Source organism: Anolis sagrei, chromosome 9 (genome assembly GCF_037176765.1).
Source record: "Anolis sagrei isolate rAnoSag1 chromosome 9, rAnoSag1.mat, whole genome shotgun sequence".
In the NCBI taxonomy this organism is placed as follows: Eukaryota; Metazoa; Chordata; class Lepidosauria; order Squamata; family Dactyloidae; genus Anolis; species Anolis sagrei.
In genome coordinates, this window is record NC_090029.1 from 22,352,507 (window position 1) to 22,631,738 (window position 279,232).

The window sequence follows — 279,232 nt, forward strand, 5'->3', positions numbered from 1 at the left end:
TTTCTGTGTTTTAACTATTTGATTAATCATTTAAGTTTTAAGCTCATATTGAGGCTAGCTATTTGTTCTTTTTATTTGATTTGTTCTTCAGTATGGTACTGAATGTTTGCCACTTATATTCCAGAAACCGCCCTGAGTCCCCTGGGGAGGTAGGGCCGGTTACAAATAAAGTTGTCGTTATTGGACTCCAATTCCCATCAGTCTTAGCCTGTGTAACATATGGTGAAGGAAAGGAGCCAGTTCCTCACTACAGATTTTATACTAGTTTCCATTTATGTAAAGACTAAACATTATGTTTTTGCTGGTGTGGTTTTTGGGGGACTGGAATGGATTAATAACATTTAAATTGATTTTAATGGGGAAATTTGATTTGACACAGAACAAATTAAACTTAAGTCAATGTATTTCCAATAAAAGCAGAAATGTATCAGACGCTAAGCTATTCTCATGTTTACGTTTAATGTTTTGCCCAGTCCATTAGTGAGGAATGATGGGAGCTGAGATCCGGTCTCCATCCTCATCCCTGATCTAATGCTTACCTTAGTTCTTCACTGGACAGAATGAATTTATATACAGATGCATATATTAAGCTGAAGCTATGTAAAATGCTTTGTACCAAATGGAAGCTGCAATATGTTTTAACTTAAGTGTTCAAGGAAGACTTTGTTTCTACTGTGCTTTGGTGAATGATGGATGAATGAGGTATTTACCAGTTCTTTAAGATACTGATTTTTCAAATATCTTAAAATATCAATATAAAATCTTTCATACCTCTTAAAATATCAATATGTTACTGTCCCTTAGGGCTTTCAGATGAGACAGAAGAAGAGATGTGTGTGCTATTTATATATTATAACCCTATTTTCGTCTCTGATTCCGCTGTCCAGATACAGTCATTGCCTTCTCACCCAGTGTTTTAAACTTTTAATCCTTGCTACTGGCCCTGCCCACTGTGATTTATTTTCTGTGTTTAAATTATTGTGATTTTACATTGTTTGATGTGCTTATTTATATTGTTTCTTTTATTTAATTTTTATTTCTTTTATATTACTAGCCATCCCTTGCCATGCGTTGCTGTGGCCCAGTCTGTGTATATGTGCGTACATAGGCATATATGTGTGTATATATTTGTGTATATGTGTGTTTGTGTATATATGTGGTTTTGCGCATGCATTGTAATGCATTTTTTGTTTTTTGGCTTTTAAGTGTCTTCTGCTGTGTTTTTCGGTGTTTTTATGAGTGATGGTCACTCATTGGCTTGATAGGTGTATTGTGTCCAAATTGGGTGTCAATTCATCCAGTGGTTTTTGAGTTCTGTTAATCCCACAAACGAACATTACATTTTTATTTATATAGATTGTTGTTGTGTGTTGTTTCTTTGCATTGCTGTATTGTTGGGCTTGGCCTCGTGGAAGCCACCCCGAGTCCCCTTGGGGAGATGACGCTGGGGTATAAATAAAGTTATTATTATTATTATTATTATTATTATTATTATTATTATTTGAAACACAACAAGATGAGTCCACAGCAGACACTGCTGGCTGTTGAATTGGATCACACGTCCGACATTTCCCAAGTGTCTAGGATTGTGTGATGTATCGGCAAATAATGTGTGCAGATCCCAGTAAGGTGGCCTTTTGCAGCTGGCAGATGGTAATTTTGTCAGCGCCAATTGTGTTTAAGTGCAGGCCAAGGTCTTTAGGCATGGCACCCAGTGTGCCAATCACCACTGGGACCACCTTTACTGGTTTGTGCCAGAGTCTTTGCAGTTCGATGTTTAAATCCTCATGTCATGTCAGCTTTTCAGGTTGTTTCTCTGCAATCCTGCTGTCACCTGAGATTGCGATATTGACGATCCATACTTTGTTTTATAACTCGATTGTGTAGTCACGAGTATTATGCTCCAAAACTCTGTCTGAATGTGGAAGTCCCAGAGGAGTTTGGAGTATTCGTTCTCTGTAACTTTTTCAGGCTTGTGATCCCACCAGTTATTTGTCACAGGCAGATGGTATTTGTGGCACAAGTTCCAATGAATCATCTGAGCAACGGTGTTTGTAGTCTGTCTGCGCGATCATCTTGCAGCAGCTGAGGATGTGATCTATTGTTTCACCTGCTTCCTTGCAGAGTCTGCACATTATTATTATTATTATTATTATTGTATTGTCGAAGGCTTTCATGGCTGGAATCACTAGGTTCTTGTGGTTTTTTTCGGGCTATCCGGCCATGTTCTAGAGGCATTTCTCCTGACGTTTCGCCTTGCATCTATGGCAAGCATCCTCAGAGGTAGTGAGGTCTGTTGGAATTAGGGTTTATATATCTGTGGAATGGCTGTGGTGGGGCTAAGAGCTCTTCTCTGCTGGAGCTAGGTGTGAATGTTTCAACTGACCACCTTCATTAGCATTTGAAGGCTTGGCTGAGCCTGGGAAAATCTTTTGTTGAGAGGTGTTAAGATGTGCCTGGTTGTTTCCTCTCTGCTGTTTTGCTGTTGTAATTTTAGAGTTTAATTAATACTGGTAGCCAGATTTTGTTCATTTTCATGGTCTCTTCCTTTCTGTTGTAATTGTCCACGTGTCCATTATTATTATTATTATTATTATTAATGCCTAAATTATTATTATTATATTTCCCTTTTCTTCTCCCTATGGATCCAGATAGGGAACAAGCTTATTAATATATATTTAAAAATAATATATATTATTTTCATGGTCTCTTCCTTTCTATTGAAATTGTCCACATGTCCATTATTATTATTATTATTAATGCCTAAATTATTATTATTATATTTCCCTTTTCTTCTCCCTATGGATCCAGATAGGGAACAAGCTTATTAATATATATTTAAAAATAATATATATTATTTTCATGGTCTCTTCCTTTCTATTGAAATTGTCCACATGTCCATTATTATTATTATTATTAATGCCTAAATTATTATTATTATATTTCCCTTTTCTTCTCCCTATGGATCCAGATAGGGAACAAGCTTATTAATATATATTTAAAAATAAAAATCACTACTATGGTATTCTCATTATGGTATTGACGCCTACTCATACAATCTCCCTTGTTAAATACTCAGCCTTGTCATCTAAATACCTCCCTTTCTTCTGATTGGTCCTGCTTCCTCACTTCCCGCCTTCTTTTCCCTTCCTCGCCACATGATTGGTTCAAGGATACCTACCCCTCTCATTGGACGAGGAAACGAATTCTGACGTCCCGCTTTCTCATTCGCTGGTGAAGAAGCCGTGACTCGGCAGCGGGAGGACCCGGATGTAAGTCCGGCAAGATGGCGGCGGATATGAGGCCTGAAGGCGGGGCGCAGCCGCCGTTGGAGCAGGAAGGCGCCCAAGTCCTTCAGCAAACCGGTGAGGCGCCCAGCCCGAGGCGGCCTTCTTCTCTGAAGAATTTGAGGTAGTGCCTAAGAGCTGGGTTGTTGTAGGTTTTTTGGGGCTATAGGGCCATGTTCTAGAGGCATTCTCTCCTGACGTTTCGCCTGCATCTATGGCAAGCATCCGCAGGATGCTTGCCATAGATGCAGGCGAAACGTCAGGAGAGAATGCCTCTAGAACATGGCCCTATAGCCCCAAAAAACCTACAACAACCCAGTGATTCCGGCCATGAAAGCCTTCGACAATACACCACCTAAGAGCCTTTTGCCTTCTGAAGGTGAAGCTTGTGTGGTGTTTCCTTGGGAAAGATTCGTTCTGAGGCAAACTTGGGCCCTCCAGGTGTTTTGGACTGCAACTCCTACAATTCTTAACAGCCTCAGACCCCTTTCTTTTCCCTTTCAGTTAAAACGCATTATCATACATATATGAAAGCTGATAATCTCTGCATTAAGATACAGTACTAAGAGAATGGACGTTTGAAATCCATCGTTTAAAATGGGCTGGGAAAGATAGGTCTTTGCTTGTGTTTACAATTCTGACAGGAGTTAAAAAGCATCAAGCGTCACTACAGTGTAGATCAGGCATGGACAAACTTGGGTCCTCCAGGTGTTTAGGACTTCAACTCCCACAATTCCTAACACAGGCATGTAGCCAGGGGGGGGGGCTCGGGGGGCTTCAGCCCCCCCCCCCCCCGAAATTTTCATGGTGGTTCGCAAAAAGGCCTTAATGGTGGATTATTTAAACTGTTATGTTTATTCATATCATGATCTGATCACCATACTCAATATATCCCATATGCATGGGGGTATTGGGGTAATGATACAAAAGGTTTGCTAGGCTAGACCCTCTTTCACTCAGACTCAGCCCCCTCCCCCCGAAATTCAGCCCCCCCGAAACCCCCCCTGAAAAAAAATTCAGCCCCCCCCCCCCCCCCCCGAAACGAAATCCTGGCTACGGGCCTGTCCTAACAGCCAGGAATTGAAGTCCAAAATACCCGAAGGGCTGAGGTTTGCCCATGCCTGATCTACATTGAAGGATCAGCGCTGTTCTATGACCTATTAAATTCTATGTAGGTCAGTGTTTCTCAACCTGGGGCTCGGGACCTCTGGGGGGGTCATGAGGGGGTGTCAGAGGGGTTGCCAATGACCATCAGAAAACATAGTATTTTCTGTTGGTCATGTGGGTTCTGAGTGGGAAGTATGTCCCAATTCTATCATTGGTGGAGTTCAGAACGCTCTTTGATTGTAGGTGAACTATAAATCCTAGGAACCACAACGTCCAAATGTGATGGTCTATTTCCCTCAAAATCCACCAGTGTTTACATTTGGGCATATTTAGTATACGTGCCAAGTTTGGTCCAGATCCATAATTGTTTGACTCCACAGTGCTCTCTGGATGTAGGTGAACTACAACTCCAAAATTCAAGGTCAATACCCACCAAACCCTTCCAGTATTTTCTGTTGGACATGGGTGTTCTGTTTCCCAAGTTTGGTTCAATTCCATCATTGGTGGAGTTCAGAATGCTCTGATTGTAGGTGAACTATACATCCCATCAACCACAACTCCCAAATGACAAAATCAATCCCTCCCCAAACCCATCAGTATTCAAATTTGGGCGTATCTGGTATGCCAAATTTGGTCCAGTGAATGAAAATACATCCTACACATCAGATATTACATTATGAGAATGCTCTTTGATTGTAGGTGAACTATACATCCCATCAACTACAACTCCCAAATGACAAAATCAATTCCCCCCCAAACCCATCAGTATTCAAATTTGGGCGTATCGGGTATTTGTGCCAAATTTGGTCCAGTGAATGAAAATACATCCTACACATCAGATATTTACATTATGATTCATAACAGTAGCAAAATTACAAATATGAAGTAGCAACAAAAATAATTGTATGTTTGGGGGTCACCACAACATAAGGAACTGTATTAAGGGGTCACAGCATTAGGGAGGTTGAGAAACACTGATGTAGGTCCTTGTCCAATAAACATGAGCTGTGTTTCTTTCTCAGGAGAGCAGGAATAGGATTGCTATCAAGAATCCATGAAACTCCCTTTCATAACCAGTTGGTGGAAAATAAGAAATAGGTGTGGCTAGCAGGTCAGGCCGCCCCCAAGTTGTAAACATGGGACTTACAAATGACTCCTAGTTAAGAACAGGGCTTAGACAACAGGGGGAGAAATATACCCCTCAGAAGGGAAACCCACTCCTGAAAGAGGAGTTATCATGGAGAAAAGGGGTCTCCATTGAAACTGTATCACCAATCCTTGTTTTTACAACAAGCCAAATTCTTCAAAATCCAATTATCACAGGGACAGAAAGTGAGCTGAAATCTCCTGAACAGGAGCACAGACAGCAAAGGAATCTCCGCATGGGTATCACTCATTCCCAGTGTTATCCTAAGCTTAACACATACACACACATACACACACTAGCTTGGGAACCCGGAGGTGCCTGGGTTATTAAAAGAAGGCATTGTTTGTTTCGGGATGTTAGGTAATGCCTCTAAAGTTTGGTACAGATCTGTTGTTGGCTGGGTTCTGTGCTCTCTGGATAAGGCTGAACTACGATTCCCAGGGCAATCACCACCCCAGCACCCCGAAACCCTTGACAGCATTCACGGTTGGCCATGTTGGGTCTGTGTGCCAAGCTTGATCCAGATGCGTCATTGGCTGGATTCAGGGCTCTCTGGATAAGGATGAACTATAACTCCCAGATCCAAAGTCAATCACTCCCAAACCAGGCCTGTATGCACAGTTGGCCATGTTGGGTCTGTATGTGAAGTTTGGTCCAGATCTGATATCTGTTGAGTTCAGTGCTTTCTGGATGCAGGTGAACTACAACTCCCAAAATCAGCGTTCATTCCCCTAAACCCCTGCAGTATGTTCGGTTGGTCATGGGGATTCTCTGTGCCAAGTTTGGTCCCAGTCCATTGTCATTGGGGTGAACTGTAGCTTCCAAAATCAAGGTCCATTCCCACAAACCCCTGATGTATGTTCAGTTGATCATGGGGCTTCTCTGTGCCCAGTTTGGTCCTGGTCCATTGTCTGTGGGGGTCACAATGCTCTCTGGATATAGGTCAAGTACAATTCCTGTAAATCATGGTGAATTCTCCCCAAACCTCTTCTTCAGTTGTTGATCAATTCCTCTGTTTGTTGTGTGTCATAGGAAAGTATAGAAATGGGTTAAGGAAGAGGCAGTGGGTGGGGTCATGCAAATTCCACAGCAACGGAGAGAGAAAGGAGCCCTGGGATGTGAAGGCAAAACAGAACATCTTGGATGAAATTGTCCTTGCATGAAAGTTTCACTTCAGTGGATGGCAGTATGGTGTTTGTGGAGGACATTGGCAGGGTTTGGGCTACATGTCCATGGGTGAGAAGGGCGGGGTAAAATGTCAATAATAATAATAATAATAATAATAATAATAATAATAATAATCTTGAAGTTACATAATTCCAGCAATATTATTTGATCTGAATAATCTGCCTGTCAAGACCCACAATCAAGACTTTGTTACTTAATAGTTTTCTTTATGTCACACCTTTCCACTGTACTTGAGCTTCACAAATAGTTTCCCACCCAAACTTTGACCACACCTGGACCAGTGTGACTTAAGCACCTAATGCTTCTGTCTCTTTGTGTTTTATTCCAGTGATTTCACTGCTCTCGGACTATGGCTGGTTCATCCTCTTCAGTCTTATTGCTGTTTATTTACTTGTACAAAAACTTTCCAAAACATTTCGAGGCACCAGCAAGCCCGCTTTGGACACAACAGCTATTGGTCAGTATGGGACTGGGGGAGGCGGTGTTCATCCTTAATAAAGGGTCACTCTTTATTTTCTTTTAATCTTGGGGTGATTTCAATATCTCCTACAAGACTTCACGCAACTAGATTTGTGCATAAAATGCTCACACAGGCAATAGACATTTAAAAAAAACATTGCTTATAAAATGTGGGCAATTTTAAGCTGTATTGTATATAGACAGATGTGAACATTGCATTTTGCTAACTGAAAGAAAGTTGGATATACATGTAACCAATGAAATCAATCATTCATGGGAACTTCATTGAGGTTGCCTGACTATTGGCCCAAAGAAATTGTACGAAAGAGCATCAGAAGTGTCTCATCTTCCTATGTTTTTCTTGTTATCCTATATTTTCCCCCCAAATAAATCTGTTGTGTTCTTTAAGACTTTACATGGACACATGGGACTTCTGTGGTAATCCAGAACACAGTAAAAATACTGATATTTTGTTTTTGGCATCATATAAAATTTATTTATTTATTTACAGTATTTATATTCTACCCTTCTCAAACCGAAGGGAACTCAGGGCAGATCACAATGTACAGCAAACATTCAATGACGTTTTTAGGCATACAAGACATATAGACAGATAGAGGTCATTCAGCATGTTTTTCCAACTTCGGCTCCTGGAGGTTGCTTGATTCTGGCCACAGGGATAGCTATTGCTTCATCCACTGTGACGCCGAGCCTTTGATTGTAGTATTTCCTCCTTGCTCTTTATCTCTGGCATTTATTTTTAATGGTATCATAAATTAACCACCCGCTTGAAGTGGTCCCTAGTTTCTCTACTCACAGCTCAACTGTTTTCAAACTGCTTAGGTGAACAGTAAGCTGTGCTATTAATATTCAGGAGCTCAAACCCAACCAGGGCTTCAAACTTGCCACTTTCCGGTCAGCAGTGATTTATTCCTGCTAGTGATTAACAGCTATGGAACAGTTCGGCCCTTTCTGGATTTGTGTACAAGCATACGTTCTCATCTCACTTTTGCAGTTTTGAAGTGTATTTGTTTTGTGATACCAGAAGTCTCCGTATTTTCACTGTGTTTTCACTGGATTACAATAGAATATCAATTTCTGTCCCACTTTTTGGGGCAAGGAGAGTCTTTTGTATTAATTAACAATCACTTCCTGTGCTAGAATAATTTGGATTATTGGAAGCAGTTTTCAATATTTTTAATATGAAACAGTGTTGATAAAATTAAGCTGCTGTGGGGCTGGCTTATGTCAGGATCAGGCAAATGCTTATAAAGGGCAAGAAATATAGCAAAGGTTCTCTAACTGTGCCTACTGTCTGGCGGAAAAAAGAGAACTGGTGGTGGGCTCCGCCCAGGAGCATTATATACCCGAGAGGGGGGAGGGAGGGGGTAGGAGGGGTCAGATTGTTTCTTTTAATTTCTAGAAGGTTCCGAAACTGGGCCTGCGCGGGCGCAGGAATACCATATGTGCGATTCACAGTAGACTACGACAAGAAAATGCTGTCTCTCTTCTGTGTTTGATTAGAACCTGATGCTGTGGTTAGACAACAAGAGGCTTTGCTTGCGGCTCGTCTGAGAATGCAAGAAGAACTGAACGCACAAGCAGAAAAATTCAAAGAAAAACAGAAAAAGGTAACATTCCAAACTTGCATCTGACCTGCAGATATCTGTAGATTTTCCCCCTTGCAACTGACAGTTGTATCTGTCAAGTAAGAAATTGAGGTACTACTTATGCGGGGAGGCTAATTTAACTAATTTATGAGACTATAAAAATCTCCAGCAAGCATGCAAAGAATGAGAAAGTACTTCATCAGTGTCACAAATGGACCGTGAAGCAACAGCTCCCCTGGTGGCCAGAATTCCCTCATGAAAAGCTGGAATGTTAAATAGCCTCTGAGTGCCTGTCTATATATGTTGTGTGTGTATGGCATTGAATGTTTGCCATATACATTGTAATCCACCCGGAGTCCCCTGCAGGGTGAGAAGGGTGGAATATCAATACTTTAAATAAATAAAATAAATAAAAATGAACTCCTAGAGCAGCGGGTCTCAAAGTGTGCTCCATGGAGCCCTTGGGGTTAGAATAATCACTTCCAAACATAAGCTTCTGCACTCTGGCAGATTTCTATACTCAAGCTCATTCAAGGCACAACAACACTTCTCTAACAGTCATTCCTCAACCAACATTCCCTAACTGTCATCCTGTTTAAACCTGAACATTCTAAACTGTCACTGATGCAGTCATGTGATCTGCAACCCCTCCCACTGCTTTAGGTATATAGAGATAAGGAAATTGCAAATCAAATAAGACATATACTTCAGGTTATAAAACAACACATTATAAAACAGACAAAAATCATATAGAGGAGGCTCGAGAAGGTTGCTTCCTTCAACAATTTCCCTCTCAGCACTCAGGGGGTGCTTTGATTGTGCTTTTCCTGCATGGCAGAAAGGAGTTGAACTGGATGGCCCCTGGGGTTGCTCCTATTACTATTACTACTACTATTATTACAAAGACTGGATGCCCATCTATTGGGGGTGCTTTGATTGTGGTTTTCCTCTGTGGCAGACAGGGATTGGACTGGATGACCCCTGTGGTCTTCCACTGAAATACTATTAAGTTTATGTTGGTCAAGAAGTTTGCTCATGCCTGATATGTGTGTATGTATATATATGTGTATATGTGTGTGTATATTAATATATAATATATAGTTTGCCCATGACTGATAGATATATGTTATATATAATATTATATAGAATTTGACAGGAATGTGTATTTTGGAAAATGGTAGATTTGCGTGAAGCCCAAAGGAGTGGCTCAACGACAAATTGGATAGGATAGGATAATATATAATATATATAAAAGCATTTCTTGGGACTCCACCAGAAACTTTTACTTCAAAAAGGGCTCTGCGGCAGAAAAAGTTTGAGAACTCCTGTCCTAGAGAGCTGCATTCAAATCACCCAGCTTTTGCAGGTCTGGCTTAACTATCACGTCAAACTATTTAACTTCTACCTCTGTTTTCCTCTTAGCTTGAAGAGGAGAAACGAAAACAGAAGATAGCCATGTGGGAAAGTATGCAGGAAGGCAAAAGTTACAAGGAGAATCTCAGACAGAACCAGGTTAGTATTTTGAGTCAGAAACAGAAAAGGAATGTTTTATTGTAGGTGTGTGAGCAGAAAACAGAATTGACTAACACTTTCTCAATGTTAGGAACCTCAGTCTGAGGCCTCAACATCAACCGGTGTGCCAAAGCCAAAACCGAAAAGCAGACCTTTACGAGAGGGGGGTAAGTTCCAGATTTGGGGGGCTGTTAGTGTTGTGTGACAAGGGAGGGTTTTTTTTTTTTTGGAGGGGCACTCAGGTTTCTTTATGACATTCTGCATGATGTTATCTTTGGCTGGTGCTAGCCAAGTCACATCCCTTCAAGTTATATTCCCCGAAGAAGCTCCCAGTGGTGGGACAGGAAGAAGTCTTTAACTATTTATGCAGTTTGTACCGTCTTTCAGATTTAAAAGCCTAACATCTTATTTTACAACAGTTAGAAAGCAGTTAGACACCATCCTGATTTTCCTGAATGGTTATTTTGCTGACGTTTTCCTCTCAATTCCCAGGTTACAACCCTCTGTCTGGAGACGGTGGCGGGACCTGCTCATGGAGGCCCGGACGCAGAGGTCCTTCATCGGGTGGATGAGGCTAACTTCTGCCGGTGTCTTCTTTGGACACTGGCAGACATTAATCTGGCCCCATAGCTGTGGCTGTCTGTGGGTTGCTTGACACAGGGACTTAGTGGAGGGTAGATTAGTACTTTAGTGACTCAGAGATATATGAAAGGAAAAAATGTAAATACAGCTGGAAGTGCCATGAAAGCAGCAAGAAAAAAATGATAGAAGCAGAAAGGAAACCACATCATGGAGGATGACTTCATTTTTCTTTTTAAGAGCAAAGCATTGTCATCCATGCGTTCCCTCAGGTTCTTTTTTATGTGCAATGGGAACGTCTATCGCATAAGAGTTTAGGACCAAACTCCCTGCCAAAGTGCCTTGGGCTCTGCAGGGGAGAAAACCTGCTTGAAATGGCATGTTTCCCTGCTCCAATTTTTGGGTTTTTTTCCCTCACAATAGATTAATATCCAGCAAAGGCAGAGCAAGACAATTGGTAGTCGATCCATTGTTCTTGTATCATATCGTTTTTGTTTTTAACTCTTTGTTTGCCGCTTTGAGTCCCACCCATGGGAGAAAAGCGGGATAAAAATTAATAAATAATATTAATATTGGTGAAGGCTTTCATGGCCAGAATCATTGGGTTGCTGTTAGTTTTCCGGGTTGTATGGCCATGTTCCAGAAGCATTCTCTCCTGACATTTCACCTGCATCTATTTAGGCATCCTCAGAGGTTGTGAGGTCTGTTGGAAACTATTGGAGTTTATATATCTCTGGAACGTTCAGGACTCTTGTCTGCTGGAGGCAAGTGTGAATGTTGCAATTGGCCACTGTGATTAGCATTGAAGGCACTGCAACTTTAAATCCTGGGTGCTTCCTGCATGGGGGAATCCTTTGTTGGGAGGTGTTAGCTGGCCCTGATTGATTCATGTCTGGAATTCCCCTATTTTTTGAGTGTTGCTCTTTATTTATTGTCCTGATTTTAGAGGTTTTTTTTTTTAATACTGGTAGCCTGATTTTGTACATTTTCATGCTTTCCTCCTTTCTGTTGAAACTGTCCACATTCCAGAGGTTGTGGACATTCGACAGATATATAAACCCCACTTGCCTAGTTTCCAACAGACCTCACAAACTCTGAGGATGCCTGCCGTAGGTGCAGGTGAAACGTCAGGAGAGAATGCTTCTGGAACATGGCCATACAGCCCAGAAAACTCACAACAACCCAATTATTATTATTATTATTAATAATAATAATAATAATAATAATAATGGATCTGAGAATAAGCATTTAAAATGGCGCTGCTTTGGATTTTGAGACCCCAGGTGTCTCCTGCCAATAGCTTTCAAACTGGCTGAGCCACACACTCATCTGGTTTGGAAATGTATCCAGTCATCCTTTGAGGTCATATCAAAAGACTATTTGAGTTTGGTTTTGGGGTTCAGCTCCTCATAAAGGTGGAGCGATAGATGCAACACACTGAGAAACTCCCTGTAACAAGCAGCAACAAATGACGCGGTCCTTATAAATGGTGGACACATCACTGAGGACCTCCGAAGATAAGACAGCTGATTGGGGACAGTTCTTGCCCCGCCCTCGTTGTTTCATCTGCTTTGTAAGACAACATACTGTAAATAACATTTGCAGCCTTCTCCCTTTCGGTGGCTCTTTTCTATACAGGAAAGTATGTATTCTTGCTTACTGACCACGTCTCAAGACTGCCGTCCTGTACACACGTACCGCGGAGTAAGCCATATTGGACTGTGTGTGCTTACTTCTAGGTAAACATGTTTATGACTGTGGGTAAAACAGGTTGCATTGTTGGTGTGTGGCTTGTTCCAGACCGAAGGTCTCCTCACCTTCCATTTCAAACTGTTGCTTAATAAAATCTATTTCTTTAGCATCCGACATATTCCTACCTTTTTGAAATATAGCCCAAGCACATGCAAGCTTCTTTACTCTGGGAAGCTTGCAGTCTTCAGATTTCTCAGGGAGAGGACCACTTTAATCCTACTTTGCCTTCAAAGGCTGTGACTTGACAACCAGGATACGAGTGCTCTCAAAGGACGGGAAAGAGAAAAGGGGCTTTTTGTGTTTGTGGTTTATACATCCCCGTTTTAGCATCACAAAATTGGAAATTTCAGGTCCACCAGAAAGGATACCGTTCCACTCAGAGATGCTTATTGATCATCAGGGACTTTAATAACAGAGCAAATTAATGGATGATTCCTCTTATGTTGAGAAAGACCACAGTGTTGGAAAAAGCCAAGCCCAGTAACCCCTGAGAAGAGACTTGAGCGCTTCCTCTCAGACTGCAATTTCAAACACAATGCCTTGGAAGTCATCAATCAATTGGATTTTGTCCCCCTTCCTTGTAAAAAAGCATTTTTAGACCATTACTAGCTGTACCCGCCACACGTTACTGTGGCCAACCTTCTCTCCCCTTCTCTCATTTTTTCTTTCCTTTTTTCCTTCCTTCTCTACCTCTTTCCTTCCTTCCCCTCCCTTTATCTTTCCCCTTTTCTTTCTCTCCCTATTCTTGGACTGCAACTCCCAGCAGTTCTCCTGATCGATTATCTACCTACCTACATATCTCTATGTAATCTATCTTCTCTATCTGAAGGATTGCTGAGAGTTGCAGTCCAGGAATAGGAAACTGGAAATATGCACTGTATTGTCATTTAGCTTTTTTTGGATTTTAAGTCCTTTCCGCTGTTTTTTTATTATTATTTTTTGAGAGGGAGGGTATGAGTGATGGTCATTCATTGGTCTGTTAAGGGTGTAGTGCCCAAATTTTGTGTCAATTCATCCACTGGTTTTTCAATTATGTGAATCCCACAAGCTAACATTACATTTTTATTTATATAGTTGGATCTCAGGGAGGTGGGAAGGTTCACTTGGTATTAAAAATATAGGGCTAGTAGACTGGATAGGATCAGAATCCTGCAGAATTGAAGACACTGACAGTCAGCCCTTGGTTGGACCATGCCTTGCTCAAGGTCTGACTTGCTTTGGGGAGGTCTGTCCCAGAGGAAAACCCCTGTGGAAGTTCCAGCCAAACACGATTGGCAATACAGCTTATAAGGACATCACGTCCCACGAGGAACTGAATGGAGGCAGGATGTCCTCTAGCCAATGGGGGAAGTTCTGGCCTTGTCTGGCTGAGACTATGCCTGGGATCACCTGAGGGGTTGTAGTAAGTATATATGTGTGTGTGTGTAACATTATACAACATATTGCAAAAAAAAATATTAACAGTTTGATATATATTAACTGAGATATATATGTGAATTTGTAACAGTATTTGTAACCAAGACCAAAGAAAGAAAAACTAAATAAAACAAACTGACCTGTAGCTGAGTGGGAGGGAGCCAGCCTACCAACCAGGCACTCCAGCCGCCGCTGAGAGGCCCTCCCACCATCTTTAACTGCTCCAGGGTGGTATTTTCCATTGACTGTCCAGCTGACTAGTGTTCTACTAAGGGCCTAATTCCATTGAGGCGCCTATGTTCTCACAGAGCTGACCACTGGCGAAAGCGAGTGTTGCAATTCGATTGGCGGCTCCACTCCGCCTTCCCTCCCACTGCCCAGCATTGACCTCACTGCTAGCTAACCTGAAGGTACTTCAAGGTGCTGATACCTTATAGGATGACAGCACTGGGAAATTTTACCAACCAGCCTCCCTTTGACCATCAACGTAGTCCTGCAACTGATCTTGGCTTAGATTGGGGCCACTGGCTTCTGTGCTGACACTACTTTTGACTCTGTTCCTTCTGGGTTTTAGTGGGGACTTTTGTTGTTTTTCAGAGGATTTTTTTTCTCACTGGCTCATTTTTATCACTGATGACATCGCTGACTGCCTTCACTAGAATGACAGCAAGGTTGATTTGCACTGAGCGAAATATTTAATTGATAAGTCTGCACAATAATTGGGTCCTGTTAGGGAGAAAAGCAGGATATAAATAAAGATTTATTATTTTATTATAACTAATGATAAAAATGGTAAACATTGCAAGCATTGGAGATGATGGGGCTCATTGAGGAAAACCAGGTCCCTCTAGGCCAACTTTGCCCTTTCCCTCTGGAGCTGAGAGCGTGTGACCTGCTCAATGCCATGCAGTGGGTTTCAAAGGTCTGGCAGTTAAGGAAAGCCCCACAGGCAGCAAAGGCAAGTAGGAACCCTGCCTGCCTGCCTTGAAGAGCAAAGCAGCCCAAAGACACACACTTGATGAGAGAGAGAGAGAAATGAATAATAACTGTTTAATCTGGAGTGAGTGCCATGGGCGGAGTACATCAGAAACGATACAGACAGGCCTTGCCGTGAAAGGCCTGATCTGCAGCATCAGCATCAGGAGGAGAGGATTTGGCTTTGGCTTCTCAGGGAAGGAGGAGGCGGAAGGGAAAGAGGCTCTCCTGGAGGAAGAAGCAGCAGCAGCAGCGAAAGGCAGCGGCAGAGGAGCTCACTTCCCGTAGAACTTTTTGTTGAGCAGGAAGATAAGGAGGTTGACGTTCACTTTAGCCCGGTCAAAGAGCTTCATGACAGCCACTCCCTCGTACTGGAGCTGCAGCAGGTCCTACAGAGAGAGTAAGAGAGAGGGGCTCTATCTCAGTGAGGGGCCAGTCCTCCAAGAGCAGAGGCCAGTGCAGCCCATGCAGGTAGCCATGGCCCTCACCTCAGGCTTGTGGAAGAAGGCACCACAATCTGTGGCTTGAAAAAGGAAGTGGGGGTTTGAAACAAAGAACAAAACATTCTCCTACAAAATACCTCATCCACTCAAATCTAATGCTCACCTTTTCTGGCTAAATTACCTTGCAAAAATTAGGGTGTGCATTAGATTCCTGTCATACTGAAGTAATCTTAATGCTGAGCCAAAAGGGAAGCTGCTTCAGGAGCAGAATGGAGATTCTATAATTTAATGGCCAGGACTCAATGCTATGGTTTCCTGGGATTTGCAGTTTGGTGAGGCATTCACATCCTTTGGCATAGAATTTATTTATTTATTTATTTACAGCATTTATATACCTCTTTTCTTGCTCCTAGGGGGACTCAAAGCGGTTTACACATAGAAAATGACAAAAATTCAATGCCTTACAACTACAATAGTAAAACCACACTTTAAACATGTATCATATTAAAAGCAGTACATCATCAAATACCAAACCAGTTATTAAAACCATAAAACAATCTCATCAGTCGAGTCGCTGTTCCAGTCCTTGTCCCACTAAAAGCTGCATACATCTATTGTCCGAAGGCCTAGTCCCAGAACCATGATTTTAATTTTTTTCTAAAGGTCAGGAGCGAGGGAGCAAATCTTGCCTCCTTTGGGAGTGTGTTCTATGGGCAGGGGGCCACAGCCGAGAAGGCCCTGCTGCTCGTCCCCGCCAGCCGCATTTGTGCTGTTGATGGGAGCAAGAGCAGGGCCTCCCCTTCTATTATACAGCATTATACTCAAGGTTTTCCTTTCCATTGCTGGAAGCTTTGGTATTCTAACACTTTTGTTTATCAAGAAGGAATTCTAATAGAGTAAAGAGAGGGGCCAAGGAGACAGTGCCATCCACAGTCAGGAGCCCCTCCCCCCAACACCAACTGCTGCTCTGGGATCAGAGTAAAGATAGGGGTCCAGGAAGATATACTGTATTTATTTTAATTGTATATTACTTGTAAGCCACTCTGAGTCCCCTTTGGGGTGAGAAGGGCAGCATATAAATGTCATAACTGGATAAATAAATAAATAAGCAGACAGCCACTTTAATGGCCAAATTACAAAGGGTGCCCTTCTGGCAGCTTTTTGCACATTACATTATTTATTTATTTATGGCATTTATATGCCGCCCTTCTAACCCCGAAGGGGACTCAAAGCGGCTTACAAGATATATTTTCATTCAATATATTATTAGCATAGTACAATATCAGTATTATGTATTACTATATTGCACTATACCATTATATTGTAATATTATTAGTAATACATGTAATGTAAATATATAATTATAATTATAATATTATATTAGTATTATTACTAGTATTATATTGTATTACACTATAATATTATAAATATATGTATATACAATATACTATATTATATTATTGGTAAAGACATTCAGCAGGAAATACTTGTTTTGGTTTCAGGGTTTTTAAAATTGAAGTGCACATTAGATTCGATGGAGGATTAGACTCAAAGAAATCTGGTATGTTCTAATACAAAAGGCCTGCCAAGTTAAAGTCAGCAAGGTTATCTTTTCACAAATTAATTGGAACTTGGAACTGGGGTGATATTCAAGACCAAGCCAGCTTCTCTTGGGGAAAAGGGGTGTGGCATGTAAATAAATAAATAAATGTGGACCAAATGAACACTGACACATTTAGTAAGATGAAGAAAGAGCACCAAAAACTATCACTGAAATGCAGTGCCATGACATCCAACTCTACCACACATTACAGAATTAACCTATTTATGAAAACGTATTTGAAACACATTTTAACTAAATGTAGTGAGATGCAGTGAAAAGGGCATCCATAAAATAAAAGCAAATCTCAACACGTAAAGATGCAAGCAGAGCTCATCTAGAGCTCATACCAAATCCACCTCATTCTAGCTTCTCTAAAACAAATTCAGTAACATCTGGAGCCCAGAATCAAAGCAGGTTCTCTGTCTGACAGCTTTTCATGAAGCCATCTTTGCTGCTCCAAAAGGGAGGCAACTACTTCCACAAACATCCTCAAAGAGAAGGGAGCTCTTGCTGCAACACCTTTCAATGAATTTGTTAACTGAATTTCCAAAGGTTTGACTTCAGTCCTGATACGTACTTCTTTTGGCCAAATCTGGCCTTGAAGTGTCATTCAGGCAACTCTGCAACAAAGGGATCAAAGCAACACACACCACCCAAGCTTTTTAGAGGAAAACGGATGGGGTAAAATGGGGGGGAAGAGTTCTTCCTACCTGATAATGCAGCATGAATGTTTCCATCTGAACTCCCATAAACTTTGCTTTGACCTCAAAGTCCCCCACTTCTTCTGTTGGAGCAATTTCAAATATAACGTTTTTAAACCTGCAGAGTTGAGAAAGAGAACAAACTGATATTATCTAACGTGAAGAAGGTTGAAAGCAAAGTGTGAGCACAACATTGCACAATGGAACACAGCTCCTCCTCCACTTAGGATAGAAACAGGGGCCCCCAAGGCAAAAGATGTTGCTCCTCTCTTCAGTGAGCCAAAGCCTTGTGCCCTCCCGCCCCCGGACTCCACCTCCAGCCCCCTCCCTATGCATCTCTAAGCCTGCCCCCTGCTTTGAGGCACTCACTGGCTGCTCTGCAGGTCCTCGATCTCCAGGAGCACCCCCTTTTCGTGCAGCCGTGCTGCTGTGTACTTCAGGGAGATCTTCTTGCTCTTTTTCCCTTTCATTTCGCGTGGTTTTTTTGAGACTCTGGGAAGAAAGAGGTAAGTATGTATGCTCAGTGGCTATGTGACATTTCCCTTTGTCTGCGTAGCAGATATAGCTATTATAAAACACAATACTGGAGTCTGTGTGTCTGCTTCTTGATCTGAAAGTGCCTTATGTACTCTGCCCCATTGAAAATGATTAAAGAACATTTTAAAGGTTCAGAAAGGATTCATGATACAGGCACTCACTTTCCCTTGCTGGCCAAGTTGTCCAAACAGGTCTTGATGTAGCTCTTGTAGTAGTCCACCTGTTCCTCATAAAACGTCGCTTTGGAATTCAGCGCATTGTGGGTCTGCTGCAGCTTCACCAGCTCTGCTTTCCTCCTCTGGCGATATCGGCGCTGGTTCCGGATATCCTAGAGCAGGAAGGAGCCCACATAAAACAAGCCAGCAGGGAGCTCAATCTGAATCATGCAAAAGGCACAAGCCAAGGCCAGGCATGATTTCCGGTATATGTTTTGCAAAGCATATGCCTCGGTATTAATGCTGAGCAAAAAAATCACATTTATGCAAATAGCACCTCCAGCTCCCTATCACCGCCCCCCGCCCCCGCGCCCAGCCCCTCCTCCAAATTACTGTTTCTTTTTTGTAGGAGGGACTGAGAAAAAGAGGAGAAAAAGAGAAACCCAAGGAAACAGTGGAGCTTCCACGCAACTCAGATAGAGCGAAGGCAAGGCAAAGGACTGAGTGAAGGAGTAAGGAAAGGCCTCCATTAAGATGCCGTCCCTACTTGCCCCATGCGTGTGAGAGAGAGACAAGCCTGAGCAAACTTCAGCTCTCCCTCCAGGTGTTTTGCACTTCTGTGGGCTCTTATTAAGGGAGTTGAAGTTCAAAAGACCTGGAAAGAGAGCCAAAGTTGGCCCATGCCTGGCCTAGAAGATGATCTGTACAATATTTAAGAGGGCTGGAGTAAGTAGAGTGAGAGCTGTTGCAAAATCCACCTCTTTGGGCTGCACCCTAGTCACAAGTTAGGGTCCCAAGTCCCCATGAGAGGGGGACTCTGAGGGCCCCCTCCTTTTTTCTCCTCTGTGTTCTTCTTTTCTTCTCTCTCTTTCTACTCCTCTTCCACTTCTTCCTCCTTATTCCCCTCTCTCTGTTCCTCCCCATAACCCCAGAGCTCCTTCCCAGTCGTTCTTACATTGTGAGGGTTTACTTCTACAGACAGTGATACCTTTACTTAAGATCTCAAACTGATTTTTCCTATGTTATTAATCCATTCTACCCACCCCCATTTTTGTTACGTGTTTTAAAATAAGAAAATGTACTTTATAAATAACAAACAATGTATAACTGCACATTCACATGAAATAATAACAAAAGCAAGGTCAACTTCAAGACGGTTTTAAACGGTGTATTTTAATATTGAGACAAACGTTTTTAATGTTTATGTATGCATATAATGCATTCTTGTCCCGGCATTGAATGTTTGCCGTATATATGCTGTGCTCTGCCCTGAGTAACCTTCGGGGTGAGAAGGGCGGAATATAAATGTTTTAAATTAAATAAATAATAATTAATATGATAGATCCACAAAGTAGTGGCAAGGAAGCCCAAAACCCAAAGTGAAGAGGCAGAAGCATCCTTTTTTTCTTCATACTGTCCTCCTTCCAGCCTCCCTCCCTCTCTCTTTACATGAAGCCAAACAGACCAGGAATAAAAAGCACACATAATCAACTAACCCAGAGTTCCTCAAAGCAGACAAGAGCCAAGTAGACAGCAATCTTCCAAAGCGGATAAGAGCATGAGGCTCGGAGGCAGCTCCCTTGAAGCCCTAAAGCCCTACACTCATGTACTCGCTCTTAATTCAAAATACTGCTTGTATGTCAAAGCTAAACCTGGGCCAAGCAGTGGATCTGCACTAAAAAGTCTCTTAAATTGGGATGCTCTTAAGTAGAGGTTCCACTTATACAGTGGAACCTCTACTTAAGAGCATCCCAATTTAAGAGATCAAGAAATGCAAGGGCAAGGGAGAATCTCAGAACATTAGCTGAAATACAGAAATACAGGAGAGTTGGCCACTCTTGAGGTGATACAGATCTTTCAGATCTTTTGACAGTGGTCAAAATACACCTGCACGCATGCATGCCCCCCCCCCCCCAAGTTTCCAACCTTAGCGACGTCGTTTATCAGGTCCTGGTATCCGTTCTGGGGCTTGGCCAGGCCCAGCTCCACCAGCTTTTTCAGCCCCGACCGAATTTTCTCCTTTTTCTCTTGGAGGCTCAGGTTGCTGTCTTCCTTCGCCGCCTGAGGGGTCTTCATCTTGTCCGGGGTCCTGGCGTCCCGGATGGCACGTCTTTGCATGGCTCTTTGGTGCTCAGCTTCCTAGAAAAAACAGAGGTAATTCCTTGAATGGCCGGCCAACCAACCCACGCTCAGAGTGGGGACTGCCTGCCTGAGGCTGTGCTAAAGAGGTGGGGGATCTCTTGGGTGGTGGGCTTATTAACAAAAGACCCTCCTCATAAATGCACAGCAGAGCAACTAACTTATTAGCAGCAACGTGACCCGTACTAGTAGCCAAAAATGATAAAAAGAACAAAAACACACAGGCCAATGTTATCTCTTCCATAGGAGGCTTTTCTTAATAGCAAAATAATATGGTTGCACTATTTACAAGGTTTCCATGACACAAATGAAGTTCAACCTTCACACCGGGGCATAACACATGAGCCTTTACACATGAGGCCTTCAACCTGGGGCTTCTTTTACTGAAGCTTCTCACACCAGGCCTTCTTCATATTGGCCTACCTTACATAGACTGAGACCTTCCTCCCATTGGGGTTTACCTCAGACTCCTTAGGATAACACTAGCTTTGGCCCACTGACTCTAACAGGCTTTGGCCTACTCACTCTCTTCAGGACGGTAATAGCTTTGGCCCACTGACTCTGACAGACTTCAGCCTATTCACTCTCCTCAGTGCTACACTAGCTTTGTCCCACTGACTCTGACAGGCCTCTGCCTACTCACTCTCCTCAGTGCTACACTAGCTTTGTCCCACTGACTCTGACAGGCCTCGGCCTACTCACTCTCCTCAGTGGTACACTAGCTTTGTCCCACTGACTCTGACAGGCCTCGGTCTACTCACTCTCCTCAGTGCTACACTAGCTTTGTCCCACTGTCTCTGACAGGCTTCGGCCTACTCACTCTCCTCAGGACAACACCAGCTTTGGCTCACTGACTCTAACAGGCTTCGGCCTACTCACTCTCCTCAGGACAACACTAGCTTTGGCTCACTGACTCTAACAGGCTTCGGCCTACTCACTCTCCTCAGGACAACACTAGCTTTGGCTCACTGACTCTAACAGGCTTCGGCCTACTCACTCTCCTCAGGACAACACTAGCTTTGGCTCACTGACTAATAGGCTTCAGCCCACTCATTCTTCTCAGGACAACACTAACTTTGGCCCACTAACTCTAACAGGCTTCGGCCTACTCACTCTCCTTAGGACAACACTAGCTTTGGCCCACTGACTCTAACACGCTTCGGCCTACTCATTCTTCTCAGGACAACACTAGCTTTGGCCCACTGACTCATTATTATTATTATTATTATTATTATTATTAATAATAATAATAATAATAATTTTATTGAAAATATAAGATTACATGGAAAGTGTGGAAACAATATATTTGAAGTAAAAAAAAGAGTGAGAAAGGGAGGGAGGAAAGAGAGAAGTAAGAAATTTAGAGAAAAAGAAAATGGAATAAAAAAGAAAAGAAAATAAGATGAAAAATATTAATAAACACAATAGTAGTAATAATAAAATAAAAAATAAAAAACACTCTTTTTTGTGCTTGATTCACACCTTTGTAATCCAAAATACCCAGTTAATGCTTAATATTTCTGACAGGGCCCTCCCGAGGCTCACCTGCTCACGGCTGGCTGGAACCTCCAGGATTTCCGCCAGTGTCTCTCCCGGTTGGAAGCGGATCACATCCACTATTAAGCGCTTGGTGCTGGAAAACAAAACAGAGAGAGCAAAGACATCATATTATCAAAGGCTTTCATGGCTAGACTCACTGGGGTGTTGTAGTGTGGTTTCCGGGCTGTATGGCCATGCAAATGCAGGCAAAACATCAGGAGAGACACAAAGGACCAGCCCCCTCTCACCCTCAACAGCCGGTTGGGAGAAGCACAAAGTCTGCTTTGAGAAATCCCCTCTCGCATGCCAGCCCCAAAGCCAATTGCCCTTCATGGTCCCAGACAACAGAAGGGAAGGAAAGGAAGATGTACTCCCAACTACACTCAAGCCCATAGTGTGATGCAGCAGCTCAAAAGGCCATTCTCCCAGGGAGGAGGAAATACCGCCATGAAGGGCTCCAGTGGCTTGCGTTACTTACTTCAGCAGAATGGTCTTGGCATCCATCTCTGCGTTCTCGTCCTCGGGAACATCGAATTTGTTAGTCAGCGTGAGAGAGACTTCCGTTTTGGCCAACATGTCCTTCCCCGGGTCGTTCACGCCTCCAGATCCCTCTCCTGAGAGGGAGAGACAGACAGACAGGACCATGAGCTTCCCTGCCCTTCCTCTCTCGACACTACCTGCAGAGAGTGGGGCTGAACTCCATGGCCCTCAAGGGCCCCTCCAACCCTGTGGTCCTGCCTCCTCTTCAATACCTCTTCAGCAAAGAAGAAAGATAAGGCCACCAAGGCTGAGGCAGTGTCTGATTGGGCCTTTCAGCACCCGTTTCACCCTCCTCGAGGCCCACTCTTCAGGGAAAGTGGGATAGAAGTGACCACCCGACTAAGAACAACTATTCCCATCTCCCATTTCCTACATACAGACACAACCCAGAGGCTCACCTATCAGGGATTCAATAGTGGGAACTTCCCCCAAGTCATCCAGGAGTTCGTGAATGGGGTCGTTGTGTTCAGGCGCAATGGCATCTTGATGGTCCAAAAGCAGCTGATGAGAGAGAAACAGGGAGGGATTCCTAGTTAGCCGATGCATTTAAAGGATTTCAGGGTTTTAACTTTTTATTTTGAAGACTGTTAATATTTAATTTTATTTTAATGTTTGTATATTTTTAGGTTTTACATTGTATTATTGTATTGGCTTTACTGTATTGGCTTTACTTTACTGAAAAGCATAGGTTTTTAAATGCTGTGTGTTATTGTTATTATTGTTATTGTTTATTGCTTATTGTGTATTTTTTTGTTTTTGAGTTTTGTTTAGTTTAGTTTATTTTGTTTGTATTGAATTTTTGTTATTACCTTTGTTTATTGATGTGCTGTGGGCTTGGCCTCATGTAAGCCGTACCAAGTCCCTTGGGGAGATGGTAGCAGGGTACAAATAAAGTTTTTTATTATTATTATTATTATTACTTTTTCTCTTTTTTAGAGAGAAAAGTGGAGTACACATTATACTAGGAAAGGTAGTAGTAGTATATACATATAATGTTATAATATTACATAATACAATATAATACTAATAATAATATATTATAATTATATATTTTATATTACATGTAATATTACTAATAATATGACAATACAATGGTATAGCACAATATAATAATATATAATACTGATATTGTACTATACTAATGATATAATATATTGTATGTATATATATCTTGTAAGCCGCTCTGGGTCCCCTTCAGGGTGAGAAGGGCAGCATATAAATGTTGTAAACAAACAAATAAATAAATAAATAGTATCCTATAGCCTCCTTCCTTATTTTCTGCTGCCTTTTAAACTAGGACTCAAAGCAATGGGTTCAAATTCCAGGAAAGGAGATTCCACCTGAACATTACGAAGACCTTCCTGACCGTACAAGCTGTTCAACAGTGGAACTCTCTGCCTCAAAGTGTAGTGGAAGCTTCTTCCTTGGAAATTTTTAAACATAGGCTGAATGACCATCTGTCATTTTTCCTGCATGGCAGGGGGTTAGACTAGATGGCCCATGTGGTCTCTTCCAACTTTATGATTCTATGAAGGACTTACTGTGTGCGTATTGATTATTTCTCCAATGGAAATGTAAATAACGGGCTTCGTCAGGGTCACCAAGTCCGAGTACTCATCCACATTGAACTTGTCTTGCAGTTCGGGGACCTCGCAGGCCGCCTGGAAGAAGCGCCTGTGGAAAGGAAAGGCAAGGGAGAATCGGCAACCATCTTTCTCTCACGAATGCTTGGGTTTCCCCATTTCTATTCTTCTGACACAAAGAATGATAGCAAAGAGACTCCTATGCCCATCTACATAGAGAAGTCTTGTGGCTCAGTCTAGAGAGAAGCCTTGGTTGACAGGAGTCAACAAACTCCTCTCCAACAGCCATCTTTCTGATCACACCAAAGTACGAGGCAAACATACAATTCTAGATAGGAAATGCCCATCAATGTGGCAACATTTCATGTTTGGTTTTGCGCACTGATCCTTCTTGACTTTTTTTTTTAAGTAAGTGCTCCAAATACTTTCCTTGCAACAAGATGGGCTGAGCCGGACGGCAGGCCTCCATACCTATTTTAACTGCATTTTCTAACTCAAATGATATTTAATTCTATTTTAATGTTTTTTATATCAGTAGATTTTAAATTGTATTTAAATGCTTTTAGTATAAGCTGCTTTGAGTCTCCTTGTGGAGAGAAAAAGTGGGGTATAAATACATATCATAATAATAACAACAATACATTCCAATACTAACAATAGATACATAGTCTCTTTGAGTGTCCTTGTGGAGAGAAAAGTTGGGTAATAATAATAATAATAATAATAACAATAATAATAATAACTTTATTTATACCCCGCCACCATCTCCCTAAGGGGACTCAGGGCGGCTTACATGAGGCCAAGCCCAGTAATACAATAAAACAATATACAACAAGAACACAGCAAAAAATAGAAGAAAATAAAAATAAAATACAAGAACCAATATGATATACACATCAAACAATATAAATGGAAATATAAATAAACATAATAACAACAATACATTCCAGTACTAATAATAGACACATTGCCACTTTGAGTCTCCTTGTGGAGAGAAAAGAGGGATATAAATAAATAAAATAATAATAACAACCACAACAACAACAACAACAACATATTCCAGTACTAATAATAGATACATATGCGCTTTGAGTCTACTTGTGGAGAGAAAAAGTGGGGTACCAATAAACATAAACATAATAACGCACACATTGCTGTTCCAAAGCCAGTGGGATTTCATGGGAGAAGGCCTGTCTCCCACATCTCCTCTTCCTGGAATGTTTTCGCATTGCTCTCCCAGAGCCACCCCTGCCACCTCGACCTGCATTTCCAAATATACCCCATTTTCACCTGGAATTCCTTACCTGAATTTTTGGTAGGACTGAGACAGGTACTCGTTAATGATACTGAGGTGGGCATTGTCCCCCAGGAACATCTTGTTGGACGCCGCGTGTTGCAGCATCTTGGCAATGGAACCCAGATTCCTCCGCTGATCGGTGGTCAGCTGCCCTCCAGCTGACATGTCAATGATGTCAAAGGCGTCTGGAGCCACGATGGCCGGGTTCATGTACCGATAGTAGAGGAGGTTGCCTACAATCTGCAGAGAGAGTAGAAGGAAGGCGTAAAGAGGGAGAGAGAGAGGACTTAGGTGGATTCTCTGGGATCCCCAAGCAGACAAGAAAGATCCCCTTGTCCTAGAATCAAACAGTTGCAAGAGACCACATGGGTCATCTAGCACCACCCCCTTTTTCCATGCAGGAAAAGCACAATCAAAGCACCCCTGACAGATGGCCCCATTCCAAGTTGCTCAGGTGCAAAGAGAGGCAGAAGGGAGGCAAAAGATACTCAGAAGGAAAAGAGAATGCCAAACACACCCAGAAAAATACACATTGAGGATCCATTTCTCTTACTTTAAGATAGGCCTCTTTAACCTGTGGCCTTCCCTCCTTCCAGGTGTTTTGGACTTCAGCTCCCAGAATTCCTGGCCATTGAACGAGAAGGAAGTAGGGGCTTCTGGGAGTTGGATGCCCCAAACCCTTGGAAGTTGAAGAGGCCTGCTCTAGAAGATATCTTGCTAAACTTTGGGAAACCTTCTTCTTTTACAGGAGAAGCCAAGAAAAGTGGGAAGCGAATATACTGGAGCTGCATTCCAGGGAGGAATGTCTCCGAGCTCTGGCAAAGGTTGCCAGGCTGGGTAAATGGAACAACACTTAACAGCAATGAAAAAAACCAACCCTATTTTATGTGAGTCTGTAACCTAAAACGGGTGTGTGCCAACCTTGGAAAACAACTATCGTATATACTTGAGTATAGTCCGAGTTTTTCAGCCCTTTTTTAGACTGAAAAAGCCCTCCTCAGGTTATACTTGAGTCATTTATTTATTATTTTATGCTGTTATTATTAATACAATTACATGTATTATTATACTCTTATTAAATTTACATTATTTTACTCTATCATTACATTTTTCGTCTAGAGAGGCCCTGCTCTTGGTCCCACCGGCCTCGCAAGCGTGTCTGGTGGGGACGAGGGACAGGGCCTTCTCGGTGGTGGCCCCTCAAATCTGGAACTCTCTCCCACTGGAGATCAGAATCACCCCGTCTATCCTGACATTTAGGAAACAGGTGAAGATCTGGTTATGGAGACAGGCATTCGACGAGTGAGCCAACACCCTGAGATATGGATGGATGATGCTGAGCAACGATTTTAGTGTGACAACTGACAATTATAGTTATTGATTGTAATTGCTGTTTTAATGTTTTACTGTAATATGTATTATGATGTTTTATTGATTGTATGTGATATTATGGTTGGAAACCGGTCTGAGTCCCTCAAGAGAGGTGAGAAGGCCGGTATACAAAACTTTTAAATAAATAAATAATATTATTTTACTATATTTTTATTATTACATTATTTTACTCTATTATTATGATTACATTTACATTATTTTACTCTAATATTGTTGCTATTATTACATTTATATTATTTTATTCTATTATTATTTTTATTACATGTTATATTTTACTCTATTATTACTGGAAGGATACGTAAGCACGTTTACAATGAAGAAGATTAGAATAATGATTTAAGCAGAGTTGGACAGTCTTATCTTAAATTACAGTTTTATGTAAATATTCAAAAACATTTAACCTACTAATTTAATGTAATTTTATTGGTATCTATTTCTATTTGGAAATTAACCTGTAGCTGCTGCATTGCCCACCCTCAGCTTATACTTGAGTCAACATGTTTTCCCAGGTTTTGTGGTAAAATTAGGTGCCTCGGTTTATATTCGGGTCGGCTTATACATGAGTATATATGGTAGTAAAGATATTTTCAGGGAAAGCAAGGGCAGATTATTTTCTAGCAATACAAAATTATCAATAATTTTCTTGAACATACATTACAAATTATTTCAGAGAAACTGGAATCTAAATTATATCACAGTGATCTCAAGGAAAATTCTGGAAAGAAAGACTGTGGGGGGGGGGGGGGAAGCATTTGCCTGAAAGGAATTGTGGGAGTTGAAGTCCAAAACACCTGGAGTGGAGGAGAGTTGAAGTTTACCCCTGCCTGCATTAGGCAGCCGAGGGCCATGGAAACACCTCTGGGGGTGCCTGGGGTATGGAGAAGAGCTTTTGGTCCCACTGGGACCACGAGGGGGAGGGCCACAAGGTGCCTGCAAAAGTGGGGGGAAACCCTGAAACCAGGGTCAAGCTCCATCCATCCAGAAGGGCTTTAGCCCAGAGTGGTCTTTCTTCCTGGTAAGCCCCGATCCCATACTACCCCCATACTACCAGCCCCGGCCCCATACTATGCCAAAGGAGGCTCCCCAGCTAGGCATACATAGGCTTGAAAAAGAAGTGATTCACCTGCAGAGAAAGCCTAGACTCGATGCCTCAGAGCAGGAAAGCACAGAACTAGAAGAAAGAGAGAAGAAAACAGCATTCAGGTCCTTCTTGAGGAAGAGGTGCATCCCCCCCCCCTTTTTTTTTCTAGGAACTGACTACTCGGAACAAATCTCACTGAAAAGAAGGCCAGCTGGTGTGCCCTCTCCGCGAAAGGACAGGAAAGCGGGCCCCAGCCCGGCAGTGGCCCGTCAAAGAAGCAGCGTCAGCCCAGCAGAGAGAGAAGCAGATGTGGCAGAAGCAAAGAGCGTGGCCCCTAATGACCCTTGGGGAGAAGGAAGGAAGGAATTAAGGAAGGTGCAAGGTGCTCACCTTCAGCAGCTCGTCCTCGCTGGCATCAGGGAACTTTTCATGCAGAGAATCCTTCAGGACTTTGGCAATGAAGCGCATCCCGTACCTGCCGAAGGGATAAGGCAGAAAGGGGTGGGAAATGAAGAGACGGAATGGGCCCCGCTCCCCCCTTGGCCCGCTTCCCCACTCTGAGACTCACGGGATTTTCTCCAGGGAGCTGATGATGGCCAGCAGGAACTTGTCGGTCACGGACCGCATGTTCCTGAGGGAGATGTCCAGGCGGGTCTGGACCTCCTCATGGGACAGGGCCTGCTCCGGCGTCACGTCATACGGCAGCTTACTGGGAGGAAGCAAAGGCCCTGAAGGTGAGTCCCAAAGGGTCCAAGGAGCCCAGCTCACCTGCTCTAAAGTCTGATACAAAAGAGGCGGCCCCTCAACTCCTCTCCCCAAGAGCTGGCAAAGCAGGAATTAGGGAAAGGCTGGCTTCTATCTACATCTGCTCTATCATTAAGGGCCCGGTGTCTCTATTTAAAGAGGGAAATTATTATTTTATTATTATTATTTACTTCTGGTGACTCGAGGCGGTTTACAAGGCAAAATTCAATGCCATAGAAACACAAATACAATATAAAAACGTTAACATCAATAAAAATCATAACAATAACAATAAAACATAACTTATTTATTAGGAAATAACAACTGTCTGTTCACCAAGTGTAATGGGTGCAATTAGCAAGCTAGGTATGTATATATGGAGTATTTATTTATCGTGTCATCAGCAACCATACCAGTGTATTACATTTCTAACAGAACAAAACAAACAAACAGATTAAAAAAACAAACTGCAAACTTGGTAGGATCCACCATTAAAATGTGAGTAACCATGAAGGTAGGGCCTTCTGGTTGTGCAGCGGGTTAAATTGCTGAACTGCTGAACTTCTAGTGTTTTTCAATGTTGGCTCTTTCTCCCACCCTGGACATTATTTGGTGGATGATTTTTGGATCATGTAGTTTTAATATTTATACTAGGTTGTTTTTAATGCTTTGTTTTAGCATTTGCATGTTTAATGATTGTAATGATTTTAATTTATAGTTATATGTCAGAGTTTAGTTATTGTGATTTTATTATATTATATGTATGTTGGCATTGAATTCTTGCTATTAATATGTCGTAAACTGCCTTGAGTCCCCTCAGGGGTGAGAAAGGCAGTATGTAAATATACCAAATAAATAAATAATAAATATTCCACAGGTATATTATATGCTCCACTTGCTTGACTACCATCAGATGCTCTGAAGATGCCAGCCACAGAAGCAGGCGAAATGTCAGGAGAAAATGCTGCTAGCACACAGCCAGAAAGCCCCAAAACCATGCAACAACCCTGTGCTTCCAGCCATGAAAGCCTTCAACAATACAGAAAGTTGGTTGTTTCAGAATTTACTTCCATGAAGAAGGAAAGATCACTCTTTCAAGATTATCAGCAGCTGCAACTCAATAAACAAGGATATCGCTCTCCAAGCCAAACATGAGCCTGGTGTTGATGGGTGTGACGTGTGTTTGTGTGTAGCCTCACCTATGTGCCTCAAACATCTGAAACAACAAGCATCTTCAATTGTCCTCACCTGGCTTCTCCCGTCTGCGACTCCATCTGGTTGACCCACGCTTTGTAGATGTCCACCGGGTCGGTCTTGATGTTGAGGGACTTGTCCTCCATGATCTCCTTCACCGCTGGCGCCAACATCTGCCGCAGGGCATTCTGCCCTCGGGCCCCGCGGTTGAAGCTCACCACCATCTTGATCACGGTGGGGTTCCCGGTCACGATCTCATGCAGTTGGTCCACTTTGGACCTGCAAGGAAGGCAAGAGGAATGAACAGCATTCCATTTGGGTGCAGAACATCATCATTCCCTCCCCAGGACCCTGCTCTGTGGCTCTATATCCCAGGCATGGGCCAACTTCGATTGAGTATAGAAATATAAAGGATAGGAACACAGGAATCATCAGAATGTTATGAGAATGTACAGGGAAAAAAGTGAAACTGTGTCTGTGACAATGCTACTTATATAACCATATATATTTTATATACTAGCCATCCCCTGCCACGCATTGCTGTGGCCCAGTCTGTGTACATGTGTTTTGTGTGTATATATGTGTGTGTATATATTTGTGTATATGTGTGTTTGTGTATATATGTGTGGTAATAAAAAATATTTTTTGGTTTTTTAAAGTTTCTTCTGTTATGTTTTCCAGTGTTTTTATGAATGATGGTCACTTGTTGGCCTAATAGGTGTATTCTGTCCAAATTTGGTGTCAATTTGTCCAGTGGTTTTTGAGTTATGTTATGTTAATCCCACAAATGAACATTACATTTTTAAATAGATAATTGAGCCCAGGGCTGGGGCTGTGTGAAAAAGCTGTTTACACACTTGATCTCTTCCTGCAGCGCAGTCTGGAAGAGGCGCAGGAGCAGGTACTCCTCCCTCTGGTTGGAGGCATAGTTGTACAGCGTGAAGATCACAGAGTCCATGAACTTGGTGGATTTGTTCTGCGGCATTTGGAAAATCAGCTTCGCCAGGTACGTTGGGTTGGTCTGCAACAAAGAGAGAGGAAGGGAGAAAGGAGAAGGTCTTGCAGTCAGCAAAGCGTGGCCACAGCCTCCTCTTGTGGAGACCCCTCCCGTCCAAATACAACACACACACCCCTCTCACCTGCAGCAGGTAGAAGAGGTGCTGGTAGGCCTCCAGCTTCTCCCTCTTCTCTTTGCTCAGGGCCTTCAGGCCACCCCTCTGCTTGTTCAGCATCATCATGTCCGACAGCTGCTCTTTGTTCTTCTTTGTGAGCTTCTTGCTGTGAGATACAACATCCTGTGGAGAAGAGTGAGGAGGATTTATTTGCATTCAAGGAAGGATTAGGGTTTGCTTCAAATGAAATCTAGCCCTGAGGACATCAGATCAGGCTTTGGAATTAATAAAGACAACCAGCTTCCTGGATTGTCAACAACAGGATCCTCTAGGCTTCGCATCCAAGATTTCCTTCCTAGCTGAAGAGCATCAACAGAAGTTTCCCTAAAATGGTGTTAAGCTAAGAGACCTAAGATGCTTCTCAACACTGCACATCTCTAGGACCAGGACCTATGGCTCTACCTCCAATCCAGAGGGAGAGGGATGGTGCTGGAGCCATAAGGCCAAGGCAGAGATCATGAGTGATCTGACCACAATCAGCAGGGATCCTAGGGTTCAAATCAACAAAGAAAAGAAGACCTGGCAGATGTCTGCCTGCCCATCCCATTCTTCGATTGCTACCTGGAGGGTGATTTTGTTTTGCACCAAGAGCCCGATCTTGATGTCCATCAGGTTGAGGTCGTTCTCCAGCTGCTGATTGGCACGGATCAGGGTCACCACTTCCTCCCGCAGCTTCATGAGGTCGAGCTCCTCTTGGAAGTCCTGGTCGCTCTGGTCCAGCAGATGCACAAACTTCCGCACCACGGCCATGGGAGGGTCTACGGCATTGACTGTGGAGGACGAGGAGGAAGAAGAGCAGAAGGGAATTAATTGGTGGCTGCAGAAAGAAGGTGGCCTTTATTCTGAAACTCAGATTCTGGTTTCCTGTGCTTATAGTAGCAGCCATTCATGAAAAATGAGGTGCTATGTGGTTTCTGGGCTATGTGGCCAATGTGTTCTAGCAGCATTTCCTCATTTCACCTGCAACTATGACTACTGGCATCTTCAGAGCATCTGTTCCCTTTGAATTGTTTACAAAGGCTAGGCTACTTCCAGCAAGAAATCAAGGGCCAGTGAACACCTTAACCCAGAGAAAGGGTGTCTCTAGGCAGTTAAGAATTCAATGGGAACAAAGGCCAGGCTACTTCTAAAATAATAATAACCATTATTACCATTATTAAATTATTATTACTATTATTAAACTATTATTATTATTAGATACACAACAAGATTAGTACACAACAAACAAGATCACTATGCTGGCTTTTTGTTTCCTGTGCACTAATCTTGTTATGTCTCAAATAATAATAATAATAATTTAATAATAGTAATAATTATTATTTAATAATTATTACATTGTTAAAATATTATTTAATAATTGTTGGTTAATAATTATTTAATAATTTATTATTATTGTTATTATTATTATTATCTGATACACAACAAGATTAGTTCACAGCTGGCTTTTGTATTGAATCAAACGTCAGGCATTTCCCAAGTGTCTAGGACTGTGTGATGTAACAGCGAATAATGTGTGCAGATCCGAGCAGGATGGCCTTTTGCAGCTGATAGGTGGTAATTTTTCCAGCACCAATTGTTTTTAAGTGATTGTTTCTAAAATTGTTTTTAATTATTTCAAGTATAATAATAATAATAATAATAATAATGTCTCCTGGCAGTAAGCAATAAAGGGCCAGGGAATGCCATGCAGACAAAGGATGTCTCCAAGACAGCAAACAATTAAAACGGAACTAAGGCCAGGCTACTTTTATGCAAATGCCTTCACTAACTGACTATGCGGTCTTCATGATTATGCACATGCTAATGGGTGGATTCCACTCAACTCTTGCAAATTAAGTTTGAAAATAAAGAGACTAGAGATATTAAGGCATTGTGCATCAACAATGGAAAGGGCCAAAGAGCCTGGGAGCGCCTCTCAACGCAACCTTGTAGTGGCCATTAGAGAAACACCCAATAATCATCATCATCATCATAATCATAAAAATAATAAGCTTTATTTATATCCCGCCACCATCTCTCCCCCCCCCCCCCATGGGGAATCGGGGCGGCTTACATGAGGCCAAGCCCAAACAACAGGTTACAGCAAAATAAAACCAAAAACACAAGCAACAAGCAACAACATCATAATTACATAAAACATATGAATACATTAGCAATATAAAATTACAATAAGCACAATCACAATGACAGTGGGCGGGCAGCATATGCAGGATAAAATGTTAAAAACTTGGGGTGAGATAAAAGGCGGAGCAGGTTATGTGCAAAGGAGAGCTCATAAAAACGGGGTTGCAGAACCAAACTTTCTACAGGGTGCAAATGAGCAGCCAGACGGTGCAAGGGATAATTCCCTTTAAAAGCACAAAGAGGAAAGAGAGGCAAAAGCTCCCCAGATGTTTGAAATACTCACTGAGGGTTTTGTAGTCATCACGGGCTTTATTGGCACGGATAAAGGCTTGGATTTTCACAATGTCATTGATCTAAATGAGGGGGGAGAAAAAAGCAGAACTTCTGATATTTGTTTCCTCCAGATACACAAAATCACAAGCGTTCTTTCTGCACAGGAATGTGTGTCCTTACATGGTCCCGGAAGTACTGCAGGCGGTCTCTGTAGCGCTTTCGGGCCTGATGCATCCTGGTCATCGCTTGGATCTGGAAAGGACAGGAAAATTAGAGGGTATTGCTTATCCAAAGATCCTGAATAAGGTGACTGCACTATCGTATCTAATGCTACACATACGCCTAGAACTGACAGCTAAGCAAGAGTTTGTTATTCTGCATTGCTGGGAGGAAACCTGGGGTTTACTTTCCAGCTTTCAGGGACCCCAGAAATAACTGGCCTGGCCATGGGGACCCAAAGGGGAAAGCACTGGGAAAATCCCATTCTCAAAGAGCTGCAGCTACAATTGCTCCACTTTGCGGCACTTCTGGTTCTCCCAAGCATTTTGAATAAGGGATGCCCCACCTGAACCTTAAAGAATTGCAAACGACAACAAATTACCTTCACTGCTTCGTCCTTGTGTGCTTTCAGGTACTGCAAGCGATCCTGATATTCCTTCCGCTGCTTGTAGCCGCGCCACTGAGACTGGAACAAAACCAAAGAGGTAACTGTTTACCATAATGCTGTTTGACATATTAATAATAATAAATAATAAAACTTCATTTGTACCCCGCCACCATCTCCCCAGGGAGACTTGAGGCGGCTCACATGAGGCCAAGCCCAACAATGTAATACATCAATATACAACAAAACACAGCATAAATAAAGAAATAAAAATACAATACAAAACCATTATGAATAATACATCAACAATATAAAATTGCACATTTAAGACAAGGAAATCAATTTCAGTGGGCAGGGCCAGTTCCAATAGATTAAAAATTAAAATACTGAGTGAGACAACAGTTTAATGCAGGGGTCCTCAAACTAAGGCCCGGGGGCTGGATGTGGCCCTCCAAGGTCATTTACCCGGCCCTCACTCAGGGTCAACCTAAGTATAAAACTACTTGAAAGCACACAATAACAACAACTATCCTATCTCATCAGCCAAAAGCAGGCCCACACTTTCCATTGAAATACTCATAAGTTTATATTTGTTAAAATTGTTCTTCATTTTAATTATTCTATTTTTTAAAGTGTTGCATTACAAATAAGATATGTGCCGTGTGCACAGGAATTCATTTGTGTGTTTTTCGAATTATAATCCGGCCCTCCAACAGTTTGAAAGACTGTGACCTGGCCCTCTGTTTAAAAAGTTTGTGGACCCCTGGTTTAATGTATCTGGATAGGGGATCCGGGAGATAAGTAGGATTTGATTGCACTAACAGGTAAAATATAGTGCTTGCGAGGGCATTTGCAAGACTTAGTCAGGTCAGGGAATTATTAATCATTCATTCATTGAAGGCACACTGGCACAGACAAGTTTTCAAGCTCTTCCTGAAGACTGTTAGGGTGGGTGCTATTATTAATAGTATCATTATTAATAATAGTATTATTATTAATACCATTAATTAATAATTAATTAATTAATTAACAATACTATTATTATTAATAGTATTCAAATACTATTTACTAGAGATATTAGTTATTAAAAATCGCATGATATAAAAAGCAGTATTTAGTATTTTTTGACCATTCCTTGTTAAAAGTAGATATTATCTAATATTCCACTTGATTATTAATGGCTGCTGACCTATCATTCAAAAAATGACGCCAGAGATGGAAAAAAGGGGAAGGCCTTTACCTGTGTCTGTCTGTATATTGTATGTCATTGTTCACTGTGTAAAAGGCATTAAATGTTTTCCTTATAAGTGTATACTTTAATCTCCTCCAGGGAGATAACGCGGAAGATCCCAAAGAGCCACTATGGAGAGCTGTCCTTTAACCTTCATGTGAAGGTGTCCTTTAACCTGCAGGACACTTGCAGGACAATAACAACATCATAATAATAAACTTTATTTAATATCCCGCCACCATCTACCCAATGGGGACTCGGGGTGGCTTACATGAAGCCAAGCCCAACAACATATTACAATAAAATAAAACCAAAACATAATAACAACACAGTAAAATACATACAACATATGAGTACAAAGACGATAAAGCAAAATCATACACAGTAAAATAAAGTAACATAACATAACAATGAGCGGGCCGCATGTGCAAGATAAAAACTAAGATACTAAAAATACTAAAATCAAGATGAGATAGGGATGGAGCAGATTGTTTGTGGGGGAGAAACTCATAAAGGAACAGGGTCATAAATATAGACCTTCATACAGGTGGGGAAATATACTCTGGGGACAAAACCCTTTGAGGGGGAGCAGGCAGACAGGGAAAAGGGGCTACTATGTCTCAGTCCAAGCTCCGCCCCCATCTCTCCAGCTCATAAATGAAGGGGAACAAGAGGGGAACCCTGAGTGTTCTTCCCGTGCAGGGATTCAAGGGAACGCTCCTCCACTTCAGCCATGTGACACCCCACCCCCCATGCGAACCTCCCTCTTGGCCCAGGTGGCTTCAAAGACTACTTCTCCTGTACCTGGATGCAGGTGATAGCAGGCGCCTGCTTCTTCAGGAAATGCATCCTGGCGTTGAACTCCTTGCGGACCAGGTATCCCCGGCAGCTGGCCTGGAGCCGAACGATGAAGTTCTCGTTGGCTAGCCACAGCTGCTCCCGGTTGTAGGCAGCCGTGACGGAAGAGATGGCACTCTGATGGAAGAAGAGGAGGAAGGGTCAGCTGTGCAGGATCTCCTCCTCCTACTCCAAAGGCTGGACAGCATCCAAGTGGGAGGCAAAGCAAACCCAGGCACTACTCTCTCTTTCCCCAGCTGGATTGCATGCCCCCTCCCCGATGAAATGCATTGGGCAGAGGAATGAGATGAAAAGGATCTCTTCTCAGCTGCAGCCAGCATCGTAGGAAGCTCTGGGCCTCCAGAGAGACAGACCGTCCCAGAACAACCTGCCTGTCTTCCTTTCTTTCCTCGCTCCCTCCCCCACATACCTGGATGTCCTCCCGGGAAAGCTGTGTGTTGTTCTGGACAAATCCCTGGGGTTCCTCCCAACCTCCCTCCTTGGTCTGCAGGTTGTGGTAGTAATGGTAGCCGCCCTTCACCCAGTGCTTCACCCAGGCACTGCCGTTGTCACCTGGGAAAAGAAAAAGAGAGTCAAGGAATGATGAGTGAGGCCCTGCGCAGCTCCCCTTTGTGCCTCTGGAGCAGAGACAAGCTCCCTAGCACCAGGGAAAGCCTTCTTCGCAGGAGAGTGAGAGCCACTCCCAGTCCAGAGGTGGGTAGCCTTGTGCTGAGGGCTGCGAGCCCTGCCTCCCTCCAAAAATCCCTTCTCTCCTCCCAGCCAAACTTGCCACCATTCATTCTCCAGGGAGGGAAGGCTTTGCTGGGAAGGAGAGGAGCAGAACCCTCAACAAAAGCCCCTTGACATTTACCTGCTGCCAGTTTGGCTCTCTTGGCCTCTGCCAACTCCTGATGGTAGGTGTCCGCACACTCTGGTGTCACGCCATACAGGCCCACATCTGCCGAGCGCAGGGCACTGAGGGTTTTCCCAACATTGGCCTCATCTACTGCCTCATTAATGGCCAAAATTCCTAAAGAAACTGGGATGAAGAACAAGGGAAAGGATGATCACTGGAACATCTTCACTCCTCACAGAATCACCCTTTTAAAGAGCACATCGCAGCAGCATCATCATCATTATTATTATTATTATTATTATTATTATTATTATTATTATTTCCCCCAGACAATCTCAGCGCCTTCCCCTTCATGAGTGCCACCTGCCCCTTGCTCTCTCCAGCCTGGAGGAAGGACCCCGAACACCCCAAACATGGCATCCACACAAGTACAAAGCGTGTGTACGTCTGGCACAGGGATTGCAGAGAGGCACTAAGAGCCAAACACACACCCAAAGCACCCCCCACCCCACCCCCATAGCCTGGCATGACTGAGCTGTTGCTTCAAGAGACCAACAGCCCTTCGCCACAAAGGAAGACTTACAGCGCTGGGCCTCCTCCGTATCCTTGTTTGACTGATGGACGCCTCCCTGGATTTCATCCAGCCAGAGGACGGCAGTTTCATCGCGGGTTTCCTGGAGGCAAAGCACAGGAACACAGCTGAAGAAAAGTCTCCCTCCAAATCAAGCAACAGGAATGAGCAACTTAAAACTCCAGGGGAAGTCCGACCCAGGCAACTGAAAGACACTTCCTAAGCCAGGAGCCGGTTTGCAGAGATGAATGCGGCAGAAGGTCAGGAGGAACAGGCCAGGTGGAGAAAGCTCACCTGCGCTTTCTCCCTCTTGGATCGGAGCAGCACATCCTGGTAATGTTGTGCTACTCTGGGTGTCACTCCTTCTAGTTTCGCTGCAGGCATCTGGAGGGCCTGGAGGGTCTTTTTGGCGTCTCCTTCGTCCAAAGCCTCATTGATGACCCCAATGGCTAAAATCCCTGCAACAAGCACAAAACGGAGGGAGAGCTTAACTTTCTCAGTCAGCCTGTCCGAGGCGGCCTTGCCACCAATGGCAACACTTCTGCTCTTGGCTTCCACACATCTGCTAGAGCAGGCATGGGCCAACTTGGGCCCTCCAGGTGTTTTGGGCTTCAACTCCGACAATTCCTCACAATCTCAGGCCCTTTTCTTTTCCCCCTTCAGCCACTTAAGCAAATAATAATCTGGAGTAAAATAATCTGATCTTTGCCAAACCTCCAAAAGGACATGAAAAACCGAAGGGAGCAGAAAAACTGGAACCAGGAGTGTGGTTGGGTGCAACCGTAGAGGAAGAACAACCTGCTTAAAAGGCGGGATTCTCATCCCATTCCTGGCCCAGTGACACTTACGCTCATGTTCCTCTTGAACCACAACGTTCACACGGTCGACGCATGACTGGATGTCGTTCCACGTGATGAAATCCGTCCCTTCAGCCTGAGCCTCAGCTTTCAGCCGCAGCAACTCTTCAATGTATCTGCCACAGCAAAGGGCGGAGTTGAGATCCCCAGTAGCAAAAACAGCAAATAGTAAACACTCTGGCAGGAAGGGCCAGAGAATGAGCGGAACAGGGGATGCAAAGGACAGAAAGGATGGGAGCCTGAGTGGACTGGGAAGGGGACAGGCTTTGGGGCAAAGGAGGCTGAGTCCAAACTGGAGCGATAACCAACCTCTGGAGGTTTTCATCCTCAACATTGGTGAGTCCCGTCACTGGGCTGCTCAGCTGCTTCCAGATCATGTCAACGTCCCCGGCGTCCAGGGCTCGGTTAATCAGGGCCACGGAGGAGAGCATCTCCACCGCCACGGACAGCTCCGGGTGGGTGAGGTTCCCCTGAAGACAGGAGAAGAGGGCGCTAAAGGACATTCATACATTCACACAAACACGAAGACATATTATACACACACACACAATCAGCCTAGACAATAGACTAATATAACAAGTATTTACATTTGTAATACTAACTTACTAACAAAAGAAACTAACTATGGGATATATAAATGGATGGATATTCCTAAAACTAGGGGGGAAATAGAGTATGCATAAGTAAACTGATAAAGTAATTAGAAGGGACACTTATTATATAGGCTTGGAGGAGGAGACGACAATAAAAAGTTGTTTTTTCGTATCAGGAGTGACTTGAGAAACCGCAAGTAGCTTCTGATGTGAGAGAATTGGCCGTCTGCAAGGACATTGCCCAGGGGACGCCCGGATGTTTTACCATCCTGTGGGAGGCTTCTTTCATGTCCCCACATGCTGATAAACAGGAGCTCACCCCACTCCCTGGATTCGAAACGCCATTCAGTCAGCAGTTCAGCTGGCACAAGGGTTTAACCCATTGTGGCAAAATATGGAACAATCTAAGACAGAAAGATCAGTGCGGATGCCAGATGACAAGAGCCTACTTGCTCTTGGTATAGAAGAGGTTATAAATGGAATTGCTTTATATGCTAGAGAATATGTATAACAAGGCCCTCCTCTTCCACATCCTCGGCAATACAAGACTCCTGTGTAGATTTAATTAACTAACAAAACTCCATAAACTATATATCATATTTTTCTCCATCTCCCATCCTTTCTGCCGGTTTCCTTTACGTTAAAAAACCTTTGAAAATGAAAAAAAAATTGTTTTTTAAAAAAGGCCATCTCTGCATCTCGAGGAAAGGATGGAGGGGAAATGGGGTGCAACTGTAGTTGAGTCCCCCCCAGGGGTGAGAAAGGCGGTATATAAATACTGCAAATAATGGTACCACTGTCACCACATGAAACACTGGGTCAGCCTAAGTAAGACATCCCATACTGCTCATACACTCATGGATTAGGACATGACCTGTTCCTCCCTCTCCTTCCACGAGATGACAAGGTAAGATCGCTGCCTGGATGTTCTCTGGCAAAATGCAACACACTTGGGGCATATGGACAGGGAGAATAGGAATCTCAAGATTTGGCATCAACAAATCAACAAAAGGAGATATCTCTCACTCTCTAATTTGTAATTAGATAATAATAATAATAATAATAATAATAATAATCACAATCACAATCCAGTGGTCATCGGCACACTGGGTGCCGTGCCAAAAGATCTCAGCCGGCATTTGGAAACAATAAACATTGACAAAAATCAGTCTGTCAACTGCAAAAGGCCACCTGACTTGGATCTGTACGAATCATTCGAAAATACATCACACAGTCCTAGACGCTTGGAAGTGTTCAACTTGTGATTTTGTGTTACGAAATCCAGCATATAGATCTCATTTGCTGTGGCATGCTGTGTTTTTGTGTCAGAATAATAATAATAATAAACAATTTTATTTATATTCCTCCCTATCTCCCTGAGAGGATTCAGGGTGGATTCCCATTGCAAAAAAGGCAAACATTCAATGCCTGAACATAACAACTAATAGATACATAATAACAAAAATTAAACTCCACTGCATATAAAAACAAAGTATAACTTAGCAAATTAGAATAAAATTTAAACAACCTATTATATCAGACATAAAATATAAAAACAGAAGCGTCAATTTCCCAGTCAACAGAGTTCCTTGGCGGCATATAAACTGATCACTGCTCAAGATGTCAACTGAGCTAGCAGGGCAGAAAGACCCAAGTATGGATTGCAGCTGTTACTCAGAGGTGTAATTGCAATGTCATTCTCTATTCCTTCTCCTCGTAGGCCATGGAGCAGAAGTATGTCTTCAGCTGCTTCTTAAATGCCCATTTTTCTTCCCCACTGTGTGCTTTTAAAAATATAAATAGCCCTGCCAAAGATTCACCGGCGTCAGCTTTTGAGGGGAAAAGGAGACCTCTTGTTTCAACTAAATGGTGTGATTCTGTGTATGTCAACTCAGAGGCGAATCCCATGGAGCTGAACAAGAGGAATGGCTATAAGATTGCAGCCTGACAACTGTTGTGTTGTCCACTTTTGTGGACTGGATCCACTTCATCAGTAGAGACTGAGATAAGCCTGCAAAGCTTATAGATATGCAGGGTTCAGAACAAATGGTATTGGAGAGAAGCCGAAGGAAGCCACTGAACGGCATCCAAAGAAGCAGCCATGGGATGGGTCTGGGGGCAGCGAAAGCCAGGCCAGCCGCTGCATGAAGCATTGTTGTTGTTGTTATTCTTATTATTATGGTTGGCGCTCCATGGAGTCATGCTGGCCACATGACCTTGGAGGTGTCTACGGACAACGCTGGTTCTTCAGCTTACCAGAGTCGGACACGACTGGCGTTAATGTCAGGGGAAAACCTTTACCTTTACCCTATACCCTTCTTTTATTTATTTATTTATTTGCAGCATTTCTATCCCACCTATGTCACCCCAAAGGAGACCCAAGGCGGCTTTACATACAAGCAATGATTTGATGCCTTAAAACACAAGGTATAGTTAAATAAACATTAAAATAGAATTAAATGTACTTTAAAACTATTAAAACATTTAAAAACAATACATTCAGAGTTAAACACATAATGCATGAGCGTAATTCAGGCCATTCCAATTGTCATTGCGCACTGTTCCAAGTCTATCTATTTTACAAGTTCTCTAAAGGCTTGGTCACAAAGCCATGTTTTCACTCTCTTGCAGAAGGTCAGAAGGGAAAGGGCTGATCTAACATCACTGGGGAGGGAGTTCCACAAGGAGACTCAAAGCATGCAGGAAACACAGCCAAACCCAGCTCTGTAGCATGCCTGCTTGTAAAGGACAACGGGGATGACAGCATACCTTCTCCTTTCTCTCTCTCACACACACAAACACACACACCTCTTTCACCAGCGCAGATCAGAAATGAACTTACATCTGGGCTCTGCTGTTGGAGAGTGGCCAATTCCCGCTGGTACAGATCAGCCGCAAAGGGGTAGACTGGGGGCAACTGAGCCTCCGGGTTCATCAGCTCCACCACCGTCTTCTCGGGAAGGCCGTTGCGGATGGCCACGTTGATCCGCCCCACGGCTGCCAGCCCTGGAAAGGAAGGAAGGAGGGCAAAGATGGCAGAAGGTCAGAGGGCCAGAAGACATGGAGAAGAGGCATCTCCAGTGACAGCTCCTTTGCCTAAGGACTCAGGGAAAAGCAGCAGGTGGCCTCAGGAAGGGATGGGTTTCATTGCCTCCCAAGACCAGCACCAAGTTAGAAACACGGAAGAAGTGGGGAGGGAGCCGTCTTTCAGGTAAAAAGAAGTCTCTGCCGTGACACCCCCCTGCTCCTCGATTGGCGCCGAGTGAGAAGCAGCCACAGCCAGGCAGTTTCCCTTTGTTTTTTGTTTTTATTAATATTTTTATTGATGTTTTCCAAATACACTGATTATGGAAGGGATAGGTGTGGGGTGAAGGGTGTTGCGGGGGGGGGGGGGGGAGTTGGAGGGATAAGGGACACAAAGGGGTGAATGAAAATAAGAGAAAAAAGGAATATATGTGTGTGTATGTATATATGCAAAAACAAAACAAAACAAAAAACAGCAACACCCAGAATCAAACATAACTACAACAAACACATAGTTTGAATTCCATTCTTCTTGTGATGCTCCATATTTTATATAAAAGTACTAAAATTTCTATAGCCCCCCCCCCCCCCCCATCAAAGTTATTATCTCTCTAGACTCTTGTTTTAAGTTCGTATATTTTGGCTACTTATTTTCAATGTATTCTTCAAACGTTTTCCAATCTGTTTGTCTCATTGGTCTCCCTGAGTTCTTCCTTAGGAAGAAGGTTAATTTGTCCGTATCTCTTATTTCAATTAATTTATCTATCCATTGTTCAATCTGACAGATGTGTTCTGTTTTCCAATGTTTTGCATAGATTATATGGGCTGCTGTGGAGATGTATGTGAACAGGACATCCTCATTTCTATCTAGCTTTAGATCATTATCTGTTATCTTAGTAAAAAAGTATTCGGGTTTCAACAGGAACTTTCTCTTTAGAATATTTTCGGCTTCCTTATGTATTGATCTCCACTATTTGATGGCTTCCTCACAGGTCCACCGCATGTGGAAGAAACTTCCTGTGTGTGATTTACATTTCCAGGCAGTTTCCCTTTGTGATTTTGTTGAGTAGGACAGAAAATGGGGAAACGGAGACAGGATATCTGCCCTTGCAAGCTGAAGCAAAGCGGAAGGTGGAGAAGGAGGACAAGAAGAAGACCGGGAAGGGAAGCCAAGGCCCAAGGGAGAAGTTAAGGCAGGAAAAGCTGACAGTGATTCTGACAGCAAGAAGGTGACTTTGCAGAAGTACTGCCTGCCCCATCAGCCCTTGGAACAGAGGTAGAGAAAGGGGCCAGGATCCAAGGAGAGAGAGACACTTACTTTGCTGGTACTGCTGGGCAGCGTTGTTGGCAGCCTCCACCCCGGCCTGCAGCTCCTCCTTCTGCAGGGGGCCCCCTCCTCGGCCATCCTGGGGACCAATGGAAAGAACACACTTCAGCACACTATGCTCTTCCCTGGCCCTCTAAGGTAGGAGTTGAAAAAAAGGTCAAAAGCCAGCAGCCAGCCGGGAACACAGTGGCTGCCGTAACGGGCCACAAACTGGAAAGAGGAGCCACAGGTGAGCCACTCCCACCCAAAGCGCCAGTGGCTGCACTGAATGCTCAGGGTTCCTTTGTCGCTCACTCACAGCCAAGTGAGCAACTGCACAACAGCTTTGGAGCAGAATCCCAACTGATCAGCCCCAGAGAAAGAGCACTGGGCCCGCCTGGATCGCTTGGACACACACAAACACACATGTTGTACCTCCTGCTTCTGCTCCCTCTCCCTCAGGAGCTGCTTGAGGTACCAATCACTGTGTTCGTGTTTCAGGCCTCGGAGGCCCAGAGATGCAGAGGATAGCGCTCGGAACAAAGCACCTGCATCTCCCTGGTCCAGAGCCAAGTCAATTTTGGACAAAGCTGAATGTGCTGCGGAGAAAGACAAGGAAAATTCAATGGGACGAAGAAAGGAAGGCTTCCCATTCTCTCTACTATCACAAGGCGAGGGAGGGCCTTCCAAAGGCACAGGTTCTGCTGCTCAATCCAAACCATGTCTCCCACTGAGCTTCAGCAGATGAATCAAAGAGGGAACCAGGAGGTGAAGGGGGCGAGGAAGGGAGAGAAGGGGCTCCCCAAACTTACTGTTGACCTTGTTGACGTTGCCCTGGATCTCAGCTTGCGTCAGCAGCTCCTCGTACACGTCCCTTTCTCTTGCGACATCCTCAGCAGCAATCTATGGATGAGAGGCCCACTGAGGACTGAGTGTCCCTCCAAACCATTGTACCAAACCTCAGGAAAGACGAGGGTGCACAGAAACCAATCCAAAGGAAGGCAACTTCTGGCCTGTACCAGCAGCGCCCAAAACAAGGCCCAAGTGACCAATGGCCACAACCTGGAGACCAAGCTGGCAGATGGACATCTCAGTTTCCCCCTTGAAATGGTGGACTGCCAACTCTGCCTCGTATTTCTTATTGGGTCTGTCATGTTTTGGCCACACTTTCCAGTTTTAGGGAAACACTCCTGGGTGCAAATTTTATGTTCTTAGGCTAGTTCAAAGATGGCTCTCTAATGGTAAAAGTACACACTGGCCCTGGAGTAGTGACTTCCTCCAACTGTGTTGAGGAGCCTCAGAAGCTGTCACTCCACAGCACAGTTTTCCTGCCATCCAGAAGAACAAACCAGCCAGACTTTTCCTTGTAAAGCAGCCACTAACAGCAGCAGCAATGGGGAAATGTGAAGGAGAGGCCCACCTTGTTCCGCGCATTCTCCATCTTGTCCTGCTTGGCTCGGTAAAGGGTCTCCTGGTACACCGGGGCCAGGGGCTCTTCCAGATTCACCAGCATGGCATTGGGGTTCCGCATGGCAGACAAAGTCTCTGCTGGGACCTGGCGATCGATGGCGTCGTTGATGGCGATGACAGCCGCATGCACTGCGGGGAAAGAAGAGGATGGGAAGCTCAACCTCAGAGAAAACCAGGGGTGCAAATCTGCTCCCTGCGAACACACACAGGTGCCCCTCCTCTCCTTCTGGAAAGAAACCAAAGGGGGCTGAAGATCCTGACCCATTGCCCAAGGGCAGAGGAGGAGTGCATCCATTGCCTCTTACATGCAGCTTCGTCCACCGAAAGCTCGTTGGCCAGAATCCCACCAATTTTGCCAAAGGCCGGCATCTGAATCCCATATTTGTCCAGCTCGCTCCTCATGTTGCTGATTTCTTCCTCTGAAACAACAACGGTGAAAGATCCATGGGTGAGAAGGTACGGTTTCCCCTGGAGCCTAAAAAGGACAGAAGCTGCTGGCCCTGAGGCCCTCTGCTTGATCCCAAACCCCTCTTAAAGGAACCTGGCCTGCTGCCTGCGCCTCCCTGCTTTGTCCTCAATGCAAACCAAGGAAGGGCGTTCTGCGCGTCTGTCCTCCTCACCTGTGAAGTCCACTTTGCCATACAGGTCCTGGATCTGAGGCGCCAGGCCCAACTTGAACAGGTACAGGCTGAAAAAAGACAGAAAGGGGCTCTCATGAGGTTACTCTTCTCCTTTGGCAGAATACAAATCAAGTAAGTGAAAATACATAAGATTCCAAGAAGCCTCACCTAGAAATGAGAAGGAGAAGAGGGTATAATACAGCATTGTACTCAAATACCTACTTTTCTTTTATAATTTATTTATTTCCTATATTTATATACAGCCTTTCTCACCTGGGGGGGGGGAGGAGGGGGGGACTCAAGGTGGTTTACAACATACTAATGGCAAAAATTCAATGCCAACATACATGCAAACAGAAAAAAAATCATAATAATTAAACACTAAGAAGAAGAACTTTGTTTTTCTACCCTGCCTCCATCTCCCCAAAGGGACTCAGGGCGGCTTACATGGGGCCAAGCGCAAGGCAACATACAATTAAAAACAGAAACAATAACATATTGAAGTAGCATAAAAACAGCATAAACAATAATAAACAAGCATCAAAAGCAACAACAGACTCATTTTTGGAAAATCATTAAACATGAGGAATAAATGACATTTAAGCATTAAAAAGCAATACAAACATCCTAGTATAAATATTAAAATCACACAATCCAAAAATCGTACACAGTGGTCATTCAGATTGCATTGCACAGGTTTTGACTGCAGTGAAGTAAGCTGACAGAAAATCTCATAACATGAAAGGCACTGCAAACTACACCAACCAGAGAAATCAGCCATGGCAGAGCACCTGATGAACCAACCTGGACACAGCATATTATTTGAGAACACAAAAGTGCTGGACCACTCTCACAACCACCATGTCAGACTACACAGAGAAGCCATTGAAATCCACAAGCATGTGGACAATTTCAACAGAAAAGAAGAAACAATGAAAATGAACAAAATCTGGCTACCAGTATTAAAAAACTCAAAAATTACAACAGCAAAACAACAGAGGGGAAACAAACAGGCACATAAAATCACTCTCAACAAAAGATTCCCCCCAGGCACTTCCAAGCCATTGAATGCTAATCAAGGTGATCAGCTGAAACATTCACACCTAGCCCCAGCAGACAAAAATCCTTTGTCTCACCCTGGTCATTCCACAAATATATAAACCCATTTTTCCTGCTTCCAACAGACCTCACTACCTCTGAGGATGCTTTCCATAGATGCAGGCGAAACATCAGGAGAAAAATTGCCTCCAGAACATGGCCATATAGCCCGGAAAAACCTACAACAACCCAGTGATTCTGGCCATGAAAGCCTTCGACAATACAACCTCATAATAGTTTGTAGAAAAGGAAAAAATATTTATCCAGTATATCTAGTTGCTCTGACACAATAAATAAATAAATATACCTAGTTGCTACCACTGACACAGAGGGAAAGAGACACCCACCAGCCTCTGGGTCAGGGGTGTGTTCTCACCTGAGCGCATGGATGCAGTAGATGCAGCGCGGCATGTTCTTCCGGTCGTAGATGTCCGTAGTTTCTGGGTAAAATATCTGGAACCAGACAAAATCCTACGGTGACTGGCTGCTGGGCTCAACCCCATACAAATGAATGAAGGTTGCTTTCCCATGGAGGAAGAGGGAAGGGTTCTTATAAGGATGGCCACCAGACGCCCGGGAGAAAGATGTCCCTCCCTCTGGCCTCCCATGCCCTACTGCAGCTGACCATCACCACCCGGATGCCATTGTGCGTGAACAGATCCTCAGATAAGAAACAGAAGTGGGCTCATCCGCTGGACTTTCCAAGAGAGAGAGATCCTTGGGCCCCCTTCTCACCCACACGGACACAAAGCCCCCCTCTCCACACTTGCCTTGGGAAGGCCAATCTCTGCCATCGCATTCAGCCACTGGATCACGTTGTCGGTATGCCGAAAGTGGAGGCCTGTGGCCTAAGAGAAGGAGATAAAGATATGGAGAAAATATGTAGTCTGATGGGTAATGGGAGGTGGAGATAGGTTTTAAACAACAAAAATTAAGAAAAAGATTGCATAAAAATACAGGGTTAGGCAAAAGAATTGTAAACATATACATTATATATGCTACACCAATATTCAAGGGCATGGACATGTGATGCTTACATGTATATGCACCAGATGAAATCAAGTATAATATGCTGAAAAGCTTAAATCTATACACATAATAAACGTGAAAATATATATGTGTGTGTCGGGTGGCGCAGTGGGTTAAAGCGCTCAGCTGTCGAGCTTGTTGACTGAAAGGTCGCAGGTTGAATTTCGGGGAGTGGCGTGAGCTTCCACTGTCAGCCCTGGCTTCTGCCAACCTAGCAGTTCAAAAACATGCAAATGTGAGCAGATCAATAGGTACCGCTCCAACGGGAAAGTACCGGCGCTCCATGCAGTCATGCCGGCCACATGACCTTGGAGGTGTCTATGGACAATGCCGGCTCTTCAGCTTAGAAATGGAGCTGAGCACCACACCGCAGAGTCAGACTGGATTTAATGTCAGGGGACAACCTTTTTTTATATATGTGTGGGTATGTGGCTGGGGTGCCAACTTCCACAGACAGGTTCTCACTTCCACAAACAGCTTTAACCTATAGTACTGAAGAGCCACCAAAATTTAACTGTCATAAATAAATAAACAAAAGCCCCCTCTCCAATGACACTTCAAGTTGTAGTGAGCACCTTGAACATGTATCCCAGCCCCTGCCAATGTCCTCCCCAAACACCTTACTGCCCACAACCCCCCAAGAATGCTTTCATTCAAGGACAATTTCATCCTAGATTCTACTGTTTCCTCTGCCACAGAAATCCCAGTGTTTCTGACTCTCTCCACTGGTGTGGAATTTGCATGATCCCACCCACTGCCTCTCCCCCTTAACTCTTTCCTACTCTTTTCTACTCTGTCTGCACAACATACAGAGCAGATCTGATCAGCAACTAAACATACTGGGGGAGTTTGGGGGATTGACTCCCTATGATAGAAGTTGTAGTTCACCCTGCTTCAAGTCAGAGCACTGTTACCCCCACTGACAATGGACCTGGACCACATTTGGCACACATAATGCCCATGACCAAAGAAAAATACAGGAGAGGTTTGAGGGGAATTCACCTTGATTTATAGCCATTGTAGGTACTGGGATTTATAGTTTACCTGCAATCAAAGAGCACTCTGGACTCCATCAATGATGGCCCTGGACCTAACTTGGCACACAAAACCCCCATGACCAACTGAAAAGACTGCAGGGGTTTGGGGGGAACTGACCTTCATTCCTGGAAGTTGTAGTTCACTTACATCCAGAGACACTGTGGCCACCACCAATTATGGATCTGGACCAAATTTAGCACACAGAACCTCTGTGACCAACTGAACCTATTGGATAGATTTGAGGGGACTGAACCACCATGGTGGGAGCTGTAGTTTATACTGCAGCCAGAGATCATACTGAACCCTACTGGTGATAAATCTAGAGCAAACTTGCCCAACTTTAAACTTGACAAATTTTAAATAGTGATGGAGTTTCAGGGGTTTAACCTGGCATGATGTGAGTTGTAGTTCACCCACAACCATATGCATTTTGTAAAATAAAAAAATTGCTTTTTCAAATTCACCCAGGCACTGCCAGGTCCCCAAGCTAGTAATAAATAAATGTGCATATACATATGGAGAGGAGACGAGAGGGAAGGGAGGGCAGGTGAGGGGCCAGCAGCCATCTTCACACAGAAACCACAGAATTGCCTTTAAGCACTGCGCCCCTTGCTCTCTCCTTAAAAGATATTACTCCACCTTCCTTTCTTTCCGTGAAGTCACAAAACTCTGCTAAATGATGCAACATGTATACTTCCTTATCGGCCGAGTCCGTAAGTGTTAACACCATGTTGGGCAACAGTTCTGCTGGAGGGAGGCCAGCTCCCAGTTGTAAGGAGCAACTGAGTCACTGGGGGTTTCTAATTTCAAATTATCATATAAACTATCAATTTATTTAAAAAAATAAGCCTCAGGGAAGCACCGCCTACCTTGTACCTGGTCTGCTCCCGGTCATAGATCTTCTTGAGGGACACCACCTTTGGGGAGAAGAAGTTACCCAGTTTGGCCAGGTAGACCCCATTCCGGAGCCCCTCTTCCAGCTCCGTGGTCGGGGGCAGATCTTCATTCAGGCAGGCCTCCATCCACCTGCAAACAGAGGGACAGCCCCATACTGAAAACATTCATTTGTTTAAGTACATAGGCATGCATGCATGACTGGGGAGCTCCACCTAATAACGCAGAACGGCATCCAATACCAATTTTAGCAAAAACAATTACCGTATATATTCGAGTATAAGCAGTTTTTCAGCCTTTTTTATGCTGAAAAAGCCCCTCTTGGCTTACACTTGAGTCAAGGTTATTTGTTATTTTACTCTATTATTGTTCTTTTTATTACATTTATTATTTTATTCTATTATTGTTGTTACATTTATTATTTTACTTTATTATTATTACTATTACATTTTACTCTATTATTATTACTTTTACAATATTTACCCTATTATTATTTTATTACATTTACTATTTTATTCTATTTATTATTATTACATTTATTTTTACTTTATTACTGTTATTATTGAATTTATTATTTTACTCTATTTATTATTATTATTGTTTACAATATTTTACTCTTATTATTCTTATTACATTTATTATTTTATTCTATTTATTATTGTTATTATTACATTATTTTACTCTATTATTATTACATCTATTATTTTACTCTATTATTACTGTTATTATTACATTTCCATTATTTACTCTATTGTTATTTTTGTTACATATATTATTTTACTCTATTATTATTGGAAAGATACTTAAGCACATTTACATTGGCGAAGGTTAGAATAATGGTTTCATCAGAGTTGGACAGTCTTATATTTAATTACAGTTTTATGTAAATATTCAAAAACATTCAACCTACTGATGCCTCAATTCATGTAATTTTATTGGTATCTATTTTTATTTTGAAATTTACTAGTAGCTGCTGCATTTTCAACCCTCGGTTTATACTCGAGTCAATATGTTTTCCCAGTTTTTTTGTGGTAAAATTAGGTGTCACAGCTTATATTAGGGTCGGCTTATACTTGAGTATATATGGTAAGTGCTAGATTTCATCATATGCAAAGAGTGCCAAAGAAACAGAGGAGGCTGCTGGGTCTGAAAAAGCAAAAAATGTTTGGGGCAGAGGGAGGAATGCTGGATCGGATGCCGATTGGGGGATTGTCTGAGAAGATTTACACGAGGCTGCTGAATGGCAGCTGGGAGTTCCCTGACTTTTGAGTGGAACCAGGGCTGGAGCAAAAGGAACGGGTTTGGGCTGGTACAGAGGTTGTATAGATACTCAGGTGTGCCCTGAGGGCATTGGGGCAGCCCGCACAGTTGGTGCATGCAGTTAGGAACAGAAGAAGTAGCCTTGCTGATGCTTCATTAGGAACTACAGAGGAGAATAAGAAAAAAATCTCCAAGAAAGGTGAAACAGGGACTGTGGCAGACCCAACTCCTTGGCACCCTTAGCAATGGGGTGGGGTGAGGGCAGGGGGATCCAGATTAGAGCAAAGACTTTATTTTGGAGAGGCCCTGCTCACGGTCCCACCGGCCTCGCAAGCGCATCTGGTGGGGACGAGGGACAGGGCCTTCTCGGTGGTGGCCCCTAGACTCTGGAACTCTCTCCCACTGGAGATCAGAACCGCCCCTTCTATCCTGACATTTAGGAAACAGGTGAAGACTTGGTTATGGAGACAGGCATTCGACGAGTGAGCCAACACCCTGAGATATGGATGGAGGATGATGAGCAACTATTTTAGTGTGACAACTGACCATTATAGTTATTGATTGTAATTGCTGTTTTAATGTTTTACTGTAATATGTATTATGTTTTATTGATTGTATGTGATATTATGGTTGGAAACCGGTCTGAGTCCCTCAAGAGAGGTGAGAAGGCCGGTATACAAAACTTTTAAATAAATAATAAATAATAAATTATTTTGGCACCCTAATTTATGCATTTGACAAAATGCAAACAGCAAGCAACGCTGAAATGAAGGCGGGAGAAAGAAGGTGCTACTCCATCCTGTCCTTTCCCGAGATCTTGGGGGGGGGGGGGGGGGGAGAAAAAATGGAGACACAATAGGGAAGGGTTTGACATGGAAGAGGACCACCGCTGGAACCTCCCACCCCCACTGTCAACAGGATGGGATCCCTCTCCAACACAGAGGAACTGTCAGCAACAGGAATCTCCGTCTCCAGCCATGTGCACACACAGGCCAACAGGCCCCAAAAAGGAATGTTTTTTCTCAGACGGAAAGCAAGGTTTCTCAGCCTTGGCTCCCAGTTGTGCTGCCAAACCTCTTTTTCCCGCGCCTCTGCAAGAAGCTAGCCAGACAGGATTACGCACAGCCAAATTTAAGGCATGACATCACTGCCAGCCGGCTGGCCGCACCCAGGGACCCACTACGGGGCCATTTTGCCAGCCTTCCTTCCTGCAGAGCCTTCCCTGCATACCTCCAGCCTCTCAGGGTCCCTGCGTGAGGAAGACTTAAGGCAGCATCCACAGATCCCAACACCCAGACCCACAGACCTCGACCCCCTTCATCTCAGCTGATTTGCAGGGCTTGAGAAGAATGGGGAAAAGGGGAAGACACAGAGAGGAAGGAGCCTCCGCACCAGAAATGAATGGGAGGGAGGGCAGGCAGAGGGCCCCTGTGATGTGGCATGAGGGGCTGAGCAATAGTAATGAGAATATGGAAGGAGGGTGTTTTATTTTTGTAATTCTACATATATCATGCATATTAGAGATGGTACTTAATTTTGTTGTATGATGTACAATGACAATAAAGTTATTTATTTATTTCATATATTTATATTCCGCCCTTCTCCCCACAAGGGGGACTCACCGCAGCCTCACATGAGCAGCATAAATACCATAAAAATTACAATTCACAATAAAATCATTTTAAAACATTGTACCTCATCAGTAAAATTTAACAATAAATTAATAGATTAACGGGGCAGTAAAAACCAGGCTGAGCCAGGAGAATCCATGTCGCAAAATCCAAATTTCCTTTTCCTATTGCCGCTGGCCTCTAATTGAACGCCTGGCCCCAGAGCCAGGTCTTCAGTTGTCTTCTAAAGGACAGGAGGAAGGTGGCCAACCTGATGTCCTTAGGGTGAGAGTTCCACAGACGGTGAGCCACTGCCGAGAAGGCCCTGTCTCTCACCCCCACCAACCGCGTTTGCGAGAGTGTGGGGTTAAAGTTAAAGTTATTCTATTTTCCCTTCATCTACGTTACCTACTTACTTACCTATACATTACTTTCTCTATCTTCTTCTATCATCTACTGATTGATCCACCTCTCCATCCATTCACCAATACATTTCTTTCTCTCTATCACTGTCTATTCACCTGTGTCTTTCCCTGCTATCTACCTATTTATCCACCAATCCATCTTTCTGATCCTTTAATCCAGTGGCTCTCAACCTTCCTAATACCACAACCCCTTAATACAGTTCTTCATGTTGTGATGACCCCCAAACACAAAATTATTTCAATTGCTACTTCATAACTGTGATTTTGCTACTGTTATGAATTGCAATGTAAATATCTGATATGCAGGATATATTCTCATTCAATGGATCAAATTGGCATAAACATGCGATACACCCAAATTTGAGTACTGGTGGAGTTGGAACTGGATTGTTGTTGTCATTTTGGAGTTATAGTTGCTAGGATTTATAGTTCACTTTCAATCAAAGAGCATTCTGAACTCCATCAACAATGGAATTAAATTACACTTGCCACACAGAACTCCCATGACCAACAGAAAATATTGCAAGGGTTTGGTGGGCATTGACTTTGAGTTTTGGAGTTGTAGTTCACCTACATTCAGAGAGCACTGTGGACTCAAACAATGATGGATCTGGATCAAACTTAGAATTAATACTCAATATGCCCAAATGTGAACACTGGTGGAGTTTGGAGAAAATAGGCCTTGATATATGGGAGTTGTAGTTGCTGAGATTTATAGTTCACCTACAATCAAAGAGCATTCTGAACCCCACCAATGATAGAATTGGACCAACTTCCCACACAGAACTCTCCTGACCAACAGAAAATACTGTGTTTTCTGATGGTCTTTGGCGACCCCTGTGACACCCCGCTCACAATCCCCCTGCCCCCTTGGTTAAGAAACGCCGATCCATCCATTCACCAAAACATTGGCATGAAGAAACTGTGGGAGTTGAAGTCCAAAGCACCTGGAGGGAGGGCCAAAGTTGACCATGCCTGGTGTAAACTCTAATCTGGGAATTTGCCATTGCAACACATCCAATGAAGTAGTTTAAAACCAGTATTTTAAGAAAATATGTTCAAGTCTACTTGGAATACAGTGACACCCCACAGAGATACTCTTTGGCAGGAAAAACCATCTGCCCACAAGAGCCCTGAGTTTGCAGTTCCCACTTCTGCAAATGGCTCAGCTGCATCCTGCAACCATCAGAAGGACAGACAGCTGCCCTACTGCCACTTTGCCGACATATGCAAGACCAGAGGTCTCACAAAAGAGAGAGAGGAACAAAAGCCGTTGTAAAAAGAAGCAGGAACCTGCAAGCTCTTAACTAACGGGCAAGGCCACTGAAGGGAGAAATAGCAACCCAAGGGCAAGCCCAGCCAGGTGAGTGCAGGTGCAGGCAGGTGTGGAGAAGACAGGGAGGGAGGGAGGAGAGCAAAACCTGCCTGACTTGTTTGGCTTCCCCCAAAATTAACTGGAGGCAAGAGCCGGCCCAGGTAGCAAGGAAGGAGGGGCAGCACACTGTGGAAAGAGGGAGGTGAGGCAGCCAGGCGGGGGAGGAAGTGGGTCCCACTCACAAACTTTACTAGCAACTTTTTGCTTGCTGTAAAAACAGAGGTAATAAATCTGTTTCCAGGACTTTCTCTTGTGAGTGAATACATTACAAGAGAGGTTCTGCAGTTATTGACGTAGCTGCCCGCACAACGGTCTAGCCCCTCCCTCCAATCCAGGAAAGAAAGGGCCTGCAGCCTGTCAAGGCATGACCACACCAGTACCCCCTCTACTCCTCCTCTTTATTAATATTATGTTCATTTCCACTTTGTTGATCCACAAGCAGACACAAGTCCCCCCTGCCCACCCCATTGTAGTCTCTCTCTCTCTGTTTGCCCAGGGGAGGTGATAATGAGGCCACAGGTGCTGTAACCAATAACATTTGCAAATTCTTGCAAAAAGCACAAAAAGGCAGAGGACAAAATGCAAAAACATTGCACCCCCAAAACACAAATAGCCATGGTAAAGAATGACTTTCTAATTAAATCCATATCCATCTATCTACTTATCTATATATATGGAAATATATGTCAAAATATTGTATTTGCATATTATTTTGATTATTATATATGAATTACAAAGGTAAAGGCTTCCCCTGACATTAAGTCTAGTCATGTCCGATTCTGGGGGGTGATGCTCATCTCCATTTCCAAGCTAAAGAGCCGGCGTTGTCTGGAGATGCCTCCAAGGCCATGTGGCCGGCATGACTGCATGGAGCATCATTACCTTCTCGCAGAAAGATCTACCTGCTAGATTGGCAGAAGCTGGGGCTAACAGGTGACAGCAGACATGAAATGTTACTTGCAAATTCATAGGGGAAATATATAAGGAACTAATAGCCTTATCCTATAATACAAGTCATACTTTAGTAGAGACCTGGAAACAGGATATAAACTTCAATGAAAACTTAGTAAATTCCTGTATTGATAAAACCCAAAAAATTAAACATCTAAGAATCAAAGAAATACAAAAGAAAATAATTTCAAAATGGTATAGGACCCCCTCTTAATTGGCTCACATTATGAAAAACACTTCTAACAAATGCTGGCATAAATGCGGGGCGATTGGTACTTTTTCACACATGTGGTGGGACTGCTCTGAAAACCAAAAATACTATAATACTGTTAGAAAAGTAATAGAGGAAATAATAGAGCAAAAACTACATTGGAATAAAGCTCGATTTCTGTCCCTCACTATAAAGGAGGGAAACAACGAATGATCAGATATATTAAAATTTATGATAGCCGCTATACATGCCACAATTGTCAGAGGTTGGAAAGATAAAACAAGGTGGGACCTGAAAACCTGGTGGTCTTATCTTTCTGAATATTTAATTAATGATTTCATCTATGAAAAGAAAAATAAATATTTGAATATTCAGTCAAGACAAGATTGGTTTAGGAAAAGGTCTTGTTTAATCAACAAAACAGAAGGAAAAGGTAGGTACAGAACTTTAAATCAGGCCTTCCAAATAATTAAATCAATGTACTGAATCAAGTAAACCCATATTGGGGGGGGGGGGTGGAGGGAGGTGGGAAGTGGGTGGTAAGGGTGGGTGGTAGGATGGAGGGGGGGGGTTTAAAGGGGTTATTAATCAAGATATACGGTAAAGGGAAGCACAATTGGAACCTGTATCCTATACATAAAAATTGTGAACAGTTTTTGATGTTATCTTTTAGATGGCTAAGATTTGTATTGTATTGTTTTGTTATCTGTATGGAGAAATTAATACAAATTTCAAAAAAAAAAACCCTTGGAAATTCATAAGAATAGACATGTATAAAATTTCATAGAAATAATATGAATTATAACTCTATATTATTTCTTGTACAAAATTTTATATCTGTCTATTCTTCTTATTATGAATTTGCAAGTAACATTTGATGTTCGTTGTCACCATTTCCGTACACACACACTACTGGAAATGATGGCAAAGTGGGAGGTGTGGCATGGCCATAAGGAGGGGGGGAATATTATTGGCTGCAGGGAGCCCACCGGAGATGCCCCCCTCCACTTCTGCTGACAGGTTTGAGGAAACGCCCCTCAAATGCCAGAAAGAACGGCCAGGAGGCTCTCTCTGCAGAGCTCTTTCCGCACGTAGCATCAATGCCTCTTTGTGAGTGAAAAGGGCTGCCAAAGCGCCTCTTGGAAGAGGAGAAGAGGGTGAGACAACGCCCTTCTAGAGCAGCAGAGCTGCCTTCTACCCAATGGCCTCTCTCTGAGGCAGGAACAGGGAAGAGGCCTGGCATGGAACAAGAAGCAGCTCCCGATAATAATAACAATACTATTTATTTATTTACTTCACTTGTATACTGCTTTTCCCACTCAAAGCGGTTTCCAACATAATTATGGCAAAAATTAATGGCTCACATACAGAACCCTAATAATAATAACATACAATTATCAATTAAATCATAACACACCTGAAGATGCCAGCCACAGATGCAGGTGAAACGTCAGGAGAAAATGATGCTAGAACACATTGGCCATACAGCCCGGAAACAACACAACACCCCAATAATAATAATAATAATAATAATGAAACAATGCCAGTTCCCAGCACAAAGCCCTTCTCAGCCGAGTCCAAGGCAGTTGCAGAAGCAGAGCAGGGACTCCGGCAAGAATGCTTTCTGTATCAAACTGTGGATGGAGGAGCCCAGCATTGTATCAAGCTGAGAACTGATGATAAGCCCAATGACAACTCTGAAATGTGTGTCCTGAAACGGAAGAGAAACACCACTGGCCTTGCCCAGGATGGTGTCTGCTGTGCCCCCAGTGGGAAGCCCCCCCCCCCCAAAACACATCTTTGCCCCCACTTCCTCTCTCGTAAGCCTCTTGGAACAACAGCACAGCTCCCTCCCATAGGTACAGGGGCTGGGAGCAAAGCCCCCTTCCTTTCAGGGCTCCCTCCAACACAACAGCCACAACATCTGAACTTTGTGGTGAATGGGCACCTTGCATCACATCAGAGAAGCAGGAACCTGCCTGCCTGCTGCGCCAAACCTGGCGGTGGTGCAAACACCCTCAGTTTTGCAAAAGGACATGCTTTTACGGCAGTTATGGGCCAACTTGGGCCCTCCGGGTGTTTTGGACTTCAACTCCCACCATTCCTAACAGCCTCAGGCCCCTTCCTTTCCCCCCTCAGCCGCTTAAGCGGCTGAGGGGGGAAAGGAAGGGGCCTGAGGCTGTTAGGAATGGTGGGAGTTGAAGTCCAAAGCACCTGGAGGGCCCAAGTTGGCCCATAACTGCTTTACAGTCATAAAAACCCATGGGGCCAAAATTCCCCTGGATGGACATAGAATCCTTGAGTCGGAAGAGACCTCGTGGGCAATCCAGTCCAACCTCATTCTGCCAAGAAGCAGGAAAATCACATCCAAAGCACCCCCGACAGATGGCCATCCCGCCTCTATTTCAAAGCCTCCAAAGAAGCAGGCTCTACCACACTCCAGGGCAGAGTTCCACTGCTGAACAGCTCTCGCAGTCAGGAAAATATTCCTAATGTTCAGATGGAATCTCCTTTCCTGTACTTTGAAGCCATTGTTCCACGTCCTAGTCTCCAGGGCAGCAGAAAGCAAGCTTGCACCCTCCTCCCTATGACTTCTCCTCACGTCTTGAGCCATGACTCTCAGCCTAATAATAATAATAACAATAATAACAACAACATAATATTAACATAATAATAATAATAATAATAACACTATTATTATTATTAATGTCTCCTCTCAGCCTAATAATAATAATAATAATAATAATAATAACAACGTTATTCTTATACCCCGCCACCATCTCCCCAAAGGGACTCGGGGCGGCTTACAGGGGCACAAGCTCACACTACAGATAAAACAGCATTAAAAACAATCAAATAAAAATGTACACGCAATCAAAACAACATCTTAAAACAATAGGCTGGGATAACAATCAAGTGCATAGTCAGGGTAGGAAAGGAATAGTTCTCTGGTAAAACTGCTCAATCAATGGCACGACAGAACATCCACGTTTTCAATTCTCTACAAAAAATGGATAATGTTGAGGCCTGTCTGATCTCCCCAGGGAGGGAGTTCCAGAACCAGGGAGCCACCACTGAGAAGGCCCTCTCCCTTGTTCCCACCAACCGTGCCTGAGACAGAGGCGGAAGTGAGAGGAAAGCCTCCCCTGGTGATCTCAAAGTGCGGGAGGGTTCATATGGGAAGATGCGGTCACGAAGATAAACTCGTTTCTGCAGGCTAAACAAGCCCAGCTCTTTAAGCCGCTCCTCATGGACACTTGATAATCATCACCAAGCTATTATTATAATTGCGGCCCAAGACGGAGTGCAAGTATTGCTTCCAAGTGTGGAGGCGTCTAACTTAACAGGCGGGGTGCAGAGCGGCTGGGGATGCCTTCCTGCCCTTTTTAAAGGGGCCTTGATGCAGAGAATCCCCTCCCTCTCCTTTCACGCATGAGCAGGCCTTCCCTTCCACACCTGTCAGGGCAAAGGCTTTGGGACCCTTCAGGGGCCATGTTGTTCATTCGTTCAGTTGCTTCCGACTCTTTGTGACCTCTTGGACCAGCCCACACCAGAGCTCCCTGTTGGCCATCACCACCCCCAGCTCTTTCAAGGTCAAGCCAGTCACTTCAAGGATGCTATCCATCCATCTTGCCCTTGGTCGGCCCCTCTTCCTTTTACCTTCAATTTTCCACAGCATAATTGTCTTCTCTAAGCTTTCCTGTCTTCTCATGATTTGGCCAAAATACTTCATATCTTGGCCTCTACTATCCTTCCCTCCAATGAGCAGTCGGGCTTTATTTCCCGAAGAATGGACTGATTGGATCTTCTCGCAGTCCAAGGCACTCTCAGAACTGTCCTCCAGCACCAGAGTTCAAAAGCATCTCTCTTCCTTCGCTCAGCCTTCCCTAAGGTCCAGCTCTCACATCCGTATGTGACTATGGGGAATACCAGTGCTTTTACTATGCGGATCTTTGTTGCCAGTATGATGTCTCTACTCTTCACTATTTTAACAAGATTGGACATTGCTCTCCTTCCAAGAAGTAAGCGTCTCCTGATTTCCTGGCCACAGTCTACATCTGCAGTAATCTTTGCACCTAGAAATGCCAAGTCTGTCACGGCCTCCACGTTTTCTCCCTCTATTTCCCAGTTGTCAATCAGTCTGGTTGCCATAATCTTGGTTTTTTTTATGTTTAACTGCAACCCAGCTTTTGCACTTTCTTCTTTCACCTTGATCAGAAGGCTCCCTAGCTCCTCCTCACTTTCGGCCATCAAAGTGGTATCATCTGCATATCTAAGGTTGTTAATGTTCCTTCCAGTAACTTTTACCCCAGCCTTGCATTTATCAAGCCCTGCACACCGCATGATGTGTTCTGCATACAAGTTGAATAGGTTGGGTGAGAGGATACAACCCTGCCGTACGCCTTTCCCAATCTTGAACCAGTGTGCTGTTCCATGGTCAGTTCTGACTGTTGCTACTTGGTCCTTGTACAGATTCCTCAGGAGAGAGACAAGGTGATTTGGTATTCCCATACCACCAAGAACTTGCCACAATTTATTATGATCCACAAAGTCTAAGGCTTTAGAATCTATATAAATAAAAATGTAATGTTTGTTTGTGAGATTAACAGAACTCAAAAACCACTGGGTGAATTAACAACAAATTTGGACACAAGACACATAACAACCCAATGTATGTCCTTCACTCTTAAAAAAATGATTTTGTCGTTTGGGAGTTGTAGTTGCTGGGATTTATAGTTCACCTACAATCAAAGACCATTCTGAACTCCACCAACGATGGAATTGAACCAAACTTGGCACACAGTTCTCCTATGACCAACAGAAACTACTAGAAGGGTTTGGTGGGCAGTGTCCTTTGGTTTTGGAGTTGTAGTTCACCTATATCCAGAGATCACTGTGGACTCAAACAATGATGGATCTGGACCAAACTCTACATGAATACTCAATATGCCCAAATGTGAACACTGGTGGAGTTTGGGAAAAATAGAATCTTGACATTTGGGAGTTGTAGTTGCTGGGAGTTATAGTTCACTTACAATCACAGAGCATTCTGAACCCCACCAACAATAGAATTGGGCAAACCTCCCACACAGAACCCCTATGTAGGCCACAGCAACGCGTGGCAGGGGACGGCTAGTAGTCGATAAAACAGAAATAGATGTTTTTCTGAAAGTCCTTGCCTTTCTACATTATCTACACGGAGAGAGAGTTGCCAGATAGAATCATAGAATCAAAGAGTTGGAAGAGACCTCATGGGCCATCCAGTCCAACCCCCTGCCAAGAAGCAGGAATATTGCATTCAAATCACCCCTGACAGATGGCCATTCAGCCTCTGTTTAAAAGCTTCCAAAGGAGGAGCCTCCACCACACTCCGGGGCAGAGAGTTCCACTGCTGAACGACTCTCACAGTCAGGAAGTTCTTCCTCATGTTCAGATGAGAGGAATCTGAGTTCAGAGCTTGTTCACGGCACGAATCAAACTTATAAGTCAAGGTATCACTGTCTTTAGAAATACACCCTCAGAGTGTTAGAAAGACTGGGAAGTAGCTCTGGGGTTATGGAAAGGAACAGAGAAAGAGAGGAGGATAAGGAGGAGGAAGAAGAAGGAAGGAGTGGAAGAGGAGTAGAAAGAGAGAAGAAAGGAGGAGGCCCCTCAGAGTCCCCCTCTCACTCTTGAGGACCTCAGACCCTAACTTGTGACCGGGGTTCAGCCCAAAGAGGTGGATTTTGCAACAGCTCTCAGTCTACTTACTCCAGCCCTCTTAAATATTGTACAAATCATCTTCTAGGCCAGGCATGAGCCAACTTTGGCTCTCCCTCATAGAATCATAGTGTTGGAAGAGACCTAATGGGCTATCCAGTTGTAGTTTGAAGCCATTGTTCCGCGTCCTAGTCTCCAGGGAAGCAGAAAGCAAGCTTGCTCCCTCCTCCCTGTGGCTTCCTCTCAAATATTTATACATGGCTATCATATCCCCTCTCAACCTTCTCTTCTTCAGGCTCAACATGCCCAGCTCCTTAAGCCGCTCCTCATAGGGCTTGTTCTCCAGACCCTTGATCATTTTAGTGGCTCTCCTCTGGACACATTCCAGCTTGTCAATATCAAGCTGAGTATAGAAAAGGCAGAGGAACGAGAAACTAGGAGCCATAGAAGAAAATAAAGATGGGTAGAGCAAGGCACTTCCTGGTCCCTCCACCTTGAGAGCAAGAAAGCCCCCTCTACGCGAGGCCCCGCCCCTTTCTCTTCTACTTAGGTCAACAGTAAGCTGGGCTGACAGTCCGCAGCTTATGCCTACCCAGGGCTTCGAACTGGCAGCCTTTTTCTGCTGGTAGATCTTATCATTGCTGGGCTGTGCTAAAGCCCCGGCTTTCCTCTCTTCTGCAGAACAAGCCCCGCCCCTTTCTCACAAGCCCCGCCCCTTTCTCTTCTACTTAGGTCAACAGTAAGCTGGGCTGACAGTTGGCAGCTTATGCCTACCCAGGGCTTCAAACTGGCAGCCTTTTTCTGCTGGTAGATCTTATCATTGCTGGGCTGTGCTAAAGCCCCGGCTTTCCTCTCTTCCGCAGAACAAGCCCCGCCCCTTTCTCACAAGCCCCGCCCCTTTCTCTTCTACTTAGGTCAACAGTAAGGTGGGCTGACAGTCGGCAGCTTACGCCTACCCAGACCCCTTTCTCACAGGCCCCGCCCTCTTCGCCCCCTTATATTTCCTCACCGCTTGGCCTCCTCCAAGTGGCAGAGGTACTCGTAGGCCACGTTCTGCAGGCGCCTCTCGTCCATCTCCTCCGCCGTCATCCGCTCGTTGTCCAGCACCGCTACAGAAGGGGGAAAATAGAGGGAGGGGCGTCAGGAAGGGTCTCCTTCCCCTTCCCCTCGGAAAGAAAATGAGGACGGAAGGCCACTCACAGCCATAGTGGGGCCGAGCCGCGCCCTCAAGCTCCTCCGCGGCCGACATCTTTCTCTCTCTCTCTCTCTCTCCAAGCGGAGAAGGCGCGCTCTTAGCCTTCCTTCCTGCCTTGCCTGACTGACTGACTGACTGACAAGGCGCGGCCGGAAGCAGCCCTTCCCGGGCCTTGGGCGCATGCGCGGGAAACGTTCCCGCCCAATCGGCTAGCTCCGCCCCCTCCGCGCCTCCGCCAGTCAGTCACGTGCCCCTCTGCTTCCTTCCGGGATGATCCACGAGCTGCTCCTGGCGCTGCGGGGCTACGCGGGGGGGCTCTTCGTGGCCAGCGGGGGGCTGCAGGTGTGGCCCCGCCCCCTCCTGGTTGCCTTGGCCCCGCCCCCAAGTGTCTCTCTCTGTGTCTCTCCTGAAACGCGCTTCTCCCTCTTCTCCGACAGGTGGCTCCCGAAGCGGTGCCGGGGCTGATTCACCCGAGCGAGGCCGCGCTGCTAGGCCGCCTCCTCCGCCTCGGCTCCTTCTACCTCCGCTTCAGCGAGTTCATCGAGCCCGCCAATCAGAGCAGCAATGCCGGCGAGGCCCCGCCCCCTCCCGCGCAGGCCCCGCCCCCGGCGCTCCCGCCCGCCCCGCCCCCACAGGTGAGCAAAGCTGCATTGGGACAGCATGGCATGCAAGACACCTGCCAATACATGTAGTAGTATTATTATTATTATGAGCATTGTTACAGCATATATATATATATATATATATATAGACATATGTTATCGTTTTTATATATAATATTTATTTATTGGATATGTTATTATTTTGTATATAAAAATATACAAAATATATAATTATTGTTGGCTATATTATTGTTTTATATAATAATATAAAATATAAAATAATAATAATATATTATTATGAGCTTGTTGATCGAAAGGTCGCAGGTTCGATTCCAGGGAGCGGCGTGAGCTTCCGCTGTCAGCCCTAGTTTCTGCCAACCTAGCAGTTTGAAAACATGCAAATGTGAGTAGATAAATAGGTACCGCTCCGGCAGGAAAGTAACGGCGCTCCATGCAGTCATGCCGGCCACATGACCTTGGAGGTGTCTACAGACAACGCTGGCTCTTCGGCTTAGAAATGGAGATGAGCACCACACCCCAGAGTCAGACATGACTGGACTTAATGTCAGGGGACTACCTTTACCTTTATATAGTATATCAATGAGGGATTATTCCATAGGACATTTAGTGCAATACACTTGCAAACAGATGTATTATTATTATTATTATTATTATTATTATTATTATATATACACACACATATATATATACATACAAATATATGTTATTGTTTTTATATATTATTCTTATTGGAAATGTTATTTTATATATTATTATCATTTCCAGGAGGGAATTATTCAATTGGACATTGAATGCAATTCACTTGCAAATAAATTTATAATTTTTATCACTATTTGTGTGTGTGTGTGTGTATTATCATTTTTATATATAATTATTGTAGGATATGTTATTTTATATGGTATTACGTCAATGAAGGATTATTTAATAGGAGTATTAGTGCAATGCATTTGCAAATGTATTATTATTATGAGATATATATATATATATACACACACACACACACACACACATGTTATTAGTTTGTATATAATTATTATTGGAAATGTTATTATGTTCTATATTATCATCATTTCCAGGAGGGGATTATTCAATTGGACATTGAATGCAATACACTTGCAAATAAATGTATTATTTTTATCACTATTTGTGTGTGTGTGTGTTTGAGTGTGTGATCATTTCTATATGCAATTATTATTGGAAGTGTCATTATTTTATATATTATCATTTCCAGGAGGGGAATTGGACATTTAATGTATTATTAAATAAATGTATTATTTTTATCACTATTAATTGTGTGTGTGTGTTACCATTTTTATATATAATTTTTGTTGGATATGTTTATATAGTATTATGTCAATGAGGGATTATTCAATAGGACATTTAGTGTAATACACTTGCAAATAAATGTATTATTATTATTATTATTATTATTATCATCTTCATCATTTTTATGGTAGTATTTATGTTATTTATTTATGTATTGGTCACATTTGTACCCCACCCTTCTCAATCAGGAGGAGGACTCAGGGCACCCTTGCAACAGGCAGCAATTCAGTGCCACACACTGTGAATTGTGCTCGGTAGCAGACTGGCAGCCAGTGGAGCGGACACAACAGAGGGGTTGTGTGCTCCCTGTATGCCACTTCTCATCTCAATTGAATTCCTTCAAACATAGATTGCAGCCAGATCTGTCCATAAATCAGTCATTATTTGACCCTTCTTTCCTTCTTACTGCAGGAGTTGCCTCCGCCGGGGATCTACCTACGCGCCTTCTGTGCAGGGCTTGACGCCGTGCTGCAGCCCTACCGCCAGGCTTTGCTGGACCTGGAGCTAGAGGTGAGGGGGTCACAGCGGGATCTGGGGACAAGGCTCCACCCAAACTTTAGGAAGAGCTTCCTAACTGTGAGAGCTGTTCAGCAGGGGAACTCTCTGCCTTGGAGTGTGGTGGACACTTTTAAACAGAGGCTGAATGGCCATCTATTGGGGGTGCTTTGAGTGTGATTTTCCTGCTTCTCAGCAGAGGGTTGGACTTGATGGCCTACGAGGTCTCTTCCAACTCTAGGATTCTATGATTCAAGGGGGGGCTCCTCTGACCCATCTCTCTCTCTCTCTGCAGTTCCTGGCCGACCCCCACCTGACTATCGCCCACCTCAACTACTCCCTGGACCAGGTATGATTGTTGCCCCCCTTTGGCCAGGAAGAGATGCTGCAGGAAAGGCCCAGGTACACCTTTGATGCTTCCTTCCTCATCCTCTCTTGCAGTTCCAGCTCCTCTTCCCCTCCTTGATGGTTGTGGTAGAACAGATCAAGACCCAGAAGGTAGGTGCAAGGAGGAGGGGGTTGGTGGTCAGCGGGGGTCACCAAGGGAGGGAAGGAGGGAAGAGTAGACCTCTGTTTACAGAAGCCGACTGAAGCTAGAAGAAAATGTTCCCCCTCCCAAGGACTCTGCTCCTTCCTACACCACAACAGTGGTGTCCAGCAAGGCAGGACTGCCATTTCTTCTCATCTCAGTAGGCATTACGTATATAATTGTGATGCATGTCTAGAAGCATCTGCATTATACTATTATTTTGTGAAATATGGGGAAACCATTGAATCCCTCTCAATGCTGAAACACAACATTAAGTTGATTTTGTGGGACAGCTTCTCTCTCTCTCTCTTTGCAGATCCATGGCTGCCAGATCCTGGAGGTGGTCCACAGGCACAGCCGTGGAGGGCTACCCCCTGTCCGCCAGGCCCTGGAGAGGTACTGATCCTTCCTTTGCTTGCTGTAGGTGCTCTCCCCCCCCCTCCCCAATCTCACTTCATCCCCTGTTGTTATTTGACCTCCTTGTTGGGAGAGAGGGTTTATTAACAAAAGACCACTCCCCATAACAGTATACTGGAGTAACTTATTGGCAGTAGTGTGAACCAGCACCATTAGCCAAAATGATAAAAAGAACAAAAACACACAGACCAACGTTATAAGTTCCTTTGAAGGCTTTTCTTTCTAGCAAAATAATATGGTTTCACTTTTACAAAAACAAAGTTTTCATAACACAAATAAAGTCCTTTATACTTCCTTCTTTGCTTCCACGCTGGGCTTCATTCTCATGCAGATAAACAGCTTTGCTCTCACAGAGCCTCCTCTCAAACTGAAGCTTCACACAGTAGCTTTACACATTGTGGTTTCTCTCACCAAAGCTTCTCACACCAGGCCTTCTAACACTAAGGCCTCCTGAGGCCTCTCACACACACAGGCCTTCTCACATTGGCTCTCTCTCACACTGAGGTGTACTTAGACTGAAGCCTCTCAAACTGAGGCCTTCCTCCCACTGAGGCCTGCTCATAACGAGGTATTCTAAGCTGCCTATATAGAACTGCAGCTTTTGCTGAGTCATTGCATCGATTTAACCCTTTCAGTGCTTGACTCACATTTTTGTAATTAAGAATACCTAGTTAATTTATTTATATTTCTGACACTTCTCCCTGTCTCCTTACTGAAGTGGCCCACTGATAAGAGGAGGATTAGGAGGGGGTACCTGCTTCTCAATGCCAAAGGTCACCACCGAAGCCCCTCCTCTTCACCTGTACCCCTCCCCCCCCCCCCCCCCCCCCGCTGCAGAATCCTGGCCACCTGCCACGCAGCCATGTACAAGCAGCTATCGGCCTGGATGCTGCACGGTCTCCTCCTGGACCAGTACGAGGAGTTCTTCATCCGTCAAGGCCCCTCCTCCTCTTCCTCTGGATCAGGGCCTTCGCAGCTGGATGAGGATGAGGATGACCTGGGCATTGGGGGCCTCACCGGGAAGCAGCTGCGGGAGCTGCAGGACATGGTGAGGAATGCCCTCCTGGCCGGGGTATTTTACTTATCATTCACAACAACAACAGAGCCAAGAAATATGGCATTAATCAAATACTCGACATTGTCGTAATCCTTGTGTAAAATGTTATCTTGCTCTGTGTTACCTCTCTGTGTCCCTCCATCCTTGTTCCTGGTCCCAACAGAGACTAATTGAAGAGGAGAACATGCTGGCTCCATCGCCCAAGCAGTTCTCCCTCCGGGTCGAGATGCTGCCTTCCTACATCCCTGCACATGTGGCCGAGAAGATCCTCTTTGTGGGAGAGTCCGTCCAGATGTTTGAGAGCCAGAACATTAGCCTGACCAAGAAAGGTAGGAGGAGGGATGTCAGAAATATTAAAAATTAACTAGATATTTTTAATTACAAAAATGTGAGTCAAGCACTGAAAGGGTTAAATGGATACAATGACTCAGCAAAAGCTGTAATTCTGTATAAGTAGGTGTGTCTGTAGCTTAGTAGGCCTCAATGTTAAATCGCTTCAGTGTGAGAAGGCCTCCGTGGGAGAAAGGCCTCGGTGTGAGTTAGACCTCAGTGTTAGTAGGCCTAGTGTGAGACGTTTTGGTGAGAGAAGCTCCAGGTTGAATGCCTCCTGTGTGAAGGCTGTTGTGTTTAAAGGTACTGTGTGAAGCTTCTGTGTAATTTCTCTCTCCCCCCTCCCCTCTCTCGTTAAACGCTTGGGGCCTTGTTATGGAAAGTCTGCCCTTCATTGTGTGTCTCCTACCCTCCCCTTGCCTCCCAGGCTCCATCCTGAAGAACCAGGAGGATACTTTTGCGGCTGAGCTGCACCGCCTCAAACAGCGGCCCCTCTTCAGCCTGGCAGACTTTGAGTCTGTGGTCGACTGGATACGCAGTGCCGTGGCTGAGGTGAGTGAGACCTTGCTCCAGATGGAGCGCCTTGGCAGGTGGCAGCCAAGTGAAAGTCCCTGGCACTCCCCCAAAGAGAAGAGGATGCTAGTCAGTGGCCTAGGTGGGAGGACGGCCTTTCACGGTGAAACAGGTGGATCTGGAAGGGAGGACGGGGCTGGATGGCAGCCAGAGTGGGCCAGCTCTTCGTCTGAATGCTAATGGGGTGGTGACGGATACTATTATTACCATTATTATTATTATTACAACCACTAATAGTTTTTCTTTTCTCCTCAAGCACTTATGGAAGCTGCTGGTGGAAGAATCAGATTTAATAGGCCAGCTGAAGGTAAATGCATCCCTCCATGTGGCGCTTTTGGGTTTCCTCCCTCTTCTCCAGGAAGATGTCAGTAGAAGGAAGGGAAGGGGCTGCTGGGAGATTGTTTGATGATGCCTTCCTTCCTTCCTTCCGCCTAGATCATCAAAGATTTCTATCTCTTGGGGAGAGGAGAGTTGTTCCAGGCCTTCATCGATACTGCCCAGCAGATGCTCAAGACACCCCCCACAGCTGTAACGGAGCACGGTGCGTCTGCCCCACAAGAGGGCTCTCTCAGAGGAAGGGTTTCCCCATGTCCACACTTTGCGGCAGAGGAGAGGATGGGCAGAGCAGGGCCTCTTGGGGGGCAACAGAGGAGGGGCTCCCTTATCATTATAATCATAATAAGGTAAAGGTTTCCCCTTGACATGAAGTCTAGTCGTGTCCGACTCTGGGAGGTGGTGCTCATCTCTATTTCTAAACCAAAGAGCCAGCGTTGTCCACAGACGTCTCCAAGGTCATGTGGCCAGCATAACTGTGTGGAGCGCTGTTACCATCTTGCAGTATCTGTTGATCTACTCACATTTGCATGTTTTCGTACTGCTAGGTTGGCAGAAGCTGGGGCTAACAGCAGGAGCTCACCCTGCTCCCTGGATTTGAAATGTCAACCTTTTGGTCAGCAAGTTCAGTGGCTCAGCAGTTTAACCTGCAGCACCAATGGGGGGCATAATTACTCATATATGAAATAATTATTCATAATATGGAATAATAATGAATAATAATAGTAATGAATAATTATCTATTCTTATTATTGCTAATGAATAATAATATATAATGAATAATAATATAGGAGGAGGAGGGGCTCCCTTATAGTCATAATTATATTCATAAATAATGTAATAATAATATGAAATAATAATGAAAATAATGTATTATTAATTAACAATAGTATATAATGAAAAATAATATAGGAGTAGGGGCTCCCTTCTGCTGGGAGTGTGGCCTCTCCCCATAAAAGCTGAGGTGTTCTCTTCCGTTGTTTCCTCCTCAGACGTGAACGTGGCCTTCCAGCAATCAGCCCACAAGGTGCTGCTGGATGACGACAACCTCCTACCCCTCCTGCACCTGACCATCCACTACCACGGGAAGGAGCACCGAGGTGGGTGCAGAGCCTGCAGCGGGAGGGTGGAGGTGTCCCAGCAGAGGTGTGGGGCAGGGCAGGTCAGGTGCAGCCTTGATGGCAAAATGGGTGCCTCCTTGACTTGTGAGAAGCAGACACGGAGCTCTGTGGTTTCCTGGAAAAGAGCCATTTCTAGAGAAAGCGGGGACAGCCCCTATCCTGGGTGAGGGGCTGCCCCACAACCCAGGCCTGACGCCCAGCCTGTCTGTCCTCCCCCCTCTCCAGATGCTTCTCAGGCCCGCGAGGTGCTGCCTTCCCGTGAACTGTCACCCCACGAATCCCCCACATCCGGCTGGGCTGCACTGGGCCTCTCCTACCGGGTTCAGTGGCCACTGCACATCCTCTTCACTCCAGCCGTCCTTGAGAAGTGAGGCTCGCTCTTTCCCTCTTCAGGTGGTGAGGGGAGGGGGCAGAGCTTTGTTCCCTGGCGAGGGGGGCCCAAAAGGCGAGGGGGCAGGGCTTCCTTCCCTGGTGAGGAGGGCCCATCAGCCACACCTCTTCTGCCACAGGTACAATGTGGTCTTCAAGTACCTGCTGAGCGTCCGGAGGGTCCAGGCAGAGTTGCAGCATTGCTGGGCCCTGCAAATGCGGAGCAAGCGCCTGGAGTCCAGCCGGACGGACGCCATCAAGTGGCGGCTGCGGCACCACATGACCTTCCTGGTGGACAACCTGCAGTACTACCTTCAGGTGAGGGCCAAGGGAAGGAAGGCTGATCTGAAGGCAGGGTCAGTGTTTGCCCCAGCGAAAGGCAGTGTTTTGTTCTTCCTGCCTGTAGGTGGATGTCTTGGAATCGCAGTTCTCCCAACTGCTGCAACAGATCAATGCCACCCGTGACTTTGAGAGCATTCGGTGGGCGCATGACCATTTCCTGAGCAATCTGCTGGCCCAGTCCTTCATCCTGCTGAAGCCGGTGAGTGTTTCCCACTCCTTTGCCTCTGGAGGCGGCAGCAGCATAATAAAATAATAATAATAATAATAATAATAATAATAATAATAATCTTTATTTCTATACTGCTCCATCTCCCCGAGGGGACTTAGAGCAGTTCCCAGGTAACATCACAAAACATACAAAGTAATAAAAACATAACCGTAAGATTAACAAAACAAAATATAAGCATAAAAATTGTCACTATAACAGCAGCAGCCGGTCTTTCTCCTGCAGGACCCAGGAAGGGTTCCTGCAAGTACAGGGAAAGCAAGGGTTCTCCTGGCAGGGCAGGCACAGGTAGGGCCATGACAGGGAGCAGCCCCCTCCATCTGTCTGTCCAGACAACACAGGGCACTTGATTGTGCACTTGGATAGTGCTTTTGGCCACCTGTGTCAAGTCATGGGCACCACCCCAAAGAAGGGAGTTCCTGCTCTTCCAACGAGATCCCAACAAGGCCTTGTCCTTCTCTCACCCTCCATGCAGGCATTCCACTGCCTAAATGAGATCCTGGACCTCTGCCACAACTTCTGCACACTGGTCAGCCAGAACCGGGGGCCCCTGGATGAGCGGGGAGCTGCCCAGCTGAGCATCTTGGCCAAGGTGGGTTTCCCTTTGGGAGGAGGAGTGTGCATGAGATTCAAGCTTGTATGGGGGCCAAGGAAGGATCCCCAGAGTGGTTTTTCTCACTTGTTTTTCTTTCCCCTTTGCAGGGGTTCAGCTGCCAGTCTTCTCTTCTATTTAAGCTTCTGTCTAGCGTCCACAACCACCAGATAAACTCAGACTTGGCTCAGCTGCTGCTGCGCCTGGACTACAACAAGTACTACACGCAGGCAGGGGGCACCTTGGGCAGGTAGGGCCAGGGGCACTGCTCCCTTGTGGGTCACTCTGTGGTGTCAAGTGAGAGCTGTAGCTGGTGACATGGCTGGTGTGCCTTGCTGCCATCATTCAGAGGGTGCCTCTCCTCTCAAATTTTGTGCATTGAAGGTCATCACACAACCCAATCTTAGCCCGCGTTGTACCCATGGACCTTGGTGTATATATAATTGGGCATCCCATCACGCACCCCTATCTGAAGCAAACTTTCTGCTCTTTTGTTGGATAAGAAGGCTTGTTAACAAAGAACCTCCTCATAAATATACAGCAGAGTAACACCAGTAGCTCAAAGTGATAAAAAGTACAAAAACACACAAACCAATGTTATCTCTTCCTTAAGAGGCTTTTCTTTATAGAAAAATAATATGGTTGCACTATTTACAAAATAAGGTTTCTATAACAAAATACTTCATACTTCCTTCTTTGCTTCCACGCTGGGCTTCTTTCTCATGCAGATAAAAAGCCTCGCTCTCACAGAACCTCTTCTCACACTAAACTTATACAGGAGCTTCACACAGTATCCTTTTACACACAGCAGGCTTCACACTAGAGCTTTACACACTGCCTTCAACCTGGGGCTTCTCTCACCAGAGCCTTCTCACACCAGGCATCTCACACAGTGAGGCCTACTACCTCTGAGGTGTTCTCATACTGAGGCAAACTAACACTGGAGCCTTCTCATACTGAGGCCTTCCTCCCTCTGAGGCGTACTAAGCTACAGGCACACCTGCTTATATTGAACTACATTATTTCCTGAGACATTGCATCCATTTAACCCTTTCAGTGCTTGACTCAGAGTTTTGTAATTAAAAATACCTAGTTAATTTTTAACATTTCTGACATCTTTTTCTTGCAGTGTTGGGCTCCTAGACCAGTGATTGGGCCAATCCAGTTGTGACATCAGAAAAAAATGGGAGAAGGTGGATGAAGAGCACGGAACTGCTGGTGCTTTAGGCTAAAATGCCCCTCAGTGAAGGACTCCGCATGATTCCCATATTTTTCCTTAGCTCTTTGTTTACAATCAAGAGAAGATGACCAAGATGTAACTGGAGCGGGAGTGACAACCTTTGTGGTGCTAAGGCTGATCTGCTCCATGGGGTAAAAACAAAAGATGGTAGCATGAAAAGACGAAGACCCCCCCCCCTTCCCTAGCAGAGGGATGTCTGAGGACGTCGGCAGGAGGAGAGCCCTCTGTTGTCCTCCTGTGGCTTGTTTGCTCCATAATGTATGGAAGGAAGGTCTGGCTGTTTTTTGCAGTCAGTCCCTCATGACCGGAACCACTGATGCTCCTCCTTCCCATCCAAAATGCCCTTATTGCCCCATTTGCCTGTGAAATATGTAGTGAAACAAATGGATCACGGGTTTTCTCATGTTGAGGAAACCCAGAAGGTGTAACATATTTCTTTAACCAATAAAAGATATCATTATAAATACTGTAATGGGTTACTGGAACTTTTTTTAAGAAAACCTTTCACAATTTTAGAGAAAAAATGGGTGCCGGGCTCCTTGAAAGATGATGAGGGAAAGCTCACGTACCACAACAACAAGAAAGCCAGTATTTATTTTTTCCATCATCATGGAAGTTCAGAAGTCAAAAGTATATACAAGCACATCATCTTCATGCACAGGGGCTTAATTGACACAAAAAGTTAAAACCATTGCAAGGGAGCTTCTTCAACTGGAGTGCCCTTGGGGCGCAAAGGCCAGGAGCTGGAACCCCACTGGCTCCCCGGCAACAAGGCTTTGGGCCACCCACTCCTGGGACACAACCGGCAGCGCCAGCGCCTCCGCACACGTTAAGATGGCCGCTGGGCAGGAGTTGTCCGTCACAAGCACATCAAAGAGGCCCAGGCCTACGTCTGTGGAAAGAAAGCGAAGCAGAGAGCCTGTGATGAGGATGAAGATGAAGGGCTGCTTCACCCAGCCTCAGTCAGAGCCAAGCACTGAGGGATCTCCCCTTGCAGAGTAAGACCAGCAGCCTCAGGGAAGTAGGGATACAGAGCTAGGGCAGGATCAGGAGCTCCAAGAAGCAGACCAGGAGTTAATTGTAGCCTTAATAGCTGGAAGGGTTAAGAACTGATGCCATCCAACTTTTTTTTCATGTCAGGAACGACTTGAGAATCTGCAAGTCGCTTCTGGTGTAAGAGAATTGACCATCTGCAAGGACATTGCCCAGGGGATGCCCGGATGTTTTGATGTTTTACCATCCTTGTTGGAGGCTTCTCTCATGTCCCCGCATGGGGAGCTGGAGATGACAGAGGGAGTTCAACCCACTCTTCCTGGATTTGAACAACTGACTTGTCAGTCAACAATCCTGCAGGCACAAGGGTTTAACCCATTGCATCACCTGGGGCTCCTCATTCAACGGAGGATATTTAATAGGTTGGCTCAGAGCGGGGCCAACAGGTGAGAACGCTTGGGGAAGTGGCATAAATACCTGGAGACTGGAGCTGGTAGTTTGATGAGAGCAATGTTATGGAACTGCTACACCCTGACTTGGATGGAACTTTGGATTTGGTGACGAAATTACGTTTTTGGACTATGGCTTGAGTTGGTGAGATTAACTGGCTTTGACCCTTGGATGTCGTGATTTTAATACCTGTTTTTAAATTGTATTGTTTATCGGTGATTTTTAGTATAAATCTTATATTATCGAAGTTTAATTTTTTATGATTTATGTATAAATGTTCTTTTACATTTGTTTTAATTTGGTTAGGTTAATTTATAAGTTATACGTATGTTATTGTCTTGCTATTTTGGTTTTCACATGTATGTGCGGCATTGAATTTTGCCTTTATAATGTTGGAAACTGTGTTGAGTTCCCTTAGGGGGAGAAAAACGGTATATAAATGTAGTAAATAAATAAATAAATAACAACAACAACTCTGGACTCTGTGTACACTTTGCCCTTGTAAGATTGTCGGATGCGGATGCATGCGCATGCGGATGCATGCGTACCTTTTGGACTACGAGACAGTGAGTGGCCGACTTAGAGATTCTGTGCCAGGTCCTTGGCAAGGGGACGAGCATGGGCAGCCCTGCTACACAGGCACAAGGGGGAACCTGGGAGCCTTTCCCCTCCCCCATTTTCCTCTCTAGCATTTTCTTTGAGGCAGCAGGAAGGGGAGGGAGGAAGGGAGGGAATAGCATTCCTGGTGTTTGTATATTCAGCCTCTCTCCCTATACACACCCCATGGGGAGAAGGAGAAGGCCCTTCCCAGGCTCCACTGAAGGGGCATCCCAGTGGTGGTGGTACCTTTGCTCCATGAAGCCGATGTCTGCTGCTTCACAGATGCAGCTCCTCCAGTCATGAGAATCTCAGACCAAAATTCCAAAAAGTCCTGCGGCTCATCTGACACCAGGAGCACCTTCAGTTTGTGGAAGGGGTCCTTCCGTGGTCGCCTGAGAATAATAAGTCTAATACTACTACTAATAGTACTACAACTACTACTACTAATAATAATAAATTAACATGTCAAACTACTCTGGGATTTCCAAAGTTTTGGAGCACAATAGCCCTGATCTCATGATCAAAAAAATAAATAAAAGTATGGGTCATCAATGGTGCAATCCCAGGCAACAGCAGAATTGGTGAGACGCAACTGGAAAAGCTTACATGAAATGAGAATTTAAAGATCTGCAAAGACTCTGGCACAAGCCAATCAAAGTGGTCCCAGTGGTGATTGGCACACTGGGTGCAGTGCCTAAAGATCTTGGCCTGCACGTAAAAACAATCAGTGCTGACAAATGACCATCTGTTTGCTGCAAACAGCCACCCTACTTGTATCAGCAAATAATAGTTGCAGATCCGTCACACAGTAGCAGACACTTAGGAAGTGTCTGATGTGTGGTCAAATACAAAAGCTAGCATAGGGATCTTGTTTGCTGTGTACTAATCTTGTAGTGCATCAAATAATCATAATAATACATCTTTATTTATATTCCACTTTTCTCCCTCACACACTCAAAGTGGCTTACAGCCTATTAAAACCATGTAAACAACAATCCAAATAAATCAATTATAATCATAAAACATAAACAGTGTAAAACAACAATAATATGCATTCACATTCTTGTGGGAAGAAGTAGAAGGGTCAGGAATGGCACTTTGGGGGGGGGGGTGGACTCCGAGGCTCCTCCCTCCTGGGCTACAAAGAGGGCCTGTGTGGCACTTACCACTCCAGCATCCTCTGTTCCAGGAGGCTGTATCCAGCAGGCAGCAAGTAATCTTTGTAGTTCTGCAGCTGGTTGGCGTGGCAGCTGTCGTGGACCCAGACGTGGGAGACGCATGGGATCCCTCTGGCGAGGCACAGGAGGTACTTCCGAGTGCGGCAAGGGCGGTCCGCTACCAGGAGGCACTGGAAGCCTGCGCTGCACTGGATCACAGGGAGCAAAGGGAGGGAGGGCTTGCCAAGACCTTGCCTGCGAGGCTCCCAGGCCTCCTTCCTTCATCCAGGGCCCCTCTGAACACAAAACTCGCACTGCAGCAGAGCACTGTTGTTGCATGGCTGCCAATTTGGGCGAGGGAAGACTGGCATAAGGAGGGCGCTCCCCCCCCCCCCCCCAAAAAAAAGATCTTGCCACAATTCTGACCTGGCTGTCCTTGAAGTCCTCCAGGATGATACCACCTCCTGTCTTTAACTGCAGCTCAACGTAGCTTTGATTGTATGGCGTTGTCACCAGTAACTCTGGGCACACATTAAGAAAAATGGCAAACTAAAATACCATCCTTCACTCTAAGTCAGGCATGGGGAAACTTGGGCCCTCCAGGTGTTTTGGACTCCAACTCACACCATTCCTAATAGCTTCAGGCCTTTTTCTTTCCCCTCAGCTGCTTAAGCTCTTCAACAAGGTGATCTAACTCTGTACCTGACATTCCCCGCCCATGCACACTCCCAAACTCCACTGTTTGCTTCTGAGTCTCTCTCACCTTCTTCTTCTCCGGAGCTCACAGCAAGCGCCTGGCCACTGGAGGGTCTGTCCGTGGGGCTGGCTACCGTCAAGAGGAAGCCGTAGCCCAAGAAGAGGGCCTTGTTCTGAGGCAGAGGCCCCCACCGTTCATCAGCTGCTCCTGGGTCCCCAACGCTGCAGGTGGGGCTCCCGGTCACCTTGGCTCCAGCAAGCCCTGTGTGTTTTGAGGGGAAGCAGAGGCCTGTGACTACCTCACTCCTTCCTGGGCTCTCACTCATGCAGCCTGCCGCCCGCCCCCAAGTCCCAGGCTCTTCTAGAGAGGGAGGGCCTGTTGGGCGAGTGGGCTTATTAACAAAAGACCCTCCTCATAAATGTACAGCAAAGCAACTAATAGGTAGTAGCGTGACCCAGCACCAGGAGCCCAAAGTGACAAAAAGAACACAGACCAATGTTATCTCTTCCATAGGAGACTTTTCTTTGTAGTATTATGGTTGCACTATTTACAATAACAAGGTTTCCACAACACAAACAAACACTGGAGCTTTCTCACACAAGGCTTCTATCACACAGAGATTTACCTCACACTCCTTGGGATGACATTAGCTTTGGCCTACGGACTCTAATAGACTTTGGCCCACTCACATTTCTCAGGACAACACTACTTTGGCTCGCCGACTCTTAACAGACTTCGGCCTGCTCACTCTCCTCTGGACGACACTAGCTTTGGCCCACTGACTCTAACAGGCTTCGGCCTGCTCACTCTCCTCAGGACACTAGCTTTGGCTCGCCGACTCTTAACAGGCTTCGGCCTACTCACTCTCCTCAGGACGACACTAGCTTTGGTTCGCTGACTCTTAACAGGCTTCGGCCTGCTCACTCTCCTCAGGACGACACTAGCTTTGGTTCGCTGACTCTTAACAGGCTTCGGCCTACTCACTCTCCTCAGGACGACACTAGCTTTGGTTCGCTGACTCTTAACAGGCTTCGGCCTGCTCACTCTCCTCAGGACGACACTAGCTTTGGCTCGCTGACTCTTAACAGGCTTCGGCCTGCTCACTCTCCTCAGGACAACACTAGCTTTGGCTCGCTGACTCTTAACAGGCTTCGGCCTACTCACTCTCCTCAGGACAACACTAGCTTTGGCTCGCTGACTCTTAACAGGCTTCGGCCTACTCACTCTCCTCAGGACGACACTAGCTTTGGTTCGCTGACTCTTAACAGGCTTCGGCCTGCTCACTCTCCTCAGGACGACACTAGCTTTGGCTCGCTGACTCTTAACAGGCTTCGGCCTACTCACTCTCCTCAGGACGACACTAGCTTTGGTTCGCTGACTCTTAACAGGCTTCGGCCTGCTCACTCTCCTCAGGACAACACTAGCTTTGGCTCGCTGACTCTTAACAGGCTTCGGCCTGCTCACTCTCCTCAGGACAACACTAGCTTTGGCTCGCTGACTCTTAACAGGCTTCGGCCTACTCACTCTCCTCAGGACGACACTAGCTTTGGTTCGCTGACTCTTAACAGGCTTCGGCCTGCTCACTCTCCTCAGGACGACACTAGCTTTGGCTCGCTGACTCTTAACAGGCTTCGGCCTGCTCACTCTCCTCAGGACGACACTAGCTTTGGCTCGCTGACTCTTAACAGGCTTCGGCCTGCTCACTCTCCTCAGGACGACACTAGCTTTGGCTTGCCCAGTCAAATTTTAATATTTCTGACAGGGCTCTCTTCTGGTGACCCTGAAGGGCTAGTTTTCCCACTTGGACTTTGGGAGCAGGCATGCCCCTCTCCTCAACCTCTACCTGCCCCGGGGTCCCAGCAGAACCTTACCTGACGCTGTCGTCGTGGGGAGAATTGCCTTGCGTCCTCGCTTGGCAGGCGACTGCTCCCCATCTGAGGAGGCCAGTTTCCTCTTACGATGAGGTGACTGGGGGCTGTCTGGAGCCTTGCGGAGGAGGAGCCCCGTCCGGAGGGAAGGGCCCGGGGAGCCCATGTTGCGTCTCTTCCGTTTCCCCTCCACAAGGTTGTCTAGACCGAACGGCAGGCCAGGCAGGTTAGGAGGAGAAGGAGAAGGGGTCTGGAAGCAGGGTGAGAGCGGCACACTCCACCCCAACTTCTCTGGCTTTCCATTGGGGGGGGGGGGAGGCAGTTGTTTCCCCAGAGCTCAGCAACGGGGAGCCCCCATCCCCACCCTCCACACCCACTCCTTACCGAGGCTGATGTCGGCAGCCTTTGCCAAAGGGGTGAGGGGCTCGAAGGGGCCCAGCCCAAACTGTTCCCTCAGTCTGTTCCCTTGCTCCAGGGACAGGATGACGGCCGCCCGTCGGTACCACTTCTGCTGCCCGTCCTTCTCCACACAATAGAAGAGCTCCCCGAGCTCCTGCCGGTGGCCTTTCACCACCCCTGCAACAATGAAATGGAACATCAGGGTTGCCCAGGAGACCTCTCCACACTCCCCATCTATTCGTCACTTTGGCAGGGGCCCTTCCCTACCGGCGCTGAAGTACTCGTCCTCCGAGAGGGCCGTCACCTCGGTCTCCAGGGGGAGCGGGTCGCAGAGGAGGATGTCCCGCCCCGGGACCTCACACTCATAGCCGTCATCAAAGAGCAGCTTGTATTTGGTGCCCCCCACGTCCTGGGTGATGGTGCCAGAGTAGAAGTAGCCATTGGAGGACCACTTGGCCACCACCCTGAGGCCCACAAGGCTGTCCTTAGAGGGGGAGGAGGGCAAGGAGGAGGAGGGCGAGTGGGGAGGGGGCGGCTCCTGCAGAGGGATTTCGGGAGAGCCGCTGCGGCAATGGAGAGAAGCCTCGGGCGGAGGCACAGAGTGGTTTTCCGTCACGGATGCGCTGCCCCTGTGGAGATAAAGAGAGGGGGAGAGGGCTGCTGAGCTCCTGAGCCTCACTCTCCCTGCACCCCAAAAGATCCCCACCCCGGTCTATCCTTTGGCCCTACCTCTTCCCTGTGCCTCGTGCTGCAGGGCGGGCCCTTCTCCCCTGCCCACGGTGCACCGGCCTCGCACTCCCTTCCAGACCTTCCTCCTCCTGGTGCCTTTCAGCTGCTCTGTGGTCCCGCTGGGTCAGCAGTCCTCCCTTCCTGGGGCTGGGGGAAAAGGCCCACTTAGCTTTGGCAAAGATGTGCCCAGCCTTGACCCCAAGGAACCCGGGGACCCTTCCTCTCCTTTGCAGGGCCCCAACACACCTGGGCTTTCTGACACCTGGCAAGAGAGAGTCTTGGGGCCCCACTCCTTGGCCAGCGATGATGCCACTGTTGATGAAGGAGGAGGCACCGCTCCCTCCACTGGAGGCCTGCTGGGGCCCAGAGGACTTGGAGGAAAAGGAGCTGATGTCCCCCAGGTCTCCAGGGGTCAAAGAGGATCCTGCTGTGCGGGACGGAGAGAGAGCCACCTCGGACTCTTGGCGTTCTACAACAGGCTCCTCACTTTCCTGGAACCGAGAAAGGAAGGACAGCATTCAGGGAGAATGGCAACAAGGTCGGGCTTGCTGTTTTACAGAGACCACAACACTCAGCCCATCCTTCATAAAGGCAGGGAGCCACCATAGAAAGCAGCGGGGCAGTCCTCCTTTATCACCACAAAGGGAGCAGAGATCAGCTGCCCTGCTATTCTCCCCTCAGGGCTAGAAGATGGGGAAGGGTGACTCCTTGAGAAAATCACCAAATCTAAGCCAAGGAGCCCCTGCAATCAGATCTGGGCCACAAAGGAGCAGAATCCAACAGCAGAGTCCTTGAAGGCTCACCTCAACCACTTTGCGCTCCACTTCAGCCCCATCCTTATAGTAGACTTCTGTGATGACCCGTGTCACAACAGTGCGCACTTCACGAATGGTCCGCACATGGCGCTGCAAGACATTGACTTTTGGCTGGCAGGGTGAAGTCAAGTCTTCCTCATCTTTCTGGAGAAAGGGAAGGCCCAGAAAAGAAACGCATTTCCTTTCCATCCCCAGGATAGCCCAGTAAGATGACCAATGTGCTATAAATGCATCCGTGCTCCTCCTCACCTGGTTGTGTGGCACCTCTGTCGTCTGTGCCCTGCCGGGAGTTCCCCTCTGCCCCTCTTCTGTCTGCACTTCCGCATCATGCATTTCAGGCTGAACCTGGGCCATGCTGGTGCCCACTTCCGCCCGAACGCAAGCCCTCGTCTGTGTGGCCACAGACACAATGCTTGCTGGGTCTCGGATCCCACTGCTGGGGGGAGGCCTGGGGCTGTGGGTGGGATCACTCCCTTTTGCAGGGAGGGGAGTGCCCGGTCCCTTTGCTTCCCTTTGCCCGGCCTCCCCCTCTTGCACCCCCACAGTTTCTGTCTCCATGGCCTCTTCCACCTCCTCCTCCTCAGGACATCCATCTGGGCCGTCTCCATGCAGTGCCTGCCCACAAGACTGGGTACCCAGCCGCTCTGTGTTCTGCCTGACCCCAGGTACAGGTTCCTCCTTCTCGTTCCTCTCCTCCTCTTCCTCCCGGGAATTTGGGAAATGGAACAGGTCTCCCCTGGAACCAATTGGAGCCACACCAGAATAAAGCAAGCAGTCTTCCACCCCACTGTCCCCCTCCCAATAAAGGAATTGTGACTTTACTAGGGCTAATCCATACTTGTGCTTGTATGCGGATTTGGAGGAACTGCCCTCCCTGTCGTCGCCCCCCCCCCCCCAATCTCTGGGCACCTGTCTCTCACATCGCTAGGTCAAAACTTGCTGCAGGAGGGGAGGGAAGCGCCAAGTCCAAGGGACCTCCAGTTGTCATGCCCTTTGAAGGGAGACAGTCTCAGGGGAACCTTGTGCTTCCTGGTGCTCCCTTCCTTCCAGTCTCCTCTCTTCCAATGCCTGGGGGGCTGGAGGGGCAAAGAAGCAGGAGGAGACATAGTTCTGTCGTCCAGACAGGACCGCCTCTAGAAAGGGAAGAGCCTGCCTCCTGGGCTGGAATCTGAATCCATACTGCAGGGGAGTGTAACAGTGAGTCCATGGGGCAAAAGGCTCCCCACTGACTTGCCTGAATGGTGAGCTTGGCCGCTTTGGACCTTGAGGCTGGCCGGCATGCAGGGCTTCATAGACACGAGCAAAGACGGAGGGCATTTTCTGAGCCCTGTGAGCAAAGGGAGGGAGGGGCTCAGAGGGAAGGGCAGCATGCCAACAAAGTGCCTCAAGTTCACCAACAGGTTTTGGTGGCACTAACTGTGCATGGCACAGAACCTGAGCCAAAGCCGCAAGTCTTCACTTTACGCTTGGCCATTGGGAACCGTCTCTACATCCGAGGGCAACTCCACACTCCCAGCAACTCCAGGGACCCAAAATTATTCCACCCCCACCCCCCCACCCCCACCCGCTTATGCTCAATCCCATTAGCCTTTAAAATGCCACAAAGTCATCCCTTGTTTTCAATTCCCGTAAGCTTGATGTTACCTGGAAACAGTTCCCGGGAGAGACCCATTCTTCTCTCGATCGGCTGCAGGTTCTGAGAAATGGTGAAAAAGACAAAGAGACCTCAAGGAGGGATCAGAAGACCTATTATCTCTCTTCGGGCTAGAGTCCCCAGCCCCTCAAGCAGGCTGACCATCATATCCCACACACAGAACCCTCTCCCCAACCCATAGAGATTGCCTTCCATGACAAAACCACCTCCCTTACTCTCCAGGCTGAAGGGCAGGGAGCCCTCGCTCTCTTCGGCCACTGGGGTCCCCAGGCCCATCTGCAAGGACAGCTTCTCCTCCGCTGCCTCCACTTCCTGGCCACCCCGTCCGGCTGCCCCTTGGCCGCTCTCCTCCTCCATCTCTGCCGAGGCCAGAGGACTCTCCAGAGTCACTGCATGGGCACTTTCAGCCGTGATGTTGCTGGTGGCAATGCTGCTGTCTGGGCAGCCCCCAACCTCTGGAATAAAACAGGCAAGACGCCCAGCCCAGCTTCTCACACAGAGCTCACAGAACAGGAAGAGACCTCCCCCCCTCTGCACCCACCAGCAAAGAGCAACTGGGAGTTGGAGCTGGCTTTTTGAGTCAGTCTGACAACGCCCATAGCACATTTTGGCCAAGCCTCACACAGCCCACACCTGTCTGCAGCAGCCCAGGAGGGACCTGTGTCACAGCCGCTCCCTCGCCTTCCACTCACCATTGGGAGTGCTGTGCCGGGGAGTCCTCTTCAGCCGGCCAATGAGGGGCGGAGTGAAGCCTGCCAGAGGAGGAAGCGCCGCTGATCCCTCTTTTTGGAAGGAGGGGCCTTCTGGAACATAAGACAGAGCTCAGCTATCGCTGGGGGGGGGGGGGGGGGAGGGGGCAGCAACCTTAGACCCAGGTAGAAGGGGGAACCAGGCAGGGAGGAGCCGGGAAGCACTGGTGCCAGGCTGATGTGGATCTCACCGATAGACAGACCCTCAAGACACTCACCAACCACCAGGTCAGCTGAGGGATTGGGGGCTTGGCTCCACTGCCCCTCTTCAGCCCCCTCGGCTGCTCCTGCTGCTGCCTCTTCCTCCTGCTTCCCAGGCAGGTGGCCCATCATGATCTCCTTACTGCTGGTCCCTGGCTGGCTTCCAGGCAAGGCTGCTGGCACCTCGTCGCTGCTCTGTGCCGAACAGGCTGCCGACATAGCTTCGTCTGGCTCCTGCTGGGCCATCCTGGGCAGCACAGCACTCTCCTCCTCCTCTGAAGCCTCCTTCATTTGGCCTGCAGGAAGCTCCGTGCTCAGGGGTCCTGGGCCCTCTGGGCCCTCAGCTGGAGGACTCTGGGAACTAGAAAGTTGCAGTGCTGTCCCAGGGCTGGTAAAAAACGGGGCCTGGCCAGGGGGTTCTTCTGTAGGGTCCGCTGTGGCCATCTCTCCAGCCGCCAGCGGAACTATGTCCAGAGGTTCTGCAGAGCATCCAATTTGTCCTGTCATCTGTTCTTCTTGGGAAGTGACTCCTCCACTTAGCAACATAGCTTCCTGTGGCTCCTCCTCCCGAGGCACCTCTGGGATGGCCTCTCCCTCCCCAATGAAGGGATCCTCCAGGCAGCCCTGATTCCTGACAGTCCCCCCATCCCCATCTTGGACAGGAGACAGGTCTTTAGAAGGGCCATAAAGCAGATTCTGACTGTCTGCGCTCAGCAGATGCTGGCTGGGGCCAATGGTCTGGGCAGGTCTCTCTCCGGAATATGGTTCCGCCCCTTCCTCTGGCAGCATCACGCTCTGTCCCTCCATCTCAGCAGACCGGCTGCACTCACTCTCAGAAAGGGCCAAAACACAGGCTTCACCTGGAAGCTGCAGAATGGGGCCTTCCGCCAGGCTGGAGAGGACCTCGGCTTCCACCTCAGGCGCTTCTAAGCTCCCAGCTGCTGGCAAAGCAACCACACCAGAGCTGCCTTTCTCTGCTTGTGCCTTGGACCCCTGCTCCAAGCTTGGAGTTGGAAGAAAGGTGTCCTAGAGGGTAAAACAAGGCTAGTCTAAGGCGAGCACCGGCTCCTGCTGTGGCGGCAGTCCAGCTCATTTTGCCAGACACAATCCACCCCAGGAAGGAAACCCACTCTTGTAACTCAAAGCAGACTTGCCTGGGGCATGCCCCATCCCCACTCCCATGGTGGCCTTCATAGCTGGTCTCAGCCCCAGAACAAGAAGCACCCTCAGTGCACACAAAGGTGTCAGACCAGAAAGATCACATCTGGGCCGAGGTGGACCTTTGCCACATCTACAAGTGGGAGAGAAAGGCACACAAAGCCCCACTGGGGGACAAAGGCTGGGACCCCTCTACCATCTCCCAAAGCAAGTCTCAAAGGAGAAGGAGAAGCTTGGCACACAAACACCTCTATCACAAGGGAACTATCACTCACATGGGAAAAGTCTGGCAGGGATGGGATGGGAACGGATGTGGGAGACAGGGGGCTGGGGGCCTGGGGCAGCGCCTCCGCCGAGTCCTCTTCCTGCTTCCCGGCTGCAAAAGAGGAGAATGGGGGAAGAAGGACTTGCTTCATTCACACCTTACCCCTAGGCGTCAGTGCTTCAAAAGGAAAAGAGAACCCAAATTCTGTCTGCCTCAGAATTAAAAGCCCAACTAAGCCAATCCAAAGTTTCCCTGCAGAAAGGAAAGGAAAAATACCTCCTGTACAGGAATTTGTTGGGCTTCGTGGGACGATGAGAGGGACGGGTTCCCAGACACCGCAAGACGGCAGAGCAGGCTCTGAAACACAGCTGCAAGGGAACAGCACACGGCTGCACTCTCATCCTTCCATATGCACTGAATCACTAGAGAAAGGCAATCTCCAGCCAAAACATCTGAGCAAACCCTTTCCAGAGGTACAGAGGCTGAGAGAAAGCTTTTTCATGGACAAACACAATTAAAGAACCAACCAACGTGGCTGGCATGGGAAACATTAAGCCTCCCAGAGAACTGCAACACCTGTAATCCACTGCTTTGGGCCAAGCTGGCTAGAGTGGAGAGGGACCGTACTCAGCAGCAGCAGGAAGGAAAAAGGAAAATGTGGAAATATCCAGGAACAGACATCCCATCACTGGTCAGAGCAAAAGGCAGGAACTGGTGGGGATGGCACTTACCCAGAGAGTGGCCCCTGTCCTGAGAGGTGAAGGACCTGCAGCGGATCAGCAGGAGTAGGAGCGAGAGGGCCAGCCTCGTCTGCGACGGGTCCAATGCAGCTGCTGTCTGGAGCGAAGCCAGAGAAGACGGAACCCAGCATCAAGCACAGCTCAACGGATTCCGGCCCACATCTGGGGGGGGGGGGGCTTGGTGGCTTCTGCAATAATCCCCTCCCCAAGCCCCAGGCAGGACAGGTCCTCCACCTGGCTTTCAAACCCTCACATTCCCCTGCCATACCACTATGACACTGGCCAAAGAGATCCTCTTGTGTGGATTCAAGCTCTGCCTCTTGAGACTGCCAGCCAGGGGGACCATCCGCTCCAGGCGCTTTGGGAGAAGAGGGACGATGGGTTTCTTCTTCTTTGTGGTGGGACAGAAGGTTGGGGATGCCACTCAGCAAGGAGCCTGACCTAAGAGCATGGTGCAATTATGGCTCTGTGAGCACCTCTTTCCTAATTCCTATTGCCTGGGGCTTTGCAGAAGATGCATTGCTCCCTCCCGCAACCCTTTTCTCCATCAGGATCACTGTATCAGCCTGGAACTGGCTGCTTTGGTTCTCTGCCATAAATAAGGGAGGTGGGGAGAAGGAGGCTGGGTACAGTTGAGGAAGGTAGTGCAGATAAGACAACTGTTTTGTGAGGGGAAACTGAAATTGCAGTTAACAGACTGTGAGCACAGTATTTGGCCAGTAGGGGCTGGATGGGAGTTTTGAGCAGGAAAACTTTAGAACTGTCTTTTTAGGATTGTGGAAAGAAGGAAGAAACCACTTGTCTCCAGCATTTTATTGTTGTGAGCTTGATTTTAACTCCAGGATCTTCCAGAGTCTGACATTCACTCTCCTCTGAAGAAGGAAGAAACTGCTCCTTCCTTTCTTCCTTCCTTCCTTCCCTCTTTCCTCCCTTCCTTACAGTTGGGGTTGTAGAGGAGAAGGTGTTTGGGCACAGCAGGGACTCTGGACAAATGCCAACCCAAGTGGAAAAGAAGCCCAGAAGCCCAATATTTGTAAGGAACAAGGACACACCAGTCAGATGATGGATTAATCATCATGAGCAAGCAGGTATGCTCCTTTCTGGGGCCCTGGTGTTCCAGTTGTTTCACCAGAAAAACAAATCTGCCCTCTTCTCACATAATAATAATAATAATAATAATAATAATAATAATAATAATAATCTTTATTTATACCACGCCACCATCTCCCTAAGGGACTTACATGAGGCCAAGCCCATAGAACAACAATAATAAAAGCAATAACAAAACATCAATACAAAATAATCAAAATAAATCTCATAGACAAAAATAAACAATAAACAGTAACAGTAACAACAAGCATTTAAAAACCTATGGCTGGGCCAAATGTGATAATTAAAAATTAAAAAATAATGCTGGGCATGAGCAAGGTAATATACTAAGATAGAATTTTCGGCAAGAGAGGGGCGATCAAACAATCCTAAATCAATTATAAAGTGCATTTAGAGGACCTATTGCTGAGAGTATTTCCTTATTCTGGGAAGGCACACTGGAACAACCACGTTTTCAGGCTCCTCCTAAAGACTGCCGAAGTTGGGGCACTTGGGAACCTGGAGAGCATCAGTGCCCCTTTCGACAGGGAAAGGGCTCCAGACCATCATGCACAAAAGAGGGAGGGAAGGAGGAAAGCAGGCATTTATTTACCTCTCAGGGCTGCCTCTCCCCGATCCTGTCACCTCACCCCCTGCTGCCACACCTCCTCCACCTGCTGGTAGGGCAAACACAAAACAACCCAGAGACCCACAGTCAGGAATGGAGGCATTGCGATGAATGGAATGAATGAAATTGTAGGATTGGGGTTTGGATAAGGGCCTATTAAGGCCTGGCAAGGCTGAAGATACCATCTAAAAATTGGAACCTGGAAAATGGCATTATGGAGGAGGTGAAGAAGTAATTAACTGTGGCATGAAAAGTGCTAAGGAGAATTCTAGAGGACTGACCTGAGAACGTTTGGTGTAAACAACACCTGTTTAGATAGTCAAAGGCAGCCTTACCTTATAAAGAAGTTAAGCAACTTATCTGTTCTGGGATAGATGAGGCTCCAGCAAGTCTGAGCTGAATGACTGATTATCTAAACAACCAAGTAAATGGGTAACAACAACAAAAAGTTCTACAAAAGGAGACCTCTTTCCTTTTTCAAACTATACCAGATCTGCAAGGAATGTAGCATTTGAACACCCGCCTTCTTCCTCCCAAGAAGCCTGATGGACTGAATGACAAAGGGTGGTGAGTGTGAATGAGTGAATGAATGGATTATGAGTAAATTTAGAGTGTATGTGATGTTTCCCCTTTGTCTGTGTAATCAATATAGAGCTATGATAAAATCCAGTACTGGAGTCTGTGTGTCCACTTCTTGCTGTGAAAGTACCCGAGATATTCTGACCCACTGAAAGCGTACTAACTGTTCCCCATAAATTGGCAAGACCAAAGGCATTCCCTACAATTCTTGCCAGCTAAAGGTTTTCAACTCTGCTTATAACAAAAAAATGAAACATTTCATACATAAACTCCGTTTGTAATTACTGTTCGCATAAACTATAACTTTAACATTCCAGAAGTGATGATATTATCAAATCACAAATTAAATATTGAAGTCTCACCATGGGGGGGGGGGGGCAGTCTTCTGAGCCATTTTAGGCACAGGTGGGTTTTTTTCTTCACAACAGGAAATAAAAGAACAACTTCCTGCTCACTTTCTATAGTTTTTTGGTTTTTTTTAAATGGTCCTCTGAAATGTAGTGGACATACTTCTCACACCACCAGAAGTCATTTAGGGACCATTATTTGAAAGTTTTCACACAATTTTGGGGGGCAAACGTATATATTGAAGTATATATTGTATACTGAAGGAATGTTTGCATCTCTGCCCAAAAAGAAGAGAAAGCTGCCCAGTGCTCAAGCCCCTCTTTTTCTCTTTCTTAACCTCAAAACTGGAGGCAGCATAGGAACAAAGCCCAGGAAGTGTTCTGCATGAAACAGCACCTGGCAGTGCGCAGGGAAAGTGGAGCAGGTGTTTCATCGATTCATTACAAAAGGACACTTTCTAAAAATGCAAGCAGAGAGGGGAGCTGCCCTCACGGGTAGTTCCTTAACTTAAAAGCCCAGCACTCAATCCCTGGAAAAGCTGTGTGCTTTGCAGCCTAAGAACTGCTTTCTCAAAGGAAGAGCTGTACCCGCTTCAGGGCCGACCACAGGAGAGATGGCTCCTTTGCCTGGTTTCCCAAGAGCTTCTGGGGGCCCCAAGCAAGCCCCTCCCCCTCCTGCCCACTTTGTGCTTGGAAACCCTCTCCACGCATGCAGAGGCCATGAGACAGTGGCCCTGCCACCATTTGCAGAGGAAGTGCTGTCGCTGCTGTGTTCACCTTATGCAACCCCACCCCACAAAAAAACCACTTTTGCAGAGAGACCACTGGAGAGCTCCAAGGATCTCAGATGCAGAAAAGGTGAAGGATGCTCAAAGGAAGCATTCTGAGAAGCCCTTCCTAGTTCATTTCCCTTGCAAGAGAGGAGGCCTCATCCCTGCACCCTGAGAGGCCTGCTTGCTCCACCCCAAACACCTTCTCTTACCACAGCTCTGGGGGTGTTCCTCCTCCTCCTTCTCCTTGATGTTGCTGTGCTCTCTCTCCTGGGCAGCTTTGGTGGCTCCTGAGGGGCCTGGCGAGTCTTGTCTCTCCTGGCATATGCCTCCATTCTCCTCCTTGGCTGCTGCCTTCAGACTCAGGCTCTCCTCTTCCTCCTCCTCCTTGCTTCCTATTCCAGCTCCTTCTCCACTTCCTCCCAGAAGATCCTGGCTCTGGGAAAGCTCCAGGGCCCCCCAGGGCAGCTGTGAGGAGGAGCCAAAGGAGGGTTCTGCAGAGGAAGGTGGGGGGGGGGGGGGAGAGGGGATCAGGGAATAACACTCTTCTAGCACTCCTGGTGTTGTAGCGGGTTAAACCGCTGAGCTTCTGAAGCTGCTGACCGAAAGATTGATGGTTTAAATCCAGAGAGCAAGGTGAGCTTCCGCTGTTAGCCCCAGTTTCTGCCAACTTAGCAGTCCAAAACATGCAAATGTGAGATCAATAGGAAGATAATGGTGCTCCATGCAATCATGCTGGCCACATGACCTTGGAGGTGTCTATGGACAATGCCACCTCTTTGGCTTAGAAATGGATGTGAGCACCACCCCCCAGAGTTGGACACGACTAGACTGAATGTCGAGGGACAACATCTATCTTTACGTAGCCCTTTACCTACATCTTACTGCGTATTATAGCTGTCTTGTATCCAAATTTGATGAAAATTCATCCAGTGGGTTTTGGGTTCTGTTAATCCCACAAACGAACATTAATTTTTATTTATATACTAGCCGTCCCTTGCCATGTGTTGCTGTAACCCAGTCTCTATGTGTTTTGTGTGTGTGTATGCATGTGTATATTTATAGATGTGGTTTTGTGCATGCACTGTAATGTATTTTTTGAAGTTTTTTGGCTTTTTATGTTCCTTCTGTTGTGTTTTTCAGCGTTTTAATGAGTGATGCTTACTTGTTGGCCTGATAGGTGTATTGTGTCCAAATTTGATGTCAATTTGTCCAGTGTTTTTTGTTATGTTAATTCCACAAACATTACATTGGGTTGTTGTAGGTTTTTTCGGGCTATATGGCCATAGTCTAGAGCAGGGGTCCACAAACTAAGGCCCGGGGGCCGAATACAGCCCTCCAAGGGCATTTACCTGGCCCTCGCTCAGGGTCAACCTAAGTCTAAAACGACTTGAAAGGTCACAATAACAACAATCTTATCTCATCAGCCAAAAGCAGTCCTGCACTTCCCATTGAAATACAAATAAGTTTATATTTGTCAAAATTGTTCTTCATTTTAATTATTGTATTGTTTAAAGTGTTTTTTGCACTGCAAATAAGATATGTGCAGTGTGCATAGGATTCATTCCTATGGTTTTTCAAATTATAATCTGGCCCTCCAACAGTTTGTTTAAAATGTTTGAGGACCTCTGGTCTAGAGGCAATCTCTCCTGACGTTTCGCCTGCATCTATGGCAAGCATCCTCAGAGGTAGTGAGGTCTGTTTGAGGACCTCTGGTCTAGAGGCATTCTCTCCTGACGTTTCGCCTGCATCTATGGCAAGCATCCTCAGAGGTCTGTTGGAACTAGGAAAATGGGTTTATATATCTGTGGAATGACCATAGTGAGACAAAGGACTCTTGTCTGCTGGAGCTAGGTGTCAATGTTTCAACTGATCACCTTGATTAGCATATAATGGCACGACAGTGACTGGAGCCAACTTTTGTTGAGAGGTGATGAGATGTCCTTGTTTGTTTCTTCTCTGTTGTTGTGCTGTTGCAATTTTAGTGGAGCCAGATTTTGTTCATTTTCATGATTTCCTCCTTTCTGTTGAAATTGTCCACATGCTTGTGTATTTCAATGGCTTCTCTGTATAGTCTGACATGGTGGTTGTGAGAGTGGTCTAGCATTTCTGTGTTTTCAAATAAATTGCTCAAATAAAACGTTACATTTTTATTTATATAGAAGATTAAATTAAATAAATGCCTAGCACTGGACTCCATTTAGTGCATTCAGTGTAGGACACCCTTCTAGGAATCCCTCCCCATTCCCACCGGCCTTCAGGACTCACCTCCTCCTCCTCCTCCTCCTTCTTCTTCTTCCGGCAGAGGGGCTGCAAGGCTTTGTGGGGCGAGGCCCACCGCCTCCCCATTCCCCCCATTTTCCTTTTCTTCTCCTCCTTCTTCCCCAGAAGGAGGGGGGGCTCCTCTGTGGGTTCAAAACAAAGCATGCAAACAAAGGATGGAGGGGGCGTGGCTGGGATCCAGGGGTCAAAGGGCGGGGCTGAACCCCCTGCTAAGCCACGCCCCTCCCTTTCCCTCAGGGATCCCTTTGGGGGGGCGAGGGGGGCGGGGCCTGAAGGTGGTTCCAAACAAGGGGGGGAGGGGTCACCGCAGGGGGGAGGGGGGTGTGGAGGGGAGGGGGCTTCGTAGGCCCTGGCCCCTCCATCCTCGCCCACTCCCTTCTCCCCCGTCCTCACCTTCCTTCGGCCGCGAAGGGCACGGACAAGGCCCCCGCCTCACCCAAACCTCCTCCTTCCGCGGCCTCCATGTTCGCCAGGGAGGGAGAGAGGTGCGCGCGAAGCATGCCGGGAGGAGGAGGAGGAGGAGCAACCGCGCCCCGCCCCTGGGGAAGCGCGAGGGGGAGGCGGGGGTTGCCACGGCGACGCCAGGCCCCGCCTCCTTCTCCTCACTCGCCGCCAAGGGCCGCGGGGAGCACGACTCAGAGGACAAACAGGTGCCGGCGCTTTACATCCCTTCGCTTGCTTCCCTGAACGGCCTCCCTCATTCCCTCCCTCCCTCCGGGTTTCCTTGGCAACACTAGGACTAGGTAAAGCGGGAAGGGGGCGGGGCCAAACGACTTATGCCACGCCCCTTCTGCTGCTGCGGGCCCTTTAAGAGCGGCGCGCGGGAGGAGGGAAGGAAGGAGTCAGTCTCCCTCCTTCCTTCCCTCGGGGTTACCTTGGCAACACTGGGTCGAGGGAGAAAACTAGTTAGGGGGCGGGGCTAAGTGACCGACGCCACGCCCCCTTCGCGTCAGCCCCGCCCACTTCTGTTGCTGCGGGCCCTTTAAGAGCGGCGCGAGGGAGGAGGGAGGGAAGGAATTAGTCTCATTTTTTGCCTCCCTCGGGGTTTCCTTGGCAACACTGAGTCGAGGGAGAAAGTGAATTAGGGGCGGGGCTAAGCGACCGATTCCACGCCCCCTTCACGTTTGCCCCGCCTCCTCCTTCTGCTGCGGACCCTTTCAGTCTCCCTTCTTCCCTCCCTCAGGGTTACCTTGGCAACACTGGGTCGAGGGAGAAAACTAGTTAGGAGGCGGGGCTAAGTGACCGACGCCACGCCCCCTTCGCGTTCGCCCCGCCTCTTTCTGCTGCTGCGGGCCCTTTAAGAGCGTCGCGAGGGAGGAGGGAGGAAAGGAGTCAGTCTCTCTTCTTCCCTCCCCTCAGGGTTTCCTTGGCAACACTGGGTCGAGGAGGGAGAAAGTGAATTAGGGGGCGGGGCTAAGTCACCGACGCCACGCCCCCTTCGCGTCCGTCCCGCCTACTTCTGTTGCTGCGGTCCCTTTAAGAGCGGCGCGAGGGAGGAGGGAGAAGGGAGGAAAGGAGTTAGTCTCTCTTCTTCCTTCCCTCGGGTTTCCTTGGCAACACTGGGTCGAAGGAGGGAAAGAGAGGAATTAGGGGCGGAGCTAAGTTAATCAGGGGCGGGGCTAAGTGACCGACGCCACGCCCCCTTCGAGTCCGCCCCGCTTCCTCCTGCTGCTGCGGGCCCTTTAAGAGCGGCACAAGGGAGGAGGGAGGAAACGAGTCAGTCTCTCTTCTTTCCTTGGCAACACTGGGTCGAGGGAGAAAGTGAATTAGGGGGCGTGGCTTCTGTCACTTAGCCACGCCCCCTTCGCGGCCGCCCCCCTCCTCCTGCTGCTGCCGGCCTTTTAAGAGTTAGTCTCCCTTCTTCCCTCCCTCGGGGTTTCCTTAGCAACACTGGGTCGAAGGGGGGGAAGAAAGAGTGAATTAGGGGCGGGGCTAAGTGACCGACGCCACGCTCCCTTTGCGTCCGCTCCGCCTCTTTCTGTTGCTGTGGGCCCTTTAAGACCGGCGCGAGGGAGGAGGGAGGAAAGGAGTTAGTCTTTCCTTGGCAACACTGCGTCGAGGGAGAAAGTTAATTAGGGGGCGGGTCTAAGTGACCGAAGCCACGCCCCCTTCGCGGCCGCCCCGCCTCCTGCTGCTGCGGGCCTTTTAAGAGTTAGTCTCCCTTCTTCCCTCCCTCGGGGTTTCCTTAGCAACACTGGGTAGAAGGGGGGGGGAGAGAGAGGAATTAGGGGCGGGGTTAAGTGACCGATGCCACGCCCCCTTCGCTTCCAGGCTGCTGCTGCGGGCCCTTTAAGAGCGGCGCAAGGGAGGAGGGAAGAAAGGAGTCAGTCTCTCTTATTTCCTTGGCAAAACTGAGTCGAGGAAGAAAGGGAATTAGGGGGCGGGGCTAAGTGACCGATGCCACGCCCCCTTCGCCTCCGCCCCGCCTCCTCCTGCTGCTGCTGGCCTTTTAAGAGTTAGTCTCCCTTCATCCCTCCCTCGGAGTTACCCTAGCAACACTGGGTCGAAGGAGGGGGAGAGAGGTATTAGGGGCGGAGCTAAGTGACCGACGCCACGCCCCCTTCGCGTCCGCCCCGCCTCCTGCTGCTGCTGCGGGCCCTTTAATAGCGGCGCGCGGGAGGAGGGGGGGCAGCCGGGAGTGAGTGAGTGAGTGCTGCGCTGCGGCTCCGGGTGGGAGCAGCCGGTTGCCATGGGGACTGCGCTGCCGGCGGAAGAGCATCCTCGGGGAGGCGTCGGGGGCCGCCGGGCCCTGCTGGCTGTGATCGGGGAGGTCGGCTCGGAGGAGGAGCGGGAGGCGGTGCGGAGGGGCTTGGAGCGCGGTGAGGCCTCTTCAGCACCCTGGAGAGCGGCGGGGAGGCGGAGGAGGGAGGGAGGGAAGCGCAGAGGGATGGGCCCAGCTTGGCTTGCGGCGTCAGTGCAGTGACGGGGGGTGTCCTTTCTCCCATGTCCAGGCCTTCGTTCGTGGGATGCCGAGCTCCCTCCTTCCGAGCTGGACCGGCAGCTGAGGCTCTTCGTCACTCGGCACCTGGCTCACTTCTCCTCGGAGGTCAGAGGTCAGTGCCTGGTCACTCCCCACCCTCTTCCTTTCCTTTCAAAGGAAGGAAGGCTGGGCCCGGCTCCATGGCTCTGCTGGGTGGCCATCTGTCGGGAGGGCTTTGATGGGGCCTTGGAGGGTCATCCCTTCTGCTGCCTGTCATGCCAGGTGCCTGTTTGGTCAATACAAGCTCTTTGCCATTGTAAACAGGGCTCATTTGGTTTGGGATAGAGGGGGGGTGGGACTGTCTCTTTTTTCTGGCTGTCTCTCCACCACCACCACCCCTCCCTCGAAAACCAAGTGCAGCAGGCTTGGCCAGGCCCATAGCCAGGATTTCGTTTGGGGGGGGGGGGCTAAAAAGGGGGGATTTCTGGGGGGGGGGCTGAGTTTTGGGGGGGCTGAGTCTGAGTGAAAGAGGGTCTACTCTAGCAAACCTTTTGTATCATTACCCCGATACCCCCATACATATGGGATATATTGAGCATGGTGATCAGATCATGATATGAATAAACATAACAGTTTAAATAATGCACCAGTAAGGCCTTTTCGCGAGCCACCATGAGAATTTTGGGGGGGAGTGAAGCCCCTCAAGCCCCCCCCCCCCCCCGGCTACATGCCTGGGCCTGGCTCCTGTCTGTAGGCCATGCCCTTGTGTTGCTTTGCAGAGGATGGTGGGGCTGGGGAGGCATGCCCAACCCTTCCTTTGGGGAGAACCTCTCCGCTCCCTCCCCCAAAGAGGATTGTGGGGCTGGGGATATGCAAATGCCCCTCTTCTAGGCTCAGGTTCATGCCTCTCTGCTGGCTTTCCTCCTCCCTCCCACCTTCCCTTTCTTTGCGCATCCTGACAGGACTTGAGTCCTGGTCTTTGCAATCTTTAGTCCATCCAAGGAAGTTCCAACATACAGCGAACATTATTATTATTAATTTATTTACAATATTTATATTCCACCTTTCTCATCCCATCCAAGAAAGGTCCAACATACAGCAAACATTATTTATTTATTTATTTATTTATTTATTTATAATATTTATATTCTGCACTTCTTACCCCATCCAAGGAAGGTCCAACATACAGCGAACATTATTATTATTATTATTATTATTATTATTAAATTATTTATTTACAATATTTATATTCCACCCTTTTTACCCCATCCAAGGAAGGTCCAACATACAGCGAACATTATTATTATTAATTATTAATTATTTACAATATTTATATTCCACCCTTCTCGCCCCATCCAAGGAAGGTCCAACATACAGTGAACATTATTATTATTATTATTATTATTATTATTACTTATTTACAATATTTATATTCCGCCCTTCTCACCCTATCCAAGGAAGATAGCGAACATTACGGCGAACATTATTTATTTATTTATTTATTTACAGTATTTATATTCCGCCCTTCTCACCCCATCCAAGGAAGGTCCAACATATAGCAAACATTATTATTATTTATTTATTATTTATTTACAATATTTATATTCCACCCTTCTCGCCCCATCCAAGGAAGGTCCAACATACAGTGAACATTATTATTATTATTATTATTATTACTTATTTACAATATTTATATTCCGCCCTTCTCACCCTATCCAAGGAAGATAGCGAACATTACGGCGAACATTATTTATTTATTTATTTATTTACAGTATTTATATTCCGCCCTTCTCACCCCATCCAAGGAAGGTCCAACATATAGCAAACATTATTATTATTTATTTATTATTTATTTACAATATTTATATTCCACCCTTTTTACTCCATCCAAGGAAGGTCCAACATGCAGCAAACATTATTATTATTAATAATAATTTATTTGCAGAATTTATAATCTGCCCTTCTCACCCCATGGGGGACTCAGGGCAGATTACATGCCCATATGCATGGCAAACATTCAATGCCATTAGACATACAACATATATAATAATAATAAACTTTATTTATACCCCGCCACCATCTCCCCAGAGGGGAGCCCGGTAATACATTACAGCAAAACAAAATGCAGAACAACAAAAAAAATCACAATAAAATAAGTGATATAGACAGACTCAGAGGCAATTTAACATTCCAGCTTTTCCAGCTTCATAAGGATATGCTCAATTCTGGCCACAGGGGAAGCTCCCACTTCACTGTCCACTTGTGACACTGAGTCCTTGGTGGAGTACTTCCTCATTCTTGCACATACTGCTGGAAGTTTTTATGGTGTTGTAAATTAGTTAAATTAGCCTCCCTGCATAAAGTGGTACCTAAATTTCCTATTTGACAGATGCAACTGTCTTTCGGGCTCATAGATCAACAGCAAGCTAGACTATTAATGGTTGGGAGCTCACTCCAACTCGGGCTGGCTTGGAACTCATGACCTCTCAGTCAATGGTGATTTAATGGTCATTCTTACACACACTGCTGGAAGGTTTATGGTGTCATAAATTAGTTAAATTAGCCTCCCTGCATAAAGTGGGGTGATAGTATGATAGCTGAGTTCGGAAGCTCTGAGCATTATGCACATTCTGCAATGGCGGTTGTGAATAAGGGAAAGGAAGAGCGACACACGGAGGGCGAGAATATACTTCAATTTGGTGGAAATATATAAAGGAGGGGAGGGTTGGGATAAAATTTAGGGTAATGTTTAGGGTTTGGGGTAGGGTAAGCCTTAGGATTAGGGTTAGAATTAGGCTTAGGAGTTAGGGTTAGGTAAGGTTTAGGGTTTCGGTTAGGATTAGGGTTAAGGCTTAGGCTTAGGCTTAGGGTTAGAGTAAGGTTTAGGATTTGGGTAAGGGTTAGGGTCTGATTTTATTATACTATGTTGTATTATTTTGCGCCTGGCCTCATGTTAGCTGCCACGAGTCCCCTTTGGGGAGATGTTGGTGGGTTATAAATAAAGTTTATTATTATTTTACTGGCACAAAAACACAGTATGTCACAGCAAATGAGATCTATATGCTGGATTTCGTATCACAAAATCACAAGTCGAACACTACCCAAGCGTCTAGGACTGTGTGATGTATTTTCGAATGATGCGCGCAGATCCAAGTCAGGTGGCCTTTTGCAGTTGACAGATCGTGATTTTGTTGATGTTTATTGTTTCCAAATGCCAGCTGAGATCTTTTGGCATGGCACCCAGTGCGCCAATGACCACTGGGACCACCTGTACTGGTTTATGCCAGAGCCTTTGCAGTTCGTTTTGTGGTCTTAATAGAGGCTGAGTTTTTCCTGTTGTTTTTCCTCAATATGACTATCACCCGGTATGGTGACATCAATAATCCAGACTTTTTTCTTTTCTACAATTATGATTCTGGTGTTTTGTGTTCCAAAACTTTATTATTATTGTATTGTCGAAGGCTTTCATGGCCAGAATCACTGGGTTGTTGTAGGTTTTTTCGGGCTATATGGCCATGGTCTACAGCAGGGGTTTTCAAACGAAGGCCCGGGGGCCAGATATGGCCCTCCAAGGTCATTTACCCAGTCCTCGCTCAGGGTCTACATAAGTCTGAAACGACTTGAAGGCACACAACAACACAACAACAATCCTATCTCATCACCCAAAAGCAGGCCCACACTTCCCATTGAAATACTAATAAGTTTATATTTGTTAAAAAATTTCTTCATTTTAATTAATCTATTGTTGTTAAGTGTTTTTTGCACTACAAATAAGATATGTGCAGTGTGCATGGGAATTCATTCATTTTTTTAAAAAAATTATAATCCGGCCCTCCAACAGTTTGAGGAACTGTGACCTGGCCCTCTGTTTAAAAAGTTTGAGGATCCCTGGTCTAGAGGCATTCTCTCCTGACGTTTCGCCTGCATCTATGGCAAGCGTCCTCAGAGGTAGTGAGATCTGCTGGAAATCACTAGGAAAAAGGCCTTATATATCTGTGGAATGACCAGGGTGGGACAAAGGACTCTTGTCTGCTGGAACTGGAGTGAATGTTTCAACTGAGCACCTTGATTAGCATAAAATGGCCTGACAGTGCCTAGAGCAAACTTTTGTTGAGAGGTGATTAGATGTCCTTGTTTGTTTCCTCTCTGTTGTTGTGCTGTTGTAATTATTATTATTATTATTATTATTATTAAAGAATTCTTACATAAATTCTATAATATCTGTATTCCATTCTGCGTTGGGCAAATAGGGCTCCTGAAGGAGCGAAAACGGAAAGAGTGTAAGGCTCAGAGCTTCCGGATCTAGCTTTCATACTATTACCTAAAGCGGTACCTAAATCTAAACTTGGCTTTGGGGATTGGTATTCGACGAATGAGCCATGATCCTGTGATATGAATGGATGACGACGAATAATGATTTTTGATGACGACTGACCGCTGTAATTATATGATTGTATTTTGCTATTTTTAATGTTTTAGTGTGATTTAGAATATGATGTTTTAATGACTGTCTGTAATATTGATGTTGGAAACTGGCCTGAGTCCCTTGAACGGAGGTGACTATACAAAACTGCTAAATAAATAAATAAATTTCCTACTTGACAGATGCAACTGAGTTTCGGGCTGCATAGGTCAACAGCAAGCTAGACTATTAATGGTGGGGAGCTCACTCTGGCTTGGAACTCGTCCCCTCTGGGTCAATAGTGATTTAATGGTTGGCCAAGCGGCTGCCTCTTGTGGTGCCTCCCTTTTCCTCCGTCCTTTGGCTCAACTCTGCCATCCCTCCTGACCCCCCACCCCAATAAGGCGAAGGGGGGGGGCTGCAGTGTGGGAGGGAGGCGCTGCTGATGCTGATGCTTCTTCTTTTTGGCAGGGGGCGGGGCCAGTTCCTGCTGCTCCTCCCCTCCCTCTCTCTCTCTCTCTCTCTCTCTCTCTCTGTGCCCCCCTCCCTCCCTCTCTCCCTCTCTCCCTCCCCTCCAGACTGGCATCAGCATCAGCAGCGGCATCCTCCTCCTCCTCCTCCTCTTCCTCCCCGGCGGCCGGAGGAGGCGGAGGCAGAAGGAAGCGCGGATCGGTAGGCCCTGCGGGAGGGAGGGAGGCAAGGAGGGGGGACGCATCTGCCTGCATCTCCTTGGAGAGCACAGAGAGAAGGAGGGAGGGAGGGAGGGGAGGGGGGCAGCCAACGCCCTCCTCGCAGATGCGCGCTGCCAAGAGGAAAGGGGGGGGGGAGGCAGGGCGCGCTCCCGAGGCACGCACAATGCGGCAAATGCAGGGAGGGGGGGAGGGAGGAGGAAGAAAAAAAAGGGGGGGGGGGACACCCAAGCAGCAGAAGCTGAAGCCGCAGAGGGGGGAGCCTGGACAGGTGCAACGAGAGGGAGGGAGAGAGGGAGGGAGGGAATGGAGAGGAGGGGGTTCGCTCCCCTCCCCTCCCACTGTCCCCCCTTCCACTGCCCCCCCCCCGCTGATCCCTCCTTCCGGTGCAGAGAACGATGCCCCCGCTTCCTCCCCTCCCTCTCTCTCTCTCCCCCCCCCCCTCCGCCATCTATCATGGCCCAGGCTTATGCTCCGCAGTGCGGGGGGGGGGGGGGAGATCCGGATAGGCCTGTCCTTGCCTTTCGTTGCCCTTAGGGATTGGCGGGGGGGGGGGGGCATCAGAGCAGCCAAGGGCGCCCCCCCTCTCTCTCCATCTCTCTCTCTCTTCCCCCCCCCCCCCCGCTCTTGGGCCCCGGATGATGGTTCCCAAGGGAGGGGCCCTCCTTCCCACCGCTGTGCTTCAGGGCAAAAGTGTGGGGGGAGGTCGGAGGAAAAAGTTCCACCTTATCTCCTGTGCTATGCTAATAATATAATATAATATAAAATACAATATAATATAATGTATATATATATATATATATATATATATATATAATATTTATAATATTTATAATATTATAATGTCATACAATACTTATAATACTAATAATATGATATTATAATTATGCATTTTATATTACATGTAATATTACAATATAATGGTATAGTACAATATAGCACTATATAATACTAATATTGTGCTCTGCTAATAATGTAATATATTGTATTATTATATATATATATATATATATATATATATATATCTTGTAAGCCGCTCTGATTCCCCTTCAGGGTGAGTAGGATGGCATATAAATGTTGTAAATAAATAAATAAAAGGGGCGCTCAAGTCTCTCCCTCCCTGCCATTTCTGGCATTTGGGCTCCTGCCTTCCATTCTCTCCCCCCCCCCCCCAACAGTCCCACTTCTAAGAAAGCATTGCAGCTCAGAGCCTGGTTTGGGGAGTGAGTTGCGTGTGCCCTCTCGACTTCCTTTGCCTGCTTTATTTCTCCCCCCCCCCCCCCGCATTCATTTCTGGTGAAGACCCCTCCCCTCCAACCCACCCGCACCCCCTTTCTGTCCAAAAGGCACAAGGTCTCTTTTCCAAGAGCCAGGCCTGCCTTTTCAAGGTATGGATTGGCCATCTGTTATCAATGTATGGATTTTCAACACTGGATGGCCATCTGTTGGGGTACTTTGATTGCGATTTTCCTGCTTCTTGGCAGGGAGTTGGACTGGATGGCCCATGAGGTCTCTACCAACTCTATGATTCTATGGTTTATTATTTTATTTACTACTAGCTGTAATTATTCATCATCATCATCTTTATTTATACCCTGCCACCATGTCCCCAGTAGTGCAATTGGGGGACCGGGGGGGGGGGGGCAGAGCAGCCAGAGGGTGCCCCTCCCCCTCTCTCTCTCTTGCCCCCTTCTACTCCGCTATACCCACCATGTGTTGCTGTGGCCAACATTCCCTCCCTTTTTCTCTCCTTCCTTCGTTCCTTCCTTCCTTCCCTCCCTCTTTTCTTTTCTTCTCTCCTTCCTTCCTTCCTTCCTTCCTTCCTTCCTTCCTCCTCTCCTTCTTTCCTTCCTTCTTTCCTTCCTTCCTTCTCTCTTTTCTTTCCTTCTCTCCTTCCTTCCTTCTTTCCTTCTCTCCTTCCTTCCTTCTTTACTTCCTTCCTTCCCTCTTTTCTTTCCTTCTCTCCTTCCTTCCTTCTTTCCTTCTTTCCTTCCTTCTCTACCTCTTTCCTTCCCTCCTCTCCCTTTTTCTTTTTCTCCTTTCTTCCTTCTCTACCTATTCTTGGACTGTAACTCCCAGCAGTCTTCCTGATTGATTTATCTAACTACCAACTATCTATCTAATCTATCTATCTTATCTATCTGGAGGATTGCTTGAAGTTGCAGTTCAGAAATAGGAAATATGTACAGATTGGGATGGTCTCAATGAAATCCAAGGAGAAGAAAGCTTGCAGCTTGGAAGCAGTGCATTTGGAGCATCCTCATTTTCCTAAAGGACCTGGTCTAGGGGATGCTGGGAGATGTCATTTCTGCACATGCGCTGTATCATCATTTATTTGGGGTTTTAAGTCCTTCCCGCTATATTTTGAGAGGGGGTTTTGAGTTATTGTCGTTGGTCTGTTAGGGGTATAGTGTCCAAATTTTGTGTCAATTCGTCCAGTGGTTTTGAGTTATTTTAATCCCACAAACGAACATTACATTTTTATTTATATAGATATTTATATCCCACCCTTCTCGATCCCAAAGGGGAATCAAGGTGGCTTACAGCAGAGGCCAAATTCAATGCCTTAAAAATTCAACAATTAAATAACATTTATTTAAAAATATAAACGAGGTTAAAAGCAATTAAAACATAAACAATACCACTTATAGCAACAAAATCGCGTATTTCTCTATTTTGTATCAAAAGAATTGCATAAATTAGTATAAAACTGATAAAAACAGAAGGAGCACAAGCAGCTAAATATTTTTTTTTACCAAAAACAGGCAACAGCGACCACATTGTCTGTAGCCTCTTGCAACTGAGAGCCCCCTTTGAGGAGTGGGCTGCCTGTTCCCTCTCCCCTTCCTCTGGCTACTTTGGAATGGGAGGGGGTGTCTGCGTGAGGGGGTCCTGAGGCAAAGGAGGATTTCCAGAATGGAGCCCAGGAAAAGGGGGAGTGGGAAAATCAAAGGGCATGGGGACCCCTCCCTGCAGCAACTCTCCCTCCTCAGAGGCAACTCTCACTCCTCTGAGTAGACTGGGCCTGGGCCAACTGGGGCCTTCCCTCCAGGTGTTTTGGACTTCAACTCCCATCATTCCCAACAGCCTCAAGCCCCTTCCCCCCCCCCCCAGCCGCTTAAGCGGCTGGTCTACTCAGAGTAGACATGCTTGGTCTACTCAGAGAAGGGAGAGGCTTTGGCTTTTCACTTGTCCCCGACCATTGCCCCTCCTTGCCCCCCCCCCCAAACTCCTCCATAGGGCAAAGGGGGTCCTGCCCTTCCTTCCAGTCCCAATGCACATTTCCTTTCCAGCCCAAGAAGTGCTCCCTACTTTGGCGGCACTTGCTACATGGGTCAAAAGCACGATCTCTGGAAAGGAGGAGAAAAAATACAAAGGGGAACTCCCCCCCCGCCCCATCTGCCTGCTTTTCTTTCTCTCTGCTGTGAGCTGGTGAGGAAGAGTGGGGCACTGTCACCACCAGGCAGCCACCAAAACAGGAGCCAGAACAGGCCCTGCCTTTGTCCTTTGTCCCTTCTCCATCCGTCCAGCTGGCATTATTGTGAGACAGAAGGGGGGGGGGCAAGGGGGCAAGCCTTGGATACCAGGGCTGCCCCTTCCCCCCTGCTTGCAACCTCAGGGGCCCACCGTTTTCCCACTCTAAAACCCAGCAACCTCATCCCATGGAGGCAGAGTAGGACTCCTGCTGCATGCATGCACTTTGGGAAACATTGCAGGCACCTGGAAGGGTGTGAGCCAGCCCTTCAAAGCATGCAATGTTTGGCCTGAATGTGCTGCTCTTGGCCTTCAACTGGGATAGAATGGTACCAGCTCCTCCGGGGAATCTGGCCTCCCTAGAATCGTAGAATCATATAATAATACAGTTGGAACAGACCACATGGGCCATCCAGGTCAACCACCTTCTTTCTGCCATTATGCAGGAAAAGCACGATAATAATAATAATAATAATAATAATAATAATAATAATAATAATTGTTGCAATCCCAGGCAACAGCAGGATTGAAGAGAAACAACTGGAAAAGCTGACATGATAAGAGGATTTAAAGATTGAACTTCAAAGACACTGGCACAAACCAGTAAAGGTGGTCCCAGTAGTGATTGGCACACTGGGTGCAGTGCCTAAAGACCTTGGCCTGCACTTAAAAACAATCAACGCTGACAAGATGACTTTCTTCCAGCTGCAAAAGGTCACCCTACTGGGATCTGCATGTATTATTCACCGACACATCACACAGTCCTAGACACTTGGAAAGTGCCCGATGTGTGATCCAATACAACAGCCAACAGAGTGATCTTGTTTGCTGTGGACTCATCTTGTTGTGTTTCTAATAATAATAATAGTAATAGTAATAATAATAATAATAATACACATCTGACAGCAGAATTGATGAGAAGCAACTTAGGATTTAAAGATAGAACCACAAAGACTCTGGCACAAGCCAGTCAAGGTGGTCCCAGTGGTGATCGGCACACTGGCCTGCACTTAAAAACAATCAGCGCTGACAAAATTACCATCTGTCAGCTGCAAAAGGCCACTTTACTTGGGTGGTACTAACCTTGTTATGTATCAAATAATAATACACATTATTTATATTCTGCCCTTCTCTCCTAGGGGACTCAGAGCGGATTTCAGCATTTACATACATAGGCAAACATTACATGCCTTTACAATCATATACAATACACAAACAAAGGCAGAGGCTTCTCCTTTCATTTCTGGATTCTGGAGGCAGTGCTCATCCCTGGGTCTGGGAGATGCTTTTCTCCATTTTCAAGTCGAGGATCCTGTGTTGTCACCAAGGATCCTGTGTTGATTGCTTGGAGCATCTCTTTGCCTATCAAAGCCCTCCCGATAGATGGCCATCCAGCATCTCTTTAAAAGCCTCCAAAGAAGGAGCTTCCACTGGAGAGAGTTCCGCTGCTAAACAATGCTTCTTCCTAATGTTCAAGTGGAATCTGTTTTCTTGTCATTTGAACCCATGGCTCCATTGAGTCCTAGTCTCCAGGGGAGCACAAAGGAACCCTTGCTCCCTCTGCCTGTTGTATTAACAATCTTTTTAAAGCAATATGGGACCTGAGAAGTAAAAAAAATCAATTAAAAAATAAAATATGTAGGACCAGCTTATAAAAAGCTTATAAGCTTATAAGATGGTCCTAAATATTTTAATTTTTAATTGATTTTTTTTTCTGGAATCCTCCTTGTCCGTGTTTCTCAGCTGTGTCTCAAGAACTGCAGTTTTCAATCATCTTTGCAAACATTTTCAGAGATTGTTTCTGCTGCTCCTCCTCCTCCTCCTTCCTGCTGGGCCTTAGGCATCATGGCGCTGGGCCCAGAAGGTCTTCCTCACCCCTCTTTCTCTCTCTCCTTCTCTCCTTCCAGGTCTGAGGGTCCTCCGCCACCAGAGCCATGACCTGGACTCTGTCATCCTTGTGAACCCGGACGAGGAGAGCGCTGTGACCGAGGTGAGGTCCAACATAGATAGGCCTTCGGGGTTGGGCTTCACTCTCTCAGTTTTCCTACCGGCTGCTGCCTTCAGTTGGCGTCCAAGTGCTTAAAAGTGTATTTACCCATTTTGACTCGAGTCTCATTCGTCATTGAATCTAATGCACACCTCCATTTTGAAAACTACAGTTGACTGTTCTGCACAATAGGTTTTATAGTGGACCATAGTGGCTGAAGTAAACATGCACGCACACACAATCAAACCTCCTTTCCCACTTTCCGTTCACCTCTCCCTCCCAGCTCTATTATTTATTTATTTACTACATTTGTATGCCGCCCTTCTCACCCCAAAGGGGACTCAGAGCGGCTTACAAGATTACAATGTATTATATTATTATATTATTAGCATAGTACAATATCAGTATTAAATATTACTATATTGTACTATACAATTATTTTGTAATATTATTAGTAATATTACATGTAATATAAATATATAATTATAATATATTATTAGTATTATATTGCATTACATTATAATATTATAAATATTATATGTATATACAGTATATTAGATTATATTATTATATTATTAGCATAGCACAGGAGACAAGGTGGAACTGCCCCCTGCCCCCCCCCCCCCCACCCCTCTCTTCACTCTGGCCCAGAGCAGCAGTTGGTGCTGGGGGGAGGGGTCCCCAACTTATGACATATGCAAGAGACAAGATGGAACTGTCCCTTGGCCTCCTCTCTCTTCTCTGTCCTTCATTTCGGTGCCTCTTCTGTTTCTCTCTGTTCCAAAACAATCCTGTTTTTCCAAAATGATTTTCCTGCATGTCCCCTCTTCCTGCGCTTTCCTTTCCCACCTCTTCCAGGTCATCCTGATCTCTCTTTTGTTCTTTCCCAAATAAGCAAAAGAGCTTTTCTCTCTCCTTGGTTGCAGCAATATGCAAAGTATATACAAACTATGCAAACTTTACAGCTTCCTCGTTACTCACAGCAGCAATTCTCCAACACATTCTCCAAACTACCATCCATCCCTCAACAACCCTTGCCAAAGTTACTCAGTATAATTGCAACCAATATACTACTCCCATTGCATTAACTACCACATCCTAATTAGAGTGGCTTATCTTTTGTGCAGGTGGTTAGTCCAGAGGTATTAACTCTGCTATCACTTAGAAAATGCCAGGTAATTTCCAGATCTGACAAAAGGTGCTTCTTGTGCCCAAACAGGTCCGTTCCTTGCTATGTGACCCTTCGGCCCACAAGTTGCTGGTGCTGTGCGGACAGAGCTCAGACCAAGAAGGAGATCTGCTCCTCCAGAAGGGGAGTTTCTCCTACCATAGATTTGCTGAAATACTTGCTGATCCAGAGGTGAGCAGCCCTGAGTTGGGAAATCCAGTGAGATGATCTTTGGGACCACCTGCATTTAGAGTGAGGACTAATGTCACTATTAGGACTTTCTAAGCTAAGCTATCCAGCATTTTATGGAAGCTCCTCATGACCCTGCAGGGACATGTTAGAACAGACATGGGCCAACACTTGGCAAACACTTGGAGGGAGGGCCAAAGTGTTTTGGATTTCAACTCCCACAATTTCCAACAGACTACCAGCTGTTAAGAATTGTGGGAGTTGAAATCTAAAACAGCTGGAGCAAGGGCCAAAGTTGGCCCATGCATGTGTTAGAGGCACAGATTGTTTCTACACTTCTTCTGGTTTGAGATCATGGCTGACTGTTTGTGGTTTCCCTTCCTTTTGCCCTTGCTTCTTGCAGGTAGCCCAGCTCCTCAGCAACAGGGACGCTGCCTCCAAGGCTTCACTCACTGTGTCCTGCTTCGGGGAGGGAGACTGGACCAACCTTGGGTGTCCTCAGTTCCAGAGCCTCCTGAAGCTGAGGCTGAACCCTGACCCAGTCCTGCCAGAGATGGACGGGGTTTCCGAATTCGCTGAGTACGTCTCTGAGACGGTGGACGTCCCATCGCCCTTTGATCTCCTGGAGCCCCCCACCTCTGGGGGCTTCCTCAAGCTCTCCAAGCCCTGCTGCTACATCTTCCCCGGGGGGCGGGGGGACTCAGCCCTTTTTGCCGTCAATGGCTTTAACATCCTGGTGGACGGTGGCTCTGAGAAGAGGTCCTGCTTCTGGAAGCTGGTCCGGCACCTGGACCGGATCGACTCAATCCTCCTGACCCACATTGGGGCGGACAACCTTCCAGGGATCAATGGGCTGTTGCAGAGGAAGATTGCGGAGCAGGAAGAGGAGCAGTCGCAGGGCTCCACCAACTACAGTGATTGGATGAAGAACCTCATCTCCCCAGAGCTGGGTGTTGTGTTCTTCAATGTCCCTGAGAAACTCCGGATGCCTGAGTCCTCCATGAAGGTCAAGCGGAGCATCGAGGAAGCCAGCTTGGCCCTGCAGCACCTTAACAAGCTGGGCATCAAGCCGGAGCCCCTTTACCGAGTGGTCAGCAACACCATTGAGCCCATCACCTTGTTCCACAAAATGGGTGTTGGGAGACTGGACATGTACGTCTTGAACCCGGTGAAGGAGAGCAAGGAGATGCAGTTCCTCATGCAGAAGTGGGCCGGGAACAGCAAGGCCAGGACGGGCATCATCCTCTCCAATGGAAAAGAGGGGGAGATCTCCGTCCCCTACCTGACCTCCATCACGGCCTTGGTGGTCTGGCTGCCGGCGAGCCCAATGGAGAAGATTGTGCGGGTTCTGTTTCCAGGAAACGCCCCACAGAACAAGATTCTGGAAGGTCTGGAGAGGCTGCGGCACCTGGACTTCCTGAAGTACCCTGTGGCTACACAGAAGGAGGCACTCTCTGGCACGCCATCCCCGGCACTGAAGCAGAGCCGGATCAAGCAGAGGGCGGACAGCAAGGAGAGCCTCAAGTCCTCCCCTAAACCGCCAGGCAGCAAAGAGGCCTCAAAGGCCGAGGAGACGAAGGCCGAGGCCGGAAAGGAGGCCAAGGCTGAAAAAAGGGCCAGGGAACTCTCTGAAAAGGCTGCAGAGAAACCCACAAAAGCAGAGAAGATCAAAACTGACTCCAGTGAGGCCCTCAAGGCTGAGAAAAGGAAACTCGCTAAAGACAAAGGCGGGAAGAAGCACCTCAAAGAGAAGGTTTCAAAACTAGAAGAGAAAAGGGACAAAGAGAAGAAGGAGTTAAAGAAAGAAAGGAAAGACCTCAAGAAAGAGGATGGGAGGAAAGAAGAAAGGAAAGAATCCAAGAAAGAGGAAAGAAAGAAGGAAGCCAAGCCAGAGGCGAAAAAGGTGCCCAAGCCTGACCTGAAGCCCTTCACACCAGAAGTGAGGAAAACCTTATACAAGGCCAAAGCTCCTGGACGGGTGAAAGCGGAGAAAGTCCGCAGCAAAGCCGAGAAGGAGAGCCTGGCTGTGGAGCAGAAGGCCTCCCCGGTGCCGAAGAAGCCCAGCCAGCCCTCAGAGCCACCCAGCAGGGATGACCAGAGGCTGGTTCTCTCTTCCCCGGAGGATCTGACCAAGGACTTTGAGGAGCTGAAGGCTGAAGAGAAAGGAAACCCTCCTGAGGCACCTCCTTCTTCCACAGAAGGACAAGGAGACCCCTTTGGCACTGCTGCTGAGCAGCTGCATGGCCTGAGACCCAAAGGAACAGGCAGCCCCGCATCGCCGTCCCCAGCTGTCCTGGAAATGGCAGAGGAAACTGGGAAAGCATTCGAGGCAGAGGCCCCCGAGGAAGGGCAGTTTGGGAAGAAGGTTGGAGAGGCATCAACAGTGCTTCCTGGGAAGGTGGCCAAAGGTGAAAGGGACTGGGCCCTGGCCTCTGGAGACTCCCCACTTGTGGGGCGTCAAGAGGAGGAGAAAGGCACAGCGGAGCCCAATATGAAATGGATGGAGGCCCAGGGGGAGGGGACAACGGGATGGAGAGGCTCCTCAGGACTGGAATCTTCAAGAGAGGCTGGAGGAGAAGGCAGAGAGGAGGGGAGAGGTTTGTCTATCATGCAGCCCCCTCTGCCCTCTCAGGATAAAGAGAGACAGCTCAAAGAAGGAAGGGCAGAGCGGGCATCCCTGATGATGAAGGAGGAGGAGGAAGAGGAGGAGGAACCATGCCCAGGTGCCCGGCGAGTCCCACCTGGGGAGCACATCTCCTACATTCAGGATGAGACCATCCCCGGATACTCGGAGACGGAGCAGACCATCTCCGATGAGGAAATCCATGACGAACAGGAGGAGCGGGCGCTACACCTCAAGGCGGATATCGGCACTGAAGAGGTCACCATTCCCGACCAGCCGTGCCCCTTTGGCATCATGCATGGGAACCAGGCTGCAGCTGTGGCTGAAGAAGGGTCCAAGGTCTACCCCAGCCAAGAGCCCGAGATGCTCACCTACCCTACAAACATTGTGGCAGCTCCCCTGGCAGAAGAAGAGCACGTCTCATCTGCCACTTCCATCACGGAGTGTGACAAGCTTTCCTCATTTGCCACTTCGGTGGCTGAAGACCAGTCGGTGGCTTCCTTGACTGCCCCGCAGACGGAGGAGACTGGCAAAAGCTCCCTGCTGATGGACACGGTCAATAGCATCCCTTCTTCTCGGACGGAGGCCACGCAGGGCCTGGACTACGTGCCCTCCGCTGGCACCATCTCCCCCACCTCCTCGCTGGAGGAGGACAAAGGCTTCAAGTCTCCCCCTCCGGAAGACCTCCATGCACAAGCAGGCAAGAGGGAGCACCAGGCTGGTAAGAAGGACTCACAGCTGGAGGAAGAAGAGGAAGAGGAGGAGACCCCCAATCTGGAAAGGCCGTGGGCAGTCCAAGAACAGCATGATGCTCCTGTGTTCCCTCAGCCAGCAGTACCAGGAGACAGCTTACCGGAAGAAGCGCCCAAAATAGGGACCCCAGAAGCCCTCTTGTTCCTGGAGGGACAGGAAGCCTCACTGCTGCTGCAGACAGAACCCTTCTCTGGGGAGAGCGAGGAGCGCTGCACCAGCCCTGATGACAGCACCGTCAAGATGGCCTCTCCGACCCCCACCAGCGCTGGGCACACACCCTTCCACCAGTCCCCTGTAGAGGAGCAGAAGTCAGAGGCCGTGGAATCCGAGGAGGGCTTTGAGAAGGCAGTGGAGGAGGTTGTGAAGCCAAGTGGGCGGGAGAGCCCTGCCAACCTGGCTGGAGCCCATGAGGATGTGTCTAAAGGACCCACTGAGCCTGTCTCCTCCCCCTGCGAAACCTGGCGCCAGACTCTGGAAAGTGAGGAGCTGCCCAGGAGCTTCTACCACTCGCAGGAAACGCTGGAGCTGTGTGACTTGTACCCACCTGCCCCAGAGAGGCTTTCGGGGTCTACAGAGGGGCCCCCCACTGAAAGTGAGAACGAGAGCCAGGGCGGGCTGAAAGGCTTTGGTTCCGAGCTGTTCTCTGCTTCGGACATCCCCCCTCCGAAAGGCTGGGAAGAATCTTCGGATGAAGAGGAAGATGACGCAGCATTGCACCCATCTGCCAAAGAGATTGCACCAGCGGAAGCAAAAGGCCTTCCTACCACTGGAGAGATTTCTGGGAAGACAGACACCTTAGCAGGCGAGCCCACCAAAGAATTACCCCCAGAAAGCAGGGATGTAGCACTTCCACCAGAAGGCTGTTTCAGCCCAGAGAAGTCCGCATCTGTTGTTCCTGGCGAAAAAGCACCTTCGTACTCATTCACGGAGGAGATTGCTGAAACGGACACTCAATCTGGGTTGATCTCTACTGAGAAGGCCCTGCCAGAGGTCCTCGGAGGCAGCTTCTCTCCTGCAACAAGCCTCTCTTCTGCAGAGCAGTCCCCGGCCAGAGACACAGATCCAGGGCCTCATTTCGGAGGGGGCTCACCCTCTCTGCCTTCATCTCCTGAAGACCAGCATGCCACCCTTGTCCAGCCTGGCACAGGGATCTTTCCAGAAGTCACAAAGTCACTTTCCTCATCTAGAGAAGAGCCTAGCGAAGAGAAGCCACTTCTCAGTCCATCTTCCAGGGAGTCGAGTCCAGGCAAGGAGAGTATGGTGAAGGCCCAGGGCTCTGGGGAGGCAAAGCCTTGTCAGTTTGAGGAAGAGAGGCAAGATCCCACAGCCGGAGAGGGAGAGAAGGGGGAGGATCAGTCCCCAGAAATGGAAGACATTTACCTGCAAGATGCAAACTCTGAGAAAAAAGTGTGGTTTCCAGAGCGGGAAAATGAAGTGCCATGCAAAGAACACCGGCAGAGGTATGACAAGGAAAAGGGGGAATGTACGTTTCTGGATGATGAGATGGAAGGATACGAGAAGCTGCCACTGTCCACCACTCACGCAAGAAGACTTTCTGGAGAAGACACGGATGGCTGCTTGGTAAAGGAGATGTGGGGCACGGAAGAAGGTAAGGAGGCTGCTCCGGAGAGGACAGAAGAGGCATTTCCTGACCCTGGCTCCCTCCCTGCGGTTGTTGGTGGGGCTCAATGGGAGGAAGAAGAAACCCAGTTGACAGCAGGCCAAGCAGGCAGGAAGCCTTGGTCTCCAGATGGGAAGGAGAAAGAGATGCCAGGCTTTGAGGAAGGGCCCTCTCTACAAGACACAAGGGGCTCAGGCTTCGCACCTGAATGGACCGTTACCCTTGAAGGCAAGGAGCAGCCCCTTGGAGCCCCCTCTCCACATGGGTCTCCTTCTCTAGAAGAGGAAGGAGAGGCACCTGCCTGGGCCCCAAGTGGCCCTGGGTTCTCTCCAAGGATTGCGGGGCAGAGGCTGGGGACAGATAGTGCCTTCCACCACAAAGAAGGACTGGGCTCCGAAGAAGAGGAGGGAAAGCCAGCCACCGAAGGGAAAGCCCCTGACAGCCATACTGCTTCATCAGAGGAAGGCCAGGAAGAAAGGGACCGGAGCCTGGGGCCAATGACCCCTGAGGTGGAGGAGAGAGGACCCCACTCACCAGGCCCAGACCCCAGGACCCCCTTTGTCTCCCTCAGCACCTGGCCCAGCAGTGCCTCCTATGCCCCTGGCCCCTTTGAGCCCCATGAAGAAAAAGAAGCCCAGGGAGGCCTTGGGGAGAAGGGGCCCGAGAAGGAGGAGAGGGAGCCCACGCCGTACCCGCACCAGAAGACCTTCCACTACGCTGATGTCTACGGGGGGGATGGCACAGGTCTTTTGGGCCCGGAGCCCCTGGGCAAGGGGAGGGCGCCCCGGTTCCAGGCAGAGTCCCTTTCACCCATCTCATCCAAGGAGGAAGAGTCCTGCCTCTTCACACCGACGGAGAAGGAGCTTTCCTCCCCCACCTCCCCCAAGGACAAGACCCAGCCTGCCTTCGACTACACGGGTGTCCATGACAGATATAGCCCCCAGGCTGAGAAGGAGAGCTCTCTGTCCTGTGGCCAGGCCTCAAGAGAAGAAGAGGAAAAGAGTGATGAGTCTCCCGCTCTGCTGCCTGGCTGCCCAGGGAGCACCCTGAGCATGGATTCTTTGGAAAGCAGGAGCTTCAGTGAGGTCCAAGAGCCCTCGAGGGAGGAGGAGGCATCTCCCTTCAAGACAGAGCATGCCTGGGCTTTGGAGCCAGTGGCCGGACAAATGCCGGGGTCACCCACCCACTCCCGTTCCCCCCACCGGGACATCTATTATGAGAAGGCTGGAGGTGAGGAAAGTGCCAGTGACTCCGAGATGGAGAAGGGCGCCCAGGAGCCATCGGAGAAGGCATCCAAGCCCACTCTCCCCCACATTGAAAGGGACCCTCCCTACACAGACATTTCAGGGGCGAAGGCCTCTGGAAGCCCCTTGAGTGCTGTTGGTCAGGCACAGGAAGGAGCCCCCTCTGAGGCTGCCCAGAGCAGGGACCCCCTCCAGCCAGGACCTGAGGACCCCCCCAGCAGTCACCCTGCCACCGTCACTGATCCGCCCTGGCTGCCCTCTGCCGTCCTGGAGGCCAAGGAGAAGGAGCCGGCCAAGGGCCCATCCATCCTGGCCAAGGGGCGGGACTCCTCTGCCACCTCCATTGCCTCTGCCGGCTTCGAGCTTTCCTCCCTGCAGAGCCACCAGCCCTCCATCCTCTTCCGGCATGAGGCCTGCCTCTCCTCTGCCTCTTCTTACCTGTGGGAGAAGTCGCTCCCTTCTGGTTTTGGAACCTGTGGCGAAGGCAAGGCTGATGAGTACCTAGAGGTCTCTGGAAAGGCCTGGGAAAGGGCCTCCCAAGAAGGAGGAGGGCAGCTGCTCCATGGGGCACCTTGGGAGCAGGCACTGGCCAGCCCTGCGGGGGAGACTCTTCATGCTGCGGCCTCCCTCCAGCCTGAGTCTGCACCAACAAAGGGGGAATCCTCCCCAGAGCCTGGGGCGCAGGTCATCTCCCCACAGGTCCCGTCAGACTCCACAGGGGACAGCAGAGAAGCCCTCCCTGCCAGCCCAGACTGGCACAGCAGCATACCTTGGCACCCACCCTCTCCTCCGTGCAGCATGAGCCCCGAAGAGTGGGCAGCTGGCCCCAGCCTCCCAGACGTCCTGCCACCTTCTCCCTGGAGCCAGCAAGAGGCCTTTACATCGGCCAATGGCCCCACTGAGGTTAGCTCCAGCCCCCTGGATTTCCACAGAGTGCCCCACGACAACAACATGAGCAAAGCAGCCAGGAACGAGGAAGAGGAGGAGGAAGAAGAGGAGGAGGAAGAGGCAGGTGAACAGGAAGAGGAGGCAGAGGGAAGGCAAACGCGTCCCTCGTCCCTCATGATGGCAGAAGACCCCGACTTGCAAGCTTTCTTCCCAGAGGCAGCGGCTGCTCGGTGGGGCAGCCAAGTTGAGGAAGAGAGCCACACTGCCGGCGACCCAGAGCCACGTGTGGTTCCATCCTCGGAGCACGGGCCAACGTTCTCCTCTTGCGAGTATCAGGCCCCAAGGAGGGGGGAGCTTTCCCCGTCCTTCATCAATCCCAGTCCACATGACTCTGATGATGAAGAGGAGGAGGAGGACAGCAAGCTCTCACAGGCAGAGGGGCGGCCCTCGGCAATGGGACGGCCGCTGCATTCCCTTCCCAGCGGCCAGAGGCAAGCAACAGCCGCTGCGGGAGAAGAGACCCCTCCCACTTCAGTCAGCGACTCCGGGACGTCCCAGTCAGATTCAGACGTACCCCCAGAAACGGAAGAGTGTCCCTCCATCACAGCCGACGCAGCCATGGACTCCGATGAAGATGCTGACTTCCTCCCCGTGGATAAGGCCATGGGTGGCTCGCACCACAGTGGCTCCAGCGGCAGCACCCGTCTTGGTCATGACCCACAGCCAACTTCCCTGCCGGACCCCCACCCTCACCCCCCACGGCCCGATGTCTGCATGATGGACCCTGAGGTTCTGCTGAGTGATGCGCTCCTGCATCGCCCTCCAGAGAAGACGCTGTCCCGGAAGGAGCCCAAGAGCCGGGGTGGAAGGAAGCCGGCTTCATCATCAGTGGGCAAGAGCAAGCCCTCCCCATCACCCTCCCCAGCCCGCAGGATGGATAGATGGGCCCCAGATCGCTCACCCAAGCCCACCTGGGTGAAGAGGGAGAAGCCCCCCAAGCTCCATGCCGAGGAGAAGGGGAGCGCCCCATCTGGCACAAAGAACCTCCTCAATGGTGTCAAGAGCAATCTAGGTAAGAGGCAGGCAGTGGAGGGCCCAGGCAGGAGGGGGCTCAGGGCAGCTTTTGCTCTCCAGAATCAAAGCAAGAGGCTCTGGTTGACCCTGGACTGCAGCTCCCAGGAGTCTATTTCTCAGCATGTAGGCCTTAATGAGGGGAACTGGGCATTGTAGTGCAACAACAACAAAAGGCCTGGCAAGTCCCCTCTCTGTGTGTCCAGGGCATCTGAGGAGGGGCTCTGAAAGAACTTGCCCTTCGGTCCCAAAAGCTGCAGTCGAAAGAGTTAGAGCAGAGGTAGGCCTTGGGCAAGTGTGGGTCCTAGAACAGCATCCTAGAGCTGGAGGAAATTGAGAGAAGGCTTAATAGGGCTCCCATTGTTTTCAGCCCATTGAGTGGCTTTTTGTCCACTTGCTACTCCAAATCCGGCCGGCAGCTGATCTGGCTGTGGCAGTTCTCTTCTTGCATTTCTCTGGTGCAGCTGTGTGCCCGGACGCTGCGGAAGGGAGAACCGCTCCCTCTTGTTTTGTGGTTGGCCCAAGGAGAGGCCCCCTCCTATGCAGAAATAGGAAACCCCTGGCAGCTGCCATCTCTGCGGCATTCAGGCCTGCGGTGGCTTCAGTTTACAGCCCCTTTCCACCCCTCCTTTGTGAGTGCACTAACATTCCTACCCAGTATTCCTGCAGCAGAAGCAATGTCAGGTCTTGTGATAGTTGAAAATTACAGTAGTTTTCATATTGTTTTGCAGAGAGGATCACTTTCTTCAGTCAGAGTGTTGTGTGATTTCAGGACTGTATGGCAATGTTCTAGCAGGCAAAACATCAGGAGAAAGTGCTGCTAGAATACAGCCATAAGCCCAGAACCTCACAACACCCCAGTGATTCAGGCTATGAAAGCCTTCAAACAATGCATTGAAAATCTCTACAGGGAGAAATTGTTCCAAGGCACGAGATTCTTCAATCCAATATACTTGCACTTGGAGTTTGTATAGCTCTAGGAGAAAAGCACCCCCCGTTCCTAGGTAAATCTGTATGGAAGAAATGCCTTTTGGGCCTAAGTCTGTACGTGGGAGCCTCAGGGCTGACAACAATTGGCGGTTCCACAAAGGCTTGACACCTGTTTCTCTCTCTCCCAGGGCCTGGCAACCCCAAAAGCAGTGGTGGGGTCACCGGGGGCTCTTCAGTGCCCCCCGTCTACGTGGACCTGGCCTACATCCCCAACCACTGCAGCGCCAAAAACACGGACCAGGAGTTCTTCAAGCGGGTCCGAGCCTCCTACTACGTGGTGAGCGGGAACGATCCAGGCAGCGGGGAACCCAGCCGCGCCGTCCTAGAGGCCCTCTTGGAGGGAAAGGCCCAGTGGGGAGAGAACCTGCCGGTAGGTGCCACCAGCCAACAGGGAGGGAGGAAGGGAAGGAGGACTCTCTTGGCTGCTGCAGGGAGGAGGGCTGCATGCCAGTGACCACCCCATGCTTTCCTTTTCAGGTACTATATTTGCTTGAGTCTAATGCACCACTGAATCTAATACGTACTTCCGTTTCCAAAACCCTGAACCCGGGGGGGGGGGGGGGGGACATGCTAGCACTCCATGCTAGGACTGGAAGTGAGGAAGGAGGAGGGAAGAGGGAAGAAAGAGGAACAGAAGAAAAGACAAAAGGGAAGGAAGGATGGAAGGGTGGAAGGGAAGGATAGAAGGAAGGAAGGAAGGAAAAAGAAAAGGGAGGGAGGGAGGAAGAGAAGGATGGAAGGAAGAGGATGAAGGAAAGAGAAGGAAGGGAAGATGGAGAAAGGGAGGAAAGAGGCAAGGAAGGGAAGACGATAGGTGGAAGGGAAGTATGGAAGGAAGGGAGGAAGGAAAGAAAAGGGAGGGAAGGATGAAAGGGTGAAAGGAAAGGATGGAAGGGAAGAGAGAAGGAAGGATGAAAGAGTGAAAGGGAATGGAGGGAGGGAGAAAGGGAGGGGAGGGAAAAAAGAGGGAAGGAAGAAAAGACAAAAGGAAGGAAGGAAGGAAGGAAGGAAGGAAGGAAGGAAGGAAGGAAGGAGAAAATGGTGGAAGGGAAGGATAGAATGAAGGAAGGAAAAAGAGAAGGAAAGGATAGAAGGAAGGGAAGAGAGAAGGAAGGATGAAATAGTGAAAGGGAATGGAGGGAGGGAGAGAGGGAGGGGAGGGAGAAAAGAGGGAAGAAAAGACAAAAGGAAGGAAGGAAGGAAGGAAGGAAGGAAGGAAGGAAGGAGAAAAGGGTGGAAGGGAAGAAAGGAGGGAGGGTGAAAGAGGTAAGGAAGGAAGGAGGAAATAGGGAAAGGACAAAAGGGAGGGAAGGAGGAAGTAAAGAGAGAAGGAAGGATAGGATGGTGAGAGAGAAGAGGTTCTGAGAAAAGAGACCAACGGACTGCATCCAGTCCCTGGACCTGGGTTTGCCCATACCTGACCTATGGTGTAACAAATCCACATTAATTGCCTTGGTTCAATGCTATGGAATCATGATCACAAGGAACGTAGTTTGACAAGGCCTTGATCCTTCTCTGCCAATAAGATGTGGATTCTGCATCAAAGTACAAAGCCCAGAATCACATAGAGCCGTGGAAATTAAATTAGAGGTGACATCCCTCAAAGAGGAGCTCCAGGTACAGCTCCTGAAGCAGCTTTCCCTTTGGCTTTGGTTCAGTACTAAGGTTACTGTATGCGTATCCAAAGTATGGAGAGGTCATTTAGCTAAAAAAAAAAAAAGGTGAGCATTAGATTTGAGTCAATACAACTAGAAAAATGTTAAGCCATATGCAAATTAGATTCCCAGACTTGAGGAAGCGTGATCCTGAGTGCATTAGACCTCCATTCCCTTGTGTGGCAGCAAGTAAGTGGAGCTGCCGCTTTTCCCTGGAGCCAGATTTTTTTGGGGGGGGGGGTCAGAATGGGGGCCCTCCCAGCCACCAACTCACTTGACCTTCTTTCCTGGCCTCCCTCCTTCAGGTGACCCTGATCCCAACGCATGACACAGAGGTGACCCGGGAGTGGTACCAGCAGACCCACGAGAAGCAGCAGGAGCTGAGCATCATGGTGCTGGCCAGCAGCAGCACGGTGGTGATGCAGGACGAGTCCTTCCCGGCCTGCAAGATTGAGTTCTGAGGCCCTGCTCCAGCCGGCCGGGATCTCCCCTTCCTGCCTTCCTTCGTCCTTCCTCTGCCTCGGAGCACAGCCCGGTGCCCATCATCCCTTGCGCATACGGGGCCCCGGCTTAGGGGGCTGCGGTGCAGAGGGACCCCTCGAGCTCATTTTGCTTTCTAGGGATTATTTTGCTGCTGCTGCCTCTGCTGCCACTGCCACCACCACCGCTGCCGTTGAATGATTTGGTTGCCATGGTTCCGCTTGCGTGTGCCCTCCTTCCCGTCCTTCCCTCCCTCCATCCCAAAACTGTCTGGTAGCAGCTCTAGGGATGGAATTAACAGCAGGACCAAGAGCAGGTAGGTCTGCAAAAGACAGAGGAACTGTCTGCGCCCCTCCAAAAAAACATGCAAAGGGGCTGAGTGCTGCCAACCCCCTGCAAAGGCAAGTCCCCAGAACACAATGGTGGCACCTCTGGCTGCTGTGGGTGGGCTTGGCCAGAGGGGCTTGGCCATGGCAGGCCAAAGGAGGGGCTGTCTGGGGTCTTTGGGGGACAGGAATCAGAGAGTCCAAACATGTGCAAAGGGAGCAGGTGGAGTGGGTGCTGCAAAGGTTTGCCTGCTTAGAGCCTGTGCAAAGAGGCCCACCGCCTTCTTCCTTCGCCAAGTGCTGCTTTTGTGTGCATGCCTGAGAGAGGAACGCCGTAGGAATTTTAATTGTTTTTTTTCTGGTTGTTACATAATTTATTTATATATTTATTTACTTAGTTCTCCTTTGTATGTAGACCACACCACCTGCGGTTGGTTGGTGGTCCGTATGCGCGTGCGTGTATGTGTATATATATGTATATGCGCTTTGGACCATTCTGACTGTAGCTGAGCCTGCTCAAGAGGGCCTGCCCAAGGATTACAGGGAAAGCCCTCCACTCCACCCCAGACACACGCAGTTGGCTGGTTCCTGGCCCTCCACCATGGGAAAAAAAAAGGCCCAGAGCCCCAACCAGCACAAGGGTGCGCATGCATGCGCACCGCCCACCTATGAATGTCTCTGTCCTAAAACTTGAAACAGGGGGTGGTGGATGGGGGGCCAAAACGCACAGTTCTGCCCTGGCAAAAGCATGGGGGTTTTTCCTCCCCCCGCCCCCCTCCTTCCCGCCATCTTGTTTCCTGGCGTCCCACACCCCCCCCCCTTCCTTCATGGCCAGAGCACCTTTCCAACATTTTTGTACCTTACAAGCAGCCTCCGGTGGTGCTGCTGCTGCTGCCCTTTGGGGCGTCTTACGGCAAGCCTTGTAAAAACCCCTCTTTCTAAATGCGCTCAGCCACATCCACCCAGCAGGCAGAGGGTTAAAATAGGTCTGGAGTGAAGAGAGGTTGAAATCTGCTTCTGCTGGTCCCTTCCTTCCTTCCCGCATGCGCCCCCCAACTCCATGTACATAATTCCCATTTGGAGAGAGACGTCGGCAAAGACCCCCCTCGGCCGGTCGCTGTCATGCTCTTGTGGTCCCCAAATGGCACCTGCTCTTCTTGGCTGAATGTTGTACAAAATAGAGCAACCCTTTCCATGTTATGTACAATTTCCCTCCCTCTTTCTTCCTTCCTGCCCTTCTTCCTCCCTGCCCTCCTTTATGTGTGCAATGCTCTGTAACTGATGATTGTAAAGGGAGAGGCTGCACTCGCCAATAAAGCCACACAAACTGCGAACGGTGTGGGGTGACTCTTCTCTGCTTGCTGCTCCATGGATCTTGGGGAGGGGGGTGGGATTGTGAATCCACAACAACTGGGCAAACGTAGATCGCAAACATGTGCTGCCAGACATAGGACACTGCAAAGACACTCCTGCACAGAACAGCAGTCTCTTTCTGCCTCCACAATGTCGCAACGGGTCATTCACAAGGGGCCCTCAAAGCCAAGAGCCATTCTTCTTTGGGGAAACATGGACTGGGCTCTCCCTCTTCATACTGCAACATCTCCCTCCCCAAGGAATGCTTCCTCCCACCCCCTGCTCTTGTGCCCCGAACTCAAACCCACAGGAGCAATGGCACAGCAGCCCTGTAGAGTCTCAGCATTTTACTGCAGAAGAGGTAAAGGGATTCCACAATTCATAAGGAAGGACAGACACATACGGACGGACAGACAGAGGCATCTCCAGGCGCATCCCTGTCCCGAACGACGGAGGAGCCCCTGCTCCCCCCGTCTCTCTGAGAACATCAACAATATATTAAATATTTGCTCTGTACTGTACACCATTTGGCATCACGCGTGTCTTCCCCGTTTCGGAGAAAGCCTGGCTCTTCAAAGCAGGCCCTTGTTAGCAGAGCCCTCTGCCTCCCAGCCAGAAAGCCCCCTCCCATATCCCATGCCCTTTGGGGGGAGCCCACCCCATGCCTGTCACTCGGAGTGTCACTTCAGGGCCCCTTCCGAGAAGAGGAGTGGTGGTGGTGGTGATGGGGGTCACTTTGGAAATCAAGGGCCAGAAGCAGCAACAGCAGATGCCACCTGAGATCTCTGGGGCCACCTCTCCCCACACTTTGTGACGTCTGGCTGGAAGCCCTTGTGGGGAGCCTGGGGTGGGGCAAAGCCTGGGACGAGGCTGGCAGGGCGGAGGCTGCCATCTTGGCCATTCCACTGCCCTATCGACCGTGGCATCCTAAGGACCATCCCTGATGGGGGTCAGGAGAGGGCTGTGCTCAGTCTCCCCCGCAGAGCCTCCCTGCTCTTCCGACTCTGCCCTGGTGCCATCGACCCACAAATCTGCCTCCTGCCCCTGGTTCGGCTTCAGGTCACCCTCCTCTTCACTTGCCCCAAGGTCCCTCTGCTCTGGCGGGGAAGAAGTAGGAGGGGGGCCCTCTCCGTCGCAGGGCTCAGCCCCAGGCGGTGCTCCCAGCCCTTCCTCCGTCTCAGCCTTGCTGACCGGCGGTGGCAGGACTGGCTCTTCCTGATTGCAGGGTCGTTCCGTGGGCGCCGGGGCACCATTGAGGAGAGCCTTCTCTGGGAAGCCGAAGCAGCCCCCGCCACCACGAGGACCGCCACTCTCCAGGGAGGTGGGTGAGGAGGGGCCGGCGCTGGAGACTGCGCTGGAAGGGCCGCTACTGGCTGCATAGGGAAAGAAAGGAGGGTCAGGGGATGGCAAACAAAGGATAATGAGACAACACCATAGGACCCTGGATGGAAGTTGATGTAGATCCATCTTAATAGGACGACTGACCACTGTAGTTTTATATATAGTGTTTTTAAAGTTGTTTTTGTAATTGTGATATATGATATTTTAATGAGTGTATGTTTTTTATGGCTGGAAACCGGGCTGAGTCCCTCAATGAGGTTGAGAAGCTCGGTATAGAAAACTGTGAAATAAATAAATAAATAAACTGCACAACAGAAATGACTTGTATAGTTACTTCTAACAGTCCATATTATATGAGCATAAGATTGTATCTGCCCCCCCCCCCCCCGGGTGGCGCAGCAAGTTAAACTGCTGAGCTGCTGAACTTGCTGACTGAAAAATTGAAAGTTCACATCTGGGGAGCGGGGTGAGCTCCCACTGTTAGCCCCAGCTTCTGCCAACCTAGCAGTTTGAAAACATGCAAATGTGAGTAGATCAATAGGTACAGCTTCTGCGGGAAAGTAATTGTGCTCCATACAATTATGCTGGCCACATGACCTTGGAAGGGTCTACGGACAACGCCAGCTCCGGCTTAGAAATGATCAGCACCATCCCCCAGTCGGACACGACTAGAATTAATGTCAATAATCTTTACTTAAGATTATATTGACCAATACTGCTCTTATGGTCAGTGTCCATTATGGATATATATTTTCCTATTTTCACAGTGTGGGCCAAGTGGCAACAGGGCAGAAGCCAAAGGCCCCCAGCTGGGTTTGCTTCAGCCCCTTCAACCAGAGCGAGGCCTCCTTCCCCTTCCGGGCACAGCTTCACTGCCAATCCTTCCCTGCCCTAAAAACACACACTTTGCATGCCACTCACACCAGGGAGGCTTCTCGGAGGGGGGCATCCGCAGGGGCAGAGAGGGTAGGACGTTCTGCTGCAGGGAGTCACCACCATCACCTCCACCTCCGCTGTTGCCTCCACCGTCGGGCACCTGCTTCTTTGCCAGCGGGTCAAAGTGAGCTGCAGGAAACGAGGGGAAAGATTCTTTATTGGCTTTTGGGGGGTGGCATCTGCACCGGGGAGAGAGCATTGCTGCCCTCACTCCCACATCCTGCACACACACACGCCTTTGTACCTGCAGGGGCTCCTTGCTGTTGTCCGGTGCTGCAGCTCCGGAGGAGAGCGGTGAGGAAGTTGTTCACCTGGCGCAGGGAGAGCGAGTTGTGCAGGGTCTCCAGCGGGTAGATGCTGGGCACCAGGGAGCAGCCCTCGAAGCCTGCCAGGAAAGAGCAGCCCCCTCCCCAATGAGTCCCTTGTCAGAAATATTAAAAAACAACTGGGTATTATTGATTACAAAAGGGTGAGTCAAGCACTGAAAGATTTAGTAGGCCAAAGCCTGTTAAAGAGTCAGTGGTTCAAAGTTAGTGTCTTACTGAGGAGAGTGAGTAGGCCGTAGCCTGTCAGAGTCAGTGGGTCAAAGTTAGTGTCTTACTGAGGAGAGTGAGTAGACTGAAGTCTGTTAGAATCAATGGGTCAAAGTTAGTGTCTTTCTGAGGAGAGTGTGTAGGCCGAAGCCTGTCAGAGTCAGTGGATCAAAGTTAGTGTCTTCCTTAGGAGAGTGTGTAGGCCAAAGCCTGTTAAGAGTCAGTGGGTCAAAGTTAGTGTTTTCCTGAGGAGAGTGAGTAGGTCGAAGCCTGTCAGAGCCAGTGGGTCAAAGTTAGTGTCTTCCTGAGGAGAGTGGGTAGGCCGAAGCCTGTCGGAGCCAGTGGGTCAAAGTTAGTGTCTTCCTGAGGAGAGTGGGTAGGCCGAAGCCTGTCAGAGTGTGTGGTCAAAGTTAGTGTCTTCCTGAGGAGAGTGAGTAGGCCGAAGCCTGTCATTCAGTGTGTCAAAGTTAGTGTCTTCCTGAGGAGAGTGAGTAGGCCGAAGCCTGTCAGTCAGTGTGTCAAAGTTAGTGTCTTCCTGAGGAGAGTGAGTAGGCCGAAGCCTGTCAGAGTCAGTGGGTCAAAGTTAGTGTCTTCCTGAGGAGAGTGAGTAGGCCGAAGCCTGTCAGTCAGTGTGTCAAAGTTAGTGTCTTCCTGAGGAGAGTGAGTAGGCCGAAGCCTGTCAGAGTCAGTGGGTCAAAGTTAGTGTCTTCCTGAGGAGAGTGAGTAGGCCGAAGCCTGTCAGAGTCAGTGGGTCAACGTTAGTGTCTTCCTGAGGAGAGTGAGTAGGCCGAAGCCTGTCAGTCAGTGAGTCAAATTTAGTGTCTTCCTGAGGAGAGTGAGTAGGTCGAAGCCTGTCAGAGCCAGTGGGTCAAAGTTAGTGTCTTCCTGAGGAGAGTGGGTAGGCCGAAGCCTGTCAGAGTGTGTGGTCAAAGTTAGTGTCTTCCTGAGGAGAGTGAGTAGGCCGAAGCCTGTCATTCAGTGTGTCAAAGTTAGTGTCTTCCTGAGGAGAGTGAGTAGGCCGAAGCCTGTCAGAGTCAGTGTGTCAAAGTTAGTGTCTTCCTGAGGAGAGTGAGTAGGCCGAAGCCTGTCAGTCAGTGTGTCAAAGTTAGTGTCTTCCTGAGGAGAGTGAGTAGGCCGAAGCCTGTCAGAGTCAGTCGGTCAAAGTTAGTGTCTTCCTGAGGAGAGTGAGTAGGCCGAAGCCTGTCAGAGTCAGTGTGTCAAAGTTAGTGTCTTCCTGAGGAGAGTGAGTAGGCCGAAGCCTGTCAGAGTCAGTGGGTCAAAGTTAGTGTCTTCCTGAGGAGAGTGAGTAGGCCGAAGCCTGTCAGAGTCAGTGGGTCAACGTTAGTGTCTTCCTGAGGAGAGTGAGTAGGCCGAAGCCTGTCAGTCAGTGAGTCAAATTTAGTGTCTTCCTGAGGAGAGTGAGTAGGCCGAAGCCTTTCAGAGTCAGTGGGTCAAAGTTAATGTCTTTTAGAATGGTGTGTGTTTTTGCTTTTTTTGGACTTTGTTTTTCTCTCTCTTTTTTTTCCTCTTTTATGGTCTTTTTTATCTTTTTTGGCCTTTCTTTGGGGGGGGGGCAACTGGGTTTCCTACTTTCCTATCTTCTTTATTATTGTTCTCCCTCTTTCCTTGTGTTGTTGTGTAAAATGCTTAATAAAAATATTTTTTTTAAAAAATAGTGTCTTCCGGAGGAGAGTGAGTAGGCTGAAGCCGGTCAGAGTCAGTGAGTCAAATTTAGTGTCTTCCTGAGGAGAGTGAGTAGGCCGAAGCCTTTCAGAGTCAGTGGGTCAAAGTTAGTGTCTTCCTGAGGAGAGTGAGTAGGCCGAAGCCTGTCAGAGTCAGTGGGTCAAAGTTAGTGTCATCCTGAGGAGAGTGAGTAGGCCGAAGCCTGTCAGAGTCAGTGAGTCAAAGTTAGTGTCTTCCTGAGGAGAGTGAGTAGGCCGAAGCCTGTCAGAGTCAGTGAGTCAAAGTTAGTGTCTTCCTGAGGAGAGTGAGTAGGCCGAAGCCTTTCAGAGTCAGTGGGTCAAAGTTAGTGTCTTCCTGAGGAGAGTGAGTAGGCCGAAGCCTTTCAGAGTCAGTGGGTCAAAGTTAGTGTCTTCCTGAGGAGAGTGAGTAGGCCGAAGCCTTTCAGAGTCAGTGGGTCAAAGTTAGTGTCTTACTAAGGAGAGTGAGTAGGCCAAAGCCTGTCAGAGTCAGTGGGTCAAAGTTAGTGTCTTCCTGAGGAATGAGTAGTCCGAAGCCTGTTAAGTCAGTGGGTCAAAGTTAGTGTCTTCCTGAGGAGAGTGAGTAGGCTGAAGCCTGTCAGAGTCAGTGGGTCAAAGTTAGTGTCTTACTGAGGAGAGTGAGTAGGCCGAAGCCTGTCAGAGTCAGTGGGTCAAAGTTAGTGTCTTCCTGAGGAGAGTGAGTAGGCCGAAGCCTGTCAGAGTCAGTGGGTCAAAGTTAGTGTCTTCCTGAGGAGAGTGAGTAGGCCAAAGCCTGTTAGAGTCACTGGGCCAAAGCTATCGTCGTCCTGAGGAGTGCGAGGTAAACCTCTGTGTGAGAGAAGCCTCGCATGAGAAAGCTCTAATGTGAAAGCTGCTGTGAGTAAAACTACTATGTATTAGTTTGTGTTATGGAGACATTATTTTTGTAAATAGTGCAACCGTATTATTATACTACAAAGAAAAGCCTCCTATGGAAGAGATAACACTGGTCTGTGTGTTTTTGTTCTTTTTATCACTTTGGACTACTGGTGCTGGGTCATGCTACTGCTGACAAGTTACTCTGCTTTACATTTATGAGGAGGGTCTTTTGTTATTAAGCCCACACACTCAACATCCCTCCCAACGGGTCTCTTTGCCAGGAAGTTCCAAGTGGTCCCCACGCCCCTCCCACTCCACAGAAGCCATGCAGAAGCACCCGCCAAACAGCTTGGTAGTCCCTTCAGGCTCCAAGCATAAGGACCCCAAGGTTCCCCATTTCTGTGCACCGTTTGTGCCCCTGTCCCTTTGCACATGCCCTATCTTCTTGTGGGCATCTCTTCAAAGGCAGGTACCATGGCCCTGTTAGTGCAAGTGCATATTTGGATGACAACTGTGCCCAGAGGCACCCTGTTCTGCTCCAGCCGGAGAGATGTCCGAATTCTTCTCATGCTCCAGAATCACGACACACACACACACCCCCACACACACATACATTCACACCCCCTTCATACTTTTGTCTCGTTGGAACCAAGTCAGCCAGCGATTATGCTGCAGGCAAGAAGGACAAGCACTAATCGGTTACAGAGCGAGCAAGCAGCCAGCAGGGAGGCATTTGTGCCAGTTGGCAATGATGGTAAAACACAGGTTAGCTGCTTTTGGGTCCCACACAGGAGAAAAGGGCATAAACACAAAAAATGGGGAGGAGATCCCTGGTAGATGAAGGAGGCACAGGCAGGAATCCATGGCAGGGAGGGATGGAGACACAGCAAGGGATGGGAAGGAGGGGAAGGGGGCGAGGACTCAAATTAAGAAGCAAACGTACCATTAGTTGGATGCTTTGCAAATGACACAGAAAACCGCTTTACAGCTGGCATAGACAAGAGCTCTGGGGAGACAAGAAGAGGGGCCTGCTTCAGAGGGGTCCTACCTGACCCCTACCCCCATTGCCCCCCATTACCCCCATTTCTGGCACTGAAAGCACACCCAAGTTTTCAAGTAAGGGGGGGAGGTGGAGCTGGGTCCTGGACAGACGCCCCAGAGAAGAAACCAGTCCCAGAAGAATGATGCACCCCCTTCCTCTTCCTGCCTGCTTCCATGATGCCCACATACTACTCTCTTAAATATGAAATAATATTGGAAGACGGGGAAGGCACACAAGGCCGTGGGAACAGGGCGGAAAGGCTGTCAAGACCTGCTGTTTCTGCACTTTGGGGCCCGTAACATTTGCAAAAAAGGCACCGGGAGCACCAATACCCACTCACTCTCCCTCCCCCTCCCCCCGAGACCCCCCCCCCCCCCCATGCTGCCATTCTTCTCTTACTGTCCTACATTTAGGATAATGTTCCATAGCAACTGGCAGACTAGGAATGCCAAGGATTCCCTCCACAAATACTTCAGGCCTCTAGACTGTCTTTGGAAAAAGATCTATGCGGGATGGGAACCCCCTCATCTCTCCCTCAAAGCACTTTGTCAGAGCAGACCCCGCCTCGCCTCCCCCCCCCAACCCCCCACCTACCGTCTCTGCAGAGGAAGCCAGGGCCGAACTTCTTGCCGTGGCTGCGGGCGTAGTCCTGCAGGTTGGGGGCGCTGGAGGAGCCCCCCAGGACCGTGGTGCTGAAGAGGCCCGAGCACTGCGACCCTGCAAAGCCCCACAGCCATTAGCACCATGCGCCGCGCACGCACACACCGCCACTCGCGGGCAAAGCACAGGCACAACAGAAGCCGACAGAGTCCAAGGGGCTCTCAGAGAACAGTCAGGACCAAGGCCAGAGAAAGGGGGGAAGTCTTGGAAAGGGTCTCCCTAGTTCCCTGGACCACAACTGGGCTTTAAGGAAGGAAAGAGCATGAGGTGCCCAATGGCTTTCCCAACCAATCCCCCCAAGACAGACAGTCCAACCGAAAGGCCGGGAGAAGGAGGGCCCTACCCAATCCGCTCTGCTTGACTTCGGAGGAATGCCTGGAGTAGGAGAAGAGGCGGTAGCCAGCAGCTTTGGAGGAGGACTCTGACAGCACCTGCGAGGCAAGCACTGTGGGTCAAGCTTTGCCCAGCCACAGCCCAGTCGTGGCAGACAAACTGGGGGTCTGGGAAGTGAAGGAAGCAGGTGGAGAGCCCCCCACCCCCACAAACATCCTGCCCAGCAGCACCTCCATGGAGCCGGTCTTGCGGTTCCGGATCAGAGGAGACCTTCGCAGGAGGAAGGCTCCGGACTCTGGGCCCGCGGAGGCCAGGTGGTGCACACGGTCCGTCTCATCGTCAGCGCCCTTGGCCACATCCTCCCGGCTGCCCCCGAGATCTGGCCTCTTGGCCTCCTTCTGCAAGAGAGCAGGCCGTGAGGGCAGGACAAGCATGGGATGGCCGAGGGAGCGCAATCAGAATAGGCTCAGTGGCACTTTCATGGCTCTAGCAACTACCAATAATGTGTTGGAATCAAAAGGGCCTTTGGAGGAGTACAGTGAGGCCGATGCTCTTCTTCAGCGAATGACAATTACAGTAGAGTCTCACTTATCCAACCTTCGCTTATCCAACACAGTCCAGGGTTAGAGAAAGAAAGAACCCATGTCTGTTTTGGTTCTAAATTTGTAAATCCAGTAATTACTACATAACGTTACCATGTATTGAACTGCTTTTTCTCTTGAGTTGCTGTAAAACATGATGTTTTTGGTGCTTAATTTGTAAAATCATAATGTAATCATAACATTATTTATTTATGTATTTGCGACATTTATATGCCACTCTTCTCACCCCGAAGGGGACTCAGCTTATAAGTTATATATATATATATATATATACACACACAATATATATATTCTATTATTGGCATAGTACAATATCAGTATTAAAAATTACTACATAGTGCTATACCATTATGTTGTAATATTATTAGTAATACTACATGTAATATAAATATATAATTATATCATATTATTACTAGTATTATATTGCATTACATTATAATATTATAAATAGTATATGTATATACAATATATTATATTACTGTATATTATATGATATGATATGGTATTATATTATTAGCATAGCACAGGAGACAAGGTGGAACTGTCTTCTGCCCCCCTCTCTCTTCACTCTGGCCCAGAGCAGCAGTTGGTGCTGGAAGGAGGGGTCCCCAACTGATGACATATGCAGGAGACAAGATGGAACTGTCCCCTGGCCCCCTCCCTCTTCAATCTGGCTCTGAGCATTTGACGTTTAATAGGCTTTTCCTATATCCCTCCTTATTATCCAACATTTTCACTTATCCAATGTTATGCTGGCCCGTTTATGTTGGATAAGCAAGACTCTACTGTAGTTCACAAATCCAAAAACGGTGTTGCAAGTGTCCAGGACTGGCCTTGCTGAGCCTTGCCTCCCTTGAGCCCACCTCAGAAGGGAAGTAACCAGGCCAAGCCCAAGGCCCTGCCTCGTGGCTCCCTCCCCACAGATAATGGGTTCCAAAAAGGGGCCTCGGTACCAGCCCCAGAGGAGGGCATGGGAACAGTGTGAGGAGGAGGAGGGGGGGGCACAGACTAGGGACTTGCCTCTGCCGACGCAGGACGGAAGCCGGACCCAGCCGGGGCGCTGCCATCCCCCTCACAGCCTTTGACCCCGGGGCTGAAATGCAGCTCCACATGGAACCTCTCCTCAGAGGAAGGGTCCTGCAAAGAGAGGGGGGCAGCAAAGGCTCCAGCAGCTCAAAGGCGAAAAAGATTGACCTCCACGCCCCCCACGCACACCCCCTCCTCCCTCCCTCACCTTATTGTTGTCCTCATAGAGCATCACCACAATCTGGGTCATGTAGTTCAGCTCCGAAATGGCACTGAGGTAATCCATGGCCCTCTTCCACTGTGGGTCTTTGGACTCCTGAGCAGGAAAGGGGAGATATCAGCAAAAGGGTGGAAGAAGCACCTGGGCAGGATCCCCAGGAACATAGCTTTCTCCATCCGCTGCCCATTTCCCCAAGGCAGCAGTCCCTAGGAATCCCCAAATGGCTCTGGCCCAAGGGGAGGATGCCCCCCTACAGCCCCCTTCCTTACGTCCAGGAGGCCCCCGTAGCGGAAGATGCTGAGCAGGGAGTGGACGTGGCTCTCGCTGGTGAAGTACAGACGCGTCCGGACGTGGCGCCCAGGAGACAGGACCCCCCGCGAATACCTGCAAACAGTGGGTCAAAGTTGGGCCACTGCCAAGCCCACTTCTAGTGGAGCTGGGGGGGGGGGGGTGAAGGGGCAATCATCAGGCCAGTAGATCAGGAACTGCTCTCCTTCCAGGGTGCTGGGAAATTTAATTCAGGAGCAATGAACTGGCATTAGAGCAGGGGCTGGCCAAGAGTCATAGAATCATTGATTTGCAAAAGACCTTGTGAGCCATCCAGTCCAGCCTCTTTTTGCCAAGAAGCAAGAAAATCACATTCAAAGCATCCCTGACAGTTGGCCATCCAGCCTTTGTTTCAAAGTCTCCAAAGAAGGAGCCTCCACCACACCCTGGGGCAGAGAGTCCCACTGCTGAACAGCTCTCAGGAAGTTCTTCCTAATGTTCATGGCCCTCGTCATGTCTCCTCCCAGCCTTCTCTTCTGCAAGCTAAACATGCCCAGTTCTTTCAGCCGCGCCTCATACATATCTTATTTGTAGTGCAAAAAAACACTTTAAAACAATGCAATAATTAAAATGAAGAACAATTTTAACAAATATAAACATTAGTATTTCAATGGGAAGTGTGGGCCTGCTTTAGGATTGCTGTTGTTGTTGTTGTTGTACACTTTCAAGTTGTTTCAGACTTAGGTTGACCCTGAGCGAGGCCAAGATAAATTACCTTGGAGGGCCGTATCCAGCCCCCGGGCCATAGTTTGAGGACCCCTGATCTAGACAATAGACTCCTATTGATGCAGGCCAAAATCCCATTGGCTGTTTTAGCTTCCTCGTCACATTGTTGACTCATGTTCATCTTCCTTCCCACAAGGATTCCAAGATCTTTTTCACTCAAACCAAACATCTCCCATTCTGTATATTTGCATTTCATTTTTTTCTGCCTAAGTGGAGTATCTTGCATTTGTCCCAGTTGAACTTCATTTGGTTCGTTTTGGCCAATTATTTCTCTAATCTGTGAAGATTGTTTTGAATTCTGCTCCTGTCTTCTGGGGTATTGGCTCTCTCTCCCCATTTGGTCCTGTCTGCAAACTTGATGATCACGCCTTCGAACCCTTCATCTAAGCCATTAATAAAGATGTTTGACAGAACCAGGCCCAGGGCAAAAGGAGTGATCCTGATGGACACAGAGGAGGAGGAGGAGGACGCATCATGATGCCAGGCCACCCCTCCCTGACAGGCCCCACCGACCAGCCCTCTTACAGCGGGTGCAGCTTGTTGACAGATTCGTCCTCGTGGGTCCTTTGGAGGTCCAGCTGGATCTTCCGGATGAGCGGCAGGCAGAAGCCGATGCCAATCTCCAGCTTCTCCTGCTCGCTGATGCCGTACTCCTGCAGCAGGAGATAAGCGGAGGGGAGGCCAGGTGTCTTGTCTGTCTGCCCCAAAGCACTGCTGAGTGAGAGAGGAGAGGGACCTGGGGTCCGTACCTGTGGGATGATAACATCAGCCAGGGCCTTGGAGAGGCGGAGAAGCTCCGCGGTGCCCTGCAGCGGCAGGACCGTGTTGTGCTGCACATCATACTTAACGCAGTCATAGATGTCGGGGATCTTGCTGATGTCATATCGCCGGTTCTTCAGGCGGAAGTCCTGCTCCAGCTTCTTCCAGCGCTGAAGCATCAGCTCCAACGTCTCGCTGTGGTAAAGCTGCAGGTCTGTGGCCACAGCAGCAGAAGCCAAAGTAAGACCCACACTCCCTTCCCTGTTTCCCAGACCAGTCTTTCTCAATCTTCCTAATACCCAATATACCCAATACGTCCACATTTGAATACTTGTGGGGTTCAGGGGGGATTTATTTAATCATTTGATAGTTGTAGTTGCTGGGATTTATAGTTCACCAACAAACAAAGAGCATTCTGAACCCCACCAATGAAGGAATTGAACCACACTTGGCACGCAGAACTCCCATGACCAAGTGAAAATACTGGAAGGGTTTGGTGGGCATTGACCTTGAGGTTGGGAGTTGTAGTTCACCTACATCCAGAGAGCACTGTGGACTCAAACAATGATGGATCTGGACCATACTCAAGATGCTCAAATGTGAATACTGGTGGAATTTGAGGAAAATAGACCTTGACACTTGGGAATTGTAGTTGCTGGGATTTAAAGTTCGTCTACAATCAGAGCATTCTGAACTCCATCAACAATAGAATTGGGCCAAATTCCCACAAAGAACTCCCATGGCCAAGAGAAAATACTGTGTTTTTTTATGGTCTCTGGTGACCCCCTGAGGGGTCCCGACCCCCAAATTGAAAAACACTGTCCTAGACATTCCCCTTCTGGCTCTAGTCTTCTTTCCCTACCAGCAAACTTGGGGTCCTCCATCCGCTTCTGGATCTGGGAGGTGAGGCTCTCAATCAACTCAAAGACTCGGTCACAGATCTCCACAGGATTCTGGATGATGTCCATGGACTTTGTGAGAGAGACACTGCCTGTTGGTGCCAGCTAGAAACAAAAGGGAGGTAAAGATTGATAGGCTTGCCTTTTATGGCCTTTCCCTTTGCCCTTAGCTTCCAGATGGTCCACACTGGCTTCCCTCCAGACCAGTGGTTCTCAACCTATGGGTCCCCAGATGTTTTGGCCTTCAGCTCCCAGAAATCCTAACAGCTGGGAAACTGGCTGGGATTTCTGGAAGCTCGCATGATGTGTTCAGTGCATATCGGTTGGCCAATAAAGGTATCGCTCTTTTGTTGATTCTGGATTTTGTTGTTATTTTGCTGCACAGCCAACCCAGCTACCCTTGAATGTGTTTTCTTTCAGTGACAGATTTAGGCTCCTTATGCAGAGACTGAAACCAGTGGTGGGTCTCTGACAAGTTCGGGCTCATCTTTTTTTGAACACTAGCCTCCATGGACCATGGCTGCCTATTAGCATCAACCAAACATTATTCTACAGCTGTCATGCCTTGTTTTGTCCTTTTAGCTAGCCCAGGCATGGGCAAACTTTGGCCCTCCAATTGTTTTGGACTTCAACTCCCATAATTCCGAACAGCCTCAGGCCCCTTCCTTTTCCCCCTCAGCCGTTTAAGCAGATGAGGAGGGAAAGGGAAGGGCCTGAGGCTGTTAGGAATTATTTTGTCATTTGGGAGTTGTAGTTGATGGAATTTATCATTCACCTACAATCAAAGAGCAATGGAAAATATGGGGAAATTTTATTTAATATTTTTAATGAGGGAAAGGGGTATAAGCCAGCAACAGAAACAATGACATTTTGGAATTATGAAATAACATGAATAGGTTGGTCCTGGTGAAGGGGGCACAAACTAAGGGCAAGGGGAAGAGGGGAAAATATGATATAATACTAATTATAAAGAAATAAAACATGTATAAGTAGATAAAAGGTGTGTGGTAGTGATATAAGTAGTATAAGTTGTAATGGAAAGTTTTAAAAATGATAAGAAATATGCTTAAATATATATTTGATTTTTTTACTGTTAGATTGTATATAATATGACATACTCTTCTATCTAAGATTTTGTAAAATAAAGGGAAGAATGTATGCTTATACATTTTGTTTAATAAATTTATAAATATTTATTTTTTTAAAAAAGGAATGATTTTGTCATTTGGGAGTTGTAGTTGCTGGGATTTATAGTTCACCTACAATCAAAGAGCATTCTGAACCCCATCAATGATAGAATTGAACCAAACTTCCCACACAGAACCCCCATGACCAACAGAAAATACTGTGTTTTCTGATAGTCTTTGACACCCCCCTCACAATTCCCCAGGGGTCTCGACTCCCAGGTTGAGAAACAATGTTTTAAAGCATACTCTATACAGAGTCAATCTTTAAAACTTTGTGGTCTCTGCTACTCTGCTCACTGATGCCAAATAAAGAGGGTGTCCTTTGATTCAAAGGCAATCTTGGTCAAACAGCCAGATACCTTTGCCCTAGGCGTAAATTAACTCCATTAACTCCAAACACATTTTCAACAGGCCTTCCACCCTGGGAGGTGTCTGAGGAGGCTCAGGCACCAGCCTCTCACCTTCTGGTAGTCCTCCTCGCTGAAGGGGGAGTCCTTCTGCATGATCTCCCGAAGGCGGGCCTTCACCCGGTGCTGGCAGCTGCTGAGGGAGTCACTGTCGCTGTCCAGAAGGCCGTTCATGTTGGCGCTCTTCACCATCTGCACCAGGATTGGGGTCAGCTCCCCCTCCAGTGCCAGGAGGCCCTGCAAGGAAACACAGCATTGGGAGGGGGCTCAGAGCAGCCAGACTGCAGACTTCCCCAGAAGGTGCCAAGGAACTGGGCTCCAGTGCAGCCCACTGAATGGAGAGGAGATGCACCTTAGCAAAAGCCGCAGCGGTCATCTGGACCCGTCCCTCGTCGGAGGCATAGATCTTGAGGTCATGCCGGTATGTGCTGTGCAAGCGGAGGAGGCCACACCCCGGGAAGCCCGCGTAGTCCCCTGGGTCCAGGAAGACAGACAGGAGCAGGAGGGAACTTGAAGCCCAAGCAGTGGCCCCAAAGCGACATTCCCCCACACCTCCCCCAAACCACATTGAATTGAACCCATCTGTTTGCAGAGAACAGCTTCCCCTCTGGGTATGTTGCAGGATTAATAGCACTTGAATGGTGAATTCCACTGGAGCCAGAAAACCAAGGAAGGGTGGCCCGGAAAGCCAGGTCAAGTCAAGCCAACGCTGCCTCTTGCCTTCTCCCCAATTTATAAAAGCAAGACTAAGGGGTGTCCCTTCCCACACGCACTTGTGTTCTGAGGGCTATTGGGCTGCACAGAATAGTTGTCCTGTGGCCTATGCAGCCCCCCAGTCTCTCCTCCCTCTGTTCTCCATATCCTCACCTTGTCCCCCCGGGTACATGCAGCGGAAGGCTCGCCCCAGCTCCTCCGCCTGGACCCTCCCGGCTGGAGTCAGCTCGCCTCCCCACTTCAGTACCAGAAGTAGCGATGGAGAGGGGTCTCTGCGGGCATCTGAGGGGAAAGGGCAGAGAGGGAGCGGGGTCACCTCCATTCCAGGAGCCTCTTGGCCAAGCAAGGCATGTGCCATGCTCCCAAGAGGCTTTGCAGAGAAATAAAGGGGAGGGATAAGGGCCAAGCCATGGGCAATTCTGATTGTGTTTCTGTAGGTTTGAAATTGTATGAAATACTTTTAATGTAAGTTGCTTTGAGTCTTCTTGCAGAGAGGAAAAGTGGGGTACAGATGAACATAATAATAATCTGCCCATAACAAAAAAAAAAAAAACAAACAAACTGGTGGGATCACAAACTTGAAAAAGTTAGGTAAAATGAACACGTCAAACTAGTCTGGGACTTCTGGATTCCGACAGAGAGAGTTTTGGAGCACAACACTCCCAACCTCATAACCATGGAGAAAAAAATATGGATTGTCAGTGTTGCAATCCCAGGCGACAGCAGGATTGATGAGAAGCAACTGGAAAAGCTTGCACGTTGCAAGGATTGAAAGATTGAACTGCAAAGACTCTGGCACAAGCCAATAAAGGTGGTCCCAGTGGTGATCGGCACACTGGGTGCAGTGCCTAAAGACCTTGGCCTGCACTTAAAAACAATCACCGCTGACAAAATTACCATCTGTCAGCTGCAAAAGGCCACCCTACTTGGATCTGCATGCATTATTTGCCTAGACACTTGGGAAGTGTCCGACGTGTGATCCAATACAACAGCCAGCATAGTGATCTTGTTTGCTGTGTACTAATCTTGATATGTGTCAAATAATAATAATAATAATAATAATAATAATAATAATAATAGAAACTTGGGAAGTGTCCAACATGTGATTGAATACAAAATCCAGCATAGTGATCTTGTTTGCTGCTATAATAACAATAATAACAATAAAGAGCACTTGTGACCAAATCCCATGTTCACAAAGTCTTTTCCTATCAACTCAAAGCGCTTCCCAGGCACGACATGGCTACTCCTGGGGTTAGCTTCACTTCCAAAGGGCATGAGAGGAGCAGAAATCTCCGCCATCAAAGTAGGCTCCAGATTATGCTCTTCACCCCCACTGCCGCCCTAGAGCTCCCCACAGAGTGTCCTGCACTAGATACCTGCCTTCCTCTTCACTGGAGGCTTTGGGCCGCCCATGAGGCAAGTAGGTCAGTTGTACTTTGCGGTTGATGCCAGAGAAGTGTCCATACCTGCCAGGGAAGTAAGGAAGAGGAAATGTCACTGGTTGGAGGGGCCCAGGCACATCCCATCTGACCCTGAACCCCCCGCACCCAATATGCTGTCTCCCTCCACTACTACAGAACTCTCAGGAGGAACATAATGCAGGGGGTTCCTGACTCCTCTCTTCCCTCACATCTCCAGGACAGTCTTCAGCTGCTCCAGCTTGGACTTCTGCTGGTCCTCCCCCTCGGGGCTGCAGGCAGGGGCTTCCTCCTCCAGCACCAGTAGGCGGGCAATGTCCAGCACTTCCTGCCAGGAAGAAGAAAAAAGGATGGCCCTTGGGAGACAGGCAGTGAAGCAGAGGGGGCCTGCTTCTGGACACCCTTGGAGGAGGAGGAGGAGGAGGAAGAAGAGGGGCTTCCTTTGCCATCCCACAGAAGAGCTTTCACAGAGGGAGACACACACACTCAGAAGGCACTTCCAGCCACAAGAGAGCACTCTCCCATCCTCCTCACCTGGAGCTGCTCCGGCTTCTTCAGCTTGAGCTTCCCCGTCTTGTAGCCCTCGTACTTTTCAAACAACTCAAAGAACCTGGAGGCAGCAAAGAGCCACATGAGCAGAGAGTAGACCATGTCAGAAATATTACATATTAACTAAGTATTTTTGATTACAAAAGTGTGAGTCAAGCACTGAAAGTGAGTAGGCCGAAGCCTGTCAGAGTCAGTGGGCCAAAGCTAGTGTAGCCCTGAGGAGAGTGAGTAGGCCGAAGCCTGGCAGAGTAATTGGGCCAAAGCTAGTGTAGTCCTGAGGAGAGTGAGTAGGCCGAAGCCTGTTAGAGTCAGTGGGTCAAAGCTAGTGTAGCCCTGAGGAGAGTGAGTAGGCCAAAGCCTGTCAGTCAGTGGGCCAAAGCTAGTGTAGCCCTGAGGAGAGTGAGAAGGCCGAAGCCTGTTAGTCAGTGGGCCAAAGCTAGTGTCGTCCTGAGGAGAGTGAGTAGGCCGAAGCCCGTTAGAGTCAGTGGGACAAAGTTAGTGTTGTCCTGAGGAGAGTGAGTAGGCCGAAGCTTCTGTGCTGTGTCACGCTGTACTCTGCTGTACATTTATGGGGAGGGTCTTTTGTTAATAAGTCCATTCTCCCAACAGCCCAGGTTGGCCAGGACCTGCTAAAGGCCGGCAACGGAGCAGCGATCTGTATTGCTCAGACTGAGCAAAAGGCCCCCCCAAGGCCTGCCATGAAAAGCCCCCCCCCCCCCATCTACCTGGGGTGCTTGACCTCCATCTTCATCTTCTGCTTGGGAGTCCGGTCCCCATGTCGGATCACTGCAATCACACAGCGTAGCTCCATCCTGGGTGGGAGAGGGAGGAAGAAGAGGTCCCATCCATAACCTCAGGCCCTGCCCTTTGGGGCTACATTCCCCCTGCCCCCCCCCCCCCAAATCTTGGCCACCAGTCCTGGCCTCTGGAACTGACAACACAAGGACAAATAACCCAAAGCTGAGTGCAGTCAGGGCTGGCACCGCTCCTTGCCATCAGACCAGGATTGGAGGACGCTCTGCCCTCTCTGCTGGAGTCCAGAGGAAGCAGGGCCTATGCCTCCCTGGCCCTTCTACCCAAAGGTAGAAGGGCCAGGGTTCCCCAATGAATGCTCTGTTTCCCCTCTGCCCTTTCCCAGGGGAGAGGTTGCCACTCACATGGTCCCAGACGTTGTGGGCACAATGGGGATGTCCTCTGCCTCTGTGGGGATGGACCAGGGAATCTGCAGCTGGGGGGCCATCTCACGCATGATGATATTCCTGGTTGAGAAAGGGGGGGCGGCCCCACAGCTGTGTGAGAAAGCCCCTCCTTCTGCAGCCAAAGGGAAGGGGGGATTCAGCAAAGCATCCACCAGACTGAGGATGGGGAGGCTGACTGGCCAAGCCCCCCCCCCCCCAACTGCATCCAGTAAGAAGGCAAACCTTTCTATGGGGGGGGGGGGGGCTCAGATTGGGAGAGCTACACAGACGCACCCCAGAATCTTGGCGCAGTCATCATAATACTTCATGGAGTTCTTCACAAAACTGAATCCATTGACATCACACACGAAGGAGTGGCCGTTGGCCCGCAGGAGGTCAAAACCGCAGACGGTCTGCTGTTGTGGGGAGGGGGGAGCAAAAGGGGCAACGCTTAGCAGGCTGCCAGGGGCAGCACTGGCCCCTCAGCCCTCCCATGATCCTTCCACTGCTGCCTAGGCAGCTTCATTGGCCATCCCAGGAAAACAAAGGACAACACCACAGTCCTGGGCGAGCAAACAGGAGGCCCTTGCTCAGTCCCAATCTCATTCCCCTCCAGTGGACATCCTGAGCCACACATTTGCAGGCTTCCCTCGATATGTTTGGGGGGTTATTCCTGGAGACCACAGGGACACCAACCTTGAAGGCCACGCAGACCTTTCGGGCCACCAGTTTCTCGATGGCTGTCAGCATCACTGGGTAGCGGATCTCCTTCCCTTCGCTGTCTCGCTCCACCTTCCCATCCAGCGCTGGGGACTTGCGTGCTTCTGCATGTGCGTAGTCTGGCCCCACCGTGTAGACCTGCCCCACAGAAAGTCCATCCACTGACTCAGAGGCCTGTTGGGGCCACAGCTGCCCACCCACCTGCCTGCCTGCCTGCCTCCCCATTCTCACCTTGACGTCTGTTCCATCTGTTGGCATGAACTCCTCGTAGATGTAGGAGCCTGTTTTCCTCACGTTGCTCTCCGGAGAGTAGACGCTGCTACGGCTCCCAATCTGAAAGCGGGGCAGAAGGGCCATTCAGTTCACCCTGAGATGCAGATGCCATCATTCATAAGTATAAACATTCCAGTCCCAGTTGCTTGTTACAAGATGTGTACTAAATGTAGCTTGGGGAAAGCTCAATGGAAATGAAACCTGGTGTCTCATGAAACAGGTTGGAATCCCACATATTAATTATTTGCCATATTTGTACCCTGCCCTTCTCACCCCGAAGGGGACTCAGAACAGCTCTCATATATATAGGCGACAATTCGATGCCACACAAGCATACATCTAATAAAATGAACTTATATACCTACTGCTAAAAACATACCTTGCAGACCGCATCTCGGCCTACGAGCCCACGAGGGCCTTGAGATCATCCGGGGAGGCCCTTCTCTCGGTCCCGCCTGCCTCACAGGCACGTCTGGCGGGGACGAGGGAGCGGGCCTTCTCGGTGGTGGCCCCCCGGCTGTGGAACACCCTCCCTGCTGAAGTTAGACAGGCGCCCTCCTTGATGGCCTTTCGTAGGGGCCTGAAAACATGGCTCTTCGAGCAGGCCTTCAACTGAGTGTATTTTGGAATGACACTGGAATGAACTAGGACTACGAATTTCGGCTATGACCCCAGGACTTGACGAAGCGGATTTTTAGTATAAGTATATGTTATGTTGTATGTGTCTGGTTTGTATTGTCGTGATTTACTGTACACTGTCTTCCTTGTTGCTGTTCACCGCCCCGAGTCGCCCCCGGGCTGAGAGGGGCGGTCAATAAATGCAAGAAATAAATAAATAAATAATAAATAAATAAAACCAATTTTAAATCCACACAATCCAATATCATAGTCCAAGGCCATTCCAATTCTCATTGCACTATTCCATGTTTGCTTATTGTACTGAAAGATTATTATCCGAACACTTGGTCCACATTTTTAGGGTTTTTTTTCTGAAGGTCAGGAGGGAGGAGGCCGATTACTGTAAGGTTTAAAGACCAATTAAGTGTATTTACTGTATTTCAATCTGTTTTTAACCACACTGTTACAATTTGTTTTTAAACTCTGTGTTCCACTTTTAATTGTATTGCAATTAAAACCATACAGTTAAACATTAATTATTCAAACACCAATTAAAATCACATAATCAAGATCATAGTCGAAGGCCTGTACAATTGTCAATTGAGTAATCTGACTTTAATATACCCATAATTATGGTCTCTTTAAGAGCTGACACAACAGGATTTTCTGTTATGTCTGTAGTGGTACCTAACATTCTCCCAGAGAGCCCAGGGACGCACGGAGAGGTGAGCTTGGGCTCCATCTGCTGCCTGGGCCAACCTGTCGCCCAACAGCCAAAGGATCCAATGTCAGACTGCCCTCCCTTGGCCATGCCTCAAAATGAGCAACTGGAGCCCTCCAGATCCCTCCCCTCCTCCTCACCTTGCGGAAAAGCCGCTGGCTGCCACCTCCAGCCGAGGTGGGATAGTAGATGTAGACGTTGTGGTCTTCTGCGCTGACCGGCTTCTCCACGAAGGGCTTGGGGAAGATGGCCCCATTCACCTCCACGTGGTCCTCCCCCTCCACCAGGTTGCATTCTGCAGCCAAGGCACACTTCTGTCCATCAGTCAGGGAAGGAGGAAGGGGCAGGCAGGCTCTCCCCTTCCTTAGTCAACTGGGGGGGGGGGCTTTATGGGGGTCTGCCACACCCACTAGGCTCTCCCTTCCAGAGGGAAGTGCCTCCTTCAGCTGCCTTTCGAGGGCCAGGCACAAGGCAATGTGCACCCATTTCTCAAAGGTGCCAAGAGCTGCTGCTTCTTCTCCATCAGGGTTCCACTATCACAGCAGCAGCAGCAAAAGGGGACACAGGCAACTCACCCTCCGGCTTGTCGGGGTCCCTGTTGAGCACCGCATAGCGAGGCAGGTCAATCCCCTCCTCTTGCAGGATCCGGTAGACCTCCCGCCTGCAGGGAACACAACGCAAAGGGCATCTCCTTTCACAATGCCTTTCTATACGGATATTTGATTATAAAGTGGCTAAGTTTTGTGCGGCAGCTATAAAAATAAGGAAGCAGTTTGTGGATGATTTGAGTGTATCAAGTTTTAGTGCACTCGTTTTATTATGTTGTGAATTTCAGATCTTAATGTTAACGCTTTCTTATATTTAAAAAACCCTCTGCTTTATTGTTTTAAAGCCTGTGACAGTAACAATAAAATTCATTCATTCATGGGGCAAAGGAAGGGCTGTATATAATATGACCCTCTCCCCCGAAGCCCCTCCCCTGCTGAGCACCAATGCTGCTGCCTCAGTCCTACCTGTCCTGGATGAAATACTGCGTATCGAGGTCGTTGATGAGGAAAGGGCTCCGCAGCTTGGCATAAGCCACGGCCTTATCCAGCGGGAAGCCTGAAGGGCGGCAAGGAGAGGCTCTCAGAGGATGGAGCAGGCAAGCAGAGGAGGAAGGAGAGGAGGAAGGCAGGGAGGGGGTCCAAGATGGATACTCCCCCCCCCCCCCTCCAGTCACGTCCCCCCGACCCACCTTTGGAATGGAAAGAGATGAGGCAGTCGCAGGGCGGCCAGTTCTCCACTGGCTCGTTCAGGATGACGTCTTCCCCCATGATCACTACCGTGATGAACTCGAACTTGCAGAGCCGCTCCAGAATCTGCGTCATGGGCTTGGACTTGGACTTCTTGGTCATGGCGCAGATGCCCACCACGATCTGGCGCTCCGGAGGCTGAGGAAAGGACGGCGTTTGGGCAGAGGGCCAAAATCGGGTGCCATGTGGCTGACCCGATGCCCTAGCAGAGACCCAGAAAAGGAAAACTACCAAAGGGAAGTCCCATCTGTAAAGGTACTGACCTCCCATCCCATTTCAGCCTCCAAGCAGGCCTATTAATAATAATAATAATAATAATAATAATAATAATAATAATAATCTTTTTTTATTCCCTGCCATCATCTCCCCAAAGGGGACTAGGGGTGGCTAACATAAGGTCAAGCCCAAAGATACAATACACCAGAATAAAATGCAAAAAACAGACAACAAAAATTACATCAAAATAAAATACATACAATAGCAAAGTAAAATAAATACAGCAAATTGACATAACATAAAATCGGACACAATGGGCAAGTCAAATGGACGAGAAAAATGATAAAACTCTGGATGAGGTAGGAATAAAACAGGTAGGTAGGAATAAAACAAAAAATTGAGAGGAGCCCAGAAAGGATGACCAGTGGGGTTAGGCTTTCAGTTTAGGAAGGGGGAAAGTGCATCATAGGAGAAGTACTGTGAATGGAACAGGCAGAAATAGGATAAATGGTCACTCTCCAAAGGCACATCGGAAGAGCCAAGTTTTCAAATTTTTCTTGACAGAGCCTACTATTTATTTATCGTGTCAGAAGCGAATTGAGGGTACAGTTGTAATGTATTTAAAATAAAAACAATGTTTTAAAACTTGGCATTATACTAAATGTGCTCTGACCAGAAGCTGGCCACTTGGAGTACCTCTGGTGTTGCTATAAGCATTGTAATAGGTGGTCTGTGGTTTGCTCCTCTCCAAACTCACATAGCATGAACTCCACTTTGTGGCCCCTTTTCTTCAGGTTGGCTCTGCATCTTGTGGTGCCAGGATAAAGTCTGTTCAGTGCCCTCCAAGTCGCCCACTCTTCTGTGTGCCCAGGAGGGAGTCTCTCATTCGATATCAATCACTGATTGAGGTTCTGGGTTTCAGCCTGCCACTTTTGGACTCTCACTTGTTGAGGTGTTCCTGTGAGTATCTCTGTAGCTCTTCGAAGGCTATTTCTTGATTTAAGGCATTGGTGTGCTGGCTGATATCCGAAAAGAGAATGGGCCAGAGATGTTACTGCCTTGGTCCTTTCATTACAGGCTGTTACTTCCCATCAGATGTCAGGTGGTGCAATACCAGTAGAATTTCTCCAGCGGTGTGGGGCGTATGAGCCAACAATGTGATGTGGCAGCAAAAAAAGCCAATGGGATTTTGGCCTGCATCAATAGGAGCATAGTGTCTAGATCTAAGGAAGTAATGCTACCCCTCTATTCTGCTTTGGTTAGACCACATCTGGAATACTGTGTCCAATTCTGGGCACCACAATTCAAGAGAGATATTGACAAGCTGGAATGTGTCCAGAGGAGGGCGACTAAAATGATCAAGGGTCTGGAGAACAAGCCCTACGAGGAGCGGCTTAGGGAACTGGGCATGTTTAGCCTGTAGAAGAGAAGGCAGAGAGGGGATATGATAGCCATGTATAAATATGTGAGAGGAAGCCACAGGGAGGAGGGAGCAAGCTTGTTTTCTGCTTCCTTGGAGACTAGGACGCGGAACAATGGCTTCAAACTACAAGAGAGGAGATTCCATCTGAACATTAGGAAGAACTTCCTGACTGTGAGAGCCGTTCAGCAGTGGAACTCTCTGCCCCGGAGTGTGGTGGAGGCTCCTTCTTTGGAAGCTTTTAAGCAGAGGCTGGATGGCCATTTGTCAGGGGTGATTTGAATGCAATATTCCTGCTTCTTGGCAGGGGGTTGGACTGGATGGCCCATGAGGTCTCTTCCAACTCTTTGATTCTATGATTCTATGAAGTATACATCCTGTGATAATGCGGCATGTCTCATTAAGAGCCACATCCACTGTTTTAACGTTATGAGCTGTGTTCCACACTAGGCAGACGTATTCAGCAGCAGAGTAGCAAAACACAAGGGCTGATGTCTTCACTGTGTCTGGTTGTGATCCCCAGGTTGTGCCAGTCAGCTTTCATATGATACTAGCTGTACCCTGCCACGCGTTACTGTGGCCTATAGTAAGAATTTTCGAAGTAGAGGTAGATATCTGGACTATTATGAAAGAGAGGTAGCTACCTATTCCTTCCCCCCTTTTTCTTCCCCTTCCCCTTTCTCTCTTTGATGGTGTCTTCCTTTACTGCCAAATGAGGTTAGGCTGGATGGTCTTTGGAGCTCCTTTCCGAACAGTGCCAGTTTAGTGTGTCCCTATTACCCCCATCATGGCACCTTCCTCCTTCCCTTGTGCTGTGGGAGTGTGTGTGGGAGACAGAGAGTCAGAGTGTGTGCACAGAGTATGGCCTGCCTCCCTCTCTTTTCCTTCCCCCCCTCTCTCTCCTCCTTCTCCTCAGTCTCTGCCCTTTGATCCCTTGCCTTAGTGTTAGTTAGGGGCTGAGAGACATACAGGGAGCAGCAGCCATTGCCGCCGCCGCTGCTGCTTCGGAACCCTCATTCTGTGTCCTCAGCACGAGGGGGGCTGGGGAGGTGTGTTGTCTTCTTCCTTTTTTGAATTTAAAGGTGTTATTGTGGGTTTTTTTTTTCAGTGATGGTCACTCCTTGGATTGTGAGGAGTTTTGTTGCCAAATTTGGGGTCATTTGGCCCTGTAGAATCACAGAATCAGAGTTGGAAGAGACCTCATGGGCCATCCAGTCCAACCCCCTGCCAAGAAGCAGGAATATTGCATTCAAATCACCCCTGACAGATGGCCATCCAGCCTCTGTTTAAAAGCTTCCAAAGAAGGAGCCTCCACCATACTCTGGGGCAGAGAGTTCCACTGCTGAACGGCTCTCACAGTCAGGAAGTTCTTCCTCATGTTCAGATGGAATCTCCTCTCTTGTAGTTTGAAGCCACTGTTTTGCATCCTAGTTTCCAGGGAAGCAGAAAACAAGCTTGCTCCCTCCTCCCTGTGGCTTCCTCTCACATATTTATACATGGCTACCATGTCCCCTCTCAGCCTTCTCTTCTTCAGGCTAAACATGCCCAGCTCCTTAAGCCGCTCCTCATAGGACTTGTTCTCCAGACTCTTGATCATTTTAGTCACCCTCCTCTGGACACATTCCAGCTTGTCAATATCTCTCTTGAATTGTGGTGCCCAGAATTGGACACAATATTCCAGTTGTGGTCTAACCAAGGCAGAATAGAGGGGTAGCATTATTTCCCTAGATCTAGACACTAGACTCCTATTGATGCAGGCCAAAATCCCATTGGCTTTTTTTGCCGCCACATCACATTGTTGGCTCATGTTTAACTTGTTGTCCACGAGGACTCCAAGATCTTTTTCACACGTACTGCTCTCGAGCCACGCATTGTCCCCCATTCTGTATCTTTGCCCGCCATTCTGTATCTTCTGTATCTGTAGTTTTTCTGTATCTGTAGTTTTTTTTGTTTTGTTTTTAAGGTACTCATTATGCACAGAGCATTTTTATAAATATAGATTGTTTCTAGTGCCCACTTTTTACTTGATAGTCAAGCAGTGCTTCTTGTAAGTCAGAGCATAGTCCAGGGTAACTTTCAGGCATTTTGGTGTGCTGCAATGCTCCAGTGGGATTCCTTCCCAGGCAATCCTCAGGGCCTACGGAATCACTATTTTGTATTTTGTAATGACTTCAAATGCACATTGCTAGTGGAGAGACCTTTCTCTCTCATTTCCTATCTCTGCCTCTTCCTATCTCAGGATGCACCATCTACACTGCAGAATGAATGCAGTTTGTCCCAGGAATCGGGGAACTGACCCAGAGTAGCACGTATAGCCATCCCAAAGCTTTGTACATATAGATGAGGCTACTGCTTTCAGCGTAACCGTCACTGACAAATAAGAAGGGGAAACTGCACAAAATGAGAATGAGACCGATGTGGACCAAATGCAAGAGAACGCCAGAAAGGCTACAAGGTTGAACCTGGGTTCAGGCCACTCTGGGAAGAAGTTTCCTCCAGCTGCTCGCTCTTTAGGTTGGCTCTTATACTTGCAAATCGAGGGCCTCAAGCTTCTGGGGGCCCAGTATTTTAGGAAGTTGTTTCTTATAGCAATATATTTTCTGGGTTGCTATGAGTTTTCCAGGCTGTCTGGCCATGCTCCAGAAGCATTCTCTCCTGACGTTTCACCCACATCTATGGCAGGCATCTTCAGAGGTTGTGAGGTCTGTTGGAAACTAGGCAAGTGTGAATGGCATAACTGGCCACTTTAATTAGTATTTAATGGTCTTGCAGCTACAAAGCTTGGCTGCTTCCTACCTAGGGGAGTCCTTTGTTGGGAGGTGATTCGTTGGCCCTGATTCCTTCTTGTCTGGAACTCCCCTGTTTTTGAGCATTGTTCTGTATTTACTGTCCTGATTTTAGAGTTTTTTTAAAAAAATACTGGTAGCTAGATCTTGTTCATTTTCATGATTTACTCTGAAAGGAAATCCGGGCCAGCTAGTCACCTCCCAACAAAAGAAGTTCACTTTGTTTTGATGGTCATATTTATGTAATGACAGCTCAAGTCCAGGCTATTTGGTTGACGGTGTGTCCTTGCACAAACATGCATTCTGGGCCCAGAGATCCCCTTCCTTCTTTAGGTCTCACCTTAATCTCAAGCCCAGTTGGAGGAATAGGGCCTTCCTTCTCTGACTCTGGAACTCCTTCTTCTTTTTTCCTGGGAAGCCAGAACAGCTCCCTCCCTGCTCTCCTTCCAGTAGCAGGTTAAACCGGGCATGGTCAAACTTCGGCCCTCCCTCCAGGTGTTTTGGACTTCAATCCCCACAATTCCTAACAGCCTCAGGCCCTTTCTTTTTCTCTTCGTCTGCTTAAACCACTTGGGAGTGTTGAACTAGAAGTCAGTCCCCGTAACCAGGATTTGAATCCCATCTCAGCCATGGAAACACTTGGCTTGGAGACCTGGAGCAAATCACATTACCTCATCCTAAGACGGGAGAAAATAGCCAACCTGTTCTGAATGAAGAATGCCAAGAAATTCTTAACACAAAGTGACTGTGAACAGGAACCAACATTATTTATTTATTTATTTAGGGCATGTATATCCCGTCCTATCTCATCTCCGCAGAAGGACTCGGGGCAGCTAACAACTGGCACAGCACAGTGCCCACAATAAGAAAAGCATAAATATACATAAAAACTGTATAAAAACAATATAAAAATATTAAATACAATGCCAAATTCAGTAGTTATCCTAAAAGCAGTCCATCATAGTCCATTAAAAACCGTAACTTTGCCAACAAGTCAGTCTAGTCCGCAAAGGCCTGATCCCAGAGCCAGGATTTCACTTTTTTTTTGGAAGGACAGGAGAGATGTAGCAGATCTGATTTCGTTTGGGATGGAATTCCATAGCCGAGAAGCCACCACGGAGAAGGTCCTGTCTCTCGTCCTCACCAAGCGCAATTCTGATAGGGGGGGGGCGAGAGCAGGGCCTCCCCAGACAATCTTAAGGTCCTAGGTGGCTTGCAGTGGGAGATATGTTCGGACAGGTAGACTAGGCCAGAACCCAGTCAACATAACATCAATGCGTTAGCCGGTATGAGTCCCTCCCTGGAGGTGAGAAGACCGGGGTATAAAAACTCTGATTAAATAAATACATAAATAAATGCTGGGTGAGAGCAGGAATGGGCCCACTTCAGCCCTCCAGGTGATCTGGATTTCAACTCCCGCAATTCCTGACTGTTAGGAATTGTGGGAGTTGAAGTCCAAAACACCTGGAGGGAGGGCCCAAGTTTGCCCAGGCCTGGGCTAAAACCTTGTTATTCAGGCAGGCTTTCAAAGAAGTTTTGCTGTGATTTTATATGCTTTTATATATATTTACTAGCTATCCCCCTGCCATGCGTTGCTGTGACCCAGTATCGTGATCTGGGAAATAAAGTAACTAGAAAGTGTTGGTTTCCCATATATGTAATTTCTTTATACTTGTGGGTAAGCAGTGTTTCTTGTTGTTTCTTTGTCCGTGTTGATGTGGAGATAGTGTGGTTTGCCGACTCTGGAATATGCAACATATAATTGTCCTCCCTTAGGGGTCCCTTTCAAATCTATGATACTATATCTCTGTGTGTGTGAATCATATATATCTATTTATATCTATGGGTAGATGGCTCTTTGTCAGAGGGCTTTGAATACGTTTTCTTGCCCTGGTGAAGGGAGTTGAACTGGATGACCTTAAGTATTCTCTATTGGTCATGGGGGTTCTGTGTGGGAAGTTTATTTATTTATTTATTTATTTATTTACTTTATTTATATACCGCTTTTCTCAGCCCTCAGGCGACTCAAAGCAGTGAACAACATCAATACAAAACATCACGAGACAAGTTTAGGGCAATTAAAAACAATTGTAACATAATTTATTATTATTTATTTATTATTTATTTCTTGCACTTATTGACCGCCACTCTCAGCCCTAGGGGCGACTCGTGGCAGTGAACAACAACATAGAAAGACAGTGTACAGAAAATCATGACAATACATACCAAACTACTACTACATAACATATACTTATGCTAAAAATCCGCTTCGTCCAATCCTGGGGTCATAGTCAATTTCGTAGTCATAGTCCATTCCAGATTCGTTCCAATGATACACTCAGTTGAAGGCCTGCTCGAAGAGCCATGTTTTCAGGCTCCTACGAAAGGCCATCAAGGAGGGCGCCTGTCTAACTTCAGCAGGGAGGGTGTTCCACAACCGGGGGGCCACCACCGAGAAGGCCCGCTCTCTCGTCCCCGCCAGACGTGCCTGTGAGGCAGGCGGGACCGAGAGAAGGGCCTCCCCGGATGATCTCAAGGTCCTCGTGGGCTCGTAGGCCGAGATGCGGTCTGCAAGGTATTTTGGGCCGGAACCGTTTAGGGCTTTGTAGGATAACACCAGCACCTTAAATTGGGCCCGGTAGCAAATCGGCAGCCAGTGGAGCTGGGACAGCAGGGGTGTTGTATGCTCTCTGCGCCCTGCTCCTGTTAACAACATGGCTGCCGCGCGTTGGACTAGCTGAAGCTTCCGGGCCGTCTTCAAGGGCAGCCCCACGTAGAGAGCGTTGCAGTAGTCGAGGCGGGATGTGACCAAAGCGTGTACCACCGTGGCCAAGTCAGACTTCCCAAGATACGTGCGCAGCTGGCGCACGAGCCTAAGCTGTGCAAATGCTCCCCTGGTCACCGCTGAAACCTGGGGCTCCAGGCTCAGCGATGAGTCCAGGGTCACACCCAAGCTGCGAACCTGCGCCTTCAAGGGGAGTGCGACCCCGTCCAGCACAGGCTGTAACCCTATACCCTGCTCGGCCTTGCGACTGACCAGGAGTACCTCTGTCTTGTCTGGATTTAGTTTCAGTTTGTTCGCCCTCATCCAGACCATTACAGCGGCCAGGCACCGGTTCAGGACTTCGACGGCCTCCTTAGTAGCAGGTGGGAAGGAGTGACAGAGTTGGACGTCATCTGCGTACAGGTGACACCGCACCCCGAAACTCCGGATGATCTCACCCAGCGGCTTCATGTAGATGTTAAACAGCAAGGGGGACAAGATGGAGCCCTGAGGAACGCCACAGGTCAACGGCCGTGGCGTTGAACAGGAGTCCCCCAATAACACCTTCTGGGTACGACCCTCCAGAAATGACCGGAGCCACTGCAGAGCAGTGCCCCCGAGACCCATCTCTGCAAGGCGCCCCAGAAGAATACCGTGGTCGACGGTATCGAAGGCCGCTGAGAGGTCCAGGAGCACCAACAGGGACACACTCCCCCTGTCTAGCTCCCGGCGCAGATCATCCACTAAGGCGACCAAGACCGTCTCGGTACCATGTCCCGGTCTGAAACCAGACTGTGCCGGATCCAGATAATCCGTGTCTCTCAAGAATACCTGGAGTTGTGAGGCCACCACGCTTTCCATGACTTTGCCCAAGAAGGGAAGATTGGAAACAGGCCGAAAGTTGTCCAATTTAGTGGGGTCAAGTGATGGTTTCTTCAACAGCGGCTTTATAACAGCCTGTTTTAGGCTCGCTGGAATCTTGCCTTCCCGGAGGGAGGCATTAACCACCACCGTTACCCACTCGGCCAATCCCCCTCTGGCCTCCTTCAGAAGCCAGGATGGGCAGGGGTCTAGGATGGACGTGGTGGGTCTCATTCCTCCAAGTATCTTGTCCACATCCTCGGGTTTCACAAACTGAAAAGAATCCAACAAAATCGGACAAGCAGGTGCTTGTGTCACATCCACAGAGACTGCATTTAATGTGGCGTCCAGCCCAGAGCGGATCAAAGCGACTTTGTCTGCAAAGAACCGAGCAAATGCTTCACAGCGCGTTGCCGAGTTGTCAGGGCTCCCACCTGACATAGGGGGAGTTAAAAGACCTCTGACAATCCGAAACAACTCCGCCGGACGGTTTTTTGCAGACGCAATAGTGGCCGCAAAGAAAGTTTTCTTTGCGGCTTTTATTGCCGCGGCATATGCCCTTAAAAAGGACACAAACCGTGTTCGGTTTGGCTAAATCATTAAACATCCGTACAACAATCATTAGCGCCTCAACAGTAAAATCAGAATCCAGTCTCATCATCTATTATTCCGTATTCCTATGTTCAATAACACTGTTTGATCAAATGCTTGTTCAAACAGCCAGGTCTTCACTTTCCTCTGAAATGCCAGCAGGGAGGGGGCCAATTTGATATCGGCAGGCAGGGCGTTCCACTGCCGAGGGGCCACCACTGAGAAGGCCCTGTCTCTCGTCCCCACCAAGCGCGCCTGTGATGCAGGCGGGACAGAGAGCAGGGCCTCCCCTGATGATCTTAGTGTTCAAGTTTACCCCAATTCCGTTGTTTGTGGAGTTCAGAATGCTCTTTGATTGTATGTGAACTATAAATCCCAGTAACTACAACCCCGAAATGTCAAATCTCCATCTGTGTTCATATTTGGGCATATGAACATTTTCGTGCCAAGTTTGATCCAGATCCATCATTGAGTCCACAGTGCTCTCTGGATGTAGGTCAACTACAACTCCCAAATTCAAGGTCAATGCCCACCAAACCATTCTATAGTGTTTTCTGTTAGTCATGGGAGTCCTGTGTGCCACGCTTGGTTCAATTCCATCATTGGTGTAGTTCAGAATGCTCTTTGAGTGTAGGTGAACTATAAATCCCAGCAACTACAACTCCCAAATTACAAAATCAAATCTTTTTGAGTGACAGTCATTCCTTGGGTTAGTAGGTGTCTTGTGGCCAAATTTGGTGTCAATTTGCCCAGTGTTTTTTGAGTTATGTTAATCCCACAGACGAACCTTACATTTTTGTTTATATAGATAGAAGACAGAATAGAAGATACAAGGAGATAAGATTCTGTGTATTGTCGAAGGCTTTCGTGGCTGGAATCACTAGGTTCTTGTAGGTTTTTTTCGGGGTATAGGGCCATGTTCTAGAGGCATTTCTCCTGACGTTTCACCTGCATCTATGGCAAGCATCCTCAGAGGTATTGAGGTCTGTTGGAACTAGGAAAATAGGTTTATATATCTGTGGAATGACTGGGGTGGAGCAAAGAGCTCTTCTCTGCTGTAGCTAGGTGTGAATGTTTCAGCTGACCACCTTCATTAGCATTTGAAGGCCTGGCTGAGCCTGGGAAAATGTTCTGTTGAGAGGTGTTAAGATGTGCCTGGTTGTTGAGAGGTGTTAAGATGTGCCTCAGAGGTAGTGAGGTCTGTTGGAATTAGGACTATGGGTTTATATATCTGTGGAATGACTGGGGTGGGGCAAAGAGCTCTTCTCTGCTGAAGCTAGGTGTGAATGTTTCAGCTGACCACCTTCATTAGCATTTGAAGGCCTGGCTGAGCCTGGGAAAATGTTCTGTTGAGAGGTGTTAAGATGTGCCTGGTTGTTTCCTCTCTGCTGTTTTGCTGTAGTAATTTTAGAGTTTTTTAATACTGGTAGCCAGATTTTGTTCATTTTCATGGTCTAGATAGGATTCTATTCTAGACCCCGCCCCCTGCTAAGCCCCGCCCCTGCTAAGCCCCGCCCCTGCTAAGCCCCGACCCCGGGCCTCTCCTCACCGACTCGCCCTCCTCCTCCTCCGCCTCCTCGTCCTCGAAGAAGTCCACCTCGTCCTCGTCCATCCTCACGCCCGCTCCCAGGCCGCCGGGGGGCGCCTCTTCATCTCGGGAGCCGAGGAAGAACCTGGGGGCGGGGCCCTGGCCCTCAAGCGCGGCCTTCCGGGACCACATGCCGGGCCGGGGGCCCGACCATCCCGCTCTGAGAGGGAGGCGACTGGGGGGCAACCCTCCTTCCTTCCTTCCTTCCTTCCTGCTTTCCTTCGCTCTTTCCCTCAGGCTCAGCCTAACCCGGCGGCGGCGCTGGCCAATGGCAGCGTGTTTACCGCTCCGCAGCAGCCAATAGGCGCGCAGGCGGGGGCGGGGCTTGCCAAAATCCTTGCGCTGCATCGCCCCCTCGAGGCCGAGAAAAGAAACTGCGCCGGGAAGGAGGGACATGAGCGCGGAAGGGGCGTGGCCAGCACAAAATAGGGCGGGGTCAGTCCTGCTCGGCCCCGTCCATCGGGAAACCAGCGGGGCGGGGCATGAAGGCTTGAGCCAAAAGGGCGGGGTCTGATCTCTCCCGCAAGAAAGCGGCCTTTCTGCGCCTGCGCACTTGTGTGTTAGGTGTTAGCTGGTCCTGATTGGTTTTTGTCTGGAATTCCCTTGCTTTTTGAGTGTTGCTCTTTATTTACTGTGCTGATTTTAGAGCAGAGGACATCAGGCTGGATAACAGGGGTCAAGTCTTGGTCAATTTGGAAACACACTAACAATAACAACAGGTATTGTCGAAGGCTTTCATGGCTGGAATCACTAGGTTCTTGTGGGTTTTTTCGGGCCATAGAGCCATGTTCTAGAGCAGTGGTTCTCAACCTTCCTAATGCCGTGACCCCTTAGTACAGTTCCTTATGTTGTGGTGGCCCCCAACCATAATATTATTTTCTTTGCTACTTCACAACTGCAATTTTGCTGCTGTTATGAATCATCTTGTAAATATCCGATATGCAGGAGGCATTTTCATTCATTTAAAACAAATACTCGCTACACCCAAATTTGAATACTGATGAGGTTGAGGGGAGGATTGATTTTGTCTTTTGAGAGTTGTAGTTGCTGGGATTTCTTGTTCACTTACAATATCAAAGGGGATTCTGAACTCCACCAAAGATGGAACTGAACCAAACTTGGGACACAGAGCTCCCATGACCAACAGAAAATACTAGAAGGGTTTGGTGGGCATTGACCTTGGGTTTTGGAGTTGTAATTCACCTACATGCAGGGAGCACAGGTGCATCTGGACCAAATTTGGCACAAATACTCAATATGCCCGAATGTGGACACTGGTGGGGTTTGGGGAAGATAGACCTTGACATTTGGGAGTTGTAGTTGCTGGGATGTATAGTTCACCTAAAATCGAAGAGCATTCTGAACTCCACCAATGACGGAATTGGGCCAAACCTCCCACACAGAACCCCCATGGCCATCAGAAAATACTGTGTTTTCTAATTGTCTTTGGCGACCCCTCTGACACCCCCTCGTGACCCCCCAGGGGTCCCGACCCCCAGGTTGAGAAACACTGTTCTAGAGGCATTTCTCCTGACGTTTCGCCTGCATTTATGGCAAGCATCCTCAGAGGTAGTGAGGTCTGTTGGAATTAGGACAATGGGTTCATATATCTGAGGAATGGCTGGGGTGGGGCAAAGAGCTTTTCTCTGCTGGAGCTAGGTGTGAATGAAGGTGGTCAGTTGAAACATTCACACCTAGCTCCAGCAGAGAAGAGCTCTTTGCCCCACCCCAGCCATTCCACAGATATATGAACCCATTGTCCTAATTCCAACAGACCTCACTACTTTTTACATTTCGGGCTCCTGCTTTTTACATTTCGGGCTCCTGCCCTCTGGGAATAACCTTTTTATTTTTGAGAATATATTTTAAAAGGAAAACAGCTGATTGTCAAACCGAGCCCTTTTGCTGCTGCGCTGATCCTGCCATTGCTGCTTCTTTGTCCTTCTGGAGCCCCAGGACCCGGGGACTTGATATGGTCACCCCATGAGGCGATCGGGGAGTGGATCTGCCAACTGGTTCCAAACCTTGGAGAGAGTTATAGTTCTCCAAGGACCAAAGGACAAGCTTCAGCCCCAGTGACGCAGAGCTCCATATCTTGGCTCAGTGGAATCCCCAAGCCTCTCCTCATGATTTTTTTTAATCTTTTTGCCCCACATCAAGACTTTTCTCCCCTTTAAGGACATAGTTTCATCTATGGATTTTCCTATAATGAACTATGGACATATATTGAGCCATGATCGAAAAATCCGGATTATTGCAGGCTTGCTAGACTTCAATGTTTATTGCAGCCACTCAATAACAATAGCAAAGGCTGGCTCGCAGGCCCCCGAGACTCGCTGGTCACTTGGACATCTCATAATCTCCTTAATCCACTCAAGAATGCATTGTTTCCCCTTGTCCCACCTCCCTCTCTCCTGATTCGTCGGGGCGCCGAGGCGGCAGAAGCCCAGTGATTGGCCCAGGCGCTCAGAAGGTGGTCAAAACTCCTCCCAGCTGTAGAGGCATCAGCCAAACACCATCAAGCCAGCAGAGGGTCATGGAGTGGGAAATTCAAACCTGACAACTCTGTTTCTGTATAAAAAAGGCTTTTAGTTGTGTACATGTTATACTTAGCTTGGCAAAATATTGCTGCTTTGCATCCTTTCCAGCTGAATCACAATAAAATCATCTTGGTGGCACTTCCTTCAACTTTGGTGAGATTCTTTTGGGAATTTAGGGAAATCTTTTAATTGCGGCTTCTCTTGCTCACCATTGTAGCGAGCCCTCTTTGGTAGGTCCGCAGGGTCTCTCCTTCAGGGCCAGACCCTTTTAAATTCCTCCTCGACTTCATCACTTGTCGTGTGAAAAGAACCCTGATTGGTGTGAAAGGGGCCTCCCTTTTCTCTGCATTGTCTCCTTTCTACTCTCCCCACTCCTTCCTCTCTTGGAGCAGCCTTCCCCCTCTCCATGGTCACTGTTTGGATTTTAATGTTAAAAAGGTGTTTATATATGTTTGTATACTGCCAGTCCCCACACTACATATAAGAGAGGTTCTGTAAGTTTTTTTGTAAGTTTAATTTGTTTGCAAGTCAGAAGAGTTGCATGTCTTAAGTGTAATTCCAGATTTTTTTTCATGCCAGGAGCGCTTGAGAAACGTGAAAACCAGCACTTTAAATTTCACCCAGTAGCAAACTGGAAGCCGATGAAGGTACCGCAGCAAGGAAATGAACCAATTGGTAGCCTGGCTGCTGATCTCTGAACCAGCTCAAGATTCCAAGTGCTCTTTAAAGACAGAACCACTTAGAGTTCATTGCAGTAGTCCAATCAGAATGTAACGAAGGCATGTACTACCAGAATTGGCATCTCCAGGTATGGGCAACACCTGGAGTCCCAAGGTCAGCGATGAATCCAGGATGTACTATGATGTGATTTATTTATTTATTTGCTTTTAACCGATGTATGTATTTATATATAGCATCTAATTGTTGCCAATTTGTACGCTGCCCTGAGTCACCTTCGGGCTGATCCAGTCCCGTTCTTAACTCTGGGTCACTTGTAAGTCATGTGTTGGTAATTTCTCCAGTCGTTGGAGAATTCAGTCCTCTATGGCGGCCTGCTTGTATATGTAATGAGGCCCATCGGACCATTAGAAAGGCTCCACATTGGGCTGTTTATTTATCATGTCAGAAGCAAATTGAGAATACAGTGTTTGTTTGCTTGTTTATTCAGTTACCTGGGAAGGAATCCCACTGGAGCATTGCAATACACCCAAATACCTGGGAATCACTTTGGACCATGCTCTGACCTACAAGAAGCACTGCCTGAACATCAAGCAAAAAATGGGCGCTAGAAACATCATCATATGAAAGCTGACTGGCACAACCTGGGGATCACAACCAAACACAGGGAAGACATCTGCCCTTGCGCTATGCTACTCTGCTGCTGAGTATGCATGCCCAGTGTGGAACACATCTCACCACACTAAAACAGTAGATGTGGCTTTTAATGAGACATGCCGCATTATCACAGGGTGTCTGCGCCCCACACCACTGGAGAAATTACACTGCCTAGCCGGTATTGCACCACCTGACATCCGCCAGGAAGTAGCAGCCAATAGTGAAAGGACCAAGGCAGAGACATCTCCAGCTCATCACCTGTTTGGGTATCAGCCAGCACGTCAACGACTTAAATCAAGACATAGTTTTCTTAGATCTACAGAGACACTCGCTGGAACACCCCAGCAAGCGAAAGTCCAAAAGTGGTAGGCCCAAACCCAACACCTCAATCCATGGGTGATACCAGATGAGAGACTCCCCCCTGGGCACACAGAAGACTGGGCGACTTGGAAGGTGCTGAACAGAGTGCGCTCTGTCACCACGAGATGCAGAGCCAACCTTAAGAAATGGGGCTACAGGGTGGAATCCACGGCATGCGAGTGTGGAGAAGAACAAACCACAGACCACCTGCTGCAATGCACCCTGAGCCCTGCCACATGCACAATGGAGGACCTTCTTGCGGCAACACCAGAGGCACTCCAAGTGGCCAGATACTGGTCAAAGGACATTTAACCAACTACCAAGTTTTCAAAATCTGTGTGTTTTTTTTCTTTTTAATCTGTGTGTTTGTTTTGTTCTGTTGGAATTGTAATACAATGGTATGGTTGCTGATGACACGATAAATAAATACTGCAAGTCGCTTCTGATGTGAGAGAATCAGCTGTCTAGAAAGACGTTGCCCAGGGGGGGACCTGAATATGTTCTCCTGCGGGGAGGCTTCTCTCATGTCCCCCAATTGGGCTGTTAATAAGATCTCAGTCTGAAAGGTGGAAGGAAGGGCAGAAGGGAGTGGCGGCAGGACAGGTTTGTCTGCGGTTGAAGGACTTTGCCCGGTGGCTGCGAGCCAAAGAAAGAAGGGAGGGAGGGGAGCAGTCTCTGGGCGCGTGCAAAGCGCTCTCCCCTTTTCCCCTTCCCTCCCTCCCTCCCTTCTTTGGAGTGGGAGGGGGTTCCTCTTCTCCCCCTTTTCTTCTTCTCCTTCTTCTTCATGTCCCTCCTCCTCTGCTGGAGCTGTCCTTGGTGCTGAAGCTGCAGCAGCGCCTGTCTCCCTCTCTTCCCTGTCTTCTGGCATCAAGCCACTTCCCTCCCTCCTTCCTCCTTCCCTTTGCCATCTCCCCTCCCTCCTCCTTCTCTTCTCCTCTCCTTCCCTCCTCCTCTCTCTCTCCCTCTCCGCATTCCTCGCCTTCCTCCACAGCCCAAGCCAGCAGCACCATGGCCAGCAGCAGCAGCAGCACCGCCACCAGCAGCATTGGCAGCGGGAGGAATGTCTTTGCGGCACGGCTCTTGGCCTTCTCTTCCTCCTCTGCCAGGCGTTCTGCGGGTCTCTTGGCCCTGGCAGGTGCCGCAGGATCCCTGGCTGCTGCAGGGTTCCTTTTGGCCCGCAAGAAGGATGCCGCCTCTGCCCAAGCCAACAGGAGGCTCTATCCGCCCAGGTAGGGAAGGAAGGAAAGAAGTACCAAGGAGGGAGGGAAGGAATATATCATATATACTCGAGCGTAAGCCGTGTTTTTCTGCCCCTTTTCAGCTTATATTTGGGTTGACTTATACTAAAGTACCGTATATACTCTAGTATAAGCCATGTTATTCAGCCCTTTTTTAGGGCTGAAAAAGCCACCCTTGGTTTATACTCGAGTGAGGGTCCTAGATGGCTTATATTAGGGTCGGTTTATACTCTACCGTATATATTCTAGCATAAGCCATGTTTTTCAGCCCTTTTTTTAGATCTGAAAAAGCCCCCCTTGGCTTATACTTGAGTGAGGGTGCGGGCCGGCTTGTATTTGGGTCGGCTTATACTCAAGTACCATATATATGCGAGTATGAGCTGAGTTTTTCAGGCATTTATAGGGCTGAAAAAGCCACCCTTGGCTTATACTTGAGTGAGGGTCCTCACTGGCTTGTATCTGGGTTGGCTTATACTCGATTACCATATATATTCGAGTATGAGCCGAGTTCTTCAGGCCTTTCTGAAGGCTGAATATGACCCCCCTCGGCTTATACTCAAGTGAGGGTCCTGGCTAGCTTATATTCGGGTCAGCTTATACTCAAGTACTGTATATACTCTAATATAAGCCATGTTTTTCAACCTTTTTTAGGTCTGAAAAAGAAACCCTTGGCTTATACTCGAGTGAGGATCCTGGCCAGCTTATATTCACGTCGTCTGATACTTGAGTACCATATATACTTGAGTATAAGCTGAATTTTCAGTCCTTTTTAGGTTTCAAAAAGCCCCCCTTGGCTTATACTCGAGTGAGAGTCCTCACTGGCTTGTATTTGGGTCGGCTTATACTCAATTACTATATATACTTGATTATGAGCCGCATTTTTCAGACCTTTTTAAGGGTTGAATATGCCCCTTTCGGCTTATACTCAAGTGAGGGTCCTGACCAGCTTATGTCAGGGTCAACTTATACTCGAGTACCTTATATATTTGAGTATAAACTGAGTTTTTCAGCCCTTTGTTAGGACTGAACAGCCCCCCCTTGGCTTATTTTCGAGTGAGGGTCCTGGCTGGCTTATATTTGAGTATATAGGTTATTATCATGTTTATTATCATGTTTATTTATACCCCGCCTTTCCAGAAGGAGACTCGAAGCAGCTTAGGGAGCAGGAAGGGAATAGGAAGGAAGGAAAGGGAGAAAAGGAGGGGGAAGGGAAGCCCCTCTCCACACCCCCACCCCAGTGCCTCAGCAGCCCCTCCCTCTCTGACTTTCCCCCTCCTTTCCACCCAATGAACTGCAAGGGCCTTTGGAGACCCCCCTCCCCTCTCTCCCCGGAATGAAGGTCAGCTCAAAGCCCCTCTAATCCGAAAAGGAAGGGAAGGAGGAGGTGAGGAGACAGCACGGCAGGCAGCAACGCTTAAGCCGATTAAGGAAAGCCCTGGCCTGCCTCTGGGATGAATGAATGGATGCCCTCGCCTGCCCCCTCCTTCCCCCCCTCACAGAGTCCTTTGGCTCCTCCTCCAGACAGGGAGGTTATGACCCCAGGAAGGAGGGAGTGGCAGGAGGAAGGGCGGCTGAAGGACGGAGGGTGGGGTGGGGCAAGCCAGGGCAGGTGCCTTCACACCTGGAGCATGCGCAGTGGCCCCTCCCTCCCTTCTCCCTCCCTTTCTCCCTCCTTGCTCCTTCCAAGAACTGGCACTCCCATGTTTCTCCTTATTAACAGCCTTCTAAGCCCCCCACCCCCACTACACTACCGTATAAAGTCAATATTATCTGCTTTGAAGTGGATTACATGGCAGTGTAGATTCATGTAATCCAGTTTCAAGAAGACTGTAGATTTCAGGTTGCTCTAAGTTATCCGGGCTGTATGGCCATGTTCCAGAAGCATTCCCTCCTGATGTTTCATCCACATCTATGGCAGGTATCCTCAGAGTTTTTGAGATCTGTTAAAAACTAGGCAAGTGGGGTATATATATCTCTGGAATGTCTAGGGTGTCTGTTTGAGGCAAATGTGAATATTGCAGTTGGACACCTTGATTAGAACTGAATAGCCTTGCAGCTTCAAAGCCTGGCTGATTACTGCCTGGGGGAATCCTTTGTTCTGAGTTGTTAGCTGGCCCTGATTGTTTCCTGCCTGGAATTCCTGTTTTCTGAGGAAAACACATCCCAACAAAGGATCCCCCAGGCAGCAACCAGACAGGCTTTAATGCTAATCAAGGTGACCAGTTGCAACATTCACTCTTTCCTCAAACAGACAAGCTTTCTTTCTCCCACCCTGGACATTATTCCACAGTTATATAAACCTCCCTTGCTTCGTTTCCAATATACACCACAACCTCTGAAGATGCCTGCTATAGATGTTGGCAAAACGTCAGGAGAGAATGCTTCTGGAACATGGCCATACGGCCTGGAAAACTCACAGCAACCCAGTGATTCCAGCCATGAAAGCAGATTTTACATGGCAGTGTAGAAGGGCCCAAATGGCCACAAAGCACCTCTTGAGTGGAAACAGAAAGAGATTGAATCCTCCAAGAAGACAGTAAAGCAGCCAGAAAGGCCTTTGGGGGCATTTGTGTGCATTTCTTGGGGCCTTTCCTGACCGTCTTCCATTTCCTGCCCCACTCCCTTCTCTCTGTCCAGCGCTGAATACCCAGACCTGCGCAAACACAACAACTGCATGGCCAGCAGCCTGACGCCCGCCATCTACGCCCAGCTGTGTGACAAGTCCACACCCAGCGGGTGGACCCTTGACCAGTGCATCCAGACCGGGGTGGACAATCCGGGGCATCCCTTCATCAAGACTGTGGGCATGGTGGCTGGGGATGAGGAGTCCTACGAGGTCAGGCTGCCCAGGCTCACAGCGCATCTCAACCATATCTATCAATCAATTGATTTACTCGCTTACCTATGGCTTACCCATATCTATCAATTTATTTACTTACCTATGATGAATGTATATCTATCGATTGATTTACTTACCTGCCTATAGCTTATTCTATCTATCTATCTATCTATCTATCTATCTATCTAACAATATACTTATCTATGACGTATTTATATCTATTTATTGATTTATTTATCTACCTATGACTTATCCATATCTATCTATCAACTTACCTATGACTTATCCATATCTATCAACTGACCCATGACTTATCCATAGCTATTAGCTTACCTATGACTTATCCATATCTATCAACTGACCTATGGCTTATCCATATCTATCAGCTTACCTATGACTTATCCATATCTATCCAACTTACCTATGACTTATCCATATCTATCAACATACCTATGACTTATCCATATCAGCTTATCTACGACTTACCTCTATCTATCTATCTATCTATCTATCTATCTATCAACTAACCTATGACATATCCATATCTATCTATCTGATTGATCTACTTATCTACCTATGATTTATTAACACTTATCTATCTATTGATCTACTTACCAACCTATGACTTATCCATATCTATCTACTTACCTGTATTGATTGATCTACGCTACGGCTTATCCATATCTATCGATTGATGCCCTGCCTCCCCCCCAAAAAAATTGGGGCCTTCATTGATCCACTGATACCTCTCTCTCAATCTCTCTCTCTCCAGGTATTTGCAGAAATCTTCGATCCCGTGATCGAGGAGAGGCACAATGGCTACAACCCCCGGACCATGAAGCACCCCACCGACCTGGACGCCAGCAAGGTGGAAACACTGACACACACCCCCTTTCCTCCAATGAAATAGTATCCACTTAAAGTCTTGTGGATAGGTCACCTCTGAGTAACTGGAGACAGAGCTGAGGGCTTTGCACATGACTATTCATGGCCTGTTGATATTAATGCACCCCAGAGGTGCCACATCCTGTCTGATCTTCGGAGTTAAAGAGGGGCAGCCTTGGTCAGGACTTGGGTTGGATACTTCTCTAGGCTGAGTGTCAGGGGAAAGAGATGGCAATGCCTCATCCCAGCCTAAGAAAACTCCCTAGGATGTTGAGAGCCAGGCCTGCCATGCATGCAACTTGCCCGCTGTTGGGCTTGGCCTCATGTAAGCCGCCCCGAGTCCCCTTTGGGGAGATGGTGGCAGGGTATAAATAAAGTCTATTATTATTATTCTCAGGCTCGGGGGTGCTTTCTTAGGATCTTCTGACCTCTGCAGAATTCTGGGGAGTGTAGTTGAGGGCGGTGCCTTTCCAATTCCCAGCTAGAGAGGTCCTCACCTTCCTTGTGTCCCTCAGATCAAGGCCGGCCACTTTGATGAGCGCTATGTGCTGTCCTCCCGCGTGCGCACAGGGCGCAGCATCCGTGGCCTGAGCCTTCCCCCCGCCTGCACCCGGGCCGAACGCCGCGAGGTGGAGAAGGTCACGGCTGAAGCGCTAGGCGGGCTGACCGGTGACCTGGCCGGGAAGTACTACCGCCTCAGCGAGATGACCGAGAAGGAGCAGCAGCAGCTCATTGACGTGAGTAGGAAACTTGATAATTATCTGATTTCTTATTGAACACTTCCCTTTTCTGGCTTCCATCTGGGTCCTGTTTTAGATTCTGTTTTCTGTGTAACACCTTATATTTGAGTCTTTACCCTCAATGCCTTGCAAGTGAGAGGTATTGCCACTCTCCTAGGACACCTTGGTGCTGTAAAAATAATCCATAGAAGAGGCTGTAAGACTCTGCTTCTAGGGGATTTCTTAAAGAGACCAGATCTAACTGAGGTTCCTTCGCACAGAAAACTAGACAAGAGGAACTAAAGCCATCCTAACTAAAGGGATAAATGGGGCTTAGCCAAGGACTCAGTAAGAGACTTTATGGGGGCATGGCGGGTGTGGTAATTGGCTTTTGGTGGAGTTCCTATTGAAGGGACTCCACCCAAAGCCAATTACCACACCCGCCATGCCCCCATAAAGGTTTTCTCGAGTAAGCTAAGAAGCATGGATACTTTACACGAGAGTCAAGACAAAGATCCACCCAGAAGAAAAGTGTTCCTGCCATACATCAAGGGAACCACCGACCGCATTGGGAAGCTTATGAGGAAACACAATATACAAACTATCTACAGACCCACCAAGAAAATCCAACAAATGTTACGTTCAGCAAAGGACAGGAGGGATCCTCTCACTTCTGCAGAAGTCTACCGTATACCATGCAGCTGTGGACAAGTCTACATAGGGACCACCAAACGCAGCAGCATTGCCCAAACATGAATCAAGGAACACGAAAGGCACTGCAGACTATTTCAACCAGAGAAGTCAGCCATAGCAGAGCCCCTGATGAACCAGCCTGGACACAGCATATTATTTGAGAACACAGAAATGCTGGACCACTCTCACTACCACCATGCCAGACTACACAGAGATGCCATTGAAGTCCATAAGCATGTGGACAATTTCAACAGGAAGGAGAAAACCATGAAAATGAACAAAATTTGGCTACCAGTATTTTTTAAAAAAACTCTAAAATTACAACAGCAAAACAACAGAGAGGAAACAATCAGGGACAGCTAATCACCTCTGAACAAAAGACTCCCCCAGGCACTAACAAGCCACACCTAACAACTTCCAAGCCATCAAGGGTGGTCAGTTGAAACATTCATACCTAGCTCCAACAGACAAGAGTTCTTTGTCCCACCCGGGTCATTCCACAGATATATAAACCCAATTTTCCTAGATTCCAACAGACCTCACAACCTCTGGGGATGCTTGCCATAGATGCAGGCAAAACATCAGGAGAGAATGTATCGAACATGGCCATATAGCCTGATAAAACCTACTCATCCAGAGTTTTATCATTTTATGTCATACATTTGGCACGCCCATTGTGTTTGATTTTTCACTTTGTTATTTTGGCCTGTTTTATTTTGCTCTTATATTTTAACTTATTTTATTGTGATGTTATTTTTTGTTGTTCTGTATTTTGTGTAATGTATTACCGGGCTTGGCCTCATGTAAGCCACCCCGAGTCCCCCTTGGGGACATGGTGGTGGAGTATAGATTATTATTACTACTATTATTGTTGTTGTTATTACTATGGGCCAACTTGGGCCCTGCAGGTGTTTTGGACTTCAATTCCCAGCTTAAGTGGCTGAGGGGGGAAAGGAAAGGGCCTGAGGCTATTAGGAATGGTGGGAGTTTGAGTCCAAAACACCTGCAAGGCCCAAGTTGGCTCATGCCTGCTTTAGGGTGTGAAGGGTAGATATCCGTAACAGTTATTTTAGGTTTTGAAGGTTGGGGCTGGAATGAGGGTCCTCACTCTTAAAATAACTCTGACCTTTGGGAGGAAGCACCCTCAGGATGGCCTTCCAGTAATGAGTGTTGTGGCCAAAGCATTTTGGATGGCCTTCGGGATCTTTGGTGCCCGTACATCCTCGGAGCAGTCAGAGGGAGTGACACCTGGCTCAGGGGCAGTTCTCACTGGGTGGCTAGTCTCACAGATTAAAGCCCCCTTTCCTCCCTTCTTTGCTTTCTTCCCTAGGACCACTTCCTCTTCGACAAGCCCGTCTCCCCTCTGCTGACAGCCGCAGGGATGGCCCGGGACTGGCCCGACGCCCGTGGCATCTGGTAGGGGACTCGCTTCCGAGTCTGCGGAGGATCAGGCTGGGAAGGGGGGGGGGGAGTGTCTCTATGCCAGTGTTTCTCAACCTAGGGGTCAGGACCACTGAGGGGGTCACGAGGAGGTGTCAGAGGGGTCACCAAAGTATTTTCTATTGGTCATGGGGGTTCTGTGTGGGAAGTTTGGCCCAATTCTAATGTTTGTGGAGTTCAGAATGCTTTTTGATTGGAAGTGAACTATAAATCCAGCAACTACAACTCCCAAATGTCAAGGTCAATTTTCCCCAAACTCCACCAGTATTCAAATTTGGATGTATTGGGTATTTGTGCCAAATTTGGTCTAGTGAATGAAAATAATCCTCATATCAGATATTTCCATTACTATTCATAACATTAGCAAAATTACAGTTATGAAGTAGCAACAAAAAGAATTTTATGGTTGGGGGTCACCACCACATCAGAAACTGTATTAAGGGGTCACGGCATTAGGAAGGTTGAGAACCACTGCTCTGTGCAAAGCCGATTGACCCCCACGCTCTGCACTGACCCCCTCCTCCCTCCCATCACCTCCAGGCACAACCACGAGAAGACGTTCCTGGTCTGGGTCAACGAGGAGGACCACACGCGTGTCATTTCCATGGAGAAGGGCGGCAACATGAAGAGGGTCTTTGAGCGCTTCTGCCGCGGACTGAAGGAGGTGGGCCGGCGGTGCTCTTGGCCTCTTTTATTTGGGGGAGGGAGGGGCCTAAGAGTGACACTCCCACTGGGGGAGTGTCAAGGGAAGTGGCTTAAAATGCCCCTCCCACTGGGGGGGGTGTTAGGGGAGGGGCCTAAGACTGACTCTCCCACTGAGGGGAGTGTCAGGAGAAGGGGCTTAAGAATGAGTCTTCCACATGTCAGGGAGCGGGGCTTAAGAGTTACACTTCCTCTGGGGGAGTGTCAAGATGTGTGGCCTAGGAGATTGATCCTCTAGTGTCAAGGGGCAGGCCTAAGAAAGAAGTGTGTTGGGGGCGTGGCCTAAGAGTGACACTTCCTTCCTCAAGGGTGTGTGGACTAGGAGATTGATCCTCTAGTGCAGTGGTTCTCAACCTGGGGGTCGGGACCCCTGGGGAGGTCATGAGGGGGTTTCAGAGGGGTCACCAAAGACCATCCAAAAACGTAGTACTTTCTGTTGCTCATAGGGGTTCCATGTGGGAAGTTTGGCCCAATTCTATCATTGGTGGGGAACAGAATGATATTTTATTGTAGGTGAACTATAAATCCCAGCAACTAAAACTCTCAAATGCCAAGGTCTATTTTCCCCAAACCCCACCAGTGTTCGTTCACATTGGGCATGTTGAGTATTCATAGCAAGTTTGGTCCAGATCCATCATTGTGTGAGTCCATAATGCTCTCTGGGTGTAGGTGAACTACAACTCCAAACCTCAATGTCAATGCCCACCAGTATTTTCTGTTGGTTAAGGGAGTTCTATGTGGCAAGATTGGTTCAATTCCATTTTTGGAGTTCATAATGCTCTTTGAATGTAGATAAACTATAAATCCCAGCAACTACAACTCCGAAATGACATCAATCTCCTGCCAACCCCACCAGTATTCAAATTGGAGCATATCACGTATTTGTGCCAAATTTGCTCCAGTGAATGAAAATACATCCTGCATATCAGATATTTATATTATGATTCATAACAGTAGCAAAATTGTAGTTGTGAAGTAGCAACAAAAATAATATTATGGTTGGGGGTCACCACAACATGAGGAACTGTATTAAGGGGTCGCAGCATTAGGACGGTTGAGAACCACTGCTCTAGTGTGAAGGGGCAGGGCCTAAGAAAGAGGTGTGTTGGGGGTGTGGCCTAAGAGTGACACTTCCTCTGTGGGAGTGTCAAGGGTGCGTGGCCTGGGAGATCCATCCTCTAGTGTCAAGGGGTGGGGCCTAAGAAAGAGGTGTGTTGGGGGTGTGGCCTGAGAAGGATGTTTCTGCTGGGGGAGTGTCTGGGGGTGGGGTCTAGGACTGACATTCTAGTGGGGAGAGTTAAAGGGCGGGGCCTAGGACTGACACATCCTTTTGGGATTTGTTTAGGGAGGAGAGGGTCAGTGCCCAGAGACCCATCCACTCATGTCAAGGGGCAGGGCCTAAGAGATAACCTTCCACTGGGGTAGTGTCGGGAGGCGGGGTCAAAAAGTGACCCTTCTACTGGGGAGTGACAAGCGAAGGGGTTTAAGAGTGGGGCTTCCACTGGGGGAGTGTCAAGAGGAGGGGCCTAAGAGTGACCCTTCAAGGGGGTTGTGGGCAGGGCCTAAGAGACCCTTCAAGTGGGGAGTCTCGGGGCGGGCTTAAGACTGACCCTTTTACTGGGGGGAGTGTCGAAGGAGGGGTCTAAGAGACCCATCCTCTAGTGTCAAGGGGCAGGGCCTAAGACAGGGACCCTTCCAGTGGAGGCATGTCAAGGGTGGAGCTTAAGAGAGGCCTTTATTTATTTGTATTGTCGAAGGCTTTCATAGCTGGAATCACTAGGTTCTTGTGGGGTTTTTTGGGCTATAGGGCCATGTTCTAGTGGCATTTCTCCTGACGTTTCGCCTGCATCTATAGCAAGCATCCTCACTACCTCTGAGGATGCTTGCCATAGATGCAGGCGAAACGTCAGGAGAAATGCCTCTAGAACATGGCCCTATAGCCCGAAAAAACCCACAAGAACCTTTATTTATTTATTTGCGACATTTATTCTGCCCTTCTCACGGCGGCTTGCAAGATATATATATATATATATATACACACACACACACACACACACACATTATATTATAAGCATAGTACAATATCAGTATTAAATATTACTGTGTTGTACTATACCATTATGTTGTAATATTAGTACTATTACATGTAATATAAATATATAATTATATCATATTATTAGTGTATTGCATTACAATATATTATAAAAATTATATGTATATACAATATATTATATTACATTATAGTATATTGTTAGCACAGCATAGGAGACAAGATGGAACTGTCCCCTGGTCCCTTCTCTCTGGACCAAAGCGGTAGTTGGTGCTGCAGGAGGGTTCCCCAGCTAATGACATATGCAGGAGACAAGATGGAACTGTCCCCTGGTCCCTTCTCTCTGAACCAAAGCGGTAGTTGGTGCTGCAGGAGGGGTCCCCAGCTAATGACATATGCAGGAGACAAGATGGAACTGTCCCCTGGTCCCTTCTCTCTGAACCAAAGCGGTAGTTGGTGCTGCAGGAGGGGTCCCCAGCTAATGACATATGCAGGAGACAAGATGGAACTGTCCCCTGGTCCCTTCTCTCTGAACCAAAGCGGTAGTTGGTGCTGCAGGAGGGGTCCCCAGCTAATGACATATGCAGGAGACAAGATGGAACTGTCCCCTGGTCCCTTCTCTCTGGACCAAAGCGGTAGTTGGTGCTGCAGGAGGGGTCCCCAGCTAATGACATATGCAGGAGACAAGATGGAACTGTCCCCTGGTCCCTTCTCTCTGAACCAAAGCGGTAGTTGGTGCTGCAGGAGGGGTCCCCAGCTAATGACATATGCAGGAGACAAGATGGAACTGTCCCCTGGTCCCTTCTCTCTGGACCAAAGCGGTAGTTGGTGCTGCAGGAGGGGTCCCCAGCTAATGACATATGCAGGAGACAAGATGGAACTGTCCCTGGCCTCTCTTTTCCACTGGGGGAGTGTTAGGAGGTGGGGCCTAAGACTGACTTCACCTGGAGAGTATCATGGGGAGGGGGGCCTAAGTGTGACCTTTCAAGGGGGGTTGTAGGCGAGGCCTAAGAGAGAGAGTGTCAGGAGGTGGGGTTTAAGAGACCAATACCCTAGTGTCAAGGGGCGGGGCCTAAGAGGGAGACCCTTCCCGTGGAGGAGTGTCAGGGGCTCGGCCTATAACGGCGCTCCCATTGAGGGAGTGTCAGGGGGCGGGGCCGAATGCAGCCCCTCCCACACCTCTTTTCCCACGCAGGTGGAGCGCCTGATCCAGGAGCGGGGCTGGGAGTTCATGTGGAACGAGCGCCTGGGTTACATCCTGACTTGCCCGTCCAACCTGGGCACGGGCCTGCGCGCCGGCGTCCACATCAAGTTGCCTCAGCTCAGCAAAGTAAGGCGGGGCCAAGGAAGGGGGTGTGTCCAAGGAAGGGGAGGGGCTTCTGGAGACCCCTCCCCTCTGACCCCGCCCCCTCCCCTCCCTTGTTTCCAGGACAGCCGCTTCCCCAAGATCCTGGAGAACCTTCGGCTGCAGAAGCGCGGCACGGGCGGCGTGGACACGGCGGCCACGGGCAGCACCTTCGACATCTCCAACCTGGACCGCCTGGGCAAATCAGAGGTACTGTGCCGTCGCGCTTGGGGGCTATTCGTCTTAATGAAGGAGGGATGGACGTGGCACTTTTTCCCCAAGGGATTGCTTCTTGCCCTCCTTTAGGAAACTGGAACTCCCAAAAACCCAAAATGATGTAAATTGCTCAAAATAAGTTTTATTGAATACAAAGTCATTTCTTTAAAGCAATGAGCTGGAAAACTTCAGAGGGGTGAAGGAAAACATACTTTACAGTCTCAATTAGTCCTGGGTCCAAGGGGTTTGAAGATGAGAAGCCTCACCAAGTTTCCTCTTTCCTCAATGGCTGTGAATGCCGGAGCAAACCACAACCCCAGTTCAGATGGCCTATGTTTTGAAGACTCAGGATCTTCCTTTGGTGCCGAAAGAACCGGCTTGAAGGCGCCTGGGTCTCCTCAATAATTGTCCAGGACGATCTGAACATAAAGCATGAGTCCCAGGGGTAAAAAACCTCAGAACTGGTGCTAATAGGTAACTTAAAACAGGGTCTTTAAGAATGAAGTCTCTTACTCACATCCATGTGGTATGATCTCTGAAGGCAGAATGAAGAGAAAGGAAGTTCTCCCCTCTTGCAGGAAGAGGTGGAGCCAAACAGTACTGATTGACAGCTACAAGCAACCAATCCATACAACTGTACATAAACATGGTAAAAGGGGCAGGATTTAGCATAATACAACAGTTTAAGTCTTGCAACTAACAGTTCTATACATAGGTGACGCCACTCGCGCCGTCACAGGTACCAAAGAAGGGAGAGAAGGGGAGGGAGGCAAAGGAGGCGGGGCCAAGCTCTTCCTCGCTTACGTCACTTCCTCCTTCTTTTCTTCCTTGCAGGTGGAGCTGACCCAGTTGGTGATTGACGGCGTGAACTACCTGATTGACTGCGAGCGCCGCCTGGAGCGCGGGCAGGACATCCGCGTCCCGTCCCCGGTGCCCCAGTTCCGGAGCTGAGCTGGGCTGAGCCAACCCCTGGGAGCCTGGGCCTGGAAGCAGCCCTGAGGCCCTCCTCCCTTGGAGCGCAGCTCCCCATAAAGCCTCCGCACTGCAACTGACTTGTTTGTGCCTCCCATTCTTTCTTGGCTTCCGTTTGCGGGGAAGGGATTGGGGGGGGGGGGGCGAGAAAAAGAGGCTCGGACCAGCAGAGCCAGGGGTTAGAATTATTATTATTACTATTATTATTATTAAAATTTATTTGTACCCCGTTAGCATCTCCCAAAGGACTCGATGCGGCTTACAAAGGCCAAGGCCTCAATACACAACATAACAATACACTTAAAGCAAATTAAAAACAATTAAAGCAGTATTAAACAACAAAGAACCACAAGCAATAAACAATACATAAAACAAGATAAAAACTGGGCCGGGCCAGAATAAAGGGTGTTGTTGTTGTTGTTCATTTGTTCAGTTTTCTCCGACTCTTCATGAACTCATGGACCAGCCCACGCCAGAGCTCCCTGTTGGCTGTCGCCACCCCCAGCTCCTTCAAGGTCAGTCCAGTCACTTCAAGGATGCCATCCATCCATCCATCTTGCCCTTGGTCGGCCCCTCTTCCTTTTGTCTTCCACTTTCCCCAGCATGATTGTCTTCTCTAGGCTTTGCGGTCTCCTCATGATGTGGCCAAGGTACTTCAACTTTGCCTCTAGTCTCCTTCCCTCCAATGAGCAGTCGGGCTTTATTTCCTGGAGGATGGACTGGTTGGATCTTCTCGCAGTCCAAGGCACTCTCAGAACTTTCCTCCAACACCACAGTTCAAAAACATCTCTCTTCCTTCGCTCAGCCTTCCTTCTGGTCCAGCTCTCACATCCGTAGGTTACTACAGGGAAGACCATGGCTTTGACTAGGCGGATCTTTGTTGCCAGTGTGATGTCTCTACTCTTTACTATTTTATCGAGACTGGACATTGCTCTCCTCCCAAGAAGTAAGCGTCTTCTGATTTCCTGGCCACAGTCTGCATCTGCAGTCATCTTTGCGCCTAGAAATACAAAGTCTGTCACGGCCTCCATGTTTTCTCCCTCTATTTTCCAGTTGTCAATCATTCTTGTTGCCATGATCTTGGTTTTTTTTATGTTTAGCTGCAACCCGGCTTTTGCGCTTTCTTCTTTCACCTTGATTAAAAGGCTCCTCAGCTCCTCCTCGCTTTCGGCCATCAGAGTGGTGTCATCTGCATATCTGAGGTTGTTAATGTTTCTTCCAGCAATTTTCACCCCAGCTTTGCATTCCTCAAGCCCCGCACATCGCATGATGTGTTCTGCATACAAGTTAAAAAGGTTGGGTGAGAGGATGCAGCCTTGCCGGACGCCTTTCCCAATCTTGAACCAGTCTGTTGTTCCGTGGTCAGTTCTGACTGTGGCTCCTTGGTCCTTGTACAGATTCCTCAGGAGAGAGACAAGGTGGCTTGGGATGCCCATCCCACCAAGAACTTGCCACAATTTATTATGATCCACACAGTCAAAGGCTTTAGAGTAGTCAATGAAGCAGAAGTAGATGTTTTTCTGAAACTCCCTGCCTTTCTCCATTATCCAGTGGATATTGGCAATCTGGTCTCTCGTTCCTCTGCCTTTTCTAAACCCAGCTTGAACATCTGGCAACTCTCGCTCCATGTATTGCTGGAGTCTTCCTTGCAGGATCTTGAGCATTACCTTACTGGCATGAGAAATAAGGGCCACTGTACGGAAGTTTGAGCAGTCTTTTGCATTTCCCTTTTTTGGTATGGGGATATAAGTTGATTTTTTCCAGTCTGATGGCCATTCTTGTGTTTTCCATATTTGCTGGCATATGGCATGCATCACCTTGACAGCATCCTCTTTTAAGATTTTGAACAGTTCAGCTGGGATCCCGTCGTCTCCTGCTGCCTTGTTGTTAGCAATGCTTCTTAAGGCCCATTCAACCTCACTCCTCAGGATGTCTGGTTCTAATTCATTCACCACACCGTCAAAGCTATCCTCGATATTATTATCCTTCCTATACAGATGTAACAGGTGATATGTAAGGATTATAGAGTAGTGCAATGTGCAGTGTGCGGCAGTCTTAATTCTAATAAAGTGCGTCTGGGACTTGGTATTGGAGATTTCCTAATCGGGAAAGGCGCATCGGAACAGCCAGGTCTTCAAGTTCTTTCTGAAGACTGCTAATGTAGGGGCCTGTCTAAGATCCTTGGGGAGAGTGTTCCAGAGACCGGGGGGGGGGCACCACAGAAAAGGCCCTGTCTCGTGTCCCCACCAAACGTGCTTGCGACGCAGGTGGGATCACGAGCAGGGCCTCTCCAGATGAGCGTAGTGAATGCGTGGGTTCATAGACGGAGATGCGGTCACGCAGGTAGGCTGGTCCCAAACCGTTCAGGGCTTTGTAGGTAAGCACCTGCACCTTAAATTGGGCTTGGAAGATAAACGGCAGCCAGTGGAGCTCCTTGAACAGGAGGGTTGAAGGGATTGAAGGTTCTCCAATGGGGGACTTAGGTTCAAAAGGCAAGTAAACAAGCTCGAGGGCGGCCAGGATGTGGATCTGGGCCTGAAGGAGAGAGAGGTATATGTGCCCGGATGGCTCTTCCGCTTCTTCTGAACTTGACTAGCTTTAAACTACAAGAAAGGAGATTCCATCTGAACATGAGGAAGAACTTCCTGACTGTAAGAGCCATTTAGCAGTGGAACTCTCTGCCCCAGGATGTGTGGTGGAGGCTCCTTCTTTGGAAGCTTTTAAACAGAGGCTGGATGGCCATCTGTCAGGGGTGATTTGAATGCAATATTCCTGCTTCTTGGCAGAATGGGGTTGGACTGGATGGCCCATGAGGTCTCTTCCAACTCTTTGATTCTATGATTCTATGAAAGGTCATGGGACCGGAGGAGCCCCTCCCTCCCCCCTTCGGAAAGAGGAAGCTGCAAGGCGCCTTCAGTCCCTGACTCAGGGTCAGCCGCCGGGCAAAGTCCCTTTGCAAGCCCCGCCCACAACTTGGGAGCCCCGCCCCTCTCACAGCAGCCCAGTGGGAGCCCTGCTACGTCACGTGACGCGGAAGACTCCCCCCCCCTTCCAGCCTCTGATTGAAGCTCAGCAGCCAAGCCGAATCCGCCGGCGAAGCCACGCCCCTTGATGTAGAAGCCACGCCCTGCGCACAACTGCCCAATGGGACACGGGATCCCGGCTAGGTCACGTGTCCCTTCAGGCTCAGCAGCCAAGCCGAATCCGCTGGTGAAGGCACGCCCCTTGCTGCGAAAGCCACGCCCTTCGCACAACCGCCCAATCGGAGCCCCGCCGCGTCACGTGGTGCGGAAGGCTCGCTCCTTAAAGCCTCTGGCTCAGGCAGAATCCGCCGGTGAAGCCACGCCCTTCGCCCGGCTGGATCACGTGTCCCTGCAGCCTCTGAGTCAAGGTCAGCAGCCATGCAGATTCCGCCGGGGAAGCCACGCCCCTCGCACTATTGCCCAATAGGATCCTTGTTCCGTCACTGACTCAGGGTCATCAGTCTGGGAAGCCACGCCCCCTGTTGTGGAAACCACACCCCTCGCGTTCCTGCCCAATAGGAACTCGGCATAGATCACGTGGCGCCAGGCTTGAAACGCGGCGGGGAGGGCGGGGCCTTCCTCACTGTTGTTGTTGTTACCGCTGATGCCTCCGCCGCCGGCGGGTAGGGCGCCGTGATGGAGGTCCCGGCTCTGCTGGGCCTGAAGGCGGGCTGCCTGGTGGCGCTGGCCCTCGTGCCTCTGCTCTGCGGGATCCTCCCGGCCGCGGTCCTCCTCCGCCGCCGCCTGCGAGGGGCCCCGGGCAGCGGAGCCGGGATCCGGAGCCTGCTCAGCTGCGCCGCCGGAGGGGTCTTCCTGGCCGCCTGCCTCCTGGACGTCGTGCCGGACTCCCTCGAAGACCTCCGCCTCCAGACCCGGAGCCTCTCGGTAATCAAGGCATGCGAACCACAATCACACCTTGTCACACCTTTTTTGCAGTTGAATAAACTCTTTCCATGTTATGAGAGAACTAATGAAGAAAGGCTGACATTGGTCACCCGGGAACAATGTTATGGAGTGTAATTAATAATAACTTGAATACAATATGAATAACATAATGTATAACAATAAGTTGAAAAAAATGATTAATAATATAAACAATAAGGTATAATAATAACACAGTGATGACTACAACAATTATAATGAGCACACAAAGGTCATGATTTTTTTATATATATAATGGAACCAATTAGGAAGTCATTACATTTATTACCCAGGGACAAAAGTCGTATTATTGTTAGTATAGCAACGTCTAGACGACCATCTGTCTGGAGGGCTTGGTTTTGTCTCCAATTATGGCCAAAGGAGTTTGAACTGTATGCCCATTGGGGGTCTTTTTCTAATAATGAGAAATAGTCCATTTTTGGGGCCCTTCCACAGAGCCATATAACCCAGAATATCAAAGCAAATAATCCACAAGGAGCCTCCAGTGGCACAATGACCCTTGTGCTGGCAGGACTGCTAACTGAAAGGTCGAATCCGGCGAACAGGGTGAGTTCCCATCTGTCAGCTCCAGCTCCCCCTGTGGGGACATGAGAGAAACCTCTCACAGCGTCCCCTGGGCAACATCCTTGCAGATGGCCAATTCTCTCACACCAGAAGCAACTTGCAGTTTCTCAAGTTGCTCCTGACACAGAAAAAAATCCACAGAATCTGCTTTGAACTGGATTATCTGAGTCCACACTGCCATATAATCCAGTTCAATTGGGATTTTATGCAGCTGTGTGGAAGGGGCCTTAGAGAGAGAAAGCAAGATACAAGCAATAATATAATAATAATAATTGGCCACATCATGAGGAGACAGCAAAGCCTAGAGAAGACAATTATGCTGGGGAAAGTGGAAAGCAAAAGGAAGAGAGGCAAGATGGATGGATGGCATCCTTGAAGTGACTGGACTGACCTTGAAGGAGCTGGGGGTGGTGATGGCCGACAGGGAGCTCTGGCGTGGGATGGTCCATGAGGTCACGAAGAGTCGGAGACGACTGAACGAATGAACAACAACAATGCAATGCAATATAATATAGTACTAATACTGGCAATGTGATATTATAATTATATATTTATATTAGATGTAATATTACTAATAATATTACAATATCATAGTATAGTACAATATAGTAATATTTAATACTGATGTTGTATTATGCTAATAATATAATATATTGTATGTATATATATATTTAAGCCGCTCTGAGCCCACTTTGGGGTGCGAAGGGTGGCATATAAATGTTGTAAATAAAGAAATTATAATGAAAGGGCTATCGGGAGGCAGTGCTCAAGTGCCAGCGCTTGAATGCTGTGGACTGAGTCTCCCAGCATGCCTTGGGAGTGGCGTGTCCCCTTGGCCCTCAGCCTTCCTGATCCCCTTCCTTCTTTCCTTTCTGCAGCCAGACTTCCCTCTTCCGGAGCTGATCCTGGCGCTGGGCTTCCTTCTGGTGTTGGTGGTGGAGCACGTCCTGCTAGACTGCAGCGAGGGCAGGCCAGGTCCCGATACAGCCTCTGAGCCGCTCTTGTCGGACTCCGAGTCCCATGTGCATCCTTCTTCATCTTCCCCGTTCCGTGCGCTGGTGCTAACCCTCTCTCTGTGCCTGCACTCAGTCTTCGAGGGCCTGGCTCTGGGGCTACAGGAGACTGCGGCCAGGCTGCTACGTCTGGCGGGGGCCGTCCTGCTCCACAAGGCGGCCATGGCACTCAGCATGTCCTTGCTGCTGTTGACACAGAGCCGACTGCCCCTGCGCTCGGCCTTGCTTGCGTTGACCGCCTTCGCCCTTGCGTCCCCGCTGGGCCTGGGTCTGGGCCTCCTGCTCACCTTCCAGGACCCTTCTTCCCCGTCCTCTGAGAACGGGGCTCGCAGCCTTCTCCAAGGCGTGGCTGCAGGAACCTTCCTCTACATCACCTTCCTGGAAATCCTTCCCCAGGAACTGCATTCCCCTTCCGTGGCCCACGGGCGGCTGCCAAAGGTCCTGGCCCTCCTACTGGGCTTCTCCACAATGGCCGCCCTGCGCCTCCTGGGGTGAGGCATCCTGAGGCCAAACTGGGGGGGCCGGCCTCCCCATTTTTATTCAAAGCCAAACTTTTAATAAATATCGTATTGACTGAAGTCTCATGCGCCATCGAATCTAGTGCATCTATTTCCTGGTGTATTGGCAAAGGCTTTCATGGCTGAAATCACTGGGTTGCTATGAGTTTTCTGGGCTGTTTAGACATGTTCTAGAGCAAGGGTCATCAAACTAAGGCCCTGGGGTCGGATACGGCCCTTCAAGGTCATTTACCTGGCCCTCACTCAAGTTGTTTGAAGTCTGAAACAACTTGAAAGCACACAACAACAAGAACAATCCTATCTCAAAAGCAGATCCACACTTCCCATTGAAATACTAATAAGTTTGTATTTGTTAAAATTGTCCTTTATTTTAATTATTGTATTGTTTTTAAGTGTTTCTTGCACTACAAATAAGATATGTGCAGTGTGCATAGGAATTTATTCATGTTTTTTTTCTAATTATAATCTGGCCCTCCAACTGTTTAAGGGACTGTGACCTGGCCCTCTGTTTAAAATGTTTGAGGACCCCTCCTCTAGAGAATTCTCTCCTGACGTTTTGCCCACATCAATGGCAGTCATCCTCAGAGGTTGCGAAGTGTGTTGGAAACAAGACGAGTGCAGAATTAGGGGATCAATCTGCCTCAAACAGGCAAGAGTTCTTTCTGCCACCCTGGACTTTCCACAGATATATAAACCTCATTTTCTTAGTTTCCAACAGACCTCACGACCTCTGAGGATGCCTGCCACAGATGCTGGCGAAACATCAGGAGAGAACGCTTCTGGAACATGGCCATACAGTCCAGAGAACTCAAAGCACGCCACTATTTGTGGTGAATGTCATGTGCAAGAAGGGAGCTCTTTCCCATTTGGTCACTACAGTTACTGCCTGCTTAGAATTCCTTTCAGCAATGGAATGGAAAATCTACATCTACAATATAGTCCGAGCATGGGCAAACTTTGGCCTTCCAGGTGTTTTGGACTTCAACTCCCACAATTCCTAAGTCTACTGGCTGTTAGTAATTGTGGGTATTGAAGATCAAAACACCTGGAGGGCCAATGTTTGCCCATGCCTGATGTAGACTGAGGCTCCTTCTATACTACCCTTTACCCCAGCATCTGATCCCAGATTATCTGCTTTGAACTGGATTATATGAGACCCCTTCCACACAGCTGAATAAAATCCCACATTTTCTACATTGAACTGGATTATATGGCTGTGTTGACCCAGATAAACCCAGTTCAAAGCAGATATTGTGGGATTTTCTGCCCTAATATTCTGGGATATATGGCTGTGTGGAAGGGCCCTACACCTACATGGCCAAATAATCTGGGATCAGATCCTGGGATAGAGGGCAGTGTAGATCCAGCTTGAATCCACTTTAATTGCCTTGGTTCAATGCTATGTAGTTTGACAAGGTCTTGAGCCTTCTCTGCCAAAGAGTGCAGGTGTCTCCCCAAACTACAAATGTCAGAGTCGTATAGCATTACAATAGAATGAGGTCTCTCAAAGCAGAGCTCCAGGTGCATTTCCTGAAGCAGCTTCCCCTTTAGTTTTGGCTCAGTACTATGGCCTCTTCTATATTTCCATATAAATCCACTTCAAGACAGATAAATCTGGATTTTATATTGCCTAACATAACTATCCTTGAAGGAGCTGGAGGTGGTGACAGCCTACAGGGAGCTCTGGCATGGGTTGGTCCATGAGGTCACAAAGAGTCGGAAATGACTGGACGAATGAACAACAAAAAACATAGCTATATGTTGCAAATCTAATGTGAACCTTAATTTTGGCCAGGTCACTTAGCCAAAAAAGGTGAGCATTAGTTTTGAGTAAATAAGGTAGCTCTTGAGTCTTTCTTTCTTGTTTCTGTTGGCTCTTGCGCCACTGTGTCATGTGCTGCTGCAGACAGGGCACCTTCCTTGGACCTTGGGCCTTGATAAGGCATTGTAGCCTCCCTTGATCTTGTGACCCTTGCAGCCTGACCTCTTGCTGCCCAGGATGAGGCGCAGGAGGGAGGGAAGGGCGGTGGCAGCAAGGGAGGCCCCTCCTAGTAGGAAACACAGCAAGACACAGTCCTCAGTCAGAAGTATTTCTGTGTCACTTCTCATCCCATAATGGCTTTTAAAACATATTCAGAAATTATAAAGTGCTAGGATCCAATCATTCTGAGCTTCCACTTTCCTGAAACCACTGCCCCCTTTTGGTATTGACTCTGGGGAAAGTGGCGCAAGACTAAAGGTAGATGGTGCAATCTCAGAACCCATCTACGTGGCCATATAAACTCCTGATTACTTGCTTTGAACTGGATTATAAGGCAGCGTGGATAGTATAATCCAGTTCAAAGCAGATAATGCAGGTCATTATATTATTTATTTTATATTAATATTATTTATTATATTGTTTATAAAGCATATAATGTGAATGCAGAACATTTTCATTGGCTGCTCCAAGATTGTGGAACTACCTATCGGAAGAACTCTAAGTGATAAATGAGCTGTCGAAATTTAAAAACTATCTCTTCCGGCAGGCCTTGCCACTCTTTAAACATGAATTTTCAGTGTGTGTTGTTTGTATTTTGTAGACATGCATTTTGATGCGTTACTTTTATGGAGGTACATTTTAGTGAGTGTATTTGTAGTGTTTTTCCTGTGCTTGTGCGTTTTAATTGTTTTGTAACCTGCCTCAAGCCATCACGAAAGACAGGTAAGACATAAATGATGATTATTTGAAACACAACAAGATGAATCCACAGCAGACAAGATCACTCTGCTGGCTGTTGTATTGGATCATATGTTGGACACTTCCCAAGTGTCTAGGACTGTGTGATGTATCGGCGAATAATGCATGCAGCTCCCAGTAAGGTGGCCTTTTGCAGATGGTAATCTTGTCAGTGTCAATTGTTTTTAAGTGCAGGCCAAGTCTTTAGGCACTGCACCCAGTGTGCTGATCACCACTGGGGCCATCTTTACTGGCTTGTGCCAGAGCCTTTGCAGCTCGATCTTTAAATCATTGCAGTTTTTCCAGTTGTTTCTCTTCAATCCTGCTGTCACCTGGGATTGCAATACTAACATTCCATTTTAACAGGGCCGTGAGGTCAGGAGTATTAACATAATAATAATAATAATAATAATAATAATAACAACACTTTATTTGTGCGGCTTACATGAGGCTGAGCCCAAACACAACAATACAGGCAATAATCACAACAATACAAGCAATTAAAATAAAACATAGATGATAAAGTGCTCCAAAACTCTGTCAGTCTGAATTCAGAAGTCCCAGAGTAGTTAGATGTATTCATTGTCTGTAACTTTTTCAGGCCTGTGATCCCATAATAATACTTTAATACTTTATACCCCGCTACCATCTCCCCAAGGGACTTGGTGCGGCTTACATGAGGCTAAGTCCACAGTACATTAATAAACAAAAGCAATAACAAAAATACAATGCAATTAATATAAATAACAAAAAATAAACAATAAACAGTAATACACAAGCATTTAAAAACAAATGGCCGGGCCAACTGTAATAGTCTAAAATTTTAAAAATAATGCTGGGCATGAACAAGGTAGGATATAACTATTATTATTATTATTATTATTATTATTATTATTATAACTTTATTTGTACCCCACTAGCATCTCCCGAGGGATTCGATGCGGCTTACGCAGGCCGAAGCCCCAAAACACAGTACAACAATACAATGCCTAAAGCAAATTAAAAACAGTTAAGTAGGAAAAACAATAACAGTAACAATACAACAAGTCACTATTAAAACTGGGCCGGCCGGAGTAGAGGTATAGGATTAAAAGTGCTGATGTGGCGGGAGGAATGTAGGATTATAATATAAGTGCAGTGATCTTGGTTCTACTAAAGTGCTTCTAGGATTTGGTGCTGGAGGTTCCTAATCTGAAAAGGCACATCGGAACAGCCAGGTTTTCAAATTCTTTCTGAAGACTGCCAATGTAGGGGCTTGTCTGAGATCTTTGGGGAGGGCGTTCCAAAGCCGGGGGGGCCACCACAGAAAAGGCCCTGTCTCGCGTCTCCACCAAGCGCGCTTGCAACGCGGGCGGGATCACGAGCAGGGCCTCTCCAGATGACCGGAGTGAGCGTGTGGGTTCGTAGACAGTGATACGGTCATGCAGGTAGGCCGGTCCCAAACCTTTCAGGGCTTTGTAGGTAAGCACCTGCACCTTAAATTGGGCTCGGAAAATAAACGGCAGCCAGTGGAGCTCCTTAAACAGGAGGGTTGACCTCTCTCTGTAATGAGCCCCGGTTAACATCCTGGTTAACTAGTATAGGGTTTTCAAAGAGATGATGATTATTATAGGACAGTGTAGATCCAGCCTGATTTTATTTAAGCAGAGGCTGAATGGCTATCTGCAGGGAGGGCTTTTACTGTGGCAGAACGGGGGTTGGGATGGATGGCCTCGGGGGTTGCCTTCCAACTCCAGGATCCTGGTTGCGGAGGGAGGGAGGGAGGGAGGGCGGGGCGGCGCTTCTGGGAACAGCCCTGCTCTAGGCGTCGCCATGGCGACAAAGCGAGGCCCCGCCCTCTTCCCTGGCGGTGCTCCTCGATTGGCTGGGCGCGCTCGGGTGCTGGCCAATGAGCGCTTGACACACTGCAGATCCGGCCTCTCTTCCGGAGGGGGCGGGACTTCCGGCCGTTCTTTTAGCTTCCCGCTGCGGCGAGCGAGCGAGCAAGCGCCACAGAAAGCGAAAGCCGAGGCCTCCTCTTCTCGCGTCCTCTCCGTCTCCGGGTGTCCATGGAGGCCCTCCTGCTCGCGCTGCTCCTCGCCGCCCTCACGCCCAGGCCGGGCGGGGCCTCCGACGTGCTCGAGCTCGGCGACGACGACTTCGACAGCGGCCTCTCGGACCGCAGCGTCGCCTTGGTCGAGTTCTACGCGCCTTGGTGAGTTAGGAGGCCTACAAGGGGAGGGAGAGAGGGAAGGAAGGCGGTTCGAACCGAATAAGAGGCTCCGAGGCGAGTGCGAAGGCCTCAGCCTTCAGGGGCGCCCCTCCCGGCATGCAAAGGGAGCCCCCCCCCATGCCGTTGGGGGCGGGGCCGCACGCCGTGGCCGCTCCCCATTGGCTGTTGGGAGGGGCGGGGCCCTGCTCTGCGGAAGCTGCAACCTCCCTTCTTTCTCCTCCATAAGAAACACACAGCACAAGGGGTGTTACCAGTAGTAGTATTGTAGGGGCAACGAAACCAGAATATTTCCCAAAAAGGCAGAAGCCCCCTTTCCAATAGGGAGGGCAAGGATGGACGCCACGAAAGTTGGATCTTTTAAACTGCAAAAAACTATTTATTATTGCGTGGCTATAGCAATAACAACAAACAGGCATACAGGGATGCAATCAAAGGGTTTGTCGCAACCCCCAAGGGGGCTGCAGAGCATTTATAGTAAATGGAATATACATTTTCATTGGTTTAAGTTAGCTATGCAGTTGTTCAGAGCTCCCGGTGGCGCACTGAGCTGCTGAGTTTGTCGATCGAAAGGTCGCAGATTTGATTCCGGGGAGCGGCGTGAGCTTCCGCTGTCAGGCCTAGCTTCTGCCAACCTAGCAGTTCGAAAACATGCAAATGTGAGTAGATCAATAGGTACCGCTCCGGCGGGAAGGTAACAGCGCTCCATGCAGTCATGCCGGCCACATGACCTTGGAGGTGTCTACGGACAACGCTGGCTCTTTGGCTTAGAAATTGAGATGAGCACCACACCCCAGAGTCAGACATGACTGGACTTAATGTCAGGGGAAAACCTTTACTACCTTTATGCAGTTGTTCATTAGTTGTTTATGATTTCGATTGACATTTATAGCACACTGGGATCCTAACAATGGCACAACTATAACATAACTATGGTCCATTGTCCTCTAACCATGACTGTATCTTATCGCTCTGAAGCAAACATGGCTTCAAAGCGACTAGGAAACTTGGGGGTTCTAAGTAGCCAACAGCTAGCTGGTGTTGTCAGGATATACTGTTATCCTTGAATAGTAACTTCTTCTTTGAAGCACTGATTTCTCAAACAATCAGCATTTTCTGTGAACATAGACCTACTGCAGAAATAGGCCAATATGGCAGTAAATCATGACATATAGGCATTGGGGAAATATCTGAAATTTCCCCTTTTAAAACCAGGTCTCCTCCAGTATATTATTATTATTATTATTATTATTAATAATAATACAAGTCAGTATGGGTGTTGCTAGTTAGTGTACAACTCAGACAAAGGTTGGAAGTAAATATGGTGATGGAAAAGAAAGGCATGAGGGTTGAGGATCAGTATAATCTGCTAAAAGCTAATCTACACATTGAAAAATCTATGGTCTAACCCAGGAATTGGCCAACTTTGCCCCTCCCAATGGCTTCAAACTACAAGAAAGGAGATTCCATCTGAACATTAGGAAGAACTTCCTGTGAGAGCCGTTCAGCAGTGGAACTCTCTGCCCTGGAGTGTGGTGGAGGCTCCTTCTTTGGAAGCTTTTAAGCAGAGGCTGGATGGCCATCTGTCTGGGGTGATTTGAATGCAATATTCCTGCTTCTTGGCAGAATGGGTTGGACTGGATGGCCCATGAGGTCTCGTCCAACTCTTATGATTCTGTGATCCTTCCAGGTGTTTTGGACTTCAACTCCCACAATTCCTAGCAGCCTCAGACCCCTTCCTTTCCCCCCTCAGCCGCTTAAGTGGGGGAAAAGTAAAGGCCCTGAGGCTGTAGACTGCTAGGAATTCTGGGAGTTGAAGTTCAAAACACCTTGAGGGTCGAAGTCCGCCTTTGCTTGCTCTTGTCCAGTTTTGATGTTATGTTAGCTCCCATTCACAGTCACCTTGTGTTAAGTATTCTTTGGCATTCTTCGTTCAGAGAACATATTGGCTCTTTCCTCTCCCATCTTAGGCCAAGATAATGTGAGTTGCTCCATGTCTCCAAGCCTAGTGGGTTTTCATAGCTGAGGTGGCATTCAAATTCTGGTTGCATGGACTGATTTAGTCCAATGCTCCCAACAATTGCACCACATTGATTGGACTTATCCATTTCAAAAAGCAGACAAGGGAGTGAGATATTCAGGGAGCCAAGAATACAGAGGTGGTGTCAGACTGTATTAATTCTGCAGTGTGGGTGCCCTCCTTGAGCTGGGATGGGGCCCAGTTCAATCTTACTTATCCGAATGTATCTCTACGTTGCACCTCGTATTTTAAGATCTACTGGGAGGCCCTGCTTTCGGTCCCACCGGCGTCACAAACGCGTCTGGTGGGGACGAGGGACAGGGCCTTCTCAGTGGTGGCCCCATGCTTGTGGAATTCGCTCCTCAATGAGTTTAGATCGGCGTTCTCCCTCCTCACTTTAAGGAAAAAACTAGAGTTGTGGTTTTGGAGTCAGGCTTTCGGCTAGTGGACTTAGCAGCACTTAGACACTGAACCGGACCACAGGATTATGACAATAGGAAACAGATATGTGATTTTGATTAGGCGACTATGTTAGTATATGAGTATGTGATTTTAATTAATGTTATTGTTAATTTTCTATGTATTTGATTTTATGTTGTTGTATTGATATTATGGCATTGAATTGTTGCCCATGTAAGCTGAGTCCCCCTTCGGGGGTGAGAGGGGCGGGGTAGAAGCGATGCAAATAAATAAATAATCGGGGGGCGGATCTCGGATCAGAAGAAGAGTCAGAGGAAGGTATGGGGCCTGACAGGGTCCTCTGTCTGGTAATAGTATGAAAGCTGGGTCCGGAAGCTCTGAGACTTACGCTGTTTCTGCTTAGCTCCTTCGGGAGCTCTGTTTGCATAACGCAGAACAGAACACAGATATTATAGCTGGAATGTAAGAATTCTTTAATGGTAAAATCCTTACCCAAATCCTAATTCTAACTCAAACCCTAAACCTTACTCTAACCCTAAACGTAACCACCTAAGCCTAATTCTAACCCTAATCTTTACCCTACCCCAAACCCTAAACCTTGCCCTAAACTTTATCCTAACCCTCGCCTCCTTTCTATCCTTCCACCAGATTGAAGTATATTCCTACCCTCAGTCTGCCGCTCCCCCCTTCCCTTATTCACAACCGCCGTTGCAGAATGTGCGTAAAGCACGGAGCTTCCAGACCCAGCTATCATACTATCACCCTCTGTCCTCTTTAGGTGTGGCCACTGCAAACGCCTGGCCCCGGAATACGAGTCGGCAGCCACCCGGCTGAAGGGCGTGGTCCCGCTCGTCAAGGTGAGTGATGCATCTTGATATGGTATATCATCAACAGCCACGTTCCCATGGGGAGGCAGAGGGAGGGCTCTGTGGCCTATCTACGGCTGAAGCTGAGATGCCGAAAGCAGGGATGGGGGGCCCTCCGGGGATGTGCCCTTCCTGCTACACAGACTGGGCTTGTGTCAGGCTCCTCCCCGCTAAGGATGTGGTTTCGCTCTTCCTTCCTCTTCTGCAGGTTGACTGCACGGCCAACTCCAATACCTGCAACAAGTATGGCGTGAGTGGCTACCCAACTCTCAAGATATTCCGCAATGGGGAGGAGTCGGGGACTTATGATGGGCCCCGGACGGCAGGTGGGTCTGCAGGGGCCCCTCTGCTCCTGGGGGGCAGGTGGGGGTCTTTCGCGGCGCTCTCTGGAGCTGTCCCATGGCCATCTATGGAAGTTATTTTTTAGTTGAATGGCGTTTGTTTTTATTGTTATGTTTATATGCAGCATTGAATTTTGCCAGTGTCTAAGCCGACTGGAGTCCCCTGTGGGGTGAGAAAGGCAGGGTATAAATGAAATAAATAAGTAATAATTAAATCTATATGAAAACACTATATGAGGTCATGCAGAGTTTTGGAGTTCGGCACCATCTCTACGCCGATGACACTCAACTCTACTACTTTCCACCGAATTTCAAGGAAGCCCCTCAGATCTTGTACCAGTGCATGGCAGCAATGATGGACTGGATGAGGGCTAACAACCTGATGTCCTCCTGTTCAGTTGCCAGGCCAATCAGGATATTGGGTGGCAACCTGTACTGGACGGGGTTACACTCCCCTTGAGGACACAGGTCCGCAGTCTGGGAGTCCTCCTGGATTCATCATAGACACTTGAAGCTCAGGTGTTGGCTGGGAGGGCCTTTGCACAGTTCAAGCTTATTCGCCAGCTGTTACTGTACCTCGAAAAGATGGACTTGGCCAAGGTGGTCCATGCCTTGGTTACATCCAGATTGGATTACAGGAATGCACTCTACTTGGGGCTGCCTTTGAAGATAGTTTGGAAAATGCAATTGCTGCAAAGATTGGCAGCCAGGCTACTAACTGGAGCTAGCTATAGGGAGCAGACAATGTCTATATTAAAACAGCTTCATTGGGTGCTGATAAATTTCTGGTCCCAATTTAAAGTGCAGGTTATCCCCTATAAAGCCCTAAACAGTTCAGGTCTTGCCTATCTGCATGACCACATGCCCCCATAGACCAGTGCGGTCTCTAAGATTTGCTGCGAGGGCCCTCCTCGCACATCCATCACCCTCTCAAGCACGGTTGGTGGGGATGAAGGAGAGGGATTTCTCGGTGGTGGCCCTCCAACTTTGGAATGCCCTTCCCAGGGAGATTAGACAGGCCTCCATACTGTCTTTCTTTCACAGGGATTTGAAGACGTAGCTTTTTCAAAAAATGCTAGTCGCTAGTTGCTCTGTGCAGTAATCTCACATCCTTGCACTTTATCCTATGCCCTCACTCCATTGTTGCAAATTGGACTTCTTCCGTTCATATTGTTTACAGCTTGGCCATGTTTACACCAGCCTACCACCACTTGTTGCTGCCCTTAGTTTCATTGAGTCTGAGTTGGTGTTTTTATATGCATATGTGTTTGTATTTTATATTTTGCTTTATTTTTATGTTTGTTTTTAGACATTTTGTGCCATCTGTAAGCCGCCCCGAGTCCCTTTGGGGAGATGGGATATAAGAATAAACTCATCATTATTATTATCCCTGTATTGGGTTGTGGGGCCAGTGCTGCATTAACAACTGTAATTGCAAACCTATCCCCAATCCAAACCCTAAACCTATTAAAATTAACTCTTAACCTAACCCCAAACCGAAGCCTGACCTGTAACATTTTCCTAACCCTAATGACCTCACCGTAACCCTGTCATTAACCCTAACTTTAATTTTCAAAGCCCTAAACCTCACCCTATTCCTATTTAGGGCTACAGCTCAATGGAGTCAATGCCACATTAAAGTATACTGGGTGCACGGACTTCCTTAAATAGAGAGGGAGAGGGGCTTGTGGCCTTTTGTGGTGCAATCAATGTGCCTTGCATGGAGTCCTTCTAATTATGCCATTGTGCCTTTCTCCTAAGATGGAATCGTGAGCCATCTCAAGAAACAGGCCGGGCCGGCCTCAGTTGCCCTGCGATCCGATACATTTCAAAAGTTCATCAGCGAGAAGGATGCTGCGGTGGTGGGTAAGTAAATCAGTGATGAATGTGGAGTGTGTGTGTGCAGGAGACTTCCACCTGGAATGGGGGCCGAAGCCTTGGCATCTGTGAAGCTCAAATCAAAGGAGGTTGCCTTCATCTTCGAACAAGGTGTCAAGGAGAAGTCTTTTTTTAGGATGTAAACAGAGACTAAGCAGGCGCACGGAGGGAGAGGGAGAGAAAGAGGACTTTAACGTGTTTGGTCATTGGAAGAGCATCTCCCATCTCTTTCTGACTTTGCCCCGATTTCCACTTTGCATTGTCTCTCAGGCTTCTTCAAGGAGCTGTTTGGTGACGCTCACTCAGAGTTCATGAAAGCGGCGAGCAACTTGCGGGACAACTACCGGTTTGGGCATACCAGTGACGAAGAGTTGATCAAGAAGTATGAGCCCGATGGCGAGTAAGTGCTCCATGGGCCTCTGCAGCCACTGCACGCATTTCTTCCTTATGTTCTAGTTACAGGGTTGTGCTTCAGGACAATTTCTCTCACCCATTTGACAAATTCTTCCTTTGCATATCTCTTTGACAAGACCCACCGTAATTTCTGTTGAAAGGAGATGTGCGTTGATGTTATTCTTGGCATGTCTTTAGGCTTTTAGGCTCTTGACTTGAGCCTTAGCCCTATTTGGCCACTTACAGGAAGGGAAAACCTCTGTGCAAGATCTTTTGGGGACTGGCTTGTTTGTCCTGTTCCCAGAAGGGAGAAGGCAAGCTGGGGCTTGAGGTGCCGACTGACTATCAGTTACTGTAACTTTCCCTGGGGATAATTGGTTGAGCCACCTGCTGCCTCATTGGCAGATGCTGAAGTGGAAAGAAAGGCTGTGTCTCACCTGAGAGTTGTTTAGGGTAACAGCCTGCCTCTTAGCAGGATGAATGTCTGGTGGGACTTGGGGAGAGGAGGGTGTGAATCCCCACTTGGCCACGGTAGCGCTGGGCAAGTCACAGCTACAGAGGAATGAATCCAGCCAAGAAGCCCCTGTTCCTTTGAGGCAGTGTAGCCTAGTGGCTTCAGTGTCAGGCTCCAAGAGACCAGGTCTCTCCTGTCCATGCTCAGCCACACTCAACTGTTGAGAAAGGCAATAGCAAGTCAGTAATAACAATACCTAGCCTTTATTGGCACTCAACAGGAAATCACAACACAGACCTATACAACCAGAGGAAGTAGCAGATAAAAAGGAAAGCATAATTAAGAGTTAATAATCTCAAGAATTCTGGAGGTTAACCGCTAAACTGTAGAACTTGCTGACCAGAGGGTCAGCTCTTCTTATCCGCGGGACACAGTGAGCTCCCGCTGTTTGCCCCAGCTTCTGCCAACCTAGCAGTCTGAAAACATGCAAATGTGAATAGATCAATAGGTACCGCTTTGGCCACATGACCTTAGAGGTGTCAGAAGATAAGGAATTTTATAACCTACTTGTCATTGGGAACATTTGTATTTCTTTTGTTTATTATATTTAGGGCACACAAACAAAGAATGTTGAAGGGTTTCAATAGAAACCAAGGCACAACAATTCCCTTTAGAACATTCCACACTTATATGTGTGTGTGTGTGTGTGTATAAATATAATAATACATAAATAAATAAAATCCAAAAGAGCTGATAGTAACACATTGCATCTTGTAGTTGCCAAAGCTGTCCTCTGGGTGGGGGTGAATCAAAATGCAAAGATAAAGTTACCATGCCTCCACGTGCACATGGAATTAATGATGTGGTAGGAGAACAAGTCTCCTCTGACCAAATCTTGGCCAAAGCTCCCCATGACCAGTAGTAATTTAAAGGCACACCAAAAAACATTGCCGGGGGAGGGGGGATGTCTTGCCCACTCTCAGCTGCATTGGCTAACATTTTCCAGGGGCATCTTCCTGTTCCGGCCTCAGCACTTGGCCAACAAATTTGAGGACAGCTCTGTGCGATACACAGAAGACAAGATCACCACCGGCAAGATCAAGAAGTTCCTTCAGGAGAACATGTGAGTTCTGCCGCCACTGCTTCCCTAGTCGGGGGGGCTGCTCCGGCGTAAGTTCTTCTGCACACTAAAAACAGTCCTGGCGCTCCTTTTGTTCTTCAGATTTGGCCTCTGCCCGCATATGACAGAAGACAACAAAGAGCTGATCCAAGGGAAGGACCTTCTGGTGGCGTATTACGATGTAGACTATGAAAAGAATCCCAAAGGGTCAAACTACTGGCGCAACAGGTGAGTTGCCTCTCCAGTAGATGCCAAGGACACAAAGCTTTGAAACCCTTCTGGGATTCCTCTGCCTTTGTGATTTTCGTGAAACACTGGGATTTGAAAATTGAAATGTATAAGAAGGAGATAGTGAAAGAATGGGTTAAAGAGAGGAGAGGGGAAGATTGTAAAGAGTGAAGGAATTGGAGAGATAAAGGTTGCCAAGTACTAGAGAGAGAGATGGTGGGTAAAAGGTGAAGAAGAGAATGCCCTCCCCAAGGAGATTAGATCAGCTTCTTTGCTCCTAACGTTTCGGAAAAAACTCAAGACATGGCTGTTCAAGCAAGCATTTGCAAATACTGAGTAATGGACATAGGAAAATTGAATTGGACAATGTTTTTATTGAGGATTTACTGACTTACGTTTTTACTGCTGTTTATTTATTTATTTACGACATTTATATGCCGCCCTTCTCACCCCGAAGGGGACTCAGAGGGGCTTACAAGGTATATATTACAAACAATTGTCATGACTGTATCGATGTTAATGTTTTTTAAATTGTACTTGTATTTTGTGGCATTGAATTTTGCCTTGTAAATTGCCTCAAGTCGCCGCAAGGCTGAGAGGGGCGGTATACAAATAAAATAAATAAATAATAATAAATAATAAAGTGACCTGACAGAGATGGAACGAGGGAAAAGTGCACAGGAAATGTTTTTCAAAATAAGATCTTTAAGAACAGAGAGACACAGAGATGCTGAATTGAAGGATAGAGTTGAGAAGGAAAAACGCAGACAGAAAAGTGGGGGAAGGTAGAATTGAGTGTGTGTGTGCGTCAGTCTGATACGAAAACCCATGATGCAGGACAGTGAGGTGTGGTCCTCCACCTTTGCAATTTGTAACCAACCCCTAGTATTTTTCTGCAGGTTAAACTATTGCATTTTTAATCCCAAGAGGAACACTTGAAAAACGGGAATTCCTGACAGGAAACAATCAGGGCTAGCTAACACCTCCCAACAAAGGATTCCCCCAGCTAGGAAGCAGCCTGGCTTTGCAGCTGCAAGGCCATTCAGTGCTAATCGGTGGCCAGTTGCATCATTCATGCTTGCCTGAAACAGACGAGAGTTCTTTCCCGCATCCTGGACATTATTCTACAAATGTATAAACCCCACTTGCCTAGTTTCCAACAGACCTCACAACCTCTGAGGGTGTGGGCAAAATGTCAGGAGAGAATGCTTCTGGAACATGGCTATACAGCCCAGAAAACTCACAGTGACCCATTTAATCTTTTCATTTCTAATTTCTGATTGGGACAACATTGCTGACAACATGGTGTTTACAGGGTGATGAAAGTGGCCCGGAGTTTCCTGGATGCTGGGCACAAGCTCAACTTTGCTGTTGCCAGTTCGAAGACATTTGGCCACGAGATCTCAGAGTTTGGCCTGGACAGCTCCACTGGTGACATCCCAGTTGTAGCCATCAGGACGGCCAAGGGGGAGAAGTATGCCATGCAGGAGGAGTTCTCGTAAGTGTCCCCTCGGTGCAGCCGTAGAATGGGCCTGAGTGACTGAGGAAGAAGCGTGGCTGAATTGGCTCTCTTGTCTGTTGCGCAGGCGTGACGGGAAAGCCTTGGAGAGATTCCTTCAGGATTATTTTGATGGGAACCTGAAAAGATACCTGAAGTCTGAGCCCATCCCAGAAAACAACGAGGGGCCTGTGAAGGTAAGAGCTCACACACACACTGATACTTACCTTGGGGCTATTGGGAATTATAGTCCAAGGATATGTGGGGGAGGACATGATTTACACTGATTTCCAAATAGCAATCAGTCTCTGGCCTTGCCTTTCTGTTCCATTTGTTTGCTTGTTTTGTTTTTTGTTTTTGTTTTTTTAATCCTCTGTGTTCTCTTCCCAGGTGGTTGTGGCTGAGAACTTTGATGAGATTGTCAACGCAGAAGGCAAGGATGTCCTTGTGGAGTTCTACGCACCGTGGTGCGGCCACTGCAAGAACCTGGAGCCCAAATACAAGGAGCTGGGGGAGAAGGTGGGCCTGGAGTGTGGTTGATGCCAGGTGGGAATGGGTGGGGGGCAGAAGGTGTCCACCTGCAGTGAGGCTGCCTTTCTGTCTGCCTGGATGCACACACTTTCCTTCCTTGGTGGGAAGCAGCACCACCAGGACAAGAAATGTGTCTCGTGCTGCTGCCCCAACGCCTGTGGTAACTTTTGACTGGCTTGCCTCTCAACAGCTCAGCAACGACCCTAACATCATCATCGCCAAGATGGACGCCACAGCCAATGATGTGCCTTCTCCCTATGAAGTCCGAGGGTAAGACCAGCCCCTTCCTGGTAGAGTCCCACCTGTGTCCGTGTGATAGTATGGACAGCGAAATATTGGCATTTATTTATTTATCCACTTTTGAGTCCCCCCAGTGAGAAAAACAATCAGGGCCAGGTAATTTTATTTATTTACTTACGACATTTCTATCCCATCTTTCTCACCCTGAAGAGGACTCAGAGCGGCTTACAAGTTATAAGTACATATTATTACCATAGCACAATATTAGCATTATATATTACTGTATTGTACTATATCACTATACTGCAATAGTATTAGTAATGTTATAGGTAATATATAATATATAATTATTGTATTACTATATTGTAGTATTATTATTCGTATTATAATGTATTACAATATTATGATTAATATTATATGTACATACCCATAGCACAATATTAGTATTGTATATTACTGTGTTGTACTATATCACTATACTGCAATATTATTAGTAATATTACATGTAATATGTGCCATACAATTGTATTATATTTTATTATAATTACAATATATTACAATGCTATGATCAATATATGTACATACAATATATTTATTAGCATAGCATGATATTAGTATTACATATTACTATATTATATTGAATCACTATACTGCGGTAGTATTAGTAATATTACAGGTAATATATAATATACAATTATTATATTACTATATTGAATTATTATTGGTATTGTAATGTATTACAATATTATGATCAACATTATATATACGTACAATATATCAAACTATTAGCATAGAGCAATACTAGTATTATATATTACTATATTGTGCTATAACTGCAATATTTTTTATTTATTTATTTACGATATTTCTGCCCCGCCTTTCTCGAACCCAAAGGTGACTCAAGGCGGCTTTACAACATAGACAGCTATTCAATACCATTAAAACTATTATTATTAGTAATATTACATGTAATATATAATATGCAATTATTATATTGTATTACATTATAATATTATCAATGTTATATGTATATACAGTAGATTATATTATTACAGGTAATATATGATATACAATTATATTTTATTATAATTACAATATATTACAATATTATGATCAATATATGTACATGCAATATATTATTAGCATAGCACAGTATTAGTATTATATACTTCTATATTGTTGCGAAGGGAGGGGCTCCCATCTGATGACCCAGGAGACATAGTGGAACTGTGTTTTCGTGGCTCCCCTTCTTCACTCTGGCCCCAGAGCGGCAATTGGTGCTCATGGTGCTGCGCCCACCCACACTTGCCTCAGAAGAAGATGTGCGCCTAAGGCCTGGAGCACAAAGGGCTTTTCCTGCAAGTCCCTCTGCCAAAGGTGCCGGCTGACTGTTCTGTACTCTTTGACAGGTTCCCCACCATTTACTTTTCTCCTGCGGGAAGCAAGCAGAATCCAAAGAAATACGAGGTAAGTCAAGTAGTTCCACGAGGAGAGGTGGGTAAGAAATAAAATTATTGTTACTGACTTATAGAACAAGATGATAAAAGGAGGCTCCTTCGTGTGGATCATGATGAGGAAGAAGAGCCCATGGGGATGCTGGGAGCCCAGAAGGCCTGCAGTCTCTGGTGCAGTGAGATGGTCCAAAATGTGTCTGGGAAGGGGCTTAGCCTGGTGCCCTCTTGTCTTTTACAGGGAGGCCGTGAGGTGAGTGACTTTGTCAGCTACTTGAAGCGGGAAGCCACCTACCCACCGGTCCTGCAGGAGGACGAGAAGCCCAAGAAGAAGAAGAAGTCAGCACCCAAGGAAGATCTGTGAGGAGGAGGAGGAGCAAGGAAGGGGTCTCGCCTCGACTGTCACTTTGCCTGCGGAGGAACCCAGTGGCCCATGAGCGCGGAGGACGGGTCCCTTCATCCCGCCATCGCAACCTCCGTCCTTGAAAGCGAAGCGGGGCGGCAGAGGAGGGCTGGGCCAGGGGCAGCACTGCTTGGCTTTGCCTCCTCGCCTCTTGGTCACCGCGCTCGCTGTGGGTGCCCTGGACTGGTTAATGTTTGTGGGAGGGTGGGGGGCTTGTTTTCTAATTTTTTCTACATTTTGAGGAGCGGATCAATAAAATACCCCTTTAGGCCCCCATTTACTTGCCTTTGTGTGATGCTGCTGTGCCCACTCTTCCCTACGAGGTTCCCTGAGTCCTTGGCGGGTCATCGGAAGCTGAGGCTGCTCTGTGTCCTGTTCCTTGTGTTTTGCTCCAGCCCTGTTTCAGGAAGGGGGAGGATTTGTTTGTCGCCCCCATTTGGCACATGCTCAGTTCGGGAGAGGAGGTTTTGCAAAAGAGTTGGTCATGGAGCAGAAGAGGCAAGGAAGGCTGGGAAAGGCGTGCTCCTCTCTTGGCAGCTGAGCACAGCGCTCTCCCTGCACAAGGCCCTGCCCTTCTCCTTCCCATCATCCTGCATTGGAACAGCGGGTCACCTCCCAGGACGGCCCACCAACCCACCCACCTCTGCCACTCTCAGCTGTATTGGCACCCTCCCTTTGCCCAATTCCAAGGGCAGAAACACCTTTGCCTTTTCTATCAAGAGCCCAGATGGGTGGTTGTGCTGTCCCTTTAGAGGCTGGGGGAATCCTTTTGAACTGGGACAAAAATGTGTTGGCCCCTTGTCAAGGATGGATCGGATCCCAAAGCCTTTGGGGCCCGGACACTCCTCTGAGCCTGGGAAGGATCTCCAGAACCAAGTTTCCTGGAGCTCTTCTGTTTGGTTTCCACTTGCCAAGAAGTCTGTCTTTTGCAGGTGACAGGCAAGCAGGGCATGGACTTTGGGACAGCTGCAAGCATCTGTCCAGTTGCCACAAGGGGAAGAGCCCTAGAGACCCGCTCTGCCCCCCTCCCCCAGCCCAGCCCCATGCCAGACCAGAATAACTGGCCACGTGCCCCTCTTGCTAAGCCTATTAGAGCCATGGGCATTAGGCCCTAATCTGCCAGCAAAGCAGTGTGTATTCGCGCGTGTGTTTCAGCATCCCTCCAGAGGAGCCGCACCAGGCCAGATGTTGCAGTGCAATTGGCAATAAGGGGGAGGGGGCTTATTATGGAAGCCCACAAGCAAAGGCAGAGTTTGGAGGCAGTAGTCAGCTGGAAATGCTGCAGAGAGCGGAATCACGTCAGTGATGATTCCCAGCCAGGATGCCTGGGCCTCTTTCCCCTTGCCTCCTCGCTCTCTGCTCCTCCTCCGGCTTTTGGGGGCCACAGAAAGGGCAGGGGCCACTTTACTCTGCTGGCCCATCCCTCGGAGCTTCCTTGAGAATGGCCCACTTGGGTCTAGAGAAGAGCGTGCAAGCAGTGGCAGCAGCGGGGGCGAGAAAGGCTTACTCTAATCGCCAGCTGAGGCCGTAATTGCATTAGCAGCCGCTCAGCCTCTCTTTGGCCACCCAGACAGGCACTGCCGCCATCCTGGCTCCCGCCATCCAGCCGCAAGGGGCCCCTTGGTGGCAATTGAGGGGGGCCATGGAGAAGGACCACCTGCCGATGCCGGAGGGGCTGCAGGACCCAACAGAAGCGAGAGAAGAAGCCAGGACGAGGGTCACCTCATCTCTGCCACCTTCTCCGCCACCTCTGCCACCACCCCGTAGGGAGGAGGGGTCCCGAGGCAGCCCCCGCCTGCCCCGCAGGGTCCAGTTCTGTCTGCCACACACCTCCATCCCGGCACCCGCACCCCAGCAGGAGGAGAAGGCCTTTTACCGGCGCCTGGAGCATCTTATGGGGCCTGATGGAAGCTTCCAGGCACTCTGGGAGGCGAGCGGCTGGGAGGACCTTGCTGGTGAGTGCAGTGGGGGAAGGAGGGGATGGAGGGGGGCTCCTCTACATGTCGCTTCACTGACCCACCCCTTTGCCCTCCAGAAGGGAAGTGCCTGAGGAAGTGCCCAGTGAAACAGGGCCATGGAGATCGACCGCAGGCAGGGCAGGAAATGGTTGTGAAGCTGCTGGGCGCCTTGGAGGATGGGAGCCTGGTGGAGAGGGACCCCCGGCTGACCTTCGTCCTGGGCCAAGGGGAGGCCATCCAGGTGAGTGAGTGAGCCCAATTTACATGTCGGAACGCATCTTTCCTTATGAACCATCTAGGACCTGCTCTCGATCCTGGCCTTCATCACAAGTATGATTGGTGGGGATGAGGGCTAGGGCCTTCTTGGTGGTGGCCCCTCAGCTATCCCCCTCCCTGGGGATATCAGATTGGCTCCCTCCTTTTTAACATTTTGGAGGAAAGTTATGACATGGTTGTTTGAGCAAGCATTTACAAATGTAGAGTAACTGACATAGGAAATGGAATGACTAGACCAGGAGTCCTCAAGCTTTTTAAACATAGGGCCAGGCCACAGTCCTTCAAACTGTTGGAGGGCCAGATTATAATTTGAAAAAAAAGCATTTAAAAACAATACAATAATTAAAATGAAGAACAATTTTAACAAATATAAACTTATTAGTATTTCAATGGGAAGTGTGGGTCTGCTTTTGGCTGATGAGATAGGATTGTTGTTGTTGTTGTTGTTGTTGTTGTTGTTGTTGTTCTGTGGTTTTAACTCATTTCAGATTTAGGTTGACCCTGAGCAAAGGCCGGGTAAATGACCTTGGACCTATCTAGTCCTTGGGCTTAGTTTGTGGACTCCTGGACTCAACGATGGAATTGGACAATGTTTTAACGAGATGCTATGATTTTGGGTTTTATTGTTTCTGTTGTGGTTTTATATTGTATGTAATGTTTTTATTTGAATTTGATAGTATGTGTATTGACTTGCTGCTTGTAAATCGCCTTGAGTCGCTGAAAGGCTGAGAAAGGCGGTATACAAATATATAAACAAATAAATAAATAGCCTTCCCTGGGATAGCCCCTTTCCCGGGCAAGTGGGCATTTGCGTAGCCTGCAGGGACAACGGTTGCAAAGGGGGCCTCCCAGGTCTGGGCTCATGGCTGCTCTCCCTTCCCTTGACCCTCCTCCTCCTTCTCCTCAGGCCTTGGAGCTTGCAGTCTCCTCCATGCAGGTGGGAGAGGTGGCCCTTTTCCTGGTCGGCCCGACCTGTGCCTATGGTTGCCTAGGCAGGTAAGGCCCTTTTTTCCAGAGAGGAAAGGGGTTGGAGGCAGAATCTGTGGACCAACCTGGACACGTTCCTCCTCCTCCTCCTCCTCCTCCTCCTCCTCTGCAGGGAGCCTGACATCCCCTCCAACGCCACTCTGCTCTATGAGGTGACCCTGCTTCAAGTGCAGGACGGCCCCAATCCAGCACTCTTGCCCGCCTCGGAGCGCCTCAGCCTAGTCAATCGTCGGCGGGAGTGGGGCAACTTCCATTTCGAGAGGGAGGACTTCCAGCGGGCGCTGCGCTGCTACCAGGAGGCTCTGCAGCTGCTGCTCTTGCCAGGGGAAGGTGAGGCTCCTGGGCCAGCCCTGGGGGTGAGGCCTGAAACACCAGGCTCCAGCCTGCCTAGGCCTGGGCACATCAGAGGCGGTTGAGCACTGGCACAATGGAGGGGAGGGAGCTAAGCTTCCAAAGCCTGGAGGTGGGGAGAGTGGGGGGCTCCTGGCCAGGCCTCTGCCTGCCTGGGGGTGAGGCCCTTCCTGTGCGGCCCTTCTGCAGGCTGCCTGAGCCCCGACGAGGAAGAGGAGCGTCGAGAGCTGGAGCTCAAATGCCTCAACAACTCTGCGGCCGCACAGATGAAGCTGCAGCAGCCGGAGGAGGCCCTGGGGTCCTGCAACCGGGTGCTGCAGCTGGACCCCGACAATGTCAAGGCACTCTTCCGGAAAGGCAAGGTAGAGCCAGCATAGAATAGAACTGAATAACTTTATCGTCACTGTACATCGTACAACGAAATTCTGTTGAGATTAACTTCACAATTCAGCAGCAGATCAGTTGCACAACTTCAGCGCTTTCCAGTAGCTTCTTCCTGCACAGCATTTTCAGTCAACTGCTTCCACAGCCTGCAGTCACTCTGGAACATTTACATACTCTTGAGCACATGCCCGGCCATTGTCAGTTTTACCATTGTCTTTCCCCCAGTCTAGATGATACTACAAACTTACCACAGCATACAGTTATATCTTGTCTTAGCAGACAGGTTCTTTTAATTACATATAGCCTTCGACGAACAACAGCACTAGGAGAGATATACACTGTACATGACTTCCTTATATGCAATTCATTTACACATAGCAATCACCGATTGGTTCCCAACTCATTGACTTAACTCAGACCCAGGATTACATCATTCACAATCACCTGGACTAGGCCAGAACACATTCCCCAAATGAAGTTCTATACACAGTTAATGCATGACTCAGCATTCCCAATAGAAGCCCATTAGCAGTGCATGACTCAGCTATATTACAATACATTGTAAAACCTGACAAATTCCATGCCATCCCATTATATATGTAGAATTACAAAAACCAAAACACTCCTCCTTCCTCATTCGCATCCCTATGAACCATAGAGTTCAACATAATCACAGCTCTGGGATAAAAGCTATTTCTCAGCCTATTTGTCATTGATTTTATCATCCTATACTGCCTGCTGGACGACACCCTGGTGGCACAGCAGGTTAAACCATTGAGCCACTGAACTTGCTGACCGAAAGGTTCGCGGTTCAAATCCTGGGAGTGGGCTGAGCGCCTGCCGTTAGGCCTAACTTCTGCCAAACCAGCAGTTCAAAAACATGCAAATGTGAGATCGGTAGGAAGGTAATAGTGCTCCATGCAGTCATGCTGGCCACATGACCTTGGAGGCATCTATGGACAGTGCCAGCTCTTTGGCTTAGAAATGGACAAGAAGGGAAAGAAATTGGCACACTAAAAATAGATTATTATTGGGAAAGGAAAACTTGATAGAATGGGAAAACTGACAGACTTGAACATAAAGAACGCAAGCCATTCAAAACCTTTCTTTGCTTCACTCTTCTTTCCCCTTTATTTTCTCTTTTCAATTTCCTACTTTTCTTCCATTATAATGTTCCCCCACTTTAAATGTTCTTTCTCTTATACTTTATTTTGACTTCTTTTTTTAAAACATTTTATACTGAAAAGGGTGGGATAAAAGTGTAGTAAAAAAAATAAATAATAAAATAAAGTCCTTCCAAAGAGGGAAGAGAGGGGGGCAGGTGAGGGGCAGGGAGGAGGCATCACTTTGAGACCCCCATAATGTTGAGTTTCCTCTGTAGCTCTTTGAGCTCCCTTTGTGGAGAGAATTAGTGGGTTCTAAATAAACATCCTCCTCCTTCTCCGTTTTCCTTGCAGCTGCTGTCTGAGCAGGGGGAGGACCAGGCAGCCATGGCGATCCTGAAGCGGGCCCTCCACCTGGACCCGGCCACAAAGGTGAGGAGATGGTGGCAGGGAATCCAGAGCACTATGGGCCTGTAGGGCACGTGAGGGATTGGGGCCACTTCACCCCCTGCTCCCCTTCCATCCATAGAACTGGGGGGGGGGGGGGCTGAGCCCTCCCTGACTGCCCTCCAGGAGGGCTAGCAAAGGATAATTTTGGCCTTTCTGCAGGCCATCCACGCTGAGCTCTCCAAGCTAGCCAGGAAGCAAAGGGAACAGAAGAGGCCCTCCCCGTCTGGATCCAGCCAGGCCCTTCAAGAGGACTCGCCAGCCACTTCCGGGACTCATGGCTCTCAGGTTAGTTGCCTGGGCAAAGGCAGGAGGGCCATGACATCACTCCCCTCCCACATCTTCCTCCTCCTCCTAGTCCCAAGCCCCACTGGCACCAATGGTCTTGGCATGACCATAGCAGGCTTTTGTGTGGCTGCAAAGCCAACTGGACTCCCGCCTTTTGCTCTCCCCTTTGCAGCCAGAAGTCTCCGCCCCGCAGCCAAGTTGAACAGTCAACATGCTTAGGAGTTAGCCAGCCATCGCTGAGCAAGAAGGCTGCCAGAGACTCTGTGGAGCTGCAGCGAAGGAGACTGATGATGATTCCGATCAGCTCTGACTTGACCTGACCCAGCCCTGTCCCACTGGGAGCCGCCTTCGCTTGTGTGTCTATGCTGACTCCATTCTAGGCTGGTGCCTCTTCTGAAGTCCCTTCCCTACCTTGACCTCTGGCACATCAAGGCCTCTCTCACTCTGCAGCCCAACCCTCCTGGGGCTCTGTGAGGCCGAGCTGGCAGGAGAGGAGCAGAACTGTTTGCGTCTTCCCTCCATTCCGGTGGCCTGGCCTCCCTCCTGTGGCGCTTCCCGAAGGAGCCCTGCCCTCCTGCACCTCCTCGCCTTTGCATCTGTAATGACACCCGGGACGCTTCTGGGCCCATCTCTGGGACTTTCCCAACGCCCAGCCAGCTGGATGTTTTTCTCAGGACTTGATAATAATAATAATGATCAAAAGCAAAAGGGTGGCGTTGGCTTGGTTATTTCCCCTTCATAGAATCATAGAGTTGGAAGAGACCTCGTGGGATATGCAGTCCAACCCCTTGCCAAGAAGCAGGACAATCGTGTTCAAAGCACCCCCAACAGATGGCCATCCAGCCTCTGTTTAAAAGCCTCCAAAGAAGGTGCCTCCACCACACTTCGGGGTAGAGAGTTCCACTGCTGAACAGCTCTCACAGTTAGGAAGCTCTGGCTGGTGCAGTTGAAGTGTTCTGCACCAATACAAACGGGCAGATGTGCACACAGGTGGTGTAAAGCATATTTATTTATTTACTACATTTATATGCTGCCTTTCTCACTCCAAAGGGGCTTGCAAGATAGATAGATAGATAAATAGATAGATAGATAGATATGTATGTATGTATATATATACACACACAATATACTATATTATTAGCATAGTACAATATCAGTATTAAATATTACTATATTGTATTATACCATTATATTGTAATATTATTAGTAATATTACATGTAATATAAACATATACTTATATTATTAGTATTATATTGCATTACATTATAATATAAATATTGTATGTATATACAATATATTATATTACATTATTAGCATGGCACAGGAGACAAGGTGAAACTGTCCCCTGTCCCCCCTTTCTTCACTCTGGCCCAGAACAGCAGTTAGTGCAGGGGAGAGGAGACCCCAGCTGATGACATATGTCGGAGACAAGATGGAACCGTCCCCTGGCCCCCTCTCTCGTCACTTCCCAGGGATGAGCAGCATCCCACATGTGCAGCCATCATTAGGTCCCCTAGTGAGTCTCATTAGTCACCTTGTGGCAGATGCACACCAGAAAATGACTAGAAGGCAGATAAATGAAATTCTGGATTTCAGTCCTGTGGATATATGGTGGTAGTATCCACATGACCGGGTACTATGACAGAATGGCCAGATCAGTCTCCCTCTCTCATTCTCCCCTTCACTTAGTATTATTTGGCATTAATCAATGAGTGATTTCCATTACTTCTAGACAGGCAGGGACCACATGACTTCTCTTTCTCCTCCCTCCTTTTGTATTATCCTCTCTCTGGCTCCTCTTCCTCTTTAGCCTTTCATCAGTTCAGTGAGATAATAGAATAAGCCATTGAAGATCCATAGTGAAAACATATATTTTGCCCAAGTTTTATTTTTCCCTATAGAAGAAATTGGTGGCACAGTGGGTTGAACCGCCAAGCTGCTGAACTTGCTGACCAAAACATCAGCGGTTTGAATCCCGCTGTTAGCCCAACCTTCTGCCAACCTAGCAGTTCAAAAACATGCAAATGTGAGTAGTTCAATAGGTACTGCTTCTGTGGGAAGGTAATGGCGCTCCATGCAGTCATGCTGGCCACATGACCTAGAAGGTGTCTATGGACAACACCGGCTCTTCGACTTAGAAATGGAGATAAGCATAACACTTAGAAATGGAGATCAGTACCATCCACCAGTTGGACATAACTAGACTTAATGTCAAGGGAAAACCTTGACATATAATCACAGAGTTGGAAGAGACCCCCAAAGACCATCTAGTCCAACCCCCTTCTACCATGTAGGAAAAACACAATCAAAATACGTGACCTTGGAGGTGTCTACGGACGACACCAGCTCTTAGAAATGGAGATAAGCACCACCACCCCATACTCGGACATGACTAGACAATGTCAGGGGAAATTTTACCTTCACCTTATAGAGGGAATCTTTTGACATCACCATATCTCTCAGGCTCCGGGAGCCATCCAGTCCACCCCAGTCCTTTTGCCTCCTCTCCTGCCCAGCCCTCCCATAGACCCTCAGGACACAATTCCCAGGGAAGGAAGGACACTTGGAAGACCCTATAGACGCACATCTGGGAAGCCATGGAGTTGAGTGAGCTTTTATTGCGGAAGGAGCACCGTGGCTGAGGGACGACATCTCCCTTTGCCGCCCCCCACAATGTCTCTTGTCCACCAATCTCTCTTCCACATGCCAAGTGGCACAGTGCCACCTCCTCGCCCTTGAAATCAGTGCCAAGCCCTCTCTTCCTGTGGCCCTTCAGGTGCACTAGAGGTTTCTCTTGCAGCCAAAAAGGAGAGTACAGGTCATAAAGCAAGAAGAGTCCCAAGGCTCGGCCAGAGAGCCGTGATTTCAGCACTGCCCTTCTTCCCCAGCAGCAGGAGGAATTCTACAGCCCCCATTCGTCGTTCTTGCTACCTCGGTGATGCTGAGCATCTGTCTCCGCAGCCTCTGCAGAACCCCCCCTACAGCCCGTTCAAATTACGTGTTTAGATTGTGCATGAGGGCCCATCAGAGACAATCAATAGACAAGCTGCCTTCTGAGGATTCCCAAGAACCTGGCAAACTATGCAAAAGTGCTCTGCTGGGCAGCATTCAGGTTCAGCGGCCACAGGTTGTTTAGACTTGAGATGGAGCCATACTACAAAATTAGAGTGCTTTGATATCACTTTTAACTGTCACAATGCATGCTGGATGGAAGCTCGCCGGCAGGCGTATTGTCCAGGGCGGCATGCGTGGTGAGTTCCAGGCCACATCAGCCTCTTGTCTGGAAGTCTCAGGGTTGGTCCCATTCTTCCGTCGCAGGGTAATCTCTGCAGGCAAAGGCAGCAGAGCCTTGGGCCAGCGCTACGTGGCGACACCGACGCGGTGGAGTGCACGTCGCCTGCGCCGAATGATGCGCAGAAAGGGCCGGCTGCCTTTCTGTGGTCGTGAGTCCGGGAGGCAGAGTGGTCCCAGGAGGATCCAGAAGTAGAGCAGGACGCAGGCCCAGCCGGACGCCACTTTGACCCAGAAGGTGGACCAGCTCCCGTGCGTGAAGGTGGTCTCCAGCTCAGCGTTCTCATAACTGAGAAAGGAACAACGGGAGGAGGGGTGATGAAGAGGAACATGGCCTCCCCAACCTGCCTGCCTTCCTTCCTTCCCGCACGGTTCCTCCTCTACCTGAACCAGCACGTGAGGGTCATCATGACATAGAGGGAGGCCAGAAAGAAGATGAAGTGGAAAGTGGAGTAGCTGTAGACCACCCGGTCATGTTCGTTGTGGACGACCCTCTGCCCCGCCAGGGAGGGCTCCTGGCCTGATCCAGAATCGTGGAGCCCCAGAGTGGGAAGAGAGAAAAATAAATATAAATATAATAATAATAATAGTAGTAGTAGTAGTAATAATAATAATAATAATAATAATAATAATAGTAATGGATCCATATAGATCTCATTTGCTATGACATACTGTGTTTTTGTGTCAGTGTAATAATAATACACAATACTCCTGACCTCATAATCTGGTTAAAAAAACAAAGTATGGATTGTTGTTGCAATCCCAGGCAACAGCAGGATTGAAGAGAAACAACTTGAAAAGCAGACACGATATGAGGATTTAAAGATCGAACTGCAAAGATTCTGGCACAAGCCAGTAAAGGTGATCCCAGTGGTGATCGGCACACTGTGTACAGTGCCTAAAGACCTTGGCCTGCACTTAAACACAATCGGCGCTCACTGGGATCTGCACACATCATTCGCCAATACATCACATAGTCCTAAACACTTGGAAAGTGTCCGACATGTGATCCAATACAACAGCCAGCAGAGTGATCTTGTCTGCTGTGGACTCATCTTGTTGTGTTTCAAATAATAATAATAATAATAATAATAATAATAATAATAATAATAATAATAATAATAACAACAATACAGCCAGCATAGTGATCTTGTTTGCTGTGTACTAATCTTGTTGTTTTTCAAATAATAATAATAACAACAACAACAACAACAATAACCCTGACCTTCACCACTCACCTGCCAGCTCCTCCTCCATCTTCTCTGGGCAGCAGAAGCAGCAGGAGGGATTCTGCAGGGAATGAATGAAAGCACAGAGTCACCCAGGAAGATGCCCACCCCCCACATGAATCACATATAAGCAGATTTGCACCCAACAGAAGATTCTGAATGGAAACAAAGTGTACCAAAGGGAAGCAAGGGAAGGGACACACCCTCACCCCTTAATCACTGAGAGGTCCATCCCCAATTCACCTTATACTCGAAGCTGTAGATCTTGACCATCCACAGTGGCCCAAACATGCCAGCGAGCTGTGAGGCTTCATTGCTGGAGGAGGGAAAAGGGTGTTTATGCATCAGCCACACCCAAAGCCCTGAAGGTGAGCAGAATCTCCAAACCCCTCCCAGAGAAGCAAACCAGCAACCAAGTATTCCAACTAGGCTGCAATTAAGGGTTGATGCCATTCAACTAAGGAGATCTAATTGGTTGGCCCAGAGGAGGGCCAACAGGTGGAATTGCTTGGGAATGTGGCATAAGTAGCTGGAGGCTGGATCAGTTAGTTGCTGGAATCAACGTTGGTGCAACTGCTACAGCCTGACTCCCTGCAGGTGAACCTTGACTTTTCTGTGTGGAATACATTTTGGCTTACAACCTTGGTGTCTGTGAAATTACTTGGCTTTGAGAGGTTGAGAAGGCCCCGCTCCCTGTGCTTTTGGGTTTTGGTGGGGGTACATACATGTCAGCCCCCCCTTCCTTCCTCACCAGGCGAAGAGGACACAGGCGTACATGAAGACTGCCCCCAGGACGGCCACCGTAGTGTCTTCGGTCTGCATGCCATCTTTGCTGACACCAGGGAAGCAGATGGTGAGGTTCTGGCCCCTGTATTGCACTGGGCAGAGAAGCGGGGAGCTGGTCATGGATGGGGCTCACAGCAGTTACAGGCATGTTCCCCCCAGGGGACTCCAAGGCTGGCCAGCCGAGAGCAGGACCCCACTCACTCACCTTTCTCTGGTGGCCGGCTGGAGAGTGCCGAGAAGGTCAGGTACATGACATAGCAGCAGATGATGGAGGCCTGCAAGGGACTGGAGCGTGGCTGCCCTGTTGGAAAGGCAGGAGGGTCAGGGCCTCTGCAAAGGCCTCTGACTGTCCGCTCAGGGCACACGGCATCATCTGAGACCCCCAGCTGCCCAGGCTTGTGCCACACACAGGACCATGCATACCTTAATCATCCCCAGTCCCCACTTCACTCACTATAACGGACGCAGGGCGTGATGGAGGTGAAGGACATAAGGAGGCAGAGTCCTGCATTGACAGCCAGGAGGCCCTTGTTGAGGTTGCAACCCCCTGGATGTGTGTAGAACTTGTAGAGGAGGGCAGAGGCGGCAGAGGCGATGGCATAGAAGCCCAGCGTGGCCACAGACACAGCCAGGTACCAGCGCTTGTCCTGGGCAGCCCCCGTCAGCCTGGCAAGGAGGGAAGCATGGCAGGAGGAGAGAATGCCTGGGACCCCCCTCCTTTTCCTCCTCCCCTTCGTCATCCATCACCTTCCTCAGGCGCAACTCACCAGTTCTTGTTCCAGGTGTGGGCAAAAGCCGTGATCAGCACCAGCTGCACCAGGATGAAGGCAAACCCTCCGCAGACGCCAACCAAGTGCCAGGCTGCCGAGGACAGTGCATTAGAGGGAGGGTGGCATCAGGCAGGAAGATGAGCACATTCCACCACCCCCCTTGATTTTGTCAGAAATATTAAAAATTAACTAGGTATTTTTAATTACAAAAATGTGAGTCAAGCACCGTAAGGGTTAAATGGATGCAATGATTCAGCAAAAGCTGCAGTTCAATATAAGCAGATGTCCCAGTAGTTTAATACACCTCAGTGTTAGTTGCCCTCAGTATGAGAGAGCTTCAGTTTGAAAGAGTCCTCAGTCTGAGAAAGGCCTCAGTGTGAGGTAAACCTTCAGTGTTAGTTGCCCTCAGTATGAGAGAGCTTTCTCAGTCTGAGAAAGGTCTCAGTGTGAGGTAAACCTCAGTGTTAGTAGGCCTCAGTGTGAGGGAGCTTCAGTTTGAAAGAGTCCTCAGTCTGAGAAAGGCCTCAGTGTGAGGTAAAGCTCAGTGTTAGTAGGCCTCAGTGTGAGGTAGGCCTCAGAATTAGTAGGACTCCGGGCGTGAGAGGCCTGGTGTGAGAAGGCTTCGGTGAGAGAAACCCCAGGTTGAAGGCCTCATGCGCAAAGATCCAGTATGAAAGCTGCTGTATGTAAAAGGCTAGTGTAAAAGTGTGAAGCTCCTGTGTAAGTTTAGTGTGAGAAGAGCCTCTGTGAGAGTGAAGCTTTTTATCTGCATGAGAAAGAAGCCCAGCGTGGAAGCAAAGAAGGAAGTATAAAGAACTTTATTTGTGTTATGGAAACCTTGTTCTGGTAAATAGTGCAACCATATTATTTTGCGACAAAGAAAAGCCTTTAAGGATGCTATAACATCGGTCTGTGTGTTTTTGTTCTTTTTATCACTTTTGGCTACTGGTGCTGGGTCACGCTGCTAATAAGTTATTGTACTATATGTTTATGAGGAGGGTCTTTCGTCAATAAGCCCATTCGTCCAAGAGATCTCCCCAGACACCCTGCCTTGCAATTCTTCAACCTCTTGGCTCTCCAACTGATTTGGATCATTTCCACAGCCCTTTTAGGGAAAGATACCCCCCCCCCACACACACACACACATACACATACTGCAGCACCATGTGCCCACATACATCCCATTCCTCTGCTGAGAGTGTAAGGCAGTGTGTGTATGTGTGTTTCATTACTTTGGATGAAGCGCTGATCCGGGATGAAAAAGGCTGCTGCGCACAGTCCGACCAGGATGAGGAATTTCTGGAACCAGAACCTGCAGCAGAGACACAGCCTCCATTCAAAGTTATGGAGGTGCCAAGGCCACGCACACCCCTTCCTTCCTCTCATCTTTGGCCCCTCCCTCCTCACCCGTTGTGCAGAAGGGCCCGGAACTCGTTGCTGGACTTGACGTTGAGGAGGAAGAGGGCCTGGGCCAAGTAGAAGCAGGCGGTGCCGAAGCAGACCCGGTAGACGGCCGAGTAGCCCACCAGGATGTCGCAGTCAGAGCTTCCCGGGAGGTGTTCGCACAGCACTGCGTAAAAAGGCACCTGGGGGAGAATTTATTTATTTATTTATTTACTGTACTTGTATACCGCCGTTTCTCAGCCTAGCTGGCGACTCAACGCGGTTTACAACAAGATACACAATCCACAATATACAATTTAAAACCATAAAAAAACATAATACGCAATATTGACACATAAATCACTATTCAATGCATCTCTTAACTAAAATCGTGGTCCAATTTCGTCATCCGTATTACCAATCTATAATTGTCGCATTCATTGCACCGAGTTAACCAAATGCCTGCTCGAACATCCAGGTTTTTAATCTTCTTCGAAATACCATCAGCGAGGGGGCTGATCTTACCTCCATGGGAAGGGCGTTCCAGAGCCGAGGGGCCACCACAGAAAAGGCCCTGTCTCTCGTCCCCGCCAGCCGCACCTGTGAAGCAGGCGGGATAGAGAGCAAGGCCTCCCCAGCAGATCTTAGGGTCCAGGTGGGCTGATAGGCCGAGATACGTTCGGATAGATAGGTTGGGCCAGAACCGTTTAGGGCTTTAAAGGCCAACGCCAGCACTTTGAATTGGGCCCGGTAGCAAATCGGCAGCCAGTGGAGCTGGTGCAGCAGAGGAGTTGTATGCTCCCTGCGCTCCGCTCCAGTTAGTATCATGGCTGCCGACCGTTGGACTAATTGGAGCTTCCGAGCCGTCTTCAAAGGCAACCCCACGTAGAGGCGTACAAGCATAAACACATAAGCCACAGACCCTTTGCTCCTTCCACCAGGCTACTACTGCCAGTAAGAATCAGCCATTTCAGGAAAGCAAGACATGTTTGAGAAGAAAGGGGGTCTTCAGATCTTCTCTCCACCAATAAAAGGCCTGCTCAAGCACCAGAGGTATGCATGAATGCCAGCCCCCAAATAGCATCCGGCCACAGAAGCCAGGGGTCAGAGCTCAAGTCCCGTTTGCCAAGCCTGTCCTCATGGCCCCTCCACCAGCCAAGGACCCCTTCTGGACTCACTCACGTTCTCCTCAATGGCCTTGGCCACAGTGCGGGAGAGCATGATGCAGCAGCATCCGCAGGCGGAGATGTGGAAGAGCATGTAGAGGAGGCGGGTGCCAGTGGAGGCCTTGATGCTGGGGCAGGAGGGGCAGCAGAGGCCGCAGGGGGCCGGCCCGCAGCAGCAGCAGATCTGCAAACAAGAAGGAAAACAAAGGGCCCTTTCTTTACATCCGCTATTTTTCAGCTCTCTCTGTTTTGCTCAAGGGAGGCTGCTGCAGTTTACTCTGCCTGCTGTGGGAAAGCACATACACCTACCACTGGATTTACTGGACGGAAATCCTAAGGTTTGTTTGTATGACTCTGGATATGCTGCTGGACTCGTCACTTTATCCACAAGAACACTATAAACCAGCATTTCTCAACTTGGAAGTTGGGACCTTTGGGGGGTCACGAGGGGGTTTCAGAGGGGTCGCCAAAGACCATCAGAAAATATGTATTTCTGATGGTCTTAGGAACACCTTTGGCAGAGAAGGCTGAAGATTTCTCCATCTGTCCTTCTCTTCCTTTTTGGAAACAGATGGCAAATCCTCCCACCAAAAACCCTCCTCCGCTGTGATTGGCCGGCCTCTCAGCCAAGGAGAGGGCTGTTTCTGAGACTCCAAGCGGGGAGGGGAGAGCAGGCGTGCTTGCCACATGTAATGTGGTGCACAGGTGAGGGAGAGCGTGTGAGGCTGGAGGGAGGCTGGCGCCAGTGAGTCCCTAAGGCATGGGGGTTCTGTGGGAAGTTTGGGCCAATTCTATTGTTGGTGGGGTTCACAATGCTCTTTGATTGTAGGTGAACTATACATCCCAGCAACTAGGACTCTCAAAGGTCTATTTTCCCCAAACTCCACCAGTGTTCATATTTGGGCATATTTAGCATTCATGCCAAGTTTGGTCCAGATCCATCATTGTTTGAGTCTAGTTCTCGCTGGATGTAGGTGAACTATAACTCCAAAACGCAAGGTCAATGCCCACCAAACCTTTCCAGTATTTTCTGTTGGTCATGTGAGTTCTGTGTGCCAAGTTTCAATTCCATCCTTGGTGGCATTCAGAATGCTCTTTGATTGTAAGTTAACTATAAATCCCAGCAACTACAACTCCCAAATGACAAAATCAATCCCTCCCAACCCCACCAGTATTCAAATTTGGGCTTATCAGGTATTTGTGCCAAATTTGGTCCAGTGAATGAAAATACATCCTGCATCTCAGTATTTACATTACAATTCATAACAGTAACAAAACTAGTTATGAAGTAGCAATGAAAATAATGTTATGGTTGGGGGTCACCACAACAGGAGGAACTGTATTCAGGGGTTGCGGAAGGTTGAGAAACACTGATTTAAATCTAGTAGGCCCTAGAAAGCCCAAAGTTCGGGGGGGGGGGGGTCTTCTGTGCCCCCCTAAAAACCTTATATCTATTAGGTTCTTGTGGGTTTTTTCGGGCTATAGAGCCATGTTCTAGAGGCATTTCTCCTGACGTTTCGCCTGCATCTATGGCAAGCATCCTCAGAGGTAGTCTATTTCCAATCAGACACTAGAAACAAAGAGCTTCAAAATACAATAGTTTAATCTGCGAAATAACACTAAGGGGGGGGGGGGGTGCAATAGAGAGAGCGCTGCCTTAGACTGTTCTGCATCATGGGTTTTATAGTTGACCAGAGAAGAGTTAAACATGCACACACACACAACCAAACCTTTTCCCGCTTTCCTTCACGTCACCCTCCCAGCTCTGCCCTTTAATCCTCTGTTCCAAAACAATGCTGTTTTTCAAACCAATTCTCTTGCACTTCCCATCTTTTCCAGGTCATTCCAATTATTATTATTATTATTATTATTATTATTATCATCATCATCATCATCATTTCTTCGCCTTTCACACACTTTGCCTGGCAACACAATCACCCAGGTCTGGGCATACTTTGGAGGGCCGAAGTTTGCCCAGGCCTGCAAAACGCATTCTCAGAACTCATGACCTATAAAGCCCTAAACCAGTGGTTCTCAACCTGGGGTCCCCAGATGTTTCTGGCCTACAACTCCTAGAAATCCCAGCCAGTTTACCAGCTGTTAGGATTTCTGGGAGTTGAAGGCCAAAAACATCTGGAGACCCAGGTTGAGAACCACTGCCCTAAACTATTCGGGCGATCGCATCTCCTTCTATGAACCGGCACGAGCTCTAAGATCTTCCAGGGAGGCCCTCCTCTTGTTATGCAATCTCAGTCTCTTCCTTCCTTCCTTCCTTCTGGTCCCAGGCCCGCTTTGCTTTGCTTTCCTCTCTGCTGTCCCACCTGACCCTGCAGCATTGACCTCCTTCCCAGCGACGCCCCCAATGCGGAGTCCTCTGCCGCCCTCAAGGTTCTGGTGGCCATGGCCCAAGGGCTATTTCGCACCCACCAGGCCCCACGTGCGGATTACGGCCATCTGCCCCGGAGAGAGATCCCCAGGAGATTAGCCTCGCGGCTAATTGACTCTGGCACGCAGCTTCTTCTCTTACACATAAAGGCTCACAGGCAGCTCCTTGGGCAAGACCCTGTGTCCCCCCACTCACATTGGGGGGGGGGTTTGCAGGGGGGGGAGACTGTGGATGCTTGACCGTAGCTTGCGGGTCCTCCTGGACTCAACACTGTCCTTGATGCTCAGGTGTCAGCGGTGGTCAGGAGGGCCTTTGCACAACTCAAACTTGTGTGCCAGTTGCGACCATACCTCGTGAAGTCTGACTTGGCCAGGGTGGTCCATGCCTTGGTTACATCCAAACTGGACTATTGCAATGCACTCTACATGGGGCTGCCCTTGAGGACGACCGGAAGTTTGAACTGGTACAGCAGGCGGCAGCCAGGCTCCTTACTGGAGCAAACTGTAGGGAGCATACAACGCCCCTATTAAAACCGATCAGTTGCCGAGCCAAATTCAAAAAGGCCATTAAAAAATTTAAAAGGCCGGGCCAAGATTTGTGTCAAAAATTCTAGGGGCCCCGGGAATTAAGTGCAATGCTATGGCAGGCATAAAAATATTAGGTACGGGTCTGTGGCTGTTCATTCCGGGGCCGATTGGAGGAAAGAATCTGGGATATTTATATCATTCTTATATTATTTATATATTATCATATATTTATATATTTATATATTTATATCATTCTATAATTTATATATTATCATTTATTTATATATATTTATATCATTCTTATATTATTTATATATTATCATTTATTTATATATAATTTATATATATTTTATATATAATATAATTTAACAATATTTATATTATGATATTTATTACATTATTTATATATTATCATTTATTTATATATCTGTATATTTATATCATTATTATTTTATTTATATATTATCATTTAGTTATATATTTGTATATTTGTATCATTACTATATTATTTACATATTATCTTTTATTTATATATTTCTATATTTATATCATTACTATATTATTTATATATTATCATTTATTTATATATTTTTGTTTATATCATTATTGTATTATTTATATATTAACATTTATTTATATATTTGTATATTTAGATCGTTATTATATTATTTATATATTATCTTTTATTTATATATTCGTATATTTATATCATTCTTACATAATTTATGGATTATCATTTAGTTATATATCTGTATCATTATTATATTATTTATATATTATCACTTATTTATATATTTGTATTTTTATATTATTATTATATTATTTATATATTATCACTTATTTATATATAATTTATATATATAATATAATTTAATAATATTTATATTATGATATTACATTATTTATATATGATCATTTATTTATATATCATCATTGATTTATATATTTCTATATTTATATAATTATTATATCATTTATATATTATCATTTATTTATATAGAATTTATATATATAATATAATTTAATAATATTTATATTATGATGTCATTTATTACATTATTTATATAATTATTATATTATTTATATATTATCATTTATTTCTATATTTTTATATTTCTATATATATTTTCATTTATTTATATATTTATATATTTACATCATTATTATATTATTTACATATTATCTTTTATTTCTATATTTCTATCATTATTATATTATTTATATAGTATCATTTATTTATATATTTATATATTTATGTTATTATTATATAATTTACATATTATCTTTTATTTATATATTTCTATATTTCTATCATTATTATATTATTTACATATCATCATTTATTTATATATTTCTATATTTCTGTCATTATTATATTATTTACATATTATCACTTATTTATATATTTCTATATTTATATCATTATATTATAGATTATCATTTATTTATATACTATATTTATATCATTATTCTATTATTTCTATATTATCACTTATTTATATATATTTGTGTATTATTATTATTATTATTATTGCTATTATAAAAATCATCCCTCTGGAGCTTATTTGGGGGCGGGGCTTCTTTAAGAGGGGAGCTCCTTATTTACATAGAATCCCCTTGGCCCCGCCCCCTGGCCGCCAGGCCCCGCCCCCTGGCCGCACGGCCCCGCCCCTCACCTGCTCCTCGCAGCATCCCGCCAGCATGGCGCTCTTCTTCCCTCTTCTCGCGAAGGAGCGCGGCGGCGGGGGCGCGCGGGCGAGAGCGAGGGGCTCCTCCTCCTCCTCCGGGGGGCTCAGCAGCGGGGACGCGCCCCAGGGCCCTCCGGGGCCGGCCTGCCCGCCCAGCGCCGCCGAAACCATCTCCGGAGACGGAGGCGGAAGAGCGGGAGCAGCAGGCTAATTAGCCCCGCAAAGCCAATTAGCCCCGCGCCCGGATTGGCCAAAGCAGTGCTGGCCCTGGAGCCTGGGAAGCCTTTGCCTGCAACCTCGCCACCGCCGCCAGGGGGCGTGGCGCTCCTGAAACTGAGTCTTGCCACTCTTCCAAACACTGATTTATTTAGTGAGTTTTCCGGGCTGTTGGAAGAGACCCCCAAAGACCATCTAGTCCAACCCCCTTCTACCATGTAGGAAAAGCACAATCAAAACACCCCTGACATATGGCCATCCAGCCTCTGTTTAAAAGCCTCCAATAATAATAATAATAATAATTGCCATTTGTCTTCCGAGCCCAATTTAAGGTGCAGGTGCTCACCTACAAAGCCCTGAACGGTTTGGGACCACCCTACCTGCGTGACCGTATCGCTGTCTACAAACCCACACGTTCACTCCGATCACCGGGAGAGACCCTGCTCGTGATCCCGCCCGCGTCACAAGCACGCTTGGTTGGGACACGAGACAGGGCCTTCTCTGTGGTGGCCCCCGCCTCTGGAACACCCTCCCGAAGGACCTCAGACAAGCCCCTACATTGGCAGTCTTCAGGAGGAATTTGAAGACCTGGCTGTTCCAATGTGCCTTTCCAGGCTAGGAACCCCACTACCAAATCCCAGAAGCACTTTAGCAGATCCAATATCACCGCACTTTGCACACCGTACTTATATACTATAATCCCATATCCCCCCGACACATCAGCACTTTTAACCCTGTACCCCACTCTGGTCGGCTCAGCTTTTAATAATGTCTTAACAATGTATTTTGTTAATTGTTGCTTTCTGCTTAACTGTTTTTATTTGCTAGGTATTGTATGTTGTATTGTTGTATTGTTTTGGGCTTCATCCTACTGTAAGCCGCATCGAATCCTTTGGGAGATGCTAGCGGGGTACAAATAAAGTTATAATAATAATAATAATAATAATAATAATTGTTGTTCATTCGTTCAGTCGTCTTCGACTCTTCGTGACCTCATGGACCACCCCACGCCAGAGCTCCCTGTCGGCCGTTACCACCCCCAGCTCCCTCAAGGTCAGTCCATCCATCCATCTTGCCCTTGGTCGGCCCCTCTTCCTTTTGCCTTCCACTTTCCCCAGCATAATTGTCTTCTCTGGGCTTTCCTGTCTCCTCATGATGTGGCCAAAGTACTTCAACTTTGCCTCTAGTATCTTTCCCTCCAGTGAGCAGTCGGGCTTTATTTCCTGGAGGATGGAAATAATAATAATAATACTACTACTACTAATAATAATGGGTTATTGTAGGTCTATATGGCCACGTTCCAGAAGCATTTTCTCCTGACGTTTCGCCTGCATCTATGGCAAGCATCCTCAGAGGTGAGGTCCTCACCTCACCTCTGAGGATGCTTGCCATAGATGCAGGCGAAACGTCAGGAGAAATGCTTCTAGAATATGGCCATATAGCCCGAAAAAACCCACAAGAACTGAATGATTCCAGCCATGAAAGCCTTCGACAATACACCTTGATTAACATTGAAAAGCCTTGCAGCTTCAAGGCTTGGCTGCTTCCTGTCTGGGAAATCCTTCGTTAGGTGGTGATTCGTTGGTACTTATTTATTTATTTATGACATTTATATGCTGTCCTCACCCCGAAGGGGACACAGAGCAGCTTATAAGATATATATACATACAATATATTATATCGTTGTTTGTTGTTCATTCATTCAGTTGTCTCCGACTCTTCGTGATCTCATGGACCAGCCCACGCCAAAGCTCCCTGTCGGCCTTCACCACCCCCAGCTCCCTCAAGGTCAGTCCAGTCACCTCAAGGATGCCATCCATCCATCTTGCCCTTGGTTGGCCCCTCTTCCTTTTGCCTTCCACTTTCCCCAGCATCATTCTTTTCTCCAAGATTTCCTTTCTTCTCATGATGTGGCCAAAGTACTTCAACTTTGTCTCTAGTATCCTTCCCTCCAATGAGCAGTTGGGCTTTATTTCCTGGAGGATGGACTGATTGGATCTTCTCGCAGTCCAAGGCACTGTCAGAAATTTCCTCCAACACCACAGCTCAAAAGCATCGATCTTCCTTTGCTCAGCCTTCCTGAAGGTCCAGCTCTCACATCCGTAGGTGACTACAGGGAATACCATGGCTTTGACTAGGCGGATCTTTGTTGCTAGTGTGATGTCTCTACTCTTTACTATTTTATCGAGACTGGACATTGCTCTCCTCCCAAGAAGGAAGCATCTTCTGATTTCCTGGCCGCAGTCTGCATCTGCAGTCATCTTTGCGCCTAGAAATACAAAGTCTGTCACGGCCTCCACATTTTCTCCCTCTATTTTCCAGTTGTCAATCATTCTTGTTGCCATAATCTTGGTTTTTTTTTTTATGTTTCGCTGCAGCCCAGCTTTTGCGCTTTCTTCTTTCACCTTGATTAAAAGGCTCCTCAGCTCCTCCTCGCTTTCGGCCATCAGAGTGGTGTCATCTGCATATCTGAGGTTGTTAATGTTTCTTCCAGCAATTTTCACCCCAGCTTTGCATTCATCCAGTCCCGCACATCGCATGATGTGCTGTACCTGCACAATATAAATGTCGTAAATAAATATATATATTTTTTTTTTAAAAAAAAGATCCTGTGGTCCTCCAGATAATGTCCTTCCATCCCTGGCTGTTGCTTGCAACCTCGCCATCCCCGCTAGGGGGCGCATGCGAGAGAGCGTCGCCCCCAAGCAGGTGCCTGGCCCAGGCTGTGCCGTGCGCAACCGCTAGGGGGCGTCGCTTCGCACGGGGCTCAAACATGACGCCTCTCCCCGGAAGCGGAAGTGGCAGAGCCGGCAGCGAGGCGCCGGAGAGCAATGGCGGCCGAAGGGGATGTGGAGCTGGAGCTGGAAGCGGAGCCCAATGGCTCGGCGGGCGGCGGGGATGGAGCCGGGGGCCGAGCGGTGGAGAAGCCCCGGAAGCATGACAGCGGCGCCGCTGACCTGGAACGGGTGACTGACTACGCCGAGGAGAAGGAGATCCAGAGCTCCAACCTGGAGACGGTGAAGAGCAGGAGGGAGAGGCCGGGAGGGAGGCAGGGCCCGTGTATCCTCTTCCCCGCCTCGCGCTCACGGTACCCGCTGCGCTTCCTTTGCAGGCCATGTCCGTGATCGGAGACAGGCGCTCCCGGGAGCAGAAGGCCAAGCAGGAACGGTGAGGCAGGCTTAGTGCTCACTCTTAGCCCTAATAATATCTCTCCTTTCTCCCCAGAGGGACTCAAGGTTGCTCACAACCACACCATCTCGTAACAATTTATGTCATAATTACTAATAAAGCAGCTTGGCCCTCTTCAAAAAGCCATGGGAAGTCTGACTTGGCCACGGTAGTCCACGCTCTGGTTACATCCTGTTTAGACTACTGCAACGCTCTCTACGTGGGGTTGCCTTTGAAGACGGCCCGGAAGCTCCAATTAGTCCAACGCTCGGCAGCCATGATACTAACTGGAGCGGAGCGCAGGGAGCATACAACTCCTCTGCTGCACCAGCTCCACTGGCTGCCGATCTGCTACCGGGCTCAATTCAAAGTGCTGGCGCTGGCCTTTAAAGCCCTAAACGGTTCTGGCCCAACTTACCTATCCGAACGTATCTCGGCCTATCAGCCCACCAGGACCCTAAGATCTTCTGGGGGGGCCCTGCTCTCTATCCCGCCTGCTTCACAGGTGCGGCTGGCGGGGACGAGAGACAGGGCCTTTTCTGTGGTGGCCCCGCGGCTATGGAACGCCCTCCCCATGGAGGTAAGATCAGCCCCCTCATTGATGGTTTTCCGGAAAAGACTAAAAACCTGGATGTTCGAGCAGGCGTTCAGTTAACTCAGTGCAATAAGTGTAATGATTGAAGGACTGGCAATTTGGACGACGAAACTGGATCGCGATTTTAGTCAAGAGATGAATTGGATTGTTTATTGATATATGTATTGTGGATCGTGTTTTTATGCTTTTAAACTGTATACTGTTGTTTGTTATAAGTTGTTGTAATCCGCGTTGAGTCGCCGGCTAGGCTGAGAAACGGCGGTATACAAGTATAGCAAATAAATAAATAAAATAAATGTTTTCACTTTTCTGCGGAAGGTCAGGAGGGAAGGGGCTGATCTAATAATAATAATTATTATTATAATAATAAACCTTTATGTGCCGTCACACCCAAACGCCTTATGATGTGCCTGGGCGGACCGCTGGGGTCTTTCTTTAGAGGCTCAAAACTTCTGAGTAACTGAGTCCACTTCAGGTTTAAAACAGCAAACGGGGTATTTATTAACAAAGTCCTTGTAGACTTGGCTCAGCTTATTAATGTTACAAACAGTCAATGAGTACAGATATTTTGAGGCAGCTTTCCTCCAATTCATTCATTATACCAAAAGGTATAATGAATTGTGGAATTCTTCTACCCTAATCTTGAGCCCCTATAAGGCCCGTAGCCAGGATTTCGTTTCGGGGGGGGGGGGGGGCTGAGTCTGAGTGAAAGAGGGTCTAGCCTAGCAAACCTTTTGTATCATTACCCCAATACCCCCATGCATATGGGATATATTGAGTATGGTGATCAGATCATGATATGAATAAACATAACAGTTTAAATAATGCACCAGTAAGGCCATCATGAGAATTGGGGGGGGGGGGGCTGAAGCCCCTCAAGCCCCCCCCCCCCCCCCCCCCGGCTACATGCCTGGCCCCTATGGTAAGAAAAAGCAGGTTTTTCTATCTATAACTCAAAATCAGCTTTGGAGCCAAAGCCCAGTACTATCTATCTAAATACTCAATAGCTCTTCTATTGATCTATCTATAATTTCTCTATAGCATAATAAACTCTATCTGTATTCAGTTGTTCCCTATAGCTCAATAACTCAATGAATCTATCTATCTATCTATCTATCTATCTATCTATCTATAGGTCTCAATTACTCAATATATTTGTTTTATTTTAATTAATACTTGCAATGATTTCTCGGAGCTTCCTGAACAGGCCTCTAGCACATTCAATTGCTTCTTTAGATCAGACTGGGGCAGGGAAGGCTCCAAAATGGAAGTCTGACCTGGTAAAAGGGACGGGCTCAAAAGTTACTCTCTGGGCCAATCATTGCAGAGAGCCTGCAAACTGGCCTTCCTGCCTCTGACTGCTAACTCTGCAGGCTTTGCAAAACTGCAACAGCCCTGAAACAAAACAGGTTTCTTGGGAGACGGAACACTTTCTTTGTTATTATTATTATTATTAGATCAGCCCCTTCCCTCCTGACCTACCGCAAGGTAAGGTTGCTGATGACATGATAAATAAAACCTTTATTTGTACCCCGCTACCATCTCCCTGAGGACTCAGTGCGGTTTACAAGAGGCTGAGCCCAAATACATCAGTAAAAACACAACAACAATACAACAAATGAACTCAAAACAAAGCAATAAACATTAACGAAACACAACAAAGCATTCAAATCCATGGCAGGGCCAAATGTAATAGTTAAAATTAAAAATATGCTGGGCATGACCAGGTGAAAAGGGTAGGTATTTGGAGAGGGATGGGGCATGCAGATATCCTGGGTCTCTACTAAAGTGCATTTGGGGACATATTCCTTACTCTGGGAAGGCCCACTGGAACAACCACATTTTCAAGCTCCTAAAAATTGCCAACGTTGGGGCATGCCTGATGTCCTTAGGGAGAGAGTTCCAGAGCTGAGGGGCCACCACCGATCTAATGTCACTGGGGAGGGAATTCCACAGCCGAAGGGCCCCCACTGAGAAGGCCCTGTCTCTCATCCCCACCAGTTGTGCCTCCGAAGAAGGCGAGGAGAGCAGGGTCTCCCCAGATTATCTTAAACTCCTAGATCAGGGGTCCTCAAACTAAGGCCTGGGGGCCGGTTACGGCCCTCCAAGGTCATTTAGCCGACACTCACTCAGGGTCAACCTAAGTCTGAAATTACTTGAAAGCACACAACAACAACATTTGTGTCTCATCAGCCAAAAGCAGGTCCACACTTCCCATTAAAATAGTAACAAGTTTATATTTGTTTCTATTTTATATTTGTTAAAATTGTTCTCATTTTAAATATTGTATTGTTTAAAAGTGTTTTTTTGCACTACAAATAAGATATGTGCCATGTGGCCCAATTCTATCGGTTGGGTTCAGAATGCTCTTTGGTTGTAGGTGAGCTATGAATCCCAGCAATCACAATTCCCAAATGTCAAGGGCAATTTTCCCCAAACTCTGTCAGTGTTCACATTTGGGCATATTGAGTATTCATGCTGAGTTTGGTCCAGATCCATCATTTTTTTTGAGTGCACAGTGCTCTCTGGATGTAGGTGAACTAGAACTCCAAAACTCAAGGTCAGTGCCCACCAAACACTTCCAGTATTTTCTGTTGGTCATGGGAGTTCTGTGTGTCACGTTTGGTTCAATTCTATCATTGGTGGAATGTTCTTTGATTGTAGGTGAACTATAAATCCCAGCAACTACAACTCCCAAATGACAAAATCAACCCCTCACAACCCCACCAGTATTCAAATTTGTGTGTATTGGGTATTTGTGCCAAATTTAGTCCAGTGAATGAAAATATATTCTGCATTTCAGGTATTTACATTACGGTTCATAACAGTAGCAAAATTACAGTTATGACGTAGCAATGAAAATAATGTTATGGTTGGGGGTCACCACAACATAAGGAACTGTATTAAGGGACTGCGACATTAGGAAAGCCAGGTCTGTTTCCAAGACCAGGCAAGAGAGGCGTGTTGAGGGTATTGTTACTTTCTTATGCTTTGAACTAAAAGACTTCACTTTAACCATTGAGAATCTTGTAATTTGAAAAATAATTTGCTATCCTAGTGCAGATCTTTGTTGTTCTGAAAAAATGTAATGTCTCCATGTCGCTTTATCCTTAGGGAAAAAGAACTGGCAAAAGTCACAATCAAGAAGGAGGATTTGGAGTTGATTGTGAGTTCAGCAGAGCAATGGCAATTAGCCTGGGCTGGGGCTGGGTTTTGGCAGCTCCCTATCAGTGCCATCCCTTTGGGCAAGAACTCACTTTCCTCATGGTTTTTTCCTCACAGATGAATGAGATGGAGATCTCCAGGGCGGCAGCAGAGCGCAGTTTGCGGGAACACATGGGGAACGTGGTGGAGGCACTGATCACTCTCACCAACTGAGAGTTCACATTGGATGTACTTCTATGAAGGAAGGGGAGGGAGCAACTCTATGGGCTGCTTTGCTTTGGCAGAGCACGGCACGCTGCATGTTAAGGAACTGCAATAAAGATACTGTTCTTTAAGTTGCCGTCTATGTGGCTTGTGATGGAGTCAGCTGAATCTACCCGGATTTTCTCGAGTACAATGTGTCATTGAATGTAATGTGCACCTCAGTTTGGCAATGTAATTTAGCCAAAAAAGGTGAGCATTAGAATCAAGTAAATAATGGTACTTGGCTCCTTTCCCCTGGGGTGGCTGAGTGCTTGAATGCGCATCTTGCCCCAGAGCAGATTGTTTTCAGACTTCCTTGTGTGAAATATGACCAATTCTGCACTTGTTTCCATTTCTGCTGGTGAAATGTGCTGTTAGCTCATTAATATTTTATACTGGCAATGCCCAGGTTATTTGAATAAGGCATAGTTTGTTTTGGGGTGCCAGGTAATATCATTTAGTTAATTAGTAACGCTACTGATTAGAAAGAAGCCAGTCTTTGATTTTGTTTTTGTGAATGCTCCCTTTAGAAAATACATAACGATGTGGATGAACTATAATTCCTAGAATCTTGGGTCAGTCCTCCCCAAACCAGGCCTGTATGCGAAATAACTGGGTTCAGTTCTCTCTGGATGCAGGTGAACTACAACTCCCAAAATAAAAGTCAATGCCCACAACCCCCTGCTGGTCATGGGGCTTCTCTGTGGCAAGGTTGGTCCTGGACCATTGTCGGTGTGGGTCTCAGCTTATCTGGATGCAGGTGAGCTAAATTCCACACCAGGAAGCCTGCCTGTGATAAAATCTAGGATGAAATTCTCCCCAAATGAAAACACTCCTTGGGTGGTGGGCCGTAGTGTTTGGGGAGAACATTAGCAGGGTTTGGGCTACATGATCATGGTGCTAGCTATAACCTGCAATGTCAATTGAGAGTGCTTTTGGAGGTTTCTCAGCACGTGTAACTATAGCCTGTTTGTGGGGGCCAGAGGTTGTCAGTGGACACCTCCGCCACATACACATTTTTCACTTTTATTGTCTACAGATTAGTGGCATTCTAATTTTTTTTAATGGCATTCTAATAAACTGTGTGGTGTTGTGTGACACCATGGAGACTGCTCTAACTACTCAAGGCAGTTTTTGGTCCTGGACTTTTAAGCAAGCTTTCTAATGTAAAAGCTGTCAAGGCCAGATCTTTGGTTGGATTCTTATCCTTCTAGCAGTTGCTGCCTCCAAAGCAGTTCTCCATGACTGCTGATAAAAGAGTTTCTTAAGCAAAGATCAGCGTCTGTGATTGACATGTGTATCCCATCCATTCCAAGAGACAGGCCATGTAACACAGCAATATCTTGGTAAGAAATATCTTTAATAGAGATGTTTGTCTTCCATCCCACCCCCTCTTCGCAGTACTCCATAAAAACAGGGGATCCTTGTGGTTGCCAAAGGAAAAATGGTAGAGGAAAGAGTTATATTCCAAATGGGGTGCTATTGAAAGAGGGCCAACAGGAGGAAGGTGACAAGAGGGGTAGTGTCTCTGCAAATGAGAAATATTCTGGGTGTAAGTCGAACTCGGTAGTCCCAAGCCACAACGAGGGCAAAGGCTCCATTACTGATCGAGAAGTGTGCCACTCAGGTGGCCTTCCGCTTCTTGGCTGAGGGTCTGTCAAAGACATCCCGCACGCCGGCAGCCTTCTGCTTGAAGAACTTGGTATTCTGTGCGCTCTCCTGGCCCCAGGCTGAATCAAAGGAAGTGGTGTCCTGGTCCACCAGGTGAGTATACTTGGTTCGCCCAGAGCGCCCAAAGTTCTTCACCTGCAGAAAAGAAGGAGCATTGAAAGGGTACTCAGTCAGGGAGCTTCTTGACCACTACAAGATACAGAACTCTGGGTACACAGGACTTCATGTGGAGAAGCAAAGCTATCAATGACACCAAACCCTGCAGTTCAAATACTAACTCCTTTTCACATACCTGCATGACTTTGGGCAGAATTGTCTTATTAAAGTGGTCTTCCAGAGTCGGGGCACTGAAGTCCCTCTTGTAGACATCCTCGTCTTCATCCTGGAAATGAGAACAAAGTTTAGTGGACCTGGTGGATGGAGACGCTCTGGGGGCAGCAAGGAACACAGAACATGGCTGGCAAGAGTTGGTTTGGCCTTGCCTTGGGACCAGAGGCTTTGCTGGAACAGATTTATTATTTTCTTCGGGGAAGGAAGGAACGGCAGGAGTGAGGCCAAGAGACCCTGGCAGGAGATGCCTGGTGGAGCGTCCTCCCACCTTCTCTTCTGAGCTTGGATCTGCCCAGAGAGGCAGAGAAGAGGCATTGAGGGCATTCCTACTTACCATGAAGAAAGCTCCCCGGTGGTAGTACTTCTGCAGGAATTTGTATTTGCCTTTCACGGCCTTGTTGGTGATGACCTTGCCGTTGGCCCGGAGCTCTGCGCGTCGCTCCTCCTCTGTCAGGTTCCGCACACGCTCAATCTCTGCCTTCTCCTTCTCCAATCTGGATAGCACCAAAAAAAAGTGAAACAAAAGAACAAGGCAGGTCTCATCTCCGCTTTCCATCCAAAACACCCTATTCTGGGTGGGAGAATCATCTGTCCCGTCCAGCAGAGCTGGGAACCAGGGAGCAGCATTTGAATTGGCAGGGGCAGGTTTTAAAATGCAAGCACACACTGCCTTTGGACCATCCAAAACAGAAACTGGCAGTATCATGATCCCTGTGTGTAAATCTGTGGTATAGTTTGTGCATTTCTGGTCATCATGCCTCAAAAAGAAAACCAGATTGCTTTCTCCCTGCAGCATCTACTCCGTCCCCTTTTTGCTCAGTCCCAAAGGATGTGAGTATCATTCCCCGCCCCCCCAATCAGCCCCATATGGGTCCCATCCTCCTCTCCTGCTCTTGAATGGAGCCCCCAGGCATGCTTCAGATCTGGGACAACTTACGCCTCGCGCTCCTCACGGTCCCGCTTGATGCGCTTCAGCTCCCGGACTTTCCACGCCTCATATTCTTCCTCGTCGTTTTCATCGTCCGTGTCCAGAGCATCAAGGGCTGCCAAAGAGCGCCTGTTCTCCTCCAGCTCTTTCTTAGTTTCCTCTTCGACAATCTGATAAGATGACAGTGAATCTTTTGGTATCCAACCACCAGCCTCTTTATGTTGCAGCGCCTCCACCCAGACACCTCTCCCCAAGTACCTTCAGTGTGTACTTGCGCCTCTCCTCGGCCATCCGCTTGGCCTCCTGCTCCAGCTCCTTCTGCTTCAGGCTTTCCGCCTCCCGTTCCTGAACTGTGACCCTGTCCTTTCTGCAACAGGTGTCAGAAATATTAAATATTAACAAGGCATTTTCAATTACAGAAACGTGAGTTAAGCATTGAAGAGGTTAAATGGATGCAATGACTCAGCAGAAGTTGTATACCAGCAGATGTGCCTGTAGCTTAGTAGGCCTCTATGTTAGTTTTCCTCAGTGGAAGAAAGGTTTCAGTCTGTGAGAAGGCTTCACAGTGGGAGGTAGACCTTAATCTGTGAGAGAAGCCTGTGTGAGGTAAGCCTTGGTATGAAAAGGCCTTGTGGGTAAAGCTCCAGAGTACAGGTTGAACTTTACTTGTGTCATGGAAGCCTTGTTCTTGTAAACAGTGCAACCATGTTATTTTACTATAAAGAAAATCTTCCTATGGAAGACAGAACATTAGTTTGTGTGTTCTTTTTATCACTTTTTGCTACTGTGCTGGGTCACGCTGCTGGAGATAACTTACTCTGCTGTGCATTTATGAGGAAGGTCTTTTGTTAATAAGCCCACTGGCCCCACAACAGGCATTTCTGGTGAGCTACAGACACTCTCCAAACAAAGTCTCTCCTAAAACCTACTAAGCAGGAAGCCCAGACTCAACTGGCTGTTGGATTAAATGGCACTACCAAGCACCAGACACCTCCAGACTTCAGCTCTCCAAACCCTCCCACCTCCTTCTGCCTTGCAGAGACAATACTTGCTTGCGAATGAAGACTGGCTTGAGGCGCGGCTCCGTTTCATCCTCGCTATCTGTGTATTCCTCGTATTCAGACTCTGATTCGGACTCCTCCCCAGAGTGACCCTCATCTTCCACCTCCATAACTTCCAACTCCTCATTTTTCCGTTCCTCAGCCCGCTGGCGCATCATGCTACGGCGACGCTCAATTTCCTATCAAGAAAGAAGACATGGAATCTACTTGTATGACTGCCTCAAGGAGAGGCATCTCTGGTCAGAACAGAAAAGAAAACCATGCTCTGGTAGGCTTCTGTCAAGTGGCAGGTTTCTGGTTCTCAGGTGACATAACCCTGGTTTTCCATGGAGAAGGCTCTAGATGCAATGGCAGGCAGGCAGGGACGTGTGAGATCTGTCCAGGAATTTCCATTCAGGGAAAATCATGCAAGGCCAGAGGAACTAATAACACTTGCCAACACACATTTTGGTGCTTCGAATGTTTGACTTGTTTCTGGGTATATGTGAGCGGCCGATTCCAAGAACGGCACCCATTTTCCCTATCAGCTTTAGTTTTTGAAATATAGAACATATGCTAACTACCAGTTGCCATCTGCTTGCCCACAGAAAATCACAATAACCATATATATGAAACTAGAATTGATGTGGTCTCTTGAATTTTCTGAATAAGGGGTCCAAAGAACCCTAGGAACAGGCCCAAAAACCAAGAATATATTATTGGGTCGTGCAGTGTAATCTCATCAAAGGTAAGAAAGATTTCTAAAGTGGCCGAGAGAAGGCCGAGGTGTCTCGGCCATGGCTTCTCTTGCAAGTAAAGCATGCACTACAACTGCAGGTGGCCAAAGACTGGCTTCCAGAACAACCCTATTTTTTAGGTTTTTCAAGCTTCAACAAGAGTGTTTCTGATGATGATGATAATAATAATACTGAATATGAATTTTTAATGGGGAATAGCTGAGAGAGGAGACTAGAAGACTTAAGGATAATACTCAAAGAAGAATATTTGACTACTGGACTTCACATTTGGTGACTACATTACTCCTCTCTTTGATATAGTGTTTGGGGTATTTTAGATAATTCTTGTAATTGTAATTGATGTGAAGAAATAGATGTATCAATAGTAACTTTGTACACTGACAATTGCTTCTTCCTCTCTTCAACTCCTTCTCACCCTTTTTGTGACATACTTGATATTTGTAACTATTTAACTTACTAACAGTAATTTCCCCACCTCCCCCTTTCTCTCTCTCTCATTATTTTGTTAACCTTTTTCTTTATTTCCTGCTTTCCCCTTCCCCCTTCTTGGACCGAGCTTGGCACACAGAACCTCCATGACCAGTAAAACATACTGGAGTTATTTGAGGAAAATCCACCATGACTTGGGGGAGTTGTAGTTCACCTACATGCAGAGAGCACTGTGAACCCAAACACCAATGGACCAAACTCAGCATACATACCTGATATGCCAAAATTTGATTACTGGAGAGGTTTGGGAGGAACTGACCTTCCTTTCTGGGAGTTGTAGTTCACCCATAACCAGAGAAACTGTGACCTCCATCAATGATGGACCTGGACCAAACTTGGTACACAGAACCCCCATGAGCAACTGAACCTACTGTAGGAGTTTTGAGGGGACTGACTCACCATAGTGGGAATTGTAGTTTACTCTACAGCCAGAGAGCACATTGAACCCTACCAATAATGCATCTAGAGCAAACTTGCCCAACATAACAAACTTGAAGTACTGATGGAGGTTTTCAAGGTTATCCTGGCACAATATGAGTTGCAGCTCATCCACAACCTTATGCATTTTGTACAATTAAAACATTGATTTTTTTAAATAACCTGGGCAAAGCCAGGTACTCAAGTAAGTGTATATGTATGTGTGTGTATACACACTCACACACAAAAGATCAGAGTTTCTTCTGCCAAGAAAGAGCATACAGCACAACCCAAGCTGCCCTGTACCTCGTCATCCACTTCCTCCTCTTCCTCCTCGCTGGTGTCCTCTCGCTCCACATGCCAGTCCTCTCCCTCCACTTCGGAGTCGCTCTCCCCTATCACCTCCGGCTCCACAATCTTTCGGTGCCGCGCCAACCTCTCCTCTACGTCCTCTGAGATGCGGTTCTGGAGGCGGCGCAGGCGGGGGTCGCTGGCCAGCTCCTCCTCCTGCTCCTCGGGCTCTTGCTCCTGCTCCTTGGCCTTCTTGATGAACTGGAATTCCTCCTCCTCCTCATCCGAGGATTCCATGGGCGCATAGTCTGGGCGCTTCCCCGAGACATAGCGCTTCACCTTCACCTTCTCCATGGAGATCTCCCCTGAAGATATGAAGCAGAAAAAGAAAGGGTCACCAAATCATCTATCTATGCAATAAAGGTCAAAATATTTGTATATTTGTTAACATATGTATCAGCATATGTGTTTATCTATTTTTCCACAAACTCAGCACGCATACTTGCACAACCAGCTTAAAATACTGGTGACATTAGGGAGGCACAATAGTGCATGATGGGAACTGAAATCAAGGCCCTTCAGGGGTGCTGCCTGAGCCCCACTCACAACTGAAGGAGGGCATGGGAATTACAGCTGGCCAAACGTGGACCATGTGAGGGTTGCATCCTTCACCTGAACCATTTTAGAAATGATCCCATTATGCAGCAATATGTTTTCTAATGGGTCCATTCATAACAACCAAAACCAAACAAACAACTCTTCCTAATAAATAGGACTACAAAATATCTAACATGGGTACCACCGGGAACATAATAATAATAATAATAATAATAATAATAATAATAATTCTTACCCGCCCCTCCTCACGGCTCAAGGATCCCCTGTCTTTATTATGATTTTAGAGATTTGTAATACTGGTAGCCAGATTTTTTTATTAAATAAAGACTGGGGAGCTCCGGACAAGAAACAATCAGGGACAGCTAATCACCTGGAGCCCCTGGTGGCACAATAATAATAATAATAATAATAATAATAAAGCTTTATTTGTACCCCGCTACCATCTCCCGAAGGAAGAAGCCCCCGGTGGTGCAGTGGGTTAAACCCCTGTGCAGGCAGGACTGAAGACTGACAGGTCACAGGTTTGAATCCGGGGAGAGGCGGATGAGCTCCCTCTATCAGCTCCAGCTCCTCATGCGGGGACATGAGAGAAGCCTCCCACAAGGATGATAAAAACATCAAATCATCCAGGCGTCCCCTGGGCAACGTCCTTGCAGATGGCCAATTCTCTCACACCAGGAGTCACTCCTTACACGACAAAAAAAAATCTCCTGAAGGACTCGGTGCAGCTTACAAGAGGCAATGGGTTAAACCCCTATGCCAGCAGGACTGAAGACCAACAGGTCACAGGTTTGAATGCGGGGACATGAGAGAAGCCTCCCACATGGATGGTAAACCACCAAAACATCTGGGCATCTCCTGGGCAATGTCCTTGCATATGGCCAATTCTCTCACACCAGAAGCGACTTGCAGTTTCGCAAGTCGCTCCTGACATGACAAAAAAGCTAATAATCTCTCAACGAAGGATGCCCCCAGGCAGTAAGAAGCCACACCTTGAAAACTGCTAGGCCATTAAATGCTAATCAAGGTGGCCCATTGGAACATTCACACCTGCTTCAAACAGACAAGCGTTCTTTCTCCCATCCTAGACATTCCACAGATATATAACCCTAGTTTCCAACAGACCTCACAACTTCTGAGGATGCCTGCCATAGATGCAGGCGAAACGTCAGGAGAGAATGCTTCTGGAACATGGCCATGCAGACCAGAAAACTCACAGCACCCCAGTAATTCCGGCCATGAAAGCCTTCGACAACATAGTAACAGCAAAGAATAAGAATAGGAAGGGATTTTTAAAGGTGCTTCAGTCCAACCCCCTTCGGCCAGGACGGAAGACACGATCAAAGCTCTCACGACAGGTGGCCACTCGGCCTCTGTTCAAAGAAGGAGACCAGAAAGGAGGAGGCGCAGAAGAAGCAGGCCTCAGCGGGGCCCGAATATGGCCACGTTCTCACCTTTCTCATTTCGGACGGGGACGGCCCCCGCCGTGGACTGGATGGGCGGCTGCTTCATGAGGGCGCTGCTGGAGCCCGACATGGCGGCGGTAGAGGCCGTAGAAGCGGCAGAGGCAACACTAGGCACGGCGGATCCCTCTCGCTTCGCCTCTCGCGGGGAAACCCGGAACCGGAAGCTTCGTAGGTAAACAAGCCCAGAGGGAGCGCGTGACTTCCGCTCCCAAAGAGGACCAACGAGCGGAGCTGGATAGAGCGACTCATACCGTCTGCGCCCTCTGTCGGCGCGGAAGCGTCTTCCTGGGCCAGACTTCTTCCGGAAAAGGTGGCAGACGGGGATTTCCTCTGAGGCTGAGAGAGTGTAATCCAGGCCTGGACCAACTTGGGCCCTCCAGGTGTTTTGGACTCCACATCCCACAATTCCTAACATCCTCAGGGACCCTCCTTTCCCCTCTCAGCTGCTTAAGAACAGGCCTGGACCAACTTGGGTCCTCCAGGTGCTTTGGACTCCAACTCCCACCATTCCTAACAGCCTCAGGCCCTTTCCTTTTCCTTAAGCGGCTGAGGGGGGAAAGGAAGGGACCTGAGGCTGTTAGGAATGATGGGAGTTGAAGTCCAAAACACCTGGAGGGTTCAAAGAGCCTGAGGCTGTTAGGAATGGTTGAAGTTCAAGTCCAAAACACCTGGAGGGTTCAAAGAGCCTGAGGCTGTTAGGAATGGTGGGTGTTGAAGTCCAAAACACCTGGAGGGCCCAAAGAGCCTGTGGCTGTTAGGAATGGTGGGAGTTGAAGTCCGAAACACCTGAAGGGCTCAAAGAACTTAAAGCTGTTTGGAATTGTGGAACTTGAAGTCCAAAGCACCTGGAGGGCCCAAAGAGCCTGATGCTGTTAGGAATTCTGGGAGTTGAAGTCCAAAACACCTGGAGGGCCTAAAGAGCCTGTGGCTGTTAGGAATTGTGGGAGTTGAAGTCCAAAACACCTGGAGAGCTCAAAGAGCCTGAGGCTGTTAGGAATTGTGGGAGTTAGAGTCCAAAACACCTGGAGGGCCCAAAGAGCGGTTGTTAGGAATTGTGGGAGTTCAAATCCAGAACACCTGGAGGGCCCAAAGAGCTTGAGGCTGTTAGGAATGGTGGGAGTTGGAGTCCAAAACATCTGTAGGGCCCAAAGAGCTTGTGGCTGTTAGGAATGGTGGGAGTTGAAGTCCAAAACACCTGGAGGGTCCAGGTTTGTCCATGCCTGGTGTCATCATTGGAGCAGACGCTAATGATGCAACCCTCTCTTCCCCTTCTTTCATCTTGACAGACGGGAAGTTAACGTTGTTTGTTGTCCTAAAGGGCCTAGAAGGGGAGCTTTGTTTATCTTCTGATAAAGCGTTGTTTATCTTCACTAGGTCCCTCTTTGAGAGCCTCTGTGCAAACAAGGAAACCAAGGGCAGCCTGTGCTTTGATGACATGCTTCGCCTGTTGCCTCTGGCCCTTTGCCTGGGCCTCAGTGGCAAAGGGGCAGAGATGCAGAACAAATGCAGCTGGACACCAGGTCACTTGTTGGACCAATAGAGTCCCAAGAGTTACAGTTTTGCAAGGCCTTCCTGCCATAGCAAGTTATACTGCATCAACTCTACAAGGGAGATGCACCCTCCCATTGCACTCCGCTGTTTAGGCAATTCTGGTCCCACAAACTTGGCTGCTATATTGTCAAGATCAGGAAGACCAGACCAAGGGCAGCGTTCATACTGCAGCTTCCTTGGTTAAGGGAGTCCAGCAGAGATTGTATTATTATCTGAGACTTTTCTTTTTCAGTTTTCAAACGCTAGTAAAGGTAAAGGTTTTCCCTTGACATTAAGTCTAATCGTGTCCAATTCAGGAGTGGTGCTCATCTTTGTAACTCATTACCTGGTGAGATTAGGCAAGCCCCCACTCTAGCAATCTTTAAGAAAGATCTGAAAACCTGGTTCTTCAGTTGTGCCTTTAGAGAGTGACCATTCATCCCATTTCTGTCTGTTCCATCTACAGTGTTGTCCTTATGATGCACTTTCTCCCGTCCTAAATTGAAGGCCTAACCGTACTGTTCGTTCTTTTTGGGCTCCTCTCAAATACACTTTTTCTACTCCTACCTCATTCAAGGTTTTATCATTTTATCTTGTCCATTTGGCCTGCCCATTGTGTTCGATTTTCTATTATGCTATTTTGCTTTGTTTACTTTATTTTGCCACTGTATGTACTTTATTGTGATGTAATTTTTGTTGTTGTATTATGCACTTTATTTTGCTGTATTGTATCTTTAGGCTTGGCCTCATGTTAGCTGCCCTTAGTCCCCTTCGGGGAGATGTGAGGTATAAATAAAGATTATTATTATTATTGTTATTATTATTATTATTATTATTATGCATGGAGCGCCTTTATCTTCGGGTCGAAGCAGTACCTATTCATCTACTCACATTTACATGTTTTCAAACTACTAGGTTGGCAGAAGCTGGGCCTAACAGCAGGAGCTCACTGCTCTCTGGATTCGAACCGCCAACCTTTCAGTCAGCAAATTTAGCAGCTCAGTGGTTTAACCCGCTGTGCCACCAGGAGGCCTTTTTCAAACTTTATTGAATTAAAAAAATGTTTTAACATAAATATATGTTAACACTTGGATTAAGAGGCATTTTTCATATTAATATTATCATTCCTTTTATAAAGCAAAACAAAACTGCAGTAAGTTCTACTTTTCACTTGAACATATGACCCGTTAGATATAGCTGTGTAATTCAATTACTCAGTTTCACTGTGGTGAAAGATGGAAAATTATGAGCAATGTTATATTAGTTTCCAGGGTACAGGATTATGTTTAATTACAACTAGAACATGCATATTAGTTAATATAGATGACTTGCCCATGGCATTTTGTCAGTCAAATTATTTTGTCACACGGATTAAAGAATTGACAAGATAATCTAAAAATAACAGTATCAAACTATAATCCAACCACTTCCTTTAGCCTCATGGTAGAGCCATCCCTGGGTGCTCCCTCATGTGTGGTCATTTATCTGACACTTTTAAGGAACCAACAATTGGATGGAAAACTGCTTTTGACTTTTCTACCACTGCGCTATAGAGAGTGTTCTAACTTATTGCATCTGCATACGGTTTGCCAATTGCACAGCGGGAGATACGAAGGCATTCCAGAGTGTTACTTCTCACTCCTGCCCAGAGTATTATGGGTTTCCCTTTTTCTCTCCTCTTTGGAACAATGTCATACTTCCAGCTGCCTTAAGAAAGCTCAGAATATTCTTAAGGATCCATCTCACCCTGGATATTCTTCTTTTTCGTCTAATTATTATCATCTGAAGAGGTGGGATAGGATGAGCAAAACAAGGACAAATAGGCTGAGAAAGAGGTTTTATCCCAGGGCTGTGATTCTTTTAAATTCTAGGGTTCCACACTGTGGAAGAATGGTGCTTTGTTTTTGTCATCATACACATTTAATGGGTATGGGGGGTGGCATTAAATTTTGTTGTATGATGTACAATGACAATGAAGTCATTTTATTCTATTCTTGACCAGACCCCTGGCCTCATGGCTTCCTCACATCAGGGGCTCCAGGTGCCCAAGGGATGGATCAGAGCTGGCCACAGGAAAAGAACATGGAGTTTTCTCCTTGCACGTTCTCAGAAAGAGCAGGTCGGATCAGAAAGGGGAACAGGGCTGCCTTCTATCCATGTTCAGGTGGCATTGAGGAGATGGGTGGGCAGCACTGACCTGCACTAGTAAGGATTCAGAGAATATCCCTCCTGGAAGTCTTTTGTCAGAGGAGTCATAATGAGAACTGAAACAATAACAGAGAGGTGGACACATTGTCCTCAGGTGCATCACTTTGTGGATTAGGGAAAATGCCAGCGAGATAAGAAGGCCAGGAGAAAGAGGCGTTAAAGGTTGCTGTCTCAGAAGGTCCCAAAGAAAATGACCTAAGTTCCCAGAAGGTGATCTTCCTTGGAATCACTTGGTCCTCCAGTGGGCTGAGTGAAAGGCTGGGGCACTCTCTCAGCCACAAGGGCAAACCTCCTCTGAACAAATCATGCCAAGTAAACCCCATGATGAAGTCTCCATAAGTCAGTGACAACACAAAGGCACCAAACAACAACAACACTCATTGGATCCCATGCGAGTCAATGCTATGTCCAAACATCATGGGAGCCTTGTGAGGACAGCAGGCTGGTCATTTTCCTTGTGTCATCTCCCCTTCCAATCTGGCCATAAAAATGGTCACATGCGTATGTATTCACATTTGTTTGTTTCCCCCTTTTTTTATAGCATTGCCTTCACTTTTTCACTTTCAATTTCCCCTGGACCATTGATTAGCAGACTTGCAGAGCTTTGATGTTGCCATTTCGAAGCTAATTCTCACCTAAACCTTTTTTTCCCTGGCATACATAATTCTGAAAATAGGGCCTGGCCTAGTTTCTAATAAGGTTGGCCCCTTGGAAAGCAAACTTATCTTAGAACCATCTTGCATTTGGGTTAAAGATCAGAATGAGATGTAGGTGTTAGATCTGTGGCTTGGATCTAGAATCAAATGAATTCTTTTTGTTCTAAAACTTTTGCAAGTTTGGAAGAACAGTTCACCTTTTGGATGTTGATTAGGGACACTTACTCCTATTACTAACTTTCTAAACGATAGCAGTTTTAGCCCTTTGGATGCCCTGAAAAGTTTTGCCCTGCTTTTTGCATTTTAAGCTGTGTGTGGGAGGAAGTCAGATGGCTGAGTGACCTATGGTTTAACTTTGGAAAGGCAAGAACAGTGAGAAAAGCCACGGAGGAGGAGGAGGAGTTGTGTGTGGAGGAGGGCAATGAGCCAAGTGCTTTGGCGGAGCTGGTTTTGTCAGATACGTTCTTCTTAGGTGACATTTAACATCACTGGCGGATTATGAAGTGCTCAAAGAGGCTTCCAAAGTATACTCTTACTACCATTGTACAATTAGATTGTGCAAGTATTTAAAAATAAAACATGTCATGTTCCCTACTACCTTCAACCTCTGGCCTGTGTTTGTCTTTGGAGCCTAAGGATGGTTTGAACCCACTGTGAAATAGTGGAAGGATTTGTCTTTTTGTTTTGTAATTCTACATATATTGCAATGTGCATTGGGGATGGTTTTTAATTTCGTTGTACGATGTACAATGATAATAAAGTTACTCTAATCTATATTGCAGCACACACTGACCAGGTTCTGCAGTAGGTTAGGCAAAGAGCCCACAGCACAGCCAATCTGAGACTGGATCTATACTGCTATATACAATCCAGATTATCTGCTTTGAAGTGGTTTATATGGCAGTATAAGTAAAGCTTTCCCCGACATTAAGCCATTCTAGCCATTCTGGGGGTGGTGGTGCTCATCTCCAGTTCTAAGCCGAAGAGCCGTCGTTGTCCGTAGACACCTCCAAGGTCATGCGGTTGGCATGACTGCCTAAAGCGTTGTTACCTTCCCACAGAAGCGGTACCGATTGATCTACTCATATTTGCATGCTTTCAAAGTGCTAGGTTGGCAGAAGCTGCACCTAACAGCAGGAGCTCCCCCCTCTCCTCAGATTTGAACTGTCGACCTTTCCATCAGCAAGTTCAGAAACTCGGTGGTTTAACCCGCTGCACCACTATATGCCAGTACAGACTCATATAATCCAGTTCAAAGCAGATAATCTGGATTATCCGCTTTGATAATCTGGATTATATGGCAGTGTAGAAGGGGCCACAAATTCATTACTCTGGAGCCTTGACCCCATTTAAAACCAGTGCAAAGTCCTCATTCTGCTGACTTTGCTGGCCTATATTAGGTGAGTCATGCTCAGGAAGGCTCCTGCTGTGATAACATCATGGAGGAAGACAAGTTGGGGGTTTTCTCAATGCGCAGGAACGCACTGCGACGTGGTGCAAGCCACGCAGGTTTGTGCAGGTTATTTCCAGGATGTGGTTGAGATGGTGTCCTCATTTCTTAGAAGGCGGTCTTTTTTTCTTTCTGACCCCCACATCTGCGGCATACCCAGGAATATACCAGGGAGGAGGGAGCGCTTTTGAGTGTGCAAAGGGCCTGATGCATCACCAGTTTGCAGGAAAACCTGTGTCAGCTCCACTGGCTGCCGATCCACTTCTGAACTCAATTCAAAGTGCTGGTTTTGACCTATAAAGCTCTATATGGTTCTGGCCCAGTTTACTTGTCCGAATGCATCTCCCTCTACGTCCCGCCTTGCAGTTTAAGATCATCCGGGGAGACCCTGCTCTTGCTCTCGCCAGCGTTGCAAATACGTCTGGTGGGGATGGCAGACAGGGCCTTCTCAGCTGTAGGTGCTTTGGACTTCAACTTCCATCATTCCTAACAGCCTCAGGTCCTTTCCTTTCCCCCCTCAGCCAGTGGAACTCGCTTCCCACCGAGGTAAGATCAGCTTCATTCCTCTTGTCTTTTAAGAAATTGAAGTTGTGGTTCTGGGACCAGGCTTTTGGACAGCAGGCATATCTAGCGCTTTGAATATGGAATTTGACTGGAATGGTGATACGGCGGTTAACTCCATCAACTCCACTGGACCGGCCACGTTGTCCAGATTCTCACAATTTCCACTCCCTTGACATCCACCTCTCCACAAAAGTCAACATTGATACTGAAATACAACACCACCTGAGCTCTGTGAGTGCAGCATTTTTCCAAATGAAGCAGAGATTTAATGTATTGTCGAAGGCTTTCATGGCCGGAATCACTGGGTTGTTGTAGGGTTTTTTGGGCTATATGGCCATGGTCTAGAGGCATTCTCTCCTGACATTTCGCCTGCATCTATGGCAAGCATCCTCAGAGGTAGTAAGGTTGTTTGAGCACCGGGACATCCGTAGGGAGACCAAAGTTTATAAAGCTATTGTCCTCCCAACCCTGCTATACGCCTGTGAAACGTGGACTGTCTACAGATGTCACATGCAACTCCTGGAACGATTCCATCAGCGCTGCCTCCAGAAAATCCTGCAAACCTCTTGGGAAGACAAGCGGACAAACGTCAGTGTGCTGGAAGAAGCAAAGACCACCAGCATTGAAGCGACGCTCCTTCGCCATCAACTCCACTGGACCGACCACGTTGTCCGGATGCCTGACCACCTTCTCCCAAAGCAGTTGCTCTACTCCGAACTCAAGAACGGAAAATGGAATGTTTGTGGGCAGGAAAAGAAATTTAAAGATGGGCTCAAAGCCAACCTTAAAAACTTTGGCATAGACACTGAGAACTGGGAAGCCCTGTCTCTTGAGCGCTCCTGCTGGAGGTCAGCTGTGACCAGCAGTGCTGTAGAATTTGAAGATGGAGGGCGAAAGAGGGCGAAAGAGAGAAACATGCCAAGAGGAAGGCATGTCAAGCCAACCCCGTCCGAGACCGCCTTCCACCTGGAAACCAATGCCCTCACTGCGGGAGAAGCTGCAGATCAAGAATAGGGCTCCACAGTCACCTATGAACCCACCGCCAGGACACTACACTTGGAGGACCATCATCCTCGGACTACGAGGGATCGCCTAAGAAGAAGAAGAAGACGGCGGTTAATACTGTTACTATTGTTTTAATTAATGATCTATTTATTGTTTTATTTGTTGTTATATTGGGTTGTTGTAGGTTTTTCCAGGCTATATGGCCATGTTCTGGAGGCAATTTTTCTCCTGACGTTTAGCCTGCATCTATGGCAAGCATCCTCAGAGGTAGTGAGGTCTGTTGGAAGTAGGAAAAATGGGTTTATATACCTGTGGAATGACCAGGGTAATGTTTTAGCTGATGTTTAGCTAATGTTATATTGTTTTGTTATATTTCACGGCATCAAATCGTGCCAAGTGTAAGCTGTCCTGAGTCCCCCTTCGGGGGTTGAGAACAACGGTGTAGAAATACTGGAAATAATAAATAAAACCCCCGAAGAGAGGAAGGCCTTCTTGCCTGTGGAACCACCCTCCACTATTTTTTATTTATCGTGTCATCATCAACCATACCATTATATTACAATTCTAACAGAGCAAAACAAACACACAGATTAAAAAGAAAAAGAAAAAAACCCCACAGATTTTGCAATTTTGGTAGTTGGTTAAATGTCCTTTGACCAGTATCTGGCCACTTGGAGTGCCTCTGGGGTTGCCGCAAGAAGGTCTTCCATTGTGCATGTTGCAGGGCTCAGGGTGCATTGCAGCAGGTGGTCAGTGGTTTGTTCTTCTCCACACTCGCATGCCGAGGATTCCACCCTGTAGTCCCATTTCTTGAGATTGGCTCTGCATCTCGTGGTGCCAGAGCGCAGTCTGTTCAGTGCTTTCCAAGTCGCCCAGTCTTCTGTGTGCCCAGGGGAGAGTCTCTCATCTGGTATCACCCATGGATTGAGGTACTGGGTTTGGACCTGCCACCTTTGGACTCTCGCTTGCTGGGGTGTTCCAGTGATTGTCTCTGTAGATCTAAGAAAATTATGTCTTGATTTAAGTCGTTGACGTGCTGGCTGATACCTAAACAGGGGATGAGCTGGAGATGTCTCTGCCTTGGTCCTTTCACTATTGGCTGCTACTTCCTGGCGGATGTCAGGTGGTGCAATACCGGCTAAGCAGTGTAAATTACACCACCCTCCACTGGAAGCTTTCAACCCTCCTTAAAGGTGCCAGTTTCAAGGGGCAGGTCTTGCTGCAGGACAGGAAGTCCCTCTTTGCCCCTAACCCACCTTGGAATGGCCTTTGCAAGACCCCCTTGACCCTGAGACTTGATATGAGGCTAGAATAGGCCTGAACCAACTTGAGCCCTCCTTCCAGGTGCTTTGGACTTCAACTCCCATCGTTCCTAACAGCCTCAGGCCCTTTCCTTTTCCCCCTCAGCCGCTTAAGCGGCTGAGTGGGAAAAGGAAGGGGCCTGAGGCTGTTAGGAATGATGGGAGTTGAAGTCCAAAGCACCTAGAGGGAGGGCCCGAGTTGGCTCAGGCCTGGTCTACACTGTCTATACAGGAGCAGCTGTGGGAAGGGGCGGGACTTCCTTCAAGAGACCCTGCCTGGAATCAGGAGCCGGAAGCCCCGCCCCTCGTGACGTCATCCGGGGGCGCCTCCGTCCACTCCTGGCAGGGCATCCCGATGATGATGACGACGATGACGCTGATCCGCCGCCGCCGCCCATAAAGGGCCCGCGGGTCGGCGGAGCAGGCACCCGCCGCAGGGAGGAGGCTGAGGCAGGGAAGGCGGAGGCAGCGGGGAAGGGAGCAGCAGCAGGAGCAGTGGGGCGCCCAATCCCGGAAGGCGGAAGGTGAGGGTCGCCAGGAAGGCCTTCTTCTTCCTCCTCAGGCAGGCCTTTTCCTGGAAAACACCCGGAAGGAAGACAGGAAGGCTTCCTCTCCTCTCAAAGCAGGCCTGAGGCTGGGCCTGGATTCTACGGAGCACAAAGTTATTATTATTATTATTATTATTATTATTATTATTAGAAACACAACAAGATGAGTCCACAGCAGACACTCTGCTGCCTGTTGTATTGGATATTATTATTGTTATTATTATTATTATTATTGGGCCGCAGTCGGAACCTGGCTGAAAGAGAGAAGAGGAGGCTCCTTATTATTATTATTATTAATTAGTAATTACTATCATTATTATTGGGCCGCAGTCGGAGCCTGGCTGAGAAAGAGGAGGGGGATTATTATTATTATTAGTAGTAATTGCTATTATTATTATTGGGTTGTAATCAGAGCCTGGCTGAGAGAAAGGAGGGAGCTCGTTGTTGTTGTTGTTGTTATTATTAATTATGACTATTATTTCACTGTAGTCAGAGCCTGCCTGAGAAACAGAGGAGGGGGCTCCTTATTCATTATTATTATTATTATTATTATTGTACTGTAGTTGGAGCCTGGCTGAGAGAGAGAAGAGGAGGCTACTTATTATTAGTAGTATTAGTAATTGCTATTATTATTATTGGGCCGTAGTCAGAGCCTCACTGAGATAAAGGAGGAGGCTCCTTGTTGTTATTATTATTAACTATTACTATTATTTCACTTCAGTCAGAGCCTGGTTGAGAAACAGAGGAGGAAGCTCCTTATTCTTTATTATTATTATTATTGCACTGCAGTTAGATCCTGGTTGATAGAGAAGGGAGATCCTTTTTTTAAATAATAATAATTACTATTATTATTGCATCGCAGTCAGAGCCTAGCTAAGAGAGAGAGGAGGGGGCTCATTATTTATTTATTTATTACTATTATTATTACATTGCAGTCAGAGCCTAGCTGAGAGAGAGAGGAGGGGGCTCCTTATTATTATTTATTAATTACTATTATTATTGCATCACAGTCAGAGCCTAAGAGAGAGAGAGAGAAGTGGGCTCCTTATTATTATTATTATTATTATTATTTACTATTATTATTGCATCGCAGTCAGAGCCTAGCTGAGAGAGAGAGGAGGGGGCTCCTTATTATTATTATTATTATTATTTATTAATTACTATTCTTATTGCATCGCAGTCAGAGCCTAGCTGAGAGAGAGAGGAGTGGGCTCCTTATTATTATTATTATTATTTATTACTATTCTTATTGCATCACAGTCAGAGCCTAGCTGAGAGAGAGAAAAGGGGGATCCTTATTATTATTATTATTATTATTATTTATTACTATTATTATTGCATTGCAGTCAGAGCCTAGCTGAGAGAGAGAGAGGAGGGGGCTCATTATTGCTATTAATTATTATGGTGCTGCAGTCAGAGCCTGGCTGAGAGAGGAGGGGACTTGTTGTTGTTGTTATTGTTGTTGTTGTTACTATTATTATTAATTACTTTCATTATTGTGCTGAATTTGGAGTCTGTCTGAGAGAGAGGAGGGGCTTATTAATTATTATTACTGATTACTATTATTATTGCACCACAGTTGGAGCTTGACTGAGAGAGGAGGGGGCTATTTGTTATTATTATTTATTATTATTATTAATTATTATTATTATTATTATTATTATTATTATTGGGCTCCAGTTGGAACTTGGCTGTGAGAGAGGAGAGGGCTCATTTTTATTAATTATTATTAATTACTATAATTACTATTATTATTTCACCGCCGCCAAAACCTGGCTGAGAGAGAAAGGAGAGGGCTTATTATTATTATTATTGATTACTATTATTATTGTGCCACAGTTGGAGCCTGAGAGAGAGAGGAGTGGGCTTGTTATTGACATTAATTATTATTATTGCACTTGGGTTGAAGCCTGGCTGAGAGAGGTGGGAGGGGGGCTCCAGCCTCAATGAGCCCCCTCCCCGCCCCTTGTTCTGCCAGGAGAAAGGCAGGAGGCAGGAAGGGACTATGGGTGCTGCAGGGTCAGTGGAGGGGAGACCAAAGAGGAGGGGCTCCTGTCTCTTGACCTTTCCTGATTCCCCCCTTCCCAGGCTCTTTTTTTTTTTCACCACCAAGAAGGATGATGCAAAAGTGGATATGCAAATATTTGTTGACATCCCACAGGCAGACAGTCTGTGCCCTCTTTCCATGGAAGTTCCCAGAGTGCTTCAGGGCTGTGCAAATAAAGGGAGGCAAATGTCCCCTTGTGTGTCCTTGTGTGGCTGCCGTGAAAGGGGGGGGGGGAGGGGGGGCCAGTGGAGCTTTCACTCTCCCAGAGTAGGGCTACCTTTCTGCTGCCTTGAAGTCTAGGACTTAGAACAGTGGGTTCAAATGGCAAGAAAGAAGATTCCATCCGAATTTTAGGAAGAACTTCCTGACTGTAAGAAAAGATGTTCAACTGTGGAACTTTCTTGCCCCAGAGTCTGGTAGAAGCTCCTTCTTTGGAGGTTTTGGAACACAGGCTGGATGGCCATCTGTCAGGGGTGCTTTGATTGTGCTTTTCTTGCATGAAGGCAGAAGGGGGTTGGACTGGATGCCTTTGGGGGTCCCTTTTGAGACTGAGACTAGAGCGACATTGGTGAAGAAATTGAAGTGAATCTCACAAAGCATGGGCTAGAGCAGTGGTTCTCAACCTGCGGTCCCCAGATGTTTTTGGCCTTCAACTCCCAGAAATCCTAACAGCTGGAAAACTGGCCGGGATTTCTGGGAGTTGTAGGCCAAAACACCTGGGGACCCACAGGTTGAGAACCACTGCCGCTAAAGCATATTTGAAAGCCTACTCTACGGCAATGGAGGCAGCAGAGAAATCATTCTTTGCTGCCATCATTGCATCTGTAAGTAACTGTCCAGCTGAGCTGTTTCGAGTGGTTGGGGGCTATTACATACTGGTCATTAAGAAGAAATCCCTAACCATTCATCAGCCCACTGAGAAGAATTTGCAAGCCTCTTTGCAGATAAAGTCACTCAGATTTGTTCTGACTTGGATTCTGTTATTGATACAGTTCCAATGGATGTAAATCTGGCTCTTGCTTGTCCAGTGTTGCTGGATACCTTTCAATTTGTGCAGCCTGGGGATGTGGACAGCATCCTTGGAAAGGGGAGAGCTACCACATGTATTCTAGATCCTTGCCCTTCCTGGTTGATCAAACGGGACAGAGGGAGTTTGGCTGAGTGGGTAAAGGTGGTGGTTAATGCCTCCTTGGAACAAGACAAAGTTCCAACTTGCCTAAATGAGGCAGTTGTAAAACCCATATTTAAAAAAAATCCTGAACTCCTCTATAATGAACAACTATCAGCCAGTGTCCAACCTTCCCTCTCTGAGCAAGGTTTTGGAGCTTGTGGTGGCCTCCCAATTCCAGGGATTTCTGGATGAGATGGATCATCTAGATTAGTGGTTCTCAACCATCTTAATCCGCGACCCCTTAACACACAGTGTTGTAGTGACCCTCAATCATAAAATTATTTTCATTGTTACTTCATAACTGTAATGTTGATACTGTTATGAATAATCATGTAAATATCTGATATGCAAGATGGTATTCTCATTCACTGGACCAAATTTGGCACACATACCTGATATACTCAAATTTGAATGCTGGGGTGGGGGGTGGGGGTGGGGTGAGGATTATGTCATTTTGAAGTTGTAATTGTTGGGATTTATAGTTCATTGACAATCAAAGAGCACTCTGAACTCCACCAACGATGGAATTGAACCAATCCTGGCACACAGAACCCCCAAGACCAACAGAAGTACTGGAAGGGTTTGGTGGGTATTGACCTTGAGTTTTGGAATTGTAGTTCACCTACATCCAGAGAGCACTGTGGACTCAAACAATGACGGATCTGGATCAAACTTGGCACGGATACTCAATATGCCCAAATATGAACACTGGTGGTATTTGGAGAAAATATAGCTTGACATTTTGGAGTTATATTTGCTGGGATTTATAGATCACCTACAATCAAAGAGCATTCTGAATCCCACCAATGATAGAATTAGGCTAAACTTCCCACACAGAGCCCCCATGACCAACAGAAAATACTATGTTTTCTCATGGTCTTTGGTGACCCCTTTGACACCTCCTCGTGACCTCCCTAAGGGTCCCAATCCCCAGGTTGAGAAACACTGATCTAGATCCATTTCAATCTGGTTTCAGGCCTGGCTATGGAGCATAAACAGCTTTAGTTGTCTTCGCGGATGACCTATGCAGAGAGCTAGAGAGTGTGTCCCTGTTGGTTCTCCTAGATCTCTCAGTGGCTTTCGATACTATTGACCTCCTGGTAGCCTCCTGGGCCGTCTCTGGGATGAGACTGGGAGACCCAGTCTTACAATGGCTCTGTTCCTTCCTGGAGGGCCATACCCAGAAAGTGGTGTTGGGGAATGCTTGTTTGAACCCCAGGCCATTGTCCTGTGGGATTCCTCAGAGTTCCATTTTGTCCCCCATGCTGTTTAACATATACATGAAACCGCTGGGAGAACTTTTGGGGTTTTGGAGTGCGGTGCCACTTATATGCAGATGACACCCAATTCTATACTCCTTTCCACATGATGCCAAGGAAGCTGTCCTGACCCTAAACCAGTGTCTGTCATTAGTTAATGGACTGGATGAGGGTAAACAAATTGAAACTTAATCCAGACAAGTCAAAGGTACTCTTGGTTGACTGAGAAGGCAGACCAGGGAATAGGGATCCATCCTGTGCTGAATGGGGTCACGTTCCCCCTGAAGACACAGGTCTGCAGTTTGGGGACTCGGCATTAAACTTGGAAGCCCAGGTATCTGCAGTGGCCAGGAGGCGCTTTGCACAATTAAAACTTGCGTGCCAACTGTGCCTGTTCTTTGAAAGGCCTATCTGGCCACAGTGGTACATGCCTTAATTATTTATTTGTTTACGACATTTATATACCACCCTTCTCATCCCGAAGGGGACTCAGAGTGGCTTACAAGATATATATACATACAATATATTATATTATTAGCATAGTACAATATCAGTATTATATACATATAATAAGAGTGTTTGGAAACTCCAGCTGGTCCAAACAGCTGCAGCCAGGTTGCTCACTGGGACTGGCTACAGGGAGCAGACAACCCCCTTGTTGAAGCAGCTCTGCTGGCTTCCAGTCTGTTTCTGGGCACAATTCAAAATGCTGGTGATAACCTTTAATGCCCTAGATGGTTCAGGTCCATGCTATTTGGCTGACCGCATCCCCATGTATGAACCGCCTGGGCCCCAAGCTCCCTTTCAGGAGAGGCCCTTCTCTCGGTCCCACCTCCATCTCAAGCCCAGTTGGTGGGAACGAGAGACTGGACCTTCCTCCCTTCTCAATGGCTGCCCCAAGAAAGTCCCTTCTTTCCAGGGAAGCCAAAATTCCCCCCTCCCTGCTGTCCTTCCAGTGACAGGCTAAAACCTTTTTATTCAGGCAGGCTTTTTGAACATTATTAAGATCATTTCAGGGGCTCCTGTGGTTTCATATGGTTTTAATCAGAATTTCTTTCAGTACTAATAATGTTTAATACTATTTTAATATTTGTATATTTTTGTATTTGTATTGTAATGCTTTTTAATGTTAGCCTCTTTGAATCTCCTTATGGAGAGAAAGTGGGATATAAATAAACATAATAATAACATTAACAGTAAATAAGATTCTTTTATTATTGTTAAGAGGAGGCTGGATGGCTATCTGATGAGATGCCTGGCAAAAAAGAAGGGGGTTGGGCTGGATGGCCTTTGGGGTCTCTTCCCATTCTATGATTCTATGATTATTACTAAGTAGAGACTTGATTTTGTTTTTCCTGCCTGGTAGACTTTCAAGTAGCATTCTATTATGAGGATTATTATTATTATTATTATTATCATTTTTAAGCAGAGGCTGGATGGCCATATGTAAGGGGTGTTTTGATTTTGCTTTTCCTGCAGGACAGAAGGGGGTTGGACTATATGGCCCATGCGGTCTCTTCCAATTCTATGATTCTCTTTTCCTGATTGTGTCCTTTCTTGCCCTCAGGTGCTGCGTGGGATCAGGGCCATTCCTTGGAGACAGACTGCTCCCGCCTCCCTCCCCTGACCCCATGCTCCCCCCTTGGAAGCCCCGGGGCCTCCTCTAAGGAGCCCCCCTCCCTCCCTGCCATTTCCTCCCTCCCCCCTGCCGGTGCCCATGGATCTGTGGCCCCCCTGGCTGCTGTGGTGGTGCACCCTCATGGCCGCCCTGGGCAGAGGCACCCCCCAGGGTCCCCCTCGCGTCTATACCAACACCTGGGCCGTGAGGGTCCCGGCGGGGCCCCAGGAGGCCCAGCGTATTGCCAGGAAACATGGCTTCCTCCACGGGGGACAGGTGAGCAACACCCCATTTGTCCCTTTAAGTGGGGAGGAGACCCACTGCTGCCCTTGAGAAAAGCTCCCTGTTGACTTCTCACTATGTAACAAAGTTTGAAAATGTCCTGTTCCTGGTTTGAAAATGTTATTTCCGGTTTAATTGTGCAGCCCCTATTTTGCAAATAGCTGTTCTATTCCAAAAGCCTCATTTTTGTGGCCGCCACAAACTAGGGTGGCTTAGATGAGACATTCTTTGCAAAACTATAGCAAAAGGTGCGGCAAGTTGTCCCTCCCCACTAAAAGATTAATCAACCTTTCCCATGCTTTTATGATAGAACCAATGAGGAAATACCATTTATAATCCAGGAACATAAATCATAGTGTTACGTAGTGAAACTTCCATGTTGTTTTTGAGTGTTAACAAATTAAATGCCTCCAGGAGAGCACCCCGCTCTCACCCCAGCAGCTTACTTTTCCTTCATCATATTATTGAATTCTTTCACAACAGTAAAAAAACAAAACAAAAAATAATCCCCCAATCCACCTAGAAGTCATTATTATAATGACATTTTAGATAGTACTACAATCCTTCTAATTATTTGGAACTCATTGAACATAAGGTTTAATGTCTAATTTACTGGCAACAATATTGACCAGGAAATCTGTCTGGGTTGAGTGGGTGAGGGTAGTGCTGAGAGCAGCCCCCCCCCCCTATTTGCTCTGGAGGCTTAAAATGTGTGGGCCTTCCTATTGCCTTGTGGAATATGATAATGACCATATGGATTTGTCTAATTGCATCTCCCCATACAGACCATCCCGGGCACCATGGTCAATGGAGGAGGCCTTCCTCTCGGTCCCACCTCCATCACAAGCTTGGTTGGTGGGAACGAGAGAGCGGACCTTCTCTGAGATCGCTCCCCATCTTTGGAATTCCCTTCCTAAAGAAGTAAAAATAGCCCCTACCCTCCTCTCCTTCAAAACACTTCTGAAAGCACACTTATGCACTTTAGTGTACAAAGAGGAGGAGGACTAAAACACGTCACCCATTTGGAATGCTGGCCAACTCCACTTGCACTATATGGCTGCAATGATACATCTTAAAGGAACATCAGCACCAGCCATTTTTAATGTAACTGTATTTTAAACTGATTGAGGGTATTTCTTATAACGTTTATTTATGTTTTAGTTAATTATGTCTTACTCGCTCTTCTGTTATATTTTTTTATCTCAATCTTAATTCTTCATGGTAAACTCACTGTTATTATTGTGCTCCATTTGGTATTTTGTACTCACTTAGGCATTGAATGTTTGCCTTCTTATGTGTAAACCACCCTGAGTCTCCTCAGGGAGAGAGGGTGGTATAGAAATAAATTATTATTATTATTATTATTATTATTATTATTATTATTCATAGCCATGAACCCCAAGGGAATACCGCATTTCTGCCTTGGTCACAGGGGCATTGTGAGACTCAGCGCATCCCCCCCCCCCCCCGCTCACAATTGCCTTTGTGGAGGGTAAGGATCAGCTAATGCCTGTCCCATTGCAGCTTGTCTCATTTGGTTTCCTTTGCAGTTTTGTTTAAAGATTAGGGATTTGCATCAGAATCTCCTTAGCAGCATCTGGGCCAATGGGGAGGAGAACAGGCCCAGCTGGAGGCCTTTCGGAGAGAGAGCAGAGGAGGCCAGCTCAGGTTCACAGCCATGTGCCAGACCCACTTGGATCGGGGCCGCTGCTGCAGCTGGCCCTCAGGGAGAACAGCTGTATTTAGGTTTTGTGTGTGTGTTGCGGGGTGGTCGTTCATGTCTCATCCTCCTTCGTCCTGTGTCTTAGATCATTGGAGACTATTACCACTTCTCTCACCGGGCCGTGGCTAAGCGCTCCCTCTCCCCACACCGGTCTTGGCACAGTGCATTGGCCAGAGAGCCACAGGTGAGTGTGCACATGTATGTGTGGGAGTTGAGACTCTTGTGGGGTTGGTTAAGTGGACTGAGGGAAAGTGTCAGCCTCCCCTCCATAAGCCCCATGTATTTAGACCTGAGACTGAAGGACCACCCCTTCCAGCCCTGGTTGCCTGTCCAAACATATCTCCCGCTGTGAACTATCTCAGACGTTAAGATTGTTCTGGGAGGCCCTGTTCTCGGTCCCACCTTCTTCACAGGTGCAATTGGTGGGAACGAGAGACAGGGCTTTCTCAGTGGTGGCCCCTCAACTAAGGAACTCCCTCCCCAATGCAATTAGATCAGCGCCCTCAGAAAAAAAAAGATAAACATGGCCTTCAGAAAAAAAAGGATAAACATGGCAGTAAGCAGTACAAGGAATGAACAGGGATTATGTGCAAGGGACTGGTCATTGCACTTTATCCATTCCCTGGCCCCCCATGTCTTGCTTTGCACTAGCCTCTGCCCAGCCCTCTTAAATTGCCTACGGCTATTCCAAAACTCTGGTCCTATCAGTTCATTTCGCATGAAATAATAGTGTGGGATTGGTCTTTTTAATGTATATGTGTATGTTGAAAATTCTATGCCTATGTTTTGGTTACTCTATATGGTTTTTTCCCCCTTGTTTTTGTATTTTGCCTACATGGAAACCACCCTGAGTCCCCTAGGGGAGGTAGAGCAGTATATAAATAAAGTTTTTTTTTTTTAAAAAAAGTATTATTATTATTTGAAACACAACAAGATGAGTCCACAACAGACACTCTGCTGGCTGTTGAATTGGACCACATATCGGACACTTCCCAAGTGTCTAGGACTGTGTGATGTATCGGCGAATAATGCGTGCAGATCCCAGTAAGGTGGCCTTCTGCAGATTTCAGATGATAATTTTGTCAGTGCCAGTTGTTTTTAAGTGCAGGCCAAGGTCTTTAGGCACTGCACCCCCGTGTGCCGATCACCACTGGGACCACCTTGACTGGCTTGTGCTAGAGTCTTTGCAGTTTGATCTTTAAATCCTCATATCGTGTCAGCTTTTCCAGTTGTTTCTCTGCAATCCTGCTGTCACCTGGGATTGCAAAATTGACAATCCATACTTTGTTTTTTAACACGATTGTGAGGTCAGGAGTATTGTTATTATTATTGCTGTTGTTGTTATTATTATTATTATTATTATTATTATTATTATATTGGAATGCCCTTGGTCTATGATTTCCGGTTTATGTGATTTTAATGTTTATATTCATATGTTTTTAACCTCGCATTTTAATGTCTAAATGTTATTACGTTTTTATGATTTAATTGAAGGTCATATATTACTGTTGTTTCATGTTAGGTTTTTTGTATGCATGTTAGGCATTGAATTTTGTCATGAATATGTTGGAAACTGCTTTGAGTCTGCCCCTGGGGTGATAAAAGCACTATATAAGTGAGGTAAATAAATTAATTCCTTGCACCAGACAGCCAAGCTGATTGGAATTAGCTAACCAAGACATGTCTTCCTTCCTTCGCTGACCAGAGGGGCTGGTGGAGGGCTCCTTGGAGAAAGAGCTAGAGCTCTAAAACCTTCCAGAAATGTTCTGATCTTTGGCTGGCAACCCCACCTCCACCCCCTTTGGAAAGGCCTGGACTGACCACTCTTTGCAACAGAAGCATCAGTGTTCTCTTAATTGGCTTCAATTCAGCTGCCCTTTAATGCCATGATTGTGGCGTGTGTGTTTTGGCTCGGGGCTTCTTCCTTCACCGATGTGTGATGATCAGCTGCCCTTGGGGTGGAAAGTGGGACATGAACCAAAGACAACAAGCCAACGGGGCAGTAAAGGGAGGTTGGGGAGTGGGACTCCAGGGGCAGTGTGGGCTTCCTGGCTTGGCTCCAAAGTCCTGCACTGAGACCAGGGTCCCCAATACCAGGCATTATTATTTGTAAAGGTTTCCACTTGACATTAAGTCTAGTCGTGTCCGAGTCTGGGAGGTGGTGCTCATCTCCATTTCTAAGCCAAAGAGCTGGCATTGTCCATTAATGCCTCCAAGGTCATGTGGCCAGCACGACTGCATGGAATGCCGTTTACCTTCCCACCGGAGCGGTACCTAGTGATTTGCACGTTTTCGAACTGCGAGGTTGGCAGAAGCTGGGGCTAACAGTGGAGTTCACCCTAATCCCCTCATTCGAACCGCCGACCTTTTGGTCAGCAAGTTCAACAACTCAGTGGTTTTACCCGCTGCACCACCGGAGGCTCCATAGTAATAATAATAATAATAATAATAATAATAATAATAATAATATCCGGGGATATTAATCTGGGGAGAGCGCAGATGAGCTCCCTCTATCAGCTCCAGCTCCTCGTGCGAGGACATGAGAGAAGCCTCCTACAAGGATGATAAAACATGAAAAAAAACAACATCTGGGCGTCCCCTGGGCAACGTCCTTTGCAGACGGCCAATTCTCTCACACCAGAAGCGACTTGCAGTTTCCCAAGTCGCTCCTGACATGACAAAAAATATTATTATTATTATGTTTGTTTCAGTCTCCACAGGGATTTTTATTATTATTATTTGTTTGTTTCAGTCTCCACAAGAAAACTCAAAGCTTCCACGGGGCTTTCTTGCTGGACTTCTGGCCTCTGTGCCCATGCCCCAAAGGGGTAGTATGGCAACCAATCAGTGTGTTCCATGACTTTCGGTTTCCTTGTGGAGAGAAAACGTGGGGTATAAACAAACATAAACATAATAATAATAATAATAATAATAATAATAATAATAAATTGTTCCCCCCCTCCCTTCCTCAGGTACACTGGCTGGAACAGCAGGTGGCCAAGCGCCGGAGCAAACGGGATGCCTTCCTGGAGCCTACAGACCCAAAGTTCCCTCAGCAATGGTACCTGGTAAGTGCCCAATACACAAGGAAGGAGGGAGGGAAGGCTCCACCCCAGACTGAGCTGTCCTATTGCATATACATGTGGTTTGCTAATTGCACAGAGGCAGAGAAGAAGACATTCCAGTGGGTGACCACTACTGCCTAGCGAATTATGGGTTGGCCTCTCCCCTCTCTGGAAGAGCTTTATAATTACCACTGCCTTCAGAAAGCTCAGAATATTCTTAAAGGTCCATCTTACCCTGGACATTCTTCCTTTTTTTAATTATTACTATCTGGCAGATGGGATAAGATAATAAAAACAAATTGACTGAGAGAGCCTTTGCCTCTCTCTCCAGAAGGACAGGAGCAGAATTCAAAACAATCTTAACAGGTTAGAGAGATGATTGGCCAAAACTAACAAAATGAAGTTCAACAGGGACAAATGCAGGATACTCCACTTAGGCAGAAAAAAATGAAATCCAAAGATACAGAATGGGGGACAATGCCTGGCTTGACAGCAGGATGTGTGAAAAAGATCTTGAAGTCCTCGTGGACAGGAAGGTGAACATGAGCCAACAATGTGATGCAGCAGCTAAAAAAAGCCAGTGGGATTTTGTCCTGCTTAAATAGGAGACTAGTGTCTAGGTCCAGGGAAGCCATGCCAACTGTTTTGAGTTTAAATCATTGTTTTATATATTAGTGGTTTTATCTTTTATTGTATTGTGTGCTTATTTTATGTATTGTTCTAGGCACATTGTGCCGTATCTAAGCCGACCTGAGTCCCTTCAGGGAGATGGAGGTTGGGTACAAAACTAAAGTTGTTATTGTTATTATTATTATTGACACAAAAACACAGTATGTCACAGCAAACGAGATCTATATGCTGGATTTCGTATCACAAAATCACAAGTCGAACACTTCCCAAGCGTCTAGGATCGTGTGATGTATTTTCGAATGATGTGCGCAGATCCAAGTCATGATTTTGTCAATGTTTATTGTTTCCAAATGCCGGCTGAGGCTTTTTGGCACAGCACCAGTGTGCCGATGACCACTGGGACCACCTGTACTGGTTTATGCCAGAGCCTTTGAAGTTCAATTTTGAGGTGTTCATGACGACTGAGTTTTTCCTGTTGTTTTTCATCAATTCGGCTGCCAACTGGTATGGCAATATCAATAATCCAAACTTTTTTCTTTTCCACAATTGTGATATCCGGTGTATTGTGTTCCAAAACTTTGTCAGTCTGGAATCAAAAGTCTCACAGTATTATTATTATTATTATTATTATTATTATCCCTCTATTCTGACTTAATTAGACCACTTTACCTGGAATCACACTGTGTCCATTCTGGGCACCGCAACTGAAGGGAGATGTTGACTCTAAGCTGGAATATGTCCAGAGGAGGGTGACTAAAGTGATCAAGGGTCTGAAGAACAAACCCTATGAGGAGCGGCTTAAATTGCTGGGCATGTTTAGCCTTAGAAGACAAGGCTGAGAGGAAACATGATAAAGGCCATGTATCAAGATGTGAGGGGAAATCATAGGGAGGAGGGAGCAGGCTTCCTTTCTGCTGCCCTGGAGACTAGGATGCAGAACTATGGCTTCAAAATACAGGAAAGGAGATTCCACCTGAACATGAGGAAGAACTTCCTGACTGTGAGAGAGAACTCTCTGCCCCGGAGTGTGGTGGAGGCTCCTTCTTTGGAAGTTTTTAAACATAGACTGGATGGCCATCTGTCGGGGGTGCTTTGAATGTGATTTTCCTTTTTCTTGGCAGGGGGTTGGACTGGATGGCCCACGAGGTCTCTTCCAACTCTATGATTCTATGATCTCAGATCTGTGACTATATTGAATGATATGGCTTTCCACTGATGTGGTATGAGTGATTAGACTGTAGAAGGGTGGTGTTTTGCTTTACATATATAATATCTTTTGGGGATGGGATTCAATTTCATTGTACAATGTACAATGATAATAAAGTTGTTATATTCTTCTATCCTGCTGCCCTTTCCTGACGTGAGAGTGGCCTTCTACTGTATGGAGAGCGGGGGGGGGGGGGATTGCGGGGCCCGGCTGGTGCCCTGATGTGACTGCGGCCGGCTGATCTCTTTTGGCAACTTTAATCACTCCTGCCGTACGGATTAAGCTGAGCTGGTGAGCGAAGCCAAGCCCCCCCTTCCCTCCCCCCGCCCTCGACAATGTTGCTTTGCTGCTGCCGTGTCCAGAACCATAGAAGAAGGACCGGCTGCCTCTGGACCGGACCAGAGCTGCCTGCTGTGCAGGTCAATGGGAGAAAGAATTAAGTTGTGGGGGAAGTTCAACCTATGCTCTCCCTGGACCTTTGTGGCTAACTTTTTTGTTGTGTTTTAGTGGTTTTGTATTTTTTATATATATAATATGCTAAAAATTTTAATCAGGGGTCCTCAAACTAAGGCCCGGGGGCCGGATATGGCCCTCCAAGATCATTTACTCACCCCTCGCTCAGGGTCAGCCTAAGTCTGAAACGACTTGAAAGCACACAACAACAACAATCCTATCTCATCAGCCAAAACAGGCCCGCACTTCCCATTGAAATACTAATAAGTTTATTTGTTAAAATTGTTCTTCATTTTAATTATTATACTTTTTTTAAGTGGGGTTTTTTGCACTACAAGTTAGATATGTGCAGTGTGCATAGGAATTCATTTCTATTTTTTTCAAATTATAATCCAGCCCTCCAACAGTTTGAGGAACTGTGACCTAACCCTCTGTTTAAAAAGTTTGAGGACCCCTGGTTTTAATCGTTGTCTGTTGGGGCATTGAATTGTTGCCAACTGTAAACTACCTGGAGTTGCCTTCAGGCTGAGAAAGACGGTATACAAATATCATAAATAAATATAAAATTAAAATTATTGACAATGATCACCTTGGTTCCCTAGAGTCTCACAAGAGAATGGCAGGGAAGAAACTGGATGAATGAGGAAATAAATAAGTATATTAGTTGTGGTGAGTTTCCCAGGCTGTATGACCATGTTCGAGAAGCATTCTCTCCTGATGTTTCACCGACATCTATGGCAAGCATCCTCAGGGTTGGTTTTTGTGTGTGTGTGTGTGTGTGTGTGTGTCAGGAGCGACTTGAGAAACTGCAAGTCACTTCTGGTGTGAGAGAATTGGCCGTCTGCAGGGACGTTGCCCAGGGGATGCCATGATGTTTTTTTTTTAATGTTTTATCATCTTTGTGGGAGGTTTTTCTCATGTCCTTGCATGGGAAGCTGGAGCTGACAGAGGGAGCTCATCCACACTCTCCCTGGATTTGAACCTGCGACCTGTCGGTCTTCAGTCCTGCTGGCACAAGGGTTTAACCCATTGTGCCACCGGGGATTGTGAGGTCTGTTGGAAACTAGACAAGTGAGATTTATATATCTGTGGAATAATGTCCAGCATGGGCGAAAAAACTCTTACCTTCATGGAAATGCAGGAAAAGAGATTCTACCTCAACATTAGGAAAAAACTTCTTGACAAAGCAATAGAAGCTTTGGAGTTTGGTGGAGTCTCCTTCTCTGGAGGTTCTTTCTCTGTAGAAAGACTCACCTTTTCCCAAGGCTGTTAATGTTGGGAAATTGCTGTCATCAACATAATCCATTCAAAAGGGGGGAAAGAAACAAAATACTTTTTGTGCCACTTCTAAAGTGTCGCAAGCCACCCCTGCAGCAGGCATATTGGCAAACCTTCAGATTAACAATGGCAAGTTCTTCAAGATCATGAAGAAAGGAAGCAGAGGGAATTGAGTAATTCTTGGAGTGTATGTTGAGGAAACCGGGCAAAGGGTTTGGAGAGAGTGGAAACTGCCAGGCACTCCTGGTCTGTGACCATAATAATAAAATGCATTCATTCGGTCATCTGCCTGCTTTTGTGTCAGATGATGGTGCCCTGGCATGTTGTGGCATTTGGGAGATGCACACACATTGCTGTGGGTTTGGTTTGGGCTGGTTATGCCATTGCTGGGGTGAGCCCTTTGTGCGCTAACTTGATTATAGTTGGGTGCCTTCTAGTCAATCCCAGCTTGCAGCCACCCTGTCGAGTTTTCTTGGCAGTATTTGCCAAAAAGGAATCTTGCCAAAACAAAAACAACTCTATGATTGGGACCCCATAGGTGGAATGGTTTGTCTGGCCCCACCTTGTCCTGGTGATCCCTTTTTCCTTATTTATACATCATTTATGCACATAGATGACCTCATAGCCCATAATTGCTGCACCCCGAGTCTGGGCTTAAGCTCCTCATTGTCTCATTTCTCCTAAACATTCCTATAGAATTAACACACTGTTTTTTTAAAAAAAGGCTTAAGTACACCTTTCAGATCAGATGATAAAACTGATGGCTTATGACTTTTTGCTGACAACTGGAAAATTACCTTTTTTTTTTTTTACGGCAACAACACCTTACGTTTATTACTCTTTGTATGAGTAATTTTTTAATCTCAAACTGGCTTTTTATCATGTCAGGAGCAACTTGCAAAACTGCAAGTCGTTTCTGGTGTGAGAGAATTAGCTGTCTGCAAGGACGTTGCTCAGCGGGTGCCTAAATGTTTTACGATCCTGTGGGAGACTTTCCCCATGTCCCTGCATGGGAAGCTGGAGCTGACAGGCGGGAGCTCAACCCGCTCCCCAGATTTGAACCGCCAACCTATCGGTCAGCATTCTTGTCAGTACAAGGGTTCAACCCATTGCACAACCGGGGTCTCCTTTCAAACTGGCTGACTTTATTATTATTATTGTCTTTATTTATGCCCTGCCATTCTCCCTATGGGGACTCAAGGCAGCAAACAATCCCACACTAGACAAGTGCAATACAAAGCCATGAGGAGAGACAGGTAAGAAATAATAATAATAATAATAATAATAATAATAATAATAATAAGTCCCCCCAGGGGTGAGAAAGGCAGTATATAAATACTGTAAATAAATAAATATCATTATTATTATAAGTTACAAAACAATTAAAAAGTAACAGTGTCGTAAAAACAGAATTAAAATGCAATAAATACATTTAAAATGGCCTTTAAAACTCATGCAAACCTTTTTCCCCACTTGTTTACTGAAATAATAATACCTTATTTATACCCTGCCCTCTCTTCCTGAAGGGACTCAGGGCGGTTTCCAAAGTATAACAAAAATGGCCAACATTCAATGTCAAGACCAAATAAGCAACAATCAAGACAAAACATAAAATAAAATAAAATAAATAATACTTATAAATATCCACACCTCACCAAGGATAAATTAAGTAAACATAAGTAAAGGTAAAGGCCCCCCTTGACGTTAAGTCTAGTCGTGTCCAACTCTGGAGGCTGGTGCTTATCTCCATTTCTAAGCCAAAGAGCCAGCTTTATCCGTAGACGCCTCCAGGGTCATGTGGCTGACATGGCTGCATGGAATGCCATTACCTTCCTGCAGAAGCAGTACCTATTGATCTACTCACATTTGCATGTTTTGGAACTGCTTGGTTGACAGAAGCTGGGCCTAATAGTAGGAGCTCACCCCACCCCTCGGATTCGAACTGCCAACCTTTCAGTCAGCATAATATAAAGTAAACATAATACAACACAAAAAGTCCGACCAATTAAAACACAATACATTAATACATTTAGACCCTAATAATATAATATATCACAACACTTGGCTTCCAACAAATATTTGACCTTAATGACTCAAACATCTTTGGCCCAAACTTAAGGTTTTTTGTTTTGCTTTCTTTGGGTGCTAGTTTGGTTTTTAATACCAGGATTTCTTGCAGGACAACTGATGTACTTGTGTTTCCTTCCTTTATCAGAATTACTACTCAGTACTTATTGCCATTTTCAAAGTGTTTATCTCCTCCTTCCTAAGACCTACCTTGAAGATGGGGAGTTTCTCATTTTCTCAGATCCCCCCTTCCCCATCTCTCCCAGCAATCCCAGTTCAGCTGGAATTCTCTCTCAGTAAGTGCCTGCTTGCTCTCCCTCCTCTCTCACCTCCAGTCCAACCCCAACCAGAGGGACCTGAATGTGCAGGAGGCCTGGCAGCAGGGCTACACCGGGCGTGGCGTTGTGGTCTCCATCTTGGACGATGGCATTGAGAAGAACCACCCAGACCTCGAAGCCAATTATGTGAGTTGGAGACCAGGCACCGGAGGGTCCCTCTTCCTGGCAAGCTCAGCTCCAGCATGCACATTCTTCCGCCAGGGGTGGCCTCTCTTGGTGGGGGTGCGGTGGGGCCCTGAGTCTTTGTAGGACGTCCCCCTCCCAGCCCCATAATCCTCCTTGCTCCACACTCAGGAGCAGGAGGAGGCTGTAGCTCTTCATTCTCTGGGAGTGGGGGCTCCAGGGGTCTGCCAAAACCCTAGGGCAGGGCTGGATTTCTGGGTTTGCCAAGGAAAGAGGGGGCAATGGACTCTGCTGTTCTTGCAGGATCCAGCCGCCAGTTATGATGTGAATGACCAGGACTCCGACCCGCAGCCTCGCTACACCCAGATGAATGACAACAGGTGGGGACTGTTGGGCGAGTGGGGTTATTAACAAAAGACCCTCCTCATAAATGCACAACAGAGTAACTTATTAGCAGCAGCATGACCCAGCACCAGTAGCCCAAAGTAATAAAAAGAACAAAAACACACAGACCAATGTTATCTCTTCCAGAGGAGGCTTTTCTTTGTAGAAAAATAATGTGGTTGCACCATTTACAAGAACAATATTTCCATAACACAAATAAAGTTCTTTATACTTCCTTCTTTGCTTCCATGCTGGGCTTCTTTCTCATGCAGATAAACAACTTCGCTCTAACAGAGCCTCCTCTCACACTGAAGTTACACAGGAGCTTCACACAGTAGCTTTTATGCACAGCAGCCTTCACACAGGAGCTTCCTCTCGCTGAAGTTTCTCACACCAGACCTTCACACACTGAGGTCTATCTCACAATGAGGCCTTCTCACACTGAGGGCCCCCTCAGACTGAGGCCTCTCATATACTGAGGTGAATTAACACTGGGGCCTTCTCATACTGAGGCCTACTAACACGCTGAGGCCCTTCTCTCACAGAAATCTCTCACAGACTGAAAGAACTAAGTTACAGGCACACCTCTTACATTTGAACTACAGCTTTTGCTGAGTCATTGCATCCATTTAATGCTTTCAGTACTTGACTCACATTTTTGTAATTAAAAAAATACCTAGTTCATTTTTAATATTTCTGACAGGGACTTGCAGTGGGGCAGAGAGGGCTGTGGGGAAAGCAGAGCATTGTGTCACACCTCGGCACCTGAATGGGATGTGTATTTGTGCATGCATCTATATCTGGGGGAGTATTACCAGCTGCTGGCAGGATGCTGGGACCCCAAATGCTCCCTTGGCCCCACATATTGATGTGCCTTGGTCAGCAGCCCTTCCCTGGCAGGAACACCATCTTGAAGGGGCAGGGATGCATTTGGGGTGGGCCACCAGGAAGGCCCCCACTGCAAACCTATCCGTTCCCTCTGTTTCAGGCACGGCACTCGGTGTGCAGGGGAAGTCGCCGCAGTGGCAAACAATGGCATCTGTGGTGTAGGTGTAGCTTACAATGCCAAGATTGGAGGTAAGTGGCTCACTGGAGGTGGAAGTGGCAGCTCTCCAAGCTCAATGGGGTGGGAGGAGGAGAGGCCAGTCCCTCTTGACCTTTGGCAGGCCGTAATGAGCACAGTCTCTCACCCTAGGTGTTCGCATGCTGGATGGAGAAGTAACGGACGCCGTGGAAGCCCGATCCTTGGGTCTCAACCCCAACCACATCCACATCTACAGTGCTAGCTGGGGCCCCGAGGATGACGGGAAGACGGTGGATGGCCCAGCCCGGCTGGCTGAAGAGGCTTTCTACCGAGGAGTCAGCCAGGCAAGTCAGAGAGTGGGATCACAGGCAGAAAGGAAGGGCAGTGTGTGCATATTACTATTATTATTATTATTATTATTATTATTATTATTATTATTATTACCACTTCTTGCAGTTTCTCAAGTCACTCCTGACACGAAAAATGGTAATTATAATAATAATAATAATAATAATTATTATTATTATTATTATTTTGAATATTTATATACCGCCCCTCTCAGCCTTCCAGCGACTCGAAGCGGTTTACAAGGCAAAAATTCAATGCCATCAAAAACATAGATACAATATACAGTATATACAATATACAGTATATACAATATACAGTATATACAATATACAGTATATACAATATACAGACACCACTGGCCTTCGATTGCAAAGCCTGATGGTCACTCTCCATGGCCTGTCTGACTCGACCCTCTGTGCTCTTGCAGGGCCGCAACGGTCTGGGCTCCATCTTTGTTTGGGCCTCAGGGAACGGCGGCCGGGAGCACGACAGCTGCAACTGCGACGGCTACACCAACAGCATCTACACACTCTCTATTAGCAGCACCACCCAGTACGGCAATGTGCCCTGGTACAGCGAGGCCTGCTCCTCCACCCTAGCCACCACCTACAGCAGCGGCAGCCAGAACGAGAAGCAGATTGTGAGTGTCTCTGCCCTGGATCTGGAACGGTGGGGTGTCCGTCCATCCAGCTGTTAGTGCTGCCAAAGTGAAAAATGTCAAGGATTGTTCCAAGAAGGTTCCAGTTGGAACGGAGCTGGAGTGAACCCCTTTTTCAAAGATTAAGTCATCTGGGGGACAGTGTGAGTGGGAGAGACCACTCAGTAGCACTGCAGCCATTCACTCCGGCTTTTCTTTCTTTCTTTCTTTCTTTCTCTCCCTCCCTCCCCCCACCTCCAGGTGACGACTGACCTGCGCCAGAAATGCACCGAATCGCACACTGGCACCTCCGCTTCTGCCCCACTTGCTGCGGGCATCATTGCCCTCGCTCTGGAGGCCAAGTAAGGGCAGGAGACAGTGGGGAGGGGGTGGGGTGAGGCCTGTGGGCCTGAGTGGGCATTTGGGTGGCTGGAAGAGACGGCTGACCCCACAGTGACCCGGCTGCTCCTTCTCTGCAGCAAGAACCTCACCTGGCGCGACATGCAGCACCTAGTGGTGCAGACCTCCAAGCCGGCTCACCTGAACACCAACGACTGGGCCACCAACGGCGTGGGGCGGAAAGGTAATGGGGACAGGCCACTGCTTCTGCTGCAAGAGGGAAGAGGAGACATATGTCCCTGTGCAAAAGAAGGGTGGGGGTGGGGGATGTTTGACTGTGCCGTTGTGGGAGCTCCTTTTCCTCTTTTTTTCAAATCTAAAAAAGCCTATTAAAAGACAGATTTTCTAAAAGTTTCCATGACTGTCAATGTGGAATCATAGCACTACAATTGCATAGTGAATGAATTGACCCGAGCTGGACCTTGGACTCTGGATTTTGGATTCTGATTTTAACAGGCGTGTTTTCAATTAATTGTTTAATTACTGTTTTTAATATATTAATTGATTGCTGATTGTTGATTGTTTTTATTATGTCGGCATCATATGATGCTTTTGTGAGTCCCCCCTCGGGGGTGAGAAGGGCGGGGTAAAAATATAGGAAATAAATAAATAAATAATAGTGTGACTGACCTTTTAGTGGCAGCTCCCAAGGTTTTCAGACCAAGTGATTTTCTCCACGGGGGGGGGGGGGGGGGGGGGCAGGCTTAGCAAGTAGGCTGAACCGCTGTGCTGCAGAAAAATCCTGTTGATCAAAAGGTCAGCAGTTTGAGCCCAGGTTAAGGTGAGCACCTGCTGTTAGCCCCAGCTCACCTGCTCACCTAGCACATTGAAAGCAGAAGTGCGAGTAGATAAATGGGTACCGCTTTTAGCAGGGAGGTAATAAAAGTGACTTTAAGGACATGGATTGGCGGAAAGCTCCTTGACATGGAAGATGGAGCAACAGTACCTCTTGTGGCTGAAGTCGAGCACAGGCTACAAGATGCCAGAAATAAGATGGAAACAACTGCCTTTAACTCTGTTTGTGTTGACTGTTCTTGTTAATTGTACAACTGGCATTGAATGTTTTCCGAATGTATGTTCTCTAAGCCACTCTGAGTCCTTTTCGGGGTGAGAAGGGCGGGGTATAACTACTGTAAATAAATAAATCAATGTTTCAAAGGTAAGCACAAAAAACCCCCCGAAACCTCCCATTCCTGTCTTCTTTGCCTCCCTCCTTGCAGTCAGCCACTCCTACGGCTATGGGCTCCTGGACGCCGGCGCCATGGTGGCCCTGGCCAAGAACTGGACCTCCGTTGGGCCTCAGCGGAAGTGCATAATTGACATCCTGACGGAGCCCAGGTGGGTCCTCAGTGAGGAAACGGGCCTCTTCTGAAGGAGTGGGACGAGGCCTTTTATGTTTGGTGTCCTCCCCCTTGAGTGGCTCCTTTGCCCTCTCCTGAGCCCCCAATCTGCCCCACAGGGATATCGGGAAGCGGCTGGAGGTGCGCCAGAAGGTGGATGCCTGCCAAGGGAAGGCCAGCGCCGTTGGGCAGCTGGAGCATGTCCAGGCCCGCCTGACCCTCTCCTACAACCGCCGGGGGGACCTGGCTATCCACCTGGTGAGCCCCATGGGCACCCGGTCCACCCTGCTGGCTGCCAGGTGAGGAGGCTGCTCTTCCATGCTCCCACAATCCTTGGATTCCCCCCACTACCATCAGGGGTCTTCCCCTGCACCCCCCACCCATTGTACCTTGACCCATCCACTCTCACTCCCTTCTTTCCAGGCCCCACGACTATTCTGCTGACGGCTTCAACGACTGGGCCTTTATGAGCACCCACTCCTGGGATGAGGATCCTGCAGGGGAGTGGGTTCTGGAAATAGAGAACACCAGCGAAGCCAATAATTATGGTAAGGTTGTGCAACCCCCCATATTTACTGCAGAAATTACAATAAATGTATAGCAGAAATTAGGCCCCTTGGTGGGTACAGCGGGTTAAACTGCTGAGCTGCTGAACTTGCTGATCGAAAGGTTGGTGGGTCTAATCCAGTGAGCGGGATGTGCTCCTGCAGTTAGCCCCAGCTCCTGCCAACCTAGCAGTTCAAAAACATGCAAATGTGAGTAGATCAATAGGTGCTGCTTCAGCGGGAAGGTAACGGCGTTCCATTCAGTCATGCCGGCCATATGACATTGGAGGTGTCTATAGACAATGCCAGCTCTTCGGTTTAGAAATGGAAGTGAGCACCACCCGCCAGTGTGGGACACGGCTAGACTTACTGTCAGGGGAAACCTTTACCTTTTATAGCAGAAATTACATTGTTGATCAAGATGAAGATGAAGTATTCTTGCTCCCTCCCCCAAATCTACACACAAACATAAACACATACACTTCTGAACAGTCCCTACAATAATTGTCCCCCATGAATACTATTCTCTCTGCCCACCCATCCCATTGCAGTGACCTCACATCCATATTTTATTTATTTATTTATTTAGTTGTTTGTTTGTTTGTTTAGAACATTTATACCTTGTCCTTCTCAATCTCCAAAGAGGGACTCAGGACGGGCATAATAACATAATATATAATATAATAACAAAAAATACAAAACAGCACAATCTTTTAAGCACATCCAGGAAAGGACCTGCGGATGGGGTGGATGGGGGCTCATGATCATCTGCGATGGCTCCCGGCAGCTTAATTTCCCTCCTTGTCTTGCAGGAACCCTCACCAAGTTCACGCTGGTCCTGTACGGGATAGCTACGGAGCCCCCGGGCCTCTCCAACCAGTTTGAGAGCAGCGGCTGCAAAACCCTTGCGACCGGTCAGGCCTGTGTGGGTGAGTTTGGGAGGAGAGACAGAGGAGGAAGGAAGAGCACTATTAGCCTTGGAGGGGTGGGCCTCAAACAGGCAGGCCTCCGGGTTGAGACATCCTCATCTCTGCATTTAGCAGAGGTGTCCAGACAGGCCTTCTTGGGAAGGAAACTCTTTGCCTTCCACCTGTTGATATCTGGAGGAGGAGGAGGAGGAGGAGGAGGAGGAGGAGGGTGGAAGGGTGGAAGGGTGGGGAGGGAAGCTCCTTGTTAGTGAAGGAGCTTGTTAGTGCATGGGGCGGGGGTCATCCTTTCCAGCCCCTCCTCCAAGCTGCTCTTTTGCCATAGATGGGAGGGCTTTTTCCTGCACTGCTGGTACAGCATTCCTGCTCAGCTATGGGAGCAGTGGGTTAAACCGCTGAGCTGCTGAACTTGCTAACCGAAAGGTTGGTGGGTTGTTTTAGGTTTTTTCGGGCTATATGGCCATGGTCTAGAGGCATTCTCTCCTGACGTTTCGCCTGCATCTATGGCAAGCATCCTCAGAGGTAGTGAGGTTGGTGGTTCGAATCCAGGGAGTGGGGTGAGCTCCCACTGTTAGGTCCAGCTTCTGCTAACCTAGCAGTTCGAAAACATGCAAATGTGAGTAGATCAATAGGCACAGCTTCTGCAGGAAGGAAATGGCGCTACATGCAGTCATGCCGGCCACATGACCTTGGAGGTGTCTATGGACAATGCTGGCTCTTTGGCTTAGAAATAGAGATGAGCACCACCCCCCAGTCGGACACAACTGTAATTAATATCTGGGCAGTGCATCAGCCCCCAGAGGAGAAGTGCAGAAGTCCCCCTTGTGTTCAAGATCTTCTCCCTCTCCTTCTAGGGGTTGGGCCTTTCCCCTGACCCTCATCCTAACCCTCATCCTCACCCTCATCTTCTTCTTTGTTGCAGTGTGCGAAGAGGGCTTCTTCCTCCACCAGAAGAGCTGCCTGAAGGCTTGCCCACCCGGCTTTGCTCCGGGCCCACCACCTCCAACGGCCCCCCTGGAGAACAGCCTGGGGCCTCACCTGCGACCGCTGCTCTGCCTGCCCTGCCACCCCTCCTGCGCCACCTGCCTGGGGCCCGGGGCCACCCAGTGCCTCTCCTGCCCAGTGCACGCCCATTACAACAGCCAGGAGCAGAGCTGCTCTCACCAGACCCAGAGCAGCCGAGCCTCTCCTGCATTGGGAGCCAATGGCGGAGGCGGGGCGCCGGCATCCCTGGCTGGAGGGAACTCCAACCTCCCGGTCCTGGTGGCCAGCCTGAGCTGCTTCTTCATCGTCCTGGTCTTCGTCACGGTCTTCCTGGTGCTGCAGCTGCGCTCCGGCCTGCGCCTGCGCGGGGTCAAGGTCTACTCTCTGGAGAGCGGCGGCATCATTGCCTACAAGGGCCTGCCTTCGGACGCCTGGCTGGAGGAGGAGGAGGAGGAGGAGAACGACGACCACCGGGGCGGCGAGCGGACTGCCTTCATCAGAGACCAAAGTGCCCTTTGATGAGCCCGCACCCCCTGGAGCGTCAGGGGCAGGAAGAGGAAGGCGGGGACGGAGCTGTGCGGACGGAGCCTCTGCCCCCGCGGCCCTTGGCTCCCCTTCACTCTTCCACGAGAGAGCTGGACTCGGGTCCAGTTAGCGGAGGGGTGGCACTCTCGCCTCCTGGCTCTGGTTTGAACTCGCCAAAGTGATTTTTCTACACAGAACCAGTTTGCCCCACTGCTGGTGGTAGCGATGGGGCGGAGGCGGGACCGAGGAAGACCCTCCTCCTTCTGTGGCCCCTGCCCCACTATTGGCATTGGCCAAGCCCCCTCCTTCCCTCTGCGCCAGCCTTGTACCAGGCAGCCTGAGGGGCCCCCTCTTTCGGAGGCCCCTTCCCAGCCTTCTCCTTGCCTCGCCAGACTTGCCCTGTGCAATAGAGTGGGGCTCCTCTTCAAGGGGCTTCGGGAGGGAGGAAGGGTGGGGGCCACGGAGCCTTTCCACTGCCTCCTGTTGTGCCGCCGCTGCCGCCGCCGCCACTACTGCTGCTGCTAGGGGCCTTCCTTCTTCCCTCCCTCCCTCCCTCCCTCCCTCTGTCGTTGCTGCCTCTCCTCCAAGGGCGACGACAACAACAACATGGCCGCTCGCTTGCCCCCGAGCTGCCCCTTCCCCAGTGCCCCCTGGATCCACCCAAAGTCACTGGAGCTTCCACCTGTCCTCATGTGCCTTGTTGCCCCCTCCTCTCGGATGACAATCGGATGTGGTCCTGGCGCCTGACCGCTTGACCGCCCGCCCGCCTTCCTTCCCCATCCCGCCGGTGCCCCTCCCTCCCTCCTCTCCTCCCTCCCTCCCTTCTGTGGGGCAGGAGGGGGGGGCACCTGAGGGAGGGGAGTTGGGAGGGAGGGCGGGAAGGGGGTCGGGGCAGAACGGGCTGCGGCCCAGGACTCCTTTTTCTATAATAACTCTTTTGGTGCACAAATTATTTCTTGTAATTTAAAACAAGGAGCCAATTCCTGTGGCCAGTGTTTTTTTAATTTAATGGATGTGGATATAACGCTAGAGAGATTAAAAGTTTATTAAATGTTGGAACTATGCAAAACATGCTTCCTCTGGCTGTGTTTTCTGGGTTTGTGGGGGGGGGAATGCACATGTGGGATACATGGTACATGGGCAGGCAGGCAGGGATGAGATTCTTTCTCTTGGTGGCCTGCCTGTGGCCACAAAAGTGACCACAGAGGAATTCGGATGGTATCTTCACGCATCATTGTTTCTGAGTCACCTTTTGGCTTCCATTGGCAATAGGAGCCCCTGGTGGCACAGTGGGTTAAAGCGCTGAGCTGCTGAGCTTGTTGACTGAAAGGTCGCAGGTTCAATTCCGGGGAGCGCTGTCAGCCCTAGCTTCTGCCAACCTAGCAGTTCGAAAACATGCAAATGTGAGTAGATCAATAGGTACCACTCTGGCGGGAAGGTACCAGTGCTCCATGCAGTCATGCCGGCCACATGACCTTGGAGGTGTCTATGGACAACGCCGGCTCTTCGGCTTAGAAATGGAGATGAGCACCAGCCCCCACAGTCAGACATGACTGGACTTAATGTCAGGGGACAACCTTTACCTTTTTACCTGGCAATGCTAACGCAATCTAAGCAAAGGAGAGGAATGGCTAATTTTGCCTAAGGAATGACACACACACACACACACATTGGGACATGGCTCCAAACAGTCCAGAGTTGAGGACATGTCATAGCTGCCAGGGAATCCTTTAGGCCTGGAACCTTGCAAGGTGGGTGCAAAACCAGCCCTGATGGGACCTGGGGCAACTCCAGTAGGGTCTCGCTTATCCAGAGGAACGGAGGAACGTTGGATAAGCAAAAATGTTGGATAATAAGGAAGGATTAAGGAAAATTGTCGAGGGCTTTCATGGCTGGAATCACTGGGTTGTTGTAGGTTTTCCCAGGCTATATGGCCATGTTCTAGAAGCATTATCTCCTGACTTTTTGCCTGCATCTATGGCAAGCATACCTCAGGCCCTTTCCGCTTAAGCGGCTGAGGGGGAAAAGGAAGGGGCCTGAGGTTGTTAGGAATGGTGGGAGTTGAAGTCCAAAGCATCTAGAGGGCCAAAGTTGGATCAGGCTTAGTCTACACTGTCACATACTCCTGTTCAAAACAGTTTAAGCTGCTGAGGGAGAAAAGGAATGGGCCTGAGGCTGTTAGGAATTGTGGGAGTTGAAGTCCAAAACACCTAGAGGGCCCAAGCTTGCCTAGGACCTGAGGTATGCCATAGATGCAGGCAAAACGTCAGGAGAGAATGCTTCTAGAACATGGCCATGTAGCTCAAAAAACCTACAACGACCCACCAATTAAGAAAAAGCCTAGTAAACATCAAATTACGTTATGATTCTACAAATTAAGCACCAAAACATCATGTTTTACAACAAACCGACAGACAAAGCAGTTCAGTACACGGTAACATAATGCAGTGATTACTGTATTTACAAATTTAGCACCAAAATATTGCAATGTATTTAAACAGTTATGGATCCGGGTGAGAGGAAGACTGTTGGATGAGCAAAGGTTGGATAAACGAGACCCTGCTGTATATTTGTAGACTGAGCCACAGATTCCTCGCTCTGCTTTGCAGTGATAGACCAGCTTGCAATTGTGGGAAGAACCATGGTGGAAGTTAATAATAATGACATATTTCAAATGCGGTGGTCCTCTTACAGCTAGTGATGGTGCTGCTAGCTCTAAGAGCCCATGTTTGTGTCCCCCTCCACCCACGTCCAAGGCACGCACCCTTCACACGCGCGCGCACACACACAACCTGGATTGTTGTAGGTTTTTCCGGGCTATATGGCCATGTTCTAGAGGCATTTTCTCCTGACACTTCACCTGCATCCATGGCAAGCATCCTCAGAGGTAGTGAGGATGCTTGCCATAGTTGCAGGTGAAACGTCAGGAGAGAATGCCTCTAGAACAGTGGTTCTCAACCTTCCTAATGCCGCGACCCCTTAGTACAGGTCCTCATGTTGTGGTGACCCCCAACCATAACATTATTTTCGTTGCTACTTCCTTAATTCTTCTACTGTTATGAATCGTAATATAAATATCTGATATGCAGGATGTATTTTCATTCACTGGACCAAATTTGGCACAAATACCCGTTACGCCCAAATTTGAATACTTTGTAGGGAACTGATTCTGTCATTTGGGAATGTTAGAGTTGCTGGGATTTATAGTTCACCTAAAATCAAAGAGCCTTTTGAACTCCACCAATAATGGAATTGAATCAAACTTGGCACACAGAATTCCCATGGCCAAGAGAAATACTGGGAGAGTCTGGTGGACACAGACCTTGAGTTTTTGGAGTTGTAGTTCACCTACATCCATAGAACACTGTGGACTCAAACAGTGATGGATCTGGATCAAACTTGGCATAGATAATCAATATGCCCAAATGTGAACACTGGTAGAGTTTGGAGAAAATAGACCTTGCCATTTGGGAGTTGTAGTTGTTGGGATTCATAGTTCACCCACAATGAAATAGCATTCTGAACCCCACCAATGATAGAATTGGACCAAACTTCCCATGCAGAACACCCATGACAAAGAGAAAATACTATGTTTTCTGATGGTCTTTGGTGACCCCTCTGATACCCCCTCGCAACCCCCTCAGGGGTCCCGACCCCCAGGTTGAGAAACACTGTTCTAGAGGCATTTTCTCCTGACATTTCGCCTGCATCTATGGCAAGCATCCTCAGAGGTAGTGAGGATGCTTGCCATAGTTGCAGGTGAAACGTCAGGAGAAAATGCCTCTAGAACATGGCCATATAGCCTGGGAAAACCTACAACAACCCAGTGATTCCGGCCATGAAAGCCTTTGACAACCTGGATTCTCCCCATAGGCACCTAGTTGGCGATGGGGCAAAGAGAGGGGCAACTATCCAACGAATAAATCAATAGCAGGACACGTACGGCCTAGCAACGTCAGAGAGCATGGTTGCATTTTGAACTCTGTTTGCAGCATTTGAGGTAAGCTGAGGACAAAAGAAGAAGAAGAGGAGAAACCGATACATTTGGAAGGCTGAGAGTGAAAGGGTTGGAAAGTCTGGCAAGGTGGGCTTGGGTCTCCCAGGAGCTTCTTGAGGGGAGAAAAGGCAAAGTCCGGCCTATCTATATCTCTCCCTCCCTCACTCAGGGCCTGCTTGCAACTTTTAGGAGTGGAAGCCAAACCCAGAGCAGGAAGGGGGAATCTTGCAATGCCGGGAGAGCTTCCTGTTCCTCTTTAGGGCCAGGCTGCACAGAGGCAAGAAAGAGCAGCACCCAAGGATGGGCAGCAAGGTATGGCCCTCCTCTGTGAGTGGGATGTGGAGAGTGAGCATGGGAATTGGATGCAGGAGGGCTTTATGGGGGAGGAATGGGGTTGCCCTGCAGTTGGACGGTCCAGAGGTCCCCTCTCTACTTCCTCCAAGACAACAACGCCCTGTGCAGGTTGTTGGGCAGGTTTAGCAGGGGCAGTGGAGGGTGGAGTGGCCCTGACCAGCCAATACATCCACTAAGCTGTAAAAGGGGGTGAGGGATGCCTGTTTGAACCCACTCCCTTGCAAAGGCTTCTTGGGTGATGCATGCTTTAGGGAACTGCTCCAGCTCTGATGGAGAAGCACCGACCACAGCCGCAGAAGGAAGGCAGAAGAGGGGGAAGTGGGGAGCAGCCAGAGGTGAGATGGGGCTTTGAGTCAAGAAGGAAGGAATACAGGGCCACCATCTCCACTTCTTCTCCCCAATTTTCCATGCCCTGACCCCCTTTCCTGAGAAGCCAGAGGTGAGATGGGGCTTTGAGTCAAGAAGGAAGGAATACAGGGCCACCATCTCCACTTCTTCTCCCCAATTTTCCATGCCCTGACCCCCTTTCCTGAGCAGCCAGAGGTGAGATGGGGCTTTGAGTCAAGAAGGAAGGAATACAGGGCCACCATCTCCACTTCTTCACCCCAATTTTCCACGCCCTGACCCCCTTTCCTGAGCAGCCAGAGGTGAGATGGGGCTTTGAGTCAAGAAGGAAGGAATACAGGGCCACCATCTCCACTTCTTCTCCCCAATTTTCCATGCCCTGACCCCCTTTCCTGAGCAGCCAGAGGTGAGATGGGGCTTTGAGTCAAGAAGGAAGGAATACAGGGCCACCATCTCCACTTCTTCTCCCCAATTTTCCATGCCCTGACCCCCTTTCCTGAGCAGCCAGAGGTGAGATGGGGCTTTGAGTCAAGAAGGAAGGAATACAGGGCCACCATCTCCACTTCTTCTCCCCAATTTTCCATGCCCTGACCCCCTTTCCTGAGCAGCCAGAGGTGAGATGGGGCTTTGAGTCAAGAAGGAAGGAATACAGGGCCACCATCTCCACTTCTTCTCCCCAATTTTCCATGCCCTGACCCCCTTTCCTGAGCAGCCAGAGGTGAGATGGGGCTTTGAGTCAAGAAGGAAGGAATACAGGGCCACCATCTCCACTTCTTCTCCCCAATTTTCCATGCCCTGACCCCCTTTCCTGAGCAGCCAGAGGTGAGATGGGGCTTTGAGTCAAGAAGGAAGGAATACAGGGCCACCATCTCCACTTCTTCTCCCCAATTTTCCATGCCCTGACCCCCTTTCCTGAGCAGCCAGAGGTGAGATGGGGCTTTGAGTCAAGAAGGAAGGAATACAGGGCCACCATCTCCACTTCTTCTCCCCAATTTTCCATGCCCTGACCCCCTTTCCTGAGCAGCCAGAGGTGAGATGGGGCTTTGAGTCAAGAAGGAAGGAATACAGGGCCACCATCTCCACTTTTTCTCCCCCATTTTCCATGCCCTGACCCCCTCTCCTGAGCAGCCAGAGGTGAGATGGGGCTTTGAGTCAAGAAGGAAGGAATACAGGGCCACCATCTCCACTTCTTCTCCCCAATTTTCCATGCCCTGACCCCCTTTCCTGAGCAGCCAGAGGTGAGATGGGGCTTTGAGTCAAGAAGGAAGGAATACAGGGCCACCATCTCCACTTCTTCTCCCCAATTTTTCCATGCCCTGACCCCCTTTCCTGAGCAGCCAGAGGTGAGATGGGGCTTTGAGTCAAGAAGGAAGGAATACAGGGCCACCATCTCCACTTCTTCTCCCCAATTTTCCATGCCCTGACCCCCTTTCCTGAGCAGCCAGAGGTGAGATGGGGCTTTGAGTCAAGAAGGAAGGAATACAGGGCCACCATCTCCACTTCTTCTCCCCAATTTTTCCATGCCCTGACCCCCTTTCCTGAGCAGCCAGAGGAGAGATGGGGCTTTGAGTCAAGAAGGAAGGAATACAGGGCCACCATCTCCACTTCTTCTCCCCAAATTTTCCATGCCCTGACCCCCTTTCCTGAGCAGCCAGAGGTGAGATGGGGCTTTGAGTCAAGAAGGAAGGAATACAGGGCCACCATCTCCACTTCTTCTCCCCAATTTTCCATGCCCTGACCCCCTTTCCTGAGCAGCCAGAGGTGAGATGGGGCTTTGAGTCAAGAAGGAAGGAATACAGGGCCACCATCTCCACTTTTTCTCCCCCATTTTCCATGCCCTGACCCCCTCTCCTGAGCAGCCAGAGGTGAGATGGGGCTTTGAGTCAAGAAGGAAGGAATACAGGGCCACCATCTCCACTTCTTCTCCCCAATTTTCCATGCCCTGACCCCCTTTCCTGAGCAGCCAGAGGTGAGATGGGGCTTTGAGTCAAGAAGGAAGGAATACAGGGCCACCATCTCCACTTCTTCTCCCCAATTTTTCCATGCCCTGACCCCCTTTCCTGAGCAGCCAGAGGTGAGATGGGGCTTTGAGTCAAGAAGGAAGGAATACAGGGCCACCATCTCCACTTCTTCTCCCCAATTTTCCATGCCCTGACCCCCTTTCCTGAGCAGCCAGAGGTGAGATGGGGCTTTGAGTCAAGAAGGAAGGAATACAGGGCCACCATCTCCACTTCTTCTCCCCAATTTTTCCATGCCCTGACCCCCTTTCCTGAGCAGCCAGAGGAGAGATGGGGCTTTGAGTCAAGAAGGAAGGAATACAGGGCCACCATCTCCACTTCTTCTCCCCAAATTTTCCATGCCCTGACCCCCTTTCCTGAGCAGCCAGAGGTGAGATGGGGCTTTGAGTCAAGAAGGAAGGAATACAGGGCCACCATCTCCACTTCTTCTCCCCAATTTTCCATGCCCTGACCCCCTTTCCTGAGCAGCCAGAGGTGAGATGGGGCTTTGAGTCAAGAAGGAAGGAATACAGGGCCACCATCTCCACTTTTTCTCCCCCATTTTCCATGCCCTGACCCCCTCTCCTGAGCAGCCAGAGGTGAGATGGGGCTTTGAGTCAAGAAGGAAGGAATACAGGGCCACCATCTCCACTTCTTCTCCCCAATTTTCCATGCCCTGACCCCCTTTCCTGAGCAGCCAGAGGTGAGATGGGGCTTTGAGTCAAGAAGGAAGGAATACAGGGCCACCATCTCCACTTCTTCTCCCCAATTTTCCATGCCCTGACCCCCTTTCCTGAGCAGCCAGAGGTGAGATGGGGCTTTGAGTCAAGAAGGAAGGAATACAGGGCCACCATCTCCACTTCTTCTCCCCAATTTTCCATGCCCTGACCCCCTTTCCTGAGCAGCCAGAGGTGAGATGGGGCTTTGAGTCAAGAAGGAAGGAATACAGGGCCACCATCTCCACTTCTTCTCCCCAATTTTCCATGCCCTGACCCCCTTTCCTGAGCAGCCAGAGGTGAGATGGGGCTTTGAGTCAAGAAGGAAGGAATACAGGGCCACCATCTCCACTTCTTCTCCCCAATTTTCCATGCCCTGACCCCCTTTCCTGAGCAGCCAGAGGTGAGATGGGGCTTTGAGTCAAGAAGGAAGGAATACAGGGCCACCATCTCCACTTCTTCTCCCCAATTTTCCATGCCCTGACCCCCTTTCCTGAGCAGCCAGAGGTGAGATGGGGCTTTGAGTCAAGAAGGAAGGAATACAGGGCCACCATCTCCACTTCTTCTCCCCAATTTTCCATGCCCTGACCCCCTTTCCTGAGCAGCCAGAGGAGAGATGGGGCTTTGAGTCAAGAAGGAAGGAATACAGGGCCACCATCTCCACTTCTTCTCCCCAATTTTTCCATGCCCTGACCCCCTTTCCTGAGCAGCCAGAGGAGAGATGGGGCTTTGAGTCAAGAAGGAAGGAATACAGGGCCACCATCTCCACTTCTTCTCCCCAATTTTTCCATGCCCTGACCCCCTTTCCTGAGCAGCCAGAGGAGAGATGGGGCTTTGAGTCAAGAAGGAAGGAATACAGGGCCACCATCTCCACTTCTTCTCCCCAAATTTTCCATGCCCTGACCCCCTTTCCTGAGCAGCCAGAGGTGAGATGGGGCTTTGAGTCAAGAAGGAAGGAATACAGGGCCACCATCTCCACTTCTTCTCCCCAATTTTCCATGCCCTGACCCCCTTTCCTGAGCAGCCAGAGGTGAGATGGGGCTTTGAGTCAAGAAGGAAGGAATACAGGGCCACCATCTCCACTTCTTCTCCCCCATTTTCCATGCCCTGACCCCCTTTCCTGAGCAGCCAGAGGTGAGATGGGGCTTTGAGTCAAGAAGGAAGGAATACAGGGCTACCATCTCCACTTCTTCTCCCCAATTTTCCATGCCCTGACCCCCTTTCCTGAGCAGCCAGAGGTGAGATGGGGCTTTGAGTCAAGAAGGAAGGAATACAGGGCCACCATCTCCACTTCTTCTCCCCCATTTTCCATGCCCTGACCCCCTTTCCTGAGCAGCCAGAGGTGAGATGGGGCTTTGAGTCAAGAAGGAAGGAATACAGGGCTACCATCTCCACTTCTTCTCCCCAATTTTCCATGCCCTGACCCCCTTTCCTGAGCAGCCAGAGGTGAGATGGGGCTTTGAGTCAAGAAGGAAGGAATACAGGGCCACCATCTCCTTCTCCCCAATTTTCCATGCCCTGACCCCCTTTCCTGAGCAGCCAGAGGTGAGATGGGGCTTTGAGTCAGGAAGGAATAAAGAAAGGGCTGCCATCTCCACCCTTCTCCCCAATTTTCCACGCCCTGACCCTCTTTCCCTTACCCCCATTGTAGGAAAGGGACCGTGCCAATGCAGTAGGGCCAGCAGTGCCTGGCTTTGGCCCACAACTGGGCTGCTCCGAGGGCCACGCCGCCCTCCTGCAACTGCAAGATGTGGAGCTGCGGCTCTTGGAAGGGCTGCGCAAGTGGATGGGGCAGCGGGCCAAAAGCGACCGGGAGTACGCGGCACTCCTGCACCAGATGCACAGCCTGGCCGGGAAGCAGGAGAGCAGTGGGGCGGCGCTGGGCAGCAGCCAAGTCAGCCAGGTGAGCAAACGGCAAGGCATGGCTGCCAGCAAAGGGCCGGGCAGTGGGGACAGATTCTTTCTGCTGGGGCCCACGCATCCAGGGTGAACCAGTCACTCTCCATGCCCCCATTCCCGCTTGGCTTCCTCCTTGCAGTGCTGGTGGTCTCTGGTGACCCAGACGGAGGCCCTGAGCCAGATCCTGCAGCGCCATGCGGGGTCCGTGCTCTTGGGGCCCCTCCACCGCCTGGGCCTCCTCATCCAGAACAAGCAGCAGCTCCGCCGGACCTACAGCGAACAGTGGCAGCAGATGAGCCAGGATTTCAACCGGGTATGGGCCCCTAGCTCTCCCCCACCTCCCATTCCGTTGTGACAATACATGGATCTCAATTCAAGAGTACTCCTGGTGTTTCGGACTTCAACTCTCAGAAGCCTCCCCTCCTAGCCTGTCTGTCCAATGGACAAGGATTCTGGGAGCTGAAGTCTGTCTGATCTGGAGGGCCAAGGGCTACTGGATGTTTGGGGATGGGCAGGTGAGCCATTCCCACCTCCTGAGGTCAATGGGACAGCCAGTCTCAAGCAGTGACAGGCCAAGCTGGCTTCCAAAGGGCCACCTTTCTTTCTACAGACCACACAGCAGGAGCCCGAGCGCCTGAGGGCCCAATATCGCAGCCAGGTCCGGGAGAGCGCCCAGGCCAGGCGCAAGTACCAGGAGGCCAGCAAAGGTAAGTGCAGGGGGGGGGGGGGTGACCAGCACACCCAAGGCAAGGCAAAGGGCAAGGCAAGGCAAGGCAAGGTAAAAGGTAAGGCAAAAGGCAAAGCAAGGCAAAAACAAGGCAGCCAGGCCCCCAGGTGGTCAGTTCGGCTTGCAGGCAACCTATGGGCACTACAGCCTCTGATCCAGAAGGCAGCACAAGGCCAGTGTGGCTAGTGGTCACTGATAGCCCTTCCTTCAGGCATTGTTAATCGAATTGCCTTTTGAAGCTCTTATAATAATAATAATAATAATAATAATAATAATAATAATAATAATCTTTATTTTTACCCCACTCCATCTCCCCCAAGGGGACTCGGTGCGGCTTACATAAGGCTACGCCCGTCGATACAATACAAACAATATAACACAAAAACATAGTAAAACCAAACAGAATACAAAAAAATGCAAAATCAATATAATATACGACAACAATATAATATCAAGCAATAAAAACACAAAAAAATCACTAGGCAGGGCCAGATTAAAGGATAAATTTGCAAAAAAATTAAAACACAGGGAGATAGGACAGTGTAAGTTATAAGTAGGAGGGTCCAGGAATGAGGAAGAATTTCATTGCACAAACCATACAATAAAGTGCTTCTAAGGACATTTTGTGCAAAGTGTGGTCAGGGAGGATCTTACATTCAATCACTGAAGGCACATTGGAATAACCAGGTTTTCAGATTCCTCCTGAAGATTGCCAGTGTGGGGGCTTGCCTGATATCTCTTCCCTTTCTGCTGTATTTTGGATTTGGGTCCTTTTTGTTGCTCATTATGGCACCTTCTAAAGCAGGTATGGGGCAATTTCGACTCTCCTTTCAGGTGTTTTGGACTCAATTCCCACAATTCCTAACAGCCAGTAAGATGCCTGGGATTTCTGGGAGTTGAAGGTCAAAATACTTGGAGGGAAGGCCAAAATTGGCCCATGCCTGTTCTAAATGAATGCGGCTCCTCCTGCTCTGCAATGTGTGACATCCCTGAGTCCCTGCTGCTGGGCTCAGGACCCCCATTTGCCCAGCAGGATGGGACGCAATGTGGAGTGGATGATGCCCAATCCAACAGTGCCTTCTCTTGTGCCGCTTTCCCCGCAGAGAAGGACCGCGAGAAGGCCAAGGACAGATACGTCCGGAGCCTCTGGAAGCTCTACTCCCTCCACAACCAGTACGTTTTGGCGCTGAAGGCGGCAGAGGTGCAGCACGAGACACACTACCAGCAGACCCTGCCGGGGGCGCTCCAGTCCTTGCACGCCTTGCACCAGGAGATGGTCCACCTCACGTAAGGCACCGCAGCCAAAGATGGGAGCGTTCACCTCTTCCGTACTGCAGAACGCTGCCAAGGCAGGGGATGTACTGGCATAATGTCAACAAAGAGTAAAAGGAAAGGGAGTGTGGCCTCAATGGGGATTAGTATACAGCCCACAGATGTACAGCATAATCAGGCTTTTAAGGGAAATTTACTATTTGTGCTTCCAACATAATTTTTGAATCATCCCTTCCTTGATGTCAGTCTCCCAATCTGTCCATACAAGTAAAACTCATTGAGTTGTGTGAGCCCTCTGGTAAGTGGTAAGTTATGGTTAAGGACCACAGATTTGTTATCCATATCATCTGGCATTCAGTATTGCAGTTATGGATCTATAATGAAGGGTCACAGATCTGTAGCAAAGGTAAAAGTTTCCCCTGACATTAAGTCTAGTCGTGTCCAACTCTGGGGTGTGGTTCTCATCTACATTTCTAAGCCGAAGAGCCTGCATTGTCCGTAGACACCCCCCAAGGTCATGTGGTCACCATGACTTCATGGAGCACTGTTACCTTCCCACCAGAGCAGTTTCTATTGATCTACTCACATTTGCATGTTTTTTAACTGCTAGGTTGGGAGAAGCTGGGGCTAAAAGTGGGAGCTCACCCCGCTCTCTGGATTTGAACCACCAACCTTTTGGTCAGCAAGTTCAACAGCTCAGTTGTTAAACCCACTGCACTACTAGGGAGCCCAGCCACAGATCTGTAACTGATCTTTATTCACTATCACTGAGTCGTCCTTACTACGTAGAGCCCCCTTCACATCTCCTCACACTCTGTCAACAGGAAGGTCACCTTGCAAGAATATGCTAGCATCACCAGCCTGGTGCAGGAGGAGATGGTGACGGTGCACCAGGCCATGGTCAGGGCCATCGACCGCATCCAGCCAGCCACTGAGTACCAAGGGTTCCTCCCTTCTTGCAAGTATGTCCCCTGCTGAACTCTCTCTTCTCCTGCCACTGCCCTGGGCCTCAGGTACTTCCTTTGGCACCCCCACCGCACCCCCCTCTCTCTCTTTCTTCAGGTGCGGGAGTGAATTCCCCGTCACGGTCAGCTTTGATGAGAGCCTGTTGGAGGAGGCTGAGATGGAGGGCCTGGAAGCTGGGGAGCTGCAGCTGAATGAACTCACGGTGGAGAGCATGCAGCACAGGTGAGCCAAGCAGAGGGGAGGGGGCTACAGGGGGGCCACCAGGGAGGACCCCTTCCAGATCCTCCCTCAGAGCTCCTCAGTCTCCAGGGCTCTGGGAGGAGGCTCTGGCTTGGTCTTCCCCAAATGCTGGGGTCCCAGTGCTTTCTCCGTGGGTCTGCAATTTGATTTGTAACTTCAAGGCTCCTGTTGGCTCCAGGTCGATGCTAACAAGTACATATTCCCCGAGATTAAACCTGTTTCCCCAACCAGGGCAGGATTTCCTCAGAGATAAGTGGAAATCCTCACAGAAGGGCCGTAGGAGCTTGCCCTTCTGTGACCAATCGCAAAATCAAGCATGCCAAATGCGGAGATGGTGAAAACCAAATGCTGTGACACACAGCTCTCCCCTCCCTGAAGGAACGTTTTGCAACCTTATTGTTGTCAAGCAATTTAGAGTGGCTGCGGATAGCAAGATCCAAGCCATTGTGGGTTGCCTGGTGAGAAAAGAAGCCAGTATTCCAGAATAAATCTCACCAAGTTGAAGACAAAGCCACCAAGGTTCTTATTCTTTCCAGCTGGAAAGGATGATGATTGCAGTAGCCTACCAACAAAATCAACATGCCCATTGGACAGAGAGATACAATATTTATAGCCTTCAGATTTAAAAGTTCCCATGCCCACCAACCCCGAGTTGGCTTTGTTATGATTGGCTGTAATTTCAGCAAGCCAGCAGGAGAGCCAATGGTGGCCTGAGTCCTGCTTTGGCCGCTCAGCCAATGAGGGGGAAGGGAATGTCTAGTTGTCAGGATTAGGGTGACCAGTGTTTGCCAAACGACCCAACAATAGCTTAAGCCCTCAAGTCAGATCAGAGTTATTGTTTTATTCCTTTGAATCATCATCATTATCAAGGGACTTCCTGAGCCATGAGAGTTGCTGGTTTTATGAAACAGTGGGTTTTCCTTCATATTTTCATATAAATACACATAGGGGATGGGGAATGGGGCAAGGAAACATACAAGGAATTCATAGGAAGAAAGGGGGAATCATGCAGGGTCTAAGGGAAAGTCACGTCAGCCCCCCAAAGTCCATAAAAGTTTATAAAGTTTGGCAAGAGTTTATAAAAGTTCATGGAAAGTCCATAAGAGTTGGGCCATGGAAAAAGCCTTAGGTTCCCACATGTGGGAGAGATAGGGGATTATGGGATCATTCCAGCCTGGTGTCCTTGGCAAAACTATGAATGTTCTGATTGTGAACTATCTTTTACAGAGTCCTGGGGCGGGGGGGGGGGGGTCACCTCCAATCTCATTATCCCATGGTGAATTTGCCCGTCCTATGACACTTTCAGCTTAGTTCAGGGACGGAGCCCACCAGATCCCATCATACGACTACATCTACATCCGACAGGGTTCTGTTCCTAAACTGAGGTGAAGGTGTCGTAAGAGAGAGCAACGAGAACACAGGAGGCTTCCCATGTCCTCATTGAGAAGGGCAGGGGGAAGCTTGGCGGTGATGTTTCTTTTCATGGGATATGTCAGAGGTGATGTGGGGCATGCAGGGCACAGAGTGATGGGTTTCGCACACTACCCACTGGAATTGTTATTATGCATGGCGAATGCCCCCACTATGTGGACCTTAACGTGATGCGGTCCTTGGTCTGGTCTGGCCTTGCTCTGGGCTCAGCCTTGCTGGTCTCTTTGCTCCCACGAAGGAGCCTGATGCTCCCTCACCCTGCCACTCTGCCTCAATCATGCAGCCTAACTTCCCTGGAAGAAGAGCTGGCCTCTGCCACAGACAACACCCACGAACACCACCAGCGCGTCCAGGCCCTGAAGGCGGAAATCCAGTGTGAAGAGGCAGCGGGAAACCAAGAGGAGCGGTGAGGCCACCGACTGAGGCTGAACATGGTCTGAACACGGGCCAGTTTTTACTGGACTTCCAAGTGTCAGGGCTGATGGGCAAAAGGGCCACAGGGTGAAGAGAGCTGAGAGCTTTGCCTTTGCTCCACTCCAAATTGCAACAGTGCTGGGTAAAAGGGGTCCCGTTCACACAAACGAAAGCAGAAACACAGCAAAGAAGCCATGGATCAAAGGCATCTGGGTGCTCCTGGCATAGCCTTTTCTGCCTCTTTTTTGGTGCTGCTTTGGTAATTTGCTGACCCATATCTAGCTGGTGTCTCGTCTTGTTCACCTGGGACAGGCTGAGCTTGGGCATGTTCCTTTTTAAAAGACCACTCCCCAGAACCTCCTACAGCAGGGCTGGTTCTAGCCTGGGGTCTCATGTGGGCCACAGAGCCCCAGAGACCATGACTGCTCCGTCCTCTCTTTGCACAGGATGCTGCTGCTGGGTCGCCGCCTGGCACTGCACGAAGCTTGGCACCTCCACCGACTGGCCCAGGGCCACCAGGCCAAGCTCCAGGCTCAGAGGGATCTGCTGCGGCAGAAGCTGGAGGCGCTAGGAGACAGAGACCCCCCTCCTGCCCCGGCCCTGCAGGACGACAGCCAGCCCCCTGCCTCCCCCCCAGAGGTGTGCGCGAGGGAGTGGGAGTGGGGACTGTTGTTGAGCAAGTGGGCTTAATAACAAAATACCCTCTCCATAAATGTACAGCAGAGTAACTTATCAGTAGTGGCTACTCTGGGTGGCAGCTGGGGACATCCACTGCTTTTTCCACCCCAATTGCAGCCCCCAACCCTGATTCCCCTCTTCCATCTCTGCCAGGATCCTGGTCGCGACGGGGGGCGTCTGCCGGCCTTGGAGGCCTTGAAGCACCACTTTGCAGGCATCTTCCGCCCAAGGGTCTTGGTGAGCCCCCCTCCCACCCCCAATTATGGTTCCTCCACAGGGGAGGGGCAACTCGAAATGGGAAGGGGTCTTGGGGAGCTTCTGCCCCTCTATGGATTGTATTGTCGAAGGCTTTCATTGCCGAGATCACTGGGATGTTGTGTGGTTTCCGGGCTGTATGGTCAATATGTTCTAGCAGCATTTTCTTCTTTTTCTGTTTGGTCTACATCTGTGGCTGGCATCTTCAGAGGTTCTGATGGTGGTAAACCAAGTGAAGCATATACTATACCTGTGGAATGTCCAGAGTGGGAGAAAGAACCAATTTATTTATTTACCATATTCATATACCGCTCCTCTCAGCCCAGAGGTGACTCGGAGCAGTTTACAAGTGGCAACAATTCGATGCCTCAACAGTAATAACAATTAAAAACTATAACAATCATAAAAACTATTTAAAACATTAACATACAATATAAAAATGTAAAACTGTACAAGCCTTAAAACATTGTCATGGGCGTCTCCATATTGAGTCATTATTCAATTGCGTCATCAAGTAATTCCATTATTTCGTATAACTATGCCATATTTGGGAAGGCCTGCTCAAAAAGCCAGGTTTTCACCTTTCTTTGAAAAGTCAAGAGAGAGGGAGCTGATCTTATACCGTTAGGCAGGGCGTTCCACAGTCAAGGGGCCACCGCTGAGAAGGCCCTGTCTCTCGTCCCCACCAAACACATCTGTGAGGAAGTTGGGGGCAAGAGCAGGGCCTCCCCAGAAGATCTTAACGTCCTGGATGGTTCATAAGGAGAGATACGTTTGGGTAGGTAAGTTGGACCGAAACCAATGTCTGTTAACCAAGTGTAAAGGGTGCAATTAGCAAACCAGGCTTGCAAATATTTGAGTAGGATATATCCATTAGCATGTGAGTAACTATGAAGATTGTATAGTCAATTAGTGAGGGGCATCAGCTTGGAAGTAACCTCGCTTTTGTTCCCTTTGAATTGCTTTCTTCCTGGAGACTTCCTGTGTCTAGGTGGCGTTGACTTGATTCTGGTGTTTTTCAATATTGGCTCTTCCTCGCACCCTGGACATGATTCCACAGGTATATAATATACTCCACTTGCTTGACTACCAGCAGATCCTCGGAAGATGCCAGCCACAGATGTTGGCGAAACGTCAGGAGAAAATGTTAAAATGTTGTTAGAATACAGCCATACAACCCGGAAACCACACAACGACATCCCAGAAACATGGGTTGTTTGCTATCTGGGAAGGTTGCCTGAAATACCCATTCCCCACCCCACAGCTGCCACCCCCATTGCCGATGCTACCTGAGGAACAGAAACCCCTGGGCCAGCAGGCCTGGTACCACGGCGCCGTCCCCCGGGAGGAGGTCCAGAGCCTCTTGCGAGAGAGCGGGGACTTCCTGGTGCGAGAGAGCCAGGGCAAGCGGGAGTTCGTCCTCTCGGTGCTGTGGGACAGGCAGCCTCGGCACTTCATCCTCCAGGCCACCGGTGACGTGAGTGACCTGCTGACCGTTCCTCCTGTCTTGGGAGGCATCAGCAAAAGGCAGGAGGGTCAGGGAAGGAACTTGGGCAAGGCTGGCCAAGCAAAGGATGCCCCAGAACATAAGGGCAGGTGCTTGACCAAGGAACCCCTCAGCAGCACAACAGGAGATGGGCAAGACTGGACCCCCGCCATGGGTTTTGTGGGAGACAGAAGTGCCCCCCCCCCTTCAGGACCTGAATTGTCCTGCTCCCTCTTTGAATTTGGCTCTTTGTTTATGAGAGAGATTCCAATCCAATGAGAAGACGGTCAAACCCCCAAAATGGCCAAGGGCTCCTTGCACATCAGCCCTGTCCCCATCTCCCCCAACAGCCTCATTGCCTTACTCTTGATGTCTCTGGTGCCCCCCTCCCTACTGCAGAACATGTACCGCCTGGAAGGAGAAGCGTTTCCTAGCATCCCTCTGATGATCAATCACTTCCTGAAGACCAATCAGCCCATCACCAAGAAGAGCGGCATTGTCCTGGGCAAGCCAATTGTGAAGGTACCGGTCTGGGATGGTTGCAAGGGAGGGGGGGGGGGTTGGTCAGCCTGATGTCCTCCCACCCTGAGACTGGCCACTCTCCCTCCAGGACAAATGGGTGCTTGATCACGAGGATGTCCTGCTTGGGGAACGCATTGGGCAGGTGAGTGGCCCCTGACAGTAATGGCAGCACTTGGAGGGCTTTCCTTTCTCTTGGGTCGGGACCCACAGTGCAGGGGGGCTTTGGGCAGCTCCTCCAGGGTCCCTGAAGGTGCTGTTTAACAGGACAGGCATTCAACAGAGCATGTTTTTTTAATAATTGTTTTTATGCTTATATGGTTTTTTTTTTAATTTTATGTTTTGAATGTGTATGTTTATTTTATTATTTGTTGTTTGATAAGGCAATGAAGTGTTGCCTATTGTAAGGCCACCCTGAGTGAGAAGGGTGGGGTACAAATGCAGGAAAGAAAGAAAGAAAGAAAGAAAGAAAGAAAGAAAGGGGACAAGCAGTGGCCTTCAGGAAACTGTTGTTGGGCCAGTGGGCTTATTTACAAAAGACCCTCCTCATACATCTGATATGCAGGATGTATTTTCATTGGACCAAATTTGGCACAAATACGCCCATATGCCCAAATTTGAACACTGGTGGGGTTGGGGGGGATTGATTTTGTCATTTGGGAGTTGTGGTTGCAGGGATTTATAGTTTACCTACAATCAAAGAGCATTTTGAACTCCACCAAGGATGGAATTGAACCACACTTGGCACACAGAACTCTCATCATCAACAGAAAATACTGGAAAAATTAATCTTCAAAATCGATAACACAGCCACTAGACTGTCATATTTTATTTATCTTCCTTTGATGTGTAGCGTGGCTTGCCTCGAAAGTATATGAAACAGAGGCTTGGATTTAAGAGGAACTGTAATAAGTTTATTGAAGTATAGAAGCTTAATGGTTTCAATGTTTCTTAACTCCTAGAGGTACATTCCTTTAGTGGTGACCCAGCACCAGTAACCCAAAGTGATGAAAAGAACAAAAACAAAGACCAATGTTATCTCTTCCATAGGAGGCTTTTCTTTGTCATAAAATAATATGGATGCATGATTTACAAAAATCAGGTTAAATAAACAAATACATAAATACATGCAGCAGCCTTCACACTGGAGCTTTCTCACTCAAGGCTTCTCTCACACAGAGGTTTACCTCACACTCTTCAGGACGACACTAGCTTTGGCCCACTGACTCTAACAGGCTTCGACCTACTAACTCTTTCAGTGCTTGACTCACACTTTTATAATAAAAAATACCCAGTTAATTTTTAATATTTCTACTGTAAGGCCGCCCTGAGCCCTTCTCACCCTGAAGGGGACTCAGGGCGGCTTACAAAAGCAAGGCACAATTCGATGCCTGCATCACATAACAGCAATACAACAAAATAACATCAATTAACAATTAACAACAATTCTTGCATTACAACCATAAAACCAATAAAACCAATACAAACCAATTTCTCCTCATTGACGGTCAGCGTTCGCTATCTCATAGTTCAAATTCCAATTCCACAATTGTCAGTCCTGTCAGTCCTATTCGTCTGGTTGTCCTTATCTAGTTATCAGATTGCCCAAAAGCCTGGTCCCACAACCACGTCTTTACCTTCCTCCTGAAGGAGAAGAGGGATGTTGATGCCCTAATTTCCCCCGGGAGTGAGTTCCACAGGTGAGGGGTCACCACTGAGAAGGCCCTGCTCCTCGTCCCCACCAACCTCATTTGTGATATCAGTGGGTTCGAGGGCAGCCCCCTCCCCCCCAGATGATCTCAAATTCCGGGGTGGGACGTAGAGGGAGATACGTTCGGACAGATACACTGGACCGGAACCGTACAGGGTTTTGGGGTGAGAAGGACTGGGTACAAATGTGGTAAATAAATAAACAGGACATGCAGTGGCCTTCAGGAAGCCGTGGGGCTCAGTCTTTCTGGGGACCCCTTCTTCCTGGAAATGGGGGAAGGAAGGGGAACAGAGAGTGCCCCGGTCCCTTCCTTCCTTTCTTCCTTCCACAGGGAAACTTTGGGGAGGTGTTCAGTGGCCGATTGCGTAACGACAACACCCCGGTGGCAGTGAAGTCCTGTCGTGAAACCCTTCCTCCAGAGCTCAGAGCCAAGTTCCTGCGGGAGGCCAGGTGGGCAAGGAGTGGAGACAAGTGATGGGGGGGGGGGGGGGTCTGATCCCTTCCTAATGTGTGGAGAGGCCATCGGAGAGGGTGCTTCTAAAGGCAGACCAGGAGTGCAAGGCGAGATCAGCATCTGCTGCATCTCATGCTTCCCTATGGACCTCCAGACCTTTGGGGACCCCTAGTGCAGCTCTCCCATTGCTATGTGCACACAGGGGCTTCCCCACACCACCCTGTTTTTTGGGGGAAGGGACTAAGGGAGGGTCCCAGGACTGATGCTGAGCACACACCCCTCTGCCTCCCTTGATAGGATCCTGAAGCAGTACAGCCACCCCAACATTGTCAGCCTGATAGGAGTCTGCACCCAGAAGCACCCCATCTACATTGTCATGGAGCTTGTGCAAGGTCGGTGACCCCCTCCCCCCAGCAGAGGGACCATGTTTTGCTTATGGAAAATAGCAGGATGGAGGGGGCCTGGCAGAGGCTCTTATTTAATGGCAGGTGGCTGGGGAAAGGTTTGGTCCTTTTGCACAATATTCTTGTTGGGCGAGTGGGCTTATTAACTAGAGAATGTATAGCAGTGTAACTTATTAGCAGCAGCGTGATCCAGCACCAGTAGCCCAAAGTGATAAAAAGAACGAAAGCACGCAATATTATATCTTCCTTAGGAGGCTTTTCTTTGTAGTAAAATAATATGGTTGAACTATTTACAACAACAAGGTTTCCATGACACAAGTAAAGTTCAACCTTCACACTAGAACTTCATACAAGAGAGCCTTCTCATACCGAGGCCTGCCTCACAGACTAAGGCCTTTCTCCCACTGAGGTTTACCTCAGACTGATGGCAGTACTGAGCAACAGGCACGAGCAGCTTCTCTGAGTCATTGCATCCATTTAACCCTTTCAATGCTTGGCTCACATTTTTGTAATTAAAAATACCTAGCTCGTTTTTAATATTTTTGACATTGGGAACTGGGCACCTTGCCATTGCATCTCTCCTGCCCCCATCCTTTCTCTCCCAAGAGGCCACTCCTGGGCTCTTGTTGCATCTTCCCCAACAGCCAGCTGAAAGACAGGGCTGGGTGGGCACAGGTCAAGTCCCCCAAACCGTGAATGGGATGCTCTATCACTCCCTCACTCCCCTCACCATAAGGAAAGGCAGGTAACAAATAATTATTACTATTATAATGCCCCTTTCCCTCCATGACTCTGTCCCCGAGTTCTTTGCCTGAGGGAAGGCCAAATGGGGGGGTGAGGAGAGGCCAAATTGCTCTTCCACTTGGCCCAGTAAAGGGGCTGCCTGTGTTTTGCTTTGGGACCCCTTGGGCTGGATCTACACTGCCATATAATCCAGTTCAAAGCAGACCATCTGGACTTTCTATGGTAGTGCAGATATTGCTTTGGTCTGGCCCTTCAAGCACTGCTCCCGGAGACCCTCTCCTGCTCCTTTCATCTACAGGGGGGGATTTCCTGACCTTCCTGCGGAACGAAGGGGCCGAGCTCACCTCCCGGGACCTTCTGAGGATGATGGAGGACGCAGCTGCGGGGATGGAGTACCTGGCAGGGAAGCACTGCATCCACCGGTGGGTGCCGGGACCCTGGGAGTCTGGCAGGTTTCTGGGACACTTTACCCAGCTGGCTGTGCACTTCCAGGAGAAAAGGACACTCCACCCTCCAATCTGCCTTCAACCAGGAAGGAGGAGTGCTGTCAAAAAGGAAACCTACAGCAAGAACTGGCAGCCATGCAGACTGGAGGAGGGGGCCTAGGGGAGAGTGTTACTTATGGCCCTTTGTGCCCCACAGAGACCTGGCAGCCAGGAATTGCCTGGTGACGGAGAAGTATGCCCTGAAGATCAGCGACTTTGGGATGTCTCGGGAGCAGGAGGACGGCGTCTATGCCTCCACCGGCGGCATGAAGCAGATCCCAGTGAGATGGACTGCACCAGAAGCACTCAGCTGTGGTATGTGGGTCTCCCCTCGGCCAGGAACGGGGGCTGCATGGCCCCAGGGCCACAGAGGGTGATAAGAGAGGCTGGCTGCATGGCCCCGGGGCCACAGATAAGACATGTGGGGACTGCACAGGCCCCACTCCCTCACCCAGCCTTGGGCTCTGGCCTGGGGGCTTAGTACGGACCCCCACATAAAATAATAGAGTTAGAAGTGGCCGCATGGGCCAGCTATTCCAATCCTGACAGGTGTTGCACTCCAGGACAGGAAAAGCCCTCTGACTGTAAACACCACCCCGCTGATTGGAAAACAGTCCTTTTATTGAAGATAATTAAAAAGCAGCAAGTAAAAAGCACTTTAAAGAAATAGGTAATTCCAATTAGGTAAGAAGATAAGCAGGAGCAAAAATAGTCCGGGGTAAAGTTCAGTAAAGTCCATAAAAACAAAGTCCACACTTCTCTAATATAAT

General features: G+C 47.8%; 15 protein-coding genes across 29 annotated transcripts in view; 10 read left to right on the plus strand and 5 right to left on the minus strand.

The window, feature by feature from the left end:
- The first annotated feature begins 3,242 nt into the window (after window positions 1-3,242).
- SELENOS (selenoprotein S) lies at window positions 3,243-12,755 on the plus strand. Its single transcript, XM_060755486.2, has 6 exons — window positions 3,243-3,365; window positions 7,058-7,186; window positions 8,713-8,819; window positions 10,221-10,310; window positions 10,402-10,477; window positions 10,803-12,755. The coding sequence occupies exons 1-6, from the start codon at window positions 3,287-3,289 to the stop codon at window positions 10,880-10,882; spliced, it is 561 nt and encodes a 186-aa protein (XP_060611469.2). The 5' UTR covers window positions 3,243-3,286; the 3' UTR covers window positions 10,883-12,755.
- A 2,338-nt stretch (window positions 12,756-15,093) lies between these two features.
- IQGAP1 (IQ motif containing GTPase activating protein 1) lies at window positions 15,094-62,486 on the minus strand. Its single transcript, XM_060755481.2, has 38 exons — window positions 62,310-62,486; window positions 62,119-62,218; window positions 49,553-49,709; window positions 47,387-47,464; window positions 46,993-47,069; window positions 45,519-45,586; window positions 45,204-45,317; window positions 44,849-45,027; window positions 44,241-44,331; window positions 43,864-44,027; window positions 43,441-43,528; window positions 41,941-42,104; window positions 38,815-38,975; window positions 38,497-38,621; window positions 37,943-38,106; window positions 37,661-37,751; window positions 37,093-37,260; window positions 36,652-36,794; window positions 36,189-36,359; window positions 34,151-34,234; window positions 33,730-33,801; window positions 33,560-33,629; window positions 31,714-31,922; window positions 31,120-31,275; window positions 30,838-31,001; window positions 30,035-30,259; window positions 28,611-28,751; window positions 28,433-28,517; window positions 25,577-25,809; window positions 24,231-24,363; window positions 23,088-23,190; window positions 22,628-22,763; window positions 22,156-22,243; window positions 20,398-20,610; window positions 18,478-18,644; window positions 18,149-18,271; window positions 17,789-17,897; window positions 15,094-15,421 (listed from the first exon to the last, which is right to left on the minus strand). Exons 1-38 carry the CDS (start codon window positions 62,356-62,358, stop codon window positions 15,308-15,310), a joined length of 4,977 nt encoding a protein of 1,658 aa, XP_060611464.2. The 5' UTR covers window positions 62,359-62,486; the 3' UTR covers window positions 15,094-15,307.
- A 44-nt stretch (window positions 62,487-62,530) lies between these two features.
- On the plus strand, window positions 62,531-72,344 carry TUBGCP4 (tubulin gamma complex component 4). The gene is made up of 18 exons (XM_060755485.2): window positions 62,531-62,646; window positions 62,742-62,939; window positions 64,665-64,763; window positions 65,044-65,097; window positions 65,190-65,246; window positions 65,594-65,673; window positions 66,532-66,742; window positions 66,915-67,080; window positions 67,509-67,633; window positions 67,911-67,961; window positions 68,090-68,195; window positions 68,980-69,087; window positions 69,334-69,475; window positions 69,618-69,795; window positions 69,884-70,018; window positions 70,521-70,637; window positions 70,748-70,887; window positions 71,767-72,344. The coding sequence occupies exons 1-18, from the start codon at window positions 62,575-62,577 to the stop codon at window positions 71,786-71,788; spliced, it is 2,061 nt and encodes a 686-aa protein (XP_060611468.2). The 5' UTR covers window positions 62,531-62,574; the 3' UTR covers window positions 71,789-72,344.
- A 99-nt stretch (window positions 72,345-72,443) lies between these two features.
- TP53BP1 (tumor protein p53 binding protein 1) lies at window positions 72,444-90,567 on the minus strand. 6 transcript variants are annotated; one of them, XM_060755478.2, is made up of 25 exons: window positions 90,442-90,567; window positions 90,034-90,170; window positions 87,978-88,259; window positions 86,055-86,115; window positions 84,621-84,793; window positions 84,344-84,449; window positions 83,889-83,980; window positions 83,623-83,723; window positions 82,207-83,215; window positions 81,932-82,042; window positions 81,455-81,694; window positions 81,230-81,281; window positions 80,820-80,912; window positions 79,835-80,321; window positions 79,574-79,729; window positions 79,017-79,261; window positions 78,771-78,917; window positions 78,309-78,670; window positions 78,027-78,218; window positions 77,646-77,843; window positions 75,841-76,035; window positions 75,504-75,598; window positions 75,087-75,286; window positions 74,167-74,312; window positions 72,444-72,769 (listed from the first exon to the last, which is right to left on the minus strand). In XM_060755478.2, exons 1-25 carry the CDS (start codon window positions 90,546-90,548, stop codon window positions 72,585-72,587), a joined length of 5,172 nt encoding a protein of 1,723 aa, XP_060611461.2. In that variant the 5' UTR covers window positions 90,549-90,567; the 3' UTR covers window positions 72,444-72,584. The 6 variants fall into 6 exon arrangements, with proteins under 6 accessions (XP_060611461.2, XP_060611460.2, XP_060611459.2 ...); XM_060755477.2 differs by having other exon boundaries at window positions 81,932-82,039; window positions 86,055-86,118; XM_060755476.2 differs by having other exon boundaries at window positions 86,055-86,118.
- A 51-nt stretch (window positions 90,568-90,618) lies between these two features.
- Window positions 90,619-117,862, plus strand: MAP1A (microtubule associated protein 1A). Of its 4 annotated transcripts, none has more exons than XM_060755474.2 (7): window positions 90,619-90,698; window positions 93,000-93,101; window positions 103,441-103,523; window positions 104,740-104,880; window positions 105,281-113,078; window positions 114,196-114,437; window positions 116,028-117,862. In XM_060755474.2, exons 5-7 carry the CDS (start codon window positions 105,431-105,433, stop codon window positions 116,181-116,183), a joined length of 8,046 nt encoding a protein of 2,681 aa, XP_060611457.2. In that variant the 5' UTR covers window positions 90,619-90,698; window positions 93,000-93,101; window positions 103,441-103,523; window positions 104,740-104,880; window positions 105,281-105,430; the 3' UTR covers window positions 116,184-117,862. The 4 variants fall into 4 exon arrangements, with proteins under 4 accessions (XP_060611457.2, XP_060611456.2, XP_060611458.2 ...); XM_060755473.2 differs by lacking the exon at window positions 90,619-90,698 and adding an exon at window positions 92,675-92,867; XM_060755475.2 differs by lacking the exons at window positions 90,619-90,698; window positions 93,000-93,101 and adding an exon at window positions 97,925-98,042.
- A 351-nt stretch (window positions 117,863-118,213) lies between these two features.
- PPIP5K1 (diphosphoinositol pentakisphosphate kinase 1) lies at window positions 118,214-149,515 on the minus strand. 3 transcript variants are annotated; one of them, XM_060755483.2, is made up of 29 exons: window positions 149,114-149,515; window positions 138,869-139,064; window positions 138,645-138,735; window positions 138,207-138,292; window positions 137,772-137,926; window positions 136,251-136,352; window positions 135,996-136,157; window positions 135,594-135,715; window positions 135,279-135,380; window positions 134,847-134,933; window positions 134,107-134,182; window positions 133,785-133,900; window positions 133,535-133,620; window positions 132,305-132,433; window positions 131,790-131,911; window positions 131,492-131,674; window positions 129,807-129,948; window positions 128,935-129,158; window positions 128,711-128,838; window positions 127,402-127,516; window positions 127,121-127,228; window positions 126,907-127,023; window positions 125,515-125,682; window positions 125,295-125,382; window positions 124,886-125,008; window positions 124,193-124,255; window positions 120,403-120,543; window positions 120,144-120,287; window positions 118,214-119,254 (listed from the first exon to the last, which is right to left on the minus strand). In XM_060755483.2, exons 1-29 carry the CDS (start codon window positions 149,498-149,500, stop codon window positions 118,809-118,811), a joined length of 4,209 nt encoding a protein of 1,402 aa, XP_060611466.2. In that variant the 5' UTR covers window positions 149,501-149,515; the 3' UTR covers window positions 118,214-118,808. The 3 variants fall into 3 exon arrangements, with proteins under 3 accessions (XP_060611466.2, XP_067327461.1, XP_060611467.2); XM_067471360.1 differs by lacking the exon at window positions 124,193-124,255; XM_060755484.2 differs by lacking the exons at window positions 124,193-124,255; window positions 124,886-125,008.
- A 4,629-nt stretch (window positions 149,516-154,144) lies between these two features.
- On the plus strand, window positions 154,145-166,566 carry CKMT1A (creatine kinase, mitochondrial 1A). Its single transcript, XM_060755471.2, has 9 exons — window positions 154,145-154,616; window positions 157,263-157,461; window positions 158,237-158,332; window positions 158,865-159,086; window positions 161,092-161,177; window positions 161,742-161,865; window positions 165,149-165,283; window positions 165,383-165,508; window positions 166,349-166,566. The coding sequence occupies exons 1-9, from the start codon at window positions 154,396-154,398 to the stop codon at window positions 166,463-166,465; spliced, it is 1,326 nt and encodes a 441-aa protein (XP_060611454.2). The 5' UTR covers window positions 154,145-154,395; the 3' UTR covers window positions 166,466-166,566.
- Window positions 166,567-170,052: 3,486 nt separating this feature from the next.
- LOC132762680 (zinc transporter ZIP1-like) lies at window positions 170,053-172,606 on the plus strand. Its single transcript, XM_060755869.2, has 2 exons — window positions 170,053-170,394; window positions 171,894-172,606. Exons 1-2 carry the CDS (start codon window positions 170,146-170,148, stop codon window positions 172,521-172,523), a joined length of 879 nt encoding a protein of 292 aa, XP_060611852.2. The 5' UTR covers window positions 170,053-170,145; the 3' UTR covers window positions 172,524-172,606.
- A 4,589-nt stretch (window positions 172,607-177,195) lies between these two features.
- PDIA3 (protein disulfide isomerase family A member 3) lies at window positions 177,196-189,593 on the plus strand. Its single transcript, XM_060755468.2, has 13 exons — window positions 177,196-177,459; window positions 180,693-180,771; window positions 180,989-181,106; window positions 182,883-182,987; window positions 183,270-183,399; window positions 184,853-184,969; window positions 185,069-185,194; window positions 186,510-186,692; window positions 186,781-186,889; window positions 187,083-187,211; window positions 187,414-187,493; window positions 188,873-188,930; window positions 189,156-189,593. The coding sequence occupies exons 1-13, from the start codon at window positions 177,314-177,316 to the stop codon at window positions 189,276-189,278; spliced, it is 1,503 nt and encodes a 500-aa protein (XP_060611451.2). The 5' UTR covers window positions 177,196-177,313; the 3' UTR covers window positions 189,279-189,593.
- Window positions 189,594-189,661: 68 nt separating this feature from the next.
- LOC132762465 (peptidyl-prolyl cis-trans isomerase FKBP8-like) lies at window positions 189,662-195,819 on the plus strand. Of its 2 annotated transcripts, XM_060755469.2 has the most exons (8): window positions 190,308-191,272; window positions 191,353-191,516; window positions 192,459-192,547; window positions 192,651-192,868; window positions 193,079-193,251; window positions 194,731-194,808; window positions 194,986-195,111; window positions 195,284-195,819. In XM_060755469.2, exons 1-8 carry the CDS (start codon window positions 190,960-190,962, stop codon window positions 195,311-195,313), a joined length of 1,191 nt encoding a protein of 396 aa, XP_060611452.2. In that variant the 5' UTR covers window positions 190,308-190,959; the 3' UTR covers window positions 195,314-195,819. The 2 variants fall into 2 exon arrangements, with proteins under 2 accessions (XP_060611453.2, XP_060611452.2); XM_060755470.2 differs by lacking the exons at window positions 194,986-195,111; window positions 195,284-195,819 and having other exon boundaries at window positions 189,662-191,272; window positions 193,079-193,246; window positions 194,731-194,803.
- A 1,891-nt stretch (window positions 195,820-197,710) lies between these two features.
- On the minus strand, window positions 197,711-208,603 carry SERINC4 (serine incorporator 4). 2 transcript variants are annotated; one of them, XM_060755467.2, is made up of 12 exons: window positions 208,327-208,603; window positions 203,754-203,921; window positions 202,596-202,774; window positions 202,421-202,500; window positions 201,186-201,279; window positions 200,873-201,084; window positions 200,624-200,719; window positions 200,384-200,510; window positions 199,876-199,948; window positions 199,642-199,693; window positions 198,788-198,923; window positions 197,711-198,692 (listed from the first exon to the last, which is right to left on the minus strand). In XM_060755467.2, the coding sequence occupies exons 1-12, from the start codon at window positions 208,507-208,509 to the stop codon at window positions 198,473-198,475; spliced, it is 1,620 nt and encodes a 539-aa protein (XP_060611450.2). In that variant the 5' UTR covers window positions 208,510-208,603; the 3' UTR covers window positions 197,711-198,472. The 2 variants fall into 2 exon arrangements, with proteins under 2 accessions (XP_060611450.2, XP_067327462.1); XM_067471361.1 differs by lacking the exon at window positions 208,327-208,603 and adding an exon at window positions 206,474-206,619.
- Window positions 208,604-211,339: 2,736 nt separating this feature from the next.
- On the plus strand, window positions 211,340-215,817 carry HYPK (huntingtin interacting protein K). The gene is made up of 4 exons (XM_060755466.2): window positions 211,340-211,571; window positions 211,667-211,722; window positions 215,432-215,483; window positions 215,600-215,817. Exons 1-4 carry the CDS (start codon window positions 211,386-211,388, stop codon window positions 215,693-215,695), a joined length of 390 nt encoding a protein of 129 aa, XP_060611449.2. The 5' UTR covers window positions 211,340-211,385; the 3' UTR covers window positions 215,696-215,817.
- A 1,249-nt stretch (window positions 215,818-217,066) lies between these two features.
- On the minus strand, window positions 217,067-224,152 carry MFAP1 (microfibril associated protein 1). Its single transcript, XM_060755465.2, has 8 exons — window positions 223,722-224,152; window positions 221,665-222,014; window positions 219,703-219,894; window positions 218,913-219,017; window positions 218,664-218,824; window positions 218,061-218,220; window positions 217,689-217,778; window positions 217,067-217,531 (listed from the first exon to the last, which is right to left on the minus strand). Exons 1-8 carry the CDS (start codon window positions 224,146-224,148, stop codon window positions 217,349-217,351), a joined length of 1,668 nt encoding a protein of 555 aa, XP_060611448.2. The 5' UTR covers window positions 224,149-224,152; the 3' UTR covers window positions 217,067-217,348.
- An 8,637-nt stretch (window positions 224,153-232,789) lies between these two features.
- FURIN (furin, paired basic amino acid cleaving enzyme) lies at window positions 232,790-258,437 on the plus strand. Of its 3 annotated transcripts, none has more exons than XM_060755461.2 (16): window positions 232,790-232,971; window positions 239,040-239,366; window positions 241,181-241,279; window positions 244,068-244,163; window positions 250,131-250,259; window positions 250,560-250,636; window positions 251,629-251,717; window positions 251,836-252,008; window positions 252,440-252,652; window positions 252,911-253,011; window positions 253,129-253,232; window positions 254,269-254,386; window positions 254,508-254,687; window positions 254,812-254,936; window positions 255,746-255,862; window positions 256,782-258,437. In XM_060755461.2, exons 2-16 carry the CDS (start codon window positions 239,190-239,192, stop codon window positions 257,360-257,362), a joined length of 2,379 nt encoding a protein of 792 aa, XP_060611444.2. In that variant the 5' UTR covers window positions 232,790-232,971; window positions 239,040-239,189; the 3' UTR covers window positions 257,363-258,437. The 3 variants fall into 3 exon arrangements, with proteins under 3 accessions (XP_060611444.2, XP_060611446.2, XP_060611445.2); XM_060755463.2 differs by lacking the exon at window positions 232,790-232,971 and adding an exon at window positions 233,023-233,108; XM_060755462.2 differs by lacking the exon at window positions 232,790-232,971 and adding an exon at window positions 235,294-235,412.
- A 3,106-nt stretch (window positions 258,438-261,543) lies between these two features.
- FES (FES proto-oncogene, tyrosine kinase) overlaps window positions 261,544-279,232 on the plus strand; it is a 19,387-nt gene continuing 1,698 nt past the window's right edge. The window contains exons 1-17 of the mRNA XM_060755460.2: window positions 261,544-261,677; window positions 266,429-266,680; window positions 266,816-266,989; window positions 267,287-267,383; window positions 268,507-268,690; window positions 269,500-269,637; window positions 269,738-269,863; window positions 271,596-271,718; window positions 272,173-272,365; window positions 272,558-272,641; window positions 273,924-274,136; window positions 274,545-274,667; window positions 274,756-274,809; window positions 276,707-276,825; window positions 277,127-277,221; window positions 278,276-278,399; window positions 278,620-278,777. Of these exons, the coding sequence (XP_060611443.2) occupies window positions 261,666-261,677; window positions 266,429-266,680; window positions 266,816-266,989; window positions 267,287-267,383; window positions 268,507-268,690; window positions 269,500-269,637; window positions 269,738-269,863; window positions 271,596-271,718; window positions 272,173-272,365; window positions 272,558-272,641; window positions 273,924-274,136; window positions 274,545-274,667; window positions 274,756-274,809; window positions 276,707-276,825; window positions 277,127-277,221; window positions 278,276-278,399; window positions 278,620-278,777 (2,269 nt within the window). The 5' untranslated portion in view covers window positions 261,544-261,665. The remainder of the gene's footprint in view (window positions 261,678-266,428; window positions 266,681-266,815; window positions 266,990-267,286; window positions 267,384-268,506; window positions 268,691-269,499; window positions 269,638-269,737; window positions 269,864-271,595; window positions 271,719-272,172; window positions 272,366-272,557; window positions 272,642-273,923; window positions 274,137-274,544; window positions 274,668-274,755; window positions 274,810-276,706; window positions 276,826-277,126; window positions 277,222-278,275; window positions 278,400-278,619; window positions 278,778-279,232) is intronic.

Bases quoted from the DNA above. Each gene is read 5' to 3' on its own strand.
- FURIN (XM_060755461.2), top strand. From the start codon at position 239,190: ATGGATCTGTGGCCCCCCTGGCTGCTGTGGTGGTGCACCCTCATGGCC. The intron at 251,718-251,835 runs GTAAGTGGCTCA...CTCTCACCCTAG, and splicing joins TTACAATGCCAAGATTGGAG to GTGTTCGCATGCTGGATGGA. The intron at 253,233-254,268 runs GTAATGGGGACA...CCCTCCTTGCAG, and splicing joins CAACGGCGTGGGGCGGAAAG to TCAGCCACTCCTACGGCTAT.
- TP53BP1 (XM_060755476.2), bottom strand. From the start codon at position 90,548: ATGCTTCGCGCGCACCTCTCTCCCTCCCTGGCGAACATGGAGGCCGCG. The intron at 80,322-80,819 runs GCAAGTCAGTGG...AATTGGTTCCAG, and splicing joins CGGCCAAGCTCACCATTCAG to GGGAGACCTGTTCCATTTCC. The intron at 75,287-75,503 runs GTCAGAATTGTG...CCTGTGATCCAG, and splicing joins AGGACTTCAAGGACAGCCAG to TGCAGCGCAGGCTTCCAGTG.
- SELENOS (XM_060755486.2), top strand. From the start codon at position 3,287: ATGGCGGCGGATATGAGGCCTGAAGGCGGGGCGCAGCCGCCGTTGGAG. The intron at 3,366-7,057 runs GTGAGGCGCCCA...GTTTTATTCCAG, and splicing joins CCAAGTCCTTCAGCAAACCG to TGATTTCACTGCTCTCGGAC. The intron at 10,311-10,401 runs GTTAGTATTTTG...TCTCAATGTTAG, and splicing joins AGAATCTCAGACAGAACCAG to GAACCTCAGTCTGAGGCCTC.
- TUBGCP4 (XM_060755485.2), top strand. From the start codon at position 62,575: ATGATCCACGAGCTGCTCCTGGCGCTGCGGGGCTACGCGGGGGGGCTC. The intron at 62,940-64,664 runs GTGAGCAAAGCT...TTCTTACTGCAG, and splicing joins CGCCCGCCCCGCCCCCACAG to GAGTTGCCTCCGCCGGGGAT. The intron at 68,196-68,979 runs GTGCGTCTGCCC...TTTCCTCCTCAG, and splicing joins CACAGCTGTAACGGAGCACG to ACGTGAACGTGGCCTTCCAG.
- HYPK (XM_060755466.2), top strand. From the start codon at position 211,386: ATGGCGGCCGAAGGGGATGTGGAGCTGGAGCTGGAAGCGGAGCCCAAT. The intron at 211,572-211,666 runs GTGAAGAGCAGG...CTTCCTTTGCAG, and splicing joins AGAGCTCCAACCTGGAGACG to GCCATGTCCGTGATCGGAGA. The intron at 215,484-215,599 runs GTGAGTTCAGCA...TTTTCCTCACAG, and splicing joins AGGAGGATTTGGAGTTGATT to ATGAATGAGATGGAGATCTC.
- LOC132762465 (XM_060755469.2), top strand. From the start codon at position 190,960: ATGGAGAAGGACCACCTGCCGATGCCGGAGGGGCTGCAGGACCCAACA. The intron at 191,273-191,352 runs GTGAGTGCAGTG...TTTGCCCTCCAG, and splicing joins CGGCTGGGAGGACCTTGCTG to AAGGGAAGTGCCTGAGGAAG. The intron at 194,809-194,985 runs GTGAGGAGATGG...GCCTTTCTGCAG, and splicing joins ACCTGGACCCGGCCACAAAG to GCCATCCACGCTGAGCTCTC.
- SERINC4 (XM_060755467.2), bottom strand. From the start codon at position 208,509: ATGGTTTCGGCGGCGCTGGGCGGGCAGGCCGGCCCCGGAGGGCCCTGG. The intron at 202,775-203,753 runs GTGAGTGAGTCC...ATTCTCCCCCAG, and splicing joins CCAAGGCCATTGAGGAGAAC to GTGCCTTTTTACGCAGTGCT. The intron at 201,280-202,420 runs GTAATGAAACAC...TGTCCTCGGCAG, and splicing joins GGATCAGCGCTTCATCCAAA to CCTGGCACTTGGTTGGCGTC.
- IQGAP1 (XM_060755481.2), bottom strand. From the start codon at position 62,358: ATGTCGGCCGCGGAGGAGCTTGAGGGCGCGGCTCGGCCCCACTATGGC. The intron at 28,518-28,610 runs GTGAGTCTCAGA...TCCCTTCGGCAG, and splicing joins AGCTCCCTGGAGAAAATCCC to GTACGGGATGCGCTTCATTG. The intron at 22,244-22,627 runs GTAAGTAACGCA...TTTGTTTTCCAG, and splicing joins GCCAAGACCATTCTGCTGAA to CACCAAGCGCTTAATAGTGG.
- LOC132762680 (XM_060755869.2), top strand. From the start codon at position 170,146: ATGGAGGTCCCGGCTCTGCTGGGCCTGAAGGCGGGCTGCCTGGTGGCG. The intron at 170,395-171,893 runs GTAATCAAGGCA...TCCTTTCTGCAG, and splicing joins TCCAGACCCGGAGCCTCTCG to CCAGACTTCCCTCTTCCGGA.
- PDIA3 (XM_060755468.2), top strand. From the start codon at position 177,314: ATGGAGGCCCTCCTGCTCGCGCTGCTCCTCGCCGCCCTCACGCCCAGG. The intron at 184,970-185,068 runs GTGAGTTCTGCC...TTTGTTCTTCAG, and splicing joins AAGTTCCTTCAGGAGAACAT to ATTTGGCCTCTGCCCGCATA. The intron at 186,890-187,082 runs GTAAGAGCTCAC...TTCTCTTCCCAG, and splicing joins ACAACGAGGGGCCTGTGAAG to GTGGTTGTGGCTGAGAACTT.
- CKMT1A (XM_060755471.2), top strand. From the start codon at position 154,396: ATGGCCAGCAGCAGCAGCAGCACCGCCACCAGCAGCATTGGCAGCGGG. The intron at 154,617-157,262 runs GTAGGGAAGGAA...CTCTCTGTCCAG, and splicing joins AGGAGGCTCTATCCGCCCAG to CGCTGAATACCCAGACCTGC. The intron at 158,333-158,864 runs GTGGAAACACTG...TGTGTCCCTCAG, and splicing joins CCGACCTGGACGCCAGCAAG to ATCAAGGCCGGCCACTTTGA.
- MFAP1 (XM_060755465.2), bottom strand. From the start codon at position 224,148: ATGTTAGGAATTGTGGGATGTGGAGTCCAAAACACCTGGAGGGCCCAA. The intron at 219,895-221,664 runs GTACAGGGCAGC...CTTTCTTGATAG, and splicing joins AGGAGGAAGTGGATGACGAG to GAAATTGAGCGTCGCCGTAG. The intron at 217,779-218,060 runs GTAAGTAGGAAT...TCTCATTTCCAG, and splicing joins ACCGGGGAGCTTTCTTCATG to GATGAAGACGAGGATGTCTA.
- MAP1A (XM_060755473.2), top strand. From the start codon at position 92,738: ATGGGGACTGCGCTGCCGGCGGAAGAGCATCCTCGGGGAGGCGTCGGG. The intron at 92,868-92,999 runs GTGAGGCCTCTT...TCCCATGTCCAG, and splicing joins GCGGAGGGGCTTGGAGCGCG to GCCTTCGTTCGTGGGATGCC. The intron at 103,524-104,739 runs GTGAGGTCCAAC...GTGCCCAAACAG, and splicing joins AGGAGAGCGCTGTGACCGAG to GTCCGTTCCTTGCTATGTGA.
- PPIP5K1 (XM_060755483.2), bottom strand. From the start codon at position 149,500: ATGCAGCGCAAGGATTTTGGCAAGCCCCGCCCCCGCCTGCGCGCCTAT. The intron at 120,288-120,402 runs GTACAAAGGCGT...CGTTTCCTGCAG, and splicing joins ACAGCAAGGAGCCCCTGCAG to CTCACTTTGACCCGCTGGCA. The intron at 119,255-120,143 runs GTGAGTGGCATG...TTCCCTATGCAG, and splicing joins CTCCGAGAAGCCTCCCTGGT to CCAGTAGCGGCCCTTCCAGC.